This window comes from Thunnus albacares, chromosome 13 (genome assembly GCF_914725855.1).
Source record: "Thunnus albacares chromosome 13, fThuAlb1.1, whole genome shotgun sequence".
Taxonomy (NCBI): domain Eukaryota; kingdom Metazoa; phylum Chordata; class Actinopteri; order Scombriformes; family Scombridae; genus Thunnus; species Thunnus albacares.
Window position 1 is genome coordinate 10,301,238 of NC_058118.1, and position 218,457 is coordinate 10,519,694.

Below are 218,457 nucleotides of genomic sequence, written 5' to 3' on the forward strand. Positions count from 1 at the left end.
ACATGACAACTTCTGTATTTCATTTCCTCTGAAATATATAACAGATTGTGAAGTTAGAACATGTGACAGATTTACTTTAACAAAGAAATACCACGACACGGGTCACAGCACATGGAACTAGCACAAATATGCACTTACATGGCTCATCATTTATGAAACGATGACATCCGACAGCTATCATAATAAAATTGTCAAATAACACGATAATTAAAGAAACCGAACCCCTTCAGTGAGATTTGACTTATTTAGACTGCAAACAAACCATTTATTAATCGAGGAAGTAAATTTAAGTTTAGTATGTGGGCAATTTTTTTTTTTAACATTCCGAAGTAAAAGCATAATAACTTCCTGAAATGGTAAATAAGAAGCACTTAAGTGTCCCTGTTCTGGAGTTGTGCTGTTATTAGATACGGTATTAAACTAATACTTTCTGTCCCAGATGACATAAAAGTCTAATATCCAGATGGAGATTTTTTTTTTCTTGCCTTCTCTGTTACACTGCCAAGCTTGTTAATACTGAACTGAAGCCAAATTTCAAACGGGTCAATAGAGCTTGAACACAAGGCCAGATGTAGATTTTATCAGGGTGTAGCTAACTTGCTGGTGACGCCTCCGTTTCCACTGGGATTAGAAAGTTATCATTTCCCATTTTCGAACAGTGCGTTGATAGTCAAAGCAGCCAAATGTTTATCTATAGTCTACATGGCCAGTTTTAACACTTACACAAACATTTAGTGGATATTAAGATTTGGATCATTGGCAGTCTGAACAGTATAGGGTCTTTATGCGTCTGTAAGCTTTTTTCTCCCCCATTTCATTTCCCTAAATGTTTAATGTAAGCACAGGAAAGTGCCTGTTAATCTTTTCTTTTTACAGGTTTTCAGATTAATGCAAATTTCTGACACACAGTAATTGTTTTCTTTCATTTTTACAGTTTTACAACTCTTAAGATGGAAAAAAAAAGTAACAGCTTTAATTCCTTGAGTATTTCTCTATCAGAAACATGAAATCTCTAAGAATCCAGTACACATGACTTCAGAATGTTTAGCTTTGGGTTGAGCTTGATGTTTCAAAAGTGCGTCAAACTTCACACTCAGTAGACAGTACAGGACTCCGGATGGACCAACTATTTTTGCCACACTGGGACAGTTTTGGGTCACAGTTAAAATAAATGAGAGCAACATCAAAAGTGAGCAAATGGTTTATTAACTAGGTATTTTACAATGTGCCAGAAATCATATACACTCTAGCAGCCAGCCTAAATGTTTAATGAGGACATTTTTTACATGATTCTACATCGCCTCTGAGTGCTGAGTAAATTATTTCAACATTAGCAAGATAAACTTTGTGAAAGTAAATGAATTAAAGCAATAAGGAACGCTGGCTAAAAGACAGGCGGCGTGGAACGAGCAGTGAGCCCTCTTAGTGTCAACTTTTCTGATGAAATGGCTCCCTCTGCTGGTGAGAATCTAACACTAACAGTGTTGCAGGGTTTGATTTTTTGAAGAAATAGAAGACTCCAACACATGATTAGATCCTTGTGTTTGTTTTTTGTTTTTTTTATTGGAATGCTTTACCTCAATAACGTGACAACGAGCCAAAACAGTGCAAATAACGTATCGCACCAGACACAGACTCCCAAAATCTCAACCCCCTTCAAACATCACATTCTCAAGCTTCACATGTCTTATATACAACCGGGGTCACTTCTAGACACTCACACAACTCCAGCTTACATAATCCAGTACCAGACATACTGTACACAACCGTCCCCATGAACACTTAAGGCACACACACACATACACTATTTAACACAGCACGCAAATGTGCAGAGCTTAAGACAGCAGTAATGTCGGATAATTTTTGATGCTCGGCATGAGACTCTCAGCCGCGATTTGAACACAACTGAGCCATGAGGAAACAGCTACAGACAGTATAAGCTCACAGACAAATGGTTTTCTTGACATGAGCTGTGATTGCTTTTTTTTTAGCGTGACAATATTCAGAGTATAGTCGTGCTCCGTAGCTTAGCCTTATGCTACTTTTTAATTTCTAAAAATATTCGGTAACTATGCCATGTAGAGAAGTCAAGGTCCCATGGGTAGCAGGGCTGGGTGAAAGTCAACTACAAATACAACAGGGACAGAAATAAAGAGGAGATGAGAAACAGAATGAAGAGAAAATACTGTATATCCATGTAATAAGGAGGGAGAGGGAGAGAGAGCCTGTGCTATATAGTCAAAGTTGAAGTCTATGAATATTTGGATAAATATTAGTGTGACACAGACGCAGCATGAGACAGCTTCTTTTTTTTTTTTTTTTTCGCTGACATCAGTAAGAAACTGTCCACATCAACCTGTATTCATAAGGAATTATATGATTAGCAGTGTAAGATGAAAGCAGGAGGATTGGAGCTAATCTGGCAACTGCCTTTTCATCTCAATATTTTTTTTTTTTTTTTTTTTTTTTACTCTGCTTTTAAAAATAAAAATAAACTGAGATGATGGCCTGGAGTGACGTGTTCAAATATTCTTTATATTCAAAAATTGTCTTTTAACGGATACAGGAGGAGGAGCACAATTTAAAAAAGCTGGCAGGATTTAGTTTAGCAATACAATATTTTTGACATTTAAATGAAATGTCAAGAGAGGCAGAGTGAAGTGTGAATCTACAAATAAAATGTAAATACACTTGCCCGGGTGTGATAGAAGCTTTGCATGTAAGCAGCAGGGTCGGGGGGGGGTGTGTTTGGAAGACCTACGTAGATTATCGGACAAGTACAGTCAAAAGCATTACATCGCTAACGGATACGTATGAATACACGATTTTCACTGATATTAACTCACTTAAGACACGAGTCGTTGGCCGACTTTCTACACAAAAGCTGAGACTCGCCTGAAAACATGCATTCAGCGACGACGTTGGGTCTAACATTTAGTTTAGTGATTTTTTAGTGACACAGCAGTGGAGTATTGATCTACTGTGAGACAGTTTGCTCTCTAGATATCCACTGATCTATTTCATACTGATTAACTCTTTCCTAAGATGCCTAAACAGTTACATATTGGGCTCAAATGTAAACATTTAGAAGACTAAGTGCTCCTTGTTTGGCTGAGTATATGAATAAGTACATATAAAAACTGGACTGATAGACAAACTATCATTTCATTTGTGTAAATTATTTTATATGCAGATTACACTTTGAGCAAAAGCGTTTGTGAGTCTTATATTTACACGTGTGTCTCAGCAGTAGCCCCTCTCTATCGGTGATTCCCAGCCTTTTTAGCTTGTGGACCCCTACAACGAAGCAATGGAGTAATTTTTGAAGGATTTCTAGAGGCCTGGAGATGTTAAAGTATCCAGTGTTCCAATCAAATCAGTGTTATTTAGACTAGAAACTATATTATGTTTTTCTATTTGGTCTCACATCAAACTAAAGTTGTGTCCGTGGCACAGGTGACAGAGGGAAACACTCATTAATTAATCTGTGTGTGTGTGCCACTGCAGTCGCACATGATCTCAGTATATCTGTCTATGACTCACAGACGTCTGACCTTGGAAAATCCTTTTGCAACAGAGCTTACTACTGCAATCACAGTCTGTAGTGAGGTCTCTCTCCCTCTTCAGCGACTCTCCACACCCAACCCTCCGCTCATGAATGTGATCCCGCACCCCTCTCAAGCCCACTCACATCAGGGTGCCTCCTTCTCCTGTGAGTGAGCCCCTTCCTCCTCCTGATACCAGAAGCATGTCTCCCCCGTCTCCCACAGCAGCGGGTGAGACATGCCTCCGGATAAATGTGCTGTTCGGCCACGGCCCTCAAACCAGTGACGCCCGTCTCTCCTCTGGCGTTTCCTCCAGTATCTGGAGCAGCAGGTCGCTGAGGGGCTTCGCTATGGTGCGGTAACCCGTCGATGTCAGGTGGAGGAAGTCAAACATGTCCTGCGGGCTGATGGTTCCGTCAGAGTGGACGAACTCTGCGCTTACATCCAGGAACTGAGCCTGGCCCAGGCGCGGCAGCCAGGAGCGAAGGAACCCGTTGACGCATGCGTTCTTCTCCCTCAGCGGGTTTGGACGCTCCCCTCGAGGCATCAGACCCTGAGGATGACAAAAATGTTTTGACTTACACAGGACGTCAAATCGCTTAGATTTAAAACAACATTTTGCATTTCAGTTGGTTGTTTTGAACACATTTAGTCACATTGTAGTTAAAATTATCCAAGTTAGTCTATCTTTGAAACTATTAGAATCATGAGTTTTTCCATTGAAATCCAGGGGCGGGGACAGCCACTAGCACAAAAACTCAGTTATTATTTATGGAGGATGATTCTGCAGTTTGCACATCTGACTGGAAGCAGCGTCTCTTTTACTAGAGAGGTAAAAATAACACAATGTAAAACTATTTACTTTCTTGTCTGAGTCTACTCTGTGTTTTAGTAAGAATACGTTTTTGAAAATATGTCTTTAGTTAAACAGAACAATAAACCAATGCTATGTTTCATTCAAGCATACAGTCTGTAATTCCAGTGTTTTTTCTAACTCCATTTATTCTACCCCATACTGAAGTTAAGCAGCATGTCCACACTTCAGAGCTGTCGACTTCTCTGACATCGGTGTTGTGTTAAAGACTAACAATCGACATCAACTCTGTTGCACAGCAGCTGTGTTCTTTGTTTTTAATTGTGGGATGTTTTAACATTTTCAAGGGCACTGACGTCAACAATCCAAACATGGTTCAGTGTCTCACCAGGTCTACAGAATATAAACTACACAGTAAACTATTTTTATTTTTGCTTAAAAGAAAAAGAAACCAGAGAACGTATGTTAAATTCCACATTTCAATAAACCTTTTGAAAACAAACAAGGTGCAACAAAAGAAAATTAAACTTACCAGTACAACTATCTTTGCCTTGGGGAGGCGGGAGATGAGCAGCTTTGTGATTGCAAGAATTCCTCCTGCGACTTGCTCTGCTGTGTGTTCGTGATTGTTGGTTCCAACCCACAACACCACCACCTGGACAAGACCACAGACACACATTTTGTTCACTTTGACTGAACACACTAATCTCCAGAACTCAGAGCATGATATATAGTAATAACTAAGCAGCATGTTGTCAGGCAGTTGTTTTGAGGTTAGTGAGTTCTCATGGCTTGATATCTGGGTAATAAGTGAACAGTGCAAGCTGTCCCTGATGTCTATATCATTTGAACAGTCAATAAGCACAGTGAGGGTGATAGAGCAGGCTGCTGCTGCTACAATATTTTCAAAATGCACAGTGTAACTCAATAACATGACTGCTGGGACCACAAAAGCTGTTCTGGACAAGACTCACTGATGACAATGGCCCATTAGGCCACCTGCTCCTGCTACATCCAAGATGAGCAGGTCAGGGACACCGACATCCATCTACAAGACCATCTATGTATCCATCTCAACATCAGAGGAAAAACCGACATAAACATGGAGGAATTAAACACCTGCTGTGATCACATGGGTCTTCTCTGCCAAGCACCTTGCTAGCCAATGTACAGGCGTTGGCTAATAAACTGTACAGGATATCAGGAACTGTGATGTCCTTTGTTTCACTAAAACCTGGCTAAATCCTGGAATACTGGAAAGCCCCATTCAACCAGGTAACTTTTTCTGTATAACGATCTGACAGAACAGAGGAAAAAATCAAGGTAAAAATCAAGGAGGAGGCGTGTGAATAAGGATTGGTGTGACAGTTGGAATATTAAAACGCTATCCTGTTCCTGCTCAGCTGATCTGGAGTTATTGTCAATCAAATGCAGACCGCACTTCCTAACAGGAAATGGTCAGGCCAATCAGAGGCTGCCCTACAGTCTGCACTACATGACACCGTCTGGAGCACATTCCAGGACACCACTGTCGACAATGGATTCACTGAGTCTGTGGTGGATTTAATTTGTAAAACGACAGCAGCAACTGTACCCAAAACTTCAGTTAAATCATTCCACAACCAGAAAACATAGATTACCAGAACCATCTGGGATGCCATAAACACACGCACTGCAGCCTACAATTTAGGGCTGCAGCCTGGAAACATGGACAATTAAAAAGCAGCAGCATGCAATGTAAGAAGAGCCATAAAGGAAGCAAAAAGGCACCACAGGAAGGAAGCAGAATTACAATTCCAGGAGGGCAATCCCAGAAGCATGTGGCAAAGTCTAAGAACTGTGACAGATTACAAGCCTGCTCCCTCCTCCTTGTCAAGTGCTGATGCATCTCTAGCAAGTGAGCTAAACAACTATTATGCTTGCTTTGAGGCTTTCAGCAGCGAGCAAGCAAAAACTAGAGCTGAAGCAGAGGTCAATGGATGGGTGGGTGCACCTTTCATACTGATAACCTTTTCTGAGCATGACGTCATGAAGGCTTCTAAGTGTGTGAACACCAAGAAAGCAACAGGACCAGATGGTATCAGTGGGCAGGTCCTTGAACTGTGTGGTGACCAACTAGCGCCAGTGTTCACAATGATATTCAACCTGTCCCTGGCTCAGTCTGTCATACCCATGTGGTTCAAGAAGTCCACCATCATTCCTGTACCCAAGAAAAAAAGACCAGCCTGCCTGAATGACTACCACCCAATGGCACTCACCTCTGTAGTGATGAAGTGCTTTGAACAGCTGGTTTAGGATTACATCTGCTCCTGACTACCCAGCACATTGGACCCACCACAGTTTGCCTACCATCCCAACTGATCAATGAAAGACACCATAGCACACATCCTCCACGCCACCCTATCTCACCTGGACAAGAAAGGGAGCTGCGTGAGATTACTGTTCATTGACTATGACTCAGTGTTTAACACCATAGTTCCCTTCAGGCACGTCACAAAGCTCAAGGACCTGGGATTAAACACCTCACTGTGCATGTGGATCCTCAACTTCCTGACGGGCAGACCCCAGGTGGTGAGGGTAGACAGACACACCTCTTCTACCCAAATCCTTAACACCGGAGCACCCCAGGGCTGCGTTTTGAGCCCCCTGCTGTACTCCCGGTACCCACACAACTGTGTAGCCACTTTTGAAACCAACATCACTATCAAGTTTGCTGTCGACACAGCTGTGGTGGGCCTGAACACAGATAACCATGAAAAGGCCTACCTGAAAGTGGACTTTGGGAAGAAGCAGAGAAGGAACTACGCCCCCCTTAATATCAACAGGTCCTTGGTGGAGAGGGTGGACAGCTTCAAGTACCTTGGTGCCAACATCACCGAAGGTCTGACCTGGGCGCGGCACACTGACTCAGTGTGAGAAAGGCAAGACAGAGACTGTTTCACCTCAGACGCTTGAGGAAATTCCGGGTATCCCCTCAAATGCTCCTGCATCATTGAGAGCGTCCTGATGGGGAATGCCTGGTATGGAAACGTGAACGTGAACAGGACCACAAGGCCCTGCAAAGAGTGGTTTGTTCAGCTGAACATACAATAGGCGGTGCTCTACCCTGCCTAAAGGATATCTACACCAGGCGCTGCAAGAATAAAGCTAGGAGAATCATTAAGGATCCCAGCCACCCGGATAAAGGCCATTTCTCCCTGCTGCGCTTGGGAAGAAGGTCACGGATACATCAGGCCAGCACTGAGAGGCTCAGGAAGAGCTTCTACCCTCAGGTCACTAGGATCCTAAATGAGGTCACTGCCAAACAGCTTGATTTCACTGAGCGCAGCTGCGTCACGTTCCAGCTGTGACGCAGCCGCAGGACCTGATCGCGACCACTCTAGACAGTGACCCCGAAGGTATCAATAGTCCCAGAAGCGGCTCTCTGCTCTGCTAAAAATATGTGTCTAGTCTATTTTTTGATGGAAGTCAAGTCAAGCTACATAGAGCAGATTGAGCTGGGCAGGAAGTCAAACACAGGAACAGCATAGAGCATCCAGTCAATTTTCAAAATAAAACACCATGTGCAGACTCCTGATTGTATATCAGCAATAAACACAATTACATCAGACAAACAAAGAAACGGTTTAAAAACATAGCCTAGTTACCCATAGCAGAAGCACAAAAATCAAGGAAAAATGACCAAATCAACAAAATCTGAGCAAGTCAACAAAATCAGGTAGTTCAGTTGCACTGCTACTGCAGCCTAAAGGCGCTCATTTGGCTTTATGCTGCCATAATTTCTGTAGTTGCGGGGCAAGTGAACTTAAAAGGCGGCTGGCTTGACTATACTTTTGCAAACAGTGTCTCACTTGGCTGCAGTCAAAAACTCTCTGCATCTGAAATGCTCCCAGTGGGGTATGATGCAGTGTGGAGGAAGATCTCAGCCAGCTTGTCTCACCTTGGGACGGATGTTCTCCAGCTCCCCATTCTGCAGCCTCCACAACACATTACAGGTGGTGTCCCCTCCGATGCCAAAGTTAAGAGCATGAAGAGGAGAGAACAACTCCCTCCAGACCTGTGGACAGAAAAACACAAATCTGCATTTAATACGAGCTTTCTCCAATGTTCACAAAAAAGCTTTTCACCAATCTGCAGCCCTCATGTGTATAACTTTGCTGGGAGTTGTTACTGCTTAAATTGGAACACAACAAATTTATTCAGCACAGACAAGCAGAACTGGAAGTGATGAAACAAAAACAAACGAGCAGACAAAATTGGAACTGGAATACTATAAACTGAAGCTGATAAACGAGGGACAGCTGTCTGGTGGGGGTGCTGTTCAGGAAGAGAGTCGATGTTAATGTTGAAACTAACCTGCAATTGTTTCCCAAGTTCACAGAAAAAGGTCTAGACCTGTTTTTTTCTTTGTTCGAGTGGGTGGCAGAGTCCCAGAACTGGTCTGACAAGGACCACACTGTTGTTATTATGTGTCCTCACAGGTAGGACTCAGGAGGCCTGTGCTTCTTTGACTATAGCGGAGAGTAAGAACTATGATGTTGTTAAGACTACAGTGTTGCAGGCATATGAGCTGGTTCCCAAAGCCTATCTGCAACGTTTTGAGGAATTGGAGAAAGAAGGAACACCAGACTCATGATGAATTTGTGCAGGGTTTGGTTGAACAGTTCATTTGCTGGTGTTCAGCATAAGAAGTTACAACTTTTCAAGAACTGTGTGATTTAGTAGCACATGAGCAACTTAAAAACTGCGTGCCAGATAGTACTGCTACTTACATAAATGAACGAAAAGTTAAAACGCTCCAAGAAGCAGCAGTTTTGGCCGATGAGTACATTCTGACTCATAAAAATACTTTTGGCGAAGTCGGTGTTAGTGTACAGTCACAGGTGGAGTCTGGTTCTTCCAGGCCTGAGTAAAGTACTTGGGAGAACAGTGTTGCATTTTGTAGACGGTCCCTCTGCACTCACCTCACAGCCGGCTGAACATAGAGAACAATGTTATTTGTCTTGCTCAGAGGAAGGCTTGTTTTGGTGAAATTAAGGTTGTAGCTCATTGTCTACCTTACTACGGTAGGAAAGAGGCCTCGTTTGTGTTATTGACATGTTCATCACTCTTAAGTGTCCGCTGGAAACAATTCCTTTGTGTTGTGGTATTTGCAGTGCGTTTTCTAAATGCTGCACGTGCTGTCAAATTGATGAAGATGTTTTCTTAATTTGCTTTTGTTTTGTCTATTTGCATATGTTTTCTTAAGTTGCAGTGCGTTTGCCCTTATCTGCCACTGTAAGAGTGGCAGAGGTGTGCCAGGAGGATGGACCACGACTGAATCAACTCCTCCTGATTGCTCTACAAGAGGGCTAAATATGTGTCACAGATCGCTTGTCTGGTACATACTACTATGGAAATTATGGGGGTTAAAAAACACTTGTCCCTCCAAACAATTTATGAGCAGTCTATTATCAGACAGGCAAAGAAAATAGTGTCTGATCCAACCCACATTCTCCACCCAGAGTTCCAGTTTTTACCTTCTGGTAGAAGATTCAGGGCTCCCAAGAGCAGGCTAAACCATTATAAACATTCATTCCTGCCCATGTCCATCAAGCTTCTCAACACTAAAATGTGATGTAGATGTTGGCCATGAGGGTTGTGCAATATGTCACCATTATCAATAGATATGCATGTGTGTATGTATACAGGCAAACTGTTGTATATGTGCAAACTGTGTATGGAAGCTATGGGCCGTGAAGATGTTGACATTTTTTTCTTTTACTATGCAGTATGTATGATTTTATTTTATCTTCTGTGGAACTGCAGGACAGAGTCCAGAACTAATTTCCCGATGGGGACATTAAAGTCTGTCTCACATTATATGTCCAGCTAGCAGGGTTTTGTTCGGTTGTGTTTTGCGTTGTATTAGATTTGCTTTTCACCTCACTTCTTGCATATATTACACACTTTCTCACATCCATGTACTCACTACACCACTGATACTACTGATCTACTCACCCCACAGTAAATGTGTGTATGATTTACTATTAGTTTGTTTTACTTTAATCCAAGATCATTTGTGTGGTCTCCCTTGTTTTGTCTGGACTTTGAGCTGGTTCATGACAACTGATTATCAATAGTTGTGGATTAATTTTCTGTCGATTGACTAATCGATTAATTTATTAAGCGTTGAAGCTCTAATGGATGCATCCTGTTTGCTTTGATCTTCAGGTGAGAAAGATCAGTTTTGCTACATATTAAAAAAATTATAAGTAAACAAAATGAAGAGGCAGCTGCCATGCGAGCAGTCAAATGTCCCGGTGTAGAAAGATAAATATCTTATCTTACCTCATATTGCTGCATTAGCTGTACCATCGAATCCCCCACAAAGAGCACGTCTGGTTCAGCATCCTTACACTCCTGCACAAATCTTGTGTGCTGCAAAAAAAAAAAGAAAAAAGAAAAACACAACCTTGTCACAACAGAGTTTGAGATGTGCGTAATTGTGACAGACAGGATAGATAAATGAGCATTTACATGTCATTCACAGTAAACAATATAATTTAATCAGCTCCATTTGAGGTCTTTCAGTCCAAGTTAACAGCTTGTGTTATGAGTTTTCTAAATCTTCTTCTAGGATAATACTCGTTAGCCTTCCCAGTCAGACAAAATCCTGCAAGCTCATCACAGAGGAGACACGTCTGCTGCCCCATCTGATAGAGAGCTTGGAATAAAGCAGACTATCTCAGTCCTATTAGCTTTGGAGGATTAACCTTGCATAGACATAAGAGGAGGTGCCATCAAAACAAGTTAGATAAAGAAAGAGAGCAGGTCTTGGGAATGCTTATAATTCATGAGCGCATGATTTTTTTGAGTAAGGTCACAACCCTAATATAATGATCATCCACATGAATCTGTGAAATGCTGATTTACATGTTATAACTTGAACATACATACACGTGGAAATCTTGACAACACTAAGCTTTAGTTTTTATATGTGAGATTGGAGAGTCAGAGTCCTCTGTTTATCTTATGAGCACTCAGAGCTTACAGTAATATAGAAAACACCTAATGTAAAGCATGTAAAATTAAAAATATGACAATGCTGCTGTCCCAAAAAAACCTAAGTATTCCATCTAAGGTGTTGGGAGCAATAAAAGGATTCACAGTCATGCATTTCTCTGCTGGAAACTTTTGTTTACATTGATTCAAAACTGATCTAAGCATGGAGAAGTCCAAGAATGACACAATCCTGTTGAGAAACAATGTAAATCTTACAGATGGTGATATGGTAAATGTGTATTATTATTTATATAGCACCTTTCTAGTCTTCTGACCATTCAAAGCGCCCATTCACACACTCATTCATACACTGATGGCACAGCTTTCGGGAGCAATTTGGGGTTCAGTATCTTGCCCAAAGATACTTCGACATGCGGACCGGTGGAGCCGGGGATTGAACCGCTGATCTTCTGATTAGTGGACGACCCGCTCTACCTCCTGAGCCGCAGCATTTTAGCCTGCATACATAAAGGACAAATCTGGTATTCTTTAGGATAAAAAGTGAGTATTTTTCACACTAATCAGAAATACCACTGACCTTTGCCCAGGCACGAGGAGCTAAAAATGAATCTATTCCAGCATTGATGAAGGCTGCTCAAGAGCTCAAACTAAACTTTTTTTTAGGGTTAACAAATTTGGAGGGCAAAGGAGGAAAGGAGGGTGCAGTTTCTTTAATATGTTCTTCCATCTGGGTGATTGTACTGTAAATTTCAAGATCCTGCATACTCTACAACAGTAGACATATGCTATTATACTGTATATCTAAATATGTGTGTACAAATAGGTGAAATTATAAACTTGGCAGCTACACTCTATGGTTTTTGTTTCTTTATTTTTCAGCTTTTTTTGGAGGGGGGGCATATTTAATTTACTTTATTGTTGTGTTTATTTATTCATTTATTTTCTTCTTCTTTTGATTTTTCTCTTTAGAGCCGAGGGGTATAAAGTATAAAGTGTGGGAGGGTGCAGGCTGCTGCTTTTGTTTCTTGAGTTGTTTTGGTAATGTAAAGACCCTGGACAGAGATGTTGAAACACCTTATTATTATTATTATTATCATTACTACTATTATTATGATATTATTGATTGCACGCTCCATATACTGTTTTCTCCTGGTCAGTATTTAATACATTTCATTCTCTTCAATTTAAAATTCAATCCTGTAGCAGCTCTTCTCCCCTATCTCACTTCTCACGTATTTTTATTGCATATTCTTCCTTTTTGATATTATTAAGGACTACTTGATTTTGTGTATATATATATTTTTTGATTGTTCTGCACCACAAAACAAAAGCAAATTCCTTGTATGTGCAAGCCCACATGGCAATAAACCTGATTTTGATTTATACTCTTTGCATGGCAGTTCATTTCGTGTTGTGTGCCCTGTGCTCTTACCAAACTATATTGGGGGGGGGGAAGCAGTATAAAAAAGAGAAAGAAATACCACCAACCTGTGACATCCAACGTTCATCTCCTTGTACATCCTCTACTTGCTGAGCCACTGCAGCTGGGTTCAGTTCATCTCCGCTCATCCTGCATGGAGACACCACCGCCTTTATTACATAAAACCACACACACAGCTACACAGAGACACAGTCACAGGACGCGGGGTTCATGCTGTTTTAGGTTTGCTGCTACAGCAGTGGGAGGAAAGCAAGCATCAGCACCACCAGCTAGCAGAAACCATCGCTGTGCTGCAGCAGCTTAGCGCTTCAGCAGCAGACAGACTGGCCTAACACGGATGTAGGCTACTTTCGCTTTCAAGGCGGGAGCTTACAGATGACAGAGCAGATCGCATTAAACCCGCTGACTGGTTATCTGACGTTAGCTCGTTAGCTATCTGACACTTTGACACAGCCGTCGTTAATATGAACATTTCCATTGTTAAACTACGAGACAAACTACCTGGCTGGGTGTAGGCCGTCACTTCTCGGCTCCTATCGGGCTTGCCTCAACTTCACTTTGACTGCTGTCCGGGTAGCCGATGCGGCAGATGCTCGCTAGCAAATGGTTAGCTGACTCCAGCTAGACGAGACAACAAAAGGTGTGTCAAGAAGGCAAAATCTGCAGAGAGTGTAGCGCGGGGAGAGCGCCGATCTGCTGCTAGGAGCTGTAACACCGCAGGAGGGCAACACATGAGCTACACTTTACCCTGAGTGTAGCCTGTCAGGCACCATATACAGTGCATTATAACTTGATAGTGGCAGCATGTCCATGAGTGTCAGGCAACTTATATATGATACCCTGGGAGTAGCCTGTCAGGCAGCCTATACATTTTATTCTAGCCCCTTTTACACAGCCTGTTCAAGGCGGGAATGTTGCACCGTTATTCTGCTTCACTGTTCTGTATAAAATGTACGAACACGGGATGAGGGGGATTGTTGTTTCACCATTAAGCCGGCAGCGGAGGTAGTCACATTGCCGGATCAACATCTGTGTAAAATGGACAGCCGGCATGGCAGGACTATACACACTAGATGCTGACGCTGTTGTGTTACACTCACGCCTCTGATTCCCTATCGCCAGCATGATATCTAAAATCACACATGGGGGCGGCATTATGCCGGCTTTGTTTGGTTCAGTATAAACAAGCAAAGCCGGCATAATGACGGGTCTTCATTATAGCAGTATTGCGGGATCTCTATATAAAAGGGGCTCCTGAGAGTAGCTCGTCTGCCACATATACATTTTACCCTAAGAATAGTCTGTCAGGCAGCTTTATATCTCTCACATACTTATAGTGTATTGGAGTCTTTCAGTTGTTCCATTGTGCAGGACTAAAAAAACCCTTTAGTGGGCCAGCTTTTTAGTTTTTCTGCTCAGAGCCGCTGGAACCATCAGCTGGAAGTGAACTTCTTCAGCCTGGCTTTTGATTAAGAATGATTTCTAGACATTATTTGCTTTATTTTATCCACATATTTTATTGTATTCATGTTTTACAATTTGTATTTTATTTGATCTTATTTATTGTTAGTATATATATATATATATATATATTTATATATATATATATATATATATATATATAAATCTGCTGGAGCCACTCTCCCAGTTTGTGATTCACAGCCCCCAGTGCTCCAATTACCACTGGCACCACTGTTGCCTTTACTCCCCACATCCTTTCTAGCTCCTATTTCAGCCTTTGGTATTTTTCAATCTTCTCGTGTTCCTTCTTCTTGATGTTGCTGTCACTTGGGATTGCTACGTCTATCACCACTGCCTTCTTCTTCTGTTGTTTGTCGATATATATATATATATATATATATATATATATATATATATATATATATATAAATATTTATCCCTCATCAATTTTATTTGTCTTTGTTTTGTCTTTTTAATCTATTTAATCTAGATTTCTAGTTTTTATTTCACTCCATTTTAGGATTATTACCCTGGACTCTTCTAAAAAAAGGCCTCAAAAACCTGTTCAGGAAGGCTTTTTCATCTTAACTCTTCTTCTTATTATTATTTTATTTATATTGTGTGCTCTGTGTTATTAATACTGTTGCACTTTGAGTTTCACTATGAATGAAAAGTGTGGTACAAATGAAATGCATTATTATTATTATTATTATAAATATTATTATCATTATTATTATTAATTCTTTTAAATCTATGTTACTGTATTACATTTTCATCAATTTATTTTCTTGCATGCATCGGGTCTGAAATGGGGTTTTGTTTGTTTGTTTGTTTGTTTCCTCAGTTTTACACTTGTTCTCATATTATTGGCACATCAGTCATCTGTGAAGCTCTTTGAACTGCACTAACCCACTAATTGACAAGAATAAAGTTTGAGTCCTTAAATTCCCAGAGTCAAATTCCATCTACGACCTTTGTTATAAAGGTATGTAGTATAAATGAAAACACTACTACCTTCGTGATAATCAGATGTTGTGAAAGGCCGAAAAACCTTCTAGGTCTATGTGTTCAGTCCTGAGAGGTTAAACGCAGGGCAACAAACACCCATATACAGCTGGTTCCGCAATGAATCATGGGTGGGTCTTTGGCGTTAACAACGTGCTTCTTCTCCGCTATTCGAGATACATTCAGGTGGTTTGGGACACAAGAAATAAACACAACACTGTAAAGTGTGAGAGTATCTTTTACTGCTCACACTACGTGCAGCATTGCCGATGTATTTCCTGCGTGATGTGATGGACTGATCTCTCACTTCCACTCGTGACCCATCTCTGATCCCAGAGTGTCAGCTGATCGCAATGCATCATGGTCACGTAGATCAAATGCTGCATTCCCGTACTGTAGGAAACAAAGGGAATTTCAGTCCCCTGTAAGTATTTGTTGACATTAGGGAGTAATGCATGCTTTAAAATGGAGCCAGAAGAAATGACTGATTTTCATCAAGTCATTTTCTGGTCAACACCCTTAAAGCACAGGACACGTCTACTGGACTCTTTGGACTTTTAGTCCCTCAGGAAACTGGACTGTACTGTTATGGACTGGACTTTACATCTCACATCCCTCGTTTAATCCCCTGCACTGGTCACTTTCATATATTTCATCAAACTAGACTTTACATTGTACATTACATTGAACCTCCACTGTTATATAGTTGAATTATTTATTGCACGTCACATTTAATTGTTGCTCTTGTCACCTTCATATATTTCATACACTTCATTTCTTTGTCTGTAGCAATACTTTTTTTTTTTGAGCAATACTTTGTTTACTTCATTGTTATTATTACCTTTGTTCTTCTATGTTGTGTTTGTGAGAGAAAACACCAAGACACATTCTACGTTTCGATATGAGGCCAACACATTATATCTGCACCCAATACCAATATGAAATCCCCAAGGTGTTTCCTACTCATATGAGAAGATAATTCAGATATCACAGTTGGAGAAGAAATTGGAAATGTAAAAGGTGTTCCTTGTGCCAAATTGTCCCAGATTATGTGCCTTTCCTACTGACTTGACTGAATAAAAAATATGAAACATCACTTTACATTGTTTTTCATTATTTTTTTCCATTTATGGCAAGCTTTTGTCGCTGGTAACAGCATGTCTGCTGCAAGCATCTTTTTTAATTACACAGATTAAAAAATAAACTGAGAATAACAACTGTTTTTAATTAATAATTTTTGCCTTTTGGTGGTGCTTCTGTCATGTAGATCTGAATAGTATAAGCTTAATTTCACAATGTTATGCTGCAGCTGCATTGAAATCTGATCTGTAATGTATTTAATTTATATTTAATAGCATGCACAGTACTGAGATTCATTCAGACCAAAATAAGAGAGAATGAACATCATAACCCACCTGCTTCAAAAGCGTGTGTCGTGTCTCTTGACATGTCTTTGTTTTACAGAGATTTGTGTTTTACAAAGCAGCTAACGAGACATTTAAAATATCCTTTCAGAACATTGGGCTTTATCGAATTTAATTTTTAATTGATGTTTCTTTTGATTAAAAATGTCTCTTGATTACTGTTCTGCAATTTTAAACCTGCAGTGCAGAACGTTTACATGTAAATGAATGTCCATTACATTCAAGCCCTTGCCAAACGAGTTTACACAATGCTGATTTAACCTATCACCACCAGATAAATCTCTCTGTACCAAGTTAATATGATTTTTATTATTTAATAATAGCATTTCACAAATGTTAGAGGACAAAAGGGGATAGGACAAAATTAATTTTTTTCCAGAGCAGGCCTAAGCAAGTTTTAAAATCTCTCAATTCCTTCGTGCCAGACACACGTCTTAAGAATAACGTAAATTCATTTTTCATATACAGATGTGGACTTCAGCTGTGTCTTATGGATATCAAATACTAATGGACCAAATGAACATGATCTTTGGTATATAAAATTGTCTTAATTGTCATGGTTTGTATCAAAATACTTGTAAAAAAATCTCTTCCTTCTTCTTTTGTATTGCTATACATGCACATGCACAGTGAAAAGTTGCATAGCTTTGCCCCCATGAGGACAGTTGTTCTCAGTGCTTGAACCACAAACTGGTTTTGTTGAAAACTTTGTCTGATAAATAAAGGCCCTTAACTGAATTTTGTCATGCTTCCAACTTGGCACCTATCAGTCCAGGAATGGGATCTCCTCTTATGGGGTCCTTCCCAAGGTTTCTGTCAGTTTCACCTGTTAGAAGGTGTAACAAGGTTTTTCCTTGCCCATTCGAGTGGGGTGTCTTTACTACTTTGGTTTGACATGAATTCACTACATTAATTCCTCTGGTTTATATCAATAAAATACTTAGAATGAATTGTGCAGTTGTCATGTTTCATTCTTCCTGTATATTACCACAAATTAAATTCTTAACTAGAAGTTTTCACACTCAGGACACATATTTTTTAATATCATCTAGCATTTTCTATAGCTTGTTTTCTTAAATTTAGGCTACTACAAAAATCGTTTTTAAAATAAAGCAACCAACACACTCAATAATTTTGAAGTTACATAGAATAGATGAAAAAAACAGAAAAATGTATTTTCAATCTTTTTCTTAGTTTGAACTCCAAAATGTAGCCTAACTAGATAGGTAAATAGATAGATAGATAGATAGATAGATAGATAGATAGATAGATAGATAGATAGATAGACAGATAAAAGAAGAGGCGTTTCATTTTTAATGGTGATGGAAAGATAACTATCAAATTTTATTGGACTAGTTTGTTTTTTTTTAAATACAGGATAATCACAGATGGATGATCTACCAGTGGTTACAGCTGACAGTCTTCACTCATTGCTCCATTACTTTTTGGAAAGGATGACGGCGTAACAGCGGAGACTGTTAAAATCAGATGATTATGATAAGGACACATTGTTCTTGTTGTTAGAGCTCATAGCAGGATTAATGGTATCCATTTCAAATAAACTAATGACACTAATTCTTAATCACACCAGAGAGAAGCCAAATCTAATTGACCTTAACATTTCCGCCCTTACACTGAATGCCATGACTCATTATGCCCACGAAATGCTGAAAGAATAACACTGATGACCGCTGTGAGTCACCAGTGAAAATTGGGGAAGAAGACATTGCGGACAAAGTCACATCACATGACAGCTTTGTGATTACAACTAATAAAACTGCAGAGGAGGGTGCAGCAATGTATGAAGAGCAAAGGCTAAATCTGCAAAGGATGCGACAGTGAAGAGAAAAAAAAGCAGAAAATATGTGTTACTCTACTCATTGAGAGGATGTTGTCTCAGATTTTCAACAAATCAGAGGTGAACCTCTTTGGAAAAGCAGAAGCCGTTATTAAGTGCATCTTTGAATAAACATGGGCTGAGGGTATAGATTTTGATGTAACACCAGAAACTTTTTAAGACAAGGCCATTTTTAGGGACCTGTGTAAGAAGTGAGGTGGTGCAAACAACGTGTTATCAATTAAATTAAAGGAACCACAAATTGAAAAATACATAGCTACTCATTCCATCAGCCACCTGAAAGAGCCTCCCAAGAAACAGAGCACCATCTCTAGGTTTATATACTGGGTCAGAAAATGTTTCAGTTTGGCAGGGGAAACACACATAGACACACACACGAAACAATCCTAGAGCAATACCGATGGCAAGAAATTCAGGTGGCGTCTGGATAAAAATAAATGATAAGAAGACAAAACCCCTTAGTGACTTACCTACTGGGCGACAAATGTTTGTTCTGACAGCTGACAAACAGAATCAGAGGAATTATTAGTTCCAGTGCTAGTCACCAGCTGTGTAGACATGCCCTTAATTGGGTTTAATTTCATCTTTGAAATAATGAAAGACCCTCGATTCCCATCAGAGAAGTGATCGTGGAGCTTTGAATTTGAGTTAGGCCAGTACAGGCAGAAGCTCTCAGGGCCATCTCAGAGGTCACAGTTGTTCTTCATCTGAGGGCCTCCTTCAGAACTAGCATTACAAACAAGAACAACAGGTACAACAGCACGGCAGGCAACTTAAAGGCATGAACTACGGACTGAACAACCAATTTCCTCCAGAAATCTCAGACAGATGTAAAACACTATTATTCCTGGTCAGAAAACAAAATACAAGAAGTAAAAAAAGCAGTCATATCAGTTGAGATGTTATACATTGATGGCAAACTGTTCCGTGACCAAAAAAATAACCCCCTGGCTATTCTAGTCTCATTCAGTCATCCAGCAGTATTTCTATCTTCAGACTCCATAATTCTTCATTTCGATCAACAGTTCTAAACCTACTCATGATAACGCACCTTGGTTTCACTAGGCACTCTAGCACTTAAACAAAACATACATTGAGACGACCCATACCTACCTACTCTCTCCTTCACATGTACATGCACATACACACATACACAGACAAACACACACAAGGACACTCACACACGCAGAGAAATAGAGGTACCATTTCTATACTCAAAAGTACATTTGTCAGAAAAGTACGGTACGGAAATAGTCCTTAAAGTGATAGCTGTGGAACATCATTGGTGACTTTTAACAAGTCAACAAATCAGTGATCACAAAATCTTTACTACTACTTGGGTAGTGCAACCAGAGACTGTATAAAGTTATGGTTGTAGTCACCGTGACGTCACCCATTGGTTTCTGAAGAGCAGTTTTGAAGCTCAAAGTGAGCCGCTCTGGTTGTCGCCATCTTGGCAGTACGTGACTCTGCCTAACTCCTGACTTGACTTACTTTTGGAGCCAGCTTCAAATGGTCATTCATGGAACTGCAGTTTTTGGCACTTCTGTATTGGCTTAATTTTTCAGCTCTGGAGGTTGCCACTTGAGTACAACCCATTTTACCCCCTCCCCCCCACAATCTGCTGTGGCATGTGCTCGTGGTAAGTCTGTTTGTAGTAGGCACCGCATGGCATGTTCTTGATGTTGCCATGGTCGCTGGCTACCATTTCTGTAACGTAAATTTTAAATTACATTTTTGCTCTGTAGTCTGTACATTTAGTACTGTTACCAACATTTTCAAACGATTTCATTTTTCATTTGGTCACTTGTCAATGGTGTCATACCCCTCTACCAAAGAGTATACACGCATAAAATGCATGCGTCTGTGTTCTGTTTGTCTGTTACAATTGCATCTGCCAAAGAGCTTACACCTACAAGATAATACATCAGCATTGTGGCTGTTTGCCACAATGACATCTACCAAAGAGTATATGCACCAGCGTTATGATTGTTTGACAGAAATGGTCATAAATGGACTTTTATTCAGTTCTAAGCCACATTTTTATTTATTTTATTTGGTTGTTTTTCACAATATCTTTTAACTGGATGTAGGATAGTCATTGGATGTCTGGATCTTAAGTTATCAGAGAAACAAGCTGGGCAAACGTTAACAGCAGCTCGGCTTGCAGCCCCTCCCGAAAGTCTGGTGCTCGCCGAACATCGTCAGAGAAACACTGATTTTTTTCACATGAAACAGTGTTATTCAGTATTTTTACTGGTTTTAATCCATATGTACATTTGTTTTTGAAGAGGAGGAGACCTCTGCAGATAATTTGGCTCCCGGTAGAAACCTGCTTAACATTTGGATCATAAGTTATCAGAGAAACAAGCTGAGCAAACGTTAGCAACAGCTCAGCTAGTAGCCCCTACAGGATGTCCGGTGGCAGCCGAACAGCATCAGAGAAACACTAGTTCTTTTACGTGAAACTGTTTTATTCAGTGTTTTTACCTCTTTTAATCACCAGGTCTGTTTGTTCTGGAGAGGAGAAGACCTCTGCATATTATTTGGCTCCCGGTAAAAACCTGCTGAATGTCTGAATCTTAACTTATCAGAGAAACAAGCTGGACAAATGTTAGCAGCAGCTTGGCTAGCAGCTCCTACTTGACATCCTGTGCCCATTGAACATTGTCAGAGAAACAGAGAGTGCTTTATTTAGTGTTTTCATCTGTTTTAATCACCAGGTCTTGGAGACCAGGTTTGTTTTGGAGAGGAGGAGACCTCTGCGTATAACGTGGCTGCCAGTAAAAACATCCTGAACGATGAACACTGTAGTAATCCTAACCCAAAGAAGCTGGTTGTTTAACAATGAAGACAACAACTCTCACGTCATCACACTCTGTCTTTTGTCTCTGTCTATTGTTTTGATTGAGAGACCCCTAGCAGTTGAAATTACATATTGTGCGTTCAACTAAAAACATTAGCTAACTTTCATGGTTGGGTACCTGTTTGATGGTTCCTTCAAAAAGCAAATAAAATTTCAACAGTTTGTGCACCAATACAAGGAAGATAAGACCATTGTTACATTAGAGCCAGCACAAGTTCAGTCTACAGTCAATCTTTTTAAAATTTGGTTCAGTTTATAGTTTGTCACAGACTTGCATATATTGTGACTGTCTACTGTTTAATAGCCCATAATTGGGAAAAGCTGATGTAATCTTGTTGCATTGCAGTGATAAACCAGCCCCAAGAGACTACCTGTTGTGATTGTCATTCCAACCTTTCCCAAAGATGTCCAGATGAAGCTTGATGCCAAAGAACCATGTCACAAAGTGCCAAAACTACAGAACAAAATAATCAGAGTGCTGTATGAAATGGTGGCAGAATACACCCTCTAAGTATAACTGTTATCAAACCATTTACAATAGCTGAATTCCACAGTGCACTCAAACTTATATCAATCACTAAATCACCAGGAGCTGACGGCTTCCCTGCTGAGTTCTATAAACACTTTTGGAATATTCTAGCCCGTTTTCAGTAGATTAATAACAGAAATCAAATCTTACCACAGACATGAACACTGCTACAATCACTCTTTCACTTAAACCAAAGACCCCACCTCCCCATCCCCGCCCTCTTTCTCTCATCAACACACAAAAATTATCAGCAAAGCCCTAGCAATACGGATTGAAAAAGTCATTCCGTCTATCATCCACTCAGACCAAACTGGCTTTATTAAAGGAAGACACTCATCTCTAGCAACCTACACAGACTATTTAACATAATTCACTACACATCACACAACAAATTTCCAACAGCCATAGTCTCCCTGAACACAGAAAAAGTGTTCAATAAAGTAAATTGGGAATTTTAAAAAATTAAAAAAGTTTGGGTTTTGGTGAATCATGTATCCACTGGGTGAGGTTTTGTACACATCACCAATGGCCATGATAACCACCAATGGACTAACATCACAATGCTTCACAGGGATACCAGGCAAGGATGCCCGCTCTCCCCATCTTTATTCGCCATCTTCTCAGAACCACTTGCAGCAGCAATCCGTCGAAACATAAACATCACTGGAATCCAAACAAAAAATGTGCATCATAAGATCAGTCTTTGTTTCAAACACCCAACGATAGCTTCAACTCTGACAGCCTGGTGTCAGAATCCCATCCGGAAAAAAACCCTAATTTCTTAATGAACAGGAAACCAAAAAACTTCACATCATAGATTAAAAAAGGTATTACACATCTCAACACTTTTTTTTTTGGCTGTGAAATAGATATGTTTATTTATTTATTTATTTAATGGACGTGTGTGGAGATGCAGATATTTCTCCTCCCTTTCCTTTTCCTGCTCTTTTGGGTTTTCTGTGTTATTCTTATGTTGACTAGTCATTTGGTTGAGCTTGTTTATGCTATTTGACTTTTGGGGACTTTCTTGCATTTTCGGTTGGATCGTGTTGTGTGTTCTGGGATTTGGTTTTCTCTGTGTTTTCCTTCGCTCCTCCTGTGTTCATGTGCTTTTCGTCTCACCTGCCTTGCATCACCCTTGTTAGCCCTGCCCTGCTCCTAGTGTCTTCCACCACGTCTTCAACTCCCAGTCTACCCTTGTGTTGTGTCACCTGTTCCTTGTCTGATCTGATTACTTAAGTGTTTTGTTACCTTTACTTCCTGTGTTTTCCCACCTTTGTTGATTGCCTCATGTGTTTCACCTGTGTCTTGTTTCACTCACCTCTGTTCAGTTTGTAATCAGACCCTGCATATTTAAGTCCCGTTCTCAGTTCAGTTTTTGTTGAGTTGTCTGCGTATCTGGTCAGTGTTCCTGTGTCGTCTGTTTCTTTTGAAGGATTCAATAAATAATTTCTGCATCTGATCCTGCCTGCCAGCCATCATCTGCGTTTGGGTCCACCTGCTTCACTCACAACATGACACACACTTGTTGAGTCCAACTAACGCCAATCTCATAACTCCAAACCCTCAACCCTGTATGTCCCCCTGTTTGTCATGTCCCTCTGTACTTAAAGATGTTCTTGGTTGGGGCTGCCCTGATATATGGTGCAGGTTGGTGCTGACTGCTTCCCAAGGAGAAGGAAAAAAAGAAAAGGGGGCTGACCAGGTTGGACAGATCCCCTCCTGAGGTTCTGAAGGTTGCCCTCCAGGGTCCCAGCTTCAGCCACTTAATCAAAAATTATTATAATAACAAATAAACTTCTTTTAGTTCTGCACCTCAAAGCACTGGCACTGTCCCGTCATGCAATCCTGCACTCCTCTACCATGTAGGTGCGGTGCCTTTGCTACGAACTGGCTCCATTCCCTCTACCCCAACTCACACTCAAATACATACACAAGTGCACACGTACACACGCACAAACAGACACTCAATTTTACATGCTCAACTGAATCAATTGACTGTTCTAATTGCTTATTAGTGCTTTGCTTTATTTATGTAAATATTTATTTATTATTTTTACCCCATATATAAGGGAGGAGGAATATTTGCATGCATGATCTATGTGTATATGTTTGTGTGTCCAGTATTTGTATGGGCCAGAGTGTATTTGTGCATGAATGTTTCTATCTTGGCTCATCTAACTCCCCTAAACCCCACTCCCATCGCCCTCGTCTCACACAAGCACACAGGCATCACACCCCACACCCAGACACATCCATCTACTTGCTTACCTCTTGTCAGATGTCATATTCCTTAGTTTGTCTTATCCTCCTTTATTCTTGTCTTTTGTCTCTTAGTTGTTTATGTATTTACGTACCTCACCTGTTTTGTACCCACTGTTATTCACAATAAAAACTTTTTTTTTTAAAAACCCCAAAAAACTAGTGTTTGGGTTATTTAAAGTTTCCTCCCACTTTTTCAAAACAGTTAATCAATTGGACATTCTAAATTACCCCGAAAAGCTAATTGGTTTCTTTTATTTCAAAATGCAAGAACTCATTGAATAAAACTGTTTAAATTCTAATATCTGCTTTGAAATCAGTCTTGTCTTATCATTTGCGTTTAAATCTCTAAATATTTAAATGAAGTTATGCTGATTCAGTTTCACTCAGACAAAGCTTGTTGTATAGAAAATACAAGGGAACTCTTCTTCTTTTGCAAGTGTCACACCCCAAAATGGAAATACTCTATTTTATCACACAGTTCATTTTTACCTTACAAAGTTCCCTTGCTTTAATGTCATGACTTTGTCATTTGAAAGTTACTTTAACAGCAACATTCAAACAAAAATGATGTTTAAATTTGAATCAAATTTGAATTAATCAGAAGTTACCCCAAGGGTCTTTGCCACAGACTTTACATTGGTGATAACTGAACCAAGGGAGGACCTGTATTTTTTGATGTTCTGGACCAATGATCAAAACCTCCGTTTTACTGCTACTAAATTGCAGGGAGGTTAGCTGCCATCCAGTTCTTGACATTGGATAAACAAAAGTGCTGTATGTTTAGATTGTTCAGTTCTCGTGGTTTGATGGATTCTTCTATTTGCAATAGCACCTTGCAGTAACAGTAAAATAACTGTTGGAGGCCAGTGGGGCAGGAGGGGACCTCCATGTGGGGCAGGACTAAATTTTAAACATATGTTTATCTAGATGCCTCACTGGATGGGGGTACAGGGGAGGGTTCAATGATCAGGTTACTGGATTTATGAAAGGTCCAACCTGCATCCAGGAAACGAAAAGTCAGTGTGTGCAGAGATTTCAAATGTCTTTTTATTGTGTTTCAGTTCAAAATATTATTTATCCAGCGCTGACTTTATGGGGCTTTAAAATCTACAGTATATTGTCTGCAAATGAGACTTTTAGCAGTGTGTCTCTCAGGTGTTCTTCTACCTTGGGATGCTCTATACTCCCCAGCAAGAGCGTCTTAAGGTTGCGTGGGGACTTTATGAAAAAAGAAGCTTCCATCATCCTGAAGCAGGTGTCCCCTACCTTTTGAAGGTACCTAGATCTGCCAGGTGTGCAACATAACAGGTGTACAGGGCAGAAATGGAGATGTTATCCTCAGAGTCATCAACTAGACTGCAAGTAGGATATTCCTTTATGACAATTTGATATACACAAAGCCATGTATCAGTGTGGAATTGCAGTTTTACCACTGGGGTTTTTATCAATTTAGTGGGTATTCACAGGCATCTTCTTTGGGCTAAACTTAAAAAAAATGTAAACTGTATGAGTTGACCAGAACCGCCAAAATGTACCATTAGACTCACATGCAAACCACTATTGTTCCTTACTCTGATAGCATATGGAAGTGGGCCACTTCAGGCAATGATGCGGCACTTCTGGCCTTCTTCTGGCCCAGACAGAATGGATGTAAGCCTGAAATGGCCCACATGTAAAAAAGCAAATATGGCCCAAATATCCCAAATCAAAGGTGGGCCTTTTTTGGTAATGATGTGGTGCTTTCAGGTATGTGTATTTTGGATGTGGGCCAGTTCTGATTTATCTGATTTGTTCTTGGTTGACATACAGCTTCCTTGTGGCCCAGATCTGGGAAACAGGAGCAGACCGCCCAAGTGCCATCATTTCACGTGGTATGCCAGATGAAAGTGCGGAAAGTGTCCGTTGTGGACTGGATCTGAGCCACAGCAATTTTAGCATCTGGGTAACTTTCTCCCCCTCTTTTTTTCTTTGCAGGTTTAGACCCATCTGATTGGTTCACTGCTTTGTTTGATATGATTGGTGCAGGTTTGAGAGGTGTTTGAGTGAATATAAGTAGTATTGTATTCTATTAGAACTAGAGACAATACATTGGTACTACATCATGTTACAGAATCTAAATGGCCTTCTGTGGAACAATGACTATAAGCCTGGCTGATCAAAGATTTCAGTGTGAAAAGTTAGATCACTTTTACTTAATAAATATTCTGTTGGTATCTGAAAATCTTTGGGGTGTCCTTTTTTTAACCTCAGCAGGTTGCATGCTGGCTTAAACCTGGATCAATACACTGTTAGACTGTTTGTTTGCCTTCTGGGTCATTTGTATTTGTTAAGATCATATCTAGTTAATCTTTAATCACACTTTAACTTTCTTTTGCTGGATGTTTTAAGCAAACTTAACTGCCTCATCATGCAATTCAAGACATGTAGGGAAAGCTTTAATGATTTAATGATGATACAACTCCCACAACTGATTGAATTCAAACTCCTTTTCACAAAGCCCTCTGACCCAAACCACCTCCTACAACTCTGATTTTGTGGTCCAGTATGCAACCTACACAAGTGCACATACACTGAGAATAGACTTTACAATGAAGTAGGAGGCAGCAGTTAAACTTTTGCAATGAGTAATATTTGTATATTCATATATTCTGGATTTTTCATGAGGGAGAAGGATCAGGAAGAGGAGAATTTTAAGAACACAACACAACATAAACATTTTTGTGGAAAAACCACATTAGACATAAAGTATTATTTAAAGCAGCATATTTTTAACTCTCTTAAAACATGTTTGGTGAGGATCTTTCAGTAAATAAATGAGTTGAATTTAAAATTTGACTAAACGTCATCAATGTCCTCTACAGGAATATATTATATTCAAGGGTGCAGTAACTGAGAACATCAACAAAATGAATTGTCTAAACTTTTGGACATTAGTGTACTGTTTTTGAAAAATGTCAGTGACTCATTTTGTTTCTTTTTAAACCTTGCCATAATTATATTTTTAGGAGATAGGTTTACTTGTCAAATTAAGTAATTCAGAGTATCTTCAGAGGCACCCAAAGGAAAATCAGTGGTTGTTTTGGGGCAGTTTGGGAGCATTACTAAATAACTCAGAATTTATTATTGTGACAAAAAAAATTATACAAACAAGCTGAACAGTAATTAAAATGACCATAACGATACTTGTATTGACATAAGCATCTTGACAAAGGTGTGGGCTATTTTACTGTTTTTAGTAATTTAATCCAGAACTAAATCTGTCTGTTTGCCTCTTTAATGATGGTAATAAGCTGCTAACATGACCACACAATGCACATTTTTATAGATATTCTATAGTTTTACTCACAGCGTCTCAAACATACTATTTTTGTTGACTTTTAACCTGAATGAATAATTCCTCTTTTTGTGAAACTGTGGGCACAAGATGGCACCAGTCAGCAGAGAATTTACTTTACAAGTCAGGGTCTAATTTCACTTAGCAATTACCTCCGAGTAGAAAACCAAAAACCGAATACGCATGTCTGTTAATCTGCATTTTTAGGCTCTCTGGGTGGACGACAGCAGAACCGAAAAAGCACAGGTCTGGCAGCGGGTTGGTCAGGGAGAGTAACAGGTTATGCAATAAGGGAAGGAGTCGTTTAACACCGCCCATCAGGTGTGTCACATTTTTACAAGCCAAGTGTAGATTCACCAAGAGCCTTTTTTGCTCCGATAAAACAGCGGTAACTTACGTGATTCCTTCCAATAAACTTACATGAAGGGACTTTAACAGAGGGATTAATTATAAATGTCTCATCCTATGTATCGGATATGGCCTCTGCTTCTCCTGGGAGGACTGGTGGTACCAGGTGAGTTTGAGCAACTTCCGTGTGAGACCGAGGACTTTGATATATCTTTCCTAACGCAAAACAATGTGACAATTCTCTAAATACCCTTAAAGTGTGATTTTTGGACAAGAAGTTCATTACTCACCTCTCCCTGCGGGACACAGAAGCATAATAGAGGGTCTGTAGGGAGCTTGTTTTGTTTCATTTGGCCTATAGGCCGAGCTTTAAAACAAAGACTGCTCACTAGTGAAATGTAACCTACTGGTAAGCTTACACCGTATATACTGGCCTAGCGCGTCATATACCGTACATTCATAAATACATAAACATTTATACATTCATGTCACAGGTGCTCACTGTACGGTCATTTTTGAGGCCATAAGTAAACTAACTGTCATATTAGATTGTTACCCCATTATATAGATTATACACACCATGCATAGCCTATATCCATAACATTACAATACATCGTATTTAGAATATAATCCAAAATTGTGTGTAAATCAGTGAACATAATTGAATCCTCAGAATGCATTATTTACATTTTTTTCCCAAAGCATAGCAAGCAATAATTTATGTTAAACAAATTTCTTCTCTTAAACTATAGTAACTGGTCATCACTGTCACAAATCAACAGCAGCAATATGCTCATGTGGTTGTAATGGTGACTTTGTGATTCACATTTGGGGGGTAAAAAGTCAGACCATGCAGGCTCCATGAGTTAATGTTTTTCTTTCCAGACCAAAAATATCCCCAATGAAAATATGTTTCTGCAGTTTCCTCTTTCATTGACTGAAGTGCTTCCTTAAATGAAGATGAAAACTGCGTATAAAGGGCAAAACATTCTAATAACTTCATCTTAGTGTAAAAAGGGAAGGAGGATGAAAACGTGCAAAATTGCACTTTCGAATTCAGGCAGCTGGTATAGTGAATCACAGCTATAAAAGTGATCTACACTATAGATTGAATACCCAGGGGTTAAAGTTCTTGGGCACCATGCCTGCTAGAGCAGTTTTAAATTCATTTAATACTTGATTGAATACATTGTACACATTTCCTCCTGGACAACTTTTCAGGCTCACAGACTCACTTTTCTTGCTTTAATCCCTGTTGAATACCAGTCAGCAGCAGTTAAAGTTTTAAGGTAAATGTACGGCAACAAGTTGAATTGCTGCTAAATTAATTCCAAAAACTTCAAAATTATGTCACGCAACAAGGGAAAAGACATTTGAAGAAGACAGAATACAATCTTTATGTTGTGTGTTGACATCAGATTTTGTTTTGCTCAAACATCCTGCTGGTGGATATAGAGGAGCTGTTCAGACAGGCAAGCTTGGAATCACCTGGCGTGGTGGGATTCCTGATTTTAAGAAAACAAGTATTGGGTTTCCCTTTGCTTTCACTTTGATGGAATTTACATATGAACCTATGGCTTTAGATTATATTTATTTTTAACATTAAAACTTTTCCAGCATTACCATCAATTTAGGTTGTAGGCAGTCAGTCGTTTAGTATCTACAATAGTGGTATTCTTGAAGATATCTGCATGTAAAGTTACATTTAAGGTTGCATAACTGATAGTCTTAACATGTCATAACATGGAGCAGGCTTGGGAACAGAACTAATGATTCATAGTGTTCCCAGACTCTTTCCTGTGCTGGAGATATTCTGGCAGAACTTAAACTAAATTATGATGTCTCTTGCATGCCAATTTTTTGTTTGCAGACTATCAATAGTATTCACCTTAAGAGACTTGCAAAAGGTTGGAAAGCATTTCACTGACTGAGTTTTAATTGGACAATAAAAAAAAGAACAATTGATGAAAATGATTTTGCAAACAAATAAATTAGTTCATCAATTCAAATAGACCAGATTTTAGCATTGATGTCTAAAAGGAAGTATTTTATAACTCCACTTCCAATCTTGACTCCGCTTATTCATCCCATTCTTTTGTCAGTTCACTATCTAGAAAATTGTCTTTAAACAAGCTCATGAAAGTTTTATTGGGTTAATTCAGTTTCATTATCATTCCATTTATCATTAAGTTTTAGCACTCCTAGTACTGCTAAGGCGTCCTGTATGAATTTTGCCTTTGATATCAGATCTTTTACTTGCTGAAGGGAGAACAGCACTCGCCCCTCAGAAACTCAACACCCCTGTAATTTCACTGTATGGTCTGCAAACAAATGTTGCATGTTGTTGGTATAAATGTCATGCAAATGTATGATCTGTTCTTTGTCGCCCACACATTATAACTCCCTTTTACCTTTAGCATTGCTGACAATCCATGACAATAAATTCAAAAAGCATGCATCCATGGGGCGTCCTGGTGTAAAGTTGCTGTTTGCAGCATGCTGGCATTGACAAGAAGAGATGATCGATCAATCAATCAATCAAGTTAATTTGTCACATGTAATCATATAAGGTACAAACACAGTGAAATATAATCCCGCCAGTTCCTTCAATTCATGCATTAAAAAGAGTTTCAATAGAATAGGAAGTGACCTCATTTAGGATCCTAGTGGCCTGAGGGTAGAAGCTCTTCCTGAGCCTCTCAGTGCTGCCTGGTATATCCGGTACCTTCTTCCCGACCGCAGCAGGGAGAAAAGGTCGTTATCCGGGTGATTGGGATCCTTAATGATTCTTCTAGCCTTATTCTTGCAGTGTCTGATTTAAATATCCTGTAGGCAGGGTAGTGCACCGCCTATTGTACGTTCAGCCGAATGAACAACTCTTTGCAGAGCTTTGCATTCTTGATCGATGCTGTTTCCGTACCAGACAGTGATGTTTCCCATCAGGACGCTCTCAATGGTGCAGGAGTAGAAATTCCTCAGTATTTGAGGAAATACCCACAATTTCCTCAAGTGTCTGAGCTGAAACAGTCTCTGTCTTGCCTTTCTCACTACCGAGTCAGTATGCAGCGCCCAGGTCAAGTCCTCGGTGATGTGGACACCAAGGTACTTAAAGCTGTCCACCTTCTCCGCTGAGGACCCACTGATAGTGACGGGGCGTAGGTCCTTCCCTGCTTCTTCCCAAAGTCCACTATCAGCTGCTAAGCTGCTTCCAGCGATTCAGGCCATTCCACTTTCTTCCCATTGTCCCTTTTTGCCTCCTTTACTGCTTCATTGTAGGCTGCTGCTTTTTAATTATCCACGTTTCCACACTGCAGTGTGGAAAGTTGTACGCTACAGTGTTGTTTATGGCATCCTGGATGCTTCTGGTAATCCATGGTTTCTAGTTGTGGTCTGATTTAACTGTAGTTCAGTTGTTTCTGTTGTTTCACAAATTAAATCCGCCACAGTCACTGGAGATGTTGACGGTGGTGTCCTGGAACGTGCTCCAGACTACGTCATGTAGTGTAGACTGTAGGGTGGCCTCTGTTTGGCCTGACCATTTCCTGACCTCTCGCATCACTGGGGGCCTTTGTCATAGTTTGTTTACATACTTTGATCTCAGCAAGACGACCGCATGGTTGCTCTTCCCAAATGTGGGTAGCAATTTTGCTCTGTAGCCGTTTCTGAATGGCGTGTAGCCAGAGTTTATGGTAGACTTTTTTTTTCCGGCAATATAGAACAACTACTGGACATATGTTTAAATAGCCATGTAATATCCTACATTTAAACAGCAGTAAAACACGAAAACACTGTGATCCAACAAATATATTTTATTAAAAGTCGTCAGCAGAATGAACTCTTCACAAACTTTGTGAACTGAGCAGATCGGCTACAACAATAAAATAAAACAAATAGCCTTGCTACTGTTAATTATATGCAGCCATGCGGGCAGCCTGCAGCTGCAGCTCCACCACCACCTCCACCTGCTGCAGTCTCCCCGAGCCCGCCTCTCACCAGGGCCAGGGAAAAGTTAAACTTCCTACTGATCAATTACATGTTATTTAACCGTGAAGCTCCAGGCTGATTTTGTTTCACTGTGCCAATGCTAAATGTAACGTTACCTGAGAGAAAACGGTAAGACTTTTTGGAGTCGTGTTAACTGCTGTTGAGCCAAAGTGGAGGGTTGTTGATGGAGTGTGCAGCTTTTTAACCTCATGCCACGCTTAGTCACATGACCCTGATGACTCTGAATCTTTTAATGTCTTAACAACAAAGGCAAAACAAATTTTTGCATAATGTAAGTTTATATTTAAGTTGTCTTGGTAACATATCTTATAGGTCACGCAATATTAGGCTATTTAATATGCTATTAATGAATTTATTTATGTATTTGGCAATTGTCATGTTTCCCACCAGACATTTTGGCCATCGATATTTTCATCTGCCGGATAACTACACGTGCTACCAACAAAAAGCCGGCATATGCTGGCTAACGTAAACTCTGCGTGTAGCAGTGATCCGCAGTGTTTATTCCCCTTGTGGTGCAGTCAATATATTGATGGAAGTCAGGCATAACTAGGGTTGCAACTAATGAGTATTTTCATTATCGATTAATCTGTGGATTATTTTCTTGATTAATCGATCAGCCGTTTGGTCTATAAATTGTCAGAAAATGGTGAAAAATGTCAATGACTGTTTCCCAAAGCCCAAGATGGCTTCCTCAAATGTTTTCTTTTGTCCTGACCAACAGTCCACAACTCAGATATTCAATTTATCACAGAAACCAGAAAATATTCACATTTGAGAAGCTGGAATCAATGAATTTGGACGTCTTTTTCTTAAAGAATGACACCACATGATTTATTGATAATAAAGATAGTTGGCGATTGATTTAATAGTTGGCAACTAATTGATTAATCAACTAATCATTGCAGCTCTAGGCATAACCTTCTTAAGGTTAGCCTGATTGAAGTCTCCAGCAACAATCAGCGCAGTATCAGGATTACCAGTCTGTTAGCAGCTCAAGTCTTTGCAAAGATCCAGCAGGGCATCCTCTGTACTCGCTTGTGGTGGGTTGTAGACTGCTGTGATAAGGACCAATGTAATTTCCCTTGGTAGAAAGTGCAGTCTGCATTTTATTAATAATAACTCCAGATTAGGTGAGCAGAAACAGGATCGCATTTTAATATTCCCACTGTCACACCAATCCTTATTCACCATAAAGCACACGCCTCCTCCTTTTTTCTTACCAGAGTCCTCTGTTCTGTCAGATCAGTATACCGAAAAAGAGTCACCTGGTTGTTGAATGGAGCTGTCCAGTATTCCAGGGTTTAGCCATGTTTTAATGAAACAAGAACATTTCAGTTCTTGATATCCTGTCCAGTTTGTTATCCAACGCCTGTACATTGGCTAGCAGGAGGTTTGGCAGGCGCGGCCCAGATCACAGCTGGTGTTTAATCAGTCCACATTTACCTTGGTGTTTCCTTCGATGTTGAGATGGACGCAGAGATGGTTTTGCTTGCTTATGTGGTCTAGATCATAGCTGGTGTTTACCCCCCCCACCTTTTCCTCAATGTTTATTCCAGTATTTACATTTGAAATTCTCGACTGGCCAGGTAGCAGAGTCAGCAGGGGGAGAGTTTACAAAGCGGTGAGTTGACCACTTCCTTATCCTGATGAGTGACTCGTAATCATATGTTGTCATTGTCCAATATATTCACAAAAAGTACAACTAATGTTGTAAAAATAAACATAAAGAGCATAAATTTGCGTAAAATTAGCAGAGCTAACGGAGAGGCGACTGGATAGGTTTGCACCTTCTACAATTCAATAATTAACGTCCAGATGAAACAGCATTTTGAGAGCATCTAACTTCTGTATCGTGACGTATTTCTGAGTGAAACAAGACAGACAGGCGGGATGTAACGTTGGGAGGAATTTGATTTGAATATTGAAAAGTGAGCGTGTCATAATCAATCTTAGCACTGTGCCGCTAAAAGTTGAAGATTGATTGATGGGTGGATGTCATGATATTATTGGTTGAAGTTGGTTGGTTCAGACCTACGTAAGCGCACGTCATATTTTGATTTAAAGGAAGAAAACATGATTGGATTTTGATATAAGATGTAATACAAAGAAATTGATTTTTTTTTTGTATTTTTTTGGCATATATTGTTAAATAGGTGCACAGTCTGAGCGGCGATGTGATCTTAAAGGGTTAAAATGACATTTTTCATTTTTATCTTCTCATCTGATGTTGGAGCTTAAAGGGTCAAGAATGAGACAAAGACACCCACTTAAATGGAGTAAATTATATTGATCAAAGAACTTTACAACTTTTTAACTGGTGAATCATTCAATAAATAAAACAAGTGACAAAATCATTAAAAATAGATACATTTAAATAAATAAATATATTGTACCTCTACAGTACAAATGTACAAAGTGTCATTTTTATCTAAAAAGTAGAAGTAGAAATTTCAAATCCACCACGGTATATAAAAGAGTTTTTATTGGCTGACAGCTGAACTTGCTTTGAGGTGCTTCTGAAATTTATTTTATTTTAAATTTATGATTGATTCCTATATCTGTTGTACAAATAAATGTCAATTATGTTATAATATTATAATGATACTATCATTCCATCTCTTTAGTAATGGGTTGTTGGTTATTTTTTATTTGGTAAGTCTTTTATTAATCCCACTGAATTGTTTTATGACAATACATAAAACAAGCTGCTGTAGGGTCTCTTAAAGATATAGTGTTAAGTTTAATTTTGCTCTGCAGTCATAATTTTTTTAATGCCTCTCTGTCTGGGATTACAAGACATTCTTTGCTCTTCTTCTCTGTGGTTTATTAGAAGGAATGTTTTAATCCTCAGGAAGAGTCTGCAGCACTGCTCTTCACTGTGATCCAGATTTAGCTCAAATATTTAACTGTATGAGACTCCCTGAAGGAGACTAATAGCCAAGTTGCTCTTCACTTAGTATACTTGACCATGGAAAATTTCATTTTCAGGTCGCTAATAAGATGGATGATTGAACAGACGTGGATTCACAAAGATTCAAACCTGCTTTTTTCAAAAGATATTTTTAATATTCGCCATCTGACCCTCTGTACTCGTACACACATGCAATCCTTAACCTGCAGGAAATGTAGCACAAAAAACAAGATACACACTGATCCATATGATCAAAATACAAGAACATGTGCTATTTATCAGATGCTCTTGAATTATTTGACCTCTTGTTTACTTTACTGAAGGAAGTCATGTAGAAAAGTAGAAAATCAGGTCTAACAATCTCAAGCAGTGGCTGCAGAATAGATTGTAGGCAGTTGTTGGCACATCAGACAACAGACACCAGATATTTGAGGCATGTGTCACTTTATTCTTAACAGTTTCTTTGTTAAATAAGCTGTGACAACTAAGTTTAATCTATGAATGACAAAGAAAAAGTTACAAATCAGAGAAAAACCTTTTTATAATGTGAGAATTACTGTGATTTTTTTTTCTGGAAGTGAACTTAGTATAGGACACTTTAGGCCTTTCAGAACTGAATTTTGCAAACAGCTCTGCTCTTGTTTAAAGGGTTTAATGAATTACCGAGGAATTAAATAAGAAACTTAGACAACTTGGAAGTCTGAAATATAACTTTAGTCAGTTGTTAAAGATTCTTGTATGAGGTTACTTGTTAATTAGTGTTCTGTCTCAACCCCTTTTTCACTTTTTTTATTCCAGGGGTGCGACATGTCAGTGGAATTGAGATTTACACTCCAACTGAGGTGGAAGCACTCAACGGGACAAATGTGAAACTCAAATGCACATTCACCACCACTCACCCATTGTCACCTAAGACCATCATAGTGTCCTGGAACTTCCGTTCACTGAATTCAAGATCTGATGAGTCAGTGAGTAGAAACTGTTTTTTTGAGAAAATGCTTTGAATGTGTTTTTATTGTGTTTAAATGTTATTATCTATGACATCTAGCCATGGTTTTTATATGGCCTTAAATTTTTTTTCACATCTCCATTCTTCAGTCAGACAAAATATTTACTCTCCTTTAATAGTTCTCAGTGTGTTATCTTCCATTGTTGGTGGCCATCTCTGCCACGCTCGGAAAGTAATATGTTAATATGGTTCTTGGTGGCTTTTAAACAAATATACAGCACCTGATATTTGTAAAAGTGACAGTTCAAAGAGTATTTTTAAATGAGTGACTTGCTCAGAAAATTTGTATGGCAAAATGTGTCTCTGGGTATCATATATATATATATGAGACCTGCAGTTTGTACTGTGGCCACTACAGCAAAATTGCAGCACAGCCCAGCGCTGTTCCTGAGTTATGGCTCCAAACTGAGCTATGGAAGTTATGGGCCTATATTAGCCAGCTAGCAGCACATCTCACCATAGCAGCTGCTTTTTTGTGAAACAGAAGATGATCATCTTCAGAAGAACAGCCACCACCTTATCCTCTGAATAAAACCCTCATGCTTGCTTATTTGTTTGGAGTTATACATTTGCTGCAATTTTACTGGATTGTGTGTGTGTGTGTGTGTGTGTGTGTGTGTGTGTGTGTGTGTGTGTGTGTGTGTGTGTGTGTGTGTGTGTGTGTGTGTGTGTGTGTGTGTGTGTGTGTGTGTGTGTGTGTGTGTGTGTCAGGTGTTTTTCTACCAGGAGGTACCATACCCTCCCCAGGAAGGGCGTTTTAAAGGCCGTGCAGTGTGGTCGGGAGATATTATGAGACGAGACGCCTCCATCACCCTGCAGGATGTGCCGCCGACCTTTAATGGCACCTACATCTGCCAAGTGCGCAACCGTCCAGATGTGCACGGTCTCCACAGTAATGGAGAGATCATCCTTAGAGTTGTCAACAAAGGTTAGACTGGCAGCACTGCATACTTTAGGACATGTTTACAGTAGTTAGAGTATTTTTGCTTTTCAGTTATTATGTGTATTGTGTATTTATAAGGTCCTTGTGGAAAATTTATACTGTATTACTCAGGCCTCTCCACAGGGAGGTCAGAGGTCAGGGTTGTCCCTCGAGCAGCTGGGGGTTTGGCATCTTGCTCAAAAGCACTTTATCAAGTGGAAAACATGCGACATGAAGTAGAAGTACAATGTGTTCAACCACTAGAACACTCTGCTGTATTTATGTATTCTAATGTTATCTCTATTTTGTTCTCTGCTGCTGCTGTGACTCAGTTTCCCAATAGACAAGTTTCAGCTCTCACCCTCCGTTATCACTGTTTCTGGTTGTTTCTAGTGTCCATCTCTGAGATCGGCATCCTGGCAGCAGCAGTGGGAGGCGCCTGCGGTGTAATCCTGTTACTCCTCATTATCTTTGTGGTAGTGAGGTTCTACAGGAAAAGGGGCATGGAAGACGACATTGAAATGCACTCGCGGGAGCAAGAGTGGAAGGACCCGACCGTGTGGTGAGGGCCAGGGGGGCTGGAGCTCCTCTCCTCCTCTTCTTCTTGGGACTGGTGTGGCTATTTGGAAAGAGACAAATGAAAGCAGGGGAGGAAGGTGTCTTTTCTTCCATGTTTGCTCCTCCAATGTGATTCTCTCGGATATTATTATAGTTTATTTGCTTCAGTATTAGAGATATAATGTGCGATCCCTCCCATTTGTTGTAATGCCACATCTTAATATGCTTTTATATGTTTTTACCAATGATTGTAACTACTGACTTAATTTTATTCAGAGTTTTTAAACTGCTGAGTAGGAGATGTAAATATGGATGAATTTGCTGTTCTTGAAACTTGTCTATCAACCTCAATTCACAGCAGCAGCTGACGCACCAATCACAGCTCTTTTTGTCATATAACCATGAAATAGACTGTTTTTACTACTTTTTAAAAAAAAACAAAAAAAAAAAACAGTTATTTTATCATGAGTTTTATAGAATTATGCTTTCATGAATCATCACTTGAAGCTTTATGATTATATCCATAAAAAACACTTCAAACATGATACTGCTGCAGTGAATTGAGTCATATCCTCTCTATTTTAAACTTGGAGAACTATGAACTGGTTTTGGTGGAGAAATGTGTATGTGCTAATGTTTTGGTCACTTTTGTCCACGGAAAGGAAGCAGTGCATCAGTTCTCTGCGGTACTCTGTCTGGGTTTGTTTCAAGCTGAGCATTCTGGGTATTGTATTATTTCTGCTTAAATCTCACAATGGACCTTTCCTGAGGTAAACCAGCATGGGTCTTTTGTTTATTTGCTACACAAATCCATGGATAGCCCATCTTACTGTTTACGTGTGTGTGTGTGTGTGTGTGTGTGTGTTTGTCGATGCGTGCGTGCGACTGATTTTGTTTCGGGGGGCTGCGTCAGTAAACCTGAAGAGGCAGTTCACCTGAAAGTAATGACAAAGGAGAAAGAAGTTGGTAGTTCAGACGATGAGGAGTCTGAACCCAGTAGCGGAGATGATGAGGAGGAAGAAGACGGCGAAGAAGACGACGACGATGATGATGACGATGACGATTGCGGTGGGGGTGATGATGATGATGATTGAAATCAGACACATTCCCTTGATTAGAATCGTTTTGCAATTCATTAAAATGGTTGAAATGTTGATGTAACTTATTGTACAGAGTTCAGTGCAGTGGCCACTGAATTGGAGCATTATATTAGAAGTTTTATGGATGCGTGTCTCATTTGTTGTACATGATGGCCCTAGCTTTGCTCCTTTATGCTAATGTGATTGGATTTCCACACAGCCGCTACTGGAAATTCATTGCCTCGGATCAATGTTGTGAAAATTCATGAATTTTCATGTTGAATAAGTGGACTATAGATTTTTAAAAAGCAGAGCCAGTTTAACTTTGGCTCATTACCAACACCACCCCACACTAATGCACACAGCGTCTGTGCTGTCTGTGCTGCCTGTGCTGCCGCCAGATCAAATGATTCTCCTGCTCACTTTGTAAAAGCATCAGCTGAGAGTAAACAAATTAAAAGTGACAGTAAGAAACAGCTTTTAATTGTGTCATAGTGCTTCGTAACAGGGTGTTTCGGATGCTACCTGAAAAGAAACGAGACTGCTGTCCTTTCATTTTCACCTCCAGAAAGTCCACTCCACCATTAGATTTACAAATGATAAACCAAGCAAGGGTGTTTACTATATTGGCAACATTGCACAAATAATTTTGTACTTTGATTTTGTATATAGTGATAAATAAGCAGAGCACTATACTTTTTAAAAATCAGGTCATGAAATGATGTCATATGTATCTATTTAGCAACTTTGGAATAAAGAGCTGTTTTTGAAATTATTAAGTGGCATGTGTTTGTTTTTTGTATCAAGAAACGGAAGCTTTGTGTGTGTAATACTAATCATAAGCCACTCCTGTATTTGTCACTCATAACAATGAGTGGCAGCCACACCTTGAGTCCATAAACTAACTTTTCACCCCCTGAACAAACATGGAAATGTGCAGTGTCACTCACACTGGAAAATCTGAGCTCTCCAGTGCAGTCACTGAAGCATAACTTCATAAAAAAAACAAAAGAAAAATGTACAACAGGACACATCACCCCCTGGTGGTATCATCATAATGTTTTCTCTGATGACTTTACACACAATCTTTATTTATGCTTTCATATTCATTTTCTTTTTTATCAGAACAGATAAACAAAACTCAAGTGTGCTGGAATTCAAACTGGGACGTGTGTGAACCTGTCTGGGACAACACAAGCTTCTCATAAACCACATGCTTCTCCACACTGACTGTTTTGCTAAGTGTACACACATTTAACCTCTCACGGTATGAAAACATGTCCTGGTGAACAGGTTCATTCTCTGAATGGTCTTTTAACAATTACATTTTCAAAGCACATGACATGAGATTATTATGTTTTTAAGGAAAGGACCAGCAAGAGAAAGAATTTAATGATGGGTAAGAAATACAACACTTAGGGGCACAGACGATTATAAACTTGTTCAGCAATGGTCCACACTTGTTCATAAAAACGAACCACAAAAATGAGTCTGGGTTTACCTGACTTTGTGCATGCGTGAGCAGTGAAATGCCCTGGGGCAAATTAGACGCATAAAAAAAATAAAAAATTTTAAAAAATTAAAAAACAATTATTCTGTAATTACTGCAGAGGTAGAAAAGTAACTGAGAACATTTGGTCAAGCACTGTACCGAAGTACAATTTTGAGGTTAGCCAGGTTTTGAGTTCATAAAATGCAATTAATGGTTAAAGATTACACCAGTGTTTCCCAACCTTTTTGGCTTGTGACCCCTTACAAAAAGCAGTGTATAATTGAGCTCCTTTATCATATGGGGGCCCAATGTCTCTAATGTCTATGAGTTGTTAGTTATCTACAGTTGTTAGCGGTTCCACTTAAGAGAGATTTCCCCTCTAAACATCTCAGATGGCTTCATTTCAATAAGAGTTTGAAGCTTAAAGAGGTCAACTTATAGTTTTTCACAAAAAAAAGCAACGATTAGAGTAAAGAGTCCAAAACATGAGTAAAAATTGTTTAGCAGAAATTAGTTTTTGCGTCTTTCCTGCGTCATTAATTATCTTACAACTGCCCAGATTAAGCTTGTGACCCTTTGAAGGGGCCCCGACCCCTGCATTGGTAACCGCTGGATTAAAAGACCTTACTATATATAAACCAGTCACTGTACAACTAGCTCCACCTCGACCTACAGTTTCTTAGGTCTAAGTAAGTAGGTCTATGCTACTTATGCACTGATGCAACGGTATAGTAGTTGTTATATATAATATGTAATCAGTCAGAGGAACCATTTTTCTTCAAATACATTTTGCTGATCATACTTATGTACTTAAGTAGGGTTTTGAATGCAGAACTTTTAGGAGTATATTTTATGTTTTAATAATTCTTCCACCACTTGATTTCTGGTTTTATTGTGTGTGAACACACTTGTGTTACTCTAAGTCACTGATGTACAGTAACAGCTGTAAGACTGGTTTGTCCTTGCATCTTTGCTTTGGAGCAGCCGACATTTTGCTGCAGTAAGAGCAGATGACACCCTTTTAAAAGCTGAGGGTGCACCTTCATGACATTTATGAATAATAATATCGGACACATACTAATGAATATCTGTACATACCACCATGATTATGTTTGAGTGAGTATGACTGTTCATAGACATGCTGTGTGTGTGGTTACAGTGGTCCTGCACAGGTCTGCAGCAGCAGCCCGTCTTTCTGCAGCAAAATGCTGTTGTGTTTTTTTTTTTTTTTTTTTCCTTATTGCAGTTCTGGAAGAGTTCCCACCGCTGCTGCATAGATACTCCAGTGGAGGGGCCTGGAGAGGAGAGCAGTGAGCCTGCAGCCTGGCCACATTATCTCTCACTTAGAGCTCCACACCCACTAAACCATCCTCCACTCCGCCTACTGTCACCTCGCACCACACTTCACCTACCTGTAAAGAAATCATCTCAGAAAGAAAGAAATCAAAGTAATCAGCTCATTATAGAGCCATGAACCAGACTGCTGGTGTACGTTTGTAATTCTCTGGCTAACGTAGCAGGTTCTAACTGGATTCAATCTCATAGAGTTTAACTTTGTTCACTCAACATCTAATGACACACATTTGGATATCGTTGCTATGTTTGCTTTTGTTTGCTTAGTCAGTTGTGTCAGGATGATGCCATGTTCATTCAGATCCACTGAATCTAGTATTTGAGTATAAATGTTTCCGTGAAAATACAAATATGCATGCTTGAGTGTATAGCTGAACTAGATCAGCACAAAACACGACATATCCTACTGAGCAACTAAAAAAATCCATCTTACAGAGTATGTCTATGTAATAACCTGCTTGATTAATAATAGATCACAGTGTTAAGTACTTGCAAAGAGCAGTATAAGCATATATGGCAAATACCAACAGCTGCCAGTTCAATCTACCAACATAAACTTCAGAGTTGCAAACTTTACCTTTTTTTGTCCTGTAAAAAAGATACCAGTTCTGTGGCTGAGCAAAACAACCAGCAGGTTAGTCCAAGATGGATGTGTAGTTGTCCTCTTGTCCTCTGCCTGTGTAACTATACCTCAGCTCAGATGGCACACACTGTCACATGGTCTGCTTGCAACCTTGGTAGTGCTCGCAAATCTGTTTTTCTTCTTTGCTCTATATGAAAGCTTATTTAACCTCTTACTGACCATATTTTAAACTGATTATCACTATACAGTCACCTGCTTACAGTAATGGATTAAGTTTGACAGCATACAGAGATACCATGCTCCTATTACATGTAAGAATGCAACGTTAGTCAGGTCTAAAATTGACTAATTAAATCTGGAAAGTCTGAGCTAAGCAGCTCTTCTGTAATGTCCTGCAGTGACGAGTGCAGACACAACGCACTGGTCTACTGTTGTTGACTTATGTTTTATGGGAAAGGAGCTGTCCTGTTCATGAAAAATGGTTGCACATACAGCTTCATATCATAATGCATTTGCAGCTGCATCACAATGATCACAAGAGAGTAATGAATGCCCCATGATATACAAGATAGTTTGACCTTCTAGGCATTGAATGAAGCACACAACATGCACACACACATACACACATAACAAAGTGGCTGTGGATGTTGATTATACTGAGCCAGGGGAATATGAATCCCAGTAGGAGGCTGCCTTTCGAGGAGAGGAGAGGAGAGGAGAGGAGAGGAGAGGAGAGGAGAGGAGAGGAGAGGAGAGGAGAGGAGAGGAAAGGAAAGGAGAGGAGAGGAGAGGAAGGGAGAGGAGAGGAGAGGAAAGGAAAGGAGAGGAGAGGAGAGGAAGGGAGAGGAGAGGAGAGGAGAGGAGAGGAGAGGAGAGGAGAGGAGAGGAGTCATAGAAAAACTTAACTCTGTCAAGGATAAGTGCACAGTGAAAGGAAAGAAAATGAAAGGTAAACAATCAGAGACATTTTAAATAATGGTAGTAGAATAGAGAATAAAAACTGTGCTGTTTTTCCCTCCCAGTTGTAATTCTGTAAGTTTTGATTCCACATAGATGTAAAAAAAACAATCAGCAAGCCATGACACAGAGACATTATTAGTGAAAGAAATCTATTTATGAATGGAGCTTTCCGATATGGTACTGTGTGTCTGGCTCGGCCCTGTGGCTGCATTACACAACCTCCTCCCCAACCTGCACTGCAGAACTTTTCTCTGATCTTCACAAACACTCTGACAAAAGTGCCTGAGTCTGCATACAGTACACGCCCTGAGTCAGGAGATGGGGAGGAGGGAGGGAGCAGAGAGAGGAGGGGTGAATGGGGGGGGGGGGGGGGGGGGGTTGGTGGAAGGGAGAAGGATAATAAGAGGGGTACAGGGGCAGGTGAGGGAGGGGAGACAGAGGGATGAGGGAGAGAGAGTTGGCACGCAAACAAAGAGGATGGGGGGAAAAGTTGTGAGATAACAGGAGGGACAAGCAGGGAGAGGAGTCAGCTTCATCGGGGCTCTGCTGTAGAGGAACGAGAGCAGCAGCTTTTCCTCCTGTCTGTCTGTCTTTTTACATTTCTGTCAGTCTCTCCCCTCCTCTCTAATTGTCTCTCATCCCGGCTGGCGCTGCAATGTGGCTGTCTCTGCAGTGAAAGTGCTGGCTAGCGGATTCTCCTTGAGTGAACCCTGACTGTGCGCAGTGAGTGCTTGCCGCTGTCCTGTCCACACTGACTCAGCTGTGCAGGCAGCCCGCCGGCCTCTGACTGAACACCGGCTGCAGAAGCAGGTAGGCATGACAAAACTAGAACCGCACTTACCATCAAATCATGTTTCTTCTTTTAGCTTTACATTCAGGCAAAGTGTTGCAGTATTTGTATGTACATACACATGTACATGTATGCAGGAAACATGCAAACACACACAACATCTGTAAAATGTAACTTTGTTTTTGTATCATCTGTGCTTTTATAGTAGCTCAATGTCCTATTTCAAGATTTCAGTTGATTAACTTTTTCCTAAACTATCCCTTCTCTCTCTGTCTTTCTCCTCCTCCTCCTCCTCCTCCTCCTCCTCTGCCCTCTGTCTAACCTACAGTCTCCTCCAAAGGATTGCTGTGGGGGCTGGCAGGCAGGCTCACAACCTCCAGGACTGCTGTAGGTGCAAGATTGGGACGTGTCTCATTTGGGGACCAGACACCCAGGCAGCAGCATCCACATTGAGTCCTGGAGACCAAAGACTCTGAGCTGTGCTGAAGGATATTCTACTAGCTATCCCGAGCCTGGGCTGGATTCTGCAGCAGTAACTGTTTTGGCGTAGATATGGCTGCCATGGAGGTCCAGTGGGTTGGGGTCGAAGCCCCAAGGCCAGGCCCTCCGCACGTCGCTGTGGGCCTGATCTTCTCAATGCTGCTTGGTAATGTCTATCCCTCACTTTGGGTCACCTCTCTTTATTTTGCTGCGTGGTCATTATGCTACAGCTGATGTGCGCAGTTCATCCTCCTCTCTCTTTGACAACCAAAAGCTTGTACCCAACATCAGTGTGTGTTTGAGTTGTTATGCAGAGCAAAGATGACGCTGTGGCTTTTTCAGATCTGACAGTGACCTTCATCTGCTTCTGACCTACGTACCCACGTGTTAGCAGCTTTGCATGTGTTGTTACACTACGTTTTTACAAAAGGATGTTGTTGTGGTGACTGGACTGGTTGGCTGCGTGAAAATATTGTGATTAGTATTTTTTTTCCTATGATGTTGTGTTTCAACTCATGAGCAAAATGTGCTTCTGGTTCTGCCTGGAAACACAAAAAGGACATGACTGAACTTCTCATAAAAACCTGGTACAGTTTGAAATACTGTACTGTGGCTGGTGGAGTTACAGATCCATAATGGTTTGGATTGGGATTGAATGTCCACAAAAGGATATGTCAGCAGAGTGAACTGGCCCTGTGATGGGAAAGCTTTGTCAGACTGTAGACACTTTAGACTAGGCCCTGCCATTCACACCGTATTGTACTGGACCTGATGTGTATCTGCAGTAAAAGATCAGCAGAGTCACTTAGAGCAAAGTCTTAAGAGCCAGTAAACCATCTTTTATTCAGAAACTCTTGAGTCAAGACTGGAGAGAATGAAGATAGATTTGGCAGTGACTGTACAGTAACAGAATGTACTGAGATTACACATTGTTGTTGTAGGTTGTGGTGTGGTGGATATACAGTATCAGATGTGGAAACTGAATTATGTTAGTCATAGGCTGTCAATTATTAAACAGGGCACTGCTAATGCAGGAAAGACTTTAGACTGATTAGTCATCTATTTTGCATGAGTAAAATGCATGTGCCAGTATATGTATTTCTTCATGACTTATACATTTCCTGGAATTTTCTAAACTGACTCATGGGTGTGGACCATCAGTGCAGCAATAGTGCAGTAAATATTTAGTTAAGTTGATCAAATGAATTCTTCTTTAAAATATTGCTCAACCCTTCCTGATATTTAAAAAATGTGTCCACATCACATTTAGATGTATTTACACACATTGTGTTATTCACAGAGCAAGAATAGCTATTTCTTGGTCACAGATATTTTGTTTATTTAAAATGAGCAAGAAGCATTTGACCACCTAACAAAAACTGCATGGCAGACTCAAGCAGCAGACGCAGGTGGCCAAGTACTGCAGCAAGAAAGACGCTACAGCAGTTGAGAAGCATCAAAGTTCATCAGATACCTAAACACATTATATTCTGGATAAACCGTCATATTTTCTTACTGTTCTACAATGCACTCTGATGTGGTTAAAAAAAACATATGCAAAGGCACCTCAATGTACATAACACTTTTTAAAGCAGTGGACAGAATGATCAGATCTTGTAAACATGCTCATTTACTAATCAGGCTAAAATGGCTAAATACAAGTATTAAAGCTGATATATAAAAGACACAGATAGTGACTGTGTGCTTAAGCAGGTCTAAATCGTAAATAAAGCCATTCAGACTCAGACGTAACAATTCTTCTATAGACTAAAGCTGGTGACATCATGTCTCCAATATGAGCTGCTGAAATACTGATTGGGCAGTGCTCGCAAAGCAAACTTCTGCATTGAATTTTATTCCACTTTAAGAAACATCTTGTGTTGTTTCACAACTTTGACCTTTAGTGAGGTCAAATGATTTTATCCCTCCTTAAACCTAATATGAATTAAAATAAGCTGTTTGTTCTTTGTCAGTTGGATATATTAAATATAAAAAAAATGGCACAGAGAGCATATTCTTGTGCATCAATGCAACATGTATTGCTCTAAAGTTGACATATGTAGGCTAAAAACTGGAGCACCACTGCTCTACTTTTATCTGAAACACCCAAGATTTTGCCTTGCAAAACAAACACAGGGACGATGAACAGTCAGCTACTGATTTAAAATGGTTTTGAAAAGTTTGTAATGCTTGAATGAGACAAAACACAACAGAGTTCAAGGTCCCTGAAAGAAGAAGAGATACTTTATCATGTATTTCTGCTTGTTTTGTTCTCGGTTGTAGTCTTGTCAGCAACTAAGAGTGATAGAAACAATGGAGAGCAGAGATTTTAAGAACACACAGTGTCACAAAGTGACACAAAGTGGAATTCAGAAATGATGAAAAGGGAGCATAGCAAAAAAAAAGTGAAAAGCTGTATGTGATTGTGACACAGAATAATGTGCATCAGTAAAGAGGCAGGAGGGGTGACGCTGTTACTCTCTCGTCATTGTTTCTATTCTACTGTTTTTGCAAGCTCACTGTGCTGCATTGGACCAGCTGTGGAAAAGATTGGAGGGAGTGAGTTTGTGAGATAACAAGAGTGAGATGACAATGAATCAATAACATTCTCACATACACTCTCCTTCACTGTGCTGTTCTTAGCAATGTTATTCCTATTTGCTGCAGTGGTGCTTGTCCAGCCATTGACCTTGACCACGTCATGAACAAAACGTGACACAGTGTACATAAAACAGAGGGCAGAATCACAGGAATGTTAGAAAAAGATACAGTATAGAAAAAATGCAACAGAGGCTCCAGCATTCGTGGAGTATGTTAGAAGTGTTAACGTTTTTTCTGTGTGTCCTGTGCATCTGTGTGCTAGTCCTGCACAGCACCTTGTCAGCGTAGTTTACGCCTCACACACTAGATGGAGGTATTAAGCACAAGGTAAGAAAGAGGGAGAGAGTAGAGACTGTATGTCTTTATTAAATGTGACCTTGACACACGCCTGGGCACAAAACTGAGCAGCTAAGTAGGACAGTGAATACCTGCTGCAGTATATCTAGAATTAATGAGGAACAAGGAAAAGACAAACACCCTTTTTTTCAAAAAAAAAATTGGTGGAACAAAATGGGAGGAAGCAAGATTTAATCACTGCGACTTCCTGATCTCCCTGGTTACATTTTTCCACAAGGAGCAGATCAGATTTCATCCTCCCTTATTTACAGTAATGTCTTAGTAAGGACTTTGTGGTGTCATGTTACTGAGGGTTTGACAAGCCAAGTGCCAGAAATAGACATGTATGTAAAATGTGAACCTGTGAAACGTGTTACCGTTCGCTGTGCATTGTGCACCACATTAAAGAGAAGTTGAAGTCTTTTATTTCCAGTGTTTCAGTGTGTATGAGACAGATTGACTGTCACTGTCCATGAACTTCTACTCATTCTCTTTGTTCACATGTAGCAGGACGAGCAGACCGCACTCAGTTTGTGACGTGACCACAAAATGAGTCTGAGGAGTTTGTGCATAAAGTGCAGTCAGTCTGAAGCTCTTCATTTTCATTTGCAGCTATATGGTGGGTGTTGTGAATATATTGGCTTATGAGGAAAACTAATCAGTAGTCAGTCATTCTTTTGTCAACACAATGAGAATTAAAGGTTGAGGTTACATGATTTATTGTACCAGGGCACTGAAATGTATTTGCCAGGGCATGAACAGGACACACACATTAAGATAAATTATGTTGCTTTGTCATCTAGCAATCTGGATACTGAACTTAAAGGAATAGTTTGACATTTTGTGGAATACCCTTATTTGCTTGCTTGCCGAGAGCTAGATGAGAAGACTGACACAGACTCACATCTCAGCAAGAGAGCAAATAAGCAAATTTCTCAAAATGTCAAACTGTCACTCTAAAGCAGACCCCTGTGTAGTTTTACCTTGTTGCGTTTTCTATTCACCTTCCTCCTCAGGTTTGTGGTCTACTCAGGCCCTAGAGATGTCTGTCGGGAAGATTCCTTTCCTGGAGGCAGTGAATGGCAGCACAGTCATGTTGCCTTGCACGTACCTCAGCTGTATCGGCATCGATAACCTCTACTTCAACTGGCAGTTCAATGACAACGGCACCATGCAAAAGGTAAGAACCTCTTCTTTAGAGAAAGTTTTATGTTCAGGCTTTAGTAGTTTTGTATGATTGACAGCTTTCCGGTCCTATCAGGTCTGTGATTCAGTGATCGTATCGGAGGACTCGGTGCCAAATGTGAAAATATATCGAGAGCGGGTGGAGTTTGTGGGGAAGAACATTCAACACAATGTTTCCATCTTGCTGTGGAACATCACCTTTGAGGACGGAGGCCAGTACACGTGTTTTGGACGCAACCCCAAAGAAAAGGACAAGAACCACAGTGCTATCTTTGAACTCATTGTGGTGGACGAGTGTGAGTGGCCAAAGTCTTTGATGGTACTGTGTGGTGATTTATGTGAGGGAGGGGCCTGATTTACTTTCCTGTACTTATTACTACATATTAATGAGGATGTCAGGCAAACCCTCATGATTTGCTGTTCAGTAAGTGAGGTTTTGTGCAATAATAATCCTATTAGTTGTTTATTGCCCAATCTGACAACACTGCCCTATGGATATTTCTAGTTGAAGGTCCTCCTCCACTTAAAAATATGTTTTTCTCTGTTATGTTATGTTTGAGCTTCACTGTGCAGAGTAATGTATGTGTAGAGTTTGACACAAGAAGACTGTTGTCACATTAAATCACAGCAAGTCTGGCAGCCAATCAAGGTCCAGTATACAACTTACACAAGTGTGATGTGGGAACTTAAAGCCTCCAGTGCACAAACACTAAGAATTGACTTTACAGTGAAGTAATGTCCCACCACAATTACTCTTTTGAAATGACTAATATTTGCATATTCATAATCTGGATTTTTCAATGAGGGAGAAGGAGGAGATGTCATTTTAAGGATTTTTATATGTCCTAAAACACATCTGAAAGGGATCTTTAACTACATGTGCTGACATATAATATAGTGTAAAAATCACAAATATGGGACAACTCATTGGAGCTTTCTTGATGCTCCCATAATATGCAAACTGAAGTGAAAATAAACAAGAAAGTATGTTGAAGAAAAACAGAAAACTAGGTCACATATACAAGGACAGTCCTGCTGAAGACATTTTAAGTCTTACAGAAGTCCTACAGCAGGAAAATAAATCCTGAGGCGACAGTAAAAGATAAAATAGATAATATGGAATGAATTCTTGACACATTTATTACTCATTTTAATTTGTGTATTTTGTTCACTTCTTGAAAACACACACTCACTTCTTGAAAACACATTAAACCAAAATTAGTATCGCCTCAGAATTGGAATGACATCATAATTTCTAGTGGCAACTGTGGACATGAGCAAAAAAAAGTTCACAATAAAAATAATTCATCACCCACATCTGGGTTTTTCTCTCAGAACATTTGATTTACAGATACTGTAGGTAACTGACAGGGTATAAAAAATCAGCAAATATCACTAAAATTGTGCCACCAGTATAGCTTTAAAAGACTAAAAGGACCAAAGTTCCCAATGTGGTCCACTTCAGCTCTAATCTCATGTGGAGGTATCAACATGTTTTGGTTGTAATATGTGGCACAAAAAGCAGCTCTGGCTCATCTGCTACATAACATTGTGATTTATTAATGCTTCTTTTGAAATAGATATGTAAATATGTCATTTTTCCCCATCATTATTCCTCTCTTGTTAAAAAATAGGTTCCATTTCTCAAATCTGTCCAGTCAGGAGCCCAAATGAACATTGAAACAGGTTTTGCTCGCTGTAATCGTTCCTCCTGTTCATACTGACCATTAGAAGATCCCTTCAAAATGCACTTACAATGTAAGTGATGGGAGCCAAAATCCACAGCCCTTGTTTTGAGGAAAAAATGTATTTAAATGTTTTTTGTGAAGATAATGTGAGGCCTCAGTCGTCTGACTTAGTCAAATAAAGTGGATATCTTCCACAGTCACAGTCTTTTTAGTGAAAAAAATCCCTCCGTGTGTCTCAACAGGCAATGTTTTCCTATGTAGCTGCAGTGGATGGATCGTAACACTTGATGACTTGATGACTTGATTTGACTAATTTGGATAGCTGAAGCTTCATATTCGCTTCAAATAAACTTTTAAATAAGTTTTTGCACAGAAGGAGGACTGTTGAATTTGTCCTCCATTACTTACATTGAAAGTGTATTATGAAGAGATCTTCTATATGAGCAGGAGGAATAATTACAGAAAAACATGTGTCAATGTTCATTGGGGTACCTGACTGACTTGAAAAATTGTGAACCTGTCCATTAATGTCTGCAGTGCGGGTGGTGGACAACACACTGACCATCATCATAGCCTCAGCTGTAGGTGGAGGCATCGCGTTGTTGATGGGCTTCATGTTGCTCAAGAACTTCACTCTCTTTGTTCTTTCCAAGATTGAGGAGAAAAAGTGAGTTTTTCCAGCCACCTGGATATTTATCAGCAATGCAACCGTTTCATACTGTTTCATCAGAGTACATTGTACATTGTTGGTGATTGGCAGCATGTTCAGATAGCTCAGATATTGTACACAAGTAGAAGTAGATAATAAATGAAGCAAGCTCGAGATGTTTCTTTGTGTTGCTGTGTATCTTAATCTGTCTTCTTCTCTTTTCCCTCCCTACCCCACTGCAGTAAGGAGTGCCTTGTAACTTCATCAGGGATCGACAACACAGAAAATGGCCTCTCAGGATCCAAAGCTGATTCAAAACCAACACCAAAAAAGAAATGAGAAAGTGCATGTATATGAGTACTCATATTTATATACCTTCTTTGCATATATTTGTATATGCGCATATGTTTGCACACACGCAACTTCATTATGTTCAAGTTGGGATTTTAAACATTATGCCTGGCTGTGGCCATCAAAGCGGAATATACAGTATATGCTCATGTGCACACAATGCTACCACACATGCACAGGAGAGTAACAGTGCAGGTGAAATACAACTAAAGAATGTGCAAACCACAAGTGCACATAATTTAGTAAAATACATTGAAAAAATGGTGGCACCTACCAGAGACACTTCAGCTTTATTTTTTCCCCCTCTTTTTACATATCTACCTCCTCTGCCCACATTGCTCAGTACATTACCTGAAAGGACACATTGAAGGTGTTATCTTTGATTTGTTTGTGTCAGTGTTTTGAGGAGAATGCAGAATAGGCCCTGATAACAGTTTAACATTTAGACAAGTTAAACCGGCGTGAAGTTCGGACTTTTAGTTGCCAAATGAATATTAATGAAATGTGGTCTGATTGCACACAGAGCATGATTATCAAATCCAATAAGTCCTATACCTCTGTGGAAAAAACCTTCATTGTAGCAATGCAAAAGGAAGAGAGAGGACACAACACAACAACAAAAAGTCTTTACTTATTGTTAGAGGTTTTATTCATGATAGATTCTGTTTCTAAAGGCTCTGAACACTACAAACATAATGAGTTTGGATCTATTGATGGATGAACTTTACCAAGCAAGTTAACCAATTTTTGAATGCTCAACTGTCCTTTTCTTTGGTTTTCTTTGGTTTTATGTTTGTAATTTGACTATTTGTTATTACTCTAAATGCCTCACAGAGCACCAAAGAAGGAACAGTAATGCATTTCAGGACAGAAACGTTGTGTCGACACGATGGTCTCGTGTGTTTACAGTGATTATGCAGTGAGTATAAGCTCAGTGAAAGCATACTTCTTATGATCTGTAAGCAGTGTCTCTGGTAGATTGCTTCTTTTTGAACTCTTAAGATTAAAACCAAATTATGTGCACATTGCATGTTTTAATTTGTGTGTACAAGTTGTTCGAGTGTGTGGGTTAATCACCAAAATGTGTTAAACGGTTGTATGTCATTTTGCACAGTGATGCACTGCTTTGAGTACTATATTGTAGCTTCAGAGTACTTTGAACAGTTGTGCACTGTTTAAAGTACTTTATAGCCGTGGTATATACATAATTGTCTGTGGCTACAGCCAGACTACATATAAAAAATGAATATTTGACTTTTTTTCATTCGGAGTCAAAACAAAATAAATATGCTTGAGACAGGAAATAATGTAATGTAGTTACAGCTGGGTTGAATCCTTCTTTAACTAACACCAAATGCACAGTAGCCCTTCTTTAATATAACCCACTAAATCAAAATCAAAATTTGGTTTTGATTTTACAGTGTTCAACTTGTGGCTACCTTCCACAAAACACCTGAAGCATGCTGTCTGATTTATTCAGACAAGTGTAATAAAACAAGGGATGATTTAAGTAGTACTAACACAAACAGTATTGACAGAATATTATAGGATTCAGCCCAGCTCTTCATCCTGTACCTTCTCTTTGCTTGATATGAAACACAGGTGCCTGTTAGTGCTTCTATGCTCCTCCGTCAGCGAGGACAACTACATATTGCAAAACAGTTTATAAGACTCAGCAAACAGTAATAATACAACACGCTTCTGAACTGAAATGATAGACAATCCCCAAACAAACCCCCCACCCCCTAGAAAAATGAATGACCCTCCGATGATGCTGCTTTTAAGACAAATAACCAATGCATTTTAAGCATGTGCAACGTGGACCAGATTTTAGACACAATGCTTGAAAACAGTAAACTTTTTGGTAAAAAAAAACACACACACACTTAAAAAAAACATGTTCTAATATACTAACATTGGTAGCATCAGCTCTGAGGTTAAATGTAAATCCCATTTTATGCCATGCTCTTCATTGTGCTAACCCAGGCTAAGGCTAAGCACTGTTTGGTGATGTGACCCTGGATACTATTCGCCTGGATTAGACACACATATTCCCTTTGCTTAGTATGTGCCCCCTCATGGAAATGGTTCATTTCTTCTGGATACTGATAAACATTCATTCAGTCAGTGTTTTACTCTTTGCAATAAATAATTTTTACCAGATGCACTGCTGTGATAAAGCTCTGCCCATGGGTACAGTAAATGCCCCATAAATTCATAGTTGAAATGATCATGGGATCAGGTCTCAGATAGCAGGCTGAGTAGGGGGGCTGTAGTTCAAGTAAATACCCTGCTCAAGCTGGAAATAAGACTAGTGATGCTCTTTGTGTCACCCACTGACTGTACCAAACAGGGATGATTCCTAAAAGTCCTCTGAGCATCACATCAGGAGGTGATTGTATCTGCATCATCCTCAAACAGCAAAATACAATTTCAGCTGCTGTTGCACATTCAAGACACTGAATGTCAGGTTTTTTAAAAAATACCTCTGGAGCGTGGGACAAACGTGTGCTTAAACACTGTGTCAGGTCAGATATAAGCGTGCCTCCCCAGTCGCAACATGTGTTAAATGAACGTACTGTATAGTGAGGTGTGATTTTCTGGTGGTTTCCTGAAACTCACTGTTATGTTAATAATAATGTGCCTCCAGTCTTTAATCACTGGCTTGAAGCAATATTATAAAGGGTGTGTGTTGGGCACTTTAAAAAGATGTATATTTTTGTGTATGCAATAGTCCAAATCAGTGTTGGTTTGTCACATTGTTCACCCAAGTGAGACGAGAAGAAACCAAACAGCATATGTGAGGAAATAGTCAGGTGCTAACACTGTTTAAGGTCTTGTGATATGACATCATTAGTTACTCAATGTGATGTATTTCTTGATGATTTGATGGGACTGGCAGAAAGGAAGAATTCCTAAAAAATATGTGACGACTCTGTCCCATTTCATGGGATCTTTGAGAAAGATATTGCAGGTACACCAGTGGTGGAAGAATATTCAGTATTCAGATCATTTATTTAAGTAAAACTACTAATACTCTGTTACTAAAAATCCTTCATTCAAAATCCTACTAAAGTAAAGATACAAAATGTACTTTAAAGTTTAGAGGTAAAAGTAGTAGTTTTGCCCCCTGTTTAGTAGTGTGCCCCCTGTGACTGATATATTGTAGAGCTAGTTTTAACCACTTTATATACAGTTAGTTTAATCCAGTGGTTCCCAACCTATGGGTTGGGTCCCCTCCAAAGGGTCACAAGATAAATCTGGGCTATCGTGCAATGATTAATGGGGTAGAAAAAAATGTCTTACTTTTTTGGACTTTTCTCTCATCCTTGCTGTTTTTTTAAATGAAATATTGGATAATTTGACTTCTTTGGGCCTCTAAAAATAAATGAAACAATGTGTGAAGTTAAAAAACATGAGGTCTCAACTAGACACTGCTTTTTCATAAGGGGTCATAAACCCAAAAGGTTGGGATCCACTGTCATCTTTAAAAATGCAACTCTAGCTGTATACAATATATGAAATGTAGTGGAGTAAAAGAATAGTAGTATAAGTAATAGAAACACTAAATTAAAGTACAAGTATGTCTAAACTGTATTTAAGCACTTGAGTAAATCCACTTAAATTCCACCACTGAAGTACATGAGGTGCAAGAAATATTATGGACGACATACTGTACATTTGTCATATGTGTGGTCACCATGTTCTTGTTTGCCTTAAAAGCGGAAACTCCACCCTCAAGCAGGTTTATGAATACAGTTGTCAAGAAATAAGATCTCTAACTTTTGGCCTGTTGCTGTTACTTGGAAACATGAAGACAAACTTTTGCAGGGATCATGAAATCAAATAATTAAATTCTGTCGAAGAGTGTGTTTTCAATCAGTTGTTGTATATTTAGACTCGAGGAGTGTGATTTGTTTGAATACAGTCTCACTGAATCAATGAATTGAGGAAACAAAACTTCTGATTCAATGTTGAGATTGTGTCGGTGAGGGCCTTATGATGACGACCGACTCTATGCAAATCACAGCAGAAGTTGATACTCTGACAGTGACAGTTTGTCACACTGCACCACTAAGTTACTGTGACAAATACTGCAAGCAATACAACTGCGGGAGATGTCCTGGATCAGGGAAGTCAGGATGATGGGATGCAGGGTGAATGGGGAACATCCAGAGAGGAGCATCAAGTGGACTGGAGCCCCTGTACTCGATCAGACCCTGAAGAGCAAAAAGACTCACCAAGTCATACTCCACCGCTGCTCTCTGCACATAAATATACAGCTTCAACGCTCTGGCTCGCCCTCAAATGATGTCCCTATTTTTAACCTCTCATCCGTGCATATCAGCTCTTGATCTGTTTATTATAGAAACATGAAATCTAATAAAAGTTTGGAACAAAATCTGTCTTGTTATGCTGTTTGTCAGCACTACTTCTTGTTGCTCTGAGGTGCAGTGACTACATTTCTTGCTGAAAAATGTTCACTTTAAAAAGGGCGCTCCACCAATTTGACAGTTTACTAGTCATGGGTAGGTAATACTAGTAAGAATGTGGAAACAGTAGTATAATGTCAACTTTGAGAACTTGGAGACTACAGGGAGGGTCAAATGAGAGACTCTATCATGTTGCATTATGGGGAATGTAGGATCCAGTGTTTATGCATACTTTTGATCATTCTTTTTTTAATCTGTCTCTCGCAACTCCATCAACATTGTTATATATGTTCATTAATGTATCAATCTATCAATAATTTTGTCATCCTATTTTCCCATACTGTAATTTTAATCTTGGTCTATTCTAAACACACATCTATTGTAGGTTTGTCTGTCCTGGAGGAGGGGTCACTCCTCTGTTGCTCTACGTGAGGTTTCTTCCATTTTTCCCCTTTTAAGGGGTTTTCTGAGGAGTTTTTCCTTATTCAAACAGAGGGTCTAAGAATAGAAGATGCTGTATGCTGCTACAGATTGTAAAGCCCCCTGAGTAAAACGTGTCATTTGTGATATTGGGCTATATGAATAAAAATTGAAGGGCAAAATGAAATCGCTCTAAAGTGCCCATTTGATCCCTACAGCAGCACAGTGGAAAGATAGGGAGATAAACCATCATCTGCTTGCTAATAAATGAATATTAAAAGCAAATTACTGATCTTATTTTCATTTTCTTTCCATGAACTATAACATCACACTCCATCTCTCTGATATTTTGAGTGGTGGGGGAATGATTAGGAGTCTGTGATCATATTACTGGGTGAAAGTTTTTTGTACACCCATCGGCAATACATGAATAATCAAATAAAATCTGCTGTGTTCAACCATGCAAAAGTAAAGGGATTTTAAAGGAATACGCAAAAATAAAATTTTGCATGGTGCATTTGGGGGCTTGATATTGCATCTATCTAATATTATGTATCAAACTGCCTGTTGTGTTTGTTACAGATACTTTTCTTCTATGTGCTCTGCACTCTCGATTCTGTTGTGCCGACTTTGCTCACTAGATGTCACTTTCTTTACAGAACAAGCAAAGTTTATTTATGTAGCACCTTCCACAGACACCAGTCACAAAGTGCTTTGCAGTCAAAGAAATAAGATGAAATACAATCAAATCAAAATAAATAAAAACAAAGACACCAGATGAAATATACAAGGAGAACAGACATAAGAGACAAATGATGACATAGAATACCACATGCTACCCAAATACCTGTCTGAACAGATGGTTTTTAGCTGCTTTTTAAAGAATCCACAGTATCCTTTATGGTTGCTATGAAACAATGCATCATATATTATAAGCTTTATGCAACTGCATTAAAATGAATGAATGAATGAACATTGTTATGTCAACATTTTTATTATGAGTTCAATTTCTTCAAATAAGATTGTTCTACAGCAAAGCTATCCTTATCTTGTTTTCTTATGTAATCTACTGAAGCTGCTTGAAAAATTAGTACAATAAAGTGCCACTTGGTAAATAAAATCACATCTGCATGGGCATAAAATGTTAAATCATTGTGCAGAAACGTGCTTGTGTAAACTGAACCAGCAGATGTCAGCAGAGAGCTGCCTGTGGAGTCAGAGGCTTGATCCTCCGGTCAGATCTCAGCGGCCGCTGCAGGCAGCAGTGCTGGAGACGAGCTGCTGCTGACCTTTTCCTGAAGTTGTTTAAGTTCAAATACAACAACATTTTCAATGAGTGACCCTCAGACGAATACACATATCTAGAATTCTGCCAGTTTTATTGATTGCTATTGATGCTTATATGGGAAAATGTTTACTTTCATACGATTCTGAGCCTATTTCAAGCTGGTATTTAGGTTCAAAATTAAAGCAGTTGAACAGTTTAATGTATAGTTAATTAATTACATAAATCCACAATAAATCACATAACTCTGGTGTTCATTGTATCATTTCTGACAGCGGTCTCTCCCTTGCAAAAGTATCTGTTCTGTCCACATACTTGCCGGCCTCAGGGCCTGTTGTGTGGAGTGTTAATATGTCTGAGGTCTATACATGTCTGTATTTAAATGTTAAAACAACTTATTGCTACACTTAATAGCCTGATAATACTTAATATTTTTTCCTGAAGACGCACCAGTGGCATTCTGTTTTCTCTGATTGTGCAGGCTCTCCTCTGCAAATTTAACTTACCAATCAGTCAACCTTTAACTCAGAATTACACTGAATTAACTTTAATGTCTTCTTATAATAATTTTAATTGTTCAACCTTTCTACGGTTTGTGCAGGACAGTTGGATCTGAAGCGTCTGTTGCAGCAGAGGGTCACTTTCCAGATCCGCCACTGGCATCCACAGTCACTTTAAATATTCGATGAACTGGGAGTGTCCTGCCTGCCACTTACCGTCCTCCATTAATTTATGCTTATGCAGTGGAGCTTTTCACATCTGGCGCAGCAGAGAGCAGAGTGAATGAGGGGAAATAACCGCTTGGAAAGTTGCTCAATAATCTTTTAAGGGTTCACTGAAACCTTTTATAATTAGGTGTTATTTACCTGCTGTGTTTTGTGCCTGCTGTGTGGAAAGTGTCGTGCCCCACACCCCGCTACTCTCTTTCTCTCTCCTCCTCTCTATCCGCAGTGCATTTCTGTGCGCAAATGTCTACGCACGTTTCATGGCTCCGAAAGACAAAGAAAAAACAGTTGTACTCTGTGGTGTAGCTCCACGTCCCTGTGATTAATGCCCAAACTCAAGAGGAAAAGACATGTATACATTTTTTAGAGTCTTCACGACAGCCTGAGCGGCTTTTGTAGGTCTATATTGCGCAAAGAAACGCGGTCATCTGGGGCGCACAGGTGGGTGCGCTCTCCAAGGTGCCAAGAGATCTGTCTGCGCAGTTCCACCGCTCACACAAACTGGCAATTTGGACACAAATGGACCAAAATCCCACTGTTCAGCTCATATCAACCCTCCGCTTTGCTGTGACCCATCGTTCCGCGGTGTTTGATTAGTGTATAGGGAGGATGGATTTGTATGCACGGTAGTCTTGGGAAGAGAGGAGGGGACATGGGCGGGGCTGAGGCTCCTCTCATTTCCCCTCCATGCTTAGCGGGGCAGCAGGGCTGGAGAGACCTCCGGGGAGCACAGTCGCCAGTCCAGCACGGAGACCCACCTGGCCAAAAAACCGCGCCTCACACTTGCCAGGATTGCCAAATATTCCTGAAAAATATACCTGCTATTTATGGCATGTGGCTTGTAACTTTACTCCTGCTGTACTCTCTCCAAGAAGGTAAGAGGAAAAAAGGCTTTGAATATGACACCCTGTACACTGTGTGCTTGAGTCTTACTGTTTTTAAGTTGAATGAAAAGTGATAATTAATCGAAGCTGATACTAATTTGTCGCTGTGAATGATAAGGGTGGCTTGTGCTTTGATGTATCACCGCATGCCTTGTAATTAGGAATTTAGGGGAAATTGTTCTTTAAATCAACATTTATAAAACCTCCGCAGTTGAACAGGTAGAAATATTGTGGAAGTAAAGGTGTAAAGTGGTTTTTGTGCCTGACTTTTGCGGTTTTATGCTGCGGCCCGTGATGCCTCGGATGGTGCTGATAGCACGGATTGTTTTCGCATTACCAACTCCAGTTATGAATATGTAAAATGGCTGAATAGGGAGAATGAGGTGCAAATACAGAGGGAGGGTGAGAGAGAAATGAAAACAGGTGAAACGTGCAATTATATGAATTGCTTTACAAAATCAGAACAAAATTCTCTTCAAAATCCACCACTCCTGTAAAGTTTTTAAGGGGTGTGCTTGTGATTTTTGATGTTTGGATTGCTCTTGATTGTGTAGCCTTTGCTAATTGCAGCTGTTTTGATGGACTGTATTTGGCACAAGCGCTCCTCTCCACAGAGATGCTCTCATTTTTTAGGACGAGATTTGGAGGGTTTCTAATTCTTTTTATTTTGTCCGTGTGATGACAAATTGTTGCCATATTAAATTGGTTAACCAATAAAAGGCCTTTTTTTCTCTCTCCACAACGGCCTTATTAGTTTAATAGGTCTACACCCACATAAAGGCCATAATTAGTGCCTTCAGATTTGTCTTCCTTATTGCTCTTTTCGTTTTTGTCTTTTGTTTAATTTAATGTATAAATGCAAAGGGATGTCTATTTGTTTAAATTGATTTTTTTTTCTTTGTTCAGTATATGCAGTAAATCCCTGACCCTATTGCAAAGTTGATCTTCAGCTATTACAGTGCATTATAATAATCCTGGACAAATCTGCGTCGAAAATAACAGAAATTCAAAACTATCTCCACATGAGAGCATTTTCTAGGCCTTTGTGTCGCCTGCCTGTTTGGAGCCATGTTTACATATTGTTTTGTCTTCATTAGCACAGGCCCTGTAAGGTGCAAATTTATTTATCCAAAAACTCTGGGATATGGAGAATTCACTGGATGTAGGACTCTGACTGTTCTCGATGCAAACAGCCTGCAGTGGATCAAAACTGGCTATTAATTCAATTAAATTTTAATTTCTGTTATTTTCTCACATTAAATGTCGGCGAATATAAATGAGCAATTAGTCACATATGTGCTGCTCGTGTTTTTTTGTTTATGTTGTGTTTTACTCAACTCTTAAATTCACTACATTTGTCAAATGTTTGCCGTTGATTTATCTCAATTATTCAGCTGAAAAGCTGTGACTTCAGAGCCTCTCTGTGTTAAGCGCAATCATATTAATATGCGCAAATTTATTTCACCAAATGAGAAACTCCAGGGGCGTGGGTGCAGATTATAGACTTGCCCGGTCATGTTCCTCACTAATAGCGCACCTGGACCCCGCGGACGTGTCCGCGCGCGTGCCGGCGCGTGCTCCACTGCTTGTGTGTATGTGTGCGTGGCGGCGCGCGCAGAGGAGGGGAAGTGACGGGGACACCCCTGTCGGTTTTGCTGTAAAATGTTGGACACTTTGGGTGTTATTTCCGCAGAAACTGAAGAGTAAGTTCACTTCATTTATTCACGAGACTTCACACCGAAAAAATACAGACAAAATGATCACAACACACACACACAACACATAAAAATGTTGCTAAATTATGTCAGAGACCGTCAGGTTTAGCAGGCAGTCCGGGTGTAGGCTAATTAACGCATCTTTTGAAAATTGCTTGAAGGATAATAACAGTTACCCTATTAGAGCACAATGTCTGTAATGTTTCAGTAATTTGAAGTATTATACCCAATTAAAGGAGGGTTTTATCGTGATTTTTAATTGGTAATTTGAAAACAAAAATTTGTTTTTATCTTTTGCCTATAATTCTATTTGTGTTCAAATTCGCAGATTGTATTTATTGTAAATGTGGATTAATTAGCAGCGAATAAAATCAAATTTAACACACACAGGCCTGCTGTAGGCCTTTGAGGCTCCGTTTAAAACGTGATCAATTACACAAAAAAAATAATAATATGTGTTCAACAATTCGAAGCCTGTAAAGCAATAAGGTGATCTCTCACCCTGGCACACTCTTGTCCTCTCCACTGTTCACCCCCTACAAATAGAAATATGCAAAAATCCCCCCCTCCTCCCCCCCCTCCTTCTTCACTCCAATTCCCTGTGCTGCCTTTGCAAGGCTGCACAATTAAAACTGCAATGTGAGCTATAGGCACCACTCAATGACAGAGCTGTGTGGTCCACAGGGGTGCCAATCATTACTCAGACAGGGTGCAGGTCTTCATTTTTTGCCAGCTCAAATCTGGTATTATTTAATTTTACATTCATAAATGCAAAAAAACATCCATCTTAAAGGCCATTAAAGCAGACATACTGAGCTTATAGTGTGGTCTTGGTTGTAATTCGGTCCTAGAATATATGATTCTGGTTTATTTTAAAAGGGAGAAATGTCCTCCAACAAATATTTTGAATTAAAAAAAAATCTTATTAACTGATTGTTCCTGGACATTTTTTAAAATAACATGTCAAGGTCTGATGTTTCATCAAACAACCTGATTTACATCCTCAACACTTTTAGCTCCCAAAACTGGCTGTTGCTGTGTTGCTGTTATAATTCAGCAACACAAATGTCATTTATCCTTCACAACCTAACAAATAAAAAATATCTGCAGTCAAATTTTAATCAGTGTTGATGCCAAATGGTGGGTAAAAGTGTGCTGGTGTGAGACTGTCAGCAGGGAAACGGAGCTCATTGCACTTCCCAGCTCACCAATTGGATGTCACAGCTCTGTCACTGGCATCCCTGCTCTCCCATTCGTCCAAAAATCTATTACAAATCCCGACGAGATTACGACTAAGAATTTATCATTTAAAAACAACAACAACAACAAAAAAAAGATGCAAATGAACACTACCGTGATTTTTTTTTTTCTTGCAAGAACTCTGTATCACCACACTGATGCTAAATTGAGTCAGACCCCCTCCAAATTTTATTGGATGCTGGGGCTGCACATTTTCGGAAGGAGGGTGCATTCGGCAAATGTCAAATCTCTGAAGCAAGTAGTTGTTTTTGTTGGATCTCTCTCTCTCTCTCTATCTCTATCTCCATCTCTCTCTCCATCTCTCCCTCCCTCCATCGCTTCCTCTCGCAGTAACTCCCCTCCCTCTCTCTCCCTCATCACTAGGCAGAATTAAAGGTTGGGGGAGGGGCAGTTTATGCAGACTGTGCTGGGACTTGTGATCCACAGATTTGATATTCACATTAAGAGAGAAACTGGCTGCTTTGATGTGAGGGGGAGCAGGTCCCAGGGGACTACTGAAGTAGCACACTTTTTTTCTTTTTTTTTTTTTACTGACACAGCACAGGCCACAGGGGGTTGGTGGTGGGTGGGGTGGGTAGCAGATTGTTGGGGACAGGGTGTACAGAAAGACAGTGGGTGGGGAGCGGCGATACCCCTTCGTTGATTAGATGTAACCCGAACAACCTTCCCCCCTACTTCTCCACCCACCAACCACCTACTTATGCCAGACCCCTGAGGATTATCCATAAGCTTACACCTATCTTTATCTCCCCGCAGCCCACCAATATTCAATTCACACCCCTTCTTACAGTGCGTCTCCTCCCACTTCCTCCTCTGCTGCTTTATGTTTCCACACACCATTTCAATCCTCGTGCCCCCGTATCAAAAACACAACTTTGGAAGTCTCTCCCAAAAACACCTGAAGGATGAGAGATGGAGAGATGGCAGAGCAGGAAGAAAGTGAAGTTCAAGACACTTACAATCTGTTTGGAAATGAAGCTGTTTCCAAAACAGAAAGCGCTCAAGGAGAGGAGGGAGAGGTAGAAGGTGTTTTTTGACAGATCACACGGCTGATGTGCACGTTGCGTCTCTGCTTTCTACTTTTGACCTTTACAAAATGCAGCAATTTCTATCATTAAATCAAATAAAGTTGACATGCTGTGAAAATTGTTTTACCAAAAGAAGTAATTGGAATGAAGTGGTTGAGAAAAGTAGAAGAAGAAGAAGAACATGAGACAGTATTATGCCTGTGGTTGGGCACAGGCAGCTCCGGGTGTGAGAATGTGTGAAACATTGGGGGTTCTGGGTTTGTTTACCTCCTCATCACAATACAGTTGTGAGTGTCGTGTGTATGTGTGTGTGTGTGTGTGTGTGTGTGTGTACACTCCCGTGCACACTCACATCCTGGAGAGGCGTAGATCAGCTGCATTATGCATGATGAAACCTTGCATAGGTTATGACTTCTGCCTCTCTGACATACATATTCATGCATGGCTCTCTGGCAGGATGTATAAAATAGTGGCTGCAGTTCTGACAGGCTAAGCTTTAGCTCCAGCGGCGCCGTCAGTGCTCCAACACCTTCCAAGTGAGGGCTTGGTTTTCCTCTCTGGCTCTGTGTCTGAACGAGGTTGATGAAGCCTCCTGGGTGCAGGTGAGCTGCAGCAGCAACGCAGGAACCCCCACAGCTTTCTTCAATACTGCGATCAGCGTGTAGACTGTCTACACGCTGCTAGGGTCAGATCCTCGTGGACACACACAGCTGAGAAAGTTTGTGACCCCAAAATAGACAAGGGGCATGGGATATTGTTGTCTCACATTGTTAAAGCCTATTTGCAGGTTTCGTTGTATTTCTAATGGAATCTGACCCAACTTTAACCTACCTGCCACAAGCTCACATAAGACTGTATAACAGTCCTTGTGGCATTTCACTTTCAAGACTGTAATTGACACATATCTTTCCCTTTTTTCCTAATGTTTATCAAGCAAGAAGCTAACTTTAGGAAATTAAACTTTAATGCAATAAAAAAACAACATGTTCAAGGCACTGTTAAATTGAATAACCATGAATTAAGCCTGAAGTTACTGATAAATTGGTCTGTTTGGTCCAGCATCTAACCTTATCTATGACCATTTAACGTGCAGACACCTGGGGAATAGTTCCTCGATCTAATGTACTTGTGGTGTAAATGGTATAATGGCTCAATTTGGATGTGTGTGTGTGTGTGTGTTTGTGTGTGTGTGTGTGTGTGTGTGTGTGTGTGTGTGAGGTGGCAGGTTTGACATTGACTTAGCTGAGGATCAAACACTCGGAGGTAGCTGTTGTAACGCTTTTCACTGAGGATGAGTTTTTCTAATGTACATCTGTGTGATAGGTTGAGTGACCCAACATTAATTTCATATCTTTGACAAAGACATTAAAGTCCCATTTGGATTTAGCCATGAGAAAGATGTGCTGACGATGCAGTCTCTGTTGTTTATCTCACTGTCGGTAAAAGGTGGCATTTTGTTTTCTTGCCACACAAACCGTCAATGCAGGTTGGCACAGGTGGTGGTGTGTGATGTTTCTGTTGGTTTTAAATGGGGTGGAAACTCCGCCAGGCCGGCACAAAGCAGGATTATTGAGTTTATGAGTGAACCCAATGTGATGCACTAATGACGCTGTTTCTGACCACACCTAACTTAAACAGCAGTCTTTCAGCCAATCACTGGCTGGCTCGGCCACCGCTGGCATGTCAGTCATTGACACACAATTCTTTCTATACTGTATGAACACTATTTGCATACAATTTTTATGTAGGCAGCCTATGTGCTCCGTTTCCACCTTTATGCCATTTAAACACTTTTGCTCACCTCAGCTGCTTTTTTTGCAACCTGCAAATATGTGACACAATGTGGCAAAATCTGGGGTTTGGTGACTTAAAGTCTCTAAATTTAGATTGTTCAGTGGGTCACTGTTGTTAGGTTAAATTGTTGCATTGTTTTTGTACTCAGTCGCAGCTTTCAAGTGCTAGTGCCACCATGGCAACCCACTCTGTCTCCTCCCAGTGTGACTGAGCGCCGAGAGCTGCTTTTGGAGTGTGTGTGTGTGTGTGGATGAATGTGTTTGTGTCTGTATGCATGTGTGTGTGTGTGTGTTGGGTGAGTGCATGTGTGGATCGCCTGGTTTTGACAGACTCTGAGTGGTGGGAGTTTGCTCTGATCCCCTTTTCTATTCCACTTCCCGCTCCATCAGTTCCCAGTACTCCCCAGCCCCCCAGTGTCCGAGCCCCCAGGCCATATAATCTACTGTTGGAGAGGTTCTCCTGCTGCCCAGCCTCCCCCCACCCCCCCACCCCAAGCTCTCAGGGTAACCCCCTCACTCCTCCACTTTAGTCCTGTCCCCCCATTGGGAGATTATAGATATTGCAATCTTTAATATGGGCTTTATGCTCAGGGGCCATTATCAGTAATCTGCAGAGGGGAGGGAGTCTGACCTGGTTTTTTCAGCCCACCACCGGACTGCCAGACACATTTCATATACCATCTGTAACATGCTGCCCAGCTTTATCAATCTCTAGTCCAGCACTAACACTTCTTTGAAAAGAGGCTGGAATTACTGACTAACCCCCCTGGATGGAAGAGATAGCTGCATTTTTCTTCGATGTGGTGCAATGAGCTTAGTGCCAAAACAGTGACAGTGTTGATGGCAATGATTGATTCTGCCAGGCTTTATTTGCTAATGTTTTTCTGTCTACATCACTCATAGCTTTAAGCTACACTTCATTTAAGTTGCATGGCCTGAACAGCCTTATAAACACACATTTATGCTAAGTCCACATACAGTCTAAATGTTTGGGTGCACTGGACAGTCCTATGTAGTTACTTTCTTGTTTGGTTTTAGTGCTTCAGAGGGGTCTTTGCTGTCAGAATCATATTTGATTGACTTTGTGTTTCTCTACAACAATATAACAAACTTAATACCTTAAAATTTGAATGCAAGGATGTTTCTCCATTTCTCCAGTTGAGTTTCCTCAACTTTATAGCATGATTATATAATTTTCCTAAAATTATGCAACAAAGCTCCTTGAACAGGACAGTCATTTAGCTAGGTAGTTAATAATGACACATAATTTAATGATCAATCTAAGTATTGAAAGTTGCATCCACAGAATAAGATGTCTGTGCCTTTGTGTCAGAAGACATGATGGCTGTTTCGTGCATTGAGTACAGGAGCAGTTGTGATTGCTTGGTGTTATTTAAAGTGAGCTTAACAATCAGCAGGTGTTTAACCTATTATGTTATCCATTTTGCCATGCAAAATAACAGATTTTATGACATTTTGGAAACAATTTGTGCTGAGTTGTAACAGAACCTCAGACCTTCAGCTTTTATGTTCTTTTCATTACTTTTTTATGCAAGTTTTTACAAAATGTGTCCAGAACAGGAGAAATGATCAGATCTGTTTTGTAAATGTTGCACAAACTGACTGCAAAAACATAGAACAAAATATACAGTTTTATATCATATCTGTTTATTATATCGGCATCAGAAAACATGTCATCAGAGAGGATTAAGTATAGAAGCACAAAGACCATCTTGTCTCACTGCAAAACAACAAAAAACCTGTTGTAACCACCAAAACACCTGAAGCTTTGTCAGTAAAATGTTTTCAGACATCAACTAAAGTCAGTGATAACATTTATATTAATTGTAAAATTTAATTTAAACAGTTTTACATCTTAATCTAAATATGAATATATTCAAACTTTATACATTCTGCCACTGAAAAATTACATTTATTTATATCATTATATATATCATATATTTATGCATTAAATTTTGACATTGTTTTGAATCAATTTCAATCAATTTGATCTTTTTTTTGTTAAAAAAGAAAGAAAGAAATAACTACCACAGTAGTTTGAGTGCTAATTTTATCCAATTTGGATCAAAGTCCTCATTCTCTCAGTATCTGTTAGTATCTTCCATGATGTTTTAAAGACTTTCTGTGCTGTGCTGAACATTACCAGGGGTGAACATGTGGTGGGATGTGTATGTATTAGATGACATAATTGAGATTCAGAGGTGGTTAACGTCCACATCTGTCTGTCAGCAGTGTCCCCCCACTTATTTCTCCTCTAATCTTTTCTATAATGACCCCAAATTTCAGAGACTCCCCTCCTCCTCCTCCTCCTCTTCCTTTCTCCCCTCTCACTCTCCCTTCTCTGCTGGAGCTGTATGTGTTTAATCTGAGTGCCAATGAAGAACATTCCTGTATGTGTGTGTTTGTGAGTGTGTGTATGTGTGTGTGTGTGTGTGTGTGTGTGTGTGTTAAATATGTAAGGAGATTAAATAGACTTAAATCTCTGCGTCTGGCATAGAAATTCCAATCACATAACCTATCAGCGTGTTCCCTCCCTATCTCTCTCTCTCTCTCTCTCTCGCTCTTTGTTTGTGTATGTGTGCACACTGTACAGAGGTAACAGGCTCCTCCCCCAACGATCCACCTAAACCACCACAAGCTTTAGCCCAAATCCCTGGCTTTCTGCATCACATGACTGATGTTTGCAGCTGGACATTTGACATACATTTGTTTTGATTATTTTGGAACACATTTGAAGGACATTCCCACTCTGTCCATCTTTCGCCCATCAATGTGGCGCCAGTTTCTTTGATTCAGTAGCAGTGTTAGCGTACATTCATTCATATATGACGTGGAACATTAACAGGTGTTTGTTGTTGGCCTCTCACCTTCACCTTGGTGTGCTCACTGTTGTTGTGTTGTCTGTTTTGCCCCTGCAGTACACAGTGAGGATGTGGGCTCTACCAGGCTGTACTTTGTGAATGCCTCCCTGCAGAGGGTAACCTACTCCAGCTCGGTGGGGGTGTCCCTGCCCTGTCCAGCAGGGGGCACCCCCAGTGCCATACTGCGCTGGTACCTGGCCACCGGCGACGACATCTACGACGTGCCCCACATCCGTCACGTGCACGCCAATGGCACCCTGCAACTGTACCCCTTCTCGCCCTCCGCCTACAACAGCTACATCCATGACAACGACTACTTCTGCACTGCCGAAAACCAGGCGGGCAAGATCCGCAGCCCCAACATCCGCATCAAAGCTGGTGAGTTGGTCCGACAGTGCAGGAAGGGAGGGGGTCTTAGAGCAAAGATTGACTGAAGGATCTGAGAGATGGAGATAGAAAAGGGGAGTTGTGGAGCAAAAGGTCAAAACGAGACTCAACATGATGAGGAACAGAGCAAAAAGAGACAGTTCTGAAAGCATAAAGTAGAGCAGATGTGATTGGCAGCTGCAAAAAGCCCAACCCACACCCCACACACAGAATCACCTGCCCTAAAATAGCCCATCTCGACCTGAACACAGATTGACCTAGAACACAGTCTACAGAGAGAACATCTGCATCACATACTACACCAGGCCTGGGCCTTCTCTCACACCTATTTGACTGAGCTGGTGATGAACCACTGCGCTTTACACCGACATAACCCCTTTAACTCCGTCTACGGCATGGCAGCGCACCATCTGGAAGGATGAAATCCAAAACACAACCCCTAAAGTACTTAGAGTTAAGTAGCAACTCCTGTGTGATTTTTAGATGATATAACCCAATTCAGATCAGATGAGGAGGAAAAAGGTTATATCACATTACTGGCTCATCCTTGTTGACAGTCCTTCACTTTATAAAAGGTCAGTAGAACAAAGGCCACCAAGAACTTGACAGCCACTTGGATTTTTTTGTCAAACAATGACTTTTAAAGGTTTGCAAGGAGTGAAAACTAATTCTACACTTAGAAACAAGGACATATAGTCTTAAGCCTCAGTGACCACCATTTTTATAGAAATATATGCTAATCTAGTAATTTATTTATTTTATAAACTAATCCTTTTTGAGTATACAGTTAGTGTACATACAAAAATATTTCAGGGCTCTTTTTGGAGTTGTAAGTTATTTATTTGGTGGCCACAGAAGAAATGAATTATTTTCAGAAGTCAATTAGAATAAATAGTCAATAAACACTAGCAGAGATTGGAGGTTGTCTATTTTTGGAAAATTTGACCAGAAGCTGCCTCTGTTGCCATCTTATTCTCTCATCTGTCCTCCTTCTCCTCCCTGCTCCCTCGTTCTTCAAACTGTCCTCTTGTGCCAGACTAAATATAGCAACAGCACACTTCTTTAATTATCTCTCATTAACAAACCTAATTGGTGCTTTCCATTGATTAGACAGTGTGAGGCTGCTTTAATAAGCCAGACCTCATCTAAAGTAAAATAGCACGTCTGGGGGTTTGGGTTCATCCAGCTCTAGAACAAGCAGAGATACATGATGAAGAAACTAAAGTTTACCAAGCGAACATTTAGATCAAGTAAAGCTGCAGCTGGATGATATTTACACTGCATCTATTGTCTCCCCCCCTTCCCCATCATTCATTCAGGCCAGTCAGTCCCTCCCCCTTCCCTCCTGCCATCAACATCTGTTTTCATATTCTGCCTCCCAACACCGACCTGAACTAATACTCATATTCATTCTAATACTAATACTAGCGCCAAGTTGAGGATTTGAGCCAGGACCCTGAGCTGCATGCCAGCCGGTTGCTGCCTTCATTCCCACATGACCCAAAAGCCTGGCCTCAGGAGACGAGGGATTAGCATGAACCAAACATCCTGCAGCCAGCGGCCTCTGTCGGGCCCCGGCAGCTCTGGTGCACAAGGAGCGGTCAGACAGGATGCGGACGTTATGTTTTTTGAGGAGTTCGAATTTGAGATTCAACTGGGATTCAACTGGGATTTTATTTGAATCACCGTTACTGCATCGTTGCTAACAACGACAGTCCAAATGTTTAAGCACATTCACATCAGAGCTGCCTCATTTTGTAGTATTTCAAAGAACTCAACAGATCTGTTTTATTCTACTCATCTGTTTAAAGAAAATGTAAATTTCCATGCACTTGCATGTGTTTCCCTCTTGCAGCAGGAATGTATGCACGCTGTCATCGTGTCTGTTACCAGGGAAGGGATTCCAAACCAGTTTCTTAGCAACCTTCAGATACGTCCTAGCTTTCATGTGATTTTGCTAATGAGTCCCTGCTCATTCAACAGAGTGTGAAATATTGCATGAACCTGCATAAACTGAAGCACCAATAACCTTTTAGTTTACTTTGAATGCGCTCCTCCCTGTTGTATCCATATCAGGTTCTGTAGAAAAACAGTAGATCAATGCCTCATGATGATGTCATGCCAAAGCTAGAAAATAATTTCCATGATTATCCTGCTTAATGGCGGCTTGCGCCATTTGTGGTGAAAGCAGAGGCAGGATTAGAAGAGTTCAAACAATACACAAGAGTAGGCCAATAATTTCCATTGAATAAATGTGGAGTGCTGTGGTAACTGATGAAAGGGTGTTTTTCTCTGGAGTGTTAATGTGTTGTTTTTGATGATGTAAACATGAGTAGATTATTGTTTTTGTCAGAACGGGATTAACACTGGACTGCTGCGAGATCGCATGCACATCTTCTGGTTAGATGATGGGAGATGTTTTGTGCACATCAACAATTTCTTTAAAGTTGACCTTTTTCTATGATAAAAAAAAATGTATTTGTGTCATCACGCTTCAGCTATTCAGTGGTAGGAAAATCATTTGGCCTGACATATCAGTAACCCCAACATCATGTGTTTGTTTGTGTAGTTTTCAGGGAGCCATACACCGTGCGGGTGGCGGACCAGCGCTCGATGCGGGGCAACGTAGCTGTGTTCAAGTGCCTCATCCCCGCTGCCGTGCAGGAGTACGTCAGCGTCGTGTCCTGGGAGAGAGACACTGTTTCCATCGTCCCAGGTAAGACACCACAGGAATGAATTTGGAGCATCATGGGGTTGGCCGATTGGTTGGCATTTTAAGATTTGGGTATGTCTTTATCTTCTTTGTGTGTGTGTGTGTGTGTGTGTGTGTGTGTGTGTGTGTGTGCGCGTGTGTGGATGGCTGATGCACCGCTCTGCTCTATGTTTGACCGAACTCTTAACTCATGTCTTCTGTCTGCTCACTGTTCTGGATCACTGATCTGGTCCCCCTCCTCCTCCTCCTCCTCCTCCTTCCTTCCTGCTTGAATAGCCTCCCTCCCTCACTCCCCTCCGTCTTCCTCTTCCTTTCTTAGACATTTCCTTCTCTGCTATCAATACTTTTACATCTCATCACATACAATTTTTTTCCCCCTTAATGTCAAATCTTGAATTTAATTGTGATTGACATTACGTCGCATGACTATTCCACAGTTCTCCTCATCAGATCTATTCCTGTCCTCTCCCCGCTTGTCTTACCACCATGTCCTTGAAGAACATGGCCACAATTAGAGACACTGGATGTCAATAGTACTGTGCCCTCACATTCATCTTCATTAACCTCATTTGTGTGTGTGAGTGTGTGTGAGTGTAACAGAGAGAGAAGGAGATATATAGTTTATAGCTCTTACGTGTGTTGTCTTGCTGTTTGTAAATGCATTATGCGTATTTTATTATGTGATTATATACAGTATTATGTGTGTGTTTGTGTGTGTGTGTGTGTGTGTGTGTGTGTGTGTGTGTGTGTTTGAGACGTGTGCATGATTGTTCTTTAACAATTTGTACATTCAAAATGCTTGAAATAACAATGCAGGAAAGAGGGATGAGAGATAGAGGGGAAGACGAACCAAAGGAAGAGAAGCAAGGAGGGTAGTAGGGCAAGAATGGCCTCAGGTCCTGGCAGATGGCGTTTTATATTATATGTATGCAAAACACACGGAGACTGTGTCAAACATACACATGCACCAAGGTTAGAGTAGTTTGTTATTTTCAGACATTTCAGTGTATTTTCTAAATGAATTATTAGTGTTCCAGTTATTTGTGTTTGAGTTACCACCCTGACAGAAGAGCTTTAAAATCGCTACTACAGTAAAAAAAACTATGTTTTTTGTGGGAATTATTAAAACATGCTTGTGGTACAATTTGTATCAAAACTCTGATGTATTACATCAATTTTCTATGTCTTTCTGCTCCAACAGTGCTCCACTTCAATTCTGGCTTTTACTACAAAAACTCACAAAGCTCCCTATTTTTAAATTCACTTTAATCAGATATTATTCTCATGTTATTTTTTAAAATCTAAATACATTTAAATTGAACTTGCATAAAAATTTCTGTTAGTGAATTATTGAATGAGATTTTAAACTTTGTTGTTTTCAAATCACATTTTAAATGAACACGTCTTTCATTATTTCTCTCTTTCGATTTGCTGTTTCACTTAAAAGTCAAGAGTGATTCTCTATTTACCTTTCCTCTGATTGGCTCACTGCCTCGTTACGTCCTATCATGTTTGGTTCACAGTGGCAGGATGACTTCCCATGATTCCCAAACATAAATACAGTTGCTCTACTTTGGATGCGCCAGTCCTCCGTGTGTGTATTTATGGTTTCTATGTACGGGGTGTTGCTGTGTATATGAGGCTGCTGTGTGTAATTAGGGGTATATAGGTCAGTTGATGAGCAGTGAGTGTGAGGATCAGATGTTGAACATGATGAGCTGCTCACTGAACTCGGCATTCGGCGGCAGCACACACAAACACAACAAGCACGCGCTGTGAGGTTGTGTTCGACCTTGACCCCGACCTCCCCGCTAATCAACACTGTGACCTCATCACCCTTACAGCCAATCAACGCAGCCACCTATCAGCAGCAAAACTTCTCTGTGAAACGTCTGCAGAACAACAAGAATCAGAATATTGTAACTGCACTCTCACATGGATGCACAAACAATATGCAAACATGCACCCTAACCCTGACACATACAGTGAATATCCATATACAGTAGATAATGAGGTTATATAAACAGTCCAAAGCAAAATGTTATTGATGCTGATCTCCAACTCTTCAGTTAACTATCTCTCTAACATCAACGGTCAAACTCTCTTTCTGCCTTTCTGCCCCCCTTCTTGGCCAGCAGAGGACTGTCTGGATTGGTCTAATGAAGATGTGAAAATTAAAATTGATTTTGTGACTGAAAGCACTCAGCATGCGAGTGAGTGGGTGGTCACCTGTCTTGCCATGTCATTGTTTCTTGTGCTCTCATGCCCGACTTAAGAAACACAGACAGCTTTTGAGCAGGTAAATCCATATATGTTTGTGTCAAGTTTCCCCACATGCCTTTTTTTCAAAAATATTCATTCAACCATTTTCCTTACTTGTTTGTTGTTGTTCAGGGTCCTGTGTGGCTGGTGCCTATCCCAGCATGCACTGGGCAGAAAGCAAGAAAATACCCTCACTTTTTTTGTGAGTTGATCACTCTGCAAAGAGCGATAGACAATTCTTTTACATGTCTTATTTTGTTCAGATCTCCATTAGCTGTCTCCGTGGTAACAAATACTCTGCCTGTGATGTTCAATGGTACTCTGTTCATAAAGAGGGACATCGTCAGCTGAAACACACTGCAAACAGCAAGTTAAAGCATTCATCCATTGTTGAATATTTTGTTTCAGGGCAGGCCTTGTCACATCACAAACTTTTTTTATGTGTAGTTTTTAAAAATGAAGTGATGCAAGTCCTCCACCTGAGGCTGAATCCCGCCACACATCCTCCCTGTGTCTTCTTCCACTTTCTCCTTCTCTGTCTTTCTCTACTTTCTGTTCTCCCTCCTCTCCCTCTAAATACAGACTAAGAATACAAAATTGAGCAGACTGCCCACTTTGAATTTAAAGTCTAAATCTAAATCATGTACTTCATCTTTACTTCATACCTTTGCCTTCGCACTGAGGAATCATTATGTTCAGACTCTGATCAGCAGCACAATCACATACTGGTCTGAAGGTTGAGTTGATGACATAACACAACGCGGCCATGCCCTCTGAACCCCAACAGGTTCCATTTTGTCAAACACACATGTTCCCCATCTGGAGCCGTATATGTGTGCGCTTATGTGTGTGTGTGTGTGTGTGTGTGTGTCCGTCCCCTTGCCTGCCCCACTTTTCTGTCCAGCCAGGACAGTGAGGGGGTTTAGGAGGGGAGGGGTGCAGGCAGACTGACCTATTTCCTTCTCTCTTCCCCGTCCCATACTACCCCTGTAGTTAAGCCTTGTGTGTGTGTGTGTGTGTGTGTGTGTGTGTGTGTGTGTGTGTGTGTGTGTGCATGTGCGTGTGTGTGACCCTCACGAGACAATGGAGGCCTGCTAGTCTGAGCAATGATCTGAAGGAGGAGAGCTGGAGCGGAGACAGAGAGATGGAGGGTTTATGGACGGGAATAAAAACAACACTGGGACACAGAGAGGGTTCAGCTTGCAGATCGAAGCCGTCAGTCTAACCAGCAGAAAGCTAATGAGTGGCTCCGATGAATAGAGACTGGACCAGCAGATGGCTGCGGCCACATGGTGGTCCACAGAAGATGCCCAACTATGCTCCATCTAATCCACCTGCCACATAGTTTGGTCTTGTTTATATATTTACAAAGTAATTTGATACACATGGTGATAAAACCCAGTAAAATGCAATAATAGATGGGAAACAATTACAGCGTATGGATGAGATTAGAAATGACACACATTAATACATCAGTTACTTGTCCCTAAATACTCTGTTTTTCTTTCTTTGTACTTTTTTCTACTCTTGTCCTCTCATTTTCTTATCCACTCCATCTCCTGCTCCCTCAGGGTCAAATTATACAAGATACAGAACTGTTTTTCATACATATAGGTTGCAAAACAGACACTGTTTGTTAAAGGAAACGTGTATCTGATCACATCGGTCTAGTGTAGCCACTGTTGTGAAAGTAAGGTTGGATTTAACCTGTGTTAGCCCGTCAGCGTTTAAATGCTGCATTATCAGGCCTTAATGTGATTTTGGATCCTAATGGGTGTCACCGGGTGGTGAGGTCACTTACAGGCTACATTACTGATCAATCCTGTGCCCCGGGGGTCTCTGCTGGAAGTCAGACAGTCCAGCAAAGACACACACACACACACACACACACAGACACACAGAGTACCACAGGGGTTAATTGGAAACACTTGGAAAATTACAGTTGGGTTCATCAATTAGTGGACTTAGCAAGTTGCAGTAACTAATCTAAGTTCATTACTTGATCTCCACTACATAACTTCATCATCTGCAGTACAACATTAGCAAATAATTTAATTTTAATGAATTGAATATAAGAACACATTTTTTTTTTTTCATTTGTTATATACTTAACAGTGAAAAAAAGACACTAGAACTTGACGGCAAAGCTTTGAAAAAGTATGCTGAATCATTCAAAGCTATGTACATATATATATATACATATATAAGGCTTCACATACAGTATGTATATACTGCAGCTTCCTCTCAGTAATTGAAAAGTTAGTGTCATAAGGCTCCACACAGGTGCAGTGAGGAGAGAGGTGACAGAGGCAGAGGGACCTCATGGAGAGCAGGGGTGTGTGAGGACACGGTGTCTGTTTGTAAATCTGTGCTTGTGCACTCAGAGCAGGAATACATTAATAGATACACTTGTCTGGGACACCGCAGACTCTTGTAAACACCGGTCTGACACATAGACACACATTCACCTCTAGAAAGAGCAAATGTACAAGCCTGCCCCTTACACGCACACACCCACACATCCCCCTCAAAAGAAACACAATAAAGCCATTTTCAGATTTTGCATGAACCTGCCTGAATACGGAGCGCTCATTAAACATTAAATCGGGAAACATTAAGGCTGTGCTCTGCTCCGATCTGCTGTGCGACGGCTGTCTTGTTATGCTCAGGACGTGGTGTGACAGAGGAGGTCCGGGAGCACGTGGCGTCCCCAGGGCTCATGGAACATAACCCCATCGACTGTCGCCCTCTCCCCGCCCCCCTACTGGTCTCACACCATCCCTCCCTCACCCATCCCTCCTCTGTCCCATGTGGCACACAGCAGGGCATTGGGTGGGGGTTAGTGGGAGACATTAAAGACTAAATCATGCAGCTGATAGTGCCACTACAATGTATATATACACATGGCAGTAACATATAAACTTAACAATGAGCAGCTAACTAAGGAATGACAAAATAACATGGAAATATATTTATTTTTAACCTCTAAAAACAAGTTTCTAATGCAACTAAATGAGTTTACTCACCTCTGTCTGTGCTTCTTCCACTTTCACTGGATATTTTTGCCCCTCTCACATTTGCCCCAATGTGCTGAGAGCGACTGAGAGCGGGGCAGGAACAGATGGGGTGCTGGCAGCCATCTTTTACTCAGTTAGGTTGAGTAGGCACGTGGTGGGTGTGTTAATTAGCACAAACAAGTGTGTGTGTGCGTGTGTGCACGTTGTCTGCGTGTGCAAGGGGCACAATAGGCATAATTATCTCTGCTTGAGAGGCCCAGTTACGGGGGGGGTAGCGAAGAGGCGGAGTTCAACAATGGCCCAACCACGGGCTTTGTGTGTACGGAGCAGAGGGCTGACAAGTGTCGGCTATTATTGACTATTTACACACTACTACACACGCCTGCTCACGTGCACTTAACACAGACATGTACACACTCTATCGCCGCCGCCATCGCTTTCCCCTGCCTTTTTTCTCTTTGTGTCTCTGTCAAATACACTCCAGCACAGAAGTACATGCACGCACACACGCAGAGACTAACACACATATGCAGTATGAGCATGTTTACAGTGCATCAGTGTATCAGTGTCAATCAGTGTAAGAGGGAGAGATGGGAAAGCCCCTGCGAGCACATCACTCTGACAGAAATCTGGCCACTATCTCACCCTCCAAGCCAGGCTGTGTGAGAAAACTGAGAGAGAGTTGGCGAAGTCTGGTTTTGATTTACAAATTTCTAATCATGTGTCTTAAAAGATAATTACAGTTTATTAAAAACTAGGGTCTTATTTTCACAGCTTTTGCCATCGTTTCTATTGGTTACGATAACACTGTATTCGCCAATTAATTTCTGAGATCTGGGAAAAACAATATTACACAACAAAACAAAACAAGTAGAAAAATCATGATTCAGTGGATTAGTGTAATTTACATAGGTTTTTTTTTTGTTTTTTTAAATTTCTTTTCAAGTTTATTATCATTATTATATTATTGCAGAAATCTTCAGGATTTGTTGATATTTTCAATAAATATCTACCTTATAAAGTAGCTACAATAAATAACCAGAAGCAACTAACCAATAAGGCAAAAGCACAGTATCCTTAACTGATCGTACTATAATTAAACATGACAGAAGTAAGTTACAATGAGAAAGAAAACATATGCAGTGATGTATAAACAAAATATTGTTATAGATATGGGGATCATTACATAGATTTAAGGTCATATCATCCAGTCCAACTCCTGCAGGATCATTTTAGTGTTTTATCAAATGACAGTAACCAAATAATTTTTACTCACTGGCTCTGTAAAGGATAGTTGTTAATCTGCACTTCTTATTGTAAGTCTTCCCCTCTACCACACACTTGGAGTCGTTCAGGAAAGTGAAAGCAGGAGAGCTTGTGTCAAGGCTTAGAGGAAGAGAGTAGAGGGTTTATGTGGCATGGATTGGGTTAAGAAATAGGATTTGAGTAAAGAGGTTTTTACCCCTTTTCTCCCGCTTTCTTCCACTCTTTTGTTTAGGCTAGTGAAAGAAGGATTAGTGCGAGAAGATTACAGCAGGCTCTACTAAGAAATTGTATTTAAGGAAATGCTTATTTACTCAACAGCTCGCTGCAATGGCAACAAGTTTGGTTCTGATTTACTCCCTCCATCTTTGTGGGACTCATTCCTGTCTTCTTCTTAGTCATTTTCTCTCTAATCCTTATAACATTTCTTAATGTAATGGTTTAAATTGACATCATTCAGCAATGGTTAATAATCATTGTTACCTGCATTTGAGAGTATTCAAATAAATTTCCCATATCATTTCCCAGTATAATAAGGGAAATTAAGGGAAATAAAAACTAGAAACTGGAGGTGTATGCCAAAATCAGATATAGTTAATGAAGCCCATAATAGACAAATTCCACATTGATTTTTTTTTTTTTTTTGTGATAAATTTCATATTTTAGTGATACTGATGGAGAGATTTCTTTTTTACGGTGTTGCTGTGAATGCAGCTGGTTGTCCGGAGACCGACAGCAGACATGATCGGGGATCAAATGGGATCCCTGGTGGTCATCCAAGTGCCATGTTCCTACATGACATCTCAATCAGACCTATTGATCCGCCTCACTATTAGCTGTCCAAACACACATAAAGGCCAGATCAACACTGCAGGCCTTGATTGACTGCGGTGGGCGGGAAGGTGAAGGAGGTGAGCGGATCTAAAATGCTGCTCTGGGGTTAATGTGATAGAAATGTCTGAGGAAAAGGGTGCCATGTTTCTCGGCTGTTGTTTGTTGGTGCGGTGGATTAGTATGTACATAGAAAATGTCATGTGTAAGCAAGTCAATAATTCAACATGGTTACAGCATGTTTGCTCACTCTGTTTCTCTGTACTGTCACACTCTGTTTAGACTTCAGTTAACAATTCAGTCCTGCATACACTATAATATACATATTATACAGAGCAAATACAGATACAGAGCCAATGGCAATCAGTATTTTCTTTGTGGATTTATAACATAAAGAGAGTTTGTTTCACTCCAAAATTAAAATTCAGTATTATGCAGATGCAAGTCACCTGCAGGACAATGGGATGGTATCCTGCAAAGAGTGATATTGCCAGTTTGTGTCTACATTAATGTCCAGTATATGTATATTCAGTAGATAATGTGATGATAGGATATCTAGTAACATATACAGAACACTATGTACACTTTGCCAGGTTTGTAAAGGTACCCACTGTTTGTTTTGGGGATTTGTTTTTAAAAGACCATATCACAATCAGATACATTAATCAGCCTTCATCCCAAGATGATGACAAGATGAGAAGTTTTGAAAACCGATTTGAGATTCTACCCTAAAATATATTTTTGAACTAAATTATGAAAAAGCAGAAGGGACAAGCAGCATGCAAAACGCAACGAACAGGAAGCATCTGAATGCATCCAATCATGACCATCATCAATTTAATTTGTTTTAATTTATCAAAGTTACCTTGAATAGGTAAGAAGATTACAGAGGAGATGATAGAGACGAGTTGTTGGAGAAGAGCGGATGTAAATTCATCCATTATCAATACCCAAGTGGACTGGAGCCTATACCAGTATACCCTGGACTGGTAACCAGTCTGTTATAAGTCAAAAACTTAAACAGTAGTCAGGAAACACACTTACAGGCAATTTAAAGTCTCCAAATCACTTAACCTGCATGTCTTTGGACTGTGGGAGGAAATGCAGACACAGGGAGAACAACCCAATGCAGAGACGACCAAACTGACAATTTCTGGGTTCAAACTTAGTATATTTGCTGTGAGGCAATAGTGCTAACCACTGCACCACTGCACCAATCTCCCTCAGGTGAATGAATACAAACATCTTTATGGCACCTTCAGGAGACAGCAGTATAGTCTGAACTGTGAGCCACAGATTAAAAATGAGAGGTTTTGAAAGAGGCTTCTTCCTGTTTGGCAGATGGGATGCAGATTCAAACTTTACCTGCTGAATGTTGTTGAGCAGAGGCCAGCGGGTGATCTCTTTTACTTTCAAACCATCTTCGGTGATTACCACCTCTAAAGAGCAACACAGTGGATTTTACACAGCACTTTCAACTAGCTGTTGATGATGATGATTCTGATGTGGACGATCATTTCTATTATTTGACTTTGGTAAATGTGAGATTGTGATATTTGATACTTTGATTCTGAGTGTATTTATGTTCATTTGGCTTTCAGTTGGGGATCTCAACTGTCCTTTCTGGTAAACACCGTAAATGTGTGTGTGTGTGTGTGTGTGTGTGTGTGTGTGTGTGTGTGTGTGTGTGTGTGTGTGTGTGTGTGTGTGATGCTGTGTACTCCAGCTTAGCCCATGGCCCGGGGCAGTGAGCTGCATTAGCAGCACTGTGAGCTGCCTGGTCCCTCCCTATTAGAGTGCTGGTGGCAGAGGAGTGTCATTGCCCAGCATGGAGAGAGAGAGGGCTTAACTGCTGCACAAACACACACCACACACACACACACACACACACACACACACACACATATGATGGCAGATACACAACATATATCCAGCTCTGTCTCTTATCTGCGGCTAAATCAAAACAAGGTGGAGGGGCGAGACCTCTGCCGCTGGATGTTTACTTTTACTGAGTGACATTTTTTTTAAAGAACTTCAATGTTTAAGCCTTAGTTCACATACAATTAACAGTTCAATAGGAGTTAATGGGATATCCAGTTGAGGGTAGGTGTTTGGACCATGGTGGCACGCTTTCTGTATGGTGTGGTGCATCGGGATGTGTGTGTGTGTGTGTGTATGTGTGTGTGTGTGTGTGTGCGTATGTATGTGGTTTCTCTCTCCCGGGACTCTCATTATCACTGCTGTCCCAGATGTCACCAAGCACATAAAACACACGTCATGAATAATGGAGTCCTATTTCTACATCTCTCACCATTTCTCTCCTATCCTCCCACCCTCTTTCCCCTCCATCCCTCGTTTCCTCTGATGCCTCTACTGATGCTTAATCTCCTCAGCGCTCCCTCTATCTGAGATGGTCCATTTAGCTTTATGCAGCATCGTCTGCCTGTCTGGTTTGGACGGGTTTATGGGGGGGAACATGGCGTCTCTGCAGCGTTGTGTTGAGTTATATGTACGCAAACGACGTCTTTTGCATATGAACAGTTTTTATGTCTGTCCCCGCTGTCCATTCAGCCTCTTCCACAGGCCGCCCCCACCCCAACACCTCTCCACATCATCCCCTCCCCCAGTGTTTACTGTTTAAAGTCACACAGGGCAAATTGGGACAGAGCAGTCAGTGGAGCAGAAGAGACGTGGTCCCATCGCAGTGGAAACTGGACTCTGCTCCGTCTGTCTGCTCTGCGTCTCTCTCTCTCCCCCTGCCTCTCCTCAACCTCCACCTTTGTCTGCTCCTCACCTCTGTCCCCCCTCAACTTTCCAGCATCCCCTTTACTCACGGTGAGTCGGTGAACAGCACAACACAGCGGGAAGGGGTAGGCAGAGAGGGCATGATTGAAAGATGAGGTAAGCAGTCAGAATTGGTTAGGAAAGAGGACAGCAGTTAGGATTAGACAGTGAAGCGTGGCTTTTTAATGAAAACATGACAGAGCCGTGGCTTCTTCTTCTTCTCCTTCTCCCCCTCCGACGTCCTGCGTCTCGCCCTCCTTTCCAGAAAATGAACAAGCGACAGAGAAGAAGGGGAAAAGAAAGAATTGAGCGTAGAGATTCAGATATTGCTCATGCAGTGTAGCCTTAACTGGCAGAGTGACTCGTGCTCCGTCTGAACAGTTCGGTCGTGTTAACAAAGTCTCTTTTATGGAGGAGATGCAGCGGGGTGGGCTCCCATTGCACAATTAGTTGTTACACATCAGTTGTGCCAATAAAACCTGCTTTGAATGTGAATTGAAAGGAGTTAAGAGGGCGCCATTCATAGATGTTAAGTAAGTGTGCAGCAGAATAAAAGCCAGGAAAGTGTATATATTTAATTGGCTGACACCTGCTTCTACTTGGGCTTTTAATGTACACAGCAGAGAGAGGGGAGAGAGCAACGGGAGGGTGGAGTGGGTGCTCGCTTTGAATACAGATGCAACACCCCTTTTTTTTTTTGCATAAAGGTTTTGAAAGGAGGGGAGCACACAGACATGGACTGTTATCTCCTCCACAGTTTTCCTCTCTGCTCTCCATCTTTCCCTTTGCTTTACTCCTCTACTGTCTTTTCTTCCTGCCTCCACTCATTCCTCTCTAAATCAAATCTCTGCTTTAACACATTCCTCTGCTGCAAAACCGGACCTCTGCCATTCACTGACTCCACGGTGCTAATTTTATAGCATAGTTTATTATTTTTTGTTTTCAGCAGGGAAATATTTTTTGTCCTATTTTAAGCCTGGTTGGTGATTCTGTATGTGCATGCATGTGTGTGTGTGTGTGTGTGTGTGTGTGTGTGTGTGTGTGTGTGCATAAGCATGTCTGCATTTGTGAGCACCGCAGAGAATATCTCCGGAATACGCTGCTTTTTTTTTTTTTTTCTTTCTTCTTCTTTCTGTGACAGTCACAAGTCTTTGATCCGTCCCTCCTCCCCTCTCTCTTCTCACCTTCTTTCAAATTCTTCTCTGCAACTTGCAGTTGAGAGCAAGAGTACGGCAGAGATACAGAATGCAATTTTCTAACGTCAAACTCACAATATCACCCAATTTTTCAACTTAAAACATTTATAGGGACATAATCTTCATTTTGTTTGCCAAATTACAACAGCTCACTAAACTTTCATGTTCATATTCATTGTGGGTTCATTTGTGTTCTTGCATGCATGTGTGTTTTAGTGTTTTGGGAATATTTGGATCTCATGTGGCAAAATGCTTGTCGGCCATCAAGTTTACATCAATGAACTGCTCTGCTCATGAAATACATAAATAAAATATGGATTTTTTTTTATCATTAAAGTTATATCTCCAAAAATGTCTTACTTAACTATACTTCTCTTTTGAAGGTTTATTGAAAATAAACCACTTTACTGAGTAAGAATTGTTAACAATGAATGTTTGGTTAAAAGTTTAGAGCAACTGCACACAGTTTTTTTTTTTTTAAAGTTGAGTAGAGCTAAAGAATTACACATCATTTCTTATTTTTGTCCTTCATATCAATTACAAAGGCAGACATACACTATGTGTATAAGAATATGTGATGTTTATCGCCTCATATTAATGTGTAGGTATTTCAGCAACATGTCACTATAGATAGATACCTCAGAAACTGAAAGAGAAAACCACTTTCCATTTTTCTTTTCAAGGGCTTGAGGCAGAAAAATGTACAAAAATGTACAATTAATATACAGCTGGGTTTTAATGCAGGAGAAAAAAAACCTAAAAATAACCCTCAGAATGAGTGTTTAAAGTCCTTCCAAGCTGCTAACTTTAGATCACAACTCTTTAAAGGATAAACATATTGCACTGTAGGAATCTATCTGAGGATTTAGACTGTTGTCAGTTTGTGGAGGAGTGAAACCTCTGACCCTCAGTTGTTTTGGCACATTTTCTCCTTGTGCTAACTTCTAGTCATCATAATGAGCAGAGAAAATACACTAACCTTCATTTAACTGGGAAACCCCTTCAAGGCAAGGAACCACTGCCTTTGACCATCAACAGTGTTGAGTAAGATGAAGACTCCAGGGATCAGATTGTAGTGATCTGCCAGAAGGAAAACAGGGATGTGAGTTCGATAGCTCATTAGCCTTTTCCAAACTGATTAGATATGGGGTCCATACTGGGAACTCCCATAGGAACACCGGTATTTTCACTTAGAGCTATAACTGCTGCATGTTCATTTTCACATACAACAAAAAACTGTTTTTCACACAGGTTAAAGTCATAAGATAATTCCTGCTAAGAGAGTAAAAAGGTTGTCTCCTAAAATAGATTAGTCCTGATAGTGTGGAAATTTGCTCATCTAAAGCATGTAGGTCAGATTCACTTGCAAGAGCTAAATTAGTTTCCTGTTGAGAGTAGAGAAGTTAGTTTCAGACCAGCACATAAAACTGCTAATGACCAGGCCCCAAGTATTTTCCACTACTTTCTGAGAGGAGGTGAGACTCACTGCCTTATTTTGACATCTAACACTGTTGAGTATTCCTGAAGGTTTAAAAGCTAAATAAATTCCACAGATTGTCCTTATTTTAAGGAACTAAACTTTAGACACCAGCAAAGTTCCAGATTGAACTAAAAGACGGTGTGTTATGTTGTAGGTTTTTAGCAAAATATTTGTGATTAGATATAAAACCTTTTTACATCTGAAAAGATATATTTAGCAACTTCATAGTGATGCTATTTTTTTTTTATTAATTTCTTAACTTCTACCACCAATTCACCATTATGATTTTTGCAGTTACACAATCCAGTGTGTTCCATGGTTTTGTCCTTGATGATTGTAAACACGTTGCGCTTTAATAATTGCAGAAAGTACACCGAAATCATAACAGGATGGCGATGAGAAGACCCTAGCAACAGGGAGAGTATGAAGAAAGCGTGAGAGTGGGAGGGAGGGGGAAAGATGCAGAGCATCAATAAATAATGGCCCCACTGAGGAGGTGGAAATATGGGCCTCGTTATCTTTGCGCCGACGCCTTCATTTGCATGTGAGAAAATGAGGCTGCTACTAACTCGCGCACACACACACAAACACATGCTACACGCACAAAGTCTTGGACCCACATGGGCTACAGTATATATCCTATTTATAGACTCTCTGTCATGCATTTTTTCCTATTCTCTCTCGCACATTTATATTTCCATTATTTTCCTTTTTCCTTCCTCCACTTTGGAATTTGTCATAGCAGCAGGTCTGGCCTGTTGTGAGTGTGCGAGGCTGTGGGCATTTTGTCAGATTAGAAAATAAAATGAAAGTGAACCTTTATTACATGAAAAAGGTTTGCTAAGGACATACGATTAGTTTGAGTAATGCCCCATACAGTTGCAGTGAACACACAGTCACACCACTGAGCACGCAGTCAATACAGCAGTTGGATTTTAAGTGCCTTGCTCATGGGCATCGTTCATTTATATTCCCCTTTCAAGCAGTCTGTGGGTTTGAATCAGCCTCAAATAAATGTGTGTAACCTAACAGACAAGGGCAGACAAATAAAGGACTAAAATTGCATATAATAGTCTGACTTGATTTGAAGAAGTGTGCTATTATGCATTATGTGTCGTGTACACAGTAAAAGCAATGACAGCTGGAAAAGGCATGAGAGAGGTGTGGGGGACATAAACTTGTTAGTTTTTCATTATAAGAAAAAAATGATCAATTATGAAATGTTCTAAAAGTAGTATAAATGTGTAACTCAAATATTTTGTTTCTCTGTTTTTAAATGTATGTTTAGCGTTTTTGTAAAGATTGAGAATAATACTTCACACTGCCTATGCCCATTATTTTCCTGATCCAGCAAATACAAATACAAATTTTTCATGAATGAGACCCATTCATTTTCCATGAATGGGTCTCATTGAGACTCTGACCAATGCTCATACAAAATCCAATAATGTGTGCCATCCTCTAGGCAATACAGCTTCTTTCAAAAAGCTTCTTTCTGGGTGAAAGGACTCTTTAAAAAACCATTTATAGTTGATAAAAATATGTGCAGTAAACCTCCAAATAGTCTGTTCAGAGCCTTTTTATAGGTCCATGGGCACTTCCTTTTTTTTTTTTTTTTACCTAATGGTCCCTTTGGTTTCCTAGTTCATGGCATGTGCAAACCAAAATGTTCAAATGATAGTTTTGATTGCTAAAAGACCACTCCTTGAACCCATACCAACAACATACCAGAAAAAAGTTTAAATACAGGTTTAAATCCCACACAAATGTATATGTCTCAATCTATTTAGTTTTTGGTGAAATTCTTCCATGAGAAAACTGAAAAAAAAAACAGTTGGATCAACAAGGGCCTTCCTCTGTGCATTTCACATATTTCCTCCAATCAGATGAAATAAAAAAAAATACATACATGTTTGAGACGTAATTCTAGATGCTTAATGAATAGGGATGAGTTAAATCAGGGCAGACTACAGGTATGTGTAAAACGTTCAATACTTGGAAAATCAAACTGTCGTACCTCAAGAGAGAGACTATAACATTTAAGTGTAATGTAAAGGTGGCACAAGTGAAAAACAACATTATGCAACACCAACAACTGCACCCTTTTTCTACTCAGAGCGCCGGCGTGTATGCATGTCTGCATGTTTTGCTGCAGCTGTGTCTGCGTGTGTGTATGTGTGTGTATGTGCGTGTTTAATGCACATTGGCTCTGTTTCTCGTTATCTAGTCAAGTCAGCATGAATAAAAGCTGAGGGAGCACAGTGATTTAGTAATTAATATTTTACTCTGTCTGCCACTCTGCTTGGAGACTGGGATAAGAGGCTGAGAGAGAGAGAGAGAGGAAAAGGGTGAGACAGACAAGGGTTCACACAAAGAGATGAAGAGAGTCGACTACAGACGGGCTGATTCTCTGAACAAGCCACTCAGTTAAGATGGACAGATAGTGAAGGAAATAATGTGATTGAATCAGCAGCACGTCCCTGCAGAGGGGATGAATTCAGCCCCATGCTAAAGACAGAAAGTGTGGCTTTGACAGATCCAGCTGACTCTCTCTCTCTCTCTCTCTCTGCCTATGTCAGAGTGTTGTGACAGGCGAGTCATCGGTGTTGTGGGAGTAGCAGTCTTAAAGTGCTTATTATCCTGTAAGGCTTCATTCTGGGGGGCAAACAAAGGCTGCAGTGAAATTGCAGCCTGTGCCTCCTCTTGGGTCATACAGTATATTCCATGTAAACACATGCACAGTCCATAACTGCTACTTTCAGCATACCTGCTCAACCCACTGCAAGATCCTGACAAACACAGAGATTGTAGATAAAACACTTATACTGATAAATACACAAGTGCACATGAAGGCAGCCAATCCAGCCGCTGGTCTCTTTGGATCCAGACATGGGCGATAGTTAATGTTGGCGATAGTTAAAGCTTACTGTATTCTGTTCAAACCATTTAAAATAGGTCAGACTTGAGCTGGGAGACTGTTGCTATATGTTTAAAGGTCCCATGACATGATATCAATGCTTCCTTAATGTGATGTATTTCCTTTTGAAACAGGATGTAGGGGCGCAACATTAAACACAGAGTGTGTTCTTTTAATTGTGAAGAGAAAAGCAGTTTAATTTCAAAATATTCTGTTTCATGGGATCTTTACAGCCTTTCATCAAAATGTAGGCTTAGTTGTAGCTTCAGATCCAGTCAATGGATGTTTGAGTTACCTTAAAATGTGAACCTATATCCCTCTAGATACATGAGATATATTCTTTTATTTGAATCTGTTCAGTGGTGAATCTGGAGGATGTTTTTTTTTGGATGGCATAGGATTTGGGAATAAGGTCCAAGTATTTCAAGAAAACACAAAAACAAATACAAACAGTAAGCAAAAGAGAATGAGTGTATATGTGTGTGTCTGTATGCAAGATTAAATGTGCAACATTGACAATTTTACAGCGCATACCTGGCTAAACAGACTAGTGCTCATTACTCCTCTATGTCTCTCTGCTTCTGGTTTCACTCTCTTCCTCCATTCAGTGAGCACAGCATGAAAACAGGCCGCTCCCATCACATAGTGGCACACTTGATCTTTGGCCCTCTATTTTTGTTACACTGCACTTGTATGAATGTTAGTCAGATTGGCGTAGATAATGTGGTACCCGAGTGTTTTACATTGTGTGTAGAGGGATAGTAAATCTGTCTTTGCTTTATCTGTGGGTGGTGTAAGTGACCGCTGTGTGTCCTCCACGCCTTAAAAGAGTGCCAAGTTTTGGGAAGCAACATTATCAGGCAGGTAGTGCCAACTGTTCAGGCAGCTGTTTGTTCTTAGCACAATAAGGTTTTGCAATGAGCACAATGGATCTGTACCAGAACAATCATCTTAGTGCAGGATTTTCACTGGATGTTTCTGTCTGTCAGTAGTTTTCCTTTGGGGGTAATTAATATTTGTCTTCACTGAATATGTTTTCCTCAGGCAACAGGTTCTCGCTGACCTCCTTCGGGGCTCTTTACATCTCTGATGTTCAGAAGGAGGATGCCCTCTCCACATACCGGTGCATCACCAAGCATAAGTACAGCGGCGAGACGCGCCAAAGCAATGGAGCCAGGCTCTCCGTAATGGGTGAGCAGCTTGGTTCCCTCTCTGTCTAATTTACTCATGTTAGTCTTATATTTCTTTTCGTCTTGACAAAATAATGATCCAATCTCTGCCCTCCAGACCCCAACGAGTCCTCACCCACCATCCTGGACAGTTTCCAAGCAGGGGAGGTGTACGCGGGCCAAAGTATCGAGCTCCCCTGCACAGCGGGAGGTTACCCCGGCCCCACCGTGCGCTGGCTGAAAGATGGTCGCCCGATACCCTCAGATGCCCGCTGGACACGGCGTTTGACAGGGCTGGTCATCAGTGACCTGAGGCAGGATGACAGCGGCAGCTATGCATGCGAGGTCACCAACAGTTTTGGCTCAAAGGAGGTGTCTGGACAGCTTCACGTGATAGGTGTGTGAGCACGACTACACACACATTTGCAAACAATCTGACACACTCCCGCTGTCTTTTCAGTGAATCAGGCTGACAGACGCACATGTTCACAAACTCCTTTTCTTTTGGTTTGAGGCACACATATAAATCGCACCTTGAGTGTGTCTGTAACAAACGTGTGCGAGCTGTATGATGCCCCATCATATCATGTCTCAAAACGGGAGGACAGGGCTGTAATTGACTGAGACTGAATCCGTAACAGAGCTGCCAGCACCATTCACCATCAGAGAGAAAGAAGGAGGGTGAGGAAGACGGAGATAAAGACAAGGGGTCAAAAAGGGGACGATCAGACATCCAGACACTGCTGGAATGACATTATCAACAATGTAATAACAAGATAATAAGAGAGGCGGAGATAAATATACATTGTGTAAAGTATACAAAGAAACAAAGAGCGGGAGAAGGCGAGACAGAGGGAGAGAATGGAGAGTTGGTACGCTTTGCCAGTGGGCACATCATGGCAGCACACTCTGTGACTGTGACAGGGTGAGGGGGGGGTTGGGAGGCACAGCAATGCCCCCCAGCACACACCACCAGCTGCCTTATTGCTCACTGACATTTGCACACACACACACACACGTACATACACACGCTCTCTCTCTCACACACAAAAACACACACACACAGACACACTTACACACACAAGTGGACAGAGATGTGAAGAGATATCTCCAGCTGCTTTTTTAATGAGTGCGTCGAAATGATTGAGTCACCACCACTGATTGTGCTCTCTCTCCTTCTCCCTGTCTCTGTGAATGTAAACGCCTGCTGTCTACATGAATCCAGGTGTCATGTTTTGAATCCAGTTGAATTATTTTACAGTCATTTAAGAGATGAGAAAATTGGTATCACATTACAAGGCGTACCAGTAAAAGATTTATAATTTGTTTATAAATTAATCAATAAATCATTCATGTTTTGCAAGAATAATAAACTCTTACAAGACAGGAACAGGAAGTAGAGAACAAATGTTTACTCAAAAACTGGCAACCTAAAATATATTTTTACCTAATGGATGATCATTCTGTGAAGCATTAATAACCACTAATAAATTGATCAATAACAACTAATTAAAGGGTGTATTTTTATAATTGATTGTACAGTGGTACCATAACATTTTATAATCCTTGCATTTATAACAGAAAACCCTTTAAAAACTTGTGGACATCAAGTTTAAACAATACCAAATAGAAAATAAAGAGTAGTTTTTAAGCAACACATACTTTATATGATAAAAAAACAAAAGTAATATTATAAGAATAAAAAATTACATGTAGTTTTTTAGATACAAATTGCTTTACAGTGAAACATAAAACAGGAAATGCCTAAACCAAAAGTAAGAAAATGTATGTTTTAACATTTTTGTAACATGTTTTCCGACCTCGTGCTTCCTTCTCTCAGATCCGCTCCGAGTGACCTTGTCCCCTAAGAATCTGAAAACTGGCATCAGCAGCACATTGTTCTTCACCTGCACTGTGGAGGGCTCTCCAGAATACACCATCACCTGGTACAGGAACACAGAGCCCATCGTCCCAGACCAGCACATCTCCATCCAGGGACAACACAATGACACGCTGCAGATCACCGCGGCACAGAAGTTCCACTCTGGGGCCTACCAGTGCTTCGCTTCCCGCAAGGGCCACACTGCTCAGGACTTTTCCATTATTCTGCTAGAGGGTATGTGGACAGAGACTGTCAGAGAAGTAAACAAGAACAGATGCTGTATAAACAGGGATGCAGCAGGCATTTTATTACAACACTGTAACAGGAAACCACAGTCTTAAAATTTATAGCTTCTACGTTTACTGTTGAATTCTTCATTTGAATATCGGTGCATAAATTGTTTGCCATTACAAATGTCATTGATACATCCATAAATAAGACACTGCTGGGTTGTGTGTCATCTAATAAATACACAAAACCATCAGCATAAGCAGATTTTAACCCCCGTTGTTGAACTTGCTGATTTCCAGATCGTCTCACTATGTCATTTTCTATTTTGTCTCTTTCTCTCTGTTTCTCCACTCAGATGGTACTCCTCGTATCGTGTCTTCCTTCAGCGAGCGGGTGGTGAACCCCGGCGAGCCTTTTTCCCTCATGTGTGCGGCCAAAGGAGCCCCGCCCCCCTCCATCACCTGGACGCTGGACGATGAGCCTGTTGTGCGAGACTCCACCTACAAGACCAGCCAGTACACCCTGTCTGACGGCCTGACCGTGTCACACGTCAATGTCAGCAGCCCGCTCATTCGAGATGGAGGAGTGTATCGTTGCGTCGCACGCAACTCGGCCGGTAGCGCCGAGTACCAAGCGCGCATAAACGTAAGAGGTGCCTGTCTGCTTTTCAATATAAATGCACTCTACACCTGACTCTATACAAACACATGAGGGATAGTGAGAGGCATAGATCACTTTGCATTTGACACACACTCACAGTACATGCATTTATCTATCTATCTATCTTTCTATATATCTGAGAGTAATTCAGAAATACACACAATCATTTAGATACACAGAATATATGAGTAGGTGAAAAATCAACACATATCCTCAATCAGATTTTAGCAAAGGGAGCATAACTAACCTCCCTCCCCACCTCTCAACTTGCCCCAATCACTCTATCCCTCAACCATTATCTCTTCACCTCCTGTCTCCGTGGCTGCTCCCTTGCTCTGCCATGACCTCCTTCACCTCATCTGCCCCTCTCTCCGACCTCTGTGTCTCTCTCGGCCTCCTCCCTCCATCCCCTCCCTCTCTTCCCTGTGTCTCCAGGTCCGCCCCGAATCAGACCCATGCGGGACATCACCGCAGTGGCGGGCAGGAACACCTACATAACATGCCGTGTGATTGGCTACCCGTATTACTCCATCAAGTGGCTGAAGGACGGCATGCAGCTGCCTGATAATCATCGTCAAGTGGTGTTTGAGAACGGCACCCTGCGGCTGACGGACGTGCAGAAGGGCGCGGACGAGGGCACCTACCTGTGTAGCGTTCTGATCCAGCCCCAGGTGTCAATCAACCAGACTGTCCATGTCACTGTCAAAGGTAAGAAGAAGAGAGGAATGGATTCAAATGGATAAAACTGCACTGGGAAATGTTTTTAGGGAAAAATACACCGAAAGTGAGGCTACAATAGAGATAGAGTGACACTGCTGTACCTTCACACTATTTTCCCAAAAGACGTTTTCCTGCATACTATGGGCATTTGCACACATCACTGTATCCACAAAATGTCTCAAACAGTAGTGAGAAAGCAATATATCTAAAGAAAGCTGACATCACCAAAAGTTTGTTCTTTGACTGGTCAGGTTGGTAAAAAAACAACCTTGATGTGTGGAGTAACAGATGTTAGTATTAGCATTCTAGCAAAAAAATATCTCTGGATATCAGAATACCTGGTCACTGCCATTAGCAGCAATGTTCATGTTCAAACTTGTGCAGTGGAGCTCCACAGTAATGCTGTATGACACAGGTAGATTTGTGTGTTTTAGGATAGATTCATGTCTCAGTTTGTGTCATTTTGTTTTGTCTGTGAGTGGGGTAACGATGGTAGCAGGGCAGCTGCAGAGGTGTTTAAGGGTGTGTGCATGTGCCTGCGTGTGTGTCTCTGATTTAATTAGATGAATAATAATGAAGCCTAGATTAAATCCCCCAGATGTCTCAGCTGTAGTACCCCCACCCCAACCTCCATTACTATGGCAACGGAATGACTTCCTCCTGCCAATTGGACTCTAACCAGAGCAGCTATTATGGGCTGCAGGAGATGGGGGTTGAAGGGGAGGGGGGGCCCACTGGCCAATGACCTTCTCTCTCTCTCAGCATTGCTCCAGATGGCCACACTGCCACTCTTCTACGTCTATCGCTGCCTTTATTCCACTGACTCTCGTCAATCTTCCTCTCTCCCCCAGTGCCGCCCCTCATCCAGCCCTTCGATATCCCCTCTACCTCAGTGGGGAAGCTCATGTACATCGCCTGTGTGGTGTCATCCGGGGACATGCCCATACGCATCACCTGGCACAAAGACGGCCAGCTCATCGTGCCAGGCTCCGCCTCTGGCGTCGCAATAGAGACCAAAGAGTTCATGAGCTCCCTGCAAATCTCCAAGGTGACACTGAAGCATAACGGAAACTACACCTGCATCGCCAGCAACGCCGCTGCCACCGTCAGCTGGGAAAGGCAGTTGATTGTTACTGGTGAGGGATTGAGCGAACGGAGAATGACATGATGATGAATTAGGTCAGATGTGATGTGATAGCTAATGTGCAGAGGGAGCATAGAATTGTATTGAATTGTTATTTTAAGAACATTCCCATTTTAATGTAAGATTTTCTTTCATTTAAGTTAATCGCAACTTTTTGTCTCAGTGCCACCACGTTTTGTGGTGCAGCCCAACAACCAGGATTGTATCTATGGCAAAGCTGGCGTTCTCAACTGCTCTGTTGAGGGTTACCCACCTCCAAAAGTCATGTGGAAACATGCCAAAGGTAAAATCATCACATCCCAGCAACATCACAATATCAAGGTCACATAAACAAGGAAAAATGAAGGCAGTAACATGCATTTGCTTTGTGTTGTGCCATGTAGGTGTGGGAAACCCTCAGCAGTATCATCCGGTCCCTCTAACTGGCCGTATCCAGATCATGTCAAACGGCTCTCTGCTCATCCGTCATGTGCTTGAGGACGACCGCGGGTACTACCTTTGTCAGGCCTCCAATGGAGTGGGCTCAGACATCAGTAAGAGCATGATCCTCACTGTCAAGAGTAAGTGTCAATCATTCTCTCTCTGGCTTGAGCACATTTCCTTTCATAACCACATCTCCAGGATTGCACGTACTGTATACAGAGACAAGCCTGAGCTGTTTGGTGGGGAATCAACTCTTCTTAGATGCACTTTTGCCCCAGGCTAGTGCGGCCTGTACTGAACCTAACAAAACCTTGTCTCTGTCCTGTATATCCTTAACTGGGGGTATCTTTGCTATTGATTGATGTGTTCCGGCTGCCGGTCTATGTGCTCCTGAATGTTTGGCGGGGAAAAAGGGCTGATGAATTAGTGATGAAAACAAAACCTCAGGAACCCCTACAATCAATAATCTATGTCTGAGGAACGGAGGAATAGAAGCAGGAGTATGGAAAGAAGAGAGGAAGAAGGCAGACAGGGAGGAGGTAGTGCAAGAGGGCCAGCGGGGCTTGAAGCGTGAAATGAAAATGGAGAACGAAGGGCAGAAATAGAGATATACATCTGTAATATATCCTCGGTTTCCAATACCACATCTCTGTTCCCTCGTTTCATTACCCCATATAATACTATTGGTCACACTGACATGTGTCTGTGATTTTTTCTCAGTTCCTGCCATGATCACCAGCCACCCCAACACCACCATGGCAAGGAAGGGCCAGACCAAGGAGCTGAACTGCACAGCGCGGGGCGAGCAGCCCATCATTATCCGCTGGGAGAGAGGGGACACCGTCATCGACGCTGAGAGAAACCCCCGTTACTCCATCACCATCAACAAGAAGGGGGACGAAGTCATCTCTACCCTGAAGGTCAGATACAGAGCAGACATTTAAACTCAGCAGAATACACCAAAACTGAGAGGGATTGTTTAATGCTGCAAACAGAATACAGAGCAAAGAGTAATGTAAATAAATTATCTGGCAAAAAAGTTTAGTTATTTAGTCTAATGAACAGTTAATTTTATTTCTGTAAAATACAGTGTTGGCTTGTGTTTGTCCACAAGTGTCTTGTGAAATAAAAAAGTAAAGCAGTAGAAGGCAAATTAAGTCAATAATGCTATAAACTCTCTCAGCTCTGAAAGGAATAGTTTGACATTTTGGGAAATACACTTATTCGATTTCTTGCTGAGAGTTAGATCAGATCAATACCACTCTCATATATGTCGAGTTAATATAAGGCTGAAGGCAACAGTCACAGTCATTAGCTTAGTTTAGCAAAAGACTGGAAACAGCAACCCCGGCACTGTCTTACCAGCTCTTATAAAGCTCACTAATTAACAAACATCTTGTTTGTTTAGCACGCTTTTGATTTTTTTCACCTTTGGACAGAGCCAGGCAAGCCATTTCCCCTTGTTTCCAGTTTTTATGCTAAACTAAGCTAACCAACAACAGCTGGCTGTAGCCTTATATTTATAGGATAAATATGTGGTATTGATCTTCTCATCCAACTCTCAGCAAGAAAATGAATGTATGTCCAAAAATGTCGACTTATTCTTTGTAGCAACTTCCTAATGAAGTATTAGTTTAAGTATATTCTATCAGAAAGAAGTGAAATTATCTGACCTCACAGATTCAGGATTTAATGCTCAGTTTTAGTTTAAATATGATTTTTGTGATATATGTTACTGCTGAGGTCTGTTGTGAATTTTCTGTATATTTTTTGGCACATTGTAACTTTTGCCTGTTTGTGTTGATGCTCACAGCTGAACCCAGCCGAGCGAGGAGATTCTGTCTTCTTCTCCTGCCATGCCATCAACTCCTACGGAGAGGGTCGAGGGCTCATCCAACTCACTGTGCAGGGTACAGTATTTCTACCACAAACTGTACAGTCCAATGGGAAAATCTTAGTGAACGTCCTCAGTTAGTGAAAAGCTCTCACCAATTTCTCTCTCTCACGCACACAGAACCACCGGATCCCCCTGAGCTGGAAGTGAGGGAGGTGAAGGACAGGAGCATGAACCTTCGCTGGATCCAAAGGTTTGATGGAAACAGCATCATCACCAGCTATGACATCGAATACAAGAACAAGTCAGGTAGGTTTTCAAAACTTAAGTCTGCATGTCAGATTTTTAAGATACATGTCTTACAAATCTCTTCACATCCAACAGACTCCTGGGATCACATGTACACCACCAGGAACATCTCGCCCACCAACAACCAGGCCAACATTGTAGAGTTGCACCCGGCCTGTGTTTATAGCATCCGCATGTACTCTTACAACAAGATTGGCCGTAGCCTTCCCAGCAAAGAGCTCACAATCAGTACTGAGGAAGCACGTAAGTGATTGTTCACTCCTCTAATGATCCTGTGAGTGTCTTTCTCACTTCTCCGTATGGAGCAGGGCTATGAATTTTGACGGTAACACTTTATTTGACATCTTCCATCAACAGCGCCTGACGGGCCGCCGATGGAAGTAATCCTTCAGCCGATGACATCTCAGAGCATACGGGTTACATGGAGGGTAAACTCACTACTGTTATCACTTTACTACCATGTGTCTTACTATATATGCTTATTCTGATTAGCTGAGTCACCGTGAAAATCACTGATTGGTTAGCATGCTAACTGTGATTAACCTACATATTTTTTTTTGTTTTGGCAACATTCAATTTATGAATACATAACATAGTGACGGTCTTAATTTTTAATAGTGATGTTCCCAAGCAAGAAGAAAGGGCTAGCACTGCAAATGTTTGATGTTTGTGCTGTTATTAATGCTCTATGAGGAACAGGAACATTACAGGAACATAGATAAAACTGCTTAATATGTTTTTTTTAAAAATGACAAAAATTGAGTCACTTCTACTTCCTTGTGTAACCTGACGCACTAGGCCAAAGTACTCTGAGTTAACAAATATGCATCTGTGGAGATCAGTTACATCAATTACAGTAATAGGAGCTCAGATTATCCAGAATAAATATAAAATGCAATAAAATCTTGCATTTTCATTCTTCCTCTTCTTCTTTTCAACATTTTTAACAAATTACTGCCAAATTCCAAAACAATAACTCACCAGTTATAATGTTGCACAGTTTTTAATGCAGCTAAACAGGGATGAAGATTGACATGTAGCTTAATATTATCACCATATTTCTTTCAGGCTCCTAAGAAGGAGCTGCAGAACGGGGTGATCCGAGGCTACCAGATTGGTTACAGAGAGAACGGTCCAGGCAGCAACGGCCAGTACAGCATAGTGGAGATGAAAGCTACGGGGGACAGTGAAGTGTACACCTTGGACAACCTAAAGAAGTTTGCCCAGTACGGGGTTGTGGTCCAGGCCTTTAACAGAGCTGGGACCGGCCCATCCAGTACTGAGATCAACGCTACCACACTGGAAGATGGTAAGAAAGCTGGGAGAGAAGAAGTAGATGGCAAGATGAAGGGAAAGGACTGTAGACACTACTGAGAGTGCAGGCTGTCGGACTCAGTGTAGGAGAGAATGTGGGAGGACATGAGAGAGAGACAGAAATGAAAAAATCCATACAGCATATCTCTTTAATTTGTCAAAAAGAAGGGTAAATGCACAAACGGGATGGAATATATTATTATATATATTATACTATTAAACATAGATTAAAGCAGCTAGTATACATATATATATATACACTTATGCACACAGACAAACGCTCAAACAAAATGGTAGAAATGAATTTGAAGCACATCCCCCATTATTCTTTCTACTTTAATTAGCACCCTCATTAGGCTGGTAGAGAGCAAGAGAGGAACAAGGAACCCCATTACTCTCTAAATGTCTGCCCCTTTTTTTTCTCTTCCTCTCCCTGCCATTGGTTCTTTCTCATCCTACTCATCCCTCCTCTATTTTCCATCTTTTTATTTCTTAGATTTTTTTTGCACCGCTGATCCTTTCTTTCAGACAGAAATATATGCATCCTCCCAGTCTGTGTGGACAGTAATGGTAGACACTGATCATGGTAACAGTAATAGTGATGGTAATTGTCCAGATAGGTAGTCTGATGCTGCCTCTACAACTGCAATTACCTTAAAGATGAACATTGTCTTCCTTCAGATTTTATCCTCCACATCTCAGCTCACCCCGCCCTCCTCATCTGCATTTTAACCCCTTAAGGTGTAGCTGTTTTACTATTCATGCTGCTCTCTCTCAGTGCTCATCCACCCCTCCATCAACCCCCCCTCTACACCTCCTCTCCTTCTCTCCTCCGTGCTCTAAAAGCTAGCAGTGAACAAGGAGCTATTGAGAGCTAATTTGAGCTTATTTGACTGATTTATTTCAGCAGAGATTGCCTGTGGGTTGTGGTGTTGAGTAGTCATCAATTTTCAGTGCTTCAGCCGCCATGCTAGATCAGTCAGGTCTTCTTATCGACAGCAATAACCTCAGAGATATCATTAAAACAACCTCAAAACTCATATATTTGAACGATGCAGCACTAACACTCGCCCCCTGCTTTCCCCAGTGCCCAGTGAGCCTCCGCAAAACGTGCGAGCCATCTCGGTGACGTCGGACGAGGCGGTGATCACATGGGCAGAGCCTCCACGGCTGACGCTGCACGGTGTGCTGAAAGGCTACCGGGTTGTGTTTTGGTCCCTCTTCCCTGACGGAGGTGGGTGCTGTGGGGGCCAGGCCCAGTGGCCAATGCAGAGTAATTATCACCTATCTCATTCTAAACTTCACCAAACCCACCCACCCACCTACCTCTTTGTCAGTGTTGTGAGTCAGTATGTGTTAATGTGTGTCAGCACCTATCTCATAAAGCACTTCCTGTTCCTGTGTATCTTTGAATTAGTCTGTGTTTGCCCTTGTTTCTTTCTGCAAGGTTTAGTTAGATTTGTGTGTGTGTGTGTGTGTGTGCAGTTCCTATGTCTGTGCAAATACAAAAATGTTGTTCATTATTGTCCTAACTAATTAGCTTTAGCAAATATGTTTTGTGGGAAATTACATCTAGATAACAGCAACAAAAGCATGATTTATATTTTCAAGCATATTTTTTGGGCATTTTTATTCCTTCATTACAGACAGTAGAGAGACAGAGAATTGCAACAAAGGTCCCCAGTCGGATGTGAACTGCATATGTTAAGGTTCATGGGCAGCATCTTAAACCTTAAACCACAGGAGCTCCCCATATTAAATGGTTTTACGGTTATGTTTAGGCTACTGAAGAATTTGGTAAGACAGTAAGACAGACTGTGGTCTTGGTTAAACATTGAATAACTCAGCACTGAATTGTGACACGAGACAAAAGTATGATCTTTCCCTAACCTTAAAGCTATAATATGTAATTATTCCTCATTTGTCTGACAACAACTAGACCTATGTTATATATTTTGTTGAGTTGTGTACTTACATTATCCCAAATGTTTCCAACAATTTTCAAACCCAGAGAAATCTGTTATTTTCAAGTAACAGTCTGTTTTATTTGGTCACTTTTCAATGGCGTCATACCCCCTCTACCAAAGAGTATACGATGATAAACATCTTGTGCACATATGTCGGCGTTGTGGTTGTCCGCCACAATAGCATCTACCAAAGAGTACACGTGTACAAGATAATACGCCCGCGTTCTGGTTGTCCGCCAGAAACTGGCATAAATTGACTTTTATCCTGTTTTAAGCCATGCTTTTAAGATAAACTTTTTAGATCTTGGTCATTTTTAAGTATATCTATTAACCAGATGAAAGATTTTAGTAATCAGACGTCTGGGTTTTAAGTTGTCAGAAAAACCATCTGAGCAAACGTTAGCAGCAGCTCAGCTCACAAGGAGCCCCTCCTGGACGTCCTGCATCTGCCGAACAGCGTCAGAGAAACACTGATTTTTTAGGTGAAATGCTTTATTCAGTGTTTTTACAAGTTTTAATCCCTGGGTCTGTTTGTTCTGGAGAGGAGAGCTCTGCAGATAATTCAGCTCCTGGTAAAAAAAAACCCTGAAAAATGAACACTGAGGGAATCCTAACCTGGTTGAAAGGCTGGTTGTTTAACAGTGAAGACAACAACTCCCATGATCCCACGCTACTTCACAACGTCATCAAACTCCGTCTTTTGTTATTGTGTTGAATGAGAGACCCCTGGCAGCAGAAATTACATATTGTGCATTTAAAAGTCTGTCCTAAAACAATACTCAGGTGCCCAAATGAAAAGTGACTGATTTTGTTTTTGTTGTAATCATTCTTCCTGCTCATACTGGACATTAAGAGACACTTTCTTAATTCACTTTCAATGTAAGTGATGGGAGACAAAATTCACAAGCCTCCTTCCGTGCAAAAATGTATTTCAAAAAATATTTGAAGCTAATATGAAGCTTCAGCCACCCAAATTATTTAGATCAAGTCAATATATAGTATATTGTTACTGTCTTTTTAGAGCCAAATTCCCTTCTCACATACTGCTGCATACTATCTTCAGATAAACTTTTAAATACATTTTTTTCAAAACAAGAAGAGTGTATTTTGTCACTTTACACTTTAAGCACATTATGAGGGGATCTTCAGAATTAACAAGAGGAATGATTACAATGAGCAAAACCTGATCCAGCGTTCATATGGGCACTTGACTATTGTTTCAAGAAAGACTTGAAAAATTGTGAACCCGTCCTTCAATCAAGTGCTTTAGTCACCAAAGTTCTGTATCAACAACATTTCACAATTTTCCCCAAAATATATTTAGCAAAACAATTTAGTAGCATGTAAATGTTTTTTTGTAGGAGACAGGGTCCCTCTGTGTTGTCAGTCCACCAGATAACATACACTCCTCTCTTAAACAGTTTTCCCTTCCTGTTCTCCACAGAGTGGGGAGAGATGCAGAATATCACCACCACACGTGAACAGGTGGAGCTGCGAGGGCTGGAGAAATTTACCAACTACAGTGTTCAGGTGCTGGCCTACACACAAGCTGGAGATGGGGTCCGCAGCAACGTCCTGTATATCCAAACCCGAGAGGACCGTGAGTGAACACACAAACAGGAAAAATGCCAGCATTTGATTTATTCACTCAATATGTTAAAGTGTGGAAAAGTCCAAAAGGAAGAAAGCATGCATTGAGCTTGAGGGTAAAGGGTAAAGGCGGTAGGGAGATAGGAGGGGGAATAGATAAAAAAAAGGGTGCTGGGTTGTATTTCAAACCCATGACAAAAGCTCATTTATGCTGGGAAGCTCCATTAGTAGTGCTAATGAGAATTAAGAGGCTTTGGGTCCACAGCTCAGGGCTGAGGGAGGGCTGGTGGGAGACACCGGGGGAGAGGAGGGGTGCTCTCTCGCAGCATATAGCATCTAGGAGTCAGCCATCAGCCCAGGCCTGCATCCTTTCCACCAGCCCTCTTGCCATAGGCATAGGGATTAACTCCACTTGGATTAGAGAGAATTAATTTTGTGCTTACACCATTGGAGGCGGGATTACAGCCAGATCCATGTCTCTTTATAGAGGAGGTGAGGAGGAGGGGCCTGGGGGGTAACAGGGGTTGAAGATGGAAATACAGCCGATTGAGGGCCAAAAAGAGTCACAATAACAATGTGATAGCAAAGTATTTTTTCTGAGCCAGTTTACTGTAGAGTAGACTGCTAGACTTAGTTCACTCTCTGTGTATTTGGTTGAGTGTATCAGCCCTTTACTGTGACCTCTGATTAGTACAGTAGACCATAATGCATTCATGAAGATGGGGCTGGTTACTTAGCACCATTGTGCCTCTCTTCCTCATCATCACGCTGGCCGTGCTGGCTGTGCAGCAGACTGTCTGTCTGTCTGGAGTCCTGGGCAGATTTTGGGCACCAGATGGGACTTAACTCCCCCCCCCACACACACACACACACACCCTCACACACCCTCACACCGCCACTCCTACTTTGACATGGATATGATAATGATGACTGCCCCCTCTGCCCCTCCCCACTTCCACCGCCACCATCATCACTCCCCTAGGAACTGCACCTATCGTTCTCGCCATTCTTTCATCCCCACCTCCCACTTTTAAAACCTCGCCACATCAATCCTTTCAAAGTTTGTGTTGTTTTTATCCCTGCTCATGTAAAGTGCTGGATGAAGTAGTCCAAGGGCATGGACTGGCTGAATGACTGGATCAAGGGGGCCTCACATGAAGGAAAAAAAGGAATTGGGGGATGGATTTAGAGGGCTTGGTATTACACTGCGGTAGCCTCCTTCTGTAGACCCCAGATGAGGCCCACTGTCAAGAGCAAGTTATATTTATGGTGGGGATTGAATAGGCTTGAAACTGTGAGCCCCTTACTGTATGGCCTATGTGACAAAAGCATTATTGTTCACCTTTCATGTATCCAGTGTCCTGATGTGTTTTTCTGTAAATCGTGCATCCATTTTAAACTCTCCTCGTGCCTTTAGCTTGATTACTTATAATCAGAGTATAAAGCGTCAAGCTGAAGTGGCTAACAGAGGATCAGACACCACTGTCTAATCTGTTTGTGGGTTTGAGAGTTAAGAGAATGCTGGGTGTCACAAAGTCAGAACTGCTGACCGATGTCTGAATGAACATATGTCACCGCTAACCACCCAAAGGGACTTCCTCCAAGTCCTCCCAGAGCGGCTTAGCGCAGGATAAGACTAGCAATCTGCAAACAAGCCTGCTCACTTTAATAGGCATCCAACACCCAGCATGTGCATACACACACACACACACAAAAACACACATAGAAGCATATACATATAGAATACACGCTCGCCGTGCTGATGTGCCTGTGTGTTTTCTATAGTTCCTGGTCCACCGGCTGGCATCAAGGCAGTCCCCTCCTCTCCAAGTAGTGTGGTTGTGTCCTGGTTACCTCCTCACAAACCAAATGGTGTTATCCGCAAGTACACCATCTACTGCTCCAGTCCAGGGTCTGGACAGCCGGTAAGTCCTTCCTCTGTGGAGGAGAAAATCTTCCAGGTGATTGAGAATTGAGACATTTGTGAACTTGATAAAAATCTACCAATTGAAAAATGTATTTGTAACCACAATTATTAACACACCGTGCATGTATGCGTGTGTGCGTGTGTGTGTGTGTGTGTGTGTGTATCTTTTTGTGTCTCTCTTTCACCGTGTTTGCACCATTGCTTTATTTCCTGCCCTCCCAGATGAACAGATGAGGTTGTCTTGGCAACGTGATGAGACGTAGATATGCAAATGAGGCAGAGAACAAGCTCACACATGCACACTGCCGCATCAGAAACACACACGCTCTCACACATACATACACACACACAGGCATCACATTTCAACATTTTCTATTTATACATGCATGTGTGGCATTTCAGTTGTGGTTAGATCATGTGCACACAAACACCAGCGCACAGTGAAATCTGATATCAGGCTAGAATCTCACTTTCTTATTATTCACAAATACTCCTCCCTCTCTGTACATGAGTGCCATGTAAATGAGCACAGGCAGGGAGGAGAGAGGAAGGGAGGGGAGAAGGAGGTTGAGAGAAAGAAAGAGACACACCATTAGAGGTAGGGATAGACCGAGGGGAAATGAGGGAAAAAGAGAGAGATGAGGGGAGAGGAAGAGAGGGAGTGAGTGAGAGATAGGCAGGGAAGAAGGGAGGAGCAGAGGAGGGTATCAGTCACATCGAGATGAGAGTGCTTTTGTCCGTCTTTTCATTATCTCCCTGTATCACTCCCTGGATCACCACAACACCGCCGCTATGCTGGAGGAATGTTCGAACGCACCCCCCCCCCCCCGCCCCCAAACACACACACACACACACACTCATATGCTCCTTCCTCCCTCCCTCTGTCCCTCCATCCTCTCCTCTTCACTGAGCTAGACAGAAAAGGATAGAGGAAAAGAGGGGAAAGCAAATGGTGAAGGAACTGAAGATGAGCACTGAGAGATGAGCAGATTAAAGCGATAGAACCGGGGATTGACTTGAGAGAAAACAGTGTTTTTGAGCACGCGTTGGCATGTGTGTGTTTGTGTGCCTGCAGGTGCATGTGTGAATATCGCTTCAAAGATGTGTTTGTAGGAAAGATATCCATGTGAACACATCATTTAATCCAGTATCGAGGCACAAAGTGTTATTTTTTTTGTAACCAAGCGACTACATCTGCCTAAATGGATAGAAATAATTTAATTTGTTTCAAATTAATTTACACCAGTGGAGTGGAGCAATCTGCTCTAATCTAGCTCTATCCCAGAAACTAAAGAATGGAGTGAAAAGCCACACACTCATAAATGAAATGCAATAATTTTATTTTAAAATCTGTTGATCAACAATTTAGCACAACTTGACCTCTTCCGATTAAAAAGATTATCTGAGTGACACCTATAGCGCGAATAATATGAACACAGAACATAATCCATATGAAGAAAGGCCTCCAACATCCAAAAACCAGCAAATACAAACTAGAGAAATACTGAATATAAATAAAAAAAATAGAAAAACATCTGGATGCTTGAATTTAAATTAAGCTGTGATTAAGTCTATAAAATAATAGAAATATACCTTAAACAATGCAAGTTTCTCTCACGTTGTTTAAAGTCAAAAAATATCCTTTAGGTCACTGTGTAAAAATAAATGTAAAATATCAATAATCAAAACTAAAAATAATATATATTATATAAAAAATTAAGTTCAATTAACAATACATGTATAATTGGCCTGTCATTTATCAAAAGGCAAAAGTAAATAAAACCACTTCTGTACATATATACAGTATATTGCATATATAAATAGAAAAAAAGTTGATTGATACAATAATACATCCCTGTAATTAAATAACATTCAAAAACTCATGAAACTCACTATTTACTCTATTTCTATGTTTATGATTATCACCAAATGAATTATCATTTTTAAATACCTGTACTATACACTAGATATGTCACTGAAGTGATTAAACTGGCTTTCATCCTTAAAAAGGCAACATGTGCTGAAATGATGACTTATAGAATTTAAGATAAAATATTACATCGGTGTTAGAGCGGTTTTACACACCTTTTTTGATGTCTACCTGCAAGCCAGCTCCTCTAGAATAGGTTTGTGTTTTCCTTCAGTTCTTCATTGTTTCCAGATACCGACATGTTTCTAAACAATTTCCCGCCAAAAAGGGGAAACTGCTTCACAAACAGTTATGATGCTACAGGCCTTTTTCATGGAAGACGTTTCGACATTCACCACAGGAAAAGCACAGGTATAAATGATAAAATAATCGATGGCTGAATTCCAGAGTCCTGGTATTGTTCATGCTTACCAGAACACTTGAATAGAGCAGAGCCATCGTTAATGTTATCATTAACACCTGTGCTTTTCCTACTGTGATAAGTCAAAATGTCTTGAATGTGCACTTCCAAGAAAAGACTTAAAAGACTTAAATTTGAGACTGTATTTCTTTCAGCACACATTTGAGCTGTGTAACTTGAAATATTTGTTCAGTCTGGTTTCTAATACAAGAGCAGCCACCCAGCTTGTCTTGTCACTGTGTTATCATAGTTTGCTAACATGACATTGCGTGCCCTCCGTCCCAGGCGCCCAGTGAGTACGAGGCCAACCCAGAGATGCTCTTCTACCGTATCACGCACCTTAGCCGTGGTAAACAATACCACATCTGGGCTGCAGCCGTGACAACTGCCGGCCGAGGCAACATCAGCGCAAAGGTCACAGTGGAGCCTGCTGGGAAAGGTGAGTCCTCCAGGCGAGCCTGTAGTGGAGGAGAAGGGTAAAGAGATTTCTGTAAAGGTTATGAGGGAGAGCGCTCTAAAAATGGCTATGAAACGGCCACATGATCTCCTGTGCACAGATCCCTTTCATCACTCTCTCTCCTTCTGTCTCTGTCTGCTCTCCCTGCTATTGATTGACAGCTGTAGTATTGATTGAGTACTGGGTATGTTGCGAGAAACGCTGTTGTTAATTATGTGGTGATGAACAGGGCCTATCTAGTAAAATGACCCTTGGGGAGAGAGGTAGCAGGAGAGAAATCAATAGAGGGGAGGATCTATGGAGTAAAGATAGACTGAAACTAAGAGGTTAAAGAAGGGGCTACACTAAAATACTACACTACAGCTTTTTATTCCCTCTGCAGTGAATAAAGGCCTTTCCCCTCAGGCAAACCGGGCCACTCATTCAGCAAACAGCAGACGGACAGTTAGACATCCTAAAGTACTTAGTGAGAGAGATGCTGAAACAGTTTTTTGTTCTGGCTTGGTTTATCTACAGTATCATCATCTGTGTCTCAAAGTATGTGATAAAGATTCACTGTAATTATTCTATATTTTTATGTCATTGTGTGCAGTTCCGGCCAAGATCCTGTCCTTTGGGGGCACAGTGACCACACCCTGGATGAAGGAAGTGCGTCTGCCCTGCAGCTCAGTGGGAGAGCCTGCCCCCACGATTAAATGGACCAAAGACAGGTCAGGGCTCATCATATACCACTTATATGTCAACATCATTCAAACAGACAGTGGCGCTTGTAAAGATAACAAAACTTTCTCCAGGGTGTTAACATCTGTAAACTGTCTGTAATTTGTCAGTGAGGACTCTGCCATTCCAGTGACAGCCGACAGTCAGCGGCAGATCTTATCCAATGGCACACTGGTGCTGCGTTCAGTCAAAGCAGAGGATTCTGGGTACTACACCTGTACGGCCACTAACACCCTGGGCTTTGACACTATCATAGTCAATCTTGTGGTGCAAGGTAAGAAGAAAATGGATGATGTATCTGAGTGGAACTGACTGGTAGAGGATGTGTATGCTTTATGGTGTTTCTGCTCAGTTGGTGAGTCACTGTCTGTTTTTGTACATCCAGTTCCTCCTGACCAGCCCCGTCTGACTGTCTCCACCACCTCCACCTCTTCCATCACCCTGGCTTGGATCCCTGGGGACAACGGTGGAAGCTCCATCAGAGGTATACAAGACTTTCTGTGAACAGAGAAACACCTGCCCGCCTTGCAGATGTCTCATAAAAAATAATACTTTACGTGACAGATCCTGTTCAGTGTGCTTCAGCTGTTGTCAGTTGTACTAATGCTGCACACAACAGTGTAAACAATGAGCTTAATGTTCCTGGGTAAGAAGTAGGCAAACTAGAGCTGATTGTGGCTGATTGTTGCCCCCTGGTGTCCAACAGATGTAGCAGCAGTAAACATCCTCCACAGTCTTAAATGATTTGGATTTGCAGCAGTTGTTTCGAAGTACTTGTGTTTGACATGAAGCTTGTGATGTGTGATTCTGCAGGATTTGTGCTGCAGTATTCTGTGGACAACACAGAGGAATGGAGGGATGTGTTCATCAGCTCCAGCGAACGTTCCTTCAGGTTGGACAATCTGCGCTGTGGAACGTGGTACAAGGTCAAGTTGGCTGCCAAGAACAGCGTGGGCTCAGGGCGCATCAGTGAGATCATTGAGGCTAAAACACATGGCAGAGGTGAGGAATGGTAGTTAGATAGACTGTAACTCTGGGACCCCATTTAAAAAAATTGTAGTTGCTGAACATAACTCACCTTAAATGGCCAATTTGACAAATCTTGAATTTTAAATCTTGCTTGTTTTTTTCCTCCTATTTGATGTTTGTTTTAAGGTAATTTGCCTACTACCCCCTCACAATACGCAAGATTAGTCAATGTTAGTGTGTGAAAACATTTTTATATATAGAATTCATGTGTGTGTTTTTTTCCTCCCAGAAAATTACTACTTAACATTACTAGTAACAGCTGCCTCAAAATAGCTGTGCTGCTGTGATATGAAATGAGATGAAGTCCCAGTCTCTACATGAAATTATAGAGGATCAAAAGTGCAACAAATTCGATAAATTCTGACAATCTTTCCTGTGACTAAGAGTTTGCAATCAGGGAAAGTGATACATGAGAAGCATTACAAGGAAATGCAGCTGTACAATATTGCTTTGTTGGCATTACTAACCTCCTTCTGACCTCGTCCTCTCTATAGAGCCGGTGTTCAACAAGGATCAGCCGCTGCTCACCCACATCAACTCCACACATGCGGGTCTCAATCTGCAGGGCTGGACCAGCGGCGGCTGCCCCATCACTGACTTGATGCTGGACTTTAGGCCCAAAGGTACCTGGGCCTGGCAGAGCCTCAAGGCCAACTCCACCAGTCAGCTCTTTCTCAGTGAGCTGCGTGAGGCCACCTGGTATGAGCTGAAAATGAAGGCCTGCAACAGTGCTGGATGTGGCAATCAGAGTTCCCAGTTTGCCACCACTGACTATGATGGCAGTAAGTGTATCATACAGTGTGTCACCTATAGACTACTGATTCAGTAGCCCGTCTTCTGTCATCTCTACCTCTCTCACTGACTTTTCTGTATTAAATCTCTCATTTTCTTCCCTTTACTCTCCATAGGTACAATCCCTCCCATTAAATCAGCACGCGGAGAAGGGGATGATGTGAAAAAGCTGTTTTCCATCGGCTCTCCTGTCATCCTGGTTACTCTGGGTGTTGCTTTGCTTTTCATTATCCGCAAGAAACGCAAGGAGAAGAGGCTTAAACGACTCAGAGGTGAGAGAAAGGAAAAGTGAGAGCTCAGAGAGAGATCAATGGTATTGTGTGTAATGGATTAATGTAACATAGAGTGACAAGTTGAAATGATAATCCTTACAGCCAATTATAATCTAATTAAGATATTGTCTCCTTTTAGATGCTAAGAGCCTTGCTGAGATGCTTATCAGGTAAGAGACATCTTGTATGTCTACTGTGTCTACAGGTCTACATGTTTTGAAAACCTTATACAGTAAGTCTGACTAAATGTGTTGTTTCCGTGTGTGTGTGTGTGCATGTGTGTGTGCAGCAAGAACAATCGCAGTATAGACACTCCTGTGAAGGGCCCTCCTCAAGGACCGAGGCTCCATATTGACATCCCACGTGTTCAGCTGCTCATTGAGGACAAGGAAGGCATCAAGCAGATAGGCATGTGGCTACACTTGACAAAAACACAAGCATGTCATTTTCTAGTAACCTATATCAGATAATTAACATTATTTTTTCTATAACTGTTGTATTTGCTAATTTCTTACCTGTAACAGGAGAGGACAAGGCAGCGGTGCCCGTGACAGACACTGAGTTCAGCCAATCAGTGAATCCACAGAACTTCTGCACAGGCGTGTCTCTTCACCATCAGGCTCTTATCCAGAATTCAGGGCCTTTGATTGACATGTCAGACATCCGCCCTGGCACGAGTGAGTTTGTTTTACTTGTCAATTAAGACATGAAATACGTTAAGCAGGTAAATCCGGGCGAAAGCTTATTGACTCATGTGTTCACTTACATCCACTTCAGTCATAAAGATGAGAAGACAGTTAACCAATGACAATCAATACATGGATACACAGTCTCTGTACTACCAAGCTATTCTCTGATCACTGTGACCTCTCTCAGATCCTGTGTCCAGGAAGAGCATAAAATCAGCTCACAGCTCCAGGAACAGGTACTCCAGCCAGTGGACCCTGAGCCGACCAAGTCAGAGCCAGTCGACAGCCTCTGCTCGAACTCTGACCTCAGACTGGCGGACCATGGGCTCTCATGGCATCACGGCCACTGAGAGTGACAGCTACAGCGCCAGCCTCTCCCAAGACACAGGTGAGTAAACCCCAGCCAGTACCACTGACACAGTGACACTACTACTACTATGTACATTTACATTTCCAATTTCTATTTTTTACACCAAGGGGTAGTAGTATTTTAGGAAAAGAATGAACAATCTATAGCTTAAATTAGTAAAATGAAAGCACAATCTAGAGGCATATGTACAAATACACCATAGCATGATGGAAATCAATCAAACCTCATGGAAGCCAATGTAAGGAAACTAAACATTTGACTTATATGAGCTCTTATCTTAGACAGCATAACCTTTGCATTCACAAAAAGCAGAAGTTAAGGAAACTGTTTCCAAAATTATGTATTTCTGTTTTTCCAGATAAGGGACGCAACAGCATGGTATCAACAGAGAGCGCCTCTTCCACCTATGAGGAGCTGGCGAGGGCCTATGAGCACGCCAAGCTGGAGGAGCACCTGCAGCATGCCAAGTTCACCATTACAGAGTGTTTCATCTCCGACAGTTCCTCTGACCAAATGACCACAGGAACCAATGACCCTGCAGACAGCATGACCTCCCTCAGCACGCCGTCTGAACCTGGCATCTGCCGCTTCACTGCCTCACCACCCAAACCGCAGGACTATGACCGCGGTAAAAATGTGGCTGTACCCATTCCCCACCGCGCTAACAAAAGTAAGTAGTAAAGGACGAGAACTCCTTCTTTTTCTTGTTTTAATACCTTTGATAATACATGGTTATTGTTATGGTGTTTTGCACTCAAGTCACGTGTAGTACACTCAATATAGACCTCAGATTTTTGTTTCTTCTGCCTCTGTATTGTGACCCAATGATACCCTGATACAAACAGGGAGTAAAATGGAGCCAGAGACAGCTAAACCAGAAGTACACATTATATTTGCAGTGACTTAAAATGGAAAAAAAACAATTTCTTCCCTTAACAAAACAGCACAAAGATGCTAGAATTGAAGCCAAAGAAATATATACCAAACAAAAGCCAATACAGAGTGAGGTTGAATTGGTAATTCGGTAGATAAATAGGTAAACCTCATTTAAGACCAGGGAATGACACTGTCACTATGAATGATCCTAGTTAAATAAAAAGTCTTTTTTATTTTTATCACACAGTAATTACCTACAAACAACAGCCAAGAATGACTCAAGCTACACAAGGAAGCATGTGTTCAATATAGACTCCGTACTACTTAGTCCCTATTGACACAGTATCATTGTATCATCAGCTAGGCCAAATTTATTTATGTAAATCATTAATTTAAGCAGTTGAAATGACAACACGATGAAAATGCCTTTTGTAATTCAAAATGACTACATTGTATGGTCTTGTCCTGACTCTTATTTTGTCTTTCTCAGGTGAATTCTGCAACCTACCCCTCTACATGAAGACAGACCCATTCTTCCGCAAGCAAGGGGAGCTGCATGACCCGTGCCCAGCTGTGCCACCGCGGGAAGCCTCTATCCGCAGCCTGACGCAAAGGGCGTATCACACCCAGGGCCGTCACAAGACTCTAGACCCTGCCAAGCAGCAGGCCCTGACGCTGGGCCACTCTGGGCTGGGCAGCTTGGGTGCGAGCTCAGGCACTGCCACCTTGCCCCAAAGGACTCTCACCATGCCCAGCTCCAACACTGCAGCAACAGCTTCCACTTCCAGCACGAGCAGCAACCCCACCAACAGTAACAAGGTGGGGGGCTCCAGAGACTCGCTGCTAGAGAGCAGCTCCTCTGCACTGGGGAGACTGCAGAAACAGAGTGTGGGGGCCTACTCCAAGTCATACACACTGGTGTAGTCCGTTCTCTTGCACAGACATGCACTGCTGTCCCACTCCTCAGCCAGCCCCACTCTGGTACTCTTTAGTCTGGGCCAGAAAGGGCATGCAACCACCTTTCTTTAAACCCAACTAATGGTGAACTGCCCAGCGTCCTGTCTAATTTTCCTCGGGATAGGTGTTCTCCCAGACAGAGACCCAGCTAACCTTACTTTTTCATGTTCACCTGGGACTCTATAAAAGAACTACTAACTCCAACTAACAGTTCCAGCCGGCTGGTGCTCAGCTCCACTCAGTTCTCGTGGGAGTCACACAGCAAAAAAATACAGGAATCGATTCTGTGGTCATTTGGAAATATTGACTATAATTGAGGAGCTAAAAGCTCTGTGTTTATGATGATGAGGACTACGATAGCCAGTATGAAGCTGTGTGGCCATCCTGTCTCTCATACGCACACACATACTGTCCTCCATAGTTTGAGTATTACTGTCAATTTGCAGGACTTCCAGTTAAGTTCCCTATTCTTACTGTATCTTTCACCCTCTATGTGTCTCTTAAAGTCCCAAATAGCTATTGGCAGATTTTCTCTTAACGGTTAATCCAAAAGAAATTATTCAGGTTCACTTCCAAGAAGGATAAAAAAAATTATATCTCCGTAATGTTCTCCACACATCTCTCTCCAGCTGAACAGTGTCTAACTTTATAAACAAACCATCATGACAACCCAAATGAACCAGCTATAATTTCTCACATTACAAATAGAGAATATTTGGTATTATAAAGAATTTACATATATATTTCTATGTAGGTATATTATTGACATTTAAGTGAAATTATGACAAAGTATAAATTGTATGTACTACAATAGTGTAGTAGTATATACAGCAATTTAATGTCAAATTTAAGAACGAGACAATCGCTCAATCATGAAATTTAAATAAGAAGAAATTTAAAAAAGGTTGGACTAAAGAAAGAAAAAAGATTAGTATATATACAGGATGTTCTGTATGCTACTGTATGTAGACCGACTAAGAAAAGTGTTTCTGTGTGCGGACAGAAAGTGTCCCTATGTCGAGATGGGAAAAGCAAGATAGGCTACTTAGTTTTAATTTCACTTCCTGAAAAGGCAGGCTGACTGGGTGAATAAATTTTAACCTTCCTGGTTTTAGGGAAATCAGTGTCATGGCTGCTGCAAAGTGGTCACAGTCTGGAGTTATGATACAGTATTAAAGCCTCTGTTTGTAGCATGAACGGCAGAAACTGACCACTACACAGTGACAGTTATCATCCCACCAACTTCTCAGTCAGCCTCAATGTCACTCAGCCGACCTTTGCTCTTCAAAGAAAGAAAGAAAGAAAGACAACTAGCTGAAGGAATCCCAGTCATGATGTGAATGAAGTAAAATAATATAATGTTGAGAGATGTTATATGTCAGGGAGTTCAGTTTTGAAAATTATATAATGTTCACTCAAATTGATATCTTTGTTGTTGCCCTGTCTGAAGTACTGTATATGTCCCACTTTCTTTATCTCCATCTCCCTCCATTTTGCGCTATTGTACATTCACACAAGAACCTATTGGAATGTCTTTCTGAAGCATCTCCATGATAGTGTTTTGTGGTTTATATTTCTTTATCCATTTGCTTTGTTTGTTTGTTTAGGGGAGGGGTTTATTTGTTGGTCTGTTCATTTTGATTTGGAATATTCATTATAATTTGTTTGGGGTTTTGTCAAAATTTTGGTTCCAGAGGTCAAACAGTACTATGGTATGCGGCCTGTGGCTAAAACCAGTTCAGCCAAGTGAAATCAGGGACTCGTAGCTCTTTTGGTCACACAAATTACTATTGTGTATATACTGGACTGGAGTCGGTCTGTAAACCTGAAGCATTCAGGCTCCTGTCCTTTTCCCCTGTTCAGATAAATTAAAGTAAAAAATCACTACCCTAAACATACTAGATCCATCATCTCTACCTTTGTCAGTGTTGTTTATAGATTAAGTCTTGTACATAAAACACAGTTTTGTATGAAGAGCTATTTTCGTCAGAATAAATCAGGGGACACATCAGGGTTGAATGCCCCAATTTCAAAATTGAAATAGTATCAAAAATAAAATATTTTACTTCTGAAATGGGCAAAAAAACATTTTTCTTTCCCTTTATGTTTTTGATACTAATTTGTTGAATTTTTATTCTTTTTTAAAGGTCTTTTGATGTCGTCATTTGTCCTATTTACTTTTTTTTATTATTATTATTTTGTATTTTGTTCATCCTCAAAAAAGTCATTGCATGCTTGCTAAAAGGGAAAAATTGAAGGAAAAAATGTATGAAAATCAAAAACTAAAAAAAAAAATGTTGAGGGTATCCCAAACATTTGTTTGAGTTGCTTGTTATAGCAATTGCTTGTGTTCAAAAGTACATTTTCTATGAAAAGAAAGCAAAAACTAAAAAGATCATTCTAACACCTTGTGCAATAAAGCTATCTTTCATACGTCACGGCTTCTGTCATTCTCAACAGGTTTGTTTGCATATCATCTGAATGCTTTCATATTAAGATAAACAGCTAAAGCAGCAGTTCATGCAGGTCAGGACCTGAGATGAGATGGGAAGAGAGTAAAAGTAAAGAAAGTATTTGGAGTTGATAATCGCTCTCAGCTAGTACTACAAGAATAGATTATATGAAAATATAAATACTTATCCAGTATGAAATTGGCTAAACCAAAAGCAATACTCAATGTGAATTTACAATGTCTGAATGTGTCATTTATACTCATTTGTAAGTAAACACGCCTACAGAAGAACATGCTGTAGATGCAGTATAATGTACATAGTATTTGGACAAATACATTGCCAAGTGCCGTCTTGCCAGTGACCTCTGACAGATTTGAATTCTTATCGCTATCAAAACATGAAAGTGGGTGATCCAACGAATGACTCATATGTGCTTTTTCATGTGTGAAAATATGCAGAAAATATGTCTAGACTGGAGAAACAGTATGGCATATATCTGGCATGTATCTACATATAGTAAGCATAGATTAGTAAAGTTCCTACACAGTACAGACAGCAACTCTGATTCAGCTCTCTACTATTTGGCTGAAGCCATTTGGACAACAGCTGACACTAAAGGACACCAACCACAAGATGGCGTCATAACATTATAATGTCTGCCCCCTGCACAGAGGATAACAGATACTGTGACGAAGGTATTCTACCAAAAGAGTTCAGCCACTCATGACGGATATGCAGTGAATAATTGATGTTTTTCAGAGTCGCCTGCAACAGTGTCCAAATACTACAGCTTCTAGTTACTACAGCAGAACTCTTTCTGCATGTAATTTTAGAATTAAGCTTGTTTATTGGAAGGATGCATCCATTGTAGAGATATTGTGTTTTACACAGATTAATTATCTTTGCAGACAATATGCTGGTGAAGTCATGTTTCAGTAGAGATTATTTGTTAATGATGTACCAGATACAGCACACAGCAGCAGCCGTGTATTCATGCCTTGCTGTGTTTGTTTACCAAGTTGTCAATCAGGAAAACAGAAAACCACACTGCACTATTCCAGTGGTAATTGTAGATAATAATAGCCTGTCTAACATATTGTCAGATGGCAACAGGGTGCAATAGGGCTTTTCAAAAACTGTCATGGGCACTTCCTCTCCATTTGTGCATAATAGTGACATTTTTAATCAACAGAATGATGTGCTTGATATTGTTAATTCCTCGGGCCCCATTGTTGTCACAATATTAATCAATCTAACTGCTACTGTGCGTGTAAATTATAATCAGAAAATGACATTTTTAACTGTGAGGCTCCAATCTCATTTCAAACTTGAGATTCACAAAATCTGACATAAACGAGGTAACTCTCGGACTGCAAAAGGATCAATGAAACACGCATACACAGGCACCACAAGAAAGCCAGGGACAATTTTACAAGATTTAATTTATTAACTATTATACAGTTCACATAAGGCCTTCATCTTCAAACACTATTCTCAGTCAGACAAATTCCATGGTTTGCTCTTGGTGCACAGTACATAAACTTTCACGTTTCAGCTATTTCTCTTTAGTATTTGTTTTGTTCTAATTTCATGTTTTAAAACAGGGAGAGGCTTTCATCCTTCTCCCCTCGGTGTGTTTTTAAATCATGCACTAAACTTAAGTGGCCTTGAACCATTCACAAAAATTGTAAAAATGGACTTTCGATCATTGAAATACACACTAGAAATGTTTTCTACCATTGACTAAAGGGTGGTGTTCCCCAACATACAAATAAACAACCATTATAGAGTAGTATGCGCTCACTTTTTGCTCATTGAGTGTCAGATTTGCCATGGTTGTGTCAGAAGTTTAAGCGGTGCAGTAAGGTTATATACTCCCATGAATTGTGTTACAAGGGGACAGTTGCTTGGTTGGTTCTGTGCCAGTCTTAATGTTACAGCTTACAGCTCTGAGCAGTTTAAGAAGATCCCTCAGTTTAGTCTGATGAACACATAAAATGACTGACTTCCAACAGCATTGCGATTCCAAAAGTACCAGTTAAGTGATGATCCCAAATACAACCAATGATCTAGCAAATCTGGTTGGGTTGCAACCAAGAACCATAACAGAGCCACAATCATCCAGAACTTGTTTGTCTGGTTGTCCTTTTTTTTTTTTTTTTTTTTTTACTTGTTTACTAGTTTAAGGGTTAAAATCATAGGTCTTCATTAACAGTGCTACCACTCAAAAAGTGCTGCTTGTTTTCCATGAAAGGGAGGACAATATGCCAGCACAAAACTACTACTTCACTAGAGCAGGGAAATGGCCGGTGGTGCTTCCTGAAATGTGCCCCATCCACAAAAATTCAGTTTCTACTTGATCATTGTATTGTATAGCAGGACTAGCGGTAATAGTACGTCAAGAATACTAAACCTTCTGAATTAAAAGGTCCTTAATATTAGATGAATACAGAGCTTGGTTCGATAGACAGCCACGGCAACACATCCAGCAACCTATCATGTTTCAAGCGTGTGGTTTCCATGGACACCAGATTGCAACAGTTATGTTATGGTATGACTAGGTTACACATTCAAAGATGGAACAATGGAAAAATGTCTCCTTCACTTGACTGATGGCAGGCAAAGTCTTCATTGATATTATAATGGCCTAAATAAACCAAACTTCCCTAAACATCCAATCTGATCAACTGACAGCTAGAAAGAGAACAAACGCTAAAAGAAAACTATGTTTCACATGGCTGGATGAATGAGGAATATGAGTAGATTCCTATCAACCTAAAAAAGGGACTTGTGGATCAACTTAAAGAACGTAAGTTTTTACAAAAGGATCTTGTTTCACAAGCCTGCACTGATGCCACACTCAACCACTAAAAAAAAAAACAATATGGACAAGTAATCAATGTGGCATTTCTTCAAATTGAACACTACACTATCAAAAAGTGCTTCAGATAAGTTTGTGGATACAAAAACAAGTTTGATGTAAACAAAGTTTGATCTGCCAGAGCTCTGTAGAGGCAATGGGTATGGCTGTTTGAGCTGTGAAATTAAAAACACACAAGAAAACAGTATGTCAAAAAAAAACTTTTTGAGGGAAAACAACAGTGATCATTAAAGTGCATCCCTGGATGTGTACCCCCCCGCCCACCTTACCCTCCCACCACCCCTTTCCCTTCCCTCCCCATGCTGACCCCTCAAGTAGAGCCGATGAGAGAAACCCCAAAGGCAGACACAGAAGAACCTCTGCTATATGGAGCAAACTGCTGCCCAAAGGACCTACAGAGGAACAGTCTATAAATCCAGTGGCAGTACTTTCATGAGAAAAAAAAAAAACTAAAACAGTTTTACACAGATAAAAACATGGTAGCCACAAATCATGTCTTCCAGCTTGGCATAGAGGTTTCTCTTTCTTGGTAGTGTAGGATAAGTGGTGGCTGACAGAAGAGAGGCTTGCAGTGACAGCGCCCTCTGTCCTCCACTTCTGACCTGACGTCAAATTCCAGAAGATCAGGGTCACAGAGGGCAGAGGAAGAGTCACTGATAACGGTAGCCTACCCTGATGCGCACAAGTATGGATACAAATAGCAGGTTGGGGAAGTTTCTCAGACACTTCCTATCCCCTCTCTTCATAATCTAGGTTGTCCATGATCAAAAATGTAGTGTGCAAGTGCACATGGGTTTTGTGTGTGTTTGTGTGTGTGTGTGTATGTGTGTGTGTGTGTGTGTGTGTGTGTGTGTGTGTGTGTTGGTGATAAGGTCCAGCATCATCATGGGCACACGTGGTTTCATTGTCTCTCACAGTGTCTCCTGTTCAGCAGGGGAGTGGTGGGAGTGGGGGTGCTGGTGGAGGGGAGGGAGCAGGGACTGCAGAGGAGACTGGGGGGTGGTGGGCGGGGACTGCTGCAGGGGGCTGAAGTGCGTGGTGGTGTGGGGAGGAGAGGAGCGGTAACAAGAGTAGGCAGAGCTCCCAGTGAGGGTGGTGGTAGGTGAGGCAGGGAGGCCTGCCAGGCCGGTGGGGGAGTCAAGGAAGGGCTGGTTGTAGAAGAAGAATGCACACTGGTGGATGAAGGTCTCGATGATTGTCTGGTAGGTGCGTGTGGCAGTCAGGGCGTCCATAGTGGAGAAGTCTGGTCTCATCAGAGTGGGCCAGAAACAGATGGACAAGTTTTCACTGGTCATCAAGTTCACCCTGCTCAGCTGGCTCACCCTGGGAAAAACACACAAATTTATTCATTCTCATCATATGGTACAGCAAAAACAGATGGGTGTCTACCACCAGAAGATCAACAAAGCCATAAAGTGATTTTAAAAAGTAGACGGGGAACTTACTTGTGTAAGTGGCTCACTACATATTTGAAGGAATCATAATTCTCCCTGGGGAACTTCCTCAGGACATCCTTCATGGTGTATAGCCTCTGTTCTCTATCATTGATTTCTGTACACACAGAGACAAGTCATTATTAAAACTCATCATCGCACAGAGTAATTTGAAGCCGACACATCTCGCTGTTCTACCATGAAAATGATTCTTGTCAACACTGAAACACCTAATACAGAGCAAAGCAGGTCTCACAAAATCTTCCCTACCCTCTCCCCTCCTAAAGAAATAATCTTTTTATGTTCCAGTCAAGACCCTCCCAGCCCAGCAATGTTTGCTTACTGAAAGCATCCAATAGGTCCACCTGCAGAGCACAAGGCACCAGGGGCTCAGGCAGCTCAGAAAAGAAGCTTTTGAGGGCTCCAGCCACAGTGTTTATGGAGAAGTCTTTCTCCACTAGGTCTAATCCGTGGTCTGCACAAGGAGAATGAGAGAGATAAAAGGGATCAGAGAAAATGAACAGATCAGTAGTAGCTGTCATCAGGACCGAACAATCAGTTGCATGTCACTTTCCTTTGGTAACTCTCTGTTTATGTTTTGATTAAGTAGCCATATAATTATATGTCAAACAGCTGGTTCAAACAAGTCAGATGAGCAACTCACCCTGTTCAAACTGCCTCTGCATGCTTTCCATCTCTGACTTGTTCCCGCTTACACGGTACAAACCCTCTGTGTTCAGGCCTGAGGAAAAAAGAGCACACCAGAGAAAAAGGGAAGACATGGGGAGGGAGGGTGGGTGGGGTGCACAGTGGGAAACAAGCAAAGCACAAACACTTCATTAGCCCCATTGCAAACAGACATGACAATATAGATGCTGGCAGTTTCTGGAGCAGTACTTAGCTGAGTAAACCTTTGTATAACTTTCACATCACACTGTGGTCATGAACAGGTGCACTGGTTTAGTTCTAACAATAAGCATGTTTACATAGGTGACTATTCAATAACATTAATTTCATGAAATATATTTATTTATAGTAAAGAATAAAAACTGATAAATGACCATTGACAGAGTAAAGCTTAAAATTTAATTTTGCAAACATCACATACACAACAGCACAATGGACTGCTCCTTAACAGTAGTTAAAAAAGGATTATAAAACAAAACAACTTACCTGTTGTCTCAATGAAGCGGACACACTTCTCAATGAAGAGTGGGATAGGTCTGTCTGGAGATACCACATTCACTAGGGGGACCCCAAAGTAATTGCTCTCCGGGGGCTTGGGAATAGCTGGACGGGGCTTTGGTCTTGTTTTCTGCGAAGACAGACAGACACAGAACTCGCATTCAGTCACAAATGTAATGTCAAGACATTACCACAGTTGAAACCTGCTAATACTGTTTACGTAGCAACTGTGTACTTACAGTGTTACAGGTACTCAACAGTGAGGTTTAAAACATCCTAAATGTTTTTATGGCATCTATAATATCACAATTATATCGATAAAAATTACAGCAGTTTTTAATGAGGGCAAGATCTAAGAAAACTGTTAAACAAGTAATCATTAATTAACAGTAATTTCTATATGAGGTCATGGAGCTACTTCTTCTGTGGAAGAAGATGGTAATACACACCTTGGCTGTTCGTCGCAGGCTCTTGAGAATGTTCCTCTTTTTTGGGTCCTCACTCTCCTCATTAACCAGACTTTCGCCTTTCAGGGTCCCAAAGTCATCTTCCTTGGATTTTGGAAGAGCTCCCATCTCATCATCGCTGCCTATGAAGCTCGTGCGAAAGCTGCTGAACTTGCCAAGACGCTTGGAGCGGTCCCGGTAAAGGCGAGGCTTCACCCCAGCTGCTGAGAACTTCCTCCTTCGCTCAAGAGAGCTGCTGTCGGCTTCACTGTCTGAGCCATTTCCATTGGAGTGCATCCTATTGGAGTTGCGGATGGTGATGATTTTGCCTTGTGTGCTGTCATGTGGCACTGAGTAGATGATTTCTTCATTGCTAGGGCGGGGTTTTGAAACAGCATCAATGGGTTCAGCATAGTCTGAGGGATCATAGCCCACATCCCCACCAGGAACCCAGGTAACAGCAGAGGGTAGGGAGCGACGGTGTCCCAGTGTATCTATGTATGGGTTGCGACTCACCTTCCGGAAGTCAAAAGTGACACCCGGTTTAACTCTCACTTGGGGGGGCAATTTGTTGTTGAGTTTGTTCTCAAAGTCTCTGATATCGGAGATGACAGAAATGTCACTGGAATCTAAGTCAGGCAGGTTGAAGCCCCCACTGTGAGAAGTGAGTGTGCCATCATAGTACGGTGGCGATGGCTCTACATCATCCTCTGAATCCAGGAACATGGTGACAGGACTGGGAGAACTACAGCGTGGGGAGTACACATTTTCATTGGTGCATGCTTCAGCAACATTGTCGTACATGTGTGTGGCTTCCACAATGTTGCGTTTCTCAACCACCTCCATCAGAAAAGGATGAAACATTTCTATCCTGTGCAGGCCTCCTACCACACCCCCAGATCCACAAACCACGCTGTTGAAACGACCCTCAATCTCATGGGCTAGTTCTTCCCCCTGGATCTGCTGTTCACGGGCATAGTCACTATCAGTGAGCTCTGCCTGGCTATCTCCCACTGCCAACAGTTGGACTGGGATGATGTCCTGAACCTCACACAAGAATGCACACAGGGTCTCCAGGGAAGCTTTTCGGGTGACCGAGTACACAGCGATGTAGCCATGTACCAACCTGCTCTTCCGCAAAGTGAAGGAGGCATGGTATGAGAGCAGAGAGAGCTCTATAGCCAGCTTGTGTCCACCAACTGTCTGCTCTAGCAATACAGAAGTGCCACTATTAGACATGGGCCTGCAGTGCTGATGCATTAGGAAAGGGGACAGGAGCTGCTCAATGTCATAGGAGTCTCCACACATTAAGCACATGACAATGCGAAGATCTGCCTCTGGGGCCGGCTGATGAGGAGAGTCTCTGAGACCTGGAGGCTCAGGGAGGAGTGGTGGGGAGCTGCTACTAAAGGATGTGCTCCTCCTAATATCCAGAAGGCTCCTCAGCACCTGGTTGATTTGAGTCTCATTGACGTTATGGCCATAGCCCACACCAGGGGAGGCTGGGTCTAAGAAGCTACACTGCAGTCTCCTTGCAACCTGCTGTCCCTGTGTTATTAGGTTTAAGGCAGTTTCTCCACCAATATCCACATATGATCCTACGCCTCTTTTGGTGACTAGAAGCAGTGATGTTGGCAGCTGTGCTAGCTGGCTATCCCTTCGTCCCAGAGTTGATTCTCTAAGTCGCTCAAGGCTTTCAACCACATAGGAGAGGGACTCTTTTGAATTATACAGACACAGACATCCGTGAGGTGTGAAAGTCGGGGTGTGGAAGGAATTTACTGGAAGACGTACATTTCCCTCAATAGGTCGCAGTGTCAACTCATACATCTTCCCATCTAACACATACCAGTCATCATTTGTGCAGAGAGCCCTAATCTCATTGGCAAATTCTCTGGCCAGTCCATCCTTCCCCAATATGACAAGATTAATTCTGTCGGCCTTGGTGTCCCCAAAATGAGCTTTCACATCAAAAAAGGGGTAACAAGTGGGGAAACGTGAAACTAGGAGTTGTTCAATCTTAGAGTCTCCACAGTGAGGACTGCTAGGGCAGGTCTCCTTTGTAGGGTGATAGACAAAGTGGATATGCTTCAATACTAGAGCATCTCTTTCAGCTGGAAGCTTTTGTAGTGCCTTGAACCTCTGTTCCTCCCCTAAAACCTCCTGAATTGCCCCCATCTTCTCCTTGCTTGGCTTGGCATCCACCTCAAGCTCATAAAAAAGCTCAGAGTACTCCAGTAAGAGCTCCTGGAAGTCTTCTTTAGCACGGTCAATGATCTCCTTCTGATGGCGGTTGTACAGGTCCAAGTACTCTGGCTCCTCAAGCCACTGGTAGAACTCTTCATTCATGATAAAGCTGCGGGCTTCCTCCCAAGGTTTACCAGGTGTGACAAAGGGAGAGGAAGCTAACTTCTGTTTAAACTCCAGCCTCATCTCTGCCCGTCTGCACTCATTGCGCAAATGTTCCAGGTGGGCATTAAATATTTCCTCTGCTTCTGCAGTCTCCAGCAGGTCTGAAGGGATTCGCTCATCCTCCATGTTGTCAATGTGAGACGTGTCCTCCCATGGAGAGTCCTCCAGAACAACAAACCAGTGGGCAAAGTGCTGCTTGGACTCTAGAACCTTCTGTACCCCGGACCAGCTCAGCTGATCTATCTCATCAAGGTCAGGCACCAAGGAACTAAGTGCTAAAGGAAGAGTGCTCAAGTATATTTTGCGACGCCTCTCAATATGTTCTTGCTTCAGACGGTATACATGCTGTTGAAAAAGCTTCTTGCATTTAGCTGTTCCCTCCAAGAAGACATATTCTTTGTACTCTGGGGAGGTGTTCATGCGTCGACTGGTGTTTAACCAGGTTTCATTATGATTCTTTACTATACGGTTGATTAACCATTCATAGCGATCCTTGGCCGAAGCTATCTGCTGACTCTGGAGCTTTAGGGCTTCAAAGTAAGGAATGATCTTGGGCTTGCCCCTGCTCTTATCAATAAGTTGAACCAAAGAGAGGAAAGCAAGGTCCACATTTATATTTGAGCGTGCAGATGTCTCAACTACTGGTAGACTCTTTTTAGTGATAGCAAAGGTATGTGCATCTTTGATATAGCGCTCAACTCCTTCATCACATTTGGTGAGGACCAGCACAATGGGCTTTTTAGTCTTGCTAAGCTGACCATATAGGTTTGTGACAAATTTCAGCTGGTCATCAAAGTTGCGGTTCATGCCCCTGCTGACATCGACACATAGCAGGAAGCCATCAACCTGCAGCTTGCCCTCAGGCATTTGTTTTTGCTCAAAGTCTTGCTCCAGGCCCAGCTGATCTGTGCAGAAGTACATGAGCTTCTCTGCTGATGCCAGCTTGGTTGCGGCTGCCCGTTTGATGTAGGGCTGCATAGCAGTGCTACGGTGTGGCTGAAATGTCTGGTCATCAATGAACTCAGTTTGCTCCACAACATGCATTCTGCACTCAGGCCCCTCCTCCAGAACCCGTGACACCTCCCCCCAAAACAGAAAGTGATCATTATTAACCACTCGACCCCCAAAGTCACTGGTGCTCAACACTGATGTGTGGTCCAGGTAGAAGTCATCAGCACTAGGCCGTACAAACCTATTACACAAGCAGGATTTTCCAACCCCACATTGCCCCTTCTCTTTCTCTGTGCCTGACAAACCCACCACAATGAGGTTGTAAATGGGCGATCGGACATCTTGCTTTTTCGCCATCATAGTCTTCTGACGCTCATCCTGCCATAAACAGGCACTGTATAAAGGAGTTCACTTGAATGTTTGTCCATAAAGTTGCTGATCCGCAGAGGAGATCAGATTTCAGTTTCTTCTGCAGGGTACCAATTTTAAAAAAGAGCCGGGGGTTTTTTCATTCATTCCTTTTATGAGTCAGATCCTGTCAAAAAAACAAAACAAAACAAAAAAGAAATCAGACAGCTAAACTGGACAATAAACAAAAATACATTTTGGATTAAAAAGGGAAATAACTTCATTAACCAATGGGTCAAATGTCAGACTGTTAAACCTAGGTCATACTAGGTAACTATGATAAAATAAAAACATATTATTAAAACACACTACTATATTTGGTAATGGACATTAATTTTGCTAAAGATGCAAACATTAATCAATTAGTCCATCGACAAAGTTATTTTTCAAGCAAAAATGTCCAACGTTTTGTTTCCAGCCTTTCAAATGTGAGGATTTGATGCTTTTCTTTGTCATATACGGTAGAAAACTGAATATCTCTGGGTTTTGTACTGTTGTTTGGAAATTGTGAGGTGCCTTTTTCATTATATTCTGACATTTTACAAATAACTGAGAAAATAGTCATTAGTTTCAGCCCTAATTTTTGCTCATAAAATTTTCAACTTTGCATAGGGCCTTTTTAAATTACTATCCTTCTTAATAACTAAGCAATCTAATCATGGAATAAGAGAATGAAAAGTGGCAGATTTTATTCTATTTTGTGTCCATTTCCTTTGTATACCTAATCATATTGAGGCTAGTATATTGTTTAAGAACAACAAATGATTCTCAGTTCAACTAGTTATTAGGCTTTAATTACTATCCATGATCATGACTATGCCCTAGATCATGTATCAAGTCAAACACTTTGTCTTTGTCTGTAACAAGTGTGAGTTCAGCAATGCCAACCAGTGATAGCATCACCTGATATAGGCAATGGATTGGCAAAACTACAGTAAATACCATTTTAAATGAGGCAGCATGCTGACAGGATATTTGCAAATTTCATTAATATACCACTCTGTGGCTAAAAAATACTTTCATTGTTGGTTAATCTGGTGATTATTTTTTTCTTATCTAATAACTTAATCATTTGTTTAAAAAAAAAAGTCAGAAAAGAGTTAAAAATGCACATCACATTTTCCCAGTGGCCAAGGTGACATCTTCATATTGTTTGTTTTGTTCAATTTACAATAATAGAAGACTAACAAAACCAGCAAATACTCACATTTAAGAGGCTGAGCCGATTCATTTTTTGGCATTTCTGCTTTACAAGATAAATTACTTAACTGATAATCGAAATTGTTATCAATTCATCTTATATTGATTTCAGCTCCAGTCCAGTCATTTCATGATAAATTCTTATAATACCAAACCATGATCAAAATGATTACATTAATCTTATGAGAAAACATGGTGGGAGTGGTGCTCTTTAAATGACAATGTCAGCTGATCACTGAGTGGGGTGACAAGCATGAAAATGACTATCTTACAAGCACCTCAGTCTCCATTTTCAGCCTTACTCAACACCTTTTCAACCAAAACGAAGCAGCGGCTATCTGCCTCATTTCGAAAGATAAAACAGTGAATGAATGAAGAACTTATTACCAGAGTCAGACACGTGCAATCTATGCAAAAAGATCTCTGAACTTGCTCACCCCGTTAAGACCCTTAAAGCTTCCACTATTATTACAGCATTGATTAATGCTACCATTATTATAGTACTGACTACATTCTGCAAATAACTGCACACAATTTCTATAGAGGGGCAGAAATGACCAACTGCAACATTTCAACAATGAGTGTATGAGTCACTGGAGTCAGACGTCATGACAAAATGTGAATTATAAGCTTATAATGAAATGAATAACCTGTCACATGAAGGGACCAGAAACAAACAGCTTTGGCAGGGTCAAAAGCAACCATGGGCAGTCCACACCGCTCAGCTGAGCTAGGCCTGATACCCAAATGAGCAGACAAGTTATTTGCAGATAAAAACAACCAAACTGCCCTATTTAGCAACATCTAAACACATACAGATTACTCGAGCGCACCTTCAAACAATTTCACTTACATAATCTACTTACTTGGATAAAAATTTTGAAACGTATATGTTTTGCAAAGGATTAACAGTTAACATGGTCTTTAGGGTGCACAGAGAGGGGCTGACCACGCCAGGCCTGCTGTCTACATAATGAAATTGCAGAGCCGAAATCTGGGATAGCCTACCTTCTCCGCACCGACAGGGAATTTATTTACCCAGCTGTCTAGGGTGTAGCACTCACCGCTTCACTAGGAAATAGCCCATAAATAAGAGGAGAGAGCATGCAGGGTACATACCATCGCATTTCTCCCTTTCTCCTCTTGCATCTGTCAGGCCAGCGCTTGCCGCAGCCCTCGCCGCCTGATGTGCATAAGCATAAAGCCGCAGAATACACTATGGGTCGTCTCAATTCACAGCTGATCCTGATAATACTACAGTTTGTGCGATGGGGTTATTTGATTTAAATATCCGTTACCTATTCCTGCATTCTCCTGTTCAGCATCACTGTTTGCGTTGCAATTAAACACGCGAAAGGAAGAAATAAATATCCCAAATAATAGAACGATCCGATTTTGTTCTTGCAAGGGTTTTTTTTCCTCATAAGAAATTCAGACGTACAAAAATCTGCTTAGCCGTCTTCTTCTCGGTTCACCACGTTGCTTTTTCAATAATTATTCTGTCCATTGTTGTGCCCACATAATGCTGGGCCGGTCGCGCACACGAGACAACGGTGAGTTTGTTGCAATCGCCTTGTTTCGTCTGAAATATGCTTCTGCTGCAACAGAAATGGTTCACGTCCTGGTCGATTTATGAGCAGATTGCGTGTGTGAAAGTGGTATTTCTGCCAGCTTTCCGATAATGGCGGCGGCCCTCCTCCCCGGACCTAGTTCTCCTCTTCTTTTCTTTAGGAAAAGGGAGCTGTGGAGACAGAGGCGGCGGAGAGAGGGACTCACCCAGCGGCGCCCTCACACAACTGCACCAGGTCGGCTCGCTGCTGCTCGCTCACCAGTCAGCGCGCTGCGTCTGCGGGCTTCGTTACTCACAAGTAATCCATTTCTCAGCATTCAGGCTATATTTCACAAGTATTGCCACCATTTCTTTGTAGCCCCAGAACAGCCATTTGTTACAGAGATAATCATTTTTTGTTACACCAGATAAAGAAAATGCAGTTGCATCCCCTCTTTGATAAAATATCCATTTATCTGCTTAATATTATCCAACGTTACTGCGCCTCCTGTGAATGGCACCACAGTCATGTCAGCTCTTTTTATGTGTTATGACACAAAATTGTAGCTAAATTGGAAAAGCAAGAAAAAGTGGCGTTAAGATTAGGACTACGCAAACTATTTTTCTTAAGTTACACCAACTTTAAGTAAATATTTTATATTGTAACTAGGCCTATTAGTTATCCATGTGAGATCATATATTTTGCAGTAAGCTCGGTTAAAGGGAAACTTCGGGATTTTTCAACCTGGACCCTATTTTCCCATCTATTTGTGTCTAAGTGACTAATGGGGACAACAATTTTTGAAATTGGTCCAGTGTTGAGGGAGAGCACTGTAACGGTGTTACACCGTATTTGGTGACCCATCAGATTTCGTGACCTGAAGTGTTGGAAGAAGTTCTCAGGTTCCAAAGTGTCGTGCTGATATACTAAATAAATTTAACAAAGTACATCATTAATACTGATGAGGGAATGCATAAGCAGCATTTTAATATATCAGTCACAGCCTGATTTACTGCAAAATTGGCACTTTTGCTTCAGTACTTTAAGTAAATTTAGCTGGTAATACTTCTATACTTTTACTTAAGTATGATTTGAAATGCAGGATTTGTAATGAAGTATTTTTACATTATGGTATTGATAGGATACTTTTACTTAAGTAAGGATTTAAGTGCTTCCAACACTGCAGGTCACGGAATCTGATGGGTCACCAAATATGGTATAACACCGGCAGCAGCAAAAGGGGCTGTAATGTAATCCTTTAGGGCAACTGCGCCCCGTCATTGTATGTCCACTAAAAGTGCTTGTTTTGCCACTGATCGGCTCAGATTGTTATTCTAAGTGTCTAACAACATTATGGAAAGGACCATACGGAGAAATTAAACGTTTTTATTTACCTTTCGCTTAATCCAGTCTGTTTATTATTGTGTCTAACCGAGTCTCGCTCACGCTGAAGTCTCGCGAGAACGAGAATTGTCGAAATCAGCTAAATATTAAGCCGTGACTGGAAATATTTTAGATTTTAAAAAATAAGCTATGCTCTCTGTCCTCCAAGACAATGAACTCCTCCAGGCACTCCTCTCTCCAACTCTCACCATGGATGTATTATAAGAGCTCTTATAATACATCCATGACTCACTCACGTTTGCACCGTTGGCTTCCTGCAATAACTCAACTCTCGCGAGACTCCAAGGCGAGGCTTCTTTTCAACTAGACTTTGTTAGATACAATAACAAACAGGCCGGATCGCGCGAAAGGTAAAGAAAAAAATTTATTTTCTCTGTATTATCCTTTTCATAATATGTTCAGACACTTAAAATAACAATCTGAGCCTGTCAGTGGCAAAACAAGCACTTTTATTTTGACGGGGCGTAATTGCCCCGTCGGATTGCAGCCCGTTTCGCCGCTGCCAGCTGAGGCGCTCTTGTTGTCCCCGTTAGTCATTTAGACACCAAATGATGGGAAAATAGTGTCCAGGTTGAAAAATACCGAAGTTTCCTTTTACATAAGTAATGGAATTTATGGTTACTACTATAACTTGACTAAATTGTTGAAAAAAAAATAGTTTACGTTACTGCAAGTCATGAAAGTTGTTGACAGAACCGTTACATCAGTTGGCCGTTGAGACACAAGAGACAAACCGGTAATTATAAGGTCTTTGGACAGTTAAACTAAGCTTCACATCATAACAAACTAGAAACGTTAGATAACAAAAAATAAATAGCTGGCTACATTTTAATCTCAGGCTTGTGCAATAGCATATATTTAATTTTAAATAATCACAAGACGACGTAGCTACAGTGGATAGGGCCTGTAGATTAAGGTTAATTATATATCACAGGCTGATAAAGAACTAACGTTAAAGAGTTAACAGACAGAAGGCCCCAGTTAAAAGGAAATCAAACTGCAGCATGCATAGCAGTTTCCCAAAGGTCCACAGAAAATATATCGATATAATTTCAATAGAAATTATATCTAGACAGCGATGTGTAACTGTGGCAACCTTGTAAATTATGTCCCAATTGTCTCAAATACTCATAGGCCTAGACTGAACTTTACGTCTGACATACAGTAGGTTTGTAAAGAAACCTTCAGCTCTTCCCTCTACAGAATCTGGCACCAGTTATCAGCATCATATCTGATTACTTTTGGCAGACACATTACCTTTAGCGTTGCCGCCTCCTAGCGGATTTATAGGCTAAAAACTATCTGAAATTTTGTATCACCTTTGCAGTGAAAGCTCAATGCGGTTAAGACTTGAAGCTTTTGTCCAGAAAGTACCTCTGCTGTGTTGTTGTAATTTTATCCGTTTGGATTTAGCCGTTCTGAGTGGGAGAGCATTTAGTCTAGGCTGCAGGGAAAAAGTCATCCTGGTAATGGATGGTAAAGTCTGGGAGCCTCACCTTCAGCTGTACATGTAATCGAAATAGTGGCCAACACCAGACTGTTACTGGATAGCAGGATATGGGAGAAAGTGCTCACAGTGAGAAACTTCAGTGAGGATGCTCATGCCCTTTGATTAGTAAGTGAGACCAGGTAGGTACATTTGTATGAATGTGTTTATTGTATATTACAGATAGGCATGTAAATGTATGTGTGTAGTGATGTGCAAGATACATACAATTGTCTTGTTATGCTTGTCCTGTAGTCGAGTTAAATTAAAGTGGTCAAAGAAATATCCGTTACTTAAATGTGTAAAACTAATATATTACAAATAAAACCCTGCATTCAAAGCTTTGCTTGAGTAAAAGTAAAAACATATACTTAAAAGTAAAAGTACTCATACACAATGACTCCTTTTCTACAGTTGTATTAGTATTCATACATACATACATAGTGTTCATCTGTCTCTATTATTATTACCGATGCCTTAACAAGTAAGCAGAATTTAACTGCTGCTGCAGGTAAAAGTGGAGCTAATTCTACATACGTTTGGAAAGTTTAGTCCATAAAATATGCGTTATATATTATGAAGTGATATGTTATGTCAAATAAATGTAGTGGAGTAGAGGTACTGAGTACCATAAAATGGAATACTACTCAAGTACCACTATCTTAAATGGTACTTAAGTATAGTAGTATAGCACTTAGTAGTACTTAGTTGTGGAAATTAATAATACAAGACTTAAAGTCTGTGGCCACACAGGTGTCCCTTAGGTTTTGAACCTAAAGTGTTTGGGTTGATGGCAAATAGAGAGACATCTCTGTTCCATACCATACTGTACATGCTGCAATTCAGTATGTAATGTTTAGCATGCTGTGTTGGCATTAATCTCAAATTACAGCTGAGGCTCACTTGAGTTCTGTTATTAGTTTTAGAATCATCTTGTTATGAACTGGACTGTTAGACAGTGTAAGTTTTCACCAGTTTGTGGCCCTAGATGAAAAGTCATTCAAAAGGATTCATCTTGTGGGACCCAAATTTTATGGCAACCCATCACTTTCACAAAAATAGCAGCATAGGAGCCAATTCAGTGCAATTAATATTACCACCACTAGGCAGAGCCCTAAGTCTTCCTATAATTCAGAACATCAAGCGGGGCTGATGTAGTGATAAGCTCATGCTTGTTTTGTCCCAGTGATCATGCAAAGGAAGTTACATTACTGACCTAAAACATTTTCCTCATCCTGATGTTGACTTTGCTTTTTCCTCATCAACAGAAAAAAGACTTTCAATCACTAGATCCTTAATAGATATCTTTTTTTCCTTTTGTGTTTTTTTGTTTCTAACATCCTGTAACATATACAAATGTGTGTCCACAGCTCGTTGATTGATGGGGTTTTGTTTTACGCCTTGATCAATTTATAAAGTAGTCTTTGTGGTGTAACAGGGATATGGGGGATGAGAGGTGATAAAGGTGAGAACGGGGTGAAAGGGACAGCAGATGGGTGCTGAGGGAGCTCAGCACAGATGGACAATAGGTGGGAAAAGGCATCTCTACCATGAACATAATAAACAGTCAGGGAGGCTAGTTTAGGTAACATTCAAATATATCCCATATCAACTTAATGATAGCTTTACATTAAAGCATAAATACTGCAGCATAGGTTAAAGGGACAGGAAGAGATAGTCTCATAAATACTGTCACATACATTGTCTGTGTGTGTGACAGAGAGAGAGAGAGACAGAGGTGGAGAAAAGAGAGAGAGTAGAGAAACAACCCTTTTTCCACCCCACCCAAATAAGTCATCATTCCTCTATGATTCATTGTTACACTGAATCGGAAAACCTTAGCAACTTAGGTGCAAAATGAAGGAAAACCATTATATCTTAGACTCAGTACACACAGGCAGACAGTTTATGACAAGAAGGTTATGCTAGGATTTCTGGATTTCTTCCATAAGATGTCAGATGTTCAGAATTAGTTTTTAATGTAATTATATGAAATTGAAGTCAGGCAGAGAGGGCCGTATCTGCAAAGTAGGAATCATTCGAGGAGAGAAGAGACTTTCTTTTGAGATATCATTACACATTTATATATATTTTTTTTTTCTTACATCTTACAGTGTTTTGGTTTTGAGTTTGACAGAAGTGGGTGTAGTGACAGTTGGGGCAGTAAGTGGGTGTACTCCTGAGAACAAGTTGGTTTAAATGAATCAACTCAGTCCTACCATACATATTTTAATAGTTGTTAAACTCTTGGCAAGTTTTAGACTCCAGTTCATCGCTCATAACATATTGGATTTTCTGCATTTTACACATACACATACATACGAGTACACATACACGTAAAGTTTAAAAAGGAGTAGTTCAGATTAGAACCGAGCTCAAACGAACGGTCATGATGGAAGATCTTGAACATCAGGAAACAGCTAGGAAGGAAATCCTTCTTACAGGAACTGCTAAACAAAGATAGGAACACTAATTTAAAAACAACTCAGGATGATACAACATGAGCTCAGGTGCTGAAGATGGACTCTACAGTTAAACTGTAGCTTCTTTCCGACTGACTTAAGTTTAATTTAGCATGCAATAAACTTGCACCAGATGTTTTTAATGTGTACAGATTAGAGAAACCAGATGTGTCAGGGGAGTACCCTCATGTTTTCCACATGCATGTGGTCACATACGTATGCCATGTCTTGGGTGCCCTTAGGTCTGCTGTCTGAGAATCCTTTTCCATGGTTTTGACCTCAGAAAATTTCAAGTTGACATTTCTAATGACTCTAAAATAGTAAATTGGACTTAAGAAAGGCATAAACCTGTCAAATGGTGAATTTTTGAAGAGTGGCTTAATGTTTATTGTACTCTAAATAAATGTTGGTCGCTTCCAATAATCTTTTTGTCCAGTGACCGTAGGAGCTGTGTTGTTGAAGGTAATAGCCTCAGGGGGGTCTTCCTTGCCAAATTTGTCCCAAGTGAGAGTCTAGACTAAGGGCAAGGCCCATATGACGCCCAGATGAGGGAAACCATGGGCTGAGCACAGTTTAGCACCTGGTGGCCAGGCATAGACTCACAGTGCTTCTGTGAACATAAACTGTAATACACTCATATTGGTTTACTTAACATACTGCACCCATCTAAAAAGAAACATTGGTCCCAACAATAGGCAGAATTGTTCTAGATTTATTAATTTTTCAGCGTTCACTTCAAAAGATTACGTTGTATCCTGAAGTATAATGTACAGGCCACATAACCTCTTGTCCAGAATATTTCCTCACAACACTGTTTGGCTTTGATAGGAGACTACAACAATACCTACCAAACTGCTGCAGTCAACTTTTATGAGGCAACCAAATGATCAAGTATCTAGTCATTGTTTGAGTTTCTTTTGATTTTTGCGCTAAATTGACCTGCAATGACTGATCATTTGAGGTGATGCTGGTGTGAAAAGAGCACGTACATACAATTAGCAACTGAAGGAACATAGAGACTACATTTTCAGAAAGAAAAGTTGTGAGAAAACTGTTGACTGGAAAAAAGTTCAAGCGAGAGAACATAGGGTGGGCCTGGCAGGGCTGCTTTCCATGTATAGTAAATGAGGCAGGGCAACAGAGACGCTAACTGGTACAAGATCCTTTAAGACAGTTTAAGTTCTTCCCTATTTGTGTATAATACTTATATGTAATAGTGGTAGGGATGTAGCAGCATGGAGATTATTTTCTTCTTGTTTTATGCACTACTGGGACAGCAAGAGATTGTGAAAAAGAGCAAGAGACTTTTTCCATCTGGGTAGCATTATTCAGATTCCTCAGTGTTGGATATTTGATGATGCTGGCAAGGGAAAGAGAGTGAGGCGTGGAGTGAGGGAAAATGGGATGAGAGGAAAGATGAGGAGGAGGAGAGGGAAACCAGAGGAGGGCGCTGTTCTCATGAAGAGGCATTCACAGCAACACCCCACCCCCCCACCCACCCCAAACATGTCAAGAATTGGAGGGGAAAGAGGAGAAGAATATGGTGGTCAATGCAGACAGAACATTTTATGTTAAATTATTGATATGTTAAAATTAGTTGCATGATATTGTTGCCAGGAAAACCAAGGAGCTGGAGAATATGACTGATATTTTGATGATGGCGTAAGTTATTTCATCAACAGTGGAGGACAGCCATGAGGAGGCAGGCGGTCTTGCGGGTGAAACGCTTCCATAACTCCCATGCGAATTAGTCTCAACTTGTGGGAGAAAAGGGTGGGAGTAAACTAAACAAGGAGGGAATGAAAGAAAGAATGTACCCAGATCTCATGTGATTTGTTTTTTTCCCTGTTGTAGTTGCATAGTGATTACATGTTTGTAGTTTGGGGCTCTTAGCAAAGTTTTCCAAACCCTTTCAGCTCTCTGCTTCTCTCTGCTTGGCACCATTCAACAGCATACTTTCCCTAGACTTTTTTTTTTTTTTTTTTTGTCCAGTTGTGTGACGTATGAGCGGAGTTCCTGCCCTTGTTTCATGCAGGAGCCTATAGTTTAGAGGGAAGGAGAGGGATCCAGGGAGAGGCGGACATTTACTTGACCTGTCAAAGGGAAGATGAATTGAAGGTATAAACAAGAGGAGCTGTTGGTGTTTTGGCCTGAGTGTGAGCGATTGTGTCCTCACAGGGGGAGCCAGACGAGGAGGAGGAAAGACGAGGAGAGGAGCGACTAAGGCTGAGAGAAAGTGAGAGATTGACTGACGGGGGGGGAGAAGAAGATAAGTCACCTCATTCTGTCGCCCATGGGCAAATGTGGATGAGAAGTTAAGGTTGAGGAGTCGGTTTGACACAGGAGGAGGAGCAGCAGCCCGAGGGGGAACCACCAGCTCAGCCTTCTTCTAGGAACAACAGGACAGGATGAGGTACCAAGGCAGGGTAAGAGCCTGACTACCATGATGCTCCTTGTTGTGTTTTTACATTTGGTGCTGCACACTGACTGGGTATAATGTGTGTGTGTGTGTGTGTGTGTGTGTGATTATGTCTGCACAATCTGCTCCTATAGTAAAGCACAAACTCCGATCCAACAGTCACTCATGGAGACTCCAAAACAGAACAATGAGTCACTTGAGAGTCAATTTTTTTTGCTCTGCATGCCTATGAGTCATAGTGTATTTTGGATTTTTGTATAAGCTTCAACTCAAGCAGTCCAAAGAGGATAAACTTGGTAGGTTTCCATCATAACCATTACTGGCACATCAGTGGTAGAGAGCCAGCTGTGGTACCAGAGCAGCTCGCCCTGGGACTGAGTGGTGGGTCATGCCTTATAAGGAAGACAATCCGAATGTAATCGGCACAGCAGAGCTTAGTCATGGGGCCTAGAGCCAAGTCCCACTGTGAGGTTAGCCTCTTCACTGGTTGTCACTGCTGCAACACCTATAGTACAAACCTGCAGATTACACTACAACTCCCTGATACTCAGAATCAAATATCACATCAAGCCCTGCCAGGAGCCTGTCAGTCAGATCAGACTCTCATTGCTGTAACAAGCAAGTCTCAGGTCAGTTCACTGACAACAAAGCTGCAAAGATTAGGCCTTGTTTTCTGGTTAAATATCCATCCCAGTCCTGTAACCGTAAAGATACCTCCCCACAGTGTCACTTCATCCTTTAACTTCCTCTTAGATTATGCAACCACAGCAGCAAAAGTGTTTCCATGTTTTGAAAGCAAAGAAGTTTCGGATGAGGCTCCACCATTTAAAGTCAATATTTTCTGCATGTTATGGTGATACAGTTCCTGGGATGAAAGTAAAGAGGTGTAACTCATGACTGCTCAGAGACTGACAACAATGTTTGCTGTGTTTTGAGTAACATGAAGAAACTGTTTTTTTGCATGGAAAGTCTGATGTGTATGGGTGCACTGCTACTGCTGTCTCTCTCAAGTAGCAAAAAATAGTGAGCATAGACAGATAATTGCACAGATTTTGATGTTAAGACATCCGAGAGGTGGACACTGCACAGACACTGTCAGTACAGCAGCTACTGTACATCTGAAAAACATCAGAGATTCACTTAAAAAGGTATGTCTCTGAAATGGAATGAAAGATTCAGACCAAATAAGTCTAAGTTCACAGCGCTGAACTTATGGCACTTCCCTTCTATGTGAAAATTCAATGTAAATGCTGAATGCACGGAGCCGTGTTCTAACTTTCATTATGACATGCAAGCCTACAGTGAGCTACGTGACATATGTGACAGGCTGTAACCACATGTACTGATTTACATCATACTAAAGCATGAATATTCTTCCGCAATTCAAGTTACTAAATTAAGTGGAAAAAAGTCCCCTGAATTCCATGAACCACATTTCATAGTAACTGTCAAAGAATTATAGGAAATGTTGAAATTGTCAACAAGTGCATCTTCGTTGAATCCCCTACACCTCAAGCAGTGTAACAATAATCCTTGGTCTGCACTGCCGATTATTTCACCTCTTATCTCAGTTATTAACAGAAGTGCAAACTTTATGTTTGGCAGTCAAAAAAAACCCAAATATTCTCAGTGTTTGAAATAAAAACATGCACAGCTGTTGACACATGGCATAGAAACCTTTAGTGGCATCTACTGAATGCCTGCCCCAAACCTGACCCTGACATTCCTCAGTTGTATCCTTTGGAAAATCTGACTGTGAACTGTAATTACTATCTGTAGAAAGCCCACCTGCAGGAATGGGAGAACAATACTCCAAGGTGAAGCAGAGAGGGGTGGCTGCAGCGGAAGTGTCCGGTGACTTTCCTTTGCTCTCGCCTCTTGGCTATCTTCCACTGTTGTCCTCTTTGTTTTTTTAAGGATTTTCCTGCATCTAGTGGTCAGAGATAATGACCTTTTACCGGTATTAACCAGCCAAATGAGACCCTGGAGAGGCTCTTGCATTCAAGAAAAACAGAAGTTCTGTGGAAGTCTAGCCCCTTTGTTCCACTTTCTGCTTGCTTTTTTCAATTATAGATGTAAAAGAAAAACAGCAGGGCTTCCCTCATAAATGTATCTTTGAAACTGAAGAGACTGCAGCTGGTTGAGCTAGGCTGTAGTGCACTGATTTCGCACTGCTTTATGTGTCTTGATATTTATCATCAGTAAGTATTGACTACTGACATTTTTATCTCTTTGTACAGTTCTATGCATGACTGTGCATGTGGTTGCAGGTGTGTAATATCTTACTTTAGGTCATATCTGAGGATTTCACTCAGCAGACTGGTAATTATTTCCTGTCTGCACTATGATGTTTACCATCACAGTACGGTTGACATGTACACACACTTTCCTTAGTTGCATTGGTTTTAACCCTGTCTGGTGATATACAGCTGTGTGTACGGTACATACATCATAATACACTATCTCTCTGTCTCATAATAGAAGAGTCCACCCTTTCTGTTTATCATTTGGATTCTTTAAATGTCTTCACTATTGAATCATGGTGAGGCTCCCTGGAGCTGTTATTTTGTGTTTTTATAGAGTGTTGTTTTGTGATGTGGTCAGTAAGTCTTGAGTCATTTGCCATTTGTCTCTTTTCATAAATCAGTTCTATTTTGTAATATATTATGTGGCAATTATTGTAATGTTGAGCACCAGATGTTAATTCTTTTATAAGTGGATACATGTAGCATCAGATGAAATGGGAAGTGGTCTTTTGTGCCCCCTGCTTGTGAACAGTGTGATTACATCTATTGGAAGGCTATCAGCAAGAGCAGGAATCGGTTTTCCCTTTCTTTTTAAAATACAAGTCAACTCATGGATCCAGAGAGTAAGTCAGATTTATTCATTCAGTCTCATTTTTTTGAATCACTCCATACAGGCTGTTGGAAGGCAGGATGTCCACCAATAGTGAACCAGAATAACTGACTCTTCTACTGTTTGCAGTACTGCTGAATGGTGTAACTCTCTTTGTGATGCTTCTCCTTCTCTATCTTCCTGTAGGAGGTGGATGTTGAAGGAAGAGTGCGTCTGGTGATGGAGAGTGCCCTGACTGCCCGGGACAGGGTCGGGGTGCAGGACTTTGTCTTGCTGGAAAACTACAACAGTGAGGCAGCCTTCATAGAGAATCTGCGGCGACGCTTTAGAGAAAACCTCATCTATGTAATAAAGCTACCTGTCTTCATACAGTATGTTCCAAAACATTTCAGTTGGTGTGGTGAGACATGTTTGAACGTGTTGTCTGTTCTGCTCATATCTTGGCTCAGACATATATTGGCTCAGTGCTGGTGTCAGTGAACCCTTACAAAGACCTGGAGATTTACTCCAAGCCGCAGATGGAACGCTACAGAGGGGTCAGCTTCTATGAAATATCGCCTCACATGTGAGTTCCTCTTTGTCCTCAGGCATGTTTTTTACCAAACTCCTCCGCTGCCAGTTGCCATCCAAACAATCACACAGTGCACTGAGAACCATGAAACTCTTGCTGTAATTATGAAATTTCTGTTTGAATATTAATTTTGCCCACATAAATTGATCATAAAACTAAATATTTGATCATCATTTATATGTTTGTGCACTGCGCTGCTGTTTGCACTGTATTCCACCATAGTGATTTCATATTATATTGATCTGTAGCTGACGCTGCTCTTGCGTTTTCCCTTAGTTACGCCTTGTCAGACAACACTTACCGGGCCATGCGGACTGAGAGGAAAGATCAGTGTATTCTCATATCCGGCGAGAGCGGAGCGGGTAAAACAGAAGCCTCCAAGAAGATCCTCCTCTACTACGCCATCACCTGCCCCACCAATGATCACATGGCTGCCCTTGGAGACCGCCTACTCCAATCCAACCCTGTTCTGGAGGTATTTAACCTTTGGCATTTCAAACTGAACAGCCAGTATGACAATAAAAAACACAGCAAATTCAGACTGAATTATCTTTCTCAGCATATCTGATTGATCTGGAAAATCTGACTAACCTTTGTACATTTGTGTTTTATAAATACTCAGCATTCTCTCTTGATTGTTTGATTTTATTATTCTATTGTTGGTCTTAATTTCACTTCCTCCCTCTAATTTCCTGTCTATCCTGCTTTGTGCAGGCATTTGGCAATGCCAAGACACTAAGGAATGACAACTCCAGCCGGTTTGGAAAATACATGGATGTCCAGTTTGACTTCAGGGTGAACACTCCCTCCTTGGTTTTGCCATTTTTTATAGAAATAATGTCTTTAATAACATTGCATTTAGTTTGGTTATATCATGGACAGCAGCTCAAATATTTAAATCTATGAAGTACTAAACCTGCTTTTAATTATCTGCTCCCATCCTTTTCCATAGGGGGCACCAGTAGGCGGTCACATCCTGAACTATTTGCTGGAGAAATCTCGTGTAGTGCACCAGAACCATGGCGAGAGGAACTTCCACATCTTCTATCAGCTTCTGGATGGAGGGGATGACGACCTGCTTATCATGCTGGACCTTGAAAGAAACCCTCAGAACTACCAGTATCTGGTCAAGGTGTGTGTGGCTCAGAAGTGTGATTGCACTGATGAATCACTTGTTTTCAAACGAAAATCTGTGCAATTATATTGCCAGTTGGGGTGTAGCCTAATATTAAATTGTCTTTTTCAGGGAAACTGCCCCAGAGTCAGCTCCATCAGTGACAAGAATAATTGGAAAGTTGTGATGAATGCTCTGTCTGTTATTGGCTTCACTGAAGAAGAAGTGCAGGTTAGTACAATCACACACTGTTGAATGATAGTCGCCTGAATGCAGTGGACAAGACAGCTGTTTCGTTTTTCACTCATATTTTCTGCTTAACCACAGTTACCACATTAAAGTGGAAACATTTAAACTGTGGAGTCATTGGAATGGATCTAAGACGGGCAATGTTTTGACAATTTGCATTATGCTAGGAATATTATTTTCAGCCATGAATATGTCCACTGTCTCTTTTTACACTTGCCAAAAATCACATAACATTTCTTATCATCACAAAAGCATTCAGGATAACTCCAAAGAATACAATGTCTTGTATTGACTGCACAGATGTTCATTTGATTAAAAAACAAATAGTTCGTCTTTGAGATTGTTGTTAACTGTTTTTCTTGTGTTGGACCTCAGAAATTGCTGAATATCATCGGAAGTGTTCTCCATCTGGGAAACACTCAGTTTGGGGAAGGGGAGGAAGGAGAAACTTATATCACCACTGAGACTCAGATAACAAATCTTGCAAAGGTCAGAAAAGTCCCACTGGTATTACTGGATGTTCAAATATGCACAAACAGTTGAAAAAGGCAGTGCTTAGAACAGATGTGTTGTTTTGCAGCTGCTGGGTGTCGATGGCTCAGCCCTCAGGGAGGCTCTCACTCACAAGAAACTCACCGCCAAAGGAGAGGAGGTGACAATCTTTTTGTCCTTGTTTTGTATATTTTCACTTGTCTGTTGTGTATTGTGTGATTTTATTATCCGTGTCATACTATGTGCCTTACAGATGATCAGCCCGCTAAATTTCGAGCAGGCAGTGTCTGCCCGCGATGCCTTAGCCAAGGCTGTGTATGGTCGGACCTTCACTTGGTTGGTGGAGAAGATCAACCAATCACTTGCTCTGAAGGTGCCGTTCTGATAACAAATCAAGGACAGTAGCTAAAATTCCATTATGTAGTTGTGTTGTACTACCATCTGATTTACAATGTTTGCTTTATATGTTATGTAGGATGAAATCTACCACAGCAGTAAAGGCTCCTCAGTTATAGGGCTTCTAGATATCTATGGCTTCGAGGTCCTGCAGAACAATAGGTATGAGTTATATTAATTTCCCTTTTTCTATTGTACCTAAATCTGCACAGGCTGTAAACCAAATTCTTCGTCAGTAGTAACCTCTATTGTCTCTATTATAACTCCAGTATGCATTCGGCCTCATTTCTTTTGCACTTCTGCCTACAGTTTTGAGCAGTTTTGCATCAACTACTGCAACGAGAAGCTCCAACAGCTGTTCATCGAGCTCACCCTCAGATCTGAGCAGGAGGAGTATGAGACAGAGGGAATTGCGGTGAGTCCATCGTTGGTTGAGTAGTCAAAACACCCAAGTTTGATACTGATATTGATATTTCCACGCCAACACAACACTGTTCCGTCTAATTTCAGTGGGAGACGGTGCAGTACTTTGACAACAAGATCATTTGTGACCTGATAGAGGAGAAGCACAGAGGCATCATCTCCATTCTGGTGTGCACGAAAACTAGTTTAAGTGTGTGTCTCTGCATATAGTGTTATATTTCCCTCTGTCATTGTAGATAAAGTTAAACAGTGTGACTGTCTTTTAGGATGAGGAGTGTCTGAGACCTGGAGAGACATGTGATGTCTCCTTTTTAGAGAAATTGGAGGACTCACTGGGCAGCCATCCCCATTTCATCACGTAAGCAACATGTTATATCAGATATTATTTTGACATACCGTACAAAGACTCTTCTAACTGCAGCCTCTTATATCAGCAGGACTACGTAGTGTCTGTTTCTACATTTCCATGTGCATTTATGTCTTTCAGTCACAAGTTGGCAAATGGAAAAACTCGCAGGGTAATGAGTAGAGAGGAGTTCAGGCTGCTGCATTACGCTGGTGAAGTCAACTACAATGTCAATGGTAAGCTGTAATTTATCACTAGGTTAACCAGTTGACTATTTTTATTCATGCATTCATTGCCTCGCAAGTGGTGACATTGATTACAGAGCATGCCCCACTACCCACTAATGACATACTGTACTGTTTATGCTTGTATTATTCAGGTTTCCTAGACAAGAACAATGATTTGCTCAACAGAAACCTGAAAGAGGTGAGCATTATGAAAATAGACAACCACAACCTTTACAAATCTGTGTGTCATCGCTCGAGTGAAGAGGAAGAGGGGGGCCTGCTGTGTTGACATGTGGTTGTGTGGTTTGGTCTCTGTTCAGGTCATGTGCCAGTCAGACAACCAGATACTAAGTCATTGCTTCCACAGAGAGGAAGTGATAGACCAGAAACGCCCAGAGATGGTAAAATTATTCTCGCTATTCTCTTTTTCCCTCCCCCTCCTTTTTCCCCCTTGTCAACCAATTATAAACAGTAATAATAAGACACTTATGACTACCTTATTACTCTCTCCCTCTCTCTCTCTCTGTTTCACAAACCAACACACACACACATACAGAGATAATTTCCCACAGTTTCATGGGGTTTTTTTTTATCTGTCCTTTAGGCTGCCACACAGTTTAAAAACAGCCTGATGAAACTTATGGAGATCCTCATGTCTAAGGAGCCATCCTATGTGCGCTGTATCAAGCCTAATGATGCCAAGCAGCCAGGTATGCTCTATACTACAGTATGTGTTGTAATAAGAGTTTGTTGTATATTACATTACTGATATTCTCAAATAAGAGTTAGTTTTTAAAATAACAATAATAAATACTCAGGTCCCAATTAATAGTATGTACAAATAAGGGAAAAAGGAATAAAAAATAATCGCAAAATGTATTTTTCACAGCATTATTTCCATCAGTTGTCACGACATACTGGCAATTGGGTGTCCAATTTTCTCCCCTTTAACAGAAATATTCTCCTCACTCTCTAATTCCACTGTCAATAAAACACAAAGATTCATGCAGCTGTTTCAGAAAAAATGGCTTCCAGGGAAGGGAAGAGATTACGCCATCTGAAACATTTTAATATGAAAGAGATTCAGGACATTTCATCAACAGCAAATTAACACATGGGATTCAATCAGACAAAAAGGTTTATAGCTAAATGATAAAAGAAGGACATAAAATAAGGAAGATTAGAAATAAAGGCAGGTCTCTAATGATACATACAGTAAAAAATAAATAAAACCAGGTTGTCTTTTCATTTGAGGTAAATAAAGGCCTCAGTCACTATTTTACAACTTGCAGTGTGTAAACTAAATGTTTGCCTTAAGTGTATCATAGTCACCAGAGAATAAGATCTCTCCCTGCAGGTCGGTTTGATGAAGTTCTGGTGAGACACCAGGTGAAGTACCTGGGCCTGATGGAAAACTTGAGGGTCAGGAGAGCTGGCTTTGCCTACAGGCGTCGCTTCGAAGCCTTCCTACAGAGGTGACCTTCTCTCTGAATGATTCACTGCCTCAGTAATTGTTCCTTCTGTTTACTTTATGTTCATCCTTCTATCATTATAATTATGTATGTAGGTATAAGCCACTGTGTCCTGAGACGTGGCCCAACTGGCACGGCAGACTCGTAGATGGTGTGTCCACACTGGTCAACCACCTGGGCTACAAAGCAGAAGAGTACAAACTGGGCAGGTAAGAGTGGAGAGTTTAATAATGGTGGTTCCCCAACTGTACTGTTCCCCCAGTACTGAGAAAGTTACAGAGAAGATTAAGGGGCCTCCCAGACTGGATGTGTGCATAAAAACAATGCAGTTTGTGTTCCTCAAAAGGCATATTACCTTTGTGCCAATCCCATTTTTCGGTCCACTTTCTACAGGTCAAAAATCTTCATCCGTTTCCCAAAAACTCTCTTCACCACAGAAGATGCACTTGAAGCAAAAAAGCCAGATATAGGTGAGCAACAGTGGTAAGGATTATAAATAAAGCTGACAATTGAAAATGAAAATGGAAGATGGAATGTTTGATATGTAATATCTGTGTGAATTGTAATTTGCGTTTAGAGTGTAAGACAGCTGATGACGATACTCTTTCCGAAGTTATAGTTTGTGATGTCGTTGTAATGGATTGCTATATGTCGTGAGGTGGAGAATAAGCGTACCAGCAACATCAAACCATATCCTCACTGTGAATGTCACTCTCTAACACATTGAACATGTTTTAAACACAGTCACTTTGAATATATAATAAATACACAACACAGCCTGATAATTCACAACATGTCTAATCAGTGAATTATATCTCATGCTGTAAATATAAATCATATATCCACAGCAGGAACTGTGGAAAAACCTCAATGGAAAAGCATGTATCCACCTTCGCTCTCTTTTCTTTGTTGTGTTCCAGCTTTGACCTTGCAGACATCATGGAGGGGCTACAGGGAGAGAGCCAAATACCAACGCATCAGACATGCAGGTCGGTGCACCTCCCACTGTTGACTCCCTCGCAGCTTCCTCCTTCTCCCTCAGAACAGTCCCACTGTGTCCCAAAAACTGAAATAAATACAAGCATAACTACTACGTAACTACTACAGAACGGATCAGATATATTATATTGGCCATCATAGTTTTGTGGGCCCGTTATTCAACAGATGATTCTATACTGATATACAGTGTTCTTACTTCCCTAACCATCAAAGTCCACGTGGTCCACATTTTAATAACTGCAGCCCATGCATTTGAGTGTCCATGCTTTTTTTTTTACTCTATTTTTATTTCCTGACATGTTTATTTTGGCCTAAACTGTCTTTCTGTTTCAGTAAACTATGCTATACTAACCTCGGGATGTTCTCTTTGGCTGAGTATAAAAGTTGTCTTGCTGTTAATATATGCATGTGTGTGTATGTGTAGTGATAGTGATCCAGTCTGGGTGGCGAGGGATGAAAGCACGCAGGAGGGCTAAGAGGCGTCGACAGGCTGCTGATTTAATACGCAGGTGCTTTACCGATACTTTGTTACTGTTTTTTACTGTATGTATATTTGTGACTGCATTTTTTTATGTATAGTAAAACTATTTCCTTCTATCTGTCTTTTTTTAATTTTTACTTATCAGGTTCATAAAAGGCTTCATCTACCGTCATGAGGAATACTGCCCTGAGAATGAGTATTTCCTGGATCACGTACGCCAGTCCTTCCTCAAGAAGCTATGCAAAAACCTGCCCAAGAGTGTTTTGGACAAAAACTGGCCGACACCTCCTCCCTCCCTCGTTGAGGTACAAACAGATGGTCGCTCAGCTGACTAACATGTCATCACGCACAGAGTACAAAGAACTGAATCTGTAGAGTTATAAATTCAAATCTACATAGTCAATTCTTTGATGCCCTACAGGCCTCCGAGCACCTGCAGAGGCTGCACATGCGGAACATGGTAATGAAGTATTGCAGGAGGGTGCAGCCTGAGTGGAAGAAGCAGGTATACTAACTACAGAACACATGATCTCACTTTCTTTTTTTTTCTTTTTTTTAATTAAGCTGCTGATTTTTCATGTTGCTTGATTTTTTTTGTCTCTCCTCTAGATGACACAGAAGGTTGTAGCCAGTGAGATCTTCAAGGATCAGAAAGACAGCTACCCTCAGAGTGTTGGCAGGTTGTTTTTGGACTCCAGGCTCGGTATTTGTCCATACACTGTACACACAATCACATAGTTTACCTCTGTACATTTACAACACAGATGCACCAAAAAAAAACACGCAACATTCACTCTCCCATTGCTTTATTTAGAACGTGAGCAAATCAATCTCAAAGTGGTCCAGACGCTCGGCAATGACAAAGTGCAGGTGAGATGAAACTTTTTTAACACGAGATTCATGATCAAAGTGGTTCGTAACTTCTCCCTCACGGTAATTTGTCTGCTTGTGCTTCTCAGTACGGCGTTTCAGTCACGAAATACGACAGGAGGGGTTTCAAGCCTCGCCCTCGCCAGCTGCTCCTCACTAACACCTTTGCCGTACTGGTGGACAGGACCAAGATCAAGCAGAGAATTGACTACCCAGCTCTGAGAGGTGAAAACCAGCCCTGAGAGCAATGTATCATTTTATCATTGTGTGTTTTTACTGCTAAGGAAGATTTATTATAGCTGTAATCTGTCTTTTCCATTTCCTTCCCTAAAATTAAGTTTATTTCTTTAGTGACCTTCAGCATTCAATTATTGTACCTTCTCTGTGCACCTCAGCAGAAATATCCATGGCAACCAAATTATATTTATTGTCTAATACTCTTGTCATCCTTTGGCTGAAAAAGAGCTGTTTCTCAAAGAAAGATGCTTTTAACTGAGTAGAAGACTATTTGAAGGAAGTGTTTTTGATTGACAGTTGTTACAGTGCGACAGATATTGAACCAGTATTCACTTTAACATTGTTTCTACGGACAAATGTTACTGATTAATTCATTGTGACCCAACGTTACTTGTGATTGTGTTCTTTAAACAGGTATCTCTGTGAGCTCCCTCAGTGATGGGATGTTTGTTCTGCACATGCCCAGTGAGGACAATAAGCAGAAGGTACAATTGTAGAACACAGCAGTCACAACTCTTCACAAGTTTGCATCCCCATGGTCACTCTAAATCCAGCTGTGTCTCCCTCACAGGGCGATGTGGTGCTCCACTGCCACCATGTGATTGAGCTGGTGACAAAACTTGCCATGATGGCCAGCAAGACCAACTACGTCAACATCAGCCCGGGCAGGTGAGACCCCATCGGACTGCTATTCTGAGGCAGTAGACGTAGCCATTGCCAGTCTAACAGCATGTTCTTTATTACCTCCTGTATGGCATGCAGTATCAGATTTGCTGTGGCTCGCGGCAAGGAAGGAATCATTGATTTCGTCAGGGGCTCAGAGCTGAAGGTGGCCAAAGGCAAAAGAGGACATCTGCTAGTGGTGAGTCAGCAGCTGCTCTGATGTCATGTGGGGAGCCTGCAGGGAATAAGGGGTGTTTTAAAAGTAAAAACATTTCAGCCAGATGACTGTGTTCAATCTGATTTTGCTCCGCAGACTGCCCCACAGATCAACACCACTTGAAGAAACAGGGTGCAGGCTTCATTGGGGAGAACCAGGCAAACGGTAATCCTTTTAGCTAAATGGAGGATTGCCACTCAGAAGTTATTATTTGTTAGTTTGCAGCAAACAGGATGATACCACAAGCATACACAACGTCCTCAAGATCCCTTATTGATTCATAGACATCATAATTATTACAAAAATGTCTTCAATGTTGCAATAAATACTGATAAGCGATATTTTTTTTAAGATTAGAAAATCATAACATGAAGTCATCACAGCTCTGAATGCTTCGTCTCTTTATTTTCATTCATATACAAATATATTTTCACATTATCAAATATAAAATGTCATATGTAAAACACTGTATCTCTGTATTGTAAAAGAAATAAAACAAACCACTTAAAATAAATAGCATATTAATAAATATGTCAATAAATAGTAAATATATCTGTGGAAAGTCCAGTAGATTGAGGGCTCAGGTTAGAAACAGGATGTTGGAAAGTGCTCAGTTTTTTCTAGGAGTTTGTGCAAACTTACAGTTAGAGGTAAGACAGAAACTCTGGGAAATACCCAAGAAACCCGTTAAATATACAGTAAAAAATCATGTATAAAAAAAAAAAGGCAAATTCACTAAAATGACAGCCCTTTGTAAATGTTGACAAAACTAAAGGACTGATTAAAGTGGTTATTACAACTATTGTTCCTTTTCAGTATCAAGTCAGATGCGTGTTCTTGAAGCCAGCAGGAGGAAATCTCTTGCCAGTTTGGTGAGGTAAAGGTCTAGATCCCTCAGAATGATATAACCCTCTACTCGGCTGTCCCATACTGTTTTGGAGTTGGCTTCTGGGTTCAGATGAGTCCGTACGGTGAGGGAGGTTGGCTTCACCCAAGACCTCTTCATTTTACTCATCTGGAGAGGAAAGCAAAACAAAGTTGATCAGTCTTGGTGTCACTTCCTCGAAAATGTATGTGGGCTAAGAGTGGACACAGCGTGGGTGGATTTCAGTAAGACAACTGTGGAGGAGTGATACCTGACTGCTGACTTTGTTCATCAGGTCCCTCAGGTCCAGCTGAACGTGCTTGATGCTCCGAGGTATAGACGTGCTCGCTGGCATCCGCTCTTCCTTTTCCTTCTCCAGCTGCTTTCTCTTCAACTCCAACACGTTCCAGAAGGATTGCATATCCCAGAGAGCAGTGTGTAGTCGTTCCCAGTCCTTAGCACACAACAAGAGACAACCACATGATTACATAATAAAAATGTTGCACAACCCCCCTTCGATGTTTTAAATTCTAAAAGGGGAATTCCTCTCAAATTTTCACAAGTTTTACATTCTGCAAGAGCAGGCATTGACAGTCATCAGGTTTTGGTTTTTTTTTTTCCCTCTATTAGGACATGAAAAGATGACAATAATGGAAGAAATTCTCAGAAAACTTTGAAGAAATGTTTTGCATGATTACCACCAGACAGTGACTTCCTGTAGAATTTCTTTTGAAACACCCAAACAGACACTAACCGTCAGCTGTAGCCAGCTGTAGAAATCTGTAGAAAGTAACGGCAGGTCCTTTAACTGCCGGCCTTTGTCCTCAAAATCCACATTTTCCAACTGATGCTTTTTCTGTTAAAGTAAACACAGTAATAATTAATGAGTTATATTCATGAAAAGCTCATGCTTGATGTGTACAAAGGTATGAGGTGGCCAGTGAGGAGGGCAGCAAGCATTTCTCAGCACTCACGTATTCCCTCAGCAGCGTCTTGACACGGTTTCGGGTGTGAGATGTGAGGAGAAAGGAGTTGCTGTATTCCTTCTGGACTGGAGATGGAGCAGAAGTCTCCACACAGTTAAGTATACAGCAAAGGAGGATGAGAGCAGACCACCAAACAGTCATCTGGAAGAGAGACAGAACCAGAGTTATGGGTTATGTTGCACATTTTGTCTATATTTTCCAGTCCCCATACATCTTATGTAATACAGTAACATTACAATTGGTACAGTAGCAGCAGCGTCTTAATTCCTCTAAATGGTTTCAGTGTGGAAGGAAGCATTTTTTCTATTGTTGACTCCTTTTGTTGGGGGCATTGCAAACGTAAAAGCTTGTGCAAGATCCTGAATGCCAATCTCCAGACTACACACTGCTGGCCTAATACAAGAGACCCGGAATTAGAAGTGTTAAGTTTATGTTTTCATTCAGGTTCCTTGGCTCTGTCTAGATTAATCTGTGGAGAGAAAGAGCTTTTCATTGTAGTCTTTTAGTTGAATCATGTTGCTGGTGTAAGACAGTCTCATGTCTGACACTAGTTGATGACTCATCATGTTTCTCATTCACTGAAAACACCTCTCTATCCAAACTGCAGTGCTGATTAGGCATAACAGTGTCCTCCAATGGTGTCTCCTAGTAATTTATCAACAAAAGCTCTCTCAGGTCTACACAAATTCAAATCCAGAAATATCACAGCTGTTTGACAAGCGTTATTTGAAGTTTGACTTGGACACTAAGTCCAAGAAATGAAAATAAGATGTTTCCTACACATTTTTCTATTTATATACACTGCCATATACTCACCATGCACTCATTGCATCTGTCTCTTGATTACAGTTGCCTGCTGTGTTTTTCTTTTTACAAGATGCTCACATGGTGATACAGTAAATAATTCAAAAAATAAAATATTAATCTATATACAGCAGTACCAGTCAAACGTTTTGACACATTCTCATTCAAGTGAATGAGAAGGTGTGTAAAAGCTTTTGACTTGAGAAGTATCCCAGACTGCTTACAAATACCCAAATCATCAAACTCATGTCCAAAATATCTATATGCATAGACTTACCTTGGAGGAGCAGTGAACACCACACTGAGCGAGATATCTTCATTATACTGTGAAGCTCACGTTCGGTTTATATATTTGTTCTTATTTTCGGTTTCTGCAGATCTGGAGTTTTTTTTTTTTACTCTCTTTCTCTATTATGACATCTTGTGGTCACGCAAATGTGAGGAAGTTGTTCAGTAGAAGCCTAATATAGCATTAGATGTAATACCTTTTTTTTTCAAAGATCTTAGGCAATACACAAAGAAAATGGATCTTGTAATTTTTTTTTCACAGACATGTGGGAAATGAGTGTTTGTAGCCAGAACTGATTAAATGTTTAGGTTGCCTTAGTCTATAATACCTATTCATTTTTTAGTTACCTATTATTTTAATCTTTGTAATAAAGAGTTTCCTCTCATGTTGTTTGATTATGCCCTTGTGGCTTTGAGTACAGATTATGTGTATTTAACATGCTTTCATTTTATATATTTAATTTTTCTTTTCCACTATGGCACAGTTACAGCAATATTCAATAATGTCCTTGTTAAATTAAACAGTGAATAACAACATAGATGACTTATATCTGCAGTTTCATCTGTATAGTCATAGTCTGAGTTTCATTACATGGTTATTTAACTAAGCCAGCCACAGTGGTAAAACCACTGTGTTGTCAATATAGTGTTAAAACAACTAAAATCTGAAACTTTTTTTTTTTTTCAAGAGACGGTGAAGGTCAGATTTGACTGTGCATCCTCAGGGAATATTCAAGAAGTCCCATGATGTAGATGAGTAATGACCGACACAGTTTCACTGAATCTCACAGAAGACAAAAATGTTTAAAAAAAAAAAAAACATTAAAAAAAATTGCCAGAAAGGCCCCTGTCATCATTTTCATTTTCATTCATGAGTGACTCACTGAAAACTTGTAGTAGTTCCTATTTCATGGTTCCTAGAAGCAGAGCAGTAGACACAGACTCTGGTAAAACAAAGAGTTCGACATCTGAACTTAAAACAGGTCATAATACTTATATTAAATTTTTTTCTTCTCCATTCTTTTATTATCACAAATGAAATATGAATGTAAATAAAATATTTCTTGATTTTGATTTCTTGAATTAAATACAACACATACCGACTTCTCTCGTATGAAGAATGGTGCGCTTAACAGTACCTCCATAATCATCAGTCAAGGGGGTGACATTTTTAGAAAGATATAAACATTGTTACTATATAATTGCTCTGCAAGTTTTCTATTCCACTGTATTTTACTGTCTCCATACACATCTATTTTATTCTGCCGCATTACACTTTCAGCCTCCGTACTCTGGCTCCCAGTATGTATTATAAAGAATTTTAAGATTTTATTGATTACCTTTAATGCTTGTCTTGGCCTGACTCCTTGACAAGTTTTGGATTTTTTATTTATTTTTTGCCCTATATGATCCTGTATTTGGATTGAGATCTAAATGAATAGATGTTTTAGTCTGTTCATGAGTCCAGGTTTAAGAAATAGAATATATACATATATATTGTACAAATATATGAATTAATTGTGTTGTTGAACATTTGGGCATATATTGTGAAAAGGAAAGAGGGGTGGCAGAGCCTTTGTCATGTTACTAGATTATTTTATTGAGATCTTATCCTGATTTTGTCGGAATCTTTTTATTTCTTGTATATTATTTAACTTCTTTCTAATATCCCTATTTACCAATAAGTCTTTCTATCTGCTTTTATTATTGCTGGTTTGTAACATGCTGTTATGTGAGGCGCTTTGTAACTTAAAGAGTTCTTGTCAAATAAAGATGATGATTAGTGTCATGTGCTATATACAATATTGTTTCTCTGGCTTGGGGCAAACAAAATTTGAGGCTGATTACTGGAATCAACTGTGGAAGTTTCCTCAGCACTGCTTCCAGAGTTATCCTCATGAAGGAACTCATGATTCGCCATTTGGCAATGATGGCCTAAAGGTTTGAGCTGCGGCCTTGTGACCAGAAGTTTTCCAGCTCGATCCCTGGACCAGATAAATCTGGGCGAGGAAAGTGAAAAAGCAGCACTTGCCTCTCCCTCATTACTACCACTGAGGTGCCCTTGAGCAAGACCCTTCACCCCATCTCCTCCAGTGGAGCTGCTCTGTGGTCAGACTGTGGTTGTACTTGGCAGCTTCGAGGTATAAATGTACATAACTGCAGCTGTGGTCAGGGCGTTCCTGCAAAAGACAGCTGGGCTCTCAGTCAAATTTCCCTGAATAAATAAAGATTATTTTAAAAAATTACTATTTGACTGCAGATTTCCATATGGCCCTCAGGCACATCTCTAGCCTTGAAATGCTTACTTTAATTTTCATTTAGTCAGATCCTTTGCCACATTCTATTAAAGTATGCTTCAGTTGTATAACTGAAAGCATTATTGAAAGTATATATTTTTGGTTTTCCTTATGGATAAGGGAACAGCTTTCTCTTCCAGAAAACTGCACAACCATGAAGGAGTTGATCATTTCTTGGAGGTGAATTCCAAGTCAGGGATTAATCCAATGCATACACTATGGGAAGTCACCCAACATTCAAAGGAATGACATCTGGGGATATTTTATCGTCATTGTGAAACCTGAAAAAAGTTCTATGTCGATTAAGGCTTTCATTTATCGATCAGTGAACACAATGAATATCGTTTAAAGTGTATGCTGTGCTGTATAGGTTTGTTTTTCTGGTGTAATCAACAAGTTGTTTAGTGTACAAAAGGCAGGGCAGCTGATTTTTATAACTCACCTTACCATTATTAAACTATATGAGGGCAGAGCAGTAACTTATAAATTATTGTTGAATTGTTAGACAACAGTGAAACTTAAAATAAGGGCAGTTTATTCAATGGTAACACTTACATTTAATGACACATTTCTCATGCTGGATTTCCAAGTTTTAAAAAGTTTAATTCTGGACACCACACATGAGAACAGGTATGACAAAATATACATATCTTATAGTGGTGTTTAGAGGAGTTACAATATGTGTAGGAGAAACAGGCAGGGCAAAGATGAGACGAGAAGCTTCCTTTCTGCTGTGATAAGCCCTGCAATTAGTTTCAAAATATCAGAAAATCTGGATAAAATCCTTGAAAATTCCTTTTCACAAGAAACATTAAACAACAGGCAGTTTCAACCTACCTCTGTGGTGTGACGGTTTCACTTTGGCATATTGTTGGGTCTTGTTTGCGAGCAGGAAAGTCTACACAGGTTCTTTGTACTGTACCTCTGCAGACCTGATTGTGTTACAGTAAGTGATCATGAGGGTTCAAAGCTCATCTGTCTGCAGCCACTACAAGAACTATAAATTGTTCTGTGTCTGATCTACAGTTTATTACTGGGTGATTGCAGTTAACCTATGGTAGCCCAATATGTTGAATTAACAAATTAAACTGCTCTGCACCACTTTTTTCATAGTGTTATCAGTGATACATATTTCGGGTTTAGAATCAGTGAATAAAAATGTATTGCCTCAAATATTTTAAGTGTTTTCATTAAATGTTTACTTTATATATACATTATATAGTAGGGATGTGCAGAGAGCCCAGTATTTGTATTTGTATATGTATTTGTTGAGGCAGCAAAATTATTTGTATTTATATTTGTATTCGAATAAAAGTGAAAAGAGGCTTCAAAATCCTATTTTTGTTTTTATTACGCTTTTAATTTTAGAAAATTAAAGTGCTACAATAGGTGTTCATGAATAAACTACCATATAAAGGAGTCAAACTGGAGTCTCCCAGATCATAGACGACTGCACTGATTACTGAGCTAAAACTTTACTCATCGCCTCATTGCAGACAGACCTCTACCTATTTATACGCACATAACACAGACACAGCACACCGTGTAACATGTAGGGAAGAACTTCAAAGGCGATTCTTGCTTTGCACTTTTCATTTATTGCCTATTTTTTACAACCCAATTTTGTGGAAAGGAGAAGGGGAGCAACAGGCTATGGAGTCCCTTTGGAGCACTTCACATGTGTCAGTAGCTCAGCTTTATCTCTGGGGAACACCCCGAACTCCGGGATTGATGTCAAAATAAGGAAATGTGCACCATGTAGCAAGTGGATGTGACTCCCCTCGTTGAGATCTGATGATAGACGTAACAGCGAAGCAGAGGAGAGAGACTGAGATAGCGATGTAACCGACTTGCGTGCTGGTATTTGACATGGGTTTTTTTTTTTCTTCCCGAAAACAAATCATTTTCGAATATATTTTTATGAAACAAATATTCATAAAAAAAACACTATTTGTGCTTTGCCGAATAATGTATTCATATTTGGGCACACCCTTAGTATATAGTATCACTTTAAAATCTAATTGAATCACTTAATTAACTTTAAATCCCTTTTCATGGTTAATTCATACCAGAAATACCAACTTTTTTGCAAAAACTGTTCAATTTTGGTTCAAAAAGTAACATCAGGATAATGAGGGCCTGTCAATGGGAATACAGAGTAGTTATGTAATCATTTTGATTCATTAGATATTTCAAATACTATCTTTCTGGTAGAGCTCAGACTTATTATAATAATAATAACTTATTATGTTTTGGTAAATAATAGGGTACTGCCATTATTAGTCATAACATACAGTAAGCTACTTGACATGAGGAAATTACTTAAACAAGCTGACTTCCTCTCAGATAGAAACAAGCTGAGCTCTTCTTGAATTGTCATGACGTGGTCAGTAGAAGGGGAAGGGGTGCATTCGGAAAAGGGCTTCCCTCGTTTTCATAACCCCCCACCCCCCTTCGCCCCCGCACTTTCCTTTCATACAGTAATTTTAAAGTTCCCTTGTGACACGCTATTTACTCTCAGTCTATTTCCACTTTCATTCATTTGTCGATCAGGCATCTCTTTTAGTTTTGTTATGCACTTTCTTCCCATTTCTTGACTTCAATAAACAGCATCCTATGCTACGCAACTTACAGTAAGCAAAGTACATGTTAATCACATGTCCATGACTACAAGGGCTCTGAACAATTTAGAGGAGATTTTCATAGAAGTATTTAGAGGGCTACTCTGTACTTTTAAAAAGCCTATAGCATGCTAATATCAAAGTTTAGATAGACATCAATGTCTTTTTCACAGAAGATATTTTAACATGTCTCAGTAGGAAAAGCACAGGTGCAAATAATAAAATTAATGACAGCTGAATTCCATTAGCTGCTTCAGTTTCAGGGTACCCATATTGTACATGCTGGATCTCTGTCTCAATGTCATGGCTGACTGGGACACTTGAATAAATCAGAGCCCTTGTTATGTCATGAGTAACACCTGTGCTTTTCCTGCAATGACAGACAAAACTGTCTGCTGTCAGAAGGGCTATTAAGCTATTGTTTTCAGTTTTCAATACTACTACTACTACTACTCAATAAAACCTTTAAAAATTAAAACTGTAATGAGGAAGAAAAATTTTAATTAGTTTGTCCTAAATGACAACATTTATTTTCTATCTTCTTTAGGTGTGTTTACCTGTTCATGAAGTCAATTTATTTAAAAATGACACATGCTTGTACAGATGTGACCACTTAGCTTCATAAGAAACCAGTGCCACTAATATTACATTTAAGGAGCAAAATGTGCTACAGTCACACAACAAACACAAACACAAGTGCACTAACAAACCAGAAAAAAAGCTTTTATTCCATAAGAGATCATATGCAAGACAAATTCAGTGCAGCTGAAACTTCATTTTTGCTTTTTACAATGTAACGTGTACATAAATGCAGCCTTTTCCAATGAAGAACGTTACTGACATAAAAACAACCAAAACCTTTGGAATTTTTGAAACAACCGTAGCCTACAGTATCAGATAAGAAAGACTCATCTTTAACCCGGTCAAATACATGAGATAAACAAATTATTGCTGTCTCTCCCCTGTCAGAGTGCACTGACTTGTTTGCTTGAAAGCCCTGACACAACAGGGACATTTTGGTGTGTAGAAGAACAAAAGACAGCTGCACAAAGTGTAGTTGTGACAACAACACATTTCTGACCTGGCTCATGCAGATGATCTGGTATAAACACCACAGGCTTTCTATTTAGTTTGGATCACTTTTAGAAAAGAAAGTATAAGGGTGTTTTGGGGGGCTGCCTAATTTACTGCTAACCAAGACTCTTCAGCTTGTTATACAGATTGTAAAATGTGTTAGTTCACTATTACATTGAGAGACATTATACATACACCTGGCTTTTCTTCTTCATTGTCTATGTGTAATGTTTTTTCTGAATAAAGGGTTACAAAAAATTGTAACATTCAAATAAAAACATTTAATGGACTCAGTTTGGCAGCTAAAATCTAACCAGGCACCAAGATTATTAAAGTACCCGAGTAAAGGTTCTGAATTGCACTTAAATATTCATGCATTAACCTTATTGAACACACCAGTACTTGTGTTAGTTATAGACAACATTCCAGTTAAGGACAAGGGAAACTCTAAATAGCATTGTTAAAGTCTGCTCCAAGATCATTGGAGTCTAGCAGAAAGACCTGTCCTCCATCTGGAACAAGCGTGTGGTCCAGAAAGCAAACGGTATCATTAGTTAATCTGACCATGTTCTTTCTGGCGAATTCTCCTTAACACCCTCTGGCCGGCGCTATCATGTGTGAGATCTGGCATTTGAATAGTTTAGCTTCAAACACTGATAAAACACATATAATGATTTGTAGTCAAAATTATTTGGATCACAGTTTGTGTGTATCGTTTCTGTGATTAGCTTCCTCTGGTTGACTGTGGATATCAGAGATAAATGTCCTGCACCTGTCAGTGGAGCAGATGGACCCAAATGCAGGAGACTGCAGCCAGAGCAAGGTTGAAGAATAACTTCTTTATTTAAGATTGAGTACAGGCAGTGCAGGGCAAAACTGAACTGAATAGAACTGAACTAAACAATACAGACCAAAGCAGAGCAGAAGAATGGATCCAACAACACTAAACTGAAAACCAGGACTTAAATACAAACTAAAATGAGGTGCAGGTGGAACAGGAGAACAGGAAAGGAAGTGATAGGCTGGGGAAGACACAGGGAACAGGGCAGGGCTAATGAGACTAACACACAGTAGGTGAGGAGGGAAAGACAAGAAAAAAAATAAAAGGCAATAGCTGTTCTGGGCTGAGGACAAATCAAAAACATAACTTCATCCATGAGTAAAGTAGAAGCCTACAATATAATCATGTACAATCCTCTTAATATATAAACCATCATAAATCAAACTGTCTCAGAATTACATAACTATAGCTTAAAGTGCACAAGTCATGCTGAACAAACACAGAAAATGAAATTCAACATTACATTCCCAACCTAAGAATCTTTGCTATACAGACTAGAAACATAAATTGCTTTTGACATAAACATGAACCCATAAATCTGTCAGGCGGAGTGGTCTGCATAGTAAGGCTGCATGAAAATGCATGAAAATACATGAAATCAAATGTTTATTGTAAAATTAAGACCTCATAAAAGTAAATTTGAATTGTTTAAAATCTATTGTTAAATAGACTATAATGCATTAATCTGATGTGCCAGTCCACGCTGCCAGGATAGAGGAACTTTTAAAAGATAATAAATGTTATTTTCCATCATTTCTGTTGCGTTGTTTTTGTTCTGTGAAACATTTTTCATACCTGACAAATGGATGATATCAAATTGCTTCTAAAAAAGAAGAGTTTTGTAATACCAGTATGTAGGCCTAATTTACAGACATATAAACAAGCTTCGAGAAAGACTGAGATATTGTGAACAAAATGGGACTTAAGTTGGTACTTTTTTCTTTTAATTAAACAACAGTTAAAAGAAAATTAAAATAAGGGCAGTTTATTCAATAAAAATAATTATAGTAGTACACATAGTCAGGATAAAAAAGAACTTAGGACCTGATAGAACAAAGCATACAATACAGACAAGTGAAATTAAAATGATAAAAGAGGAATAGAAACTTTACAAACAGCATATTTACTATACAAAAGCCTTCCAGTAAAAGTAAGATTTGAGAAGTCATTTAAAAGAAAGCACTGAGATTGCTAACGTGAGTTCCTCAGGTAGGGAGTTCCACAGCTGCGGGTCTCTAACAGTGAACATCTTTTACCTTTTGTAACGAGGCAGGTAACGCTTGCATATAATGACACACATTTCTCATGCTGTAAAGTCACATTTTCAAGTTTTAAAAGTTTAATGTTGGACCCCACATATGAGTACAGGTATGACAAAATATACATATCTCATAGTGGTGTCTAGAGGAGTTACAATATGTGTAGGAGAAACAGGTCGGGCAAAGATGAGATCTTTTTGTGAAGTTTCCTTTCCGCTGTGATAAGCCCTGCAATTAGTTTCAAAATATCAGAAAATCTGCATAAAATCATTAAAAATCCCTCTTCACCAGAAACACTTAACAACTGGTGGTTTCAACCTACCTCTGTGATGCAACAGTTTCACTTTTGCATATTGTTGAGTCTTGCATGCCAGCAGGAAAGTCTAGACAGTTTCTTTGTACTGTACTTCTGCAGAGATGAGGCCATAGTTTGTCAGTGTTACAGAAAGTGTTAAAGAGGGTTCAAAACTCATCTGTCTGCGGCCGTAAAACAGACATGCAAAACCATCTCTGTCTCTGTTCTGTCTCTGTCTCACAGTTTATTACTGTGTAATTGCAGTTAACCTATCGTAGCCCCCAAGACATTTATATTAGTTGAATTAATATACAAATTAATCTACTCTACATCACATAGTACATAGTGTTATCACTGATACATATTTCTGGTTTGTGCAAGAGTCAGTGAATAAAAATGTATCGCCTCAAATAGTTGAAGTGTTTTCATCAAGTGTCTAGCATATCACAAATCACTTAAATCATTTTAAATCCCTTTACATTGTTAATTCATACCAAAAATACCAGCTTTTTGCAAAAACTGTTCAATTTTCTGTTCAAAAAGTAACATCAGAATAATGGGGGCCTGTGAATGGGAATACAAATTAGTTATGTAGTCATTCATTAGATACCCCCCACCTCCCACCCTCACCTGCATTTGTGGTTTCATTTCTTTTAGTTTTGTTTTGCATTTTCTTCCCATTTTAGGACTTCTCTCATAAACAGTATCCTATGCTACACAGTTTATGGTAAGCAAAGTTCATTTTAGTCACATGTTTATGGCTACAAGGGCTCTGAACCATTTAGAGGAGATTTTCATAAAAGCATTTAAAGGACTGCAGTTTTAAAAAGTCTAAAATGTGACAACAGCAGTGATTAGTCTTTTTCAAAGAAGATATTTTGACCTGATAAAACAAAGTGTACAATAAAAACAAGTGAAATTAAAATGATAAAAGAGGAATAGAAACATGACAAACAGCAGATTTACTATAATAAAGCCTTCTTGTAAAAGTAAGATATGAGAAGTGATTTAAAAGAACTGAGTTTGTTAACGTGAGTTCCTTGGGTCAACCTCAGTTCCTCAGTTAACCTATTGTAACCCCCAAGATATTTATGACCCAATTCATTGAATTAATAAACTTAGCACAAAAAGTAAGGAAATTTGTGTTTGGTAGATTATTTCTTTGTTGTAACACATTTGTAAGGAACATGCACAAGGAACATGGAATGAGCAAATCTTCTCTGCCAATGCCAAACAGCTTATTCTGCCATTGACATTGTTTGGTGTTTGGTGGATTGGATGATTGAAGCTTGAAGAAACAAGACATATTGGTCAACAGGAGCAAACAGGAGCCTCAGTAGCGTGTGGAAGAACCATACACAGCTACAACAGCCTGGCACCTCCTCCTCATGCTGGTCACCAGCCTGGTCACACACTGCTGTGGGATGGCATCCCATTCTTCAACCAGCATTTGTTGCAAGTCAGCCAACGTGGTTGTGTTGGTCACTCTGGAACACGAACACGAACAGCACGCCCAAGCTGATCCCACAAGTGTTCAATAGGGTTGAGGTCAGGACTGCTGGTGGGCCATTCCATCCTCTCCACTCCCAAATTCTGGAGGTAGTCTCTGATAAATCCCACCCTGTGGGGGCGAGCGTTGTCATCTTGGAGGATAGAGTTTGGTCCCAGACTGTGGAGATATGGGATTGCCACTGGTTGCAGAATCTCATCTCGATATCTCTCTGCATTGAGATTGCCTCCAATGATGACAAGCTTCATTTTTCCAGTGAGGGAGATGCCGCCCCACACCATCACACTGCCTCCACCAAAAGATGTTACTCTATCGGTGCAGCAATCAGCATAGTGTTCTCCGCATCTTCTCCACACTTTGACCCTACGATCCAACTGCCGTAGGCAGTATCTGGACTCATCGCTGAACATAACGTTCCTCCACATTTTCAGGTTCCAGTGCATGTGTTGCCGACACCAGCGTTAACGGGCCTGACGGTGAAGGGCAGTCATGGCAGGCCTTCTGGCAGCCCTATGAGACAGGAGATTGGCTGCGTGCAATCTGTTCCGAATTGTCTGGGCAGAAAGGTGTTGGCCATATCGTCCTGCAAACCTTGACTGCAAATCTGTAGAAGACAGCCTACGGTACCTAAGTGCTGACAGGGTGGGGAAACGGTCTTCTTGGGGTGTCGTCTTCTTGGGACGCCCACTTCGCAGCCTGACTCTGACATCCCCTGTTACATGGAACTTGGCCTTCACTTTGGAGATGGTGCTAGGGCTCACTCCAAATAATGCCACAACTTGGTTTTGCGGAACACCAGCTTGAAGTTGCCCTATGGCACGGGCCCTATCCAGATCAGTCAAACGTGGCATGCCGATTCTTGGAGCAGACACTGACCACTGTAGCAGGGCCCATGCTCATAGGTGCTGCCAAAAGCTCAAAACAAGAGTCAATAGCAACAGCAAAATAAGCTGTTTGGCATTGGCAGAGAAGATTTGGCAAATTTTTCTTGGGCACAACCCACATACTCAGCTCTGCTGCTCATCCCACAAATGCATGTTCCTTACAAATGTGGCACCATTTAAAAGGGAAATAAACAGGCTTTCCAACGGTATAAGAGTTATTGCCAAGAAGCATTGTTACAACAAAGAAATAATCTACCAAACACAAATTTGCTAAAATGTGCTAAGTTTATATAAATTAATCTACCCCACACCATGTTTTAAAGTGTTATCACTGATACATAACGCAAAGAACACAAATGGTTGAAAACAATATATTTTAAAATAATTGTAGCCTACAGTAACAGATTAGAAAGATTAATCTTTAACCCAGTCAGATACATGAGATAAACAAATTATTGCTGTCTCTCCCCTGCCAGAGTGCACTGACTTGTTTGCTTGAAAGCACTGACACACCAGGGACATTTTGGTTTGTAGAAAAATAAAAGACAGCAGCACAAAGTGTAGCTGTGACAATTTTTAATTAGACAACAATGAAAATTAAAATAAAGGAAGTTTATTCAACAATAACAACAACAACAACAACAATAATAATAATAATAACAATAAGCTTTAGTTGTATAGCACTTTTAAACAGATACAAACTGCTTTACAGAACAAGATAAAATAGTACACTAAGTCAGGATAAAAACATCAAAAACATAATCAAAACTTAGACCATAAGACCTGATAGAGCAAAGTGTACAATAAAAACACGTGAAATTAAAATGATAAAAGAGGAATAGAAACAGGGCAAACAACAGATTTACTATAATAAAGCCTTCTTGTAAAAGTAAGATATGAGAAGTGATTTAAAGGAAGACACTGAGATTGCTAACGTGAGTTCCTCAGGTTAACCTATTGTAACCCCCAAGACATTTATGACCCAATTCATTGAATTGATAAACTTAGCACAAAAAGTAAGGACATTTGTGTTTGGTAGATTATTTCTTTGTTGTAACACATTTGTAAGGAACATGCACTTGTGGGATGAGCAAATCTTCTCTGCCAATGCCAAACAGCTTATTCTGCCATTGACATTGTTTGGTGTTTGGTGGATTGGATGATTGAAGCTTGAAGAAACAAGACATATTGGTCAACAGGAGCAAACAGGAGCCTCAGTAGCGTGTGGAAGAACCATACACAGCTACAACAGCCTGGCACCTCCTCCTCATGCTGGTCACCAGCCTGGTCACACACTGCTGTGGGATGGCATCCCATTCTTCAACCAGCATTTGTTGCAAGTCAGCCAACGTGGTTGTGTTGGTCACTCTGGAACACGAACAGCACGCCCAAGCTGATCCCACAAGTGTTCAATAGGGTTGAGGTCAGGACTGCTGGTGGGCCATTCCATCCTCTCCACTCCCAAATTCTGGAGGTAGTCTCTGATAAATCCCACCCTGTGGGGGCGAGCGTTGTCATCTTGGAGGATAGAGTTCAGTCCCAGACTGTGGAGATATGGGATTGCCACTGGTTGCAGAATCTCATCTCGATATCTCTCTGCATTGAGATTACCTCCAATGATGACAAGCTTCATTTTTCCAGTGAGGGAGATGCCGCCCCACACCATCACACTGCCTCCACCAAAAGATGTTACTCTATCGGTGCAGCAATCAGCATAGCATTCTTTGTGTCTTCCCCACACTTTGACCCTACGATCCAACTGCCGTAGGCAGTATCTGGACTCATCGCTGAACATAACGTTCCTCCACATGTTCAGGTTCCAGTGCATGTGTTGCCGACACCAGCGTTAACGGGCCTGACGGTGAAGGGCAGTCATGGCAGGCCTTCTGGCAGCCCTATGAGACAGGAGATTGGCTGCGTGCAGTGCGTGGCATGCCGATTCTTGGAGTAGACACTGACCACTGTAGCAGGGCCCATGCTCATAGGTGCTGCCAAAAGCTCAAAACAAGAGTCAATAGCAACAGCAAAATAAGCTGTTTGGCATTGGCAGAGAAGATTTGGCAAATTTTTCTTGGGCACAACCCACATACTCAGCTCTGCTGCTCATCCCACAAATGCATGTTCCTTACAAATGTGGCACCATTTAAAAGGGAAATAAACAGGCTTTCCAACGGTATAAGAGTTATTGCCAAGAAGCATTGTTACAACAAAGAAATAATCTACCAAATTTGCTAAAATGTGCTAAGTTTATATAAATTAATCTACCCCACACCATGTTTTAAAGTGTTATCACTGATACATAACGCAAAGAACACAAATGGTTGAAAACAATATATTTTAAAATAATTGTAGCCTACAGTATCAGATAAGAAAGATTCATCTTTAACCAGTCAGATACATGAGATAAACAAATTATTGCTGTCTCTCCCCTGCCAGAGTGCACTGACTTGGTTGCTTGAAAGCACTGACACACCAGGGACATTTTGGTGTGTAGAAAAATAAAAGACAGCAGCACAAAGTGTAGCTGTGACAACTTTTAATTAGACAACAATGAAAATTAAAATAAGGGAAGTTTATTCAACAATAACAACAACAAAAACAACAACAAAAACAACAATAATAATGATAATAATAATAATAATAATGACAACAATAAACTTAAGTTGTATAGCACTTTTAAACAGATACAATGCTTTACAGAACAAGATAAAATAGTACACTAAGTCAGGATAAAAACATCAAAAACATAATCAAAACTTAGACCATAAGACCTGATAGAGCAAAGTGTACAATAAAAACACGTGAAATTAAAATGATAAAAGAGGAATAGAAACAGGGCAAACAACAGATTTACTATAATAAAGCCTTCTTGTAAAAGTAAGATTTGAGAAGTGATTTAAAGGAAGACACTGAGATTGCTAACGTGATTTCCTCGGGTCAACCTCAGCTCCTCGGTTAACCTATTGTAACCCCCAAGACATTTATGACCCAATTCATTGAATTAATATATAAATGAATCTACTCTACACCACGTTTCATAATGTTATCACTGATACTTATTTCTTCTTTATGCAAAAATCAATGAATACAAATGTATTGCCTGAAATATTTGAAATGTTTTCATCAAGTGTATTGCTTGTATATGTGTAGTGTTACTTTAAATCTAAGTGAATCTCTTAAATCATTTTAAATCCCTTTACATTGTTAATTAGCTTTTTGCAAAACTGTTCACTTTTCTGTTCAAAAAGTAACATCAGGATAACGAGGGCCTGTTAATGGGAATACAAAGTAGTTATGTAATCATTTTGATTCATTAGATATTTAAAATAATATCTTTCTGGTAGAGCTCAGACTGTTGTTGCTGATGCCTTTAAATCAAGTCCCCAGATGGTTGATAGAGGTGTCCCACAAGGATCAATATTAGGCCCCCAACTATTTACTCTATACATAAATAATGTTGTTTCCCTGAAAATATTGAATCTTCTTGAACTGTTATGATGTGGTCAGTAGAAGGGGAATGGGTTCATTAAGAGAAGGGCTTCCCTCATTTTCATAATCCCCCATGTTCCCTTCATTTTCAGTCTCATTCATTTGTGGTTTCAGGCATCTCTTTTAGTTTTGTTATGCATTTTCTTTCCATTTAGGGACTTCTTTAATGAACAGATCAAACTGTCAGCTGTCAGAAGGGCTATTAAGCTATTGTTTTCAGTTTTCAATACTACTACTTCTACTGCTACTACTACTACTACTACTCAATAAAACCTTTAAAAATTAAAACTGTGATGCTTTTACATTCGAGAGAGATTTTTATTAGTTTGTCCTAAATGACAACATTTATTTTCTATCTTCTTTAGGTGTGTTTGCCTGTTCATGAAGTCAATTTATTTAAAAATGACACATTCTCACCAAAGTGCTTGTACAGATGTGACCACTTAGCTTCCTAAGACACCAGTGCCACTAATATAACATTTAAGGAGCAGAATGTGCTACAAACACACAACAAACACAAACACAAGTGCACTAATAAACCAGAAAAAAGCTTTTATTCCATAAGAGATCATATTCGAGACAAATTCAGTGCAGCTGAAACTTCATTTTTGCTTTTTACAATGTAACGTGTACATAAATGCAGCCTTTTCCAATGAAGAACGTTACTGACATAAAAACGACCAAAACCTTTGGAATTTTTGAAACAACTGTAGCCTACAGTATCAGATAAGAAAGACTCATCTTTAACCCGGTCAGATACATGAGATTTGCTTTTTACAATGCTGCAACATGTACATAAATGCAGCCTTTTCCAGTGAAGAACCTTATTGCAACACGTTCTCACTCCCAACTCATCACATATCAAAGCTTGCTCAGGATCCCGTGGCGTCACTTTTTAACGCACTGCGTACCCCTTTAGCATAATTCTCCAACGCGCAGTATCATGGCAGTCACTGTTAAAAAATCATTATATTTTATGGTGTGACAATGCGGTGGTTAAGGTCTGGTTAGGTTTAGGTACAAAAACCACTTGGTTAGGATTAGGGAAAGATCATGGTTTGAGTTAAAATAAAAAATAAAATAACAACTGCAAGGTGATCGCGAGCCGTGCTCTCTGCTGATTTCCAACTTTCTGCCAACAACATCGCAAGCCACCCACTGACCCCTCCACCTCCTAATAAGAAAGTCAGTCAGCTTACATAGATGACATGTGAAGTACGTCACTTCAGAAATGTTGATATGATACGTATTTTTGAAATGTTAATATGCTACGTATTACAGGGTTTGAAATGTATATATTCAACGCATCTGTGCTTTGCAGAAACGTACAATGCCAACGTTTTATTCTGGCGACGAGGCTGAAATTTGTAACCTCATATAGACGTCATCAGTCTCATGGCGTCTATTTCAGACATTGTGGGAGTTCAACAGAAGTCTATCAGACTACCCTGCACGTTGTAAATGACGCTAAAGGGGTACCCAGAGTATTAAAAAGTGACGCCATGGGGTCCTGACCAAGCTTCGATATGTGACGAGTTGGGAGAGAGAACAAGCTGGTTATTGACATAAAAAACACCAAAACCTTTGGTATTTTTGAAACAATTGTAGCCTACAGTATCAGATAAGAAAGATTCAGCTTTAACCCAGTCAGATACATGAGATAAACAAATTATTGCTGTCTCTCCCCTGCCAGAGTGCACTGACTTGTTTGCTTGAAAGCCCTGACACACCAGGGACATTTTGGTGTGTAGAAAAATAAAAGACAGCAGCACAAAGTGTAGCTGTGACAATTTTTAATTAGACAACAATGAAAATTAAAATAAGGGAAGTTTATTCAACAATAACAACAACAACAACAACAATAATAATAATGACAACAATAAACTTAAGTTGTATAGCACTTTTAAACAGATACAAAGTGCTTTACAGAACAAGATAAAATAGTACACTAAGTCAGGATAAAAACATCAAAAACATAATCAAAACTTAGACCATAAGACCTGATAGAGCAAAGTGTACAATAAAAACACGTGAAATTAAAATGATAAAAGAGGAATAGAAACAGGGCAAACAACAGATTTACTATAATAAAGCCTTCTTGTAAAAGTAAGATTTGAGAAGTGATTTAAAGGAAGACACTGAGATTGCTAACGTGATTTCCTCGGGTCAACCTCAGCTCCTCGGTTAACCTATTGTAACCCCCAAGACATTTATGACCCAATTCATTGAATTAATATATAAATGAATCTACTCTACACCACGTTTCATAATGTTATCACTGATACATATTTCTTCTTTATGCAAAAATAAATGAATACAAATGCATTGCCTGAAATATTTGAAATGTTTTCATCAAGTGTATTGCTTGTATATGTGTAGTGTTACTTTAAATCTAATTGAATCTCTTAAATCATTTTAAATCCCTTTAAATTGTTAATTCATACCAAAAATACCAGCTTTTTGCAAAACTGTTCAATTTTCTGTTCAAAAGTAACATCAGGATAACGAGGGCCTGTTAATGGGAATACATAGTAGTTATGTAATCATTTCGATTCATTAGATATTTCAAATATCTTTCTGGTAGAGCTCAGACTGTTGTTGCTGATGCCTTTAAATCAAGTCCCCAGATTGTTGATAGAGGTGTCCCACAAGGATCAATATTAGGCCCCCAACTATTTACTCTATACATAAATTATGTCGTTTCCGTGCAAATATTGAGTCTTCTTGAACTGTCATGATGTGGTTGGTAGAAGAAGAAGTGGTGCATTAAGAGAAGGGCTTCCCTCATTTTGATAACTACAAATGAATGAGATTGAAAATGAAGGGAACATTGCCCCACCGCAATGTTCCCTTCATTTTCAATCTCATATGTTTGTGGTTACACGTATCTCATTTAGTTTTGTTATGCATTTTCTTTCCATTTCGTGACTTCTTTAATGAATAGCATCCTAGTTTATAGTAAGCAAAGTACATGTTAATCACATGTCCATGACTACAAGGGCTCTGAACAATTTAGAGGAGATTTTCATAGAAGTATTTAGAGGGCTACTCTGTACTTTTAAAAAGCCTATAGCATGCTAATATCAAAGTTTAGATAGACATCAATGTCTTTTTCACAGAAGATATTTTAACATGTCTCAGTAGGAAAAGCACAGGTGCAAATAATAAAATTAATGACAGCTGAATTCCATTAGCTGCTTCAGTTTCAGGGTACCCATATTGTACATGCTGGATCTCTGTCTCAATGTCATGGCTGACTGGGACACTTGAATAAATCAGAGCCCTTGTTATGTCATGAGTAACACCTGTGCTTTTCCTGCAATGACAGACAAAACTGTCTGCTGTCAGAAGGGCTATTAAGCTATTGTTTTCAGTTTTCAATACTACTACTACTACTACTCAATAAAACCTTTAAAAATTAAAACTGTAATGAGGAAGAAAAATTTTAATTAGTTTGTCCTAAATGACAACATTTATTTTCTATCTTCTTTAGGTGTGTTTACCTGTTCATGAAGTCAATTTATTTAAAAATGACACATGCTTGTACAGATGTGACCACTTAGCTTCATAAGAAACCAGTGCCACTAATATTACATTTAAGGAGCAAAATGTGCTACAGTCACACAACAAACACAAACACAAGTGCACTAACAAACCAGAAAAAAAGCTTTTATTCCATAAGAGATCATATTCAAGACAAATTCAGTGCAGCTGGAACTTCATTTTTGCTTTTTACAATGTAACGTGTACATAAATGCAGCCTTTTCCAATGAAGAACGTTCCTGACATAAAAACGACCAAAACCTTTGGAATTTTTGAAACAATTGTAGCCTACAGTATCAGATAAGGAAGACTCATCTTTAACCCGGTCAAATACATGAGATAAACAAATTATTGCTGTCTCTCCCTTGTCAGAGTGCACTGACTTGTTTGCTTGAAAGCCCTGACACAACAGGGACATTTTGGTGTGTAGAAGAACAAAAGACAGCTGCACAAAGTGTAGTTGTGACAACAACACATTTCTGGCCTGGCTCATGCAGATGATCTGGTATAAACACCACAGGCTTTCTATTTAGTTTGGATCACTTTTAGAAAAGAAAGTATAAGGGTGTTTTGGGGGGCTGCCTAATTTACTGCTAACCAAGACTCTTCAGTCTGTTATACAGCTTCATAGTGGGGATTGTAAAATGTGTTAGTTCACTATTACATTGAGAGACATTATACATACACCTGGCTTTTCTTCTTCATTGTCTATGTGTAATGTTTTTTCTGAATAAAGGGTTACAACAAATTGTAACATTCAAATAAAAACATTTAATGGAGTCAGTTTGTCAGTTGTGATAGCCACCTAAAATCTAACCAGGCACCAAGATTATTAAAGTACCCGAGTTAGGGCTCTGAATTGCACTTAAATATTCATCCATTAACCTTATTGAACACACAGGTAGTTGTGTTAGTAATGGACAACACTCCAGTTACAGACAGGGGAAACAACCTGGGGGGTGTAAACATGGAAAAATATGAAACCTGACCTTTGGATAGTTTAGCTTCAAACACTGATCAAACGCACATATAGTGATTTATGGTCAAAATCATTTGGATCACAGTTTGTGAATATATTTTCTGTGATTATCTTCCTCTGGGTGACTGTGGATATCAGTGATAAATGTAATACCTCACTATAGTTTAAGACCTCCACACACATATAAATACATTTTAGACTGATTCTTTTGGGAAGGTTTCAGTTGACAGATAGCACAGATAGAGGCTATTCTAGGATTTTGTATTTTACAATTGGAGGCCCCATAGTCATCAATCATCAATGAATCATCAAATCAAGGTTGATGGGATTTCACTCCTGAGAAGAATTAACTAATTATTACAAAACAAAAATTACATGAAATGAAATCAAATGTTCATTGTAAAATTAAGACCTCATAAAAGTAAATTTAAATTGATCAGAGTCTCCCTCCACTCAAAAATGTGTTTCGCATTTTGTTACTTCACATGCATGTTTTATCTTCACTGTGCAGTATAATGTATGTGCAGTTTTTGACACTAGAAGACTGTTAGAAATGAGGAACTACTTCTTGGAACCTGTGTGGTACATCAAATGTGGTTCCGCAGCAATTATGGAACAGAAAGTGAGAAGGTTTCAGTCTCTGGCAAACAAATTCTCCCATGTCTGGCCAATCTAGGCTTTTTTTTTTTTTTTTTAAATATAGCTATAGGCCTACATACAGTACTTCTTGGCCATGTTATCTTTGTAGGTTGGAAGCTGTTATCAATAAATGTACAGTTAAATAGATATATCTCTATTTCCCACCTTCAGTTTACACATGACACACTGAAAGACACTTTTGAAAGCATGAGGCAAGATAAACATGACATGAGGACATCTGAGGACAGCTGAACAATCACAAAAGATAGCCTATGAAAATCCTCTCATTGGGTCACCACCAGCCAGGACAGAGACTTGTATGTTTAGACAGCTTGATGTTTGAAGTCCAGGGGGCTATCATCCTGGGTCTTTTTACGCAATACTTACCGACTGCACCACTATCTAGCCCTATAAAAGCAGCCGTAACTTCACTGAAAGTTAGATGCGCTTCGGGTTGTTTTTGCCATCTCTACCTTTAATCTTGTGTCTCTCTCTGGAACACGAAAATGTATGCAGCCATCACGCTCTTCGTCCTCATGTGCTTGACTGCCACCACCCATGCAGAGCACCATCAGCCTTGCCGTAAGAATGAGCAGCTCCATCATTTTTTGTTCTTCAATTACATATGAGTTGTCCATGTGTTAGGCATCTTTCAAGACCATTAGATTTATATTAATCTAAAAATGTGCCTAATGTCTGACACTTTGTTTTTAGCGTGTGTTAAGAGCCCTCTAACTGAAACTATTCTCTTTCAGATGCACCCAATATGACAGGATTCATGACTGTGGTGAGTTTTCTATGATTTTTACAGCACCAGGGCTGGAACTGTTTTCAATATATAATTAAACCCTCTCTCTTTCTTTCCCAATGTATGCTTTTGAATGAAACCAGATATCCCTAAAGGGTGAGATTAGAGCATTTGGTGCGTTCACTTACGAGTCAATGGGCAAGAAACTGCGCTTCAGATCAAACGAGAGCCACCCCACGAACACATCACTAGGTCTGGATCTACTGATGTTTTTTGAAGAGGTAACGGATTCCTTGCTTGAATAAATATCACAGAGCACGTAAACGGTTTTGTGCTGTGACTTTTAAATCTGTGTCGTTGTGTGTGTCACTGTTACACTTGGCAGGGGGTATTCTACGAGATTGACAGCAAAAACCAGAGCTGTGAGAAAAAGTCGTTGCAATCAACCCTGGAACCGCTAGATATTCCCGATGATGCCACGTTTTTGTCTACGCTACACAGTGGGAGTCCATCCATTGAAGGGGAGGGATTAAAGATCAACGCGTGGACAGGATCAATGCCAGAATTGAAAGGTGGGGGAGATGCTATAGAATGATGCATGAGCCTGTTTTGGGATTAAGATATAGAGTTGATACTGGTGACATTTGTCATGACTTGAATGTTTTCTCTTTTTCAGGCCACTACATCATGTCTGTAACCATGGGATGTTTGCCTGTGAGCACACTCTACTTCACTGAGTCCACATCATTCTTAATCAGGTTGGTAAAATGCTTGAAGCAATAAACACTACAGGGGTTTTTCTGCAACTTATAATGGTTAGGGTTAGGATGAATGACCACAATGTAATTTCTATATCCCTTTCTTACAGCAACACGGATGTTGAACTCGAGATCAAGGACCCCGATCTCCTCGTGGTCCCCTCCTTTTGTCTCGGACTGCCTGTGGAGGAGACACCTGAAGGGACAGTAAATAGTTTCCTCAATGAGTTCATGTAGATGAAGCCTCACCATGCAGCAGAAAATCAAACCCCTATCCAAGCGTGGCCTGCCAGAACTTTTAGACTTTTCTCTCCTTTTTCACGTGTGACCTGAGTTCTTTGTGTGTCACTGCACTGCCTCACACCTGTTTGATCTTCCACTCCCCAATGAAGATATGGCTTTGAAGGGATCATACTGTATACATACGTTTTCATTTAAGGAAAGAAAGGTGACATGGATTATAGAATTAGTTATAATTACTAACAGTTGGTGGATTTTCAAGTTGGAACTGCTTACAAAACCTGTAAGATATGATTAATGGAACAATAAAATGTCAAAGCTGTCAATGGTGTGAAGAGTACTTTTTTCAGCCAAGATTATTTCCTGATGAAGTGTTTGATTTTGGCTTGACTGTGTACAGTAACCAACCATTTCAGAACTGCGTGGCTGGATTAATCCACTAGGGGGGCCTCGGGCAAAAAGTACCTGCTATGCCCAAATTGATGCCATGTGCTCTCCACTCTCTGTGGCTTGTACAGACCTATCAAATACAGTGTAAACAGCAGACTACACCCTGCAGCTCAGCTGTGTTTTCAGAGATTCAGTGGCAATTAGTTTTTGGTCATTTTATTTAACACCATTTTGAGAATATATAAATCATTGTCTCCAAAAGAATCTATTAACAGTGTTAATATCAGTATAGTCATTATCAATATATTAAAATCAGTTTGATCTGTATTGTTGTATTATTACTGAGTTGTATCAAGAGTTTTCTGGTCTGGAGACCTTGATGATTCATACCAACGTCAAGGCCATCATGATACACACTACTCTAAAAAATGAGAGAGTTAATGATCACGGAATGATCATTTTCAGAGCCTTCTAGTGATTACAGTGAGAAATTAGGACACCCCATTTTTCACTGCACATAAAGACATTATTATGATTTTTAACCAGCATTTATCTAGGTAGTGCATGAAAGAATATTAAAAACTATTGTTTCTAATTGTGTTATCAAACACAGTCCCATTCTCGTAAACGTGATATCTCAAGAATGTCTTGAGGGAATTTCTTCAAATTTGGCACAAATGTATACGCTAATTATGACAGAGTTTCACACAAATGTCTAATAGGATAAAATGATGAAGTGATGACATGTTATATCCAAAAGGTCAAAGGTCAACTTCACTGTTGCATCACAATGCTCCACAAAAACACTTTTCTGGACATTATTCAACGCCATAACTCAGGAACAGAAGAGGAGATCGTAACCATATTTCACATATGGTTGGATACTGAACTGGTGAGACTAATCTTGGTGCCCAGCCTGACACTGTGGTGATTTTATTAGTCCTTCAAGGTCTTTGTTTGTTCCACTGACAATCAACACATGGTTTGGTCACAATCTATTACACCTCAAAACAGTAGGAATGAGTTCCTAATATTTTATATTACAATGTGCAATAGTCCTAATTGCATGGATTATTCATTCAGATGTTTTTATGTAATTAATTAATAAACCAACTAATTGAGCAGATGAGCTAAAGAGTGGGTTAAGACAGGAGTTAATGATTGTCAAATTGAGGACAGTCAGGTTACTACAATTTCTACCAAACTGGTCATTTCATGGTAACCATGTTTTCCTACATCTTGGAGAACTACATCTAGGAGAACTCTCAAAGTTATAGGTCTTTATCTAATCTGTACAGTTTTTTTTTTTTTTTTACTATCTGTGAATTAAACACGATTTATCTGTCGGCCATATGTAACAGTTACAGTAGGCTATCTCTTCACTCACAGAGACGTGCAAATACATTTGGATGTCTTTGTGGACATTTTTCCAACACACTGTTTGATAAACTTGGGATCTAAACAATATGTGATGATTTCTCTGTGTGATTGGTGACTGTCAACATTAGACTGTGATCACAGGGGCAGAAGTCAGATGGTTTTAGGGCACTCAGGATAATAGAGAGGCGTGTACTGCCAGTCAGAGGCCATATCATCCTCTGACTCACAGGATGACCTGACCTCTGACAGGCAGTAAACTCATAGGATGATATGGCCCCAGTCTGACTGGCAGTAAACTCACAGGATGATATGGCCTCTGACTGCCTGGCAGTACAAGGAGCCTCCGACAGGTGGTGTGTGTGCTGCATGCTTAACAACGAAAACACAAACTGTACCAGGGAGCCTCTTAACGTTAGCTAGCAAATAAAACCATTATTTTTGAGTTTTGGAAAATGACAGTTTGTGCAGGAAATTAACGAAAGCATCCTCTTTGCAAAGTCAGCAACGTTTGGATTATTTGGTTTCAGTCCGCCTTTGATTTAAACGAGGTAAGTAACGTTAAAGTAAAATGGCGGATAGCTAACATTCAGGGAGTTTGTCATTGATGCTGTTATATTGGCTAGCTAAATAGACACTTGACATTAGCGATAACATGAGTCATTACAGCAGAGATGTGACGTTATCAGAATAAATTAAAATAAAGAGCCGTGATTGAGGTTGACCTAACCTGTACAGCTGGAGTAAAGTGGTGTGTCGTTAGCCAGCTACAGCTAACGGCAATGCTAACTTAGCTAGCGACTAATCTGACGCTGAAAAATGCAGCAAAGCAACCAAAAATGAAGAAGTGAATCCTAACGTAGCTCGGTGCGAGTTAAGCAGTCAACGAGAGAATCTAAGTAGCTCGATAATGTCTCGGCTGACACCACATATCATGAAGATTAGCTCGCATTGGGCAGAGAGATGCTCGGCCGTCGTAGCAAAGTCAGGAAAACACTCATGAGCCTCGGAAACATCTGTAGTTGTTTGTAGTTCGGAAGTGAACAACTGCGCGTCACAGCTGTTTTAGGATCAACTTGTTTCTGATTGAAAGCGATGATAAGAGTTATTATCACAACGATTTACCATGAAAATACTAATGAGATATAATATTACTTGTCCAAGAAGGTAACTGGCTATATATTGCAGACCCACACACTTCCACTTACCGTCCTCGCCTGTTCAGAATAAGACCAACTTGTCATGTTTATGTTGTATTTTGGAGCGGGGGGTTGCCCGATATAGTGTGCTAGAGTTGTGTAAACACGCCCCCGCAGATCTCCCTTATCTGAATCTGCTGCAACCTGAATAAGTCACTGAGTAAAGTAGTGAAGCACTGACATTTCTATACTTTATGTGTCAAGCTGAATGACATAACATGGTTAAAATTTACCAGATTAACATAAAGCTCGACTGCCCTACATACACTGCTGCAGTAGCTGAGTCTCCCCTTTACTAAACAATGCAATACACTTAACTAATGCAATTATTGAGAAGTTCACAGCAAAGGTAAAAGACGTTCTCCATGTTTTCCAGACTTTGCATGCATGGAAAGTGCAGGGCTGCTCATAAAGTGCAATATGGTGAGGTTGTAAATAACAATATCATGTCATGTCATTTCCCAGTACTGCAAAAGCATGAAACTCTCTAAAAGAACATATATAACATAACATCAACATATTACACATTATTTCTTAATGCTTATCAGTACTGGTGACACTGGTTACAAATAAACATTTAACATATCTTCTACATTGTCAATCAATAACAATAATCATAATTACTGGTTAAAAGTTTTAGAACACCTCAATTTTTCCAGTTTTTATTGAAATTTACAGTATATATATATAAGGCGGCGATATGGACAAAATCAAATATCAAAATATTTTGACCAAATAACTTGATATTGATATTGCGATAATATTATAGGGATGACTATTGGTGCTTTCACAAAATGTTTACATAATGAGATTTTTGATAATTAATCATCAGTAATGTGGATATAATGACTAAAGGCAAATAATAGCTAGAAACAACAAACAAAACAACAAAACAGCTAGAACAGTCTGGTAAGTTCAGAAAATTACATCACCTCACTGTAATGCAGCCTTTAAAACCAGGAAAAGACAACACTTATGCCATATCCCAATATTACGATATCCAAAATCTAAGACGATATCTAGTCTCATACCACGATATTGATATAATATCAATGTATTTCCCAGCCCTACTATAGCTTAATGTCTCAATGTACTCTGAAATTAGGGCTGCAATTAATCACATGTTATTTTCAATTACGATTTTGGCTTCCAACAGTTATAAAAACAAGATAATCGAGAGAGAACAATTATTGTGCTGGATTCCATTTCACATTTTGTCTTGTGTTATGAATCCAGCGTACCGCTATCCTTTACAGCAGTGCGCTCTCACCCCTCCCTAAAAGCCCAAACTCACTGTCACTGGGAATCCAAATAGGAAGTGAGATGTAAGTGGCATGTAAACACATTCAATATGTTCAATCCACACCAACTCCAACCTGCGTTCAGGTCTCTGTCCACAGATCCGGCTGTCTGTCAGCACCAGTGGCCGGCTAACCTGCCTTCACCAGGCTGACTGACAGCAGAAATTTACTGAACCAAAATAGTTTTCATGTCGGCTCCACAGGAAGAAATCAATAGTGTTTGCATTTCTAGATTCATTGATTTTATTTCCCACAGTAGTAGATTTAATCTGCCTGTAGTGAAACAGGTGAGCTCACAGACAGATTGGGAGCCAATCAATCAATATAGATATCATGAATAAGTTCAAAACACGGATACAGTGGGATATTTGTGTGATTTAGACAGCTGTCTGTGCAGATTACGCTTCATTAAACGTGACAGAAACAGACTTGCAGTGTTAAAAAAAAAAAAAAGCGAAGCCCTCCATGAGAAGCACGTTTACTTGTGTGTATCTTGGAGTCTGTGTGGATTGATACATTTAATAAAATGGAAGCATTTCTGTGAGTCAATGAGTAATCATGTTAAATAAGTGATCTCAGTATTGGCCAAAATAATCGTGATTAGAATTTTTGCCATAATCGAGCAGCCCCACCTGAATTTAAAGCATAGAACAAATAAACAATTAGGTATTTGAAAAAAAAAAATGGAATCTCCACCTTTCAATCCAGTACATCCCAAATCAGCTCAATGGGATTTAGCTCTGGAGACAGTGCTGGCCATTTCATGATTTGAAGCATACCGTCTTGTTCTTTTCTTAATTCTGGCAGTGTGGAGGTATGCTTTGGATTATTATCTTGCTGTAGGTGTAGACCAGAGGTTATTGTGGGGCTCTACAAAATGCTGTGGTCACCCTTTTGGTCCAGGGTGCCAGTCACTCTGGATCCAGCAATACAGCCCCAGCCCATCAGGCTCCCTCCTCCAAGTTTTTATACAGACAACTTTCAAGATGTAATTTATGTCCATTCAGTGTTTCTCCTATAATTGTACAAGCTTGGAGGGCCACCAGGCCTACGAGAACCCCCAGCAGGCCAAAAAGATCTTTTTTTAAATGCCAAAAATAACGCCAAATATCCATTAATTTTGAAATCAATAATCATATGCGTTTGGGAGCCTCTGTGCGACACTGTTCCAAAATGTGAGTCAACCTCTGTGTTTTTGCTAGAGCGAGAATGTATGGGATACAGGTTAGCTAACGTTAGCATGGCACCACCTAAAAAGAGATAAAGCTGTAACCCGGGTGAAGAACAAACAAATATATCAACGTTTTTCTCCAAAAACTCTGGAGTCAAGCAAAAATACAGAAGTGGAAGAAGTGAGAGGGGCAGCTTATTTTTATGCAATAAATGCAGCTTAAATTATAAATATAAATGCAGCAAAAATTTGAATGAAAATATGAATTGCAGACCGCCTGCTGCGCCGCCTGACTGAAGCCGACCGCACGAATATGCCATCCTGCGTGCCTTGTCCTTTTAAGGTTTTTTCGGTACGTACCACCAGGCCTGAAAAAAACTTCTAGGGGAAACACTGAGTCAGCAGAAACTAATTTGTAGATTTAGTGTTCAGCACTGCTGTCATACTGGCCTGTCAGATAACCACCTGGCCAATGAAAAATGGTCGATTTTACTTCAAGAAAACCTTCCTATTTTGCTGAATGCTTAGAGACTTTACCTGCTGGCAAATTCAGCTGCCACGTATAACACTACACAAGATCACTATTCAAATATTCACCAATCTTTATGGAGCATGTAAATTGACGTTATTTAAAAACAGTTATTAAATGAATTCTCATAAGCCAGTTGTAAATACTCTCACAGTCCTCATAAAATGTGCTTAAATTTGCTGTACATAATTTGGATTTGTTATTTCAGCCTTCTTTGTACTACTAGTTCAAAACTGGATGATTAAACTTTAGTTTTGTGTTACTGCATCTTCCGCGGTACAGGTGGCTCCACCACTGGTGCTTTCCAAACAGTAAGTTGTGAACTCTGACTGTGGTAGGGCTGCAACTGCTTTCGCTATCAGTATCATTCTATCAGGTGTTTTCTTAGTAAATTCGTCATATTGTCTGTAAAATGTAAATAATGACATCACTTGTTACCAGTATCTACAGTAATGCCCTGAACAGCAGGCAATAAACCCAGACTGTTTAATTTACAGTAGTATGAAACAAAGTAAAACACCAAAATCCACATGTATGTGAAGTTTCAAGCAAATGTTTGGTATTCTTATTTGATGAATGACAAACTGTTGCTGTCAAAGGTGACATCAATCATCATTCTGTTGATCAACTAATTCATTGAATGACTTAAGCACTGGGTCACTGTACGCCATAGAAAAGTAGAATTTTTTGATTTTGAGAATTAAAAAAATGATTACTTAAGCTCATCCAAATTGCTGGTGATTAGTTTTTCTGTCAGTCGACTATCAGATTAGTCAAGTAATTGTTTTAGTGATTGATTAAAGGTATCTTCTGGAGTTTTTGACCACTAGTAAAGAAATGTTTTAATAGAATACGCCCTTACAGTGTTTGCTCTAGTTGTACATGTTGTACTTACATGCACTGGCTCAACAAACGCAGGGATGTGAGTGTTTATGTAGATGTTGATGACATATCCAGTTGTTGGCAATATGCTGTAAAGAGTAGCAACGGGCCAATATAACGGTAGAGTAGTACAAATGTTTTTAAAGTGTGGCTTTAAAAAGTAAAGAAAAGCTTTGAAAATGTTTTATGAGCTGGCGATGCATCTGTCATGTCTGTTTAGGAGAAAAACAATGAAAAACAGCTCAGGGTGCTATTTAGTATGTAAATGCAGTTAAGAAAACTTTCACAATCTGCGGGAAACTAGTCAGTTGCGTAGGCATTATTTCCTGATTACTGAGACTTCCATGCAACTGTTAGGACCCACCAACCCTTTAGCTGTTTTAAAGATTATTTGGGGATTTCCTGTGCTCACTGGTACATGACTCATATAACTGTAGTGCTTTGCCGTCGACAGCATAAACATCTGCAGCTATTTTGATAATCGATTAATTATTAAAGTAGTTTTTCAAACACAAATGCACAATGTTTCCCAGTTTAGGCTTCTCCAATGTGAGGAGCTTGTCTTTGTCTATAGTGATATTAAACTTAATATTTTTGGATGTTGCTTGGAAACAAGCAATATGAATAGACGTCACTTTAGGCTTTGGGAAGTATGATGTGCATTTTACACCATGTTTTTTTCCATTATTTACTACTAAATAATGGAAAAAATTCTGTTATTTACTAAATGATTAACTGAGAAAATAACTGTCAGATTAATTGATAATGAAATTAATCATGAGTTGCAGCCCTAGTGTAGTAATTGTTGAGGTTAAATGAGCCACAGCAAATGCCATCTTTTATTAAAGCGAGTGTAATCATTCAACAACAAACTCCTGTGCTTTGTCTTATTTTCCAGGTGCAGGGCAAGAGATACTTTCTTGCTTGGGGTCCAGAGCAGTAGAAGCACTTACTCCCAACAGATCCAGAAAATGTTAAAGAAATGATAGCAGCGCAGGATTTGCAAACAGAAATTCAGTTTCCTCAGTAAGTGGTGCACCACAGAAATGTATTATCAAATTTAAACATGTCTTTGAGTGATTTTTGAATTCAGCTCCATGGTTGTGATGACTTTTATGTGTCGTTCACAGAGAGGCAGACTCACAGTTGTCTTCAGATACTGACTTTGAGGATCCTGATGGCAAAAATGCAAAAACAGGAAAAGGCATGGTATGTTTTTCCAACATGATATTGTCATATATTCATACTTCTCAATGTGTAATCAGGGTCACAGGGAAGCTTGAGTTTATCCCAGCATGGGCCTCCTCTGTCTGGTTCCCAAAATAGAAACACAGAGTAGAAACAGTGTGATATAATGTAGCAGCGTTTATCATAGAATAAGATAATATCTCTAATATGATTTAGATCCACACTGTGAGAGTTCTGTAATTCCCAGTAACTGGATAAGAGTCAGTATACACACACATTTAATGCACCATTAGTTCTTATGTTATAAACCAATGACACTTTAATCTTTCGTTCAACCTCTTTCTTTCCATCAGGCAGCCAAGAAAGGGAGGAGGGCCGTTGGAGACAAGGCCAAAGGTGGGGGAGGAGGGAGGGGAACTGCTATTGGCTGGGTGAATGGCCATCATCAGGCGAACGGGATGGAGAGTATGACCCTGTTTGAGGTGGTTAAAATGGGGAAAAGCGCCACACAGGTGGGTGCACAATAATGTGGTGAAGAGATTGTGTCTTGTTTCATCTCATTTTCGTTACATTGTTTGGTCGCTCTGAAAATATTCTCACTAGTGTGGTAGCCGTGGGATATATTTTTAGCCTTGCTAGAGGCATGGCTCTAGGGATGGCAGTGTTGGTCTGTCAGTGGGTCGGTCTACCACTTGGATTGCCTTGAAATTTTGTACACACATTCCTGGTCCTCAGAGGATGAATCCTACTGACTTTGGTGAGGTTTGGTGATGACTTTCCTATTGAAAGAATTGCTGTGAAATTTGAGCATGAGTGATGAATTTTAGACACATTGAACCCCTGACTTTAATCAAGTGCCATCATCAGGTCAAAGGTTCTATTGTTCAATACTTAAGTTAGCATTTAGCTTAAAGCACTGCTATGCTTAGGTACAGCGCCACAGAGCCATTAGCATGGCTGTAGACTCTTAACCAATTGTATCTAAAGTAAAATTATGTTAAGTATAGTTCTTCATAGCTAATATGTTTCCCAAATAATAGCTATAAATTAACACAGTATGTTACAGGAGGAACTTTGATTAAACTGTAACGGGGTTGCAATGGGGTAAGTCTTTCAGTAGAGGTATTGAGACAGCATCACCATCGTTAACATACAGTCATATTTTAAGATTTCTTTTTGTATTTGGATTTGATGCATGAATAAACGATGTGGTAAAATGTCTTGGTTGCATTTTATTTTCTAGTCTGTTGTTGATGACTGGATCGAGGCATACAAACAGGACAGGGACATCGCTCTCTTGGACTTAATCAACTTCTTCATTCAGTGCTCTGGTTGTAAAGGTAAATATCTGACATGATGTGTATTAATATATTGCATGTTGGGTGCCTGAAAGCAAAATAATGCCTGGTACACACAGCCTGTGTGAGCAGTGTGTGTGTGTCGTGTGCTTTTCATTTCAGTACCCATGTTAACAGATTAGAGCGGCCACACAGGCCGCGTGAGACGCCCGGCTCACACACGGCTGCTGCAACGAGTCATCTAAAGATTCAGGGTCTCGCCTTTTTCTTCCGCGTGATGTGCGCGGTTCCCAGTAAAAATAGACAGGAGACATGATCTGTTGATCATACCAGCAACATTACACCTTTCACTATAGTTTCAAATATATGAATATGTCACAGACTTAAAGTGTCACCACTGCGGGGCAGCCTGGACGGTGCACACCGGGGCAGGGAGCCTCTCTGGCAGGGAAGTCCAGCACAGAGAGTCGGTGACACATGGAGTTTCTATACACGACTCCTGATGGCTCGTTTGGGGAACTTGGTGTTGTCTGGAGGGATTTTCATCACTTGGAGTGGTGACAGCGGGGTTTAACTGGCAGAATAATCAGTATAATCAATAAAAAAAACCCGTCCTGTGTGAGAAGTGTATGTGGCTGACACAGAAGTAGCCCCAACCAGACTCCACCAAGCCGCTTTCACCTCACATATTCACTTTATTTATTTTTCATAATTGAGCACATGCTTTTTTTTATCTTTTTCTGTCTAAATATAAATGAAATTTAAAATGAAATGATATGAAACATTCTATTATTGATGGCCATTATCAAAGTCAAACTCTATGTACAAAGATAGAGCTGGCAGTAGCAGCGCTGCAGCAGCAATGCTGTCTGTGTGGACACCGTAGGCCTGCGAGCCGCAGCAGTTCAGCAACACACACGTGCTGCTCAGGTAGAGTTAGGTTGTGTGGCCAAGGCGTAATAATCTGAACTTTCCTGCCACTGTGTGATTCTCCTCACAGGTGCCGTGAGTGCTGAGATGTTTAGCCATATGCAGAACTCCGAAATCATCCGAAAAATGACAGAGGAGTTTAATGAGGTAATGCAAACTGTGTTTTTACATTCACTTAAAATAAAAGAAGGTGTTTTTAATCTAACAGACATAAAGGGAAATGTGTATATCAAATAAGATGCTCCTGACCTGAATCCGATGATGTCTCTTCCATTGTCAAACAGGACAGCGGTGACTACCCGTTAACTCTGTCAGGGCCACAGTGGAAGAAATTCAGGATAAGCTTCTGTGACTTCATATCAGTTCTGGTGCGTCACTGTCAGTACAGCATCATCTACGACGAGTATATGATGGACACCATCATCTCACTGCTCACAGGCCTTTCTGACTCACAAGTCAGGGCGTTTAGACATACAAGCACACTAGCAGGTCAGTTATTAATGTGCACTTTGGTATAGATGCATTTCAGCTCCGTGGTTGCTGCATGCACGTGCTGTTTTTGTCCCAGAAGCATCTGAACTTTGTCGTCTTTGTTAGCCATGAAGCTGATGACAGCCTTGGTGAACGTCGCTCTAAACCTGAGCATCCATATGGACAACACACAGAGACAATATGAGGCAGAGAGGAACAAGGTCGTTGCAAAAAGGGCCAATGATAGGCTGGAGCTATTGTTAGAGAAGCGGAAAGAGGTGAGAAGAAAAATCACATGTCTAACAATTGCAACAGTCATGCATTGTCACTATACTTTGACTCCAAACACTTCAACAGTAAGGTCTTTGGAATTCATTTAATGTATTTCTGAAATATGCAATGCCCATGTTCACACACTTGTCACTGCCGGTGATGTTTGTCGTCTTAACCAGCTAAAAATGAGATCCTGAGTGTTTGGTACGCTGCTCTTTACTTATAAGAAAAAGAGAGGAGAGATAAAAGATTCATTAAGAGATTTGTTTGCAATGGCGTTTAGGAAGTCTGTGTATTTTGCCTGTCCTGGTATCACCAGCAGTAGTAAGTAAAGACCAGATCAGCATTTGATGGGGTTTACTTTAGTCCATACACATCCTTTAAAAAGTGTGCAGATCAGTTTACTGGTGATATGCTATATTGTCCATATTGTCAACAAATTTCATGAAAAGACCAAGATCAACAAGTTCCGTACTATTTCTGCGTATTACTTGTGTAGCCAAAGCCTGATACAGTATACAGTAGCTTGTTCTTCTGTGCCATAGACCTCCTCATTGAGATGAACATGAGCACTTTAGTATATTTTCAGTTAATCCCACATACAGCTGCACCAAATGTGTATTAATTCACAGCTGAAGATAGACCTTGGATGAGTAAACTAATAATGCTATTTTAGGAAATTACGTACCTTTAGGAAATACCTAACCTTATTAGGGTAGGCATGTCGGAAAGAGTTTTGGTCTTTTCAGTTTTTTTGTCATTTGTTGACACAAGAAAATTACAGAATAACAGCATTATCCTGTAACATCACTGAAATGACTCCTAACAGAACTTGTCCTGCAAACCCTTTTGAAATGTTATATTTTTTGTGCTTGAGGGTTGAACAGGGCATGCAAATAATTATAAATTATTATGGAAATTATTTAAAAAGTATAATTTTGTGTTTGTCTTTCAGCTTCAAGAAAATCAAGATGAAATCGAAAACATGATGAATGCAATTTTCAAAGGAGTGTTTGTTCACAGATACCGGTATGTGAATCCTTGACTGACTTACTACTTACTGTAGAGAAAGTGTGTCCAAACTTTTGACTGGCACTGTACATATGTTGACAGTGAGATTTCCCCTTAAATCGTGTTCATTTTTGGCTTTTTGGCGCCCTCTAGTGTCAAATCAATGCCTACACCAATATGAGTCTATCATTTGAGCTCAAAATGAGGACTGCTTCTGCTGCTCTCAATAGTTCTGTTTACACAAGGGTAAGTTATAGATTTAATAAAATTGTATCAATTCTCTTGTGTTTGCCAGTGACGCCATTGCTGAAATTCGAGCTATTTGTATTGAGGAGATCGGAGTGTGGATGAAGTTGTACAGTGATGCCTTCCTCAATGACAGTTACCTGAAGTATGTTGGCTGGACAATGCACGACAAGGTGAGCTAACTGTTAGCATTTGTATTGTGTATAAAAAATGTAAGGATTCTTACTTTGATGGGGGACTTTATTTTGGAATTTATTACCTGTGACAGACCTGGGATCTCCAATGGGTCCTTACTTTAATCATAGTCAGTTATGGAAAGCTACTACAGGAGCGATGTGACAGGAATATGGACACACAAAAGGTCCCTATTTTCCCTACATTGTTTGCAGTCAAATTCTTGTCACCTCTGGTGCTAACTGTGCTTTGTGATTTTTATGGATGGGCAGGGAGAACTCTTATTAATTAGCATATATAGTTTTATGTTTTATGTATGCATAATAATAAAAGGATTTTTGGCATTCAAATATCATAAATATTTAATGTATTTTACTGTGTTTCAAGCAAGGTGAGGTGCGGCTGAAGTGCCTGACTGCCCTGCAAGGCCTGTATTACAGCAGAGAGCTTGGTACACGGCTGGAGCTCTTCACAAGTCGCTTCAAGGTGAGCCAGCAGCTGTATCACTTCTTGTGCATCATTGGAAACGTACAGGCTTGCCACCTGTTGCCTCTTTATATGCTGAGAACTTGCTAGTAATGACGGAAAATTGACATCATTGTATCTATGTATGATGTAACAACTTATGCTCTGGAGTTCTCCTAGGCTGAGCTATCTTGTGAACTCTCATTGACAGGACCGCATCGTGTCGATGACACTGGACAAGGAATATGATGTTGCTGTGCAAGCCATTAAACTTCTGACACTTGTCTTACAGTAAGTTACCTCCACTTTAAAGGGATCACATTTTTCTGGGAAAGATATTTCTTTTCTGATCTTAGCTTCCTTGAGAAAAAAACCCTTTACATAAACTTGCCTTCATAACTAAGAACTTATGCATGTCATGTAACAGGAGCAGTGATGAGGTTCTGACAGCAGAGGACTGTGAGAGTGTGTATCACCTGGTTTACTCAGCACATCGACCCATCGCTGTTTCAGCAGGAGAATTTCTGTTTAAGAAGTAAGTGTCTTCATCTTTAAAACTTGACAAGCCTATATCATTCATATCATCAACACATTTATGTTAGTTCACATCACATGATTTTAGTGCCCAGTCTGGTTGGGATTGTGTTTGTCAAGAAGTTTTCTCTCCCACTCAGCGAATCAGAAATCTGAGAGAAACATGGGCAACATCTGATGTGAGTTAATCTCACAGTGGAAGAATGACTTAAAGGAATATTCTACCTCCACTACACAACACAACACTACACTACACTACACTATTGTAGAAACTCCTCTGAAATCAAAAATTCTGGTAATGTGTCTCCTGATCATCATGTTTTTTCACCTGCTTTCACCAGGCACTTTTAACAGTCTTTTGTATTGTGCTGATTGAAGGCTCTTCAGCCATCGAGGTCCTGAAGAGGAGGGATTACCCAGGAGGGGCAGGCAGAGCCTCAATGGTAGCCTTATCAAGACTACTGTCTTCTTCTTCTTGGAGAGTGAGGTAATCAGTCCTGGATGTTAACCCTGAGCTTGTAGAATTTTAGAAAGTCAGTTAATCTAGTTTGAAGTGTGAGGAATTGACCCCATTTCGACATATTTTCATCTAATTCAATAACTTTTGATGTTTTACAGCTCCATGAACATGGGGCCTACTTGGTGGATAGCCTGTGGGAGTGCGGGTCAGAGCTGTTGAAGGACTGGGAGACTATGATCAGCCTGCTGTTGGATGAGCCCATGCCAGGGGAGGAGGGTAAGGAACCAAGGTCTCAGTCAATTACTGACTCATAATATTAAGAAAATTAACTCCCAATTTTATTTTTCATTTTGTTTTCTTTTCACTACATTGTCAGTAACTTTCTGTGTCTGTGATTTTAAGCGCTGAGTGATCGGCAGGAGACGGCTCTGGTTGAGATCATGCTCTGTGCCATCCGGCAGGCTTGTGAATGCCACCCTCCAGTAGGCAGGGGCACAGGGAAGAGGGTGAGCACCTCATGTTCGACATCTTGGGGGAATTAACTTTGTTTCTTCGATTTCTTTCAGTTTCATGTTGCTAATGTTTGGGCTTTTTTGCATGGAAAAGGTCCTGACTGCAAAGGAGAAGAAAACACAGCTGGATGATCGGACACGGATCACAGAAATGTTTGCCGTTGCGCTTCCTCTGTTATTGGCAAAGGTAATTGCATGTGTTCTGCACTAAAGCCAACAGCTTACATGCAGTTGACTTGTGTATTTGAAGAGGTTTGATCCCTAACCATTCAACCTACCTGCTTTGTCTTTCCTTGTCACAGTACTGCGTTGATATTGATAAGGTGACGAATCTGCTACAAATACCAAAGTACTTTGATCTTGACATCTACACAACTGGTCGGTTAGAAAAGGTTTGTCAATTTTTACATTTGATCCAACTTATGCAACTTGTAAATTACATGCAGTGCCAGTGAAACTATGTCTTGTGCTTTCATTAAGCATTTGGACGCCTTGTTGCGGCAAATCTGGGAGGTGGTAGATAAGCACACAGACATTGAGGTCCTTGAGGCCTGCTCTACCACCTACCACTACCTCTGCAACGAGGAATTCACCATCTTCAACCGCGTGGACATCGCCCGCTCCCAGCTTCTCGACGAGCTCGTAGATAAGTTCAGCAGACTCCTGGAGGACTTCCTGCTAGAGGTGGGTGCTGCAAGATGTTTCTTTGCCTGGATCGTTTGAAACCATGTCAACGTGTGAACAGGCAAGGGTGAATGTCCAGGATTTTATGGGTTTGATCTCTTCTTTGTCAGGGTGAAGAACCAGATGATGATGATGCCTACCAAGTTCTCTCTACGCTCAAGAAGATCAGTGCTTTCCACAAGTAAAGCAGTTAACAAGTTTGTGCTTATGATTTCAATATGTTGTTACTTGTTGAAGACAATAGCAACTCCATATATACTGTGTCTTGGTTTTCTTTTATGTGGTTAGATGTGAGTAATGAATGTAAATTATATTATTATGTATTAGTTTTAATTTTCATGTGTTCTTTTTTCTGCTACCAGTGCACACGACCTCTCCAAGTGGGATCTTTTCACCAGCAACTACCGGCTACTCAACACAGGTCTGCAGAACGGGGACATGCCTGAACAGGTATCACAGCCCTGACAGTAGAGTCTTCTCTAACTTTGTCAGTCATGTTCCTGAAATGCAAAGCCAACAATTGCAATCATTGTGTGGAACATCACAGCTAATCTGATCTGTTTGATTTTCTTCCCACCAGATTGTGATTCATGCAATGCAGTGCACACATTACATCATCCTGTGGCATCTAGCAAAGGTTTCAGACAGCAGTTCATTGAAGGTATTTACATATGAAGCATTTTAGGATACTTCACATAGATATCCAGCTGTAGGAAGGAAAGGAAGGATCAAAAAATCTGGTGAAAATGGGATATATGTACAGTTTCTATGCATAAATTAGGCAAATAAAGACATTATTATAGTATTATAATCAGCTTGAAAGCATGTAGTAAGTAAATAACGCTCATGAGCACTGATTTTCATCAAGTGTTGCTGGTTTTAACTATGATACTGACTCTTTTTATGACCTGCTGAGCTTATATTTTCAAATTCACACAAATCTGCCTCACATTATAATCCTGTAATAAGTGTTTACTAGTTCATTTGAGAGGACTGTACTCTTATCTGAACATTTGTTCCTTTTAGGGTGATATGGTGACCTTGAGAAAGCAAATGAGAGCTTTCTGCTTAATGTGTCAGCGTTACCTAAACAGCATCAACACCGCAGTCAAAGAGCAGGTGGGATTACGCTGACTGGACTTTTCTTTTCTTCATTTTATACATCGGCCATTCATTACTGCAACTGAAAATGTTGTTGGTCAGTATTTTCATAAACGCTGAAGTGTTGTGTTTATTCCAGGCCTTCACCATACTATGTGATCTGCTATTGATCTTCAGTCACCAAATTATGTCTTCAGGCCGGGAACAACTGGAGCCTCTGGTCTACACGCCAGACTCTTCGTTGCAGGCAGAGCTGCTCAACTTCATCCTGGATCAAGTTTTCATTGATCAGGATGATGACAACAACAGCACAGGTCAGAGTCAATCACCATTCTTGTGTTACCCAACTACAGTTATGTTTGAAAAGTTACAGACTGTTAATGATTTATTTTTTTTAATATTTGTATCATATTGTATTTTTTCAGACGGGCAACAAGATGATGAAGCCAGTAAAATAGAGGCACTGCACAAGCGAAGAAACCTTCTCGCTGCCTATTGCAAATTAATCGTTTACAATGTTGTGGAAATGAACACCGGAGCAGATATATTTAAACAGTATATGAGAGTAGGTTTAAACCCTTTTTTATCATTAATTTATAAAGAATTCCCTTAGGCCCTGCTCTTCTTAATACAGTATTCCTTCCCTTTCTCCTTAGTATTACAACGACTATGGAGATATCATCAAGGAAACAATGAGTAAAACAAGACAAATCGACAAAATACAATGTGCAAAGACACTTATATTGAGCCTGCAAACGGTAAGAATCTTGGCCCTCGTGGAAAATCATTTGAAACGATGTCTTTAGATTCTTAATGTTTTAATACAAGATTGCCTTGTTTCACTTTTTAAGACACATTAGTACACTGTTAGTTCTAGAAAATGCCTTCATACCAATTTAACATAGGAAGATGGTGGTCTTTTTTCTTCTTTTGACTGTATTATAATAACAATAAATTAGGCTACAGCTGACTTTAGTTACTGCGGATCATAAATGCATTTAGTTCAGGATTTAGAACTCTGTTTGTGAAACCACCTTTGAAGAAATGTGGAAAAGTATATTTCTTTTGTTTTTTCTTGTAGTTATTCAACGACATGTTGTCTGAACTTGGCTTCAATATTGATCGATCATCGTCAGCCTTCTGTGGCATTAAAGAGCTTGCCCGGCGCTTCTCATTGACTTTTGGCTTGGATCAGTTGAAGACCAGGGAGGCTATTGCAATGTTACATAAGTAAGTAATTGTCCAGAGCCTAATCTTTGTGGTTTACAGTTTTGCATGCCACTTAGTTCTTACAATGACATCTGTTTTTAACGAGCAAGACCCTCCATTCATTATTTCCCTTGTATTTTATTTAGGAATGGAATTGAGTTTGCTTTTAAGGAACCTAGTCCCCAAGGAGAGGGGAGTCCACCTCTCAATCTCGCCTTTTTGGATATCCTGAGCGAGTTCTCAAGCAAACTAATTCGACAGGACAAGAGGACAGTGTAAGTTTGAGTTACAAGACGTGGGCAGTGATTTACGTGTATGTTTGATGTGCGCATGGAGCTGATGAACTCTGAAAAGCTTCTAACCGTGACTGTTGTCATCCTGACTTCTACAGTCACATGTACCTGGAACGATTCATGACGTTTCAGATGGCCCTGCAGCGAGAGGACTGCTGGCTGCCCCTCATCTCATACAGGAACTCCCTGCAAGTTGGAGGGGACGATGACACCATGTCTGTCATCAGTGGGATCAGCAGTCGAGGGTCCACCATCAGGAGTAAGAAGTCCAAGCCTGCTGCTGCTAGCAAAAGGAAATTGCCTGAGGGTGAGCAATTTTAACTTAATTACACTTTTTGTAATGTATTTGTCTGTGCCACATCTCATAGATTTAAATAAATAATTTTAATAGTTTGTTGGTAAAGTTGCTAAAATTGCCAAATCCACAGTCACAAAGTTAGTAACACTGTTTTTTTGGCCTTTGTACTGTCATACATGCGTACTTGAACAATATGTGTCAGTTAGTAGGGGACATCTATTTATATACTGCATACATTATTATGGCCACTGCATGCATTCGGTAAAATACAAGTAGTTACTGTATGTCATTAAATAAATGATTTTCTCTAGCGGAAGAGAACAGCTGCAGCAGCAGTGATGCAGTGTGGATGAACCGTGAGCAGAACGTGCAGACGCCAGTGATGATGCATTCGCCCCATCTCACCTCTACTGTATTAAGGGATCCAAAGAAGATGAGGCCAGAGGACAGCTACACAACCGCATACACATTGCCAACAGAGCAGCCTCCCCATCAGCCTGTGCCTCCCCAGCAGCAGCCACACCATCACCACCAGGCTTCTATCGATTACAAGTACTAAAACTTTTCTACACACCTGTTCTATTAACTTACCTTAAAATAAATATTTATAAATGTTGCTGCTGTTTACAGCATACCATGCTACTTTGGATACACTCAGAATTATGAAGTCTTGTTAAATACTGAACACTGTCCCACAGCACCCAGGTCACTTGGATGTTGACACAGAGGCAACAAGCGGAGGCCCGTCAACAGCAAGAGCGGGTTAGCATGCAGTATGCCAAGATGAGGAACCACATGCAGCAAGCGACGTAAGATGGCACTGCTCTTAAGTGTACATTGATAGAGTTTAAATTGTGGAGGAGAGCTGGAAATAACATTCTGCTAATAGCCAATATGTGAAAAAGCACAATTTACACATGTCCCGCTGAAGTGTTTCCCCTTGTGTACTCCTCAGACGTCGAGGGTCCGGACTCATGGAGGATGATGAGGAGCCAATAGTGGAGGATGTGATGATGTCATCGGAGGACCGCTTGGAAGACATCAACGAGGGCATGGATTTTGACACAATGGACATTGATCTGGTAATTTAAGAAACATTATTCTGGATTCTGTGTACCTTGAAAGAAAAAAAACAACAGAAAGTGGTCGAAAACAACTGATGTTGATGTGATGATGCTGCATGTAATGTACATGAATGTCTGTGATCAATCTGTACATACTAACTTAAGTAGTGTTATTGCTTCTCTTGTGGTGTTGAATTTGCATATCAGTTAAAGTGAATGATTATATCCCATCTGTGTAAATTGTCAGCATTTGATTGCCACAATTGATGTAGTAGATCTCTTCTTTGACAAACCTATTAAGATCAGATTTCCTTTTTTTCTGGTGCATTGTTATGACTGATTTGTTATTTTCCAGCCGGCATCAAAGAATCGCAGAGAAAGAACCGAACTAAAGCCAGACTACTTTGATCCATCTTCCATCATGGATGATTCGGTAGGTATTTTCCACTTCTCATTGCACCATTTGTTTCCTTTTAAAAATCTTACTTTATAAATGTGACTTTTAGTGTTGCACAGAAGCCACGGTTGCTCGTAATATTTAGGTCTTTATCTTGAGGTAACACGGTTTTCTCATCAAGACTCATTGTTTAGTGATAATTATGAACAGTATTTGTTATTCATGTGGTCAGATATCACAGTAAGTAAAAATCTATCTTTTAAGTATCAAATACTCACCTCCTGTTGCCTTGAAAGTTGGCTCTGAAACATTTGTAGCTTGCTCCATCACAGAGGACACCAGTAGTACTCAGCTTGGATTCACAGCATTTACAATGGATTCATATGGCAAGCCTAATGACAAAAAAACACCAAAATATCCATTGAAACATCTGTAAAATCCCCAAATACAGACTATACTGTATACATAAAACAATCCTGGATTAGTTGGTGTGGATGCTTTACTGTTTAAACAAGTTGTCCAAATTAATTTACTGACGTTAACTTACATTTACATGCAACATGTACCAAGAAAAGAAAAAATCTTACAAGGGTAAAATTGTACCATAATGTTGTTTTTCTTACTTATAAGATTGTGGATTTGTATTTTTTTAATTACTTTTTTGTATGTCTTTAGGTTCTTAATGTTCCAATGTTTTAATACGGATTGGATGCATCAAGGACAATGTGTCATCAAAATCCTTAGAAGATATTATGGATGACTCTTCTCTGAAAATCAGAATGGAGCAAAATGGACTACTAAAAATGGTTTGTTACACACCAATGTTTGCCTCTTCAGTACTGCGTTACAACGTAGAGGGAGAGCTCGAATTTGAATTTTATTGTTACTTTCACACACCAGACTTGTCACAGCAGGAGAAATGTTTCTGGTTTTGCTCAGTTGCCCTAAAAACAACACGATGTTAGCTTTTACTAAGCTGTCGCAGTTGCTGTCAACATGTTATGCTGTTTGGGTTAATAAAAGTGCTAGTACTGACTGTACTTATGTGGCAGGTGCATGGTGAGGTGACAATAACAGACTGAAATTCAAATTAATAATATATACCTTTAATCGTTTTCATTCAGTAGACAAAAATTGTCTGATGTAAATACATAGTGGCCAATAAACAGGGAGTGAGCAGAATTTCATGACCACCGGCCCTGGAATAAATACTACTGTTATGATATTTGTAGCGTTCAGTTATTTTTTTGGACACTATAATGACACTGCACTTTGTCACAGAGGTGTTGATTCAACTCAATGATAATTTTACAGCCATATTTTTAGAAATTATCATAGCCTCAAATCAACACCTCTTTGACGCAATCTGAACAGAAACTGAACATAATAAGCTTCATAATTGCAGCATTTATTGCGGGGCTACTGAATGGGACTGCATTACATTATAAAGGTGTCAATGATATTGTGCTCACCTGCTGTACTTTTCAACTGTAGATTTTGGCATGGCATGTAGCCTTATATCGAAACATGTATACAGTAAAGTATAATGTGAACTGGCGTCTCATACTGTTCAAAGGCCTTGCCACAAATGATATATGGCATTCTCAGATTTCTTTGTGATGGTATTTTTTAGAAATGTATGTGTTCTGCTTTTATACCTTATAGATGACTTTGATTTATAGAAATTTTGTAATGACAATCAAATGTAAATTAATGGTTTCTAATCATGTTATTTCACATAGATGCTGAAATAATCCTTTTTAATGGAAATGATTATGTTATTATATATATATGGCCAGCTGTTTGTATTTTCTTTTCATCTCTCTTGAAGGAATGGGTGAAAAGGTAATGCATTGCCCAAATGTAGTAATTTGACAAACTGATGGCTACATCTAAAATTATTTTTTAATATTGGGAGCATTCATACATAAAGATTTGACTCAACCTTAAACATGTAATCTCTCCTATATCTTGACTATTTTTCTCCACTGTATAGTATCTAATAATATCTAATAACACAGACATGCCATAATTACAATCTTTAAAAGAAAGGATTTGAAAAATGGTTGATATCGGTGTGTATTGTTTTTTTTGTTGTTGTTCTTGTTCTTTTTTTAGTTTTCAAGTGTGCAGAGCATTTTTTTCAATCAGCCAATTTATTTGGTGTACCACTGTTGTGTGTATAAGAGTTATAGAATTATTCTAAAGTTTAGAATTCTTTAGCCAACTATAATAGTATCAGAAATGTATATTATACAATTACAAATGTGTAATATATTGTGAATCGGTGCTCATTTTATATTTGCAGTTTCTGTTTGCTTGAAATTTTAGGAAAAGGTTAAAGAAATAGAATGTAACTATTTGAAGTTAATCTACTAATTTGCAAGTATACATACACTTTTGTTTGTCTTTCAATGTATTGTTGTGATATTTCTTTACCTCTATGTACTGGCCTGGTTGGCAGAACTACATTTTATGGATAAAGGTATATTCATATATCACTAGAAAACAAATCCCTGATTTTTCTCAAAATCTCACTATCAACTGGAGAAACAGATCACATGGTCTTAAACATTACCATATACATACAAAATATTCATGTTAGGCAATGAGAAAAATACATCTAAGAATTGCCTGTGAATTTACATTAATCATTTCATTTGGGATCTTTTCTGTTTTGCATTGAACTGCTGAAAATGTGCATACATCTGTATGTTTACACACATATTTAAATATTTGTGTATATTAAATTTGTGTTTTTATTCTATTTACAAAGTGCCCATTGCATCCTTTAAGGTGTGTATTTATGTCTGGACATGTAACATGAACAGAATAAACCACTGCAACTGTGTGATAATTTTAAGAACATTGCGATCAAGCCATACCTCCAATTTTGGTATGAATGACCATTCATAGTACAGAAATACTGTCTTAATTTGAATGTATATGTCTTAGATTATTTTTATGTAGTTGACAACACTTATCCATATGAAACCTATTTCATATGAAATAGGTTTCATCTCTCTAATCAGAATCAGAATCATCTTTATTGGCCAAGTATGTTACCATACAAGGAATTTGACTCCGGTTTAGTGGCTCTCAATGTGCTTACACAAAAATAACAACACAACAATCTTCAGAAATATACACAATGAATGACTTTATACAGGTGGACCCATTTCTGTGAACTGTAAGCAGGATGTGAATAACGCAAAGATAATAATACATATTCAATGTAGTATGTGCAGACATTCAACAAGCAAACAGTAATTGGCTTGTCCAGATGAACTTGAAGTGCTGCAGAGACTTTGGAAACCATGGCTCTCCAGTTATGATTTAAAATCAGGGAGCTTTATTACACACTTTTTAATGAATAACGCTGGTGTAAAATTATGTTGTGTAAGGGTAGGTAAATGTAATTCAACCTTTTAAATTACTACTTAGTACTTTGCTAAATCAAGAGCCTTGAGGTGCATGCAGAGAGTTGCACTGCCACACACACACTGAAGAGAAAGTGTTGCATGCATGGGAGCCTTTGTCAGAGTGTCCCACCATGCAACAGTGAGCTGGCTGCAGCAGCACATTTGACCCTGTGTGTGCCATGATGAACTAGACATCCGGGCTGTGTGTGTATGGAAGATGGCGACACTTATCCTCCCTGGTGAATGGATAAAAAACTGGGAAAAATCAGGAAAACACGAATTGTAAGTGGATCTGAATTTCGACACAGTGTTAGAGGTCACAGTGGTTTAACAGTTGTTGATTTATGTTACTACTACTTATAATAATTACGTAGCTAGCATTACAATCCAAGGCCAGTCTTTCAAGTGTTTGCGAGGGCTAACATAAGCGGTAACGTCGGCTAGCTAAGGAACAGTTGACGCCGCCATTTAACTCTGAAAAAATAAACAATTCATGTAGTTGCAGTCGTTTAATAGTGAATATGCTCTATTTATTCATTGTTGTGTAGTGGAGGCGTTATTTAAATTCATTCGTGAATGTGTAAACACGATGGCTATCAAAGCTAAGCTAGTTAGCATTCATGTAGCCCACTCTCGGGCTGGTATCGATATGTACTAGCCTCTAAATTTAAGAAAATATTGTGCCAAAGTTAATATAATTAGCCAACATTAACTGTCAACAGACAATTGACGAGCAGGCGGTTAAAAGTCTATTGCTAGTCCGCGTTATTTTAACGTTAACGGTAATGGTAATCAAGTGGAGGGAAACGTTGGATCCTGGCATATAACGCTAGCTAACCTAATGCTAGCAGGTTAGCTGGAGCGCTTATGATGTCGATAGCCTCCCTTGATGTATTAGCTGGGAATTGCAGCATAAAAAAGAAAAATAACCACGACATTTAATGACTTTAAACTTTCTCTGCTGACGGTTAAATCCTCTTGTACCGTCACTTCGGACATGTAGTCGTAACTTTAATGTTCAGCTAACGGTTTAACCTCCCTCTTCAAATAACAACGGTATATTAAACTAGATATTTATGTAGTTAACCCCATCAGTTGGCTTACTACAACAATAGTAGAGCTATAATGTGGTGCAACAATGTGCCCTCGGTGCTACCATAACCAATGATATCTGTACAACACACCTAGCGCTAACTTTTCACACTAACGTTAACTAACGTTACATCGCCAAATCCACTCATCTTGGGCACAGGGTACCCCTAGCAGCATCTTGAAATTAACACAGAATTGGGCTTTTAGTGTTGTCATTGTTCAAAGGAAAATGGTTTCGTGAATGATATTTTCACTTGTTTTCTTCAGCGCAGCCATTATTTAAGTTGCAGGCAAAGACACAATAGGCTCATCCACAGTGCTAGCTGCTATTAGTCGATGTAGGCCTTGCATAGTTAGAAAAGGCCTGCAGTGAGATGCATCAACTCAGACTACTTAATTCTTAGTCATATATGTAGTGCATGTCACTGTAGCTGATAACACTTTGACAGAAAATTGCTCCAGATCAAACTATCAACTTGTAAAATTATCTAAGAGAGAATCTTGTACATGTAATTTAAATGATGCATTTCACTGGTGTGTCTCTGCATCTGCTAGGGATCCATGCCTGTACACAGTCTGTGAAAGATCTTATACTAAACATGCATAACAAAGTTCATCCAACAAGTGCTAAACAAACGTTTTTCAGTTGGAAAAAAATACTTATTTCCCTTCACACAAAACAGCTCATTGCATGATTATAGAGAGTCTGTTTGGGCATCACAGTCGTAAATCCCTCAGTCAGAAGGTCCCTGATAAAGCCTCCATGTCAACAAGCCCTACAGACCCCCACCTCCTCAGGGATGCCATCCCATGCAGTGATCTCTCAGTGGTTGACAACAAGTGAAAGGGCAATCTCTATGTGCTGCTAACTAAAGTGTCACATTGTTATTACGTAACCACTGAATTTCAAGTAAAATAATGCATTTTCTTCACAGGCTGTCTAATATTACTGTGGACATTTGGGTCTATCTGTGTCTGACATCAGTCGGTTGTTCTTGTGCAATAGTGGGATTCACCACAAGTCAGAGAGGCAAGGGTGTAACGTTGAATTAGTGCTGTATCTTGTTGCTTAAAGTAGTGAAAATCTGCCCTGTCACCCTATTATGCAAAAATCAACCACTGTATTTGACCTTAATGTACCTTAGGGTGTTTTATTGAGCATCTTTAACTGAGCACTGCGTGCAGTTCTTGCAGTGCGGCCAGCATTGTTGGCACTAGTTGGTCCATATCAGCAACTGTTTGAGCATGTTGAATGGGTGGCAGAGGCAGTCAGTGAGAGAGTCCACATGATACAGCCCACCAACTTATTATTTTCACTTGTGTGTTTGTGTTTGTGCAGAACATACACGCTGGCTCTCAGCTGGTGTGGTGTATTGTGTTCAATTGTAAGTTTTAATGTAAGTCGTTTAGTGCTTGATCAGTCTGCTTTTGTCGGTGCTCGTTCTTCAAGGCCAGTTGAATTGCCAACAAGGACATCCCTGAGTTAGGTTCTGTGTGCTTGGACACAGCCAGATTGAGAAGATTTTCCTGGGAATTGTTTTTCATAATGTGGATGAATGCCACCGTGCCTGCTGTAGCAGTTGGCAGAGGTCCTGGAAAACAATGTAACCAGACGTGCAAGATTTGCGTAATATATTGCATAGTTTCTCACTAACTTTAACCCATACACCATTAAACTGGATACGGCAACAGTAACACCTTTGTAATACCAAGCCAGAAGAAACTTCATACACATCTCATTTGACACCATTGTCTGTCATGTAATCCAGTACCATTGATGGCTGTATTGCCAAGCTTTTATCCATTTGTCATATCCATTGCAGGAGAACATATAATGTTAAAAAGAAGCTCCATATAATGGCTTAAAACAATCAGATGCCCCACTTTCATTATGATTCCTAAATAGATCTTACTTCACTAGGAAATTGATGTGACAAAACAATATTTTCAATTTATTTTGAGTTTTGATGTTTTGTTTGGTCTCCCTCCGTTTGCTCGTGTAGTTTCACTTCAGTCCCAGAGTCCAAGTTTTATACTAACACTGTTGCCTCTTTGTTAGTCAATTCAAAATTCAAATCATGTTCCTCTGTCATTATTATTATTATTATTATTATTGTTATTATTATCATTAGCCTAATTAAGTTACATTGGTTTTATAGACCAACAAAAAATCTGCAAATTGGGAGTCTGTCTGATTTGTAGAAAATCTTGAATTATTCTCTTTAAGGCTGACCAAAATTTTGTCTCTTTACCTCATAGCGTACAACTCTGCAAAGACCTTACAGAGAAAACAGATCATGGAAGTGAGATTAGAGGTAAGTTGAAAATTATATCAGTTCTATTGCACTTGTCTGTCAATTTATTTAAGTTTTGTTGTTGTACAAACAGATACATCCATCCTCCATTACTGAAAACATATACATCTTTAAGAAATCCTTGGCTGCGTTGCCTTGACATTTTAGTTTCCGTTGACATCATTCACAAATAGCATATTTTCATTCTCCAACTTCTCAAAATACTGTCAAACTGCAGGCAGCATTTTCATAATGTGACTCTCTGTCAAGTAGTGATGTGCGGCTAACCCAGTCACAACAGTGTGTAGGGCTGTGTGATATGACCAAAATCCCGTATCCCGATATAGATCATTTCATATCCTGATAACAATACATATCATGATATAGCACATTTTCTGTAAATTCAATGAATAAATAATTTCTGGTCTGCATGGCACTTACACTGACGTAACGAGTGTCGTTGTCATCAACTCGACCACTTCACCTGGTTCACTGTCTCTCCTCTGCTGTGCTGTGTGTGCAGCGCACACACAGAGAGCTCAGCCCCGCCTGCAGTGAACCACAGAGAGCAGCGCGACCATAAATGAAAGCAAAACACAAAGAGTCTCGCACTGAACTGAAATGAAACAAATGCGCATAAATTAGGTAAATAATATTAACAAACATAGTCTCTACTGCATTTTTCTGTCATTTATGGTCGTGCTACTCTCCTCTGCTCTCTGTGGTTCACTGTGAGTGTGTGTGCTGCACACACAGAGGAGAGACATTGAACCAGGTGAAGTACTTGAGATGATGACAACTACACTCGTTATGTTACTGTAAGTGCAATAAAAGCTTTGTGAGTAAAAAGCTAAGAACAGTAATTTATCAATGTAATCTGCACAAAAGGTGGACAGACTCCAAATGACAAAAAAATTGCGAAAGAGTTTGATTTGTGACACAATGAAATAAACAATCATAATATGAAACATTAGACATTTTTCTATCGTCACAAGATATATGTCGTCATATCTCACAGCCCTAGCAGCGTGTGTGTTTCAGTGTAATAAGTTCATGAATGTCATCATAACTTTGTTGTTGCACAACAGTAAACTTGAGTGTTTGCTTACTGAAATATTTCCAATAAGTGACATGCACAGAAAGTAAATTGTTTTACATAAAGTTTTCAGAACATTTGTTATGATGGTCCATTTATCTGTTAGTTTTCCCAGTCCTAGTGCTAAGCATCTGATCCCTAGTGCATGTCTGGTGAAGTGTGAGCCTCAGTGCAATTAAGAAATTGGCAGAACCTGAAAACTGCTGTTCACTCACAGTCCCGTGAGAAACTGACAGAGCTTCAGCAGTTTCGCAAGGAACAATGGAGGAAAACTGACAGAGACCTATTCACATAAATCAAGGAATTAATTGTTGCTAAACGTGCCTCCTAAATGTTTTTGAAGTGGAGGGTGAATACTGAATACAGAATAGTGAATACAGTTTTTGTGTGTTGTATTTGTACCTTATTTAGGTCAATTTGTAGTTATTTGTTATTTATTTCTGGATTTAATAAGAGAGTATTTACCTGTCAGTTCGTTAAGTTCACTTGCCTGGATGATGAACTGTGTCTTGTCTGTTTACCTGTCCAGATATACAGGCGGCCTTATACGAGCTCTGCTGGCAAGTTGTACAGGGGAACCTGAAGTTGGATCTTGTCGCCAGCGTCCTTGGGGACATGATGGTACTTTTTGTTTCCCCATGAGTTGTTTAAAACAATGTTAAATATATAGAAGTGTCTGCACTGTTTTAAAGAATAGACATAAAAACCTTTTGCTGTTTATTATCTCAGTAAGAAATTATGTTTGAAGAGTTAATGTGGTGTAACGTGTTAAATTGTAGTATCCATATCACAGCAGTCTCTACTAATGGATACGAATACTGTGATAGCATTGTCTCTTACACAAGTTTAATAAGAAGATACTGATTTGAACACAATATTGTGATTTGGGTCTCACTGTGCCAGCAAATAATTGCATTCTGTTTTTGTCCAGCTTTAACATTGTCTGTTCTCTTTTGTTTTACTTTCAGGAACTCAGAGATGACATGCCATCAATTTTAGCAGATGTGTTCAGTATACTAGGTAAACTTTTTATTTTACACATTTTACTTTTACATAATCTGAAGTACTGCATTAAATGCTTGCAATATTAGAATATCTTGTTTAGCAAACTTATATTTTTTGTGTCATAATTTATTATTATTTCTTATTTATTCTATTTTTCACAGATTTAGAGACTGGTGCACTGGAAGAAAAAAACAAACGTGACCATTACACACAATTGGTGGGAGCATGTTTGGTAAGAACAGTTTTACTTTATTAACATAACATTTTGTTTATATAACTGACGGAAAAAAACAATTCTTGCAGCCACTTCAGGGTGAAAGAGAATACAAAGACTGCCTGAAGAAAGGCATCTGTGTCCCCCATAATACAAGAGTACTCATAAATTTTCATTGTCCTGCAAGTGAGATGGTGTAGTTAGTATATAAGAATTTGGCCACTTAAGATGAAATGTTTACAACTGTGTAAGAGTCATGGAATGCATTATTGATTTAAATGCCCAGGCCTGTAATAATAAACCACAATTTTTTTTTTCTTCTATCAGTTTTTTGTTCCAGAGGCCATCTTGAAAGAGCGGCTGGATCCAGAAACCCTTGAATCCCTTGGACTTATAAAACAAGCCCATCAGTTCAATCAGAAGATTGTAAAAATCAAGACTAAACTATTGTAAGTAGAGATATAAACATAAATATGTAGAAAACATCCATTTTAATGTACTGGGCATACTTATTGTGCTTTATAGTGTGCATCCAATATTTATGTAATTTTGTTTCTCTCAGTTACAAGCAACAGAAGTTCAACTTGCTAAGGGAGGAGAATGAGGGCTATGCCAAACTAATCACTGAGCTTGGCCAAGACCTGTCGGGCAACATCACCAGCCACATTGTACTGGAGAGCATCAAGTCCCTCATAGGTACTAAACAAATCTTTTTTAGGTTGACTGCATTGAATTTGGTGCTTCTGTATCTTTTGCTAATGTCAAATGCAAATTGTACAGTATTGTTGATTGTGCGGAGTGTTTTTTTTTTATTGACAATATTTGATTAGATGGAGTGAGGATATACTAGGGGTTATTGTATCACCAGGCTTCTCACCAAATACTCTAGTAATTTGACCTTATTCTGTTGGTCACTTCAGCATTCAGTATTGACTCTTATCATGCAGAGACAAGTACCTGCATATATCACAGAAAATATGTCCCCATATGCTACCTGCCAGTCCTTTGTGCCACAGTCATACCTTCCTGTAATATTGTCTTATAAGACACCTCTTTGTCTCAACCTGTTTTTCATTATTTATAACATGTGGTTGATTTGCAGTTTACTGACACTGATAATGCTCAGAATTAGTTATTTCTGCATGAGCTCTTTGTGACACCAGACAACATAAATAAACAAAAAAAGAAGCATTTTAGTGCTGCATGACTTGCTGTCAGTGACCAGAATGTAAATTGCCCACAAGGGTCTGTGTAGTGCTGATGATGCAGGACAACAATTACCAAAACTGTCCAATCAGTGAGTTACCTGTCAGTCTGTATAACTTCATGTTTACAGCTCTTGGTTTGTTTGTAAAAAGCCAGTGTGAACATAAACCGGACCAGATCCAAAAGGCAACAAAGAATAATTTTTTTGCCTTGATCGCCTCCGAATGAACTGAATTACAGGTGTGAAAGCAACCAGGACTCAGGCCTCAGCAGCACAGAGGCTTTGGAATAACCTGTTTCCCTTAACGGACCACTTGCTTGTTTGGACAAGTCTTTACTTATCTATTTATTGTTATTCTGTTGCCTGCTTAGGTTTCCCATTTCTTTTGCCTACAGGATGTTTCAACTTAGACCCTAATCGTGTTTTGGACATAATCCTGGAGGTGTATGAGAGTCGATCCGACCAAGATGAGTTCTTCCTGTCCCTCGTCAAGTCCTACATGTGTGAGCCGCTCACTCTCTGCCACATCTTGGGATTTAAATTCAAATTCTACCAGGTGAGTATATCAACTCTGGGTATTAAAAAGTAATAAAAGCAAGAATATGTGTCTAATAGTATGACCTAACCCACAAGTAGGCAAATCCAAAACTAAATATGTTCATGTCGTAGCCTTTTTATATTTTAAAATATCTGTCCAAACAGTCCCAAACTATAACCTCAAGATTATGGCATGACTCATATTTAATGTGTGTCGCTTAATTATATGTCTGATTTCCATGATAATGTATTCATTTATTTTCTTGTGTCTATCTTTAGGAACCCAACGAGGAAACCCCCAAGTCACTTTACCACATTGCTGCTGCTCTGCTTCACCATAACCTGATAGAGCTGGAAGATCTCTACGTACATGTAAGGAAAAGGAACCGCTAGAGTCTAGCTAATGGCCACATTAGTACAAAGTGGTCACCATTCAATTCACATATGCGTGTATTTGGAAATACGAGTGGTGCAAACCTTAAGATAGCAACTTCTGAGGCAGACTGTAATCCTCTAATGTTGTCAAGGTGATTTATGTGGCAAATATATTCACTTAATTATATCAGATCTTTGGGTCTAATACAAAGTTTAGTGTGATTTCACCCGTATGAAATGTAAAGCCTCTAGTATAATTTGTTCTAATACTGAAGAATTATCTTTGTCATTCCAGCTTATGCCACCAGATGTCGCCATTGTAGAGGAACACAAACGAGATATCTCAGAGGCCAAGCAGATTGCTCGCAAGCTGGTCATGGTTGTGCTACCTTCAGAGAAAAATGAAGACAAAGAAAAGGAGAAGGAAAAGGAGGAAGAGAAGAATGAGCAGGTATCAGAAACATTTACTGTCATATTATTTACTTATAAATTCCTGGATATCAAAGATTTTGCTGTCAAGTCTGCATGGACGATGAGAGGAAGAGGAGTGAGAGTGATTAATGAACACAAGGGGGGGTCTTGCAGGGATGGAGCAGGAAATGTCCACTTCTAAAGCCTGTGTTCTGTATCACTTGAAGTCAAATCATCATGTAGAGACAGACTGAGCGAAGCTAAACTGTACTTAAAAATTTACTTCATTACATTGAAACACTGAATTATATCAAACTTAAAAATTCACACCAAATTGTCGGTATATCAGCACAGTTAAGAGTTAAGTGCTGTGAAAAATTTGGGAAAGCACAACTTCTGTAACAAACTTCACATCTAATAAATGTACTTCTGCTGCCTGTGAATAGTTACATTTTTCTGTCCAAATAGTCTAAGATGCTATATTATCATCTAGTTTAACTAATATATGTTTTCATCCTTATAAATATTATAGAAAGGAATGGTTTTAAAAATCCATCACTTTGGAGTGTGACAGTAGCCGCACTCAGTTCTGGCCAGTTCTCTGCTCTGCCATATTGAATGTCACTGAACTTTGGTATATTAAATGATACACAGACACTCATTTGCTGCTTTTTTCTGTGCCCACAGCCACCTGATAACCAGAAGCTTGGTCTGTTGGAAGCACTGCTTAGGATTGGAGACTGGCACCATGCCCAGAGTATTATGGACCAGATGCCTTCCTTCTATGCGACTTCTCACAAGGCCATTGCACTGGCACTCTGCCAGCTTGTGCACCTGACTGTGGAGCCTCTCTACAAAAGGTGCTGATTTTTTTTTAATGTTTCACTTACTGCCCACCACATCTAGTCAGACCGGAAAGCATGCTCAAGTACCTCTCATACCACAGTTTGAACTGACTACTGTAAATCTTCTTGATACCAGCATTTCAATACACGTTCAGTAAATAACTAAGTTAAAAAAAAAAAAAAAGAAAACACAGTCTCTCACACACTGATCTGTTCCTCACAGGGCTGGCGTCCCGAAAGGAGCAAGGGGATGTGTGATGCATCCACTGAGGAACAAGCGGGCCCCTAGGCCTGCAGAGAGCTTTGAAGACTTGCGCAGGGACACATTCAGCATGCTCTGCTACCTGGGCCCTCACCTCTCCCACGACCCCATCCTCTTTGCCAAGATTGTGCGTCTGGGCAAGGCATTCATGAAAGAGGTACCATATTGTAACCACCACATTACTACATCTGCACTGAAGCCTAAGTCTCAGTTTGACTTGTACTCATATTTGGTGTCCTTTGCTTCTCAGTACCAAAGTGATGGCAGACCTGATGTCAAAGACAAACTGGTAAGTATAAAACATGTGTGTATATATATCTTAAAATATAGGACTAGGCTGTAGCTGAATATTCAAGAGAGTTTTGTTTAAATGGATCTGCCAGTTTAGCTCTGTAGTATATATGACTGTTAGGACCTTATTCATGTTGATTTGTATGTTCATCGCAGGATACGCTGTTGAGTTGTTTCCTGAGCATTGCAGACCAAGTGCTACTCCCTTCTCTCTCTCTGATGGAGTGTAATGCTTGCATGTCTGAGGAACTGTGGGGTCTCTTCAAACTCTTTCCCTACCAGCACAGGTGAGATACACACACACACACAGAGACACCTACACACACACGTGTATCGCTCACTACATGTGGTGCTGTGTAAATGAGTAAACCCTTAGGCAGCGCTCTAGGATGATGTTCACTAGCTGGCAAGGAAAGAGTAGCACACACAATCAATTCCGGTTCTTCACACTCACCTTGATTGTGTAAATGCGTTATTCAGCAAACCAACTTTTCTGCTCACGAGCAATGCAAGATTGTTATTTTTAGATTCTTTGTTTGAATATTTTGGCACGCTGATGATGAGCAATGACACTCCGCGCTCCCAAAGGTTTTGGTTGTTCTTTCAGTTGTCAGTGTCAGTTTGTTGCAGCTAATAATGTAACTTCTTTAGTTATTTAAGATAGTAGCACTTTGTAGATGATTTCACTGTCTCCCACCGTAAAATGTTTCAACACTTTAAAAGAAAGGATTTAATATGAACTGAAGATGGACAAGTAGCTCAGTTCTTTACGCTCTGCTGCGTCGGTGTATTTTACAGTGGGTTGCTCTTTGCGCTGAATTTGTTGATGCACCATAAGGGATTTTTAAATACTCCTTGACCTTGCTTGCTCCAAATATGACACACAGCAAGTTACTTGATCAGAGCAAGTCAACCATTAAGGAGCAATCCTCTTTTATTAAACTGGAGGGCTAGAAGTAAATGAGGTAGAAATTCACCCCCGCTGTTTTATGGCAAATAGTCACAGACATAACAGAAGTTCAACATTATGCTTGATTGCTAGATTGGAGGTGGCTATTTTACTATGCAAAGACTGTTTATAGTTACGAGCTTTGTTGCTTGAACGTGCTTGGTTTATGTTAAAACTGTTCCCTTTAAGCTTACACTGGGAAACTATGGAATTTTTTGGCCTACTCTGCTGATCCTGCCAATGTATTTGGGGGCTGCATAGCTGAAACCTTCTTTTTAATTGTGCTTCCTCCACATATGCTCCCTCAGGTACCGGTTATATGGACAATGGAAGAACGAGACATATTCCAGCCATCCACTTTTGGTTAAAGTCAAAGCCCAGACTGTGGAGAGGGCGAAATACATTATGAAGTAAGTTAACCCAGTGTACCATTACTATAACATCATGCATCTTTCTGTACCTTATTTGTGCTTTGTCTCCAGTCCAAACAAATAAATAGCAAGCCGTTCCCATTACAGGTAGAGTCAGCAATTCTAATCCAATACATACATAAATTTTGTCAAAATTAGCAAATTTCTCCTCATGGTTCACTAGCTACCTCTTCTGTGTGTGTGCTGAAAAAAAATCCGGTGTCCATACACAGCCCTGGCTCTGTAAATGGGCATGTAAACACAGCAGCTTCTGTTTCTGTTGCGTTTAGTGAAGTATAATTTGAGCAGGCAGCTGTTTAAATCACACAAATATCCTGCTTGTGATAAAGTGTGTAACAGAAGTGACTCTACAGCTGATGCATTGCTCTGGATTCCGCCATGTTTCTCTTTTGGTCGCTGCCTTGGCAATGCATGTACATGAATTTGAGGGGCAGAGCTCCTTGAGTGTTTAGTTCAAATATCAACAATCTTCCTCCAGAACTGACTGACTCTACCTTTAATTCATGTCAAGTCACTGTGCAGTTGTCAGTTGCTAAGTACATTTCTCATAGGATTCTCCACTATCTCACAGTCTTTGAGTCTTTTTGTTTTGGAATTAAGTGAATGTGTCTTGTAAAACATATAAAATTGCAATTATAATATTTGCAAACATAGTAAAACACCACTTAGTTTGGGTGGACTAGATCAGAATCAACTAAAGTCCAGTTTCTAGCTCTCAGTGTACCTAACGCAGTTCCAAGAACAACGATTAGATAGTAAAAACATGCAGAGATGTGTCAATGTGTTGTTTTTCACCAGCCATCTCAAGTTAAGCTGTATTAAAAGGACAGTTCAACACAGGCAGCACAAGAATTTAAAATGGCACTTGGAATGCTGTTTTTATGTGTCGGGCAAGTAATTATTCTAACACTGTTCCGCTGTTGAAGAAATCGATAACATTACTTTCATCTTAAGCCGACAACCATAACAGCATCCAACTGTAACTGCTATGATGCTTACAGAAGTGACGGTCTTTGCTTACAGCACTCTTTGCATCTTCTTGTGTTTTTTAATCTGCTGTCTTATGCTTTTTCCCTCCCTAGGCGGTTGACCAAAGAGAATGTGAAACAATCTGGGAGGCAGATTGGCAAGCTGAGCCATAGCAACCCCACCATCCTTTTTGATTATGTAAGTGTATTTTGTTATAACTATTTTACTTGAGGCTCATTTTGAATGATACCAACATACAACAAAGACAAACTAATTTCATATTTTATCAGGTACAGCAGATACAGCACGTAGCACCTTACTCGCTCCGTACGCTAATTATATTTTCCTGGCTCTCTCTCTTGGCAGCGATGCAGACTTGCCTCGCTTTAGCGCCCGTCTTGGGAATTGCTTACACCTAGTGCTCTGCCTACAAATCATGCATTCATGAATCAAAGTAAAAGCCACTTAGCAAAAACTCACAAAATTGGGGCTGTATTCCTGCCGCACTGACAAAAACAATCAGCACTTACACAGTCATAACTTTGGTATGATACACAATACAGGCATCATAGTCTTTTGCATTTGCAATAATTGTAACATTTACCATTAGCATTTGTCCTACTTAGGCATAAAACCATTTGTAACATTTTCAATGTGACTGTGCTATGATATATCCTCACACCCTTACACTTCTGTTGCTGTTCTCTATAATATGCAAGATGTGTAAATTAACATAATTTAATGTAAAGAATCTTTGCATATGTAGTAATAGGATGATGCTTCATGTAGAGTGGTCAGCATGTTTATCTCTGCCTACCCAATCGGCATTTTCAAACATGACTTCCACTTTTCATTGAGTTCACTCCCTGATCTGTGGATAGTGAAGTGTGGATGCACGTGTGCCGTAAAATGAGTTGAGAGATTTGTTTGGCCACTCGGTGGAGGTAAGGGGGTGGCACCAGGTCGGGTAAAATGTATACCCTCTATAGTTGATGATGTTTTCTCGTCTCCTCTGTCCTGTTATCAGATGCTGTCTCAGATCCAGTGGTACGACAACCTCATTGTTCCAGTGGTGGACTCCTTGAAATACCTCACATCCCTCAACTATGATGTCTTGGCTTGTATCCTATGCTATTCCCTCTGAATTCAGCTAGTTAAACATCAGAGATCGTGTGTGTGTGTATGTGTGGTTGTGTGTGTGATGTTGGGGGCAGTGGGGTGTATGTTTAAAAGGGGGATTCTTTCCCATTTTCTAGGTTGTTCCACTTAACTCTGTCTTCAGATTGCATCATTGAGGCTCTGGCCAATCCCGAGAAGGAGAAGATGAAGCATGACGACACCACCATCTCCTCATGGCTTCAGAGTATGTTTCTTAAACAGTCACACCATTCATTTGCATGCAAAAGGAAAGAAACTGTTTGAAGTTTAATGAGTATCTAACACACACATGTTCCTCCTGTCAACCAAGGCCTTGCAAGTCTGTGTGGAGCTGTGTTCAGAAAATACCCAATTGAGTTGGCTGGCCTTCTTCAGTATGTCACCAACCAGCTAAAAGCAGGAAAGAGGTAAGTAGCTCCAAACAACTCAGGATGGATGGTTTGCAGGAGTCCAATCTTAATACATTAATATGGTTGGTCTGGATGGACAAGCCGCCGCCTTCAATGTCAATTAAAAATGTTGAATAATTTATATTAAATACAACAAGATAAACTGTTATTGAAAACAGATAGTAACAACTGCTTCCCTACCTTTTTGCTAATGGCTTAGGGTGTTTCTATTTGAAAAACCCTTACATTTGAAAATATTGTCATGGTCAGAAGTTTATTTTCTTAAATTATAGGTAAATTACATTGTTTAAAAGCAAGACACACAAACATGTCGACAGTAAAATGTCATTAAGGTATTCTAAATTAGATCTTATAATTGTCACAATGTACACTCAATTCTTAAACATGTCCATGTTGGGAAGAGGACACGGTTGTTTGTGAAACCTGCTCCGCTCCTTAAATGAAAATGCGATTTGCTTTATATGTCCTTTTGTCTTCCTGCAGTTTTGACCTGTTGATCCTGAAAGAAGTGGTGCAGAAAATGGCTGGCATCGAGATCACAGATGAGATGACGTCAGAGCAGTTAGAGGCCATGACAGGAGGGGAGCAACTCAAAGCTGAGGTATAGACTCAAGTACAGTTATCATTTACTAATGCAGTCTCCCGAGTATCTGCAAGATCTATATCATTATCTGGACCAGTGCTGCACCTGCCCTCAGGTCCACGTTATCTTTATGGATGTGACTCTGTCCACAGGGTGGCTACTTTGGCCAGATCAGGAACACTAAGAAGTCATCACAGCGTCTGAAGGATGCATTGCTGGATCACGAATTGGCCCTGCCACTGTGTCTACTCATGGCCCAGCAACGAAATGGCGTGGTATTCTTAGAAGGCGGAGAGAAACATCTTAAACTGGTTGGCCACCTCTATGACCAGGTATACACCCTCTCTTGATATATTACTCTATATTATCTTCTGTTAGCTTTAAGTTAAACAAGTAAATGTCTCCACAGTCAATTATTAAATCAAAAATTAACACACATATGATCTGTTAGGCAATTACCCACCAAAAAAATTAAGAGGCAAGTGAATGAATTGAAGTGATGAATTTCTGTTTGCATTTGCTACCTTACAGATTAACTTTACACCCCCTAACAAGATAAATGTAAAACAGTATCCATCTTTTCGATGCTGATAGAAGTCTTTGTCATCCTGCAGTGTCATGATACATTGGTGCAGTTTGGTGGCTTTCTGGCCTCCAACCTCAGCACAGAAGACTACATCAAACGAGTTCCCTCCATTGACATCCTTTGTAACCAGTTCCACACTCCACATGATGCTGCCTTCTTCCTGTCTCGGCCAATGTACGCCCATCAGATTTTGGTGAGTGGACTCCTCTGTCAGAGCCTCAGTGCATCATGTCACATTTACGTCACGGAGAGAGATTCAGATCTTTGTGATCAAGACAATGATGAGGCATATATTTTTTTGTCAGGCAGTCGATATGTTCACACTATTCTGCCTCATTCTTCCTCATTTTGTAAATGCAAACTTATGTCAGTTGACTTGGCTAAACTTTGACTCTTTTGATGACTAAAATGGAGCAAGGTGCAGTAGTTTTTCTCAACACACTGCCTTAAGGCCTTAAGAATTTTTAAAAAGGCACTAGGTCTTAGAAAATGTGCTGAAGCTGCTTGCACTGAAAGTCTCATGAGAGCAGTGGGAAGGTAAGAGAAAAAAAAAATCAGGAGATTGATACATTTAAAAACTGTTTTTTGTAAGATTGAAGTGCAGAAAGTATGAAAAACTATAACTGCATATTTGTCATTTTATATCATTTACTTTTTGTGCATTTTTCATAATTTATCATCAACTATTTCAGTCAAACCATCACCAAAAAACAACTTTGGTATAAAGAATAACACCTTTTTTTGAAATTAACCCCTCACTATATACTTTCTACTCACAGTCCAAGTACGATGAGCTGAAGAAAGCAGAGAAAGGCAACCGGCAGCAGCAAAAGGTACAGAAGTATGTGGCAGCCTGCGAACAGGTAATGACACCAGTGCACGAGGCTGTGGTGTCCCTCCATCCAGCCAGGGTCTGGGATGACCTCCGGCCTCAGTTCTATGCCACCTTCTGGTCCCTGACCATGTACGACCTGGCTGTACCTCATGCTGCCTACGACCGTGAGGTCAACAAGCTCAAGGCCCAGATCAAGGCCATCGAGGAGAACCCTGAGATAGTGAGTTGTTTTATGCAGTGCAGTTTACAATAAATGCAGCAGTAGAATCACTGTACATTTAGATCACTTATATCATCATTTAGACTCAGAGACATAGTGCTCTTATAATATTGTGGTGATCCTACAGTGATTGTGTATAAGAGTGTTAGTAAAATGAGTATGATTATTATAGGTCGCTTTGAGTGTTATGTGTATTTATGGTGTGAATATTCTTGTGTCTTCTTTCTGATGTAGCCTTTAAATAAGAAAAAGAAGGAGAAGGAACGCTGCACTGCCCTGCAGGAAAAACTGCAGGAGGAGGAGAAGAAGCAGCTGGAGCACGTCTCAAGGGTCTTACACCGCCTCAAACTGGAGAAAGACAACTGGTTGTTGGCCAGTAAGTATCCTTATGTTCATGCCAGTGTCACTAATGATTCATTTTATTCAGCATGTGTCTCCCACAATGCTGTCTCTTCTCTGATCTTTAAAAAGTACATAAATAGACCCAAACACACATACACATACATTTGGCCACAGTAATGACAACGCATAAGTTTGGTTCCTCCAAAATGCACATATTCAACAACATGAATGGAATTAAGGTTTCATAAGTAGATGGTTTGGATATATACAGTACCAGTAATACCTGTAATAAAGCGAAAATATCAATTCTAGGACACAACGTTCATGGTGCAAGTTTTTGGATTTTGGACATTTGATCAGACAAAACAAGACATCTGAAGACATCACCTTTGACTCATTTTTCACTATTTTCTGACATTTTATAGACAAAACGATTAATTGATTGAGAAAAGACTTGTCAGATTAATCAGTGATGAAAACAGTCTTTAGTTGTAGCACTACTGTTAGTGCAGTAGGGGACAAGGGGGGCATTGAAACAAAGCTGATCATTGCCATGATCACATCATCAATATTGGAGCTGTCGATGTTACTAATTCATCTTTAAATGTCTACTGGCAGAATCCACAAAGAACGAGACCATCACAAAGTTCCTGCAGCTCTGTCTATTCCCTCGCTGTATCTTCTCTTCCATCGACGCCGTGTACTGCGCCCGCTTCGTTGAGCTGGTCCACCAGCAGAAGACCCCCAACTTCTGCACCCTCCTGTGCTATGACAGGGTAAGACACTGATATACTCAGACTTATGCATTAATGGTGATAATAATTATTTAAACTCTGGTTTTATAGCAGCCTTCTTAAAGCAACAGAGTACCTTTTTAATACAATGAATAAACATTAATTTTGTGATCTATAAAGGGGAATAACTTAGGCTGTAATTTGGCCCTCTAAGCAGAACAGAAGTGGTAGAAATATCAGTTTAAGTAGCACTAAAGAATAAATGTAAATGTCAAAAATCTGAGCAGTTCAACAAGCTCTCAGGTGAACCATCAGATTACAGCTTGAAAGGGACGCTCATTACCTGCTTGCTTATCAAAACCATTTTGAGCTCACAATATATTTCCCAAAGTGCAGCTTTGAGATACTGAACATCAAAGCTTTGATGTACCATCTGGTAAAACTCATGAAGACTTTGAAGCTTTTTCCACATGTAATTCTTTTTTTTTTTTTAACATTGTACTTAATTGTCTAAGCAAACACGCTACATTGTGTCACTCTGCAGGTGTTTTCTGCCATCATTTACACGGTGGCCAGCTGTACAGAGAACGAGTCTCACCGCTACGGACGCTTCCTCTGCTGCATGCTGGAGACGGTGACCCGCTGGCACAGCGACCGTGCAATCTATGAGAAGGTGTCCAGTTCTACCTGTTCTCTACACCCGTGACACTGATTTTATCTGATTTATTTGTAACACTTCTTGATGTAAAATGATCTGGGAATTAATCTCTCTGTTCTTATTGTGTGGTCACAGGAGTGTGGCAATTACCCAGGCTTCCTGACCATCTTCAGAGCCACAGGCTTCGATGGAGGGAACAAAGTGGATCAGCTAGATTATGAGAACTTTAGGCATGTGGTGCACAAATGGCACTACATGCTGACTAAAGTGAGCTTTTCACCTTTACCAACATTTTTCTTCTAGAAATTCTGAGAAAATTCTGAGAGTTCTGTTCAAGGTGTGTATTTATCTATAATCATTTCTCGTCTCTGCCCCATCCAGGCTTCAGTTCACTGCCTGGAGACCGGAGACTACACCCACATCCGGAACATCCTCATCGTGCTTACCAAGATCCTACCCTGCTATCCCAAAGTCCTGAACCTGGGCCAAGCGCTGGAGTGCCGTGTCCACAAGATCTGCCTCGAGGAGAAGGACAAGAGGCCAGACCTCTATGCCTTAGCAATGGGGTAACACAGCATTGTGTGCTGTTCAGCTCTCTGTGGAGCATACAGTTAACATATATTATGTGTGGTAATAATGAGAAAAAGAATAGTGCGCATTATTTCATTTGTTGAGATTATGGGTGTTTTGGGTTTTTTTTCTCTCACATTTGCGTTCAGACATCTGGGAACGGCGAATGATGTTGCATCCCAGATGTTTGTGCGTTGTTATAAAAAGTGATGTTTCAACAAGTTGTTAAAGATTTTAACATATACTGGCAGATTCATGCAGTGCATCTTATTTTTAGCTCTAGAGGGGGCATGGGAGTTTTTTCCCTCCACTGTGTCTGAAATGTAGCCTCCATGTATTAATCAGGTGCAAAAAGATTTATTTTTATCTAGCTGCCATGAATCAGTAGGACCTGGACTTCCTAATGTAGTGTTCAGTCGTTAAAGCTTTATAGCAAGTTCAGTTGCTTCATAGCACACACACACATACATACATACAGATGCAGATTGGGTTTCATGGGGAAACATCAGCGGCCTCCAGTGGCTGCCACTTCTCTTATCCATATACAGATGTATGTGTATATGTTTGTTTGTATTTGCAGGGGAATGTTGCAACGATAAAGCTCAATTACTTGAGCTTTGTTGTCGCAGTTTGAAAGTCATATTTTTTGCACCGTGTGACACTCAGAAGTTCTATGAGGTTTTTGTCTCTGCCTTGTGCAAACCTTTTATGCGTCTTGCAGTTATTCAGGTCGGTTGAAAAGCCAGAAGGTGCACATGGTCCCTGAGAATGAGTTTCACCATAAGGAGCAGCCAGCGCGCAGTGCCACCCCTGCCAATCAGCAGAACGGCCCCGGCAGCACAGGCAAGCCTGCCACCAACACGGGCAAGACAGAGGAGGGGACATCAGAGGATGGCGGTAAGTGATGAAAAACCTGGCAAGGTTGTTATTAAAATGCAGCGCTTTTAGCTAATAAGTAAGGGAGCAGGTACAGTATGCTACAGTTTGATGTATAGTATTTGATCTAGTTTTATTTTACAGTGTTCATTCTGTTTCAGATTTATTGTTCCATTGCAGCTGATAATCATTTAAATGCTTGGGCTGTATTTTTTGCTGTCTATCTGCACTATTATTTTCTCCCGAAAAGCATTTAACCAGAGAATCAGAACAATATAAATGTGAATAATAGGTTGAATATCCATTAAAGGTTCCTAAAAAAGTGTCTGTTGGTATCTGTTTTATGCCTAACAGATGCCATATATCCTTAAATGTGCTCATACAGTTCTTGTTTTTATCTTTTGTTTGTTTGTTTGTTTTTTTTATGCAGATCGGGGCAAGGATAAATCTCAGGGGACCACAAAGCCAGTGAACAAAGCCAACAGTGCAGCGGCCAAAGTGACCACCAGCAATGGGAACGGTGCTCTCAACAGGTAGATATATCAAACAAAACTTAAAAAGGCATCCAAACTCACCTTGAGTAGTGATATCAAGTCTTCTACACTGTAGTTTCTATTGCCTGTAAGTTTTTTGATACAGTAGTAGGAATATAATACTGTATTAGGATCAGCAAAATCTTGTATGAAACATTTTTGAACAAAGAATTTTAAAGGAAAAAAAAAATTCATCCTGTTTGCAGCACCAAAGCCGTTAAAGAACGGGACGACAAAGAGAAGAGCGGGAAGGAGAAAAAAGAGAAAAAGGAAAAGACACCAGGCAGCACTCCTGAGACAAAGGCGGAGAACCGTCGGGAGAAGCAGAGAGATGAGAGAGCGGGGAAGGAGGAGCGGGCGGCACGTGAGGGTAAGGAGAAGACACCCAAGGCAGACAGGGAGAAAGTGAAGGCCGAGGAGAAGAACAGCAAAGACGACAAGGCCAAAGCTGGCAACGGGGAGCCCATGGAGCCGTCCAGGGAGCGCGACGCCATCAAGGAGTCCAAGAGCAAGGAGAAAGGCGACAGGAGTGCTGCGGCCGGGTCCCTCAAGTCACCAGTTCCCAGATCTGAGTCAGCCGAATCCGAGAGGGGTAAGTTATCCTTTCTGGTAGTGTGTTATACAGCTGTGTTCTCCACATAAAATATACAGAAACATTAAAGAGAAGCCTGAAATTATTTCAACACAGTTACTTGAATACATCAAATCCAAATAAGGAAATAGCTCGCAGGAATTTTCAACATGTCTGTCAGTCATGAATGGATGGATGGAATTTTTCTAAGGTCACGTGCAGCTCAAATAAGAACAAATGTCACCCCTCTTGTCTTTGCAGATCACAAAAGACGAAAGCTCGACAGCCACTCTTCTCCGTCCCACTCCTCGTCTGTTAAGGTTAGTATGGCTTGAGGAAGGCTGTGCCCGTTTCTTCTCTATCTGCCGGAGCGTTCCCTGCCGTTGCACATTCCAGCATCCCTGAAGATCACCCAGGAGAGTTGTCATATATGCAGGCATGGCATCTGGAAATCCCAGCCAAATCCATGGGAGTTGGAAAGCATTCCATGGACATCAGCATAATATTTTGCAGAATTGGGAGAAAACCCCCTGAAGGACTTAGCCAAGAGAATATTGTATATATTGAGTATTTTCATATTGAAATATTTATCTATTTTCATATTAATGAAAGCAGTCAGTGTGCCTTGGGAAGAATTTTTTTTATACGCATTTCTATATTCCTTGTGGATTTTTTTGCACCTGAAGTAAAATGGCTTGCCAAATCAAGAGCTTTCGCCTTCTCCAGTTTGTTTTTGTTTTTGTTTTTACACCGAGAGCAGTGTTTTACTACTTGAAATGGTGCCCAAGATTTTTTTTTTCCCCCCCCCATTTTTTTTCGAGATGAGAAGATTTCCTGGTTAAAGTGATGCAAGGTTTTTTGCTTTCCTCTCATCGTGCCCGAATCCTGCGCAGAGTAGGATGGTTTTCAGCAAACCGCTCTGCTGTAGGAGTGCCTCTCTACTGCGGCTGAGTCATCGGTCCCCCTTCTATCTCCGTTTGTTGAACGGCCTGCATGCAGCCTTCACGTCACGCGGTGTGTTTCCAGTCAGTCCTGCCGGCCCCTACAACACTATCCCCACAACAACCAGCCATCAGCATCAACAGTCGTACTACCTCCTGGCAAGAATCCAATGGAAAATCGGAGCCACCAGCAACCGGGAACGACGGAGAAAATGAATGTCGCAGTTTTGAATCAGCCAAAAATGCAGAGGAAAATAAGCCTGCTCCAACAAAGAGAGAGAGTGAGGGAAAGAGTGGGCGAAGCCTGAATCGTCTGGAGCGTTGCCCAAACCACTGGAAGCGTGTGATAGGTCTTTATTTTACCCTTCCACCAGAGAAATAGGCTCCCTGTGTCTTATCCATTCCTGAACTGTAAGTGACAGCAACAGTTACCTATATAGGGATGCAGTCAAGCACATAAGAATTGAGTGATTTGTCTTACACACACAGGCACACACATACACATTATTTACAGCACTTGCACTTTAGATGTATTGAAATACCAGCTGCGCTGTAGGACTTTAATATAATGCTGCCTGAAATTGCAGACATGTCTGTAGTAATAAGACTAGCAGTTATTTCATATATGCTCAGGGTCTTTCCAATTTAAATATTGACATTCCAGATGTTGAGCCTATGAACTCTCCTCTATGTAATAACCTTGTCAAAGCCTTAGTCCTTGAAGGTCAGGTCAAGGGAGAAGTATGCTGTTGGTCCGGCCAGCCCAGACTCCCCACCCCCTCACCCCTTCTTCCGACTCTACTGCTGTCTGACAACCTCCTCCCAAACCCCCCACCCCCTCCCAGCTCATCTGTCATCTCCATTCATCCCTACAGGACAATAACAACGAACCCAAGGAGTCCACGTCCAAGGTTTGAACTGACACTGCTACTCGTACCTTCTCTCTGATTGTCTGTTTTCTTTGTTCAGGTGCCAAAAATGTTGACAACAAATAACTCATGTTTCATGTCTGTGATTTCTTCATCTGTCCATTGTTGTATTCTCACACTTTGTCATAAGGAAAGCAGTGGATTGATTTGAATGTGTCACCATTACCAAAGTTGATAGTAATCTTTAAAGCTGCATTCATTTATATTTTTTGGCCACTTGGAGGCAGCCGAACAAGCTACTTCTGACAAATTATCACCTTTTTAATAAAGTTGTGATGGCATACAATCACCTGTTGACACATTCAGCAGGTGCAAAGAGACATTAGCATTCATGGATGTCATGTTTCTGCCCACCTCACAAATACAAGTCTAAGATTCAGTGTCTGTTTTTGCTTTCCAGCAATTTTTGAGAGAAATATCTCATTAGCTGTAAAAAGGTTAAAAGGTTTCGTAGAAATGAGAAGGACTTCAGTCAGGTGATAATTCTCTGTGGGTTTGTCACTACAAGCAACCCCTTTCCTGCTAAACCTGTTGTTCATATAAATAATATTGATTACTGAAGCTTTAAGGGCTTCACTTAAAGTGACAACTCAGTAACATTTATCTGCCCCATTGCCTGATTCATTCTGTAATAGAATAAGAAGTGGTCACTGATGACAGAAATTCATAGTAGACAACAAAAGTAATTCCAGTTCATTGTGACCCAAATTCAATTTGAAACATGTAACATAAACACCACACAGCTGTGGGCCCTATTTTGTTTGTCACAATATTGAATCACATTACATGTAATTAGGTTTTCTGACACTAATAAATAGAAAAAAAAAATAAAACTAATCCCAACTAACTGACCTAAATAAAGTACAAATAGAAAAAATAATAATTTCATCAGTGTTCTCCCCCATTCAAGCTAATATTTAGTAGAGGTGGCAATTCTACAATTCAGTCTTTGTGTCTGTGTGGATTATTGTGTCATCACTGCACATCTTCTTTCTCTCGATCATTGTCAGTGTTACTGTCTCTGTGATTCAGTGTTATAAGACATTAAATATGTAGTCTAAGTGGGTCGGATACTTTGAAACGCAAAAATGCCTTGTGTTACACTGAATGCTCTGAGTTATTATGAAAAACATCAGTCAGTGAACAACATTGTAAGACATCCCTCGTTCCCACACCAACAACCAAGGAAATATACACTATTAACATGCAATATAATAGCTTATGGACAACTCTCTTAAAGAGTATTTTAGCCACAAGTAGAGGTCTCTGCTCGCTGGAAACTAACACTAATCCTCCAGTCCTGGTCAAAAGGGTCACTGGGCCTCAGTCGAGGCTTGTAGCATCAACACTGCGTTGAGGTCTGTCTATATCTGAATTTCCAGCAATTCCTCCAGTTACTCCGACATGACCAGAACACAACCAGACAAGCAGCTGTGAATGACAGTAATAATAAATCACAACTGTAACAACATGTAACTGCAATGTGAGTGTTGTGTTTAAGTTCATGCTCCATTTGGACACGTTTGTGTCAGGTTTTTATGAAACAGCAGTGCTTCCTGTAACTTAAATGCACATAGAACTCAACAATAACGTAGTTAATGAAACTCTGACCACAATCAGTCCACTTGATCAATACTGAGTACACAACTCCCAGGCTCCAAATACCCACTGGTGACATAACCACAAGAAAACAGCTCATTAATCAGATCTACATGTGGTGGTTTTTCCATATAATTAAATTCTCAGTAATTTATATATACAATCACTCAACACTCGACAACAAAGAGAAACAACTGTTAATCATCATCTTGTCTTGTTGCTAATGTGGGTCATTTATTTGTTACACAATAACCTGAACATGTTGGTTCATTAACACTGAATGAGGGGCCACTCCATAACTGACAACATTAAAAATGTTTTTGTTTGTTTTGTTCTCTTAATATATAATTATCTTCACAGCACCACGTCAACTACAATTCAGTTGCCCGGTCCAAGAGCAGAGAGAGGGAGCTGGAGAAGAAAGATTCAGAGAACACGCAAGGCCGATCCAAAGAGAAGAAGGAAGAAAAGGATCGGAAAGACAGGAAAAGAGTCAGTATTTAACAAGTTTTAACCCTTCTAAACGTCTCTTGTTCTGAAGTTAGACAGTGTTCATGTTAGTTGGAGTAATCATGAAGTAGCAACAAGGGAAAGGTTACATATTCTCTGTCAATCTCTCACATAGAGATCATAACATACTGTGTGTTTGTGTTAGGACCATGCTGTCAACGACCGTGAGACGAGCCAAGAATCCAAACGCAGAAAGGACGAGAATGGAACCAGTAAGTTCATAAATCTGAGGTTACCGTCAGCCCAGCAAGTACAGCAAAATATATCACTGACAAACACTTTTCTCCCCAGATTCCTCCAAAAACAGCAAGAGCACGAGTCCTTCCTGTGACTCCCCGCTGTCAGCTGAAAAAGAGAAGAGCAAAAGATCCAAATCTTCCAGTAAAGAGAAGGGCGAGTCTGTGAAACCTGAGCGAACTTCCTCTGGAGGAAAAAAGGTCAACTGTGCTTGTCACTTTGTTCCAGAGTACATGAAATTTTAGCCAGATCTCTGTCATTTTTAGTACAGGTTTTCATTGTTTGACCAGTAGATTTAAATCCATGTTAACCATTTATGTAGCTTTATTTTCCATCACTGCTGATCTGAACAGTTGTCTCAAATTGTTCTTTTTCTTTGTGTTCATGTGCTGCAGGAGTCCAGACACGATAAAGAGAAATCTGAAAAGAAAGAGAAGAGGGACAGCAGCGGAGGAAAGGAAGAGAAAAAGCAATATCCTTAAACATAGAGCAACACCTAAATCACAATCATATGTATCGTTTGTACTGTTCAGTGTGAATATTTTTATTTCTAAATTGTAGCCTTTTAAGTGAATCACAGCCGCCTGTTTGTGGTCGTCACTGACAGATGACAGCTTGTGTTTTTTTTTTTTGTTTTTTTTTTTAGATTATGTAAAGATTTGTGCTTGTGTGTACCAGTGTTTCAACACGTGTTCGGTGCAGCCTCACTGCACTAAACTTGTTTCCTATTTAGTTTCCATTACAAGAGAATTGCCTCCATTTTTATCCATCGTGTGTCACTAAACACACTCTAATGCAATAACTGTTCTGGATTGCGGTGGATGCTAAATTTCATTGAGAAGCCAGCCAACAGGACTTGCTTGTAAACATAATTAGTGCACTGATCCTCAGCCTATAACCATTCAACTTGTCTAATTTAACTGTACGCTCATTTCTGTTTTCAATAACTGCGGCCCTGCTCCGCTACGATGTGCCAAGCCATCACTAAACTAATTTGTGCTCCTTATTTTGAATCTCATCATTTCAATTGGACATTTCAAAAAAGGCAGTTACATTATTTACGCACTGGCACTGCTCACAAGTGTTCATAATGTTTCTGTCATTTCCTGTAATTGGAAAAAAAAATACTTTCATTACATTGGGGTTCATCACTGGACAATGAATTGGATCGCAGCTTTTTGATACCACAGTTAGACAATGAAAATAATACTGACTATAACTATACAGATGTTTTTTGACAAATTAATTAGGAAAACAATCAATTATTCACCATTTCCCTTAACAGTCATACTCATAAATCCTCCGACAAGCACAGATAATGTGCACTAATCAGTGAAGGTAAGACATATTCAGCTGCTTTGAAAAGAAAGAACACACTCTTGACACAACGACTACTGTGTTTGGTCAATATTTGATGTATTTTTTCTCCTCCCCTCTGATCCATGTGCGCCGCAGCAGAACTGGAGAAGCTGTGCTTTTATCTGCAAGACGCCCGCAGCTCCATCTGTGCTACGTTAATGTTAACTCGTACTCTCATTTCTGCCTGTGCTGGGTTTTTTTTTGTTTGTTTGTTTGTTTGTTTGTTTTGGTAAACTCCCCTCCCAAGTTTTGTTAGTTCTAGTTATTTCAACTTACAGATCACCTCATTATTTTTTCCATTTCAGTAATCATACAGTAAACCAGCGGAAAGATTTTTTTTTTTTTTTCCCCTTTCTTTTTTATTATTCAGTAAGGGCACAATGTGCTGCTCTAATCACAATGTTGTTACTCTATTTAGAAAAGTGGTTACTGTATGAAATGATCTCTTGGTAGCATCTGGTCATGGATTCAATAATCTCATGCTTGAAAATTTGTATTTTTTTTTTTTTTTTTGTACGTCGTCAGGCTTTGCTTTTTGCTCGTTTTATTGGAGTTAACATGCTTTCCATACTCACTTACCTCATATCCTTTTGAGATACTTAGATACTTTTTATTTATTTATCTCCACCTTTTAATCTGAGTAAGACAGTAGGCATAAGTTAGAAAAATGATATAAAGGACCAGTTTGTATATTGTGTACAATAATAAAGAGGGTAACATGAAATTCACATCATGTTATTTCTTTTTTTTTCTTCTTTTTTTTTCCTTTTTTTGTTTTGGATGTCCCTGACAGTGTCCTTCTGTGGTTTTGTGTTAATCAGGTTTTTACATAATTTATAAAAATGCCAGTTCGACCTTGATTCAAATATAGAATTGTAAAGAAAAATCAGACAAAAACATTCTGAAGCACTGTACTCCAAATTGAAATGTTTCGAAATGACTTTTGGAGATTTTATCTGCTGTACTCAATGAGTGTAAGCTTTTTTAAAAAACAAACAAAAACCAATAAATAAGTTTTCCTAGTGTGTCACTTTGATATTGTCTCTTACCTTTCTTTCTTTCCTGCTCCACAAACAGGAAGTTGATTATCCACAGGGCTGAATTCTTACTGTTTTTATCTCAGATACAGTTGGATGGTAGAAACAGTTTAAACACTCGTCCCCCAATTTTCATTTTCAAGGTTCATTCTTATTTGTAGCCTGTTGAACCAGAGCACTAAAGTAGAGGTGATCACACTATTTTGTCTGTACTTAACATGGAAATAGTTACATTAAAAGACAAATGATTTATTTATTTATTTATACTTTGTAATGAACATTAAACTCTAAATCTAACACTGTATATACTAGTAAAAATGGCGTTTCTATCCTTTCTTCAGCAGGTTTTCGTTAAATGACGAATGGACTTTGCTTACATAGCACTTTTTTTCCTTAACGGACAAAGTGCTTTACATGATACATGAGTAACGCTTTATTTTAAAGGTCACATAGCTCTCAAGAAATCCTAGTGAGGGTCTGTATGTACACCTGAAAATGTAACTTTAAAGTCACTGTAAGGTAATTCAGTAATGCTTGTAAGGAAAAAGTACGAACTGTTACATTAGTAAACTTCTTCAGTTAATTCCAACATATTTCTTGTGTAACCTGTAGACATTTAATCAGTGCACAGTAGGAAATCGGGGCATTCAAATATGTCTACATGCAAACACACAGTCCAGCAAATAAGGAGAATAAAGTGTC

At 40.1% G+C, this 218,457-nt stretch overlaps 10 protein-coding genes across 21 annotated transcripts; 7 read left to right on the forward strand and 3 right to left on the reverse strand.

Annotated features, from left to right (window-relative positions):
* Positions 1-1,185: 1,185 nt before the first annotated feature.
* On the reverse strand, positions 1,186-15,532 carry pafah1b2 (platelet-activating factor acetylhydrolase 1b, catalytic subunit 2). 3 transcript variants are annotated; one of them, XR_006406774.1, is made up of 7 exons: positions 13,307-13,602; positions 12,853-12,934; positions 10,690-10,779; positions 8,300-8,416; positions 4,892-5,014; positions 3,692-4,098; positions 1,186-2,125 (listed from the first exon to the last, which is right to left on the reverse strand). XR_006406774.1 is itself a non-coding variant. In XM_044370364.1 (7 exons), the coding sequence occupies exons 3-7, from the start codon at positions 12,931-12,933 to the stop codon at positions 3,820-3,822; spliced, it is 690 nt and encodes a 229-aa protein (XP_044226299.1). In that variant the 5' UTR covers position 12,934; positions 13,307-13,426; positions 15,515-15,532; the 3' UTR covers positions 1,186-3,819. The 3 variants fall into 3 exon arrangements, 2 of the variants coding, with proteins under 2 accessions (XP_044226299.1, XP_044226298.1); XM_044370364.1 differs by adding an exon at positions 15,515-15,532 and having other exon boundaries at positions 1,186-4,098; positions 13,307-13,426; XM_044370363.1 differs by having other exon boundaries at positions 1,186-4,098.
* A 12,202-nt stretch (positions 15,533-27,734) lies between these two features.
* On the forward strand, positions 27,735-39,157 carry mpzl2b (myelin protein zero-like 2b). Its single transcript, XM_044371612.1, has 4 exons — positions 27,735-28,061; positions 35,613-35,782; positions 36,535-36,751; positions 37,139-39,157. The coding sequence occupies exons 1-4, from the start codon at positions 28,001-28,003 to the stop codon at positions 37,309-37,311; spliced, it is 621 nt and encodes a 206-aa protein (XP_044227547.1). The 5' UTR covers positions 27,735-28,000; the 3' UTR covers positions 37,312-39,157.
* A 4,104-nt stretch (positions 39,158-43,261) lies between these two features.
* On the forward strand, positions 43,262-55,252 carry scn4bb (sodium channel, voltage-gated, type IV, beta b). The gene is made up of 6 exons (XM_044371563.1): positions 43,262-43,580; positions 43,889-44,206; positions 47,994-48,157; positions 48,239-48,458; positions 50,388-50,517; positions 50,742-55,252. Exons 2-6 carry the CDS (start codon positions 44,113-44,115, stop codon positions 50,836-50,838), a joined length of 705 nt encoding a protein of 234 aa, XP_044227498.1. The 5' UTR covers positions 43,262-43,580; positions 43,889-44,112; the 3' UTR covers positions 50,839-55,252.
* Positions 55,253-58,164: 2,912 nt separating this feature from the next.
* Positions 58,165-112,225, forward strand: LOC122994924 (Down syndrome cell adhesion molecule-like protein 1 homolog). Of its 3 annotated transcripts, none has more exons than XM_044369717.1 (33): positions 58,327-58,588; positions 67,333-67,653; positions 70,232-70,378; positions 87,170-87,316; positions 87,413-87,691; positions 89,135-89,410; positions 89,763-90,059; positions 90,503-90,775; positions 91,639-91,923; positions 92,095-92,214; positions 92,315-92,491; positions 93,075-93,274; positions 94,168-94,264; positions 94,369-94,497; positions 94,573-94,740; positions 94,855-94,925; positions 95,566-95,806; positions 96,899-97,045; positions 99,223-99,378; positions 101,154-101,293; positions 103,911-104,064; positions 104,675-104,792; positions 104,913-105,076; positions 105,188-105,286; positions 105,616-105,804; positions 106,326-106,613; positions 106,740-106,895; positions 107,035-107,065; positions 107,185-107,303; positions 107,420-107,572; positions 107,772-107,972; positions 108,313-108,624; positions 109,321-112,225. In XM_044369717.1, exons 1-33 carry the CDS (start codon positions 58,333-58,335, stop codon positions 109,752-109,754), a joined length of 6,345 nt encoding a protein of 2,114 aa, XP_044225652.1. In that variant the 5' UTR covers positions 58,327-58,332; the 3' UTR covers positions 109,755-112,225. The 3 variants fall into 3 exon arrangements, with proteins under 3 accessions (XP_044225655.1, XP_044225652.1, XP_044225654.1); XM_044369719.1 differs by lacking the exon at positions 58,327-58,588 and adding an exon at positions 60,177-60,300 and having other exon boundaries at positions 96,899-97,084; XM_044369720.1 differs by lacking the exons at positions 91,639-91,923; positions 92,095-92,214; positions 92,315-92,491; ... (20 more) ...; positions 108,313-108,624; positions 109,321-112,225 and having other exon boundaries at positions 58,165-58,588; positions 89,763-90,052; positions 90,503-90,654.
* Positions 112,226-115,418: 3,193 nt separating this feature from the next.
* arhgap35b (Rho GTPase activating protein 35b) lies at positions 115,419-125,037 on the reverse strand. Of its 3 annotated transcripts, XM_044369721.1 has the most exons (8): positions 124,455-125,037; positions 124,276-124,339; positions 118,189-122,083; positions 117,728-117,869; positions 117,219-117,296; positions 116,898-117,029; positions 116,567-116,672; positions 115,419-116,444 (listed from the first exon to the last, which is right to left on the reverse strand). In XM_044369721.1, the coding sequence occupies exons 3-8, from the start codon at positions 121,906-121,908 to the stop codon at positions 116,033-116,035; spliced, it is 4,590 nt and encodes a 1,529-aa protein (XP_044225656.1). In that variant the 5' UTR covers positions 121,909-122,083; positions 124,276-124,339; positions 124,455-125,037; the 3' UTR covers positions 115,419-116,032. The 3 variants fall into 3 exon arrangements, with proteins under 3 accessions (XP_044225656.1, XP_044225658.1, XP_044225657.1); XM_044369723.1 differs by lacking the exon at positions 124,276-124,339 and having other exon boundaries at positions 124,598-125,037; XM_044369722.1 differs by lacking the exon at positions 124,276-124,339.
* A 1,349-nt stretch (positions 125,038-126,386) lies between these two features.
* On the forward strand, positions 126,387-145,336 carry LOC122995253 (unconventional myosin-Ic-like). Of its 5 annotated transcripts, XM_044370324.1 has the most exons (34): positions 126,387-126,460; positions 127,634-127,739; positions 132,237-132,484; positions 135,520-135,678; positions 135,783-135,898; positions 136,181-136,379; positions 136,619-136,699; positions 136,857-137,036; positions 137,151-137,249; positions 137,643-137,756; positions 137,848-137,919; positions 138,013-138,132; positions 138,235-138,317; positions 138,465-138,570; positions 138,666-138,746; positions 138,845-138,936; positions 139,066-139,160; positions 139,304-139,350; positions 139,472-139,552; positions 139,756-139,861; positions 140,509-140,626; positions 140,719-140,832; positions 141,017-141,093; positions 141,544-141,612; positions 142,047-142,131; positions 142,249-142,408; positions 142,525-142,608; positions 142,713-142,806; positions 142,918-142,973; positions 143,063-143,198; positions 143,625-143,695; positions 143,782-143,879; positions 143,973-144,072; positions 144,187-144,905. In XM_044370324.1, exons 3-34 carry the CDS (start codon positions 132,467-132,469, stop codon positions 144,211-144,213), a joined length of 3,138 nt encoding a protein of 1,045 aa, XP_044226259.1. In that variant the 5' UTR covers positions 126,387-126,460; positions 127,634-127,739; positions 132,237-132,466; the 3' UTR covers positions 144,214-144,905. The 5 variants fall into 5 exon arrangements, with proteins under 5 accessions (XP_044226259.1, XP_044226260.1, XP_044226258.1 ...); XM_044370325.1 differs by lacking the exon at positions 127,634-127,739 and having other exon boundaries at positions 126,442-126,460; XM_044370323.1 differs by lacking the exon at positions 126,387-126,460 and having other exon boundaries at positions 126,972-127,725.
* On the reverse strand, positions 144,909-148,844 carry LOC122995785. Its single transcript, XM_044371156.1, has 4 exons — positions 145,930-148,844; positions 145,654-145,811; positions 145,227-145,425; positions 144,909-145,105 (listed from the first exon to the last, which is right to left on the reverse strand). The coding sequence occupies exons 1-4, from the start codon at positions 146,080-146,082 to the stop codon at positions 144,914-144,916; spliced, it is 702 nt and encodes a 233-aa protein (XP_044227091.1). The 5' UTR covers positions 146,083-148,844; the 3' UTR covers positions 144,909-144,913.
* Positions 148,845-165,328: 16,484 nt separating this feature from the next.
* Positions 165,329-168,532, forward strand: epd (ependymin). The gene is made up of 6 exons (XM_044370798.1): positions 165,329-167,046; positions 167,220-167,251; positions 167,356-167,493; positions 167,598-167,784; positions 167,889-167,970; positions 168,081-168,532. The coding sequence occupies exons 1-6, from the start codon at positions 166,971-166,973 to the stop codon at positions 168,205-168,207; spliced, it is 642 nt and encodes a 213-aa protein (XP_044226733.1). The 5' UTR covers positions 165,329-166,970; the 3' UTR covers positions 168,208-168,532.
* A 1,385-nt stretch (positions 168,533-169,917) lies between these two features.
* stag2a (stromal antigen 2a) lies at positions 169,918-190,525 on the forward strand. Its single transcript, XM_044370905.1, has 34 exons — positions 169,918-170,528; positions 175,958-176,085; positions 176,190-176,268; positions 176,601-176,759; positions 177,491-177,587; positions 178,546-178,622; positions 178,760-178,964; positions 179,073-179,224; positions 180,175-180,248; positions 180,526-180,649; positions 181,038-181,136; positions 181,327-181,406; positions 181,543-181,650; positions 182,028-182,136; positions 182,268-182,385; positions 182,512-182,615; positions 182,716-182,808; positions 182,924-183,013; positions 183,102-183,305; positions 183,416-183,486; positions 183,668-183,755; positions 183,886-183,966; positions 184,332-184,424; positions 184,546-184,720; positions 184,832-184,971; positions 185,063-185,164; positions 185,488-185,636; positions 185,762-185,890; positions 186,007-186,215; positions 186,518-186,758; positions 186,905-187,015; positions 187,162-187,288; positions 187,626-187,703; positions 188,343-190,525. The coding sequence occupies exons 2-34, from the start codon at positions 176,042-176,044 to the stop codon at positions 188,364-188,366; spliced, it is 3,834 nt and encodes a 1,277-aa protein (XP_044226840.1). The 5' UTR covers positions 169,918-170,528; positions 175,958-176,041; the 3' UTR covers positions 188,367-190,525.
* A 638-nt stretch (positions 190,526-191,163) lies between these two features.
* Positions 191,164-217,754, forward strand: thoc2 (THO complex 2). Of its 2 annotated transcripts, none has more exons than XM_044369898.1 (39): positions 191,164-191,371; positions 194,441-194,496; positions 196,101-196,192; positions 196,540-196,591; positions 196,738-196,808; positions 197,118-197,239; positions 197,353-197,486; positions 198,393-198,553; positions 198,814-198,906; positions 199,205-199,360; positions 200,008-200,180; positions 200,389-200,584; positions 200,678-200,716; positions 200,875-201,005; positions 201,976-202,077; positions 203,181-203,265; positions 204,095-204,188; positions 204,350-204,430; positions 204,536-204,632; positions 205,119-205,236; positions 205,371-205,550; positions 205,833-205,997; positions 206,584-206,859; positions 207,094-207,235; positions 207,820-207,977; positions 208,480-208,608; positions 208,729-208,860; positions 208,975-209,159; positions 209,885-210,060; positions 210,470-210,572; positions 210,779-211,164; positions 211,405-211,463; positions 212,960-212,995; positions 214,973-215,104; positions 215,268-215,334; positions 215,414-215,559; positions 215,755-215,831; positions 216,651-216,697; positions 216,815-217,754. In XM_044369898.1, the coding sequence occupies exons 1-38, from the start codon at positions 191,307-191,309 to the stop codon at positions 216,676-216,678; spliced, it is 4,695 nt and encodes a 1,564-aa protein (XP_044225833.1). In that variant the 5' UTR covers positions 191,164-191,306; the 3' UTR covers positions 216,679-216,697; positions 216,815-217,754. The 2 variants fall into 2 exon arrangements, with proteins under 2 accessions (XP_044225833.1, XP_044225832.1); XM_044369897.1 differs by having other exon boundaries at positions 216,818-217,754.
* Positions 217,755-218,457: the final 703 nt, after the last annotated feature.

What these genes read in the sequence shown, in the direction of transcription:
- pafah1b2 (XM_044370364.1), bottom strand. Translation starts at nt 12,933, where the DNA reads ATGAGCGGAGATGAACTGAACCCAGCTGCAGTGGCTCAGCAAGTAGAG. An exon ending in ATGAACGTTGGATGTCACAG is followed by an intron (nt 10,780 to 12,852) that starts GTTGGTGGTATT and finishes TTTTTTTTGCAG; the next exon opens with CACACAAGATTTGTGCAGGA. An exon ending in AGCTAATGCAGCAATATGAG is followed by an intron (nt 8,417 to 10,689) that starts GTAAGATAAGAT and finishes TTCTGTCCACAG; the next exon opens with GTCTGGAGGGAGTTGTTCTC.
- mpzl2b (XM_044371612.1), top strand. Translation starts at nt 28,001, where the DNA reads ATGTCTCATCCTATGTATCGGATATGGCCTCTGCTTCTCCTGGGAGGA. An exon ending in ATTCAAGATCTGATGAGTCA is followed by an intron (nt 35,783 to 36,534) that starts GTGAGTAGAAAC and finishes TGTGTGTGTCAG; the next exon opens with GTGTTTTTCTACCAGGAGGT. An exon ending in CCTTAGAGTTGTCAACAAAG is followed by an intron (nt 36,752 to 37,138) that starts GTTAGACTGGCA and finishes GGTTGTTTCTAG; the next exon opens with TGTCCATCTCTGAGATCGGC.
- scn4bb (XM_044371563.1), top strand. Translation starts at nt 44,113, where the DNA reads ATGGCTGCCATGGAGGTCCAGTGGGTTGGGGTCGAAGCCCCAAGGCCA. An exon ending in ACAACGGCACCATGCAAAAG is followed by an intron (nt 48,158 to 48,238) that starts GTAAGAACCTCT and finishes CGGTCCTATCAG; the next exon opens with GTCTGTGATTCAGTGATCGT. An exon ending in TCCAAGATTGAGGAGAAAAA is followed by an intron (nt 50,518 to 50,741) that starts GTGAGTTTTTCC and finishes ACCCCACTGCAG; the next exon opens with TAAGGAGTGCCTTGTAACTT.
- LOC122994924 (XM_044369717.1), top strand. Translation starts at nt 58,333, where the DNA reads ATGCACGGTAGTCTTGGGAAGAGAGGAGGGGACATGGGCGGGGCTGAG. An exon ending in AGCGCGCATAAACGTAAGAG is followed by an intron (nt 90,060 to 90,502) that starts GTGCCTGTCTGC and finishes CTGTGTCTCCAG; the next exon opens with GTCCGCCCCGAATCAGACCC. An exon ending in CAGCCTCTCCCAAGACACAG is followed by an intron (nt 107,973 to 108,312) that starts GTGAGTAAACCC and finishes CTGTTTTTCCAG; the next exon opens with ATAAGGGACGCAACAGCATG.
- arhgap35b (XM_044369723.1), bottom strand. Translation starts at nt 121,908, where the DNA reads ATGATGGCGAAAAAGCAAGATGTCCGATCGCCCATTTACAACCTCATT. An exon ending in GGACCTATTGGATGCTTTCA is followed by an intron (nt 116,673 to 116,897) that starts GTAAGCAAACAT and finishes CTGTGTGTACAG; the next exon opens with AAATCAATGATAGAGAACAG. An exon ending in GTAGTGAGCCACTTACACAA is followed by an intron (nt 116,445 to 116,566) that starts GTAAGTTCCCCG and finishes TGTTTTTCCCAG; the next exon opens with GGTGAGCCAGCTGAGCAGGG.
- LOC122995253 (XM_044370324.1), top strand. An exon ending in GAGGTCCTGCAGAACAATAG is followed by an intron (nt 138,318 to 138,464) that starts GTATGAGTTATA and finishes TTCTGCCTACAG; the next exon opens with TTTTGAGCAGTTTTGCATCA. An exon ending in GTTTTTGGACTCCAGGCTCG is followed by an intron (nt 142,807 to 142,917) that starts GTATTTGTCCAT and finishes TGCTTTATTTAG; the next exon opens with AACGTGAGCAAATCAATCTC.
- LOC122995785 (XM_044371156.1), bottom strand. Translation starts at nt 146,082, where the DNA reads ATGACTGTTTGGTGGTCTGCTCTCATCCTCCTTTGCTGTATACTTAAC. An exon ending in CAGGAAGTCACTGTCTGGTG is followed by an intron (nt 145,426 to 145,653) that starts GTAATCATGCAA and finishes ATGTGGTTGTCT; the next exon opens with CTTGTTGTGTGCTAAGGACT. An exon ending in TGAACAAAGTCAGCAGTCAG is followed by an intron (nt 145,106 to 145,226) that starts GTATCACTCCTC and finishes TTTCCTCTCCAG; the next exon opens with ATGAGTAAAATGAAGAGGTC.
- epd (XM_044370798.1), top strand. Translation starts at nt 166,971, where the DNA reads ATGTATGCAGCCATCACGCTCTTCGTCCTCATGTGCTTGACTGCCACC. An exon ending in TACTGATGTTTTTTGAAGAG is followed by an intron (nt 167,494 to 167,597) that starts GTAACGGATTCC and finishes TACACTTGGCAG; the next exon opens with GGGGTATTCTACGAGATTGA. An exon ending in TCCACATCATTCTTAATCAG is followed by an intron (nt 167,971 to 168,080) that starts GTTGGTAAAATG and finishes CCTTTCTTACAG; the next exon opens with CAACACGGATGTTGAACTCG.
- stag2a (XM_044370905.1), top strand. Translation starts at nt 176,042, where the DNA reads ATGATAGCAGCGCAGGATTTGCAAACAGAAATTCAGTTTCCTCA. An exon ending in TGGAGGACTTCCTGCTAGAG is followed by an intron (nt 183,306 to 183,415) that starts GTGGGTGCTGCA and finishes CTTCTTTGTCAG; the next exon opens with GGTGAAGAACCAGATGATGA. An exon ending in GCTATTGCAATGTTACATAA is followed by an intron (nt 185,637 to 185,761) that starts GTAAGTAATTGT and finishes TATTTTATTTAG; the next exon opens with GAATGGAATTGAGTTTGCTT.
- thoc2 (XM_044369898.1), top strand. Translation starts at nt 191,307, where the DNA reads ATGGCGACACTTATCCTCCCTGGTGAATGGATAAAAAACTGGGAAAAA. An exon ending in CTGATGTCAAAGACAAACTG is followed by an intron (nt 200,717 to 200,874) that starts GTAAGTATAAAA and finishes TGTTCATCGCAG; the next exon opens with GATACGCTGTTGAGTTGTTT. An exon ending in CCCTCCTGTGCTATGACAGG is followed by an intron (nt 207,978 to 208,479) that starts GTAAGACACTGA and finishes GTCACTCTGCAG; the next exon opens with GTGTTTTCTGCCATCATTTA.